General features: G+C 44.9%; 1 protein-coding gene across 7 annotated transcripts; it reads right to left on the minus strand.

Moving 5' to 3' along the window:
• Positions 1-16,429: 16,429 nt before the first annotated feature.
• On the minus strand, positions 16,430-227,621 carry CPM (carboxypeptidase M). 7 transcript variants are annotated; one of them, XM_069229187.1, is made up of 10 exons: positions 227,462-227,619; positions 204,338-204,433; positions 151,274-151,445; positions 84,974-85,071; positions 76,824-76,999; positions 67,189-67,373; positions 53,883-54,038; positions 41,643-41,795; positions 30,049-30,197; positions 16,430-17,096 (listed from the first exon to the last, which is right to left on the minus strand). In XM_069229187.1, the coding sequence occupies exons 3-10, from the start codon at positions 151,440-151,442 to the stop codon at positions 16,857-16,859; spliced, it is 1,326 nt and encodes a 441-aa protein (XP_069085288.1). In that variant the 5' UTR covers positions 151,443-151,445; positions 204,338-204,433; positions 227,462-227,619; the 3' UTR covers positions 16,430-16,856. The 7 variants fall into 7 exon arrangements, with proteins under 7 accessions (XP_069085288.1, XP_069085287.1, XP_069085293.1 ...); XM_069229186.1 differs by lacking the exon at positions 204,338-204,433 and having other exon boundaries at positions 227,462-227,618; XM_069229192.1 differs by lacking the exon at positions 227,462-227,619 and having other exon boundaries at positions 84,974-85,067.
• Positions 227,622-288,358: the final 60,737 nt, after the last annotated feature.

The raw sequence follows: 288,358 nt of genomic DNA on the forward strand, positions 1-288,358 counted from the left end.
CCACGAATAAGAGTTCCACCAACAAGTCCTACTCCCTTACTTTTGCAGGTGGGCATCCAGACAGGCCTTTTTCACTACATTCGAAAATTGCAAAATGCCCAAACTTTGACACCAGATTTCTACACTCCCCTTCAATGGGCAGTGCTCTGTGGATAAACTGGCCAGGGACACTTGTCTATGTGTTTTCTCCTCTCCCACTGATAACATATGTGTTCAGAAAGCTGATGCAAACATCCCTCATCTTGGTTATTTCACCGTGGGCCAGACAGCCATGGTTCTCAATGCATCTTGAATTGTCCATTGCCCCTCACAGGAAGCTCCCCATTAGGCCAGACCTTCTCAGTCAAAACCACGCAAGGTCAGATAACCAAACCTCAAACAGCTCGACCTGGCGATTTGGCTCATGAGGTCCTAGCATTTGGTTACCTTGGTTAATGTCAAGAGTGCGTGGATATGCTTAGAGAGGTCTGTAGGCCGACTATGTGCACCTGCTATGTTGCTAAGTGGAAGTGTTTTGCCCACTACTGTACTCCAAAACACAGTAACACTCTTACCCCTGTGGTGCAGGCTATCATTTTTTTACTTCCTACATTTACAAGGGTTAGCCTACACATCAATTAAGCTACACCTAGCCACCATCGCTGCATATGCAGAACAGGGAACACCCTTTCCTCTTCAAAATCCCTGTAATTAAGGTGGACATGGAGGGTCTTAAACATGTGATTCCACCAAGGGTGCTTCCTGCCCCCAGTCTTGAATCTCAATATTGCCCTAACCAGGCTTATGCCCCTCCTTCCCCTTCAAGCTACTGCATTAGTGTCCTTTTCAATTTGGAAGTTTGCTTTTCTCATAGCAGTCACATATCTTGCATCAGTAAATTGAAAGGCCCTCACATTGCAGGAACACTTTTTCCAGTTGCGCAATGACAGGGTGACACCTAGAACCAATACTAAGTTATTACCAATGTTGGTATTTGCATTCCACCTTAACCAAACCATTGAGCTTCCAGTCCTTTCTCTATGACCAGACTCTAGCTGAGAGAGCACTCCACATGCTTGACGTTAAAAGTGCTCTCGTGTATTACACAGACAGGAAGAAATCATTCTGTAAGATACAATAACTATTTGTAGCTTTTTCACAGCCTCATAAAGGCCATGCTATTTCAAAGACAGAGATCGCCAAGTGGCTCGTCAAATGCATCTGACCCTGTTATGCTAAAGCTGAAGGGAACCTACCTTCCCACTCCAGGCCATACTCCACCCGCAAACCAAGAGCGACTATGGCTTTTCTGGGGAACATACCCATAGCACATTTTAAAGCTGCCACGTGGCCCACTCCACATTCATTACATAACATTACTGTGTGGCTATTCTGGCAAGAGACCAACCCAGGGTGGGTCAAACTGTTCTCAGGACCCTGTTCAAAACCTCCGCACCATCCACTGGCTACTCACCGCTTAGGGGCAGTATTGCTATACAGTTGATGCAAAGCATGTGTATCTACAGCCACACATGCTACAAACAGATTATGGTGGTCATTCTGACCCCGGCGGTAAAATGCACTTACCGCCGGTCAGAAGACCGCCATAACACCGCCGCGGCCGCGGAAACCCGCCACGGTCATTCTGACCCGCAGAAGGCAAACCTCCGAAAATCCGACCGCCACAACCGACCGCCAGACCAGCGGTCGGCGGAAAGGTGGAGGTGACCAAACCTCCACCGCCACGCCAACAGAAATACGCCCATGCCATTACGACCCACGAATCCACGCGGCGGTCATTCAAACGCGGTATTCCATTGGCGGGACACACCGCCGCGGTCAGAATACACACAAACGAACAAAACTCAGCCACATTGGACGATTTGAATCCCACACACCTGATACACATACACACACCACTCCCACACACACAATACAATATAAAACACCCACCCACATCACCCACAAACCCCTACGCAAAAAAATTCTGAAAGAAGGCCAGAGCGAGACACCAGCATCCACAAACTAACAGCCGCAGCCACTCAACACCATCACCCACACACTATCCACACACAAAACAACACACACCACCACACTCAACTCACTTAAATACACATACTCCACCCCACACATCATACACACCACCCCATGGCACCCCAAAGACAACCCCGCTTCACAGACGAAGAACTCAGGGTCATGGTGGAGGAAATCGTTCGGGTAGAGCCCCAGCTGTTCGGCACACAGATACAATACACCAGCATTGCCCGGAGGACGGAGCTATGGCAGAGGATTGTCGACAGGGTCAACGCAGTGGGACAGCACCCCAGAAATCGGGAAGACATCAGGAAGCGATGGAACGACCTACGGGGGAAGGTGCGTTCCATGGTATCCAGGCACAACATCGCCGTGCAGAAGACTGGAGGAGGACCCCCACCTCAACCCCCACAATTCACATCATGGGAGGAGGAAGTCTTGAACATCCTGCATCCTGACGGCCTCGCAGGAGTCGGCGGAGGAATGGATACTGGTAAGTTGAAGCTTCAATACTGCTTCCCCCCCACCTGCATGCCAAATCATACCCCAACCCTCACCCCCATCCTCGAACCCCACCCTCACCCCCACCCCCATCCTCACCCCCACCCTCACCCCCACCCTCACCCCCACCACCATCCTCACCCCCACCCCCAGCACACCTATTCCCCGCCAATGTCTCACCATCACAACCCACACATCCCAAAACCTAGGCCTGCATGCGTCCACTAAGCATGGACACCCATCACCAAAGCATGCCCAATGCATATACACATCCCCCCCACAAGCCACCCTCACCAAAGCCCCCACACACGAATGCCAGCACTTGGGGACACGAGAACCCATAGATACACCCATATGCCACACATTGAAACTATAACCATACCTCTATACCCCTGCAGGACCCGACCGTCAACACACCGCGGCGGAGGGGCCAGAATTCTCCACACCCCCCACCCAAGAGGCCGTCAGCGATGACAGCAGCTCTGTCGACCTGGACACCGATGACCAGCCCGGACCATCGGGGACCTCTGGACAGTCGGTTCCCCTCACACAGGCCCAGGCCACTACAGACCCAAACCCCTCTGGGAACACCAGCACAGCTCCCACCCAGCGGGCCCATGCCTCTGTCTCCAGGGCGCGTCAATCTGCGGTGTGTCTACCACTACAGGGCACCCAGGATAACCCACCACCCCAACAACAACAGGGACCTGGGGGCAGTGGTAGTGGGCACACCGGCCAGGGGGCAGAGGCCCAGGGAAACAGGGGAACTCGGAGGGCAGCTGTGCGACAGGGGGGGGAGGAGAGGCCCAGGGAACCCACTCTCCACGAGGTCCTCACCACCATCATGGGAGCATACAACCGCTCCCAGGAGACGATGGCGACGGTACTGGCCCGGTTCCAGGAGATCCAGGTACTGCAGGAGGAACACTATCGGGGGTACAGGGAGGACATCAGAGCCATCAACACCACCCTGGTTACCATGGTAGGGCTGCTGCAGGACCTCGTCAACACCAGGGCGGACACTCAACAACACCCAAGGGCCCCTGCCACTAGCCTGGACCAAGAACAGCCAACCACCTCCGCCGGCGCTAGTGGACAGGAGGCCCCCGCACAGCAGCAGCCCACCAGACCCCCACCTCCTGCAGGAGAAGAACCACCCCGCAAGAGGGCCCTGAGATCTCGCAAGAAGACAGAGTAGGATGTCAAGACCCCCGCCAGCAATGGATACCACCTGATGTCATCCCACTGTCCCACATTGTCACCCTGTCCATCCTTGAACTGCCCATGCTCCATCTCTCCACAGGCCTCTGGACAATGCACCTGTGTGACTGTTACTCTGGACTCTGCCATGGACATTCCTTCACCATAGCCCCCACCCACTTGAAACCACCCATCCCATTTTGAGCACTTAAATAAACACCTATTTTGCACCAAAATATCTGGAGTCTGGCTGTGATTTCAATATATTGTAATTGACATGACAGTGCAAATATGTCCTTGTACATGGTGAAGTCAACAAACAGCTGCCACAAAGCTGTAGTCCATGGGGAAACGAAGCACAGGACTCGTAGTGGGGACCCCAGATCTGAAATAGGGAGGGAAAAGCCAAAACTCAGTCATCATACACTGGGGCAAATAGACAGGCAGCAGAGATGCAGGAGAGTAGTTAACATTTACTAAATTATCTTTGAAATGTTACCTGTGTCCTATTGGAAGTACTGTTCAATGATTCTGTCCCTGTTGTCTGTTTCAGCCCCGTCGTCTTCCTCCTCGTCACTCTCCTCAGGTTCCACCGCTGCCACAACACCACCGTCTCGACCATCCTCCTGCAGGAAAGGCACCTGGCGGCGCAAAGCCAGGTTGTGAAGCATGCAGCAGGCCACGATGATGTGACACACCTTCTTAGGTGAGTACATTAGGGATCCACCTGTCATATGCAGGCACCTAAACCTGGCCTTTAGGAGGCCAAAGGTGCGTTCGATCACCCTCCTAGTACGCCCATGGGCCTCATTGTACCGTTCCTCTGCCCTGGTCCGGGGATTCCTTACTGGGGTCAGTAGCCACGACAGGTTGGGGTACCCAGAGTCCCCCACTAGCCATACACGGTGTCTCTGTAGCTGTTCCATCACGTAAGGGATGCTGCTATTCCTGAGGATGTAGGCGTCATGCACTGACCCTGGGAATTTGGCATTTACATGCGAGATGTACTGGTCAGCCAAACACACCACCTGGATGTTCATTGAATGGTAATTTTTTCTGTTCCTGTACACCTGCTCCCTGTCTCTTGGGGGAACCAAAGCCACATGGGTCCCATCAATGGCACCAATTACGTTGGGAATATGTCCAAGGGCGTAGAAATCACCCTTCACTGTAGCCAATTCGCCCACCTCAGGGAAAATGATGTAGCTCCTCACGGATTTCATCAGGGCAGACAACACTCTGGATAACACCTTCGAAAACATGGGCTGAGACATCCCAGAAGCAATTCCCACGGTTGTCTGAAATGACCCACTTGCCAAGAAATGGAGTACTGACATGACCTGCACCAGAGGGGGAATCCCTGTGGGTTGGCGGATGGGGGACATCAGGTCGGGCTCCAGCTGGGCACACAGTTCATGGATAGTGGCACGGTTAAGACGGTAGGTCAGGATAATGTGGCGTTCTTCCATTGTCGACAGGTCCACCAGCGGTCGTACACGGGAGGATTCATCCGTCTCCTCGCCCAACCCAGCGGACGGTGCCTAGGAAGGACAACATGGAGCACACAGTCAAGCAACCCACAGGTACGTACTCACAGCTAGCACAGTAAACGATTCTCTATGCAGTGAATGGCGTGTCTGAGTGGCTATGCAAGGCCTAGGCCTGTGTGACGCAGTTGAAATTGAGCCATGTGGGCCCTGGAAATGGCGGCTGCCTGACCTGTGAAGTGTGACAATGGGATGTGAGGTCAATGCGCTGGCGTGGCACACCGCGGCGGGCGGCGGGCGAAGACCGCGGCGCCAAGCCGCATTGGTTAACATTGAAGCCTATGGGTTTCAGGAGCCAATGGCGAAGGGCGACGGCGGTGGCGGGACGCACCGCCGCGGTACGCACCGCCGCGGACGTGACCGCCATTTTCTATCTACTTATCCACTTGCGACTTGAACTTTCACAGGAGAGGACCTATACTGCAAGTGTTGCTGTGACCTCGGTCTGGAAGGGACAATGGCTGCTGCACCTGGGGAAAGGGCCCCTGCCTTCACTGGAGAGGAGTTGGAGAAACTTGTGGATGGGGTCCTCCCCCAGTATGCGCTACTCTACGGTCCTCCAGACCAACAAGTGAGTTTAATTCAATCTGGATTTGGGGCCACTGGCGGGGGGCCTGGCGGGGATGGGGGGCATGTTGGGCCTGGCGGGGGGCATGGCGGGGGGCATGGCGGGGATGGGGGGCATGTTGGGCCTGGCGGGGGGCATGGCGGGGGGCCTGGCGGGGATGGGGGGCATGTTGGGCATGGCGGGGGGCCTGGCGGGGATGGGGGGCATGTTGGGCCTGGCGGGGGGCATGGCGGGGGGCCTGGCGGGGATGGGGGGCATGTTGGGCCTGGCGGGGGGCATGGCGGGGGGCCTGGCGGGGATGGGGGGCGTTGGGCCACTGGCAAGGAAAATGCTGACAAACTTGAACGTGGTATTTCTCCCTCCCTGTACGTGTCACATAGGTCCACGCCCATGAGAAGATCGGGATTTGGCGTGCCATCGCCAAGGAAGTCCGGACCCTGGGGGTCCACCATCGACGGGGCACCCACTGCCGCAAGAGGTGGGAGGACATCCGCCGCGGGACCAAGAAGACCGCCGAGTCTCTGCTGGGGATGGCCTCCCAACGTAGGCGGGGTGCCTGCCGTCAACTGAGCCCCCTGATGTTCCGGATCCTGGCGGTGGCCTACCCTGATTTGGATGGGCGCGTGAGGGCAGCACAGCAGACACAAGGGGGTGAGTACAAGCATTATCTACTCTGTTGTCGCGCAGTGGAGGTGTCTGGGTGGGGGAGGAGGGCTGGGGGTCCCCCTAGGCCAGGGCGATATCTGTAGGCTGGGCACCCCCGTAAGCCCCTGTGTCCCCAGCCACCACCCTCAGTAGTTTGTCAGTACAGCCATCCCTGGGCCGTGTCATCCATGGGTGCAGTTGTCAACTCTAGGCGTGTAGGGCATGTTCCACGGAATGCGTAGCGGACCCCAAGTGCGCAACTTAGTGCAGGGGGCATCTGTGTCTGTCATGTCCGCTAACTGTACCGGAGATCCATGTAATCAATATCCCTTTATTTCTCTCTCCCCCCCCCCTTTTTGTTTGTCTTTCTGTGCTTGTGTGCATCAGCATCATCAGGCGGAGGAGAAGTGGCATCGGGGCAGGAGGGAGCTGCATCTCACATGGCCCAGGAGGGCCATGCCACAGAGTCAGACTGGACCAGTGAGACGGAGGGCGAGGGGAGCTCCACGACGGGGACGACTGGACCCTGCAGCGACACGGACACGTCCTCGGAAGGGGGCTCCCTTGCGGGGGTGGCACCATCCGTGCCCCCCGCCATTACAGGTACAGCCGCCACCCAGCGCACCATCTCCGCCCTCCCAGCAGCCCCTCAGCGTTCGCCCCGTGCCCGCTCTGCCAGGAAGCCGGGCATCTCCTTCGCCCCAGGCACCTCAGGCCCTGCCCCTGTTACCCCTGCTGCCCTCAGTGAGGAGGTCATTGACCTCCTCCGAACGCTCATTGTTGGGCAGACTACCCTTTTGAATGCCATCCAGGGGGTGGAGAGGGAGGTTCATCGCAGCAATGCGTACCTGGAGGGCATTCATTCGGGTCAGGCTGCCCATCAGCGATCGTTCCAGGCTCTGGTCTCAGCACTGACGGCAGCCATTGTCCCTGTCTCCTGCCTGCCTCTACTAACTCCCTCCTCCCAGTCTCCTGTTCCTCTGCCTGTCCCACCCACACCATCAGACCAGCCTGCACACACCTCAACACCCAAGAGAAGCTCATCCAAACATAAGCACCACAGATCACGCAGACATTCACACACGCAACATTCCGATGCAGACATGCCAACAGTCACTACCACCTCTGTGACCCCCACCTCCTCGTCTCCCTCCTCCCTCCCTGTGACGTCTACACTCACACCTCCATTCACCTCACCATCAGCCAGTGTTTCCATCACCAGCACACCCTCCACTCCAGTCCGCACACGTGCAGTCACCACCCCCACTGCCATTTACACGTCCCCTGTGTCCTCTCCCACTGTGTCTGTCACCCCCTCTTCCACACCACACAAACGCAGCCACCCACCCACCCAACAGCCATCCACCTCACGACAGCCTATCCCTCCTGCACCTGCACCCAAAGACAGCAAACGTGACTCACCTACAACCACATCCTCTCCCTCCACTCCCATTCCCACTGTACCTACCACTCTCCATTGTCCCAAGAAGCTCTTCCTCGCCACTACTAACTTCTTTCCTGACCCTGAGCCCCCCCCTCCTTCTCGTCGGGGTAAGAAGAGCACCTCAGCCACCACCAGCCCTGCAGCCCCCTTGACAAGGGTGCAGGGGTATTGGAGCCCGCCAGCCCGCATGTCTGGATCTTCGCCCAGCAGCAAGGGGACAGCCAGCCCACCCCCTGGGAAGAGGAGCAGAAGGCGGAAGGGGCGCCGCTGGAGCCCGCCTTCTACATCCCCCCCGGACACCACCCAGAGACAGTCACCAGCCACAGCTCCAAAGGGAGGAAAGGGCCACAGGCCCACGACTAAGGAGGGCAAGGGCAGCAAGTCGGAGAGGTCAGGCAGCAGGCCTGCTGCCCAGGAGGAGCCCACAACCCCCATAGCCGCTGCCCCGGGAGGAACCGGCACAGCTGCCCCGGGAGAGCCCACCACCCCCATAGCCGCTGCCCACGGAGGACCCAGCCCAGCTGGCCAGGAGGGCCCCACCACCCACAGCCCAGGTGGGCATTGAAGGAGCACCATCCCCGCTGCCCAGGAGGGCACCACCAGGCAATTAGCAGTTGGCCATAGACCGGCCGCCGTCTCCAGAACCGCTGAACTGGGCCCCGCCGTCTCAAGAACCGCTCCGCTGGGCCCCGCCGTCTCAAGAACCGCTCCGCTGGGCCCCGCCGTCTCAAGAACCGCTGAACTGGGCCCTTCAAGGCAAGGAGCGCTGAACTGGGCCCCGCCGTCTCCAGAACCGCTGAACTGGGCCCCGCCGTCTCCAGAACCGCTGAACTGGGCCCCGCCGTCTCAAGAACCGCTGAACTGGGCCCCGCCGTCTCAAGAACCGCTCCGCTGGGCCCCGCCGTCTCAAGAACCGCTGAACTGGGCCCTTCAAGGCAAGGAGCGCTGAACTGGGCCCCGCCGTCTCCAGAACCGCTGAACTGGGCCCCGCCGTCTCAAGAACCGCTCCGCTCGGCCCCGCCGTCTCAAGAACCGCTGAACTGGGCCCTTCAAGGCAAGGAGCGCTGAACTGGGCCCCGCCGTCTCCAGAACCGCTGAACTGGGCCCCGCCGTCTCCAGAACCGCTGAACTGGGCCCCGCCGTCTCAAGAACCGCTCCGCTGGGCCCCGCCGTCTCAAGAACCGCTGAACTGGGCCCTTCAAGGCAAAGAGCGCTGAACTGGGCCCCGCCGTCTCCAGAACCGCTGAACTGGGCCCCGCCGTCTCCAGAACCGCTGAACTGGGCCCCGCCGTCTCAAGAACCGCTCCGCTCGGCCCCGCCGTCTCAAGAACCGCTGAACTGGGCCCTTCAAGGCAAGGAGCGCTGAACTGGGCCCCGCCGTCTCCAGAACCGCTGAACTGGGCCCCGCCGTCTCCAGAACCGCTGAACTGGGCCCCGCCGTCTCAAGAACCGCTCCGCTGGGCCCCGCCGTCTCAAGAACCGCTGAACTGGGCCCTTCAAGGCAAGGAGCGCTGAACTGGGCCCCGCCGTCTCCAGAACCGCTGAACTGGGCCCCGCCGTCTCAAGAACCGCTCCGCTCGGCCCCGCCATCTCAAGAACCGCTCCGCTGGGCCCCGCCGTCTCAAGAACCGCTGAACTGGGCCCTTCAAGGCAAGGAGCGCTGAACTGGGCCCCGTCGTCTCCAGAACCGCTGAACTGGGCCCCGCCGTCTCAAGAACCGCTCCGCTCGGCCCCGCCGTCTCAAGAACCGCTGAACTGGGCCCCGCCGTCTCAAGAACCGCTCCGCTGGGCCCCGCCGTCTCAAGAACCGCTGAACTGGGCCCCGCCGTCTCAAGAACCGCTCCGCTGGGCCCCGCCGTCTCAAGAACCGCTGAACTGGGCCCCGCCGTCTCAAGAACCGCTCCGCTGGGCCCGCCGTCTCAAGAACCGCTGAACTGGGCCCCGCCGTCTCAAGAACCGCTCCGCTGGGCCCCGCCGTCTCAAGAACCGCTGAACTGGGCCCTTCAAGGCAAGGAGCGCTGAACTGGGCCCTTTAAGGCAAGAACCGCTGGCCCTTTGGCAGACGTGGCAGGGCAGGATCTATCTCGGGCAGGGCTGCAGGATGTCCTCTGGCCAACTTGCCTCCTCCAGTGGCAGTGGGGTCTGTTATGGACTGTATGGACTGTGGCTTTGCTCTCCCCAGGATGGCCCAGTGGGCAGGCCACCCACTGTATGGACTGTGGCTTTGCTCTCCCCAGGATGGGCCAGTGGGCAGGCCACCCACTGTATGGACTGTTTGGACTGTGGCTTTGCTCTCCCCAGGATGGCCCAGTGGGCAGGCCACCCACTGTATGGACTGTTTGGACTGTGGCTTTGCTCTCCCCAGGATGGCCCAGTGGGCAGGCCACCCACTGTATGGACTGTATGGACTGTGGCTTTGCTCTCCCCAGGATGGGCCAGTGGGCAGGCCACCCACTGTATGGACTGTTTGGACTGTGGCTTTGCTCTCCCCAGGATGGGCCAGTGGGCAGGCCACCCACTGTATGGACTGAATGGACTGTGGCTTTGCTCTCCCCAGGATGGGCCAGTGGGCAGGCCACCCACTGTATGGACTGTTTGGACTGTGGCTTTGCTCTCCCCAGGATGGCCCAGTGGGCAGGCCACCCACTGTATGGACTGTTTGGACTGTGGCTTTGCTCTCCCCAGGATGGCCCAGTGGGCAGGCCACCCACTGTATGGACTGTTTGGACTGTGGCTTTGCTCTCCCCAGGATGGCCCAGTGGGCAGGCCACCCACTGTATGGACTGTATGGACTGTGGCTTTGCTCTCCCCAGGATGGCCCAGTGGGCAGGCCACCCACTGTATGGACTGTTTGGACTGTGGCTTTGCTCTCCCCAGGATGGCCCAGTGGGCAGGCCACCCACTGTATGGACTGTTTGGACTGTGGCTTTGCTCTCCCCAGGATGGGCCAGTGGGCAGGCCACCCACTGTATGGACTGTTTGGACTGTGGCTTTGCTCTCCCCAGGATGGCCCAGTGGGCAGGCCACCCACTGTATGGACTGTTTGGACTGTGGCTTTGCTCTCCCCAGGATGGGCCAGTGGTCATGGAGTCCCCTCGTGGATCTGGCGTTGTGTACTCAAGTGGCTGAGGTGCCCCCCCCTTCCCTTCCCCCTGAGGTGCCTGTCCTATTTTCTTTCTGATGCCCCTGCAGTGTTCTCTCCGTGGAGTTCTTGTCGTGGGACTGGGCCTTGCCCCTTTGCACAGGACCCCTGTGATCCACGGACAGTGGTTGGACTACATTTAGTAGCTGTATATATTTTGTACATAGTTTATTTATTTATTGGGATTACTGGTGTACATATTTCAATATATCTGCCCGTTTATGATCTCTTCTTTTGATCTTTGCATTATTTCGGAGGGGGGTGGTTTGTGGGTTGTGACAGTGATCTGTGGGAATGCATTGATGTGTGTGTTGTAGTGGGTGTGGGTGGGTGGGTGTGTGCCGGTAATCTTTTCCCTCCCCTGTGTCGTAGGTGCAGTACTCACCGATGTCTTCCGCGCCGCCGGGCGTGCTCCTGGTATATGAGCAGGTATAGGAGTGCGGGGATGACCTGCAACTCTGGTTCCATACTGCCGGAATCTCGCGTGGAGTGCGTAGAGGTGAGCGTTTTCCCGTTCGTAGTCTGTTTCCGCCGTGTTCTTATCGGCGGTGCTCCCGCCCCGGAAAAGGTGGCGGATTGGTGGGTCGTAATAGGGTGGGCGGTACATTGTCTGCCGCCTGGCTGTTGGCGGGAACCGCCGCGCTGTTTGTTTGTACCGCCGTGGCGGGCGGAGTGTTAATACGGCGGGCTGTGTTGGCGGTTCCCGCCAGGGTCAGAATTGCATATTTTAGACCGCCGGCCTGTTGGCGGCTTGGCCGCCGCTTTATCACCGACCGCCAGGGTCAGAATGAGGGCCTATGTTACTTAACCTGTGAGCATCTGTTTGTTGCATGTAGTGCAGTAGATTCACATACACCAATCCTCCTTCCCAAAAGCCAGTGTTTGCTACAGGTCTCTTTCATTTTAATCTTACTTTTCTTTCCGCACGTATAGACACTATTCTTATCCTACCTAAATCTACCAATGAAGTTGGTGCCCATGCTCATCTACAAGAAGAGAGGGAATCACAGAGAGCCTGTGACTTGAAGACTTCTTCGAAGAAACACAACTTCCAAATGTCCAAGTCCAACACAGATGGTAGGAGCATAAAGATCTTCTGGATCTACAACACTATATGCAACAAACACAGATGCTTATAGGATAGGTAACATGATCCTTCCTAATTGAAGTGACAACTCTTTATGTACCTTAACTCCAACCATAAAGAAAACTCCCCTCTTTCTTCAACTTTTTGCATGCTATTTGATCCATCCCTCCCCACATTCAATGATTGTGCTTCTCCCTAGCATCGTTTAGTCAATCCATATTCTGCATTTACGTCCGTTAGTACCTTCTAAGAGTTTTTTCATTCGCTTTTGGGATGTTTTTTGCATTATTAGACTCCAACCTTAGTGAATTCCTTCAAGTAAAAGATACCCTATCCAAAGATTCATAGTGATAACACTACCTTGGATTTCTGTTTTTGGTGTGATCTGTTAAAAACTCAAATGCTTTTGTTTTCTTTAAGTCTTGTCTTTGTGTATGTCTACAAAGGTGTAGCCTTTCTAAAGTCACTATATGCAACTTTTCCAAAATATTTTGACTGGCACATTTTCTGTCCTTTTTTTAAAGGTTTTTAAAATATTTGAAAAGTCAAGTAGAGATACTATATCAGCTCTCGTGATGAGGGATCATAAATACATTACACAAATGAGTATTCCGATACATCAAACGTCATCAGCTCACCAGGACAAATCAAGGGAGGGAGAAACTTGTAGAAAGGAATGCTTGTTATCAGGGCAAAGTGCGTATGGCTGAGGTCGAAGGATATTGTGTACAGACCAAGCACCTATACCACCAGGTCCTATAGATCAGCTTCGGGAGATTCAACCTCCCCACTGGTATGGGGAAACAACTCTAGACGTGCTAGTTGCAAGCAATAATACACCCAAGAATCCCAGGATGTGGTTTCAGCCAAGCGTCCTGTAACACTCCCTTAGCTTATTACACAGGGTAAAATTCCTCACCCATCATTCTTCACAAGGGGTTGCTACCTCATCCACCTGAGGGTGATTATGCATTTACCCAGCAAATAAGCAAGACCAATGAGCCTGGGTCTTGTCACCCATTTCTTGGGAATCAACTTAAATAACACAGCATTGGGGTGTCTGTCCAGTCGAACCCCTGTAATGGCATGCACATTCTCCAATACCCTAGTCCATAAGTGCTCTGAAACTGGGCAAGTCTAGACCAGATCAAGGAAATGTGCATGAGAGCCCTAGATCTGATACACAATGATGAATACACTGTGTTCTAGGAGTGAAATAGCGCCTGATAAGGAATCTGTCCTGATTCTCCTTGAAACACATATTGGTGTGTACATTCTTATTATGCATACAAATGATGTTTCAATGAGATGTGAGAATGCATAGTCTAAATCTGCTTCCTATTTTGCCTTAGCACTGATGATCTGACCTGTCAGTGATGCTTCCTGACACAACACACATATTTAGGTTTTTATCAAGCTTCCACATTTAACTCAATGTCGCCCAGCTCAGAACCTTCAAGGACCCCCACAAATGTGGAAACTAGTGTATGTGCAACTGGAATTTTATAATTAGTGTGTAAATAAGAACTTTCCTAATTTTTTTATTAGGTCTAACCTCCTATGGCGTGCAGTCTGTTTTGAGACGCATTGTTAGCTTACAGTGGGCATAGAGCTCGGCCATTAGGTGACTTTATTACCACTCTCATTCGCATGCTTCGTATCTATCAGCTTGTGTGGGCTTTTCTTCCTTTTCTTGTGTCTGTCCCTCCACTAGAGTATAAACATATTGCTTCTGTCCTTTAACTGCTTGCTTTTCAAGCACCAATTTTATATTTTGTTTAAGTACTCTACACAAGTGCATGTGTTTTCAAACTATCTCCCTTGTGAACTTCTTGCCACACACAGCTTCCTTTGCATTCCATGTTCCTCTGTCGGGCCTGTGTGCTTATCGCCACCAGCTCCACGTTGCTCTCTTTTGCCCGTTTGGTTTTCTCCCATCCATACCCAGCATGTTTCATCCCCCACCTTGCCCTCCTTGTTGCTTCCGCCACCCCCACGTTTTTTTTCTTATTAGTTACTGATCCTATACAAAACAACATGGCTGGCCACGTCAAAGGCTTTTTTTTTTCTTTTATTCTTTAGCAACGCTGCATTTGGTTGAAAAACAATTGCCAAATCCAACATATCTGAAAAGTGAGATCTTTTGGTTTTGCTAGTGCTTATTAAAATATGTTACTTTGTAATCAGTTGTACTGGTAACATTTATCTTAAAATGCCACTACTCCTCTACCCCTCCTTCTCCACACTGTTGAACTTGACGACACTTGCATACTGAAAGGCTGTCTTTAAATGCTGTGAAATTTGACAGATGTTACTAGCCCAATGTGCTTTTATAAACCAGGTTTGTACATCCATGTCAGGAAAAAGGCTTTTTTGCAGGCTTCCCCCCACTTTTTGCCACCATCTGGACTACTAGCTGCTGTTTTTTTTTACTCAGAGTACACTGAGGCCTGCTAACCAGACCTCAGTGCCACTGTTCTAACCCTATACAATTTACACCCAATTGGCAAGGACTGACATAATATAAGTCCCTAGCATATAGTACCCAGGGTATGTAAGGCAGAGTGTCCACTCAGGGCTGCAACACTATATATACATTTTCCCTAAGGAAGGCCTAGAGAGCCCTGTGGCAGGGGGCTGTATTTTTTTTAAGTAAGACATACATTTTTTAAATGTCTTAACAGCAACACTCCTAAATTGTCATTTTAGTGTAGATAAAGTTAGCCCTCATATTGGATAACACATGGGTACTGGTTAACATTCCCATCCAGCTACCTCCGAATGGGACTACCGAACTGGGTCATGTATGGTATCAAATAAATCGTGGTATTAAATGTGACACAATGGCCAAGTTAAAACAAATGGCACTTTTAAAGTAAAGCAACTTCACCAGTGGACCGAGAAGCACCCACAAAGACACCCCTGTCGATTGCACCACAACTGGAGCATCCGTTCAGCATCTTTTTGCCTGTATCCCTCCGCATCTGTACCGCGCCATTGATGTCTATGGCGTCGTCCTATAAAATTTGGATCTTGCTTAAAAGAGCTCTGGTGATCAGGTAAGTGTCCAAAGTATCCTGTCAGGCACCCTAGATCTCTGTTCTGCCGAACTTGGTTGTCCAACTCGGGCTAGAGTTGCCAAACTAACTGTTTCAAACTTCAAAAGTTTACAAAGTTTTTGTTGGCCAATGCTTGTTTGGGGTTGCTATAAAAGTTATTTACTGCTTCTAAAATTTGTATCTCCAGAACCCTCCTGAAGATTTTGATGATCACGGTATGTAAACATTCATACAAAATATTATCTACTTTTTATAAATTGGTGTCTTGTTTCTTTTGTGTTGTGTGAATTTCTTATTTCGTTGTTTGCTCCTGTTAAATGCTTTATACATTGTTCCTTTGCTACGCCTTAGTGCTCGTAACCACAGCTACCCAGGGTTGAGCTTAAAGTTAAGTAAACAAACCTAACTGGATCTAAGATGGTGATTGTGAATGTATGATAAGGCCCCATAGCCATATCATATAGTACACCCACATCCTCACAATCCACCACTAACATCTGAGGACAACAGATTTCATATTAAGAAGTCGCGAAAACACAAGACTACCTACTGCATGCAAGACACTCGATATGTTTTGGAGAATGCAATGATTAGTGCTCCAGGCATGTTTTGGAATAATGTTTATCATGCACTGCATTTACCATGATGCATTGGGGTGAGCTGAGTGCTGTGATGTGACATAGTGTGCTCCCACCCTCTTTCTGTTTGAAAAGGCTCTCGAGCTAATGAGTTGACGAACTCTGGCTAAAGCACCTGCCCTGAGTGAGTGGTACAGAGACATAGAAGACTTCGGGCAGCATTACCAATATCCTCAAAAGAATATGTTGCTCTCTTCTGAAGAAGGACAATTATCCTAAAACCTGTGTCTAGAGATACACAGCACTGGCTGCACCAAAAAGGGTGAAAAACTAAAGACTGTCACTGAAGTAAGTGTACCATGTACCATGGTGCATTGGGATGAACAGAGTGCAGGGATGTGAGACAGTATGCCCCCACCCTCCTTATGTTTTGGGATAGCTTAAACACTCCACTGTTTCTCAAGATTAGCAGCCATGTTTACTTGCTATTATGTTTTACCGTAATGAAGGATTGTATTATGTCGCTTTTAATAAAATCCTGGGTTTCTGTTATTTAGAACACTTACTTTTTCATGGTCCTGAGTAGCATGTTCTGACTCTAAGCATGTCTGTTTGTGAACAATTTACAAATGACTCATTCTAAAATAGTACTTAAAATATTTAATGTGTGTCCGATGATTTTAATAATGAATAGTAAAATTCTTTACAGTCTCTTCTGAAATACAAAATACCTCCTTAAGAAGAATGCTTGCATCTTTACAAAAAAGTTTTGGTGATTGTTCTTTTTGCATGCCGTCTCTGCCTATTTGCAGTCCTGCTGCCAATGACAGTGCTGCTGGTCGCCTGTGAGTATCCCGCCTCATAAGCTTAACAGTATTGTGGCAATGTGGGAGTGATTGGTTGTAAGACTAAGTGACAGTCCTTCTCCAGCCAATGGAAAGCACAGTGTGTTTTGTGCAACTTGTTGACCATCAACCATAATACTTCACTATGTATCTTAACAACTCTCTGTGCATCGAAGTTCCGGGGGTAGCCGATACACTTAAAGGCCCAGGTAGGTTCACGAGCATTCTTATTTATATATGTCCAATATAATGCTTAAAAGAGTTAAAAATAATGTAGGTCTTAGAGCGACAAGGTTTCTGCCATTGTTCTTGATTATCCCTGCTGTACACATCGTCTCTAAGGGGATGGCTGTGCTAGTGACGTTGAATGGGAAGACAAAGTCATGTTTCATGGCGCTGTAGCTGTTGACTTGACCGGCTGGGATTTGAAGGGTCTCTGTTTTCGAACGCGAGTCAGGGAGGGTGATCTAAAGCAGAACAAAAGGAAAGCATATTGTTAATTTTATTACCATTACGTCATGTTACATTCCATAGCAAGGGCTGACATGCATTACATTTAATTGAAAGAAGGAGCTAAATATCTGAACCTGCTATTCAAATGTATGTACAGCTTTGCACTAAAGAATGGAGTATGAAAAAAAGAGCGGCCCATTTCAACACCCTTCTAAAAGTAACAAAGCCATTAGCTGCCCTGTGCCATAGTAGAAAACGGAGTTAAAAATGTAGGTTTTCTTAGATCAGACCCAAAAAGGGACTTTAATAATTATGTAATTAATGTAAGTGAGTTTGACCTAAATTAGAAGGCCTGACATAGATGGTCACACACTGTACAACAAAAAGTGCATTATCCAAGCCTTTTTGGATTTCTCCTTCTTTCCTGCCTCATCTTTACATGGGCATGGAAGCAACAATGTTGGAACACTATGCATTATTCCAACTGGAGAATGACTTTGACTATATTTGGGAATTATGGTCATTGACCAATCAAGCAATCAGTTTTTGTAAAGCATGGCTAATCACCCGTGAGGGTCTCAAGTCGCAGGGGGGGCTCATCCGAAGAGCCATGTCTTGAAGTTCTTCTTGAAGATGGTGAGTGACGGGCTTTGTCTGAGGTGCAGGGGGAGGTTGTTCCAGCTCTTTGCTGCAATGTAGGTGAAGGATCGTCCTCTGGCAGTGGGTTTGCGGATGCGAGGGATGGTGGCCAGGGCCATATGGGTGGAGGGGAGGGATATGGCAGGGGTGTGGAAGGAGATGCGGTGGTTCAGGTAGGCTGGTCCTGTGTTGTGTATGGCCTTGTATATGTGGGTGAGTAGCTTGAAGGTGATTCACTTCTCAACCAGTAACCAGTGGAGGGTCCCCAGGTGTTGGGAGATGTGTTCTCGGCGAGGGAGGTTCAGAATGAGTCTGGCGGCGGCGTTCTGGATGAGTTGTAGTTTTTTGATGTTTCTAGTTGAGGTGCTGGCATAGAGGGCGTTGCCGTAGTCGAGCTTGCTAGTGACTAAGGTGTGGGTGACTGTTGCAGGGCACACGTGGAAAACGATGGTCCACTCCCTTGTCACTACAAGGTTGTATTACACAAGCGTGCTGCATTTGGGACTGCCGGTGGGTCTTCTGAATAAGCCACAGCTGGTTCAAATGCAGCCGATCACCCGATTCTGACTTGCCCTAAGAGTCAATCTTCCAGGGAGAACCTTATGTAGTTGCATTGGTTTCCAATCAATCAAAGGATCATATACAAGGCTATGCTAATTTCGTTCAGAGCACTGCACCATAAAGGCCCTCTATTCTTGCACAGAAGAGTTAGGAAGTATTTGTTCCTCCAATCAAGCGATGCTCTTTTCCCGAGGCCCTGTAAGGAAAGACTGGGTGGATGATCTGGCAGCAAAATTATGTAATTCCCAGTGGAAAGCTTTGAGAGACTTAAATCCAGAGAAACCTTTTAAATCTGGACTGAAAACGTAGCTGATTGTGGAATTCTAAGTAAGCTTATAAGATTGCTTGCTGGCTAAGAGCCGTGACACTTCCCTGGAAGCAGCTGAGCGCTGTACAAATGGCTGCTCATTTATTTAAAAGAAATAAAAAACTGGTTTTCAGTCAAACATATCTATAAGGCACTCTTCCGTCTGAAAAACTGAAAAAGCCCTAAGGCCTAACCTCCACCTTAACAAACTGTTCAAATGCTTTCCAGACTGGTGGGTGAAAACCTTGTCAAAGCCTTTTCATCATTGCATCTAAACCTTTACCTACCCAGAACCATGGCTCAATAGAATCACAGTGCCTAAGCATAAGAAGGTCAAGGCAACTGATCCAAAATCATACCTATTAGCCTAATTGATGTGGAGGCCAAGACTTTTACCAACATAATCTTGAACAAGAACTGGCAAAGCCAATAGTTCTTGCCTATACTGGAACTATTGGCTTTGGCAGTGTGATTTGCCATGTTGTACACCAGTGTGCCTGCTGTTCAGCATGACTAAAAGTTATTGGCGTGGAGTGTCAGAGTGGAGTCGGGGAGTAGAGTGCTGTATTCTTGAGTACAGGGGAGTAGAGTTCCGTGGCAGAGAGTTTCGTGGAGTGGAATAGGATGTAGTGGGTTGTCGTAGATTGAAGAAGTTGGGTGGATTGGAGTAGAGTAGAGTGGGGTGAATTGGATTTTGGGTAGAGTAGGGTGGGTTGGTGTGGGGTGGGTTGAAATGGGGGATGCAAATTGGAGTTGGGTGGGTTTGAGTGGTTTGAACTACATTGGATTAGATGGGTGGTTTGGATTGGAGTGAAAGAACTGGGGTGGGGTGGATTGTAGTGAGATGGATTGGAACGGGGTAGATTGGACTGGGGTAGGCTGGATGGATTAGATTGAAGTGCAGTGGACTGACCTGGGATGGGATGGGGTGGATTGGATTGGGGTAGAGCGGGGTAGATTGGAGTAGAGTGTGGTGGATTGGAGTAGGGCGGAGTGGATTGAAATGGGGTCGGGTGGAGTGGAGGAGGTGGATTGGATTGGGGTGGATTACACTAATATGAGGTTGATTGGATTGGTGTGGGGTGAATTGGAGTGGAATGGATTGGGGTGGACTGGAGTGAGGTGGATCATAGTGGGTCGGATTGGATTGAATGGGTTGGATTGGATTGAGTGGGGTCAGTTGGATTTAGTGGGGTGGATAAGGGTGGCGTGGGGTGGATTAGGGTGGGGTCGAATGGATTGAGTATGGTGGGTTGGGTAGGGCTGGGGTTGATTGGATTAGGGTGGGGTTGATTGGATTAGGGTGGGTGACTTGGAGTGGGGTGGGGTGTGGTAGATTGTGATGAATTGGACTGGAGTGGGGAGGACTGAATTGGGGTGGGGTGGATTACATTGCATTGGAGTGGATTGGATTTGATTGGTTTGGGGTGGATTGGATTGGTGTGAGTTGGATTGATCAGAGAGTGTTGGACTGGATTGGAGTGGGGTAGATTGAAGTGGTTTGGAGTGGGGTTGATTGAGGTGGAGTAGGGTGGATTAATTTGGACTGCAGTGAGGTGGATTAAAGTGGATTGTATTGGAGAGGAATGGCTTGGGGTGCTGTGGGTGGATTGGATTGGAGTAAGGTGGATGTAGCGGTGGACTTGATTGGAGTGAGCTGGGTTGGTTAGCGGTGGACTTGATTGGAGTGGGGCAGATTGGAGTGGGGAAGATTTGAGAGGGGCAGATTGTTTTGGATTAAAGTGGGGATGATTGGAGTGAGGCAGACTGGAGTGGGCCAGATTGTTTTGGGTTGCAGTTGGTCAGATTGTTTTGGATTTGAGTGCAGCAGATTGCAGTGGGGCAGATTGTTTTGGATTGGGGCAGATTGTTTTAGGTTGGAGTGGGGCACATTATTTTTGGCTGGAGTGTGGCAGGTTGGAGTAGCGTAAATGGGAGTGGGGCATTGTTTTGGATTGGAGTGGGGCATATTGATTTGGATTGGAGTTGGGCAGATTGTAGTGGGGCAAATTGCTTTGGAGTGCAGTGGGGCGAATTGGAGTGGGCAGATTAGATTGGTGTTGGTTGTCAGGATTGGGGTTTTGATTGGAGTGGGGTGGATTTGTGTAGGGTGAGGTGAGGTGTGGTGGATTGGAGTGGGGCAGAACGGAGAGGGGCATAGCTGGCAAGTTTCCCAGGTTCATACGTGATATGCTGCTCCAGTCCAGGTTTTTCCGTTTGAATTGTGGGACTTTAGTCTTCTTTTATAATGTAATAAACAAGACCACAATTTCCAGAACTCAAAGAAAAACTCTGGAATGGGGCAGCACATCACGTGTGGACCGTGGGAAACTTGGCAGGGCTGGTAGGGTGGATTGGAATGTACTACATAATTATGTGTTAAAGAAACATTTCAGTAATTACACATAATAAAGAAACAATGTTGCTTTGCAAAACAAGATAATCGTCATCTTTTGAGAGCAGCATCCCACAAGCAAAATCAAAAGAAAATGAGTGCAAAGTGAGAAAGGTCGACTTAGCAAAATAAAAGAAAGTAAGCTATAAAAAATATAACTTCGCAATTTTGTATGTCCTGCTGGGCACGTTTTTGCCAGTCACAAGCCTTCTGTTTACAGGGCACTAGGAGTTATAAAAAAAAAGAAAAGCAATATAGTACCTCAGTCACATCTGGTATTGCAGACAGTCACTGATTAAGTTGAATGAATCAGTGCTCGTCCCTGCTCCACACAGAGGAATGGAAATGATGCTTGACCTGCAGTGATTAATTATGAGGCTGTGCAACAAATGGTAAGCGATAGTTGGGCTCTAAGTTCTTCACTGTAGACAACAGAGTCGTACAAACAAGACTCGTGCGCTAGTGCATACGCTTGCAGGTTCGACCCTAAAAACATACAGGAATGGGAAGAGGCAGAAGGCATTCTGACTGTGTACAAAGGCAGAGTTAAACCAGGCCTCCTGCACTAGTGTCAGATCACTCAAAACCGAAAAAGCAATGCCGATATGCAGCCTTCTTAAACTTCTTATTAGCATTTTATCACACTGACCAGATTGAACTGTGGTCAAAACTGGAAAAAACATTCTCGAGTCCACACCTGATCTTACTAATTAAGAAACAATGCACAGACACAGCTGTGCATGTGACGGACAGAGCAAATGGCTAGCAGGCCTTAACAGTTCTCTTAAGAGTAAGGGTAAAACAAAGCTGCCTGCTTGGCTCCCTTTCTTTACAATATACGCATAAACAGCCTTCCAGAACTTGAATTCTGGCACCGAAAGTCAAAAAGATTATTGTTCCTATCATCTATACTGATGACCCTGTGCTCCTGGTGCATACTCCCAGTATGCTCCAGCAATTGATTCCTCAAACCGAAAAACACTGCAAGGAGAAGAATATCAAGGTTAATAAAGATAAAAGCTATATCATTGTCTTGGCACAGACCTTTACTTACAGTTTGCATCATGTTTGCTTCTACACCCTCCTGCAAACTATCCTTGGACAGACCCTCTAAGAAGAAAGAGTTGCTAATGGGATCTTCAGTTGCACCCATCACTTTGAAGGAGAAACTCTGTTTTACGTACCATCCAAAACTAATGCAAAAATGAAATAGTGTATTACCTATGATGCAGAGATTTGGTCAGCTATTGAAAGAACCTCAGGACTGAAAACTCGATAGAGAAAACTGTGGCCTTCACTGGTCCAGTAACCACAGACAACACGTACTACAGTTCTCCAAGCTGACTGTGCTACACATAGGTCGAAGTCCAATGCTGCAAAAGGGAGATGGCGTATGCGGCCAAACAAAGTAAAGCATGCTCATTTCACTGGATTGATTTATCTTGGGAGGAATTAATCAATATTGACAGCCCAGTGATTAAGAAATACCAGTTGGCCTGTGAAGCAATGAAATTGAACTTATAACCTCAGATCTTCCTGTTGCATATGTTCTCTGCAAATCAAGCAGCATATGACTCAGAACTCAAAAAGGAATATATGCTACTCGACAACTGGGAATTTCACAAGAGCATGGCACTGCTCAAAAGCATCATTACATGCACAGGCTCTATGAGCTGCAACCTCATCAGCAACCAATTGCCTCAGAAACATTGCTTTGACAAGGTCTAACCAGCTGGACTCCCTCTAACAAAGCCATAGATAGAAGCCCTTTTCTCAGTCTTGATGTAGTTGCAATGAAAGTTGTGAGAAAATGCATCTCCTTGCATAATCACCCCCATTTTTGCAATTTTTGATCTCTGCACATAGAGGCACTGCTGTCAAGTTCTAAGTGTATGTGTTCCGACCCCTAAAACATTGTAAAATTGTTTAATTCTCATTTGGCATATTTAAGTTTTCAATAAGTCCATAGCATACGGTGCAGGAAAATACACCAATGGCATGGAAAGCTAAATGTTACCTGTGAACTGCTGCACGTTTTGTGCCATCCTCCAGGCTGACAAAAGAAACATGGCAATCAGTCAAAATACCTTTTTTGACAGGAAAGAACCCTACTTTTTAAATATTAAATGAGTCATCCCTATGAAGGCCTTGTAGCTCGAAAGGTAGGCCACATAGCCTTTAAGAGTGGTGCATGCAATAATTTAGTGTTGGCATGTTCCTACAGTGATTAGCCCCTAAAAGCTATTTTGACTGTAAAGGGCTGTTGCTTCTCCTATGAGGAACACTAAAGTTCAGAATAAAATACTATTTCACCTAACACATGTATGGGATAAGTTACATAAATGATTCAACCACTGTTTTAATATTTGTTGAAAATCAAATTAAATGGTGAAGTTGATTGGTAAGTATTTAGGAAAAGTAACTTTTAAATAGTTAAACTTTGTCTCTCTGAAATTCTAGTAGGCTAATTATCATTAGCCTGCCAACAGCTAGCAACTGTCAGTGCCCCATGAATGGGTTGTGAAAACTGCTCCTACAGAAGAAACAATAACTTAGGCCTTTTTGACAAGAAGACCTGGGTGTGAGATATGTAACTCCTCTCATGTCAGGAAGGGCAGCTAGGGAGGGTTCAGGAACTCTATTAACTTGAAAGAGACCAGAGTGAACCATGTCTATTCATAGTTAAGTGTAAAGGGTGACCAGGAGCTGATTGTAGTCAGTCTGGCACCAGCCTAGTGGTGGTGGGGAGGGGGGGTGTTTTGGGGGGGGGGGGGGGGGGTATCCAGCCCCAGAACCAGTTTGGTCAGGTTTAGGAGGAGGGATTTACCTAACCTAAGAAGAACAGAATAGGAATGGTTCTGCTGCGGTGACCTGTGTGGAGACCTGAAGGATTGGACCTGCGTTCATTTGTACCCAGGACTGAGAAGAGGACTCCAAGGGTCAGCAGGCTGACTTCCCCCGTGGCTACAGGGACACAACAAGTTGGAAGAGGTCTTTTTCTTAGTGTGTCCAACTCGCCAGTAGCAACTGGGCCTGAACTTGGCCCTGCTGGGGGCCTCTACTGGGGTGGATCAGAGCCCCTAAATGCTTACATGAAGTTCTGGAAGCCATTGAAGCAGGGGTCTCCAACCTTTTCTGTGACAAGAGCTACTCATGTTCAATGAAAATCATCCTGAGCTACTAATACTAGTGATGTAAAAGTGAACACCCCATCCAGGACTGTCAGTAGTGATCCCATTGGTGCATTAGGCAGTGTTTCCAATAGTAATGTAAAAAGCCTTTAACAATCTGAATTGAAATATTGCATAGGTACTACATACAAATCATAGCTGCAATCCCCCTGGCACCATAAGTATGAGTAATACATCTCTACAACTCAAATATTAACTTTAAACACATTTTGAAAATTCATCTATTTTTCTCCAAACATTAGTTTGAGTTCTGAAAATAAATTTTTCTCTTGAATCCTTGCTTTTTAATTTTGATATTTAGGTTGGGCTGCACACAGGAGAGCTACTCACAGGTAGATGAAGAGCTACTGGTAGCTCACAAGCCACTCATTGGAGACATCTGCATTGAAGAGACCAAGAGGAATTGTTCCATAAAGTCTGAAAAGTTGGGTCTTAGAAAATATTTGGACTTCCAAGACCTAAAGAGTATCAGTGGGACCTCACAGCACAGGTGTCTGATTTTGATAGGACTTTGTCGCCTTGCTGGAGGATTTTAAGGTCCATAAAAACACTAAGTACAAAGGTAAAAATCTTGACTAGCGAAAGCGTGAAAACTACCTGACTGACAAGAGGACTTAGACAGGCGCGAAAACCTTTAACTGCCGCAACCAGACATCAGCAGAACCTCATCATACAGCTTCAAGATGACTTTGCTGGAAACAGCCCCGCTGATGTACACCTTCCATTTCAGGGACTAATCATAAGGTAAAACTGGGGCACCAGCTTGAGGTATCCGACCTCTGCTCGATTGCAGTCAGCCTGAAATGGCACATAGATCCTGGTTCACCGTGAATAGTGACTTCTGAGTGGGACTGGGACTATACTTTTTCTTAGCATTTGTTTTGCCCTACAACATTAAACATTCATATCTTCGGGTCCCTTTTTTGGATTGTATTCAATTTGGTGTCATTTTTCTTATTAATATCACTTTATCAAAATAGGTTGTGGGATTTTTAATATGTTGCGGTTCAACTTTGTATTTGTTTTTGATACTGTTAATTAATTAACACACTTTTCTTTCAGTCTGCTTTGTGCCATAGCTACCAGTGGTTAAGCCAGGGTTTATTCAGTTCAACTTATGCGTTGGATGTGGCAGGATTTTAGACTTATTCTTCGAGGACTCGCATATTCCTAAACTAATAATTAATTTTCTTACAAAAGTCATCTGAAAACATTGCACATAAGGTGTGTGAAATAGTGAATTTGTTCTACAGTTTTGCGATTGTTTTGTCTCTTGCTGATATGACAGAATGGGAAACAGCCTTCACAACAATATATTTACCATACAGGGTTGGGTAGTGATAATGTGCGAAAAAATTTATTGTAGGGTTTTGGGTGTGGGCAGTGGTAAAGGGAAGTATGGATTATTCTATGGTTTAAGTGTGAGTAGAGGTAAAGAAAGGCTGGAAGTGAATTAGAAAGAGGGGTTAGGGAGGTCCCTCCCGCCAAAGAAGAAATAATTAAATATTAAATTTAGGATTTAGGGGTAGGTTGTGGTGAAGGAAGTTATAGGTAAATGTAGGTTTATGGGGTGGGCAATGTTAAACGAAGGTTAGGCATAATTTACAAACAAGAGAAGTTTGGAGGGGTTCCTTCAAAATAAAATTTAAATGATACATATTTAATTGGGGTTTTATATGGGGGTTATGCTTACCTTACATATGCTTAGCATGAATGTGAGATAACACCATCTGCGTGGTAAAGGTGGTGTGTACAAGGCATGCGTGGTAAAGGCATGCTTTGTAACATCATATAACCAGCAGGATAGACACTAGTCAGAAACTGGTGAGACTATTTGGCTCTGTCACTGATTTCTTTACCAAAGGTGCAAAGGTGGCGTCCTTCAATGCTTGTAAAAGTGACACTTTATCATTCATGAGAAGTCCATGGATAGGGTCATGGAGTTTTATTTTTAGGCAGGCTGCTGGTCACGAATCTGCTGGAAGGTTGGACGTTTTGGTTTCAAATGCTAAATGTATTTCCTCCTCCTCTTCCAATAGACTGAATGTCAAGAACAACATTGTAGAGTTGGTGGCGAAGTGCGTGGAAAAGAGGGTGGAACACTGTTGGTCGTGGTAGACTTTTGGATATTCACGATTTGTGATTCTGTGAACTACATGAGGTCATTGTGGTGTTGAAGAGATGTGCAAAGGGTTTTTTGATGGCTTACAGATGTTTAGGTTTTTGGGACACCTTGAACTTCTTCCCAAGTCAGTGCCTGGTTAGTTTGCCTTGATGGAATCCAGGACAAGTTCTGTTTTTCTACCTGGCCTAATAACTGCTTGGTGAGCATTCAGCAGGTCATTGGTTTCAGTGAACGAGTACAGTTGCATGCTAATTGTAAAACAGCATATAAAAACAGGGACTGGCTGATATGAGCATTTATACAGTTCTTTAATACCATTTACAATCTGAATGAAATTCATCAGTACTGGGGTACTCAATTATTGCAGTCAAAATTATATCTGTTGATCTTGCATTTGGTTGTATCTTGTATTATCTAGAGTGAGTCATATTGGATCAACGAATAGACTAGTGTATTCGTTAATAGTGAGTTACGCTTGTAGTTTCTTGGAAGGGAGGGCCTCCAGAAATATTTAATTTGTCTTTGAGATTATTTACCACAAACCCACCCATCCCTATTTATTTTAATATTGATTGCTCTTCTTTTTTGCTAGAGCAAACTTTTAGGCTATTGATGTGAACTTGGAGGGTTTAGAACATGCTGGTTGACATCATGTGCACCAAACAATACACACTTTGACTTGCTCCAATAAACACAGAATGACAAACTACAGACAAGTCATTACTACAGCTTATTATTGCCCTGCATAAGGGCACACGGCTAAAGGTCAAACTGTCGAGGAAGAATGAAGTTTCACCACTATGTACATTGAGAACAGTGTAAAAAGTGACCTGGCCCCTCATTTGTTTCCTTATGCATTTCATATCTTCTGAGTTTTCTGATTAGGTTTACTAATCTAGCTGGCCGGCCTGCCAGTCACCTGGTATACACTGATGACCTGGTGAATTTCTCTGTAATTCCATCTGGCCTGCCCACGCAACTGTCAAACCTGAATCTCTTCAACCCACCAATGAACTGTCTATAAATGCCCCAAAAACAATGGCATTTGGAAAAGAATGGAAGCATCTTGAATGTAATTAGTTTACAAATATGAGTAAACATGTATTACAATCAATCCCAAATTAAGTTGGTCCAAACACGATCAATCAATCAATCAATAAATTTGTAAAGTGCGCTACATACCCGTGAGGGTTTCAAGGCGCTGGGGGGGGGGGGGAGAGGATGCGGGGGAGGTGCTGCTACTGCTCGAAGAGCCAAGTGTTGAGGAGTTTTCTGAAGGAAAGAAGGTCCTGGGTCTGTCGTCGATCCGGCAGGAGGGTGTTCCAGGTCTTGGCGGCTAGGTACGAGAATGATCTGCCGCCAGAAGATTTGCATCGAATGCGGGGCATGGAGGTGAGGGTGAGGTGAGCGGAGATGTCGGGTGGGGGTGTATAAGTTGAGTCTGTTGTTCAGGTATGATGGTCCGGTGTTGTGGAGTGCCTTGCATGCGTGGTGAGGAGCTTGAAGGTGATCCTCTTGTTGACGGGGAGCCAGTGAAGGTCTCTTAGGTGGGGGGTGATGTGGCAGTGGCGAGGGATGTTGAGGATGAGTCGGGCGGAGACGTTTTGGATGTGTTGGAGGAGTTTGGATGAGATACCGGTGTAAAGGGCGTTGCCGTAGTCGAGTCTGCTGCTCTCGAGGGCCTGGGTTACTGTTTTTCTTGTTTCTGTTGGGATCCATTTGTAAACTCTGCGAAGCATGCGGAGGGTGTTGGAGGAGGAGATGGCACTGACCTGTTTTGACATGGAGAGTGAGGAGTCGAGGGTGAAGCCGAGGTTTCGGGTGCTGTCGTAGGGTGTCAGTGGGGGACCCAGCGTGGACGGCCACCATGAGTTGTACCAGGCAGAGGGGGTGCGCCCAAGGATGAGGACCTCTGTTTTGTCCGAGTTCAGTTTTAGCCGGCTGTCTCTCATCCAGTCGGCGATGTCCTTTAGTCCCTCGTGGAAGTTGGAGACAAAGCTTCCATGGTAACTAAACTATTTACACTGTGTACAGTATTAAAGCCTTCAGTTAATTGCTTTTGGCTTGGACACCAAATCTCTACTGTTTCTCCTTTATTCTTCTGCTGTTCTTCATTGACAAACTGATGAATGAACTTACCATCATCTGCATGCAAAACTACAGGCTGTTACTCAAATTACAGTCTTCTACACAGACGATTATTCACTTGGAACTCCATTAGAAATTAGTTAGCATCCTACATGTAACCTCCATGTTTAATTTTGCTTGCGAGTGTAGGTCGTTGAGGAAAGATGATCTGAAAAAATGAATCTATGAGGAGCTATCTGTTAATGCCTCACAAATCCTCGGTTTCAACTTCAGCACTATTGTGAACTGCCTCAATGAATATGTGCTAACCTTCTCTTGATTTAGTGCCTGGTTTGCCCGGACAGAGCCGCAAAGGACTAATAAGAACTACCCGATGGAGATGCAGTTGTGACAACAATTTAAATGCCCTGTTTATATACAAACACAGACATCTACATTTTGATGCTTACCGTTTTATAAAACACCCATATATTGGCTCAGATTTTAAGACTGTCAAAAAGATTAAGGGGGTCATTATGAACACGGCGGCAATCTCCGCCATGTTCATGCTGGTGGTCTTATCACAGACCGCCAGCTCCATTGAGGCCCCGCCTGCCGAATAATTAACATTCCGCTGGGCAGGGACATTACTGACGGCTCCACATGGAGCCGTCATCAATGCCTCTGTGCGGCGAGTGACCTGCGTGACGGGGCTCTGTACTGGGCCCCCGGAGCACCTCTTCCGCCAGCCTTTCCCTGGCGGTGAACTCGCCGGGGAATGGCTGGGGGAACAAGGGTTCTTTATCCAGAGGGCAGCGCTGCAAGCAGCGCTGCCCTCTCTGATGAAGAATTCCGCCATCATCAGGCTGCCTGACAGCGGTAGCCTAGCAGTGGTGGAAGGCCGCCTGTGGCGGTCCACACTGTGTATATTATGTGGCGATCGAGACCGCCATGCCGGTGGTGGAAATTTCCGCCGCCGCCATCATGGTGGTCTTGACCCCCAAGTACATAATGAGGGCCTAAATATCTTTGGCCCTGTTTAATATATAGTCCTACTTTTGAATTTGCTCTTGGAAAACGTGTTTGTGCTTTCAAAAGAATAGCAGGCTATGCAATTACAAACCTAAATCTTTAGAACACATAATTTGCATGTGTCCAAATTTACTAGACCTGTGGAAAAAGTTCTTGCGTCAGTCATTCAATGAAAACAACATAAGAATAATGGAGGAAGCAATGAAATGTTATTTTTTTAGTAAATCAGTAAAACATTTCTCTACCAAGCCTACTTATACGCTTGATCAGCCAATAAAATCTGCCCTCTGAGTGGGTGAGACAACTCACCTGGGGCTTGGACTTTAAGTATAACTGCAGAGGAATTGCTGATTTCGATTTTAGAATGGTTTTATAGGTATACATTTTTCATTGGAGTAATTGATTTACTTAAAAACAATAAATATATTTTACTATAAATTACAACACAGCCGCCTCCCCACTGTATGGAAGACCACAATAATGTAGTCATTCTTTTCCTGTGCTGAAAAAAGACAAAACAACCGAAACGACAATATCCATTCAGTTGTTTGATGGGCAACCGGCAGTTCACTCACCCTAAGCGCTCTGCTCTAGTTGGCAGTAGGCCAATGTTTAGTGAAGGTATGAACCAGCAATATAGTATTCTTACTTTAAAGCTATAGCTCCCAGGCAGCAGAAGAAGATAGTATTCTCCAAACTTGTTGGTGCGATAAGGGCAGATGTGCGTTCTTCCTTGGACTTCCACAATCGCATTTGGTACGGGTGTACTCTGTCCATCTAAAACCTGACCTTTGATACCTGCAAACCAAGACAAAACGCGTCACTTAAATGAAGGGTGGCTCAGAATAGTGAAAGCCTCTATCAAGCTTTCAAAACTATCTTCAACTGATAAAGCAAATATCGCTGGTACAGAACGCAAGAGCTCCTCTAATGTAGGGCAGCTTTATTTCCAAAATGATGCTTTGTATGGGCTCCATTAAGGGTAGAAACTGGGCCCTGTGCCAAATTAATGTGATCGGTATACGAGAGATGTGTAAATGTATCCTAATGTCGGAGCACTGCCCCTGCTGCGTCGATCCAAGGAGGCATCTTCCTGCTCAAGGTCGGACCAGTCTGCAGGGTGATCAAGCAGTACCAGACGAGTTGGTCCGAAAGGTCACTGTGTGGGACGGTTATTTGGCAGTTAGTGAGCCTGCTTTATGGTCGACTGGGCCGCATTTTACTCTTGAGTTCCCTCATATTAAAAACAAATATTAATTTTAAAACAGACATGGCCCGCAGCAAGTTGAAACCCTTGCAGTCTTACATAACTTGAAAAACACTTTTATAGAGCGTCTTTGCAAGTTTAAAACTGCCCTGCTATGCAAGCATGAGGCACTTTTTAAACTTTCTAAATCACTAATGGGTGTCAGTTTTAGTATGGTGCCCAGGCCTGTTTTCTGTCTCTGTCTGACCTTGTTCCTACTGGAGCAGGAAGCGACTCCTACCGGGGAGGAAATGGCAGCTCCAGGCTTTTCAAATAGCCACAGAAACCAGGAGCATTTCAATACTTTCAACATACGCAAATAGCAGACATGCTTGTTTGTAGACGCATACTTGTGATTGGCTGGCTCGCTCGTCTAACTCACTGAATCAAATTCTGTGTCACTCATTTACAGTTTGGCCATGATTCCAAGGTTGCCAGTAAAAGCGGTATTTACCTCAGGACCGGGGTGGGCGCTCCTAGAGTAAGCACAATGGAACTGGAAGCTGCGTGGACTCTTAGTGCTCTCCAGCCAAGCAGTGTGGTAGAGCCGTCTTGCGGCACTGCGGGCTTACTTTATACCTCGGCCAGACCGGTTTCCCCCAGACAGGGCGTCTATTGCCCTACGCCGGAAGTGGCGTTACCTGTGAAGCTGAAAGCAGGATTCTTTGGGAAGAAAGGTAGATCACTGCAGGCCCTCAGCCAAATATCCCCCTGCCAAACTGCAGTCAGTGGAAGATGGTGACTATCCCGTTGTCCCACTAGAGAGGTCTTCTATGTCAGAAAGACTTGAGGCAAGAAGTCTATATAACTCCTAACTCCCTAATCCCCCGATGCACCCCCACCAACTATTGCACCACCACGATGATGGATTAAGTGCATAGAATGGTCTCCTTCAGAGCACAAGACTAATAAAGGGATCAACAATAATCACTGAATTAAGCACTAACCTTGGGTTCTGGAGCAGAGTTTTGCCTGGTGTAAAGCATTTCAATGCCTCATCAGGGATAGTAACTGCTATATAAATACAATTGAAATAGTCTTTAAACATCCTGGGTGAGTTATTTACCAACTGTGGTAAATACCTTATATTACAAGTTTCCAAACTGATATCTGAGGAATTACACGCAGAATTGTTTCCTGCACCAAATGTTGCATGTAAGGGAATGTGCTTCACATTTTCCTTTGATATATTGTGGCATGTTTGAATCAATCAAACTGTGCCAGGGGAACATTTTGGGGGGTGCTATATTTACTGCATTACTTGTAGGAATAGGAAGTTACCCTACCTCATAATCAAGATCATAGTCTCAGAAACATCTCACAGATGTTGAACAAGTCATGTTGTCTGAGTGATTCCTCTCCCAGCAGGACCTTCTACATGAAGGTGGACTACTGACTGGGCCTTTGTAATAGGGAAGGGGGTTAAGGTGACAAGAGGGTCTAAGTACATTCTCTTATGCACATGACCAAAATGATGTCTGAGCAAACGATCATTTCACAGAAAAGCAGCAAAGGGTTCCCTGCTTTAATGACCAGAATCAGATCTTGTATATGTTTGTGGCTACTACCAGTTGCTAGTCCTAACTTTCCAACTCTGAATCCAGTGTAAGAGACTGAAGGTTCCTCACCTTTTGAATATTCCCCAGGTGTCAGCCTGGATCGTGGAACCTTTGAGTGGTCCCTCTGCATGCTGGTAAGTGGCGCCATATGGCTCAACAATGATGTTGTTCAGCTCCAGAAAAGACCAGCAGAGCCAATACAGACGCCACTTCTGTGTGCTGATTACAGTTCCTTTCTTTCCAGGTGTGGATCAGGAGCGTCCTTTCATCTCTATAGAGATCATTTTGCCTCAGAAAGTTTGACTAAATACCAGTGTGCAAGGGAAATGTTACCTCCCAAGACTACCAGAATTAATCCATGCAGGTACTGTTGCAAACCAATGTCTGTGACAGATCTGCATCAGGTTTGCCTATGGTGCCTAGGGGTGAGCCACGACTCTAAGACCTGCAGTGACAGCATGTCAATGAATATGAAAGCCAAATGGGACCACAAGGTGAAATTGTATGTCTCCAGATATTGGACGACCACACATGGTTACTGGTCCAAGTCGAAGGGCCAGTCCCATTCCCAGTACAGAAGTCGGTTCCGAGGTTAGATCACTGTCATACTTCAACTCCTTGGATAAGTCCAAGAAAAAACATAAAAAATTGAAGCAGGAGCCTGCCCCTTCATGCCACTCTCGTAAGCCAGAGAAAGTACAAGGACATTATCGTGCCTCTAGATCTCCCTCCGAAGTCGACTGATGTCGGAGCCCCTCCCATAACAAGTTCCGGCATGATCCGAGTAACTGGGACCGTCTGCGATAACAATGCAAATCGAAGATTTCCACAAGACCATCCTCTGACTCTGTGTCTCTTCCAACTCCCTCTGGCATGCCTTTGGGCGCCAAGGAGGCCCTTCATATGGATTACCACTTGTGGGTTTGCTCTCAGCAGCAGGTGGACCCCCTGAAACCATTATAGGGCCTCTTCTGAGGCCTACACAAACTCTGCCTCGGGCTCCACAGTCCACACCAGTTCCCAGAGCGTCAACATTGATGCCAACTTCATCAGGTCAGGAGAACGAGCCTCTCATTGTGCTCTCTGACTCTAAACCCAGACTGCGTTTGATACTCATTGACCCACAGTCTTTGCTTACACTGCCTAATTCTTTTAACATCCCATTTTCAAAGGAAAGGCTCCATACGCTGCATTCTTTATTTGGTATGAACTCTGATAATGACTATGATGTGGGAGATGACCTGGGCACCCCTACCTAGGAAAAATTGGTATGGGGGACTCCAGGATGCAAGTGGTGTCGACACCTCTTATGAATCTGGCCTAATGTCACCACTGGCCTGCCACTGAAGAAAGCTTCTCCTTTGCAGTGGTTATGGGGAGAGTGGCTGAAGTTCTCAATTCCAACTACCCACAATGGAGTATAAAACTAACGTCTTAACCGAAGTTCTGCAGAGGCTTAGACCACCTTTGAGCCCTTTTTGGCCAACAGGCACTCAATGATATTCTTGTAGGATCCTGGGCCAAACCTTTCTCTGGCTGTCTGGTGAAATACCTTCTTGTCACATTACCCTTTACCTAAAAACTTGACGGTTCAAGCTTGTACCAGAAAAACAAAGCCAAATGCCTTCCCCACTGTTTCTCCAGACAGAGTCCAAAAGAAATGAGACCTTTGGGAAGATCATATTTTCTTCCCTGAGCTTGGCCTTGCCCTCAGTCAAAGCCAGGTACCTTCTGTGCAGTCATTCCCTCACTCTTTGGAACACTGTGGCTCAAATTCTGTCCTGCGTTCCTGGTGACCTGTGTCCCATACAAGATGGCCATGATGCAGCATAATTCTCCATCTGTTGCACCCTGGACACCAGGGACTCCATCATCTGAGTCACTGCTTCCAGTGTAGCCATGTGTTGCTATGCCTGGTGGAGATTCACTAGTTTTTCCAATGTTTAGTTGTCCCTTATGGACATGCCATCTGATAGGATGAAACTTTTTGGCAACAAAGAGAATTTAGCTCTGGAGTGCTTTAAATATAGCAGGGCCATAGCCTGCTCCTTGGGCTTGTTTGCTCCACCACATAACCGCATGCACCAGCTAGATCTTTCTGCACTTTTGGCAGGGGTATACCATACAGCCATTCCATAACTCAGCAGGTTCCCAGATTTTCCGTACCTGAAGTATGGTATGCACCACTCCTGTGGTCAGGGACAACATGTTGACCAGCCTACTTTTTTCCTCTCCTCCACCCTTCAGTGGCCCCACAAGCCAAACCCATTTAGCGTGCCCTTTTGGAGCACAGCCACCCAGGTGGCAGAAGATTCCAGTTGTCCTAACTGCATTGGCGCAACCCATAACATCAGACAGGTAGGTCCTGTAAATTGTTCAGAGGGGTGTACACTCTCTCTTTGCTGGGTTCTTCCATTGTCCCCTGAATGGCTGACGGAGGATCATATGTCCCGCATCCAGATGCTCACAGTGGCATGAGGGCTCCGCAGTGGGATCTGAAGTGTAAGTGGGCCCAGAACCAATGGAACCGCTGTGACCACAAGCAGATTTGAGACCTCTCCCTACCCCACTAGAGCTGACAGTGTGGACCGATGCATCCTTTGTGGGTCGGGGTGGCCACCTGTGATAGGTGAAGATCAGAGGTCTCTGGTGGAGTCCCAGCTCCATATCACCTTTTGGTGCTCAGGGCCATCCACTTGGCATTGAAAGTCTTTCTTCCATCCACCCATCAAAAAGTGGTGCAGGGTCTTATGACCAACACCACTGCCCTGTGGTATTGCACCAAAAAGAGCAGAGTGGAGTCCTGGGGCCTTTTTCAGGAGGCACTTATCCTCCGGAAATGGGTGGACCACCTTCACATGCCACACCTGCAAACTCACCTTCCACCGCGAAACCACCCCGCCCGCCAGCCCACGCGCCAACATCCACCTCAAATGCATCCTGATCAATGCACGCTCCGTCCACAAGCACGCCATTGAACTATGGGACCTCCTGGACTCCACCGCACCGGACGTCGCCTTCATCACTGAGACCTGGATGAACGCCTCTTCGGCCCCCGACATCGCCATAGCCATCCCCGACGGCTACAAGATCTCCAGGAGAGACCGCACCAACCAAGTCGGTGGAGGAATCGCCATCGTCTTCAAGGACTCCATCAACGTCACCACCTCCACCGAAGACACCCCCCTTGCCGCCGAACACCTGCACTTCCAGATCCACACCGACCCCAGGACCACCCTCAGAGGAACTCTCATCTACAGGCACCCTGGACCACGCGCCCTCTTCAGCAACTCTATCACTGACTTCATCTCCCCGCACGCCCTTGCCTCGCCGGACTACATCCTCCTTGGTGACCTCAACTTCCACCTGGAACAGAACAATGACCCCAACACCACTGCCCTGCTCGCCAACCTCGGTCTCAAGAAACTGGTGAACACCCCCACCCACATCGCCGGACTCACGCTCGACCCCATCTTCTCCGCCAGCAACCACGTATCCTTCAGCCACTCCTCCCTAATACACTGGACCGACCACAGATGTGTCCACTTCACCTTCCGACGCGAGACTCGCCACCTCCGCACACAACCCATCCCACGCAGACATTGGAACAAAATCCCCGCGGAACAGCTTCTCTCCACTCTCAGCGACAACCAACCCACCTTCTCCACCGAACACAACACGCAGCCCTCAGCCTCACGCATTGGATCACCAACTGCGCAGACAACCTCGCACCCCTCAGACGCCTCCCAAGACAGACCAACACCAGGAAACCTCTTTGGTTCACAGACACCCTCAAGGAATCTAAAAAAAACTGCCGCACCCTCGAGAAAACCTGGCGCAAGGACCACCCTGCAGAAAACATGTCTGCCCTCAAAAACGCCACCCGCGAACACCACCAACTGATCCGCGCCACCAAAAGAACTTCCTTCACTGACAGACTGGACAAAAACACTCACAACAGCAAATAACTCTTCAACATTGTCAAAGAGCTCTCCAATCCTAACGCCAACGCCCTCACGCCCTCACAAGACCTCTGCAACTCCCTCGCCACCTTCTTCCATCGTAAGATCACCGACCTACACGACAGCTTCGGACACCAGACCCAGCCAACCACCACAGAACTTACAACCCCAGCCATCACCCTCAACGCCTGGACTCACATCAGCACGGAAGAGACCAAAGCTACCATGAACTCCATCCACTCCGGTGCCCCCTCAGACCCCTGCCCACACTTCATCTTCAACAAAGCCGACGACATCATCGCCCCGCATCTCCAGACCATCATCAACAGCTTGTTTGCGTCTGCCACCTTCCCCGAGAGCTGGAAACACGCAGAAGTCAACGCCCTACTGAAGAAACCTACGGCGGACCCCAGCGACCTGAATAACTTCCGCCTCATCTCGCTCCTCCCTTTCCCTGCCAAAGTCATAGAGAAGACCGTCAACAAGCAACTTACCAACTTCCTTGAAGAAAACAACCTACTCGACCCCTCTCAGTCCGGATTCCGAGCCAATCACAGCACAGAAACCGCCCTCATCTCAGTCACAGACGACATCAGAATTCTGATGGACAATGGAGAAACAGTCGTCCTCATCCTCCTCGACCTCTCGGCTGCCTTCGACACAGTCTGCCACCGAACCCTAATATCTCGCCTCCGCTCCACCGGTATCCAAGGACAGGCCCTGGACTGGATCACCTCCTTCCTCTCCAACCGCTCCCAAAGAGTCTACCTCCCACCGTTCCGCTCAGACCCCACCGAGATCATCTGCGGCATCCCAAAAGGCTCCTCGCTCAGCCCGACTCTCTTCAATGTCTTCATGAGCCCCCTCGCCGACATCGTACGCAAACACAACATCAACATCACCTCCTACGCCGACGACACTCAGCTGATACTTTCCCTCACCAAGGACCCCACCAGCGCCAAGACCAACCTGCAAGATGGAATGAAAGACATTGCAGAATGGATGAAACTCAGCCGTCTGAAACTGAACTCAAAACGGAAGTCCTCATCCTCGGAAACGCCCCGTCCGCCTGGGACGACTCCTGGTGGCCCACGGCCCTTGGCACCGCACCAACCCCCTCAGACCACGCACGCAACCTCGGATTCATCCACTTCTCACCATGACCAAACAAGTCAATGCCCTATCATCCTCCTGCTTCCTCACCCTCCGCATGCTCCGAAAGATCTTCCGTTGGATCCCCGCCAACACCAGAAAGACTGTGACCCACGCCCTTGTCACGAGCCGCCTGGACTACGGTAACACCCTATACGTAGGAACCACCGCCAAACTCCAGAAACGTCTGCAGCGAATACAAAACGCCTCCGCCCGCCTCGTCCTCTACATACCCCGCAACAGCCACATCTCCGCCCACCTGAGACACCTGCACTGGCTTCCCGTCAACAAAAGGATCACCTTCCGGCTCCTCACCCACGCACACAAAGCCCTCCACAACAAGGGACCCGAATACCTCAACCGTCGCCTCAGTTTCTACACGCCCACCCGTCAACTTCGCTCCGCCAACCTCGCACTCGCCGCCGTCCCTCGCATCCGCCGCACCATGGAAGGTGGGAAATCCTTCTCCTACCTGGCGGCCAAGACATGGAACTCCCTCCCCACCAACCTCATGACCACCCAGGACCACCTCGCATTCCGGAGGCAACTCAAGACCTGGCTTTTCGAGGAGCAGCAACCCCCTCCCCCTAGCGCCTTGAGACCCTCACGGGTGAGTAGCGCCCTTTATAAATGTTTTTGATTTGATTGATAAAGAACATTTCCTGGTGGTAAACCACGTGGTAGGATCTTTGAAGGCCAGGGTGGATGAGTGAATCACAAGTGGCAGTTGCACCTGGAGGTGGTGCAAGGTCTTTTCCATGAATGGGGAGAACCTTGGCTCAACCTGTTTGGCACCAAAGAGAACTTGCAATGTCAGCAGTTTTGCTCATTGGAGTTTTCAAGGCATCTCTTGCTAGGAGACGCTTTCTGCTTAAATTGAAACTCAGGACTCTTTCTTACTTCCTGCTGATACCTCTTCTGCCCCTGAGTTCTGAAGAAGATCATCACTGACTGAGCCTAAGTCATCCCAGTGGCACCGAATTGGGCACTGGAAGTATAGTATCCAGAGATCCTGGGCATGAGATCTAACCTCCGATCAGGCTACCCCTTCGCGCATACCTGCTTTTGCAGCAGTGGGGTAGAGTTCTGAACCCAGGCTTTCACAATTTCCACCTTCATGGTTGGAGATTCCGTGTCGGCAGCTGAATGCCTTCGACCTTTTCCCCAGAGGTGGTTGATAGCATCTTAGCAGCCAAAAACTGTATATGGCTGTTGCTGGCACAAATTTGCAGCTTATTATGGCATATGACCGATCAAACTCCTAAAGGCTAAGTTATCTTGCGTTTTCTCTATTTTGTCCCTTGCCTAGTAAGGCTTTGTTCTGAGTGCAATTAAAGGATAAGTGCTGGCTTTTTTGGCCTTTTTATGGTTGCCAGTCCAGCATTCATTATTTAAATCTCCTTTTGTTTTTTGAAAGGCCTACGCCATCTGTTTCTTCCCTCTCCTTTTGTCATGCCACAGTGGACCATATTTTGATCCTTATGTATTTGCAGAGACTCCATTTGAACTGCTTCACAGATGTCCTTTGGGGCTTCTCACCCTCATGACTGTTCCCCGTGGCCATAACAACAGCACAGCATGAGCGATTTTCAGGCGCTCTGTGTTAACCTACGGTACATAGCCTTCTTTTAATCAAATCGGCTCTGCAGATGCGAGCAGCCTTCTTGCTGAAAGTTGTGATGCTGTTCCACATTAGTTAAAACATCACCTTACCAGTGTCAGTTGCTCTGCCTAACACATCCTACGCAGGAGGAGGAAATACTCTATTGCTTAGACCCCAAAAGAGGAATGAGCTTTAATATCAATTGTACCAAAGAATACTGGTTGGACGATCAACTGGTTGTGGGCTTGCTGGGGCGAAAAAGGGCAAGGCGTTGCAGAGGACAAACCATCTCCTGCTGGATCATGCTCTGTGTCAAGATCTACTATGCACTGGCTACAAAGCAGCCTCTTGAAGACATACAGGTTAATTCTACCAGGGAAAAAGCTGCTACCACTGCATTGGCATGTGGAGTTCCTGTACAGGACATCTGCCAGGCAGCCTTCATACATTCACAGAGCACCACTGTCTGGACAGCCAGGTTAGATAAGAGAGGCATTTCGCCCATTCTGTCCTACAGGACTTCTTGGTTTGGACAAATTCACAGACCTACCTTCAAATAGGTACTGCTTTGGTATCTATTCAAATGCTGAGGAATCTGTAGTTAGAAGTCTCTATCAGAAGAAGTTATTAACCTTTGATAACGATCTTTCTGGTAAAGACTCTATCTAACCACAGATTCAATTTTGTGAATTGGCATTTACCCAATATTAAGATCCCAAATCTAGTAATCTGCATAGTGGTCACAACAAACTTGCTTTTGCAGCTCTGTTTCTGGGAGCATGGACAATTATCAAATCAACTGATGTCAGCGTGCAAGTGGTGCCTATATAGGCTCCACAAGTTATTTTCAGAGGAGAACAGGATCAGTGTAAAGCTCCACGTGCCACCTACCGGTATGCAGAGGTACTGCTCATAAGTTTCTGAATCCACTCTGATGTCTCGGAAATATTCACAGAGTGAGGAATCTGCTGTTGGAGTTACTACCAGAAAGAGCATTACCAAAGGTAATTAATTTGTTAATTTCTTCCAGAGTGTTTCAGCTTATTGCAGCACACCCCTTTATTCCCCGAGAGATAACTGAGGACGAGGACGAAGGCGTAGGAGTATCTGACTTATTTTGTGGCTGGCACATTGTGGCCCTACTGTCACTGTCCTAGGGATACATACCTTGCACTTTTATGGTTTTTATTAGTTTTTTGTATATATTCTCTGTGTGCCTATGTAATTATTCAGTTTTTGCCTTGAGTAGTACCCTTAGTGAAGTGCTTTTCACAATGCAAATGTACTACTTTCAACCCTTTCTTAGAACATGTGGGGAATTTGTAACTTTCCCCAAGATATTCCAAGACAGGAGATAGCTACAGTGGTTAAAAAGCCTCCTTGAATTTTGAAGAATGTGTTACTTTCCCCAAATATTTCAGAACTGGGTTTGGGTTAGTAAATAAACCTCCTAGATTGTTTTGGTGAAAGCTGGACATTCCTGAAATATTATGTGACTAGTGTTAGAACAGTAAATTTGTCTTCCCAGCATTTACAAAGTCCTCTGCTGCCATGACGGAGCAGTTTGAGGCAAGAAACACAAAGAAGGTGACTGTGTGTGTGTCCTCCACCCAACATTCTGCCCCGCAGTGCTGGCTTCACTGCCAGTTTGTTTTCTTCATTTGGTATGCCATCCGTTAATGGTTGATAAGGGGAGGAAAGACTTGATAATCCTATGGCCAACACTAGATCCTCTGGAATATGACTGATGGCACACAAAGCTCTCTTCAAAGTTGTGCCTTCTATATTGGTTGATGTAAATCTTATGTCTATAAAAAAGGTTTTAGGAGGGTAACAAGACGAAAAAGAACGTTTTTCAATAGTTTCAAACAAAATTGCCTGCCATCAAGCATTTCGTAGGAGATAATGTCCTTCAAATGTTTCTGTGTCTGACCAATCAGAGCAAGAGACAGTGTACCAGTGACGGCCGGCAGCTTTAGGAGGGAGAGGGCGGGCAGGCGGGAAGCGTGCGCACACACACACACACACGCACACGCACATCCATTAACAACACTCATTAAATTCAAACATTCACGCATCAAACATTCATTTTACAAGGTCGCACACACACACTTACCTTCAGCTTCGGAGGTCCCAGGAGGGTTGGGACTGCTGCCTTCCCTCATTGGCTGACCTTAGGTGACCTTTGTTCAGCCTGACAGAGACTCTTCGTGAGGGGCAAAAGGTGGGGGGGCGTGGCCCATCCACCCTAAAGGACAGGCCGGGCCTGCAGTGTACATTATGCCTGTTAGGTTTATGGTTTATGGTATCTGGTGTAGCTTTATTAGCAACAGGACCAACCAACAGTCAGTTAATGGCCCTCACTGGACTCATGTGCACCTATGGCATTATCTAACAATGTTAACACCGCTCCCTCCACCTACATACCTAATTTTCTGTTCTTAAGAGACTTGGACTGGATGTTTCAAATCACATCAACTTGCAGCATATTTGACTACCTGTTTTCTACATTCCAACAGGACTCCAGGGAAGCAGCTTTCTCGTCTATTTTTTTTTTGCAAAAATCATCTATCATTTACCACCTTAGTGAAGTAAAACCTTTCGATTGACATTTTGACATCCTGGTCACATACCGCAGACTGGTTGTCTTGCCTGAATATACTTGTACCTTCGCAGCAAATTTAACACTGATAAGTGTTTCATAATTCATAGAGTACTAACCTAGATGGACCTGCTTCATGTACTCCAGTAAGGCCGCTCGGTTTTCAGTCCAAAAGTCCGGAAGCTGCAATGGAGCTGGATATTTACAGCACGACAACTCGATAGTGATCTCAAAACACTGTCCCCACACGTAATTGTAATCCTGCATGCCGCCTAGGAGATGGAGTATATGTTAGAACATCACGTAGCAGCCTCCTCCCGCCTGCAGATAAGTGTTGTGTACAGGCCAGATGACATAAAGGTTAAAAACACATCACATCAATGACGATGAGCAGTAATGACCTGAGGTATTGAGTTTAAGCCTTAGGATGGCATCTGCTTTTTGCCCAACTGTTTCAAAACAAGGTAACCTCATGTGCCTAGGGCTAGCACTCATGTGCCCAAAGAATAACCTTTTAAAAAACAAATTCTTTCAAGATTTCTATGTCATTTAAAATAGCAAGAGAAGGCGCCATTTTTATATTGTTAATACATTTAAAACCTTTTCTAAAATCCCATCTGTTTCAATAACAATGATCACTGCTTCCCTTTTGGAATTTTATTCAGCGTCGAAAACTGCTATGACTCAGCATCGGGAAAACAAACAGCATTTGTTTTGGCAAATGTTAGGGTTTCGAGCACTGGGGATACTTGGGCAATGGAAAATAGTGACAACAGTGCAAAACTGGCAGTGTGTGATGCACCAACTGACCACTCCAAACCAGCATTTGTAAATGCAATCGGTGTGACCTTGCACTGCCTCCAAAATCTGGATATTTACAATGACTCACCGTTCCCGGGTTTCTCAGGGATGGTTGGGTAAGCATGTTAACTAATGTAGACCTGTGACATATATTCAGTTGTTCCAGTCACTCACTCCACAAGGTCCAAGAGTCTTCCTGGCTATTGCAGTCAAAGGAGAATGTGCATCATGTACCCATGACCCCACACAGTAATTAGCATCAATTTTCCCCAAATAGCAGCATGTTGATGCCTGCTGAGGGAGACATATTTCAATGAACCAGGCAGTAACATGTATCGACGGTTCTAGACGTATACGCCTCAGTGGTCCTAGGTCTTAGATGTCTACTGTAGCTCTAGAACCATGATAACTACTGACTGTATAAATTAGGCCTACTGAGTTTCATTGTTTTATTTTTTATAGTGTGAAACTGACCCAAGGGCACTGGAGCACTTCACAACACAGCCAGACTAAGTTACACTTTTTTGGGCTCACCGAGATTGAGTGATTTACTCAGAATCACAGCAGTTTGAGCAGAGGGTGGGATTTGAACCTGGTGCCCAGGTTCCAGGGTCTATCTCCATGGTCTTTGAGATTCCAGCATGAATTAGACCCTCCAGGGACTGTGTTTTACAAATCTCTCCTAGGAAGTACATGCATCAGATGCCTCTGATGCCTCGGATTAATATGTATCATTGGCCCCAGGCACAGAATGTGTATTAATGGTGTCTCACAATAACATAAACAACCACACTAGGTAAACAGATTTAATGGCACACACAGTAACTACCATTGATGGCCAGAAACAATGATCACTGCTATCCAGTCTGGAGCAACGGTAGAAGTACCTGCTCACATTAGTGGGTCATGTAATTCCCAGTGCCCTGAGTTGCTATGTGTGTACCCTGGCTACGTACCAAACAGTTTGTCAATTTCAGGAAAACCACCTACATTATTTTGACATAAATGATGCACACCATTGTGATCATTATTTGATTGTTGATAAGTGCCAGTAAGGTCAAACCTAAAATAATATTTTGCCATTAATAGTACTGTCAAATTGAGGCTAAAACTGTGTTAAAAGGAGGAAGGAATCAGTTGTTTCATCCCATTGATGTTCTAGTGGTAAACCCTTGATGAGAGGTTTATACCGGCTCATTGGAGTGTAATGACTTTGATATAGAGGAAGGGAAAGTCAGTATAGGGGAACCGTTGGTAGAAGGGCTATGCTTGTCCATTGGAGGGTAAGGCCACTAAAGTCAATTGGGGTAAGCCATTGTTGAGAAGATAACGCCATTGAATGTAGTGGGGTCGAGTGTTATAGTACATATGACGCCATTAAAGTCCATTTAAATAACTACTGTGGAAAGTCTACTGCTGCTGCTTTGGAGGAAACTCTGCAGGAGAGCGATGCATGTGTGTCAAAGGTTTGGCAATGGGGCAAACAGTGGCAATATATTTAATCCCATTTAAATCAACTAGGTTCCACTATTGGTGGTAGGGTGATAGAGGTTTGCGTAGGGAATTGCTGTTGAAGTCAGTGGCGTTCAGCTGTTGGTGAAAGGGTGATGAAGAAGTTTGATCCCCTTTAAGTTCTAAAGGTGAGCCACTGGAATATGTTGGTCCATTGTAGGGTAATGCCACTGAAGCCAGTGGGGGTGAACCAGCGTTGGGAGGGTGATGTCTGTAAAGTCAGTGGAGATCACTCACTGAAGGGAGATGATGGCACTGAAGTCAATGGACGAGGGTGAACCATTGCTGGGAATGTGTTCAGGGTTGCTAGGAGACTGATGGCATTGAAGGCAAACAGCATTAGGCTTGTTTGGGCAGGCGGTGTATGGGCTGGAAGACGATTCTGGAAGTAGTGACCTACTTTGAGAAAAATTAGTTAAAAGGAATGGTGGAATGTTGCCTTCTTTACACAGTGTGTTCGCCTCAGAATGCACCTGTTTATCATCCCGGAGCACTAGTGAGTTGGGTAATAATATCTATTGTTCAAGTGCCAAGAGGGAATTCACATTAGTTTAGGTATACAAGTAATATTTTTAAACTACAAATGTCCTTTAATGTGAGGGTATTTTCAGTGGTTTTATTACTTCCTCCAAGCAAGGGTGCACAGTGCCTTGGAGATTTAGTGTAGCTTGAAACATTTGTAGAATGAGATGTCCTGCAATTCAGTGAGATGGAGGAGGATTTGAGGATCAACTCACCATCAGCCAGAAATCTCATATCTAAAGTAAGATATCCAGCCAGGTGTTGCTCTGTTGTCTGAAGCACTCTACATTCTGCAACTCGTAGTTGTACTTCTCTACAATATACATTGGTCTACAACATTATGCAAAGCGACAAGGACTGAAACTGCCCTGCAGGCTAAAGATCTGACCAGAGAGCTCAGGTTGTCTCGAATCAGAGGCACTAGGTCACCTAATCCTTCATGTTATTTGTATTCTGGTATTTGAGGTTTGCTTTTCTCTTTATAAATTCTTTATAAATGTTGGACAAGAAGTACTAGAATGTAAAGTGGTGTACACTCAAAAGGTAAGGCAGCTTTATTGGCCTTGCCTTTTCCAGCAGTTCCACCTCTCTTCCAAGAACTGAACGTTTTGTTCCTCCTGTGAAGCAGCGAGCCCTGTCAGGCTCAGCAGTGCTCTTCTTATCTCAAGAGCATGCAGTTCTTGCTCCCAGCATGAGTGGGACACCTCACCTCCTACCCCTGAACCCAACCCAACCTAACCTAACCTAACCCAACCCACCCCACCTCACCTAAGCCTTTCAACTGCCTTGGCCCATGTACCCTGCAAAATCCCAGAGTGAGTGGCTGAAGGCAGCCCATCACACGCATTGACATATGACTGTCTTTCTTGGGTGTGCCTGGACAGACCTCAGGAAAAGACCCAAATGATGAATCACACCTGTGTTATTATCATGTTATGTCGCTGCACCTCAAGCAAATTGAAGCGAAAAGGAGTGAGAGGTATGGTGCTTAAGCATTTTATGCTAGTGTATGGATGTACAAAGAGTCTGAAAACTGTGTGGATGTGTTTTGGTGTCATGCCTGTAGGGCAGTGACTGCTCAGGCCCATTCTTTTTTACTTGTGCGCATGCCTGTGTTTAGGAAGAGTGTGAGATAGATGCAGTGGCTCATGCAGATACCTACCGCTTCTTATATGGAAATGCCTCTTTTTGCATGTTCACCCCTACATTTTTAGACTGATGCTGCTGGTTCATGGTCTCTGTGTGCACTGAGACCTGCTAACCAGACCCCAGTACCAGTTTCTAACCCCTTACAAAGTGTTTGTCAAATGGACAATCCCTAGTTGGCAAGGACTGACTTACTTATAAGTCCCTAGTAAATGGTACCCAGGATTTAAGACAGAGTGTCCATCCAGCGCTGCAGGACTGATTGTGCCAAACTGTGTGTGACAATGTACAAAATGGCTCCCAGCCTGCCACTGCAGACTGGTAGGGCAGTTGATAGCACTGCTAGTTTGACTTTGCCATTTAAACTAACGACAAGGCCCAACTAACCTTAACAGTATTTGTAAGTCTTCCATAAGGAAGGCCTATGGAGCCCTATGTCAGGGAGCTGTATGTTATTAAGTAGGACATCTTTTTCATAAATGTCTTAACAGCAACACTTCTAAATTATTGTTACTTTGCTGTGGAAGGGCTTGTAGCCTCATGGGCTAACACAGGGTTATCGACTGACCCCTCAGCCTGGTTGACTTCAGAATGGGTCTACCTGCCTGAGTACTGTAAAGTATCAAATTAATTGTGGTATTAAACTCAACTTGATGCCCAAGTCGAATTAAATTCACTATTAAAGCAATGCAACGTTTAGAAAGCTGCCAGTGTGACCCAGTTTGTGCAGTGTCCTCACACGGTCACTGGCCACCAGACAGCTTTATGCCCACCTGGGGAGTAGTGTGAATGGCTCCCAGGCTTAGGAACAATAGCAGCCTGCTATAGGGCAAGGTGTTACCTATCCTTTGCAGGAAGCCATTCAGGGTGTTACCCCAAAAGGCGATCTCCAAAAGGGAAGTCGCCTTTGGTGGGCAAGTGGTGATCCAATCCTGAGAGGCTGCCCTTTGTTCAGGTAGGTGGGCTGGTGACTAGGACGGAAAGGGGAGGACACTGTCCAAACCGTTTTTTCTGTGGGCGGGTAGCCCACAGGTAGCCACACCTCTAGGGTGGGATACCAAACTTCTAACATCTGAGGAAGGGTTCAGACATCTCAAGAGTGGGAAGAATAGTACACTCGGACTGCCAGATGCCACACCTAGCGGGTAAGTCGTCACGAAGAGGAGAGTACCTGGGAGCCCATTGGCTAGTGCCCACATCATCCCAAGGCACTTTCTGGAAATAAATATGGCATCTCTGGCACCATGAACCTCAGATCACATTGAAACTGGAACAAGGACCGAAGAAGGTCTACCCTGATGACACTTGGACTGAGCAGAGAGAGGCTACACCATCTGCTGGACTGTACCTGATGCACTTTGGGCCTGCTAAGAGAACACTATGCTTGTGGCTCCTGGCTCGGGGAAAAGTCATTCCCCAACCCCAGACTATAAAAGTGGCTCCAAGGGTCAGTCGGCTGACCTCCTGGAACCAGCACCAGGGCCGTCAAAGCTGAAGTGCCCAACTCGGTAAGTCAGTAGCCACTTTGGAAGAATTCCAACTGAATGCCAAAGGGCTCCCCAAGAGACTAATCCTTGGTGGCCAAAAACGCACCTGAGTCAGCTGGATCTGAGAGTGTCATCTGTGTCCAGATTGTTTGCCCAAGAGGGACACCTGCTTCCACCAAAGTATGCTGCTAGGATCACCATGTATGAAGACTGGTAATCCACACTTTGCTAGCCTTCTACTGGCCCAAGGAAGACTTCGAGGGACCCCAGCCTCTGTGGCGAAATTTGTCCTATCTGACCCATTGACCAAGGAATAACCACAAATGCACTCCCATTGACCGCACACCACCTGGAGCATCTTCATCTCTTGCATTTGCAGCATCAGGACCACTCCAAAGAAGTCAATAGCAGTTGTGCTGTATAGTTTGGAAATGTACTGAAAAATTCTCTGGTGGCCCAGTAACTGTTCAAATCTACCCCATTTTCCCAACCAGACCTTTTCCGTTTCAGACTTGGTCACCCAAGCCAGGCTGGAGTAGCCAAACAAACATTTTCAAACATTTTTTAAAATTTTACAAACTTTACGGTTACAAATGCTCGTTTTCCATTGGATTAGAATTCAAGTTTTCTCTAAAAATCTGTATCATCTTGGGCTCTCAAAATTCATAAAATAAATATAATCTATTTTTATAAATTGGTGCCTTGTTTCTTTCATGTTGTGTGTATTTCTTATTTCGTTGTTTGGTACTGTTAAATTCTTTACACTAGTTATTTTGTTCAAGCCCTGCTGCTTGAAGCAATAGCTACACAGGCCTGAGCTCAAAAGTTGTACAAATGAGGCTGGCTGGATCCAAGACAGTTTTTGTGAGTTTGTACCACGGGAAGGCCTCATAGCCATACCCTCAAATGTTCACACCTACAGAGTGGTCTTTTGAAAAAGTTTAAACCACACTGAATATGGAGCTTAGTAGCGTGCAGGAGGTAAAGGGTGCTGCCCTTAGAAGTGTCAACTGTAGTCAACTATAGCATATACTTTAGAGTTCAAACAGGAGAAACAGAGAGGAAACCCATAAAAATGGACGTTATAAAACCAGCAATAGTATACGTTCTAAGTAGTTACAGTGACTATTATACCATGTGCCATGGTATATGCCTAAAGAGAGAAAAGGAGCAGCACATGGGTATGAGCATTATAAGCCAGTTGTGGCACCTGCTCTGAGAAGTGCACCAACGAGCAGCAAGGAGAAACTGCTAGGAGGAATTTATGCAAACAGTCATAAAATGTACAAAAACATGCTGGGAATAGGCACTATAAAACCATCCCCTAGGAGTGGGCATTATATAACCAGGCTTAACATATGCTCTGAGGAGTCCAACAGGAGCAGCAGTTGAGTGAGCCACGTTAATGGGTATTATACAACCCATCATGGTATATGTGCTGAGGGATTCCACCAGGACAGACAGAGGAGCCACCATTATACAGCCATCCATAGTGTAAGCCTGAGTGATCCATCCAAGAGCAGAAGAGTAGCAATCAATAGAAATGGGCATTGTACAAGCCGCCATAATATATATGCTCTCAGAGGTCCATGGTGGAGTGGTGCAAAGCAATTGTCATACATCCAGCCTTGGTATGTGCTCTTGGGAGGCTACCCTGGAACATCAGAGAAGCAAACGCTGGGCTGGGAATGGGCATTGTACATCCTGCTGTAGTGCAAGTTGTGAGGGGAACCACACATAACCAGTAGAGAAACTGAAATACACCCCTTTGTAGTATAAACCTAAGGAATATACTCAGGACCAGCAGTGAACAGGCCATAAAAATTAGCTCTGTTGAATTAGCTGTAATATTTGATATGAAGGGTGAACTGTGGGACACCAGAAAAGCAAACGTCATGAGATCAGATAGTATATGCTTCTGGCTTGTCATGAAGCAACCCCAAAGGAATGCGTGATTATAAAAATCATTGCATAATAAATAGTATGTGCTCTGAGGATTACAGTCAGCAGTGACAGAGTACTAATAAATGGAAGCCAGGACTAATATATGCTCTGATGTGTCCAGCCTGGTGGATCAGAGAAGCAGGCCATAGATATCGCCATTACACAAACTGTCACGGTTTCTGCTTCAAGCAGTCGACCCAGGAGCAGCAAAGAAGTAAGCTATAGAAATTGTCTGTAGTATATGCTCCGATGGGGTCTGCCAGGAGCAGGTTAACTACAAGTTATTCCACATTGTAAGCCAAAACTCAAAACTGTACTGGAATGACACTGCATAGATAAGGAAATTTCGGGTGTGAATTTATCATCCAGCCATTAATGTGCAACTCACAATTAGGCCCGTAGTTGCTTACAAGCTATGTTTTAACAGTTTGTGAGCATGAACGTCATGTCTATATGTGCAAAAAGTGTATATGCAACCTCAAATCACAAATTCTAATTCACAAAGTAAGAATTTAGGAATTGTCCCAGAAGATGGCCTTCATAACAGAAGAAAATCCACAATGAAGCTGGAGCCCAGTTTTTACTTAAATTAATAAAATAGTGGTATAGGAGGATCTAGTCGAGAATCTGAAATTCCATGATGAAGAAAAACATTACCACCTCGTTTTTGCCAAGAAACGATTTGTGTCACAGCTTTATTTTTTGTGGTGGAAGTCTCCTTAGTCCTGCTCCCCCCTCCCCAATACCCCACACTCATTTGCAGGCCACACTTCGAGTCCCCCACCATCAAACCCCACCCCTAGAAATTTGCGCTTATGGTTTTCTTGATAGGGGTTCTGGGTCTCTTGGTGAAAATATTGAGATTTGATATAATCATGGCCTTGACTCATGGGATTTATATGGTGTAGGTCATGAAAAAAGAGTAACTTTAACTTCAAACGCTCGGAAAAAATCATTAGTTGTAGGGTAGTAAGTAGACTGTCTTTTTTAATGTTATTGTTTTGCAGGATCACCGGGATCATCCATTGTTACCCAACTTTTGAGTGACCGGATGCTCCTATTGTGGTCTGGATTGACAGCGCAACTGTTGCCAGATAATTATGTGAGCATCACTAGAGTGGGGCTTTGGCTCTGCCCACATGTTGGGAGCCTGAAGTACATTTTGATTGGGCAGAAACTGTGTGCTACCACGAAAAAGTGCCTGCTCCACACAGCTGTGATCATTTTCCTTATTTAGCCAGCTACATAAGCTTGATCTTTCAGGGCCACATAAATGAAATTGGAATACCATTAAAAAGTCTGAGATAACTAGAGAATTTCTGTTTTTTCTCTTTCTCCGACAGCAGCACAGATAGGATGGCAGTCATTAGCTACATTAAGTTTTAGTTCTGGCTTGACAGTGCACCTGACCTTTTAACCTACACCAATATTATTCTGCAGTTCTTTTCTTCCACACAAATGCATTTCTATTTCCATGCCCTTTACTTGTAATGCTCCACTTTACAATATAGCATTCATTTAAAGTGAAACCTATTGGCATTTACAATGGTTGTTTTCATATTCTAACTCATCTTCCCTCTTTGGCTCTTTTTTGACATGTCTGATCAAGATTACTATGTCAGGAGTTCGAGGCCCTCCTCAACCCGCAGGCTTCTGCCTGCACCTCATCCCTGGTGCCTAGTGGGAGTGCTCTGCTCTTCTACTAGGCTGCCCTCTGCCTCTCTTCTCCTTTTTCCTGCTTTGCTCTTCGTGTGCTTTTTCTTCTGTGTTCTGTCCCTGTTGTGGTCCTTTTGCCTTTCACTTCTGTGTTTCACTCTTTCCTCGTTTCCTTCTCCACTCACTCCGTGCTCTCTCTCTCTCCTCCCCTCCTTACTCTCCCCCTGCCACTGCTGCCCCTGCAGCCCCGCCCCCTCCTCTCTCTCGTGCTGCATTCCTGCCGCTCCCGCGGCCCGCCCCTTTTTTGCACTGTTTTCCCCCTGCTCCTGCCTCCCAGTTGTTCTCTCCCCCCCCTACTTAATGGCGGCCACGCCTAAAGCGAGCCCATCTGCGCCTGGACGGTGCCCAGCGCTGGAACCCCTGGTTCTCGCTCCCCCCACTGCTGTGACACACGACTCTGCTACAACACCATCACCCTCCATGCGCTCAACACCGGCCGCTCATCCACCTGCCATCAGCCATCCCGCAGCTCACCCGCAGACCCTTCTCCTGCTGGAACTGCACCTTCACCAGCCTCCACGCCAGCAACCGACCCGCCAAGGCAGGACGCAACCATCTCAAATGCATCCTACTCAACACCCGCTCTGTCCACAAACTGCGGCCCTCATTCACCTGGACCTCTCGGCTGCCTTCGGCACCGCCTTCCACCACACCCTACACACACGCCTCAACGACGCAGGGATCCACAACAGAGCCCTGGACTGGATCACCTCCTTCCTCACCCGCAGAACCCAGAGAGTCCGCCTCCCTCCATTCCGCTCTGAAGCCACCAAGATAATCTGCGGCGTACCCCAGGGGTCTTCCCTCAGCCCGACCCTCTCTAACGTTTACATGGCTCTGCTCGCAAACATCGTCCGATCACACAACCTCAACAACATCTCATATGCTGATGACACCCAGCTGATCCTCTCCCTCACCAAGGACCCCGCCACCGCCAAAACCAACCTCCACAAAGGAATGAAGGCCATCGCCGAATGGATGAAGAACAGCTGCCTGAAACTGAATTCTGACAAAACTGAGGTCCTCATCATCAGCTCCACCTCCTCCGCCTGGGACGACTCCTGGTGGCCTCCCACACTGGGAACCGCACCAACACTCATCGACCATGCACACAACCTGGGGTTCATCCTTGACTCATCGCTATCAGTGACCCAGCAAGTCAAAGCTGTCTCTTCCTCCTGCTTCAACACCCTCTGCATACTTCAGGAGATCTACAAATGGATCCCCCACCGGAAACAGGACGGTCACCCAAGCCCTCGTAAGCAGCAGACTGGGCTACGGCAAAGCCCTCTACGCAGGACCCACGGCCAAGCTCCAGAAAAAACTACAATGCATACAGAACGCCTCTGCTCGCCTCATCCTGGACATCCACAGCCACATCATAACCCACCTGAGAGTCCTGCACTGGCTTGCCGTCAACAAGAGAATCATGTTCAAGCTCCTCACCCACGCTCACAAAGCACTGCACAACACCGGACCAGAATACCTTTACAGACGGCTCTCCTTCTACACCCGACCCAACAGCTTTGCTCCACTGGTCTTGCCCCGCTACCATTCCACGCATCCACAGAACGACCGCCGGTGGCAGATCATTCTCCCACCTCGCCACCAAGACATGGAACTCTCTTCCTATCCACCTGCGACAGACACAGGACCTGCTAACCTTCAGGAGACACCTCAAGACATGGCTGTTCGAGCAGTAGCAGCACCCCTACCCCCCAGCCCCTTGAGAACCTCATGGGTGAGTAGTGCGCTTTACAAATGCTATGATTGATTGATTTATTGATTGATTACTGATGAGTCTCAATGAGAGCAGAATGCATTACTAATTGGTAAATCTCTTTGACAAGAATCCTTTTGGGCTGAAAGTGTCACTTTTCAAGTGACGCTGCCATGAGCCATTTTACTGAAAAAGTGGGTCTTTGTTATTTAGACGGCCACAACTTTGGCATATATTATGACTCTGGCACCTCTTTATATAGCAATCATGGGGGCTATGCGGTTTGTGGGTTTTTGCATGAAATTTATATTTTTCTGCTGTACAACTTCAAAGGAAGCTGAAGCTGACTGGTTAGAGTGAGTGGGGCATGGCTCAGTGTGGTTGCATGTGGCCTTTATCATCTGTGGAGGCAACCATAGCAGTGTGGAAAAATCTTAAATATGGAAGCACGGAAATGACAATGATGCAACTCTTCCTTGGTCATAAGCATATAACTTCCCTTATTATTCTGGCTCAACAGTGCAGTTGTCGTCTTACCTTATGTGATCAACCTAAAGAAGAACTTTTAGAAATACTAGAGAGAAGCTTTAACTCTGTCCACAAGTTGGTAGCCAAGAGTACATGTTTTGATTGGGCAGAAGCTGTGTGCTTCAACAGAAAAAAGTGCTTACTTTCCAAGTGCTGTAATCTTTTTATCAATTTGCTTGAGCCAAGGCTCTTTATCAAGTCTAGTTATTGTGTTACAACAGAGCTTGACCTTTAGGCCAAATACATGAGAAGGCAATGCTATATGCCTCCTACAAAATTAGATAATGATGGTGGTTGTCCTTCTCTAGCAGCGCACAAGTACTCAGGGTAGTCAATAGGAATGTGGTTGCTGTACTGCAGTCAGAGCCACCTCCCCGCTTCTCTTTCCACCATCTACTTCAGAGAAACCATCATCTACTACAGGGAAACCTTTACATGACACTCCTCAAGAGAATGGTGTTTTTTCTAATTCCTATTTTTAAGACTTGCGTGCTGGAGAGGCTTTCTTATCCTCATTGACCCCGAAAAGGTGAGTGTAATTATTAATTTTGATGTATTATTTAATTTTTAAAATTACATTACTAATAAATCTATTTTATTTCAATATTTATATATATTAAATTACTTGAATTTACTTATTTAATAAGTACCCTTCTGTGAACCCTGCTATATCCAAATCTCTCTTAATGTGCGGTAGGACAATTTTGTGAAGCAACAGCGTTTCTGTGTGGTCTGCGGGTGAAAGGCACAATGCACACCCTTTAGCGAGTCAGAAATGCACATTCCGACCGCACACATCCCACCTCAAGAGGGGCGCGGCAAGAGTGCAGAGCTGACACATGGGGGTACAAAAATGTAACCCCACGTCGTGATGGCGACAATCTGAGAACGTGCAGCTTTCAGATGTGTTCAGAGCACTAGCTTGTCGGCCATGTGTTGTGTACAATATGCGAAGTAAAAATGGCATTAAATGTAATAATTACCCTGGACGGGGTACCACGTATACCCATTTGTGATGCCGTCTGCAAAATTAGACGATCCTGGGCAGACTATTCCTTGGTGCATGGTGGTGTGGCTCCTGGAGTAGGTTTGAGCGAGATATTTAAAAACGTCGTCATCCGGTGATACAACATCTGTACCTGCGTTTGGGAAAACAGGAAAGTAAAATCTATTTATTCACACCTAGCACATTAGAACAAATGCTGTTTCTATATTTACCATCCAGATAGCTTCGGTAAGTTTGTTTATTGTCAGGTATCGACCGTAAATAAAATTAGACCATAAATAAAAATGAGAGTAAAGAGTTGTAATGAAACGAACAGAAACATAAACACAATATAAAACAGGTGTTAAAGATTACACTACAGTTAATAATAACTATGAATTATAGCTTGTGAAGTGATGTATTAAGATTTTGTATTTTTTACCAATGTTTAATGATGAACTTGCCGAAAATGCCCGAAAGAGGGCTGCTCAACTGTCAGTTTTACAGAGTACGTTCTGTGTAAAGCATCAATACGAGGCCGACCCTAGTGTGGTCCCAGGGGGATCTGAATTTGGGTATCACAACATCCTTCTAATCCCCAGCCAAGCTCGGAGCCACATACCAAGACAAACACTTCACGGAGGAGGAAACTGCTAAATGCTTCCGGGAGAAGGTGAGGACGAGCAGAGTGAGCACGACCCCGACTCTCTGAGACTGTTTCAAGCTTGGTGTGTTCTCCAGCTGAGAGGCCTCCCTCAGGTAAGCACTGTCGTTTTCTCCCCGGAGGTTTGTAAGGACAGCATTGAGTGGTAAGTGATGATTTTATTGTCTCTGTCTCTATCTGAAAAGAATCTTCTCTCTTCCCCTCTAGATAACTATTATTAATACACCAAGAGTGAGAATGTATTTGGAATGTGGTTCATCGGAAGGATACATACAAACAGCCAACATAGAGCTAACCCCTGAAGGCTCCTGAGCCTGTGAAGCCAGTGACTGAGACATAGGGGGTCTGGCAGTGGTACATTTGTAACACAGCAAGTGCAAGGGCCCTTCTCAGGGGCGCCTGCAACTGGCTCCACCCAGTGCCCCCGCCAATGACGTACTATGACAGCTACTGACCATCACACAGTGTGATCATTCACACTACCCAAAGCTATAAGAATTTTGTGGGCGGAATGTATTATTCATGCTTAATATATGTGGAAATTATTAAACACTTATTAACCTCATCTAAAAAGTAGACAGACCATGTCGTTAGTGCCGGTGCTGAGAATTAAGTGCCAAGCACCAGAGCAACCTGCTCGAATTAAGCACTGAGTCTTTGTTTACGCCAGACATACATAGTCATTAAAAACACACTGCATCCCATACAGCGGTTTGTGATCACATTTTAATGTGAGTGAAGAGATCTCGGAGGGCTAAGACCTGTGCTTCCAGCCTCAACAGAATGGTCCTGTTTTACAAAGTACTGTGCTGACATCCGGTGTTCAGTGTGTCTCAAACATTACTAACTTTGGCAGATAAAGAAGTGGACCCCAGCGATATAAAGGGTTTTATAATTAACTTTGTAAACTCTGCTTCGAGATGTAATGTGTCTTTCCTAGGTACAAAATGATGTTTTACGAGTTCTGTAGCTGGCTGTTCTACTGAGAGTGAACGTTGCCAAGGGCTTTACCTATGGGGCAACAGTAATTTCTCATGAGAACTTGACCTTGGATATTAAGTAGTAACATTTGTATTAACAATCTAGGTTTCTAAAAGGCCCAAACAACAGAAATTTAAATACGTGACTCTGCGGTATCGTGCTGAATGCTGCACTTTCACAAACTGTGGTTCTTTCTTTTACCTGATTAGTTCAAACTGTGTGATTCTTGTATAATTATATTGGTGTACGGATTTCATTGTATTTTGCATTATAATAGAATCCCTTTCTTGAGGGTTGTGGGCTCAATTTCCTCTTATCTTTAGGAATTAACAATATGTCAGTCTGACCTCTGATGTATGACTTATTTTAATCTGCTTTTTTGTTTTTTGCATTTTAGTCTGAGTTTCAAGCTATGCTTTGATTTCAATGACTAATTGACTGAGTCTAACCATTTAGTTGCCTTCTATTATTTAAACCTTTATTAAACCTTCAATGGTTTTATTTTAATATTTGTCTTGTTTTTATTGTAAAGCCTAATATTCTTTACTATTTTCACTGTAATTGTTATTGAAATTTGTTGATTAGGTCCAGTTGAGGAGCAACAACATCTTTGAGTTATTAACACGCTCTTGTTCTGTTAGGAACAATTTAAATTTGACATATTAGAAAAAAGTGTTATCATAACTTGTAGCAGGAGATGGCTACAACGTGGATGGTTGGAAACTGGACCTGCGTGGACTAAAACTGGGTCTAGAGGCAACAACTAATTAGATCCGGAAACAAAATTGCCCTAATTCAGACTGTACTCCCAAGATCCAGTGGTCCTTTTCGGATTGATGGCAGTGTTCCTGTATTCCTAAAGCTGGACGTGAATTAAGGGAAGTGGGTATGAATGGGGAATTTGTCATTGTAGAGAATGTCATTGAGAAGGAGAAGTGAGTATAACTAGAATGATTTTTGGATTTTGGTTTTGATGTTTTTGTTTCACTTTTGAGTTGTGCCCACTAACTGGGTCCAAGAAGGCTGTGTGTTGCCATTGAAATTTTAAGTGTTCATTTGTCTTTGTTGAATGTGCTTATCCTAAGTAACTGTTAATGGTCTAAAATTGTGGTTTAGTTTAAAGGATTTTGTTATATATCCAAGATTTTGCAATGTAAACCTATTGTTGAAACTTGTCTGCTAAAGTTGAGGTGTGTATTGTGAGGTGCTGTAGGAAAGTGCCCCCACACTTTTTGCCTCACTGTTGATAGTTATGACTCTGAAAGTGCACTGGGGCCTGCTAACCAGGCCCCAGTGTCAGTGCTTTCTCTCTAAATATGATGTATTTGAATTGGTATCCCCAAATGGCAAGGACCTTAACCCCCTTATAAGTCCTTGGTAAATGGTACAAGTAGTACCCAGGGCATGGGAGTTAAAGGGGTCACCAGGGTGTGAAGCACTGTTTGTGCCACCTTAAGTGACCCAAGTAAACAGATGACAGCAGGCCTGCCATTTCAGACTGTAGGACAGGGTAAACTGCTCCAACTCAACTTTGTCCTCACCATGTGTGACAAGGTCAAAGCACTACTATTAATATATGCCAGTCTCCCTTTAAGGTAGGCCTTCTAAGCCGAGGAGGCAGGGTGCATTATATTAAAGGTTATATGTCCTTATAGGAGTCTCTTGCCATGAAGGGCTTCTTCCCGACAGGGCTGCTGTAAGTGGTAAGGGGTCGTAGGCTAACATGGGATGGCACATGGGCATCTAGAGGTCAATTATCGCCCTACTGAAATATGTAATGTTTGGCATCAAACGACTTGTTTCATGAAATTCCAGAGTCAGATTTAATGTGCCATGCACCCAGGTGGCTGCCTTAGATGTTGCCCCTCTGGTTGTCCCAACCTTTCCAGTGCCATGCCTGACAGCCTGCAGCTGCTGCCGCCAACACAGCAATCTGATCCTCAGCCAGTAGGTGTGAACACTTGGAGGAGTCAGAAACAAAGGTCTGCCTGGGTGGGAAGTGCCACCTCCCTCCCGGACAGGATGGCCTTTAAAGTGAGAAACCTTTAGAATTTGAGCTGAGTGATTTATGAAACCCCAACCCTAACCTGTCCTGTTTGAAGCACTGAATGCATGAGAGCATGTTGCACATGAGAAAGAACACAAAGGAATGAAGACTCTGATTGCAAAACTTTTAATTGTTTGGATGCAAGATTGAATTTGAGATAGCAGGCATGATATAGAGTTTAATCGAAGGTGTAGGTCTTAATCCTGCAACTGTAACGGGTTAACAAGGGGAAGGCACACAGGAAAGAGAGTCAGATTAAAGATCAGCAGAAAGAAAGAGACATACGGTCTGATAATAATGATGATGAAGAAGAGGAATTGTTTAATGATCCATCGAGTGCCAGATCACTTCCATCATATTGTCCCCTCTCCTGCAGGATCACAAACACATTGTATCCAATGTGCCAAGTGCACCGGAAAGGGGAATAATTTCTGTCACTTTAGACATATGCACCCACCACAACTACTTACTACTGGTACGGTCCCTGAGTCACAGCTTCACTTTGGAGAGACAATAACCAAAGGAATTGACATATTGAGATTAAATATAGAGCTCAAAGAAATTTTGAGGGACATGGTTGACATTGGGGAATTGAAAACATATGATGAGGCTGAGTTGAGATACTTAAGTAAAGAAGATTCTAGGCATGCTCATGAGGTGCATGAGAGTTTGGAAAGTTTGGCTGAAGAGCATGGGATTGATTTAAATAGAAAAAAAAGTTTCCAAACGAATTTTAGAATGGTAATGAGTGATGAAGAAATAGAGTTGAAATTGCCAAGTTTAAGAGTGCACATTAAAAAATTAATGAATTGCATCAGTAAATGGGTTACGTTGAAGGAATTCCAGGACCAATGGACAACAAAACAAGGGGTCAGTGTGAAAAAGAAAAAGGCATGGGGTGGAGCTGAAGGTGGTGCAAGTATGAGTGAGTGAGTTTGAAACTGGTAAGCTTTCTCAATTCCCTGTGTGAGAGAAGTGCAGAGAGGAATGCATGTGCTTTGGAGTTGATCTGATCATTTTTCATTTACAAAAAAAATCCCAAAGCTTTGGTGAAGAGCCTGATAACTGGTACACCAGTAGAAAGACATATTTCTGTTTTGAACTTACTTTGGAAGGACCTGATCACCCTGTTTAAGATTGTGTTTCCCAGCGACCTGTGCGTGGAATCTTAAGGGATTGTGAACTGGCCATAAGAAGAACTTGCAACATATGTTCCAAATAATAGATAGTCCCCAGAAGTGATAAACACATATAGAGCAGTAATTGAGGAATTGAAATTGAAGGTACTGCAAAGAGAGGTGAATTGGTCTAAACTTATGAGGGCCATGCAAGGGCCAAAAAGGGCCACTGCATGCCTATTATGAGAGGCTAATGCAAATCTATGGACAATGCAGTGGAGTTGAAGACTCAGCGCTCAAAAGCGGATTTCTTTCAGTGTTTGAGCTTGGACTGCAACTGGAGCTTAGTTCTCAGATACAGCAGACCAAATCCTTTGATGAAAAACTTGAATCTGTAAAATATTGCAGTGACACTTATGATACGAACCAGAGAAAGATTAAGGAAAAATACATGTTGCCACAAAAGAAAGCTAGTTCAGGGAAGCGGGCAGAGAATTTCTTTTGTGTCAGATTCTGTTTTTCATTATCTTACCAGTTCAGGCGTGAATGTGGGTATACAAGGAGTTGGTTTTCAAGATGGTGTTCACAATGTATAAACTGAGAATGTTGCTCCATAAGGAGGTAGAGCTTTTGTTGATAATGCTAATGTGAATGGGATCATTAGCACCCTGAAAAGGAGCACACCATGGGATTACTGTAACAAGATTGGACACTGGAAAGAGAACTGTAGACTAAATCCTAACAGGGTACTGAATGATGCTCAGATGAATTTTTAGTTTCAGAACATGAATGTGATGTCTCAGTGTCCGTAACCCCAAAAAGACTGACATATGATGCAAAAATACCGCAAGCCCCAATGATGCAGCAAAATAAAGAATTTTATTATCCCCAAAATCTTAGGTTTCATCAGAACGTTTTGATAATCAATGACAGTATCCCCCAGTTTTTTGCTGCTTCTGACCTGGACTTGTCCCTAATCAAGTGCAATGTCAGTGACTGGGAGGAGGAGGATTGTGTGCTTGGTGCAGTCCTAGATCTAGACCAGAGTGGACAATGTGTAGAAGGTGAAGTGAAAGGCCACCTAGTATCATTTTTGATTAATACAGGCGCTACCCACTCCACAATTCATCCGATGGAGGTTCCAAGCCTACCCCTCTTGGGAAAAGAATCCAAGTTGTAGCATTTCAACCAAGTAGATAACCAATCAAGTTTTGTAAATGTCTCTGAAAAGATTGCCCCTATTGAAAATACCCATGAATGTCTAGTATGTGACACAAATACTGTTAATTTATTTGCAAGGGATCTTTTGTGCAAGATGAAATTGCATTTTGTTTTACTATACACCAGAAGGTGTGGCAATTTGGGCCCAAGATGCAGATGTTGACTTCAAAATAAAATCAAGTCAGATACCTGTTTGTTCCCTATCTTGATAAAATAAACATTACCTCCCAATTTAAAAATGCAATAAGGGAACAAGTTTAGGGTTTTGAAGGCAAATAAGGTGGACTGATAAAAGGTACAGAGCCTGTGAAAATAAAAGTGAAATCAGAAGCAGTTTATCACTGAGCGCCCCAAAATACACCAGTGATTGACGAAATGATAGACCAGGGCATTTTAAAGGAAGTATTGGGCAATCCATGTAATGCCCTAAATATAGGACTTCAAAAAGCTAAACTACAATGGAGAATAGTACAGGACCTTAGAAAAATGAACAAAATTGTAATCCTTTGTCACACTGTGGTACTGGATCCTGCAGTATTTTTTTCCACCTTCTATCAGATGTGGAATGGTTTAGTCATAGACCTGGGCCCAAACTTCTTCCCCATACCACTACATGATGACAGGCAGTTTCATTTACATTTTTGAACAGCATTTGGGTTTGAAGTACGGTTCCTCAAGGGTATACAGAAAACCCTTCAATCTTTAATTAGATATTGATGAAAAATCTGGAGACTTTACAGTTCAGTACTGGTACAATACATTGATGACCTATTGGTAGCATCTAACACACTGGAGAGCTGCAGCTTTGACACAATGGCATTGTCAAATCATCTTGCAAGGAATGCACAAACAGCATTTCCAAATAAACTCCAGCACTGTCGAAAAGAGGTCATATAGTTCAGACACCATATTGAGAAGGGAGTGAGAAATTTGTTCCAAAGAACATCTCCATAATTCTGAAAATGTAACCAACCATAACACTTACAGAGTTTAGGATGTTCCTTGGACTGGTTGGCTACTGTCGTCACTGGATTCCTAACTTTTTCCTAGTGGCAAACCTTTTACAGATGCTTACTCAAAGTGATGTGAGTAATTTAGTGCCATGGGATGCCGAATGTATGAGTACCTTGGTAGAGCTCAGAGAAAAACTCTGTAGCCCACCACCACTAGAAATGCCATACTATGAGAGTGATTTTTTCTTTTGTCACAAAATGACGGACGCGTAGTGTCAGTTTGACACAGATCCATGGAGAAGTGAAATGGCCAATGGCCTACTTTTTGATCACATTGGACCAGGTGGATGCAGCTCTTCCTGGTTGCCTGTAACTGTTGCAACAGTTTGTGTAGGGATCCAGCAGAGTGATGAGATTGTGGTGGGGTACACTCTTGTTGCGATGGTTCATTATTCAGTTGAAATGCTGCATCCTCATACTCAACTCATTATAAGACAAGCAGCTGTTTGACAAAGTATGAACATATGATCTTGGCTGCTGAAAACATTTCCATTGGTAGGTGCAATGTTCTGACACCACAAAATATTTGCCAGTTCCAGCTCATGATGATGAGGAGGGAAGTTTTGACTGCAAGTGTGTGGATGTCACAGAATTATGCACCAAGTCAAGACCAGCCAGACTGGATGTCCCACTTGATTCAGACGCTTTGCCACTATTTGTGGATGGATCTTGTTTGAGAGACTCTCACTTGTCTTGATGAGCCTGAGAATTACACCAAATAAAGGCACAACTCTCCCACCATGAAGCGCTGATGGTAGGGTCCTGATAATCACTTCTGTTACTGCAGCCCACTCATAAATATCACAGATTAAATTGTTCTTGAGTATTACAAAGTGCTGGCTCATTGTGGTGCTTTCCAGCTCTCGTTATGTCAACTTAGCAACACCACCACTGAGGAAGGAGCAGTACCATAGCCTCAACCCTGGAGACTGGGTTAGGGTGAACTAGCATGTGTGCAAGACCTGTTTGAGGCCTCGCCAGAAGGGCCCACACCAATTGATCCTTGTGACCAATACTACAGTGAAATACACCAGACTGCCACAGTGTATTCACGCATTGCATACAAAGAGGGTGAGACAAGCTGATGAAGTGGTGAAAACAGCCATTGATTCACCAAGTCCGACCCAGTCCAATGTGTGGATTATGAGGAGAAGAAGCACAAGTGGAGTCTTTGTAAGATGAGTGTCAGCAGTTTGAGCCTACAGGAGGAAGATCAAGGTGGGAATACTCAAGAGTCTCAAATCCATAAATAGAAACAGAGACCAAAATTAAAACTCTATATCTCCGGAAACACTGGTGAATCTTGGTTAACCATAAAGGATGAAGATGATCACACTGAAAACCATCCTCAACCTATAGCAAAGGAAGTAAGGGTATCTGCAGTGGTCGAAAATGAATCTGAAAATGAAAATGAGCATTGCAAATCCAAACCAGTCATAAACAAATCAGGTGGAAAAGTGTATTGTGAAGAAAGTTGGCCAAGAGAAAGAACAAAGAATTGGAACAGTAAGAGAGAAGAAGAGCAAGTAAAACAAAGTGACATTGATGGCGAACAACCATTAGTCAAAAGACCAAAGAGACTTAAAGTGTCTAACATAAAGTATGTAGTCCATGACCAACAAGTTGGACAATCAGATGAAAAAGTCATTAATTTAACAAACTATCCAATCATTTTTAAAGAATGTCCAGGACTATGCACTGATCAAAATTGAAACAAATATTCTTGAATAATTTCCTAGGAAAATATTGAACTGTGATTCGAACTGAAATCTCGAGTTAGTCTATTATGTTTTGTGCCTAAAGTATCCAGTTGAAGATTTAGGGTTTCCTTTTAGGCATCCAGTTGGCAATTGTAGGTTCCTTGAGCATTGAATTATGAACTGAATGACATGTGAGCTCTTTGATGAAACAAAATCTTTACTAAAGTGCATCATACCATTTTGTAGTTAGGTTTTCAATTGTATCATCCTATAGCATTTTTCATAGAAGAAACATGGCAAGACAAACCGATGCAAAATTTTATAATTAATTTTGGTGTTAAGATATTATTATTCATAGCTGGCTTACTACTGGGATTTAACACTCAATTTGAGCATGCCTCGCCTAAATAAAAATTAACCAGAACTTAATAGCTTAAAGAAGACAATTATATTACAAGTTGTTTCACCAAGATAATTTTGTGGGTAATTTTAGATAAAATGTATATTTTAGATTGTTAGATGAATATTCGAAACTCATGGAAGTATGGGAGTGTTAGATATCTACCTTTCTGCCTTCATCTGCTGCTGAAGGCATGACATGTCATCAACTTCCCCTCACCTACCCCTCGTCATGCATTGTGTTCAGAAATGTAATCTATTGACAGAGGTTTCCTGAATAATATTGCTCAAATACAATGTTTATTTGGAAAAGGTACCTATTGTTAAAGCCTTGCATTCTATTATTATGGAAACAAAAGCATGGGAACTATCTAGATGCATCAAATAGCTTACGCAAACTAACCGAACTAACAATGTTGTTAACAAATTTTCATGCAGATTAAATAGAAATGAGAAGGTGTTTGTGGAAGAGTTCACGGAACGGAATGCGAGATTCGGTGAAAAGTTGGAGGAGAGAGAGATTGATTTAGAGAAGGAAGAAGAGAAGGTTGGAAAAACAAGTGTGCACCCAGGACTCAGTCTTGAAAAGGCACGACAGGGACAGATATTTATGTGAAAAAACAGGATATAATGGCAGAAGTGATGGGTTGGAGCTAGTGTTAGGAAAGCTTTATGGCAAATAATATGATTTCTCTGGGCAAGAGCCCATGACCAAAAGGATTAATTATGTGTGTGGTAGGAAAGCCTCTTTTAAATTCCCTCATAATTGGGTGGGTAGCTGTTATTTAGGCTTAGGTTTCCCCAGTGTTTATCACTTGGATACATTTATTGAGAGGGATGATACAGTTGTACAGAGAAATAAACATAGCTTTGATCAAGTGATGGGGCATATATTTGGCGTTATGATTCCATCCATTGGAGTGGCTTTGAATGGTGTGAAGATCAGAAAGCTACCTACTGTAGTGGCTCGGTTGGATACTAACACTGCTGAGGCTTTAATAAACATTACCAAGGAGCTAATAGCTATAGGAGCTATGGTTATACTAAATAGTATAGCTCTAAATATATTATCAGTGAAGGAAGACAAACTCTGCTGAAATTTGAGGGCACAAATATGCTGAAAGTATGTGCTCCATAACACTAATCTGATTAACAGTTATATTTTAAATATCACCGACATCCTGCGTGAGGGAAGGGTTTTTGAAGAACAAAGAACATGGGAAACAATTAGTTCATTGTTTTTGTGATTTGAAATGGATTTTCAAAGATTAATAAATAGTTTGGTAACATAGGAGGAGGAGTCCTTAGTATTTTATTAACATCTCGAAATAATTGTTTAATTTGTGTAAAGGTTGTTCTTCTTCTGAAAAAAAGATTTTAGATGCCTTCCATCGGGGGGGGAGGGGGAAGGATTAAACTATGGGTGCTGAAAAATAAAGAAGCTGTCAGCAATGAGCTAAAGTTTTTTTTTTAAAACTGAAAGATTGTGATCTATAGAGCATCTGATTCAAAGTGTATGATGAGGTAAAGGAGTTGGGGGAAGCCAGAAGCATGAAGCTATCATCAAAGAAAAATGTTGCATAAGGGGATGTAGTTAATAAAGTATGAATTGTGATGATCTAAAAAAAAATCAGAGTAGATTGTTGACAAATGACTTTATAATTATTTGCACAATAGTATTAACTCAACAAAAGAGAAATAATATGCAGTAGAAACAAGACATTGTGTTGAGGGAGCACTGTTTATGCTAACATTAGCTAATGTAGGTCTCAATTTCAAAATGGTTAGTGCTGCCTGCAATAGTGTAATTATCTTTTGTCCCTGCCTCGCTATCCACACAAACTATTCATGCACAAGCAACTATATAAACACTTCTTTGAGATGCAATGTCATTTTTCTTGCTACAGAATGTTTTATCTATTTGTTTTTAGAGTTCTGTAGCACACTGTTCCTTTGAAAGCGAATGTTCACAAGAACTCACATATTTGGGCCACAGTGATTTCTTGTCCTAGTGGCATTTTTATTAACAACGTAGGTGTCTGAAAAGCACCAAGGTTGAGAACTGAATTATGTGAAACTTTAGGATAGTGCTGCATAATATATTTTCAGAAGCTGTATTCATCTTTCTTCAACCTGACTGATTCAAACCATGTGATTCTTGTATAATTGTATTTATGTATTGTTTTAATTCTTTTGTGCATTAGAAAAGAACCCCTTTCCAAAGGGTTGTGTGTAACTCTCCCTTGATCTTTAGGAGGTGACACTACATCGGTATGACCTCTGATTTGAGCTTCATTTTATTTCATCTGAGCTATATTTTGGTCTGCTATTTTATCACTTGCATTTTTTCTGAGGTGCTACATTTATTTGATTTAAATGGCTAACTGACTGATTCTAACCATATATGTGCCTACTGTAATGATTTAAACCTTTTCATAACTATTTTAAAACCTTCAAGGCTTTTATTTTAATATCTGTCTCTTTTTCATTGTAAACCCTAAAGTGCTTAACCATATAAATTGTAATTGGCATTGAAATTTCTTGAGTTGGTCTAGTTGGAGGAGCAACAAAATCCTTGCGGGATTGCATCACGCCTGGTTCCTCAGCAGTGCTTTCTATTTGATATATTAAGAAAAAATGTCTCACTACACTCCATGCACATAAGAGGTATGTAAACCTACTTCCTCTCATACAGCTACACAATTCCATCTGGGAATCATATGACCCCACTAAGTGTACATATTGTATAGGATGAGCTTACTTAAGCAACAGGTTGCTAAGGGTATTTTTGAAATCCTTTAAGTCTGCATGCTGGTGCACAAAATCCAGGTCATACCAGCTTTATGAATGAAGCAAGAAAAGTATTGTATTCAACATTTAAAACAAACGTATCTCATTGCATTTCAATGGAGGTGAACTCGTTGTTTTATACATTACGTTTATGATCACTTTTCTTAAAGGACAAGCTATCTTTTGCAGGGTGCTCATTAGTTATTAAAAAGCATTCAATCATTGGTTCCCATACTATAACTTCGAAGAATAAGACGGTGGGTTTCTTTGGTGTCCTTGGCACGCCTGTGTATGTGTGGGCTTAGCAGACATGCTGTAGAATACTGAGTCTGTATGTTGTGAGAATATGATGATGTATGGAATGTTGCGGTCTGTGTGCTGGGTGTGCTGGGTGTGGCCTGGCAGAGGATTACAGAGGGATGGAGGATGAAGCCATGACAGCGTCTATGAGGTTGTGGCTGTAACTAAGGACCTGACATGAAACAAAAACTTTGCATCCTAAGTTAGTGGCTCCTGTCTCACCTCTATTTAAAATCTTGCCCTCCAACTACGACAATCTCTTGCGCCTGTTCGTTTCTATTTATCTTTATTTAGTTGTGGGTTTTGTAGAGCGTGATGTGTCACCTTTTAGTTACTACAGTGTTGATGTCTTGACAACAATCCACTACACGCTTGCAGTTTTTGCCAAGCCATATTTAAAAACAGGTGTTGCAATAGTGTGTTCTCTATTCATGAGTAACAGTCTAATCCAATGTTATGACTTGTTACACATTTCATCCAGTTCTGAATCTGCGAAAGAACTGCATTGTCGAGTGTGGCTGATGGGTTAAGAAGCCAGATTTATCATTGCACTGTGTTGAGGCCTAACATTGCAGTTTGCTGAAACTGTCCTTGGAATTGATAAAGCTGCATGGTCGGCATTCCTTCTTGAGCTACTACGCGATTGCTTTCCAATAGATATGTTGTCTGTACTTTGATTGTGGGGTTATAGCCTCAATATGAAGGATTAGGAGGCTGCATGCTTTGTTGACATTACAAAAAATTCGATCTTTTATTTACCAAAGGTTGTGTGGGCCTTTATAATGGTTAGTAAATTGACACCGTTTTACGTTAAGTTGCACCACACGAGTGCCAGCACAGAACTTCAGTAATTAAGGGCCTTAGTCTTTTGTCCTTGTCTTTGTTGATCTATGTGGTGCTGATGTGACAGAAAGTTTAATACTCTTGTTGCATTAATAGTGATTCCATGATGTGGGCTTAGGTTTTTGTCACTGCTCTTGTACTCCTAGAAAGGATGAGTCTGTTGGGAATGGAGGAATTCACACACCCAAGCTCAGTAACTTTGTAGAAAAACATTATAGAGACCCTTACTTATATTTCGATTGTCATAGGGGTAACTGGCGACCACTGCTCCTCCGTGGAAGTTGGCAGAAAGGACAAATGTCTCATTTTGAATCCACTTCATCACTGCTTGTGTCTCAGGCTCTCGTTCAATGTTATTTGCTTGAAAGGCGTCTGGAAAATTCCTGTTGAGATCCACCATATTCTGGTTCAACCTTGGGATGCAAAGACACATAGAGGGTTTGTTTTGTTTATTGATGCTCCCAAGCTCTCCTTGATTTATCTGCCAGCACCACCAGATCACTGTAGATTGCCCGTATCCTTTCTATGAATTATTTGTGCTATTTAAAATTGACCCCCTGATAATTCTTTAATCATGACTCTTTATATGATTTTGCACCGCTAATTAGTCAATATGATTTTTTTTCAGCCCAAGGAAGTTAAATGTAACACTAGAGAACAGAGTTTGTTATATATGCATGTAACATAGTAAATTAACAAATCAATCAGGATATGCAGTTGCCTTAAGTTGTTAGCTGATAAGAGTTTGTGCATTTGAACACAATAGATCATAGACAAACCCCTATCACATGCTGAGTCACCTAGGGATCCATCTTTTCCCCATCATCTTCAGCATCTACATAGAGCTCTCTAGAGCTCTGCTCGTCGACAAAGGCGTCAAAATACAACTACTACACTACTAAATAAAGTGACACTATTCCTCCCAGAAAGTGAATTCAGAACTGCTGTCCAAGACCTCATATTCACAGCTGGATGATGCACAACATCTTGCTCCATGACATCCCAGACTTCATGCTAACCTCCCAAAGGCATCCTACTTGGCATAGCATGCATCATCAGAAGCCCGAAAAAATTCAGCCATCTTGATCCGTGCCCGAGAAGATCTCCACTTGTTCCCCTAATGGCTCGCTCCATGTTTAAAACTAGCTGCAGTATCAACAAAGCCTTCAAGAAAGGTCTATCTACTGGACGCTCCCACAGCCAGGACATCACTAGACAAGAGGTGCAAAAGGGAAAAAAGGAAAAGTCTTTTTCCATCTACCCAACCATATCCTAGAACAACCTGTCTCCATCAGGAGCTGCTACCCTCTTCCGGCTCAGGAAAAAGTGGAAGTGACAGCACCTCACAAAGCACTTTACATGTCAACAACACCGACTGTTCCCTTCGCCCCTCAGATCTCAGCAGCTTCCCTCCACCAAGGAGGTGTTATTTTCTACGACCCTGTGCATGGCTCCTCTAACTCTGGCTCGATTTTCACTACTTGAATATAACTTACATGGAAACATAAATACATGCATCAACGAAAGTTTAGAAATATCCACTGCACATGTGTCTGTGCGACCAAGTCATTTGTCATCGCCGGCTGGATGTATGTTTGGAACAGGGCATACGAGGATCGAGGATAACTTGCTGGGTGTGATGAAGAAGGGAGAGCAAAACATGTATCGGAATAATGATTAAGATATTTTTCTGCCTCTGTTATCAGTTTGGGAAGGTAGAATCTCTCGTAGAAGGTTGTGATACTGATTTTATTTTCAAAGGCTTGCTCTTTACCCCTGTGTGGCACACCTTCAGCAGACCAGATCCCACCAATACCAATGAACAGGTACTAGATGGAGGTAGGCTCAATTTCTTAAAAAAGGAATTTGGCCAAGCACCTACCATTATTTTTTGGGCGAGGGTTTGGCCTTAATAGCATGAACTACCCCAGCATGGTGTGATCCTGTTCAGTGCAGGCAGGAACACACCCTTGTGGTACCTTATCCACTCTGATAAGACTTAATGCCTTTTTGACTTAGCACCTTACAATATATAGGCCAGATCTAAAAAGGCATACCTTTCACAAACAAAATTGCAGCCTTAATACCACAGCATATTTGGGACACTCCCATATTGATGGAAGGTTTCAGAGATGTCAAAGGCTAGCATGGACCACTGGTGTTCCCAAACATTCAGCAGCTTCACAGGAGACAGAGCGGTTTGTGGTTTGTCATTCACAACATCTATAACAGAGTCACCCCCACTATTCTCTAAAGCCTTATTAAGAGCTGGCCATCCAGTGTCAGTCCAGACCCTTCACTTCTATGCTCCCATTCTTATATTCGCCCCACATGCAAAATTCAGAATCTTGTTCCTCATCCCGGATGGAGTAGCCAACTAAAGAATGTCTGTGCAATACTACTCTCAATCTAGTATCAGACATTACCACGAGTTAGTTACCACGTGGTAACTTACAACACAGCTTTTACAATAGATTGCACATTTACAAGGTGTGTGTGCGTACATATTATTTTATTGTTTTAAATTCTTTATTGGGGGAGCCCTCAAAACTCACATACATAACTTTAGGACAAGCTCATTTGTGGGATACAGGTAAGTGATTCCTGTTGGATTTGATACCTTGCTTTTGGTTTCACTTTGGTGGTGATTAGCTTTTGGCTGAAAGAGTGGGAACGTATCAGAGGAAACGGGAGCATGTTTTATCCTGCTGTGTTAGTAGCTCGAGATCCAGATCCAAATCTCTGTCTTTTAAGAGGAGTAAATCTTCTTCCAGAGAAGGGGAGGATGATAGAATAAGGAGAATTATATTGGAGACCTTAGCAGAACTGGACCAGAAAAAAATCTTCTGGGGCATTGTGTCCGAGAAATCTGATTATGCGTCAGAAGCAGAAACATCTCTATCATTCAGTTGGGGGGTTCTCCTGATGATTAAATGGGTACATATGTGGGTAAAGGGCTTCCAATAATTTTGATCCATATGTGAGAGAGAACATGAGGCTTCCATCCCTGCGGGACCAGGCACCTCTTCTAAGACTGCTCTTCATCAATGTATTTGTCTCTACGCCCTGATCACTATTTCCTTAACTAAACGATTGGCTCCTTCATGCTCGGTCCAAGACACTGGAGGGTCTGGAAGTAGTGTGCAGAACCTTGAAAGAACATGGCTTTCTGATCACCAAAGAGAAGGGTTAGATAGTGCCACCTTAACATTGGATCTTTATAGAAGCAAGATTCAGGACAGACCTGGGTGGAGTTTTCCTTTTGGGATCCAGTTTGATACGCATTCAGCAAATATTTAAAATCTCTTTGAGCATGTCCCAAGCTATGGCTGGAAGCTCAGGGACACACGCCCTCTTGCCTTACCACTGTCCTTCGAGCTTTGTTTTACTTAATACTTCTGAAGAACATGAAAATGTGTCCGAAATCCAGTTCTTTGAAATACGAGACAATGGTTCAATGTTCAGATCAAATCAGGAAATCTTTAAATTGGTGGAAGAATCAGGAACATCTGGGCTACCTAACAGTAATTTTTTTTTTTTTTACTCCTGGTCATAATTATACTCGCCCCAATTCTTTCGACCCCTCCCACCTTTGACAGTAACGAGAATCGAAGAATAGTTACAAACTTTAATTGGGATAAACAGACGAATAAGCCCAGTGCTTGAAATGGTAAAATAGAAGTGCAGGTACCCTGTATCAGAGTACCTGCTTGTTTCAGAGAAGTGACTACAATTAAAAGTATTACGTTTTTCCTGAGAAGTGCAGGTACTCTCCCGCCCAAAGTAAAAAAAAAAAAAAAAAAAGTGCATAAGCCCGTCCTTTATTACATAGAACGCGCACATATAGGGTCGTGTCTGCTGAACACAACTTTCTGTGGCTCAACTGGCGGAGGATCAGTTAGTCGATGCGGCATTTTAGCACCTCGTTAAATAAAAATGTGACTAATCAACAGTGTGTCCTTGTCCGCTTCAACGGAGGACTGACCATTCTTGAAGGACTTGTCTTAAATCCCGGTTTCTTCTAGGTACCGAGTAAAACGCATAGTTCGGTTAACCATGCAAATAAGGAAGTGAGAATTCTGCCCTTCCGCCTACACGTCACATGCTCCTTTATTAGACCCAGGCAGAAACCTTCCTCCTGCATCTCAGTGTCCTCGTGTCTGTCTGGTAGTCAAAGGCTCGTCCAGCTACAGATCAGCAGTGGGAGGAACTGGTGGATGATGACGTCACACTCCAATCATTCCAAACACGAGCGATATTTTACCATTTTAGGGATCTTCTAATTTTTCTGTTCTTGGGCAGACACAAAAGTTCTGGCAAGTTAAATTCCAAGGGCCAAGTAACTGGCAACGGCTGAGCTGTACATATCCCAGGAACATACCGTAATTAATATAACATAGTACGGTATTGCGTTTAACAGTTAAAAATGCCGTTTACCACTAGGTGGCGTCAGTTCATCAGCTGTGCGTTTCAGAAAAATCTGATGTAAAAATATTGTAGCCGTTAATTTTTATTTTATACTAGTACAGCTTTTTACTAATAATAAGCAAGATAGACTTATAGCCGTCTCTGAGCCATGTATGTGTGCTATTTACCTGTTGTCAATAGCTTCCACCATACAGCTGAACTGTAATAATAATAATTTTAAGAGTCACTCTCTTGAAACCAGTGCTTAATTTATAAATGAAAAGGTGCCGGTGCCCAATGCCCCCCTCTTAAAAACGCGGCTGCTGCAATTAAATATGCGAACACGGAATACTGAGGCGGCGTAATCCTGAAGTCATCTTGGGCTTCTTCAATCCATTTAGAGCCACTCCCTGCCCCTTCAGCTCATACCTGCAGCTTTCTGCTTCTCTCATTGTGACGCTTTTTCGTTTTTCTCTCCCCCCGTCTTTCCCAAACGTGTCTTTTGCGCGCGGCAAATGCTTGAGACAGAAGACTAAGCGCCGGCCCTCAAAAATAAGTGCTGGTGCCCAGCACCGGAAACAACCAGCACAAATTAAGCACTGCTTGAAACTGTATTAACGTTTTGCATGAGTGCATGGGTTTATGACAATTATCTTTACATACTTCTACAGGATGCGGCCTATTGGATTAAAAAAATAATAACAGTTGGACTTTTTAATCATACTGTAGGCCAGTTTTGTGCGCCCTATGGAGTTGAAAGGAACTCGAAGTGCATGTTTTGTGTTTTGAGCACTGTATGGCTGCTTGCTTCGTGTTCCTACGCTGGTATTTAGCTGTCCTAGTTAGATGGAGTAGCAACATTTTAGCTTTTATAGCCCAGAGTAAAATAATCAAGAGTAGGAATTCCTGTTACCCAGAGAATCCAGAGTGCTGAAACACTGCTTTATTTAACAGCCTAAGGAAAATATTTGTTGTTCCACTGCCGCACAAGGCCGTTACTGATCTTTTCCTGCTGGCAGAAAATTCAAAACATATTGGGTTGCTCCATAAACGCCCCTGTAATCTTCTCATCTGTAACTTTTAGGCTCCTCTGCTGCGGGCAACACACGCCATATGCGAAAAATCGCAAACCCTGCCAGAAACACTGAATAGGTACGTGCATTTCTACAAAGTGTGAAATTCGTTCAGTTGAGTAAAATTACGTTCATGCAACCATGTGGGCAGAACGATCGGCCGACCACTATGTAAACAGCCCACTCCTTGTTAATTCTCACAAATCAGGCCGGGGCGGAGGTTTTTGCACGCTAATGGGCAGCATATGTAGGCTGTGCCACTTCACCTCCCTTTCGCCGTACTCATGTTCTTCCACCGTGTCCTTGAGCAGGCTGGCGGCAGGCGGGCTGCCGGGGCATCACCGGGACGCTATTCTCTGGATAGGGTTGCTGTCGTGTTTCCTTGCACTGCAAGAGGGTTCAGGGGTGCCTTTCTGAGCAGGCATCATTTCCACCAATGCACAACATCGAAGTTGCTGCCTGCGGCCACATGGGGTCAGAACCACTCGTCGCCACTGTAGTGCTGGGGGACCTAGGCCCTCTTGCTACTAAAGAAGGTGACACAGAGACATGGTTATTGGATTCTGGTAACTGGCCTCGGGCACGTGCACCCGGCCCTTTTCATTGGCAGGGTCACCTGACTGGTGACGCCTGTGTTGGATGGTTGTGGGGGGTGTGTGTGTAAAGCAAGGCCTCAGCAGAGTGGCTGGTGGAAATACTAGAACTGGAAATACTAGAATGTGTCAAGCAGGACACTACAGCATCAAACACAACTATTTAAAAAAGCCTTCGACTAAAAAAATAAGGAGCTCTCAGAATGCAGTGACTCATATTAGCTCACTACAATAAAGCTTGCCAGTGGCAGCTGGTGACCTTTAAAAGTGGTGGTGGGGGTGGAGGGGTGGTAATCTTTGGCTCAAATTCCAAAGAGCTTTTTCTTGGAGGGTTCTCTCACAATTTCTTGCACTGAGTTGATTGTCTCACTCTGATTCACTCTGTCTCACTAATTCACGCAGTCCCACTCATTCGACTCTGGCCCACTCTATCTCACTCAGTCGCACTCATTCTCACTCATTCTGAATTACTCTGTCTTATCGTGACTCAGTTTCACGCACAGTAACACTCATTTACACTCACTGCCATTCTGCCTTGCTCGCTCACATTCATTCTCACACATATTGGTCCTTACTGTCACTAATTCTGACTCACTCCTTCACTGATTCTCTATCACTTTAACTCACATACATAGTCATACAGATATGCTCACAGTGCTGGAATTTCACCATCTCTGAACAGTATCTCTGATAGCTGGTACAAACACCTTCATGCACCTGTGTGAGCAACCAAACAATGCCAGTAGCTGTCTCAGTTTGTTGCTGGACCCAAAGCGGGTCTGCATTTTATTTTTATTATATCAAGAGTGAATAACTTTTCACTCTTGATATAATAAAAATGGACCATGAAACAAGGAGGGTATAGCGTAGCTGTGGAGCCCATAAAGGAGAGCCCCCACTAGTCTAGGGACACCTATCCATCAAACCAATCCATCCACTCAATCATCCCTCATCTCACTTATCCATCCCCTGTTCATCCATTCATTCATCCATCCATCCAATCATCCATCCATATTTCCTCTCGCTCATCCAGCCACCCTTTTGCTCCGTCTATCCATTATTTCACTCATCCATCCATCATCCTCCCTTTGGCTCATTCGTCTATACACCCTTTCAGCCATCCATCCTTACACCCATCCATCCTGCCTTCATCCCATCCATACATCCCTCCATTTACTTTTTCACTCAGCCACTCAACCTTTCCAACCTTTCACTCACTCATCTGTCTATCCATCTTTTCACCCATCCATCAATTCACCCTTTCACTCATCCAACCATCCACCCATCCATTCTTTCATCCATCTACTCTGCCTTTCACTCACCCATCCATTGTTTTATTCACCCATCTTTCCATACATCCTTTCACTCATCCATCCTTTCGCTTAACCATCCATACGTTCACTCCATTAGTCCACTCATCTAACCATCCATCCACTCATCCATCCACCCTTCCACTCATCATCCATCTTTTCACTCATTCTACCATCCATCTATCCTTTCTCTTATAATCCAACACATCCTTTCCATTCATCCATCCATTCATCCAGCCTCCCTTTCACTCATACACCATCCCTGCCTTTCACTCATCCATTATTACGTCCATCCTTTCCCTCATTTATCCATTCATTTATCAATCCAGCATTTCATCCATCCATGCACCCACCCTTCCTTTCATTCACTCGCCCTCCTACGTTAATTATGAGCATTTGTCTGCCGAGCTGCAGACAGAAGAGGCCCATCAAGAAGCTGTAGCTGCTAAAGCACGGTATTGGGGGAGGGGTTGACAATGCCCTGGTGTAGGCAGAAGCTTAAATTCACACTTACCTCTTGGTCCACTAGTGCAATTGTTATCCGCAGTTGGCCTCTACAGTCGAGATAAGGAGCACTCTCAGCTCCCTAACATTTCTTCCAAAGTGAAACCAAATGCAGTACTAAACACCTGTTACTGCAAGGAGAGCAGTCCCCTGATCCCTCCTACAGTCTGCCCCTCTGTGATGACCTACAATTGTTGCCACTTACACCCTCCTTGTCCTCATAGGCCTGCCCTACCCCTAACCATTGAAGTGACTGGAGTCTTGCTGATTCCTCCCAGGGCCACTGTTTATGCGCCCCAAAATCAACCCGATCACTTGCTTTCTAATTCAGCACTCCCTCTCCTGTGATGTCACTGCTGTAGCTTGTACCTGCAGGTCAGAGAAATCATTGCCCAGCTGGTACTTGCGCAGTAGGACATCTACAAAGTTCACTAGAGTTCCACCCAGGAGATGCAGCACATTGTCTCGGAGCAGTGATTTATTTTTAGCTGCTGTGTTTATTTCCTTGTTTTTGCCTCTCCCTAGGTGGTGGCAGGGCAACACCCTTTTTGCCCATGAACACCAGTCACCCCTGAGGCTTACATTACAGTGGCCTCATAATCCTGGAGAAAACGTATCGTGCAAGGCTCCTGTGATGCCGGGTGGAGTTGTACCTTCCTGATCTGAGCTCTGCAGGTCGGTGGGATATAATAACCTCTTCTGTCATGTTTGAGCCGTTCTCGCATCACCAGTCGAATCATATCATATATGACACTGATACGACACACCATAGCGCATACATACACATATGCACTAAACAAGGCACAGAGCATGTACAAAACTGTTCTCCATATTGCCAGTACATGTCTAGCTCTACAAGTCACAACAAGAAGTTCCTAATTTATTTGTCGGGAAACACATCAATCCACTGATACACACTACTTTTTAGATTACTGAAATGTCACCCACATTGTGCCAGAAAATCACAAAAACGCATGTCGTAACAGACAAAGCATTATTGCTTTTTGATTATTGTATATAATCGGAAAATATTAATATCTGCTTGTGGTTCATGTTTCACTCTAGTTAGAGTTTGTCTGAGCTATGTAACTTAATGTAGTCATGACCTGTGCACCAAGTACACTTAAAAACTTAGCCCCAGATTTACTGGGAGTTGGCGGAGGGCAGTGCAGCAAGTCTGCTTGCTCCGCTGCCCTACGCCAAAGTAAAAGGACTGGAATGCATCGTGATTATGCAATAGTTGGCATTCCGGTCCTTTCCCATTGGGCAGGTGCCATTTTGGCAGCCCCAACGCAGGCACCCTTGCAACATAGTGCAAAGGTGCCTGTGTTGTCGGTAGGGTTGTTAAAGTGGAGGAAAAACAAACCTGAGAGGCGTTTTCTCCTTCTATGTGTGCTGCAGAATGCAGCACATGTAGAAAGAGAAAAAAACAAGGAGAGATTAAAATATTTCTCCTCGTTATGCCTCACCTCTGAAAGTGTAAGGTTTTTGGGCATTCCCAGGTTTACAGGTTCTCGTAGATCTGGGGATGTGTCAAAAACCCACCACAATACTGATGGGATGCCTCCCTGGCGCAGGGTAAAGAAACGCAGTGACATGCACTGCCTTGCCTTTCTCCATATCTATGAGGCCATTCAAAGCCATGCAAAGTGGTTTTGTGTTGCCTCTTGGATATGGTTGAGAGGTTTGCGCCGCCATTGCGTCACCTTTTGTAACAAAGCGGCGGCGCCAGCCTCTCATGAATATGCCCCTTAGTGACACCTGGACTATGCACAATACGAAGAAGGAACTCTGGGTAGTACCATTTTATGCAGCGAAGTTAGAGTGAAATGCACCAGTCCAGGAGCAACACTCCCTTTTTGATTCCATATTTAATTCTATATAAATTAAAGTAAGTAAGTGGACAACACAGATGTTTCAGCTGGTTCCTAGTCGGTGGTGTAGGTGTTAAAATGTGACATCGTTCGCAATCTTACCTTCCGTGTTGGTAAGGACACTGCTGTAGATAAGCACTTTTTTCAAATCCATCCGGGTTCATGGAGGGCAGGATGTGGATCCGTGTGTTATTTATCATTCCGGTGACAACTGGATCCGTCCCATAGTTCTGCACAAAGTATTGTATCAAGAACAACAGCATCTCCCGCCCAACGACCTACAAAAGCAACACGTGAGTGGAGCAGCACAACATGTGTCCTAGAATTTTGCGAGCTACCAAGAGTTATACTGCGCCTGAAAAATCAATTTCACTTTTTTACTGCTTTTCCCTGTAGCTAGGGGTAGAAAAAACAGGGCTGGGATAAAATTGAAATTACAAAGAAGAGAAGCAAAGGCCCTTTTGCTGGAAAACCTATGGCGGTGGAAGATGGCGAAATGCGCATGTCTGAATCTTTGCGAGTCTGGATCCTTTTGAAATTCCTCAACGGAGAGCATGATTGCTCTAATTAGGTGTAGATTTTGGAATCCCAAATACTATGCCGCTACCTTATTAAACACATCCTAAACACGTAGGTGTTTCCACCCTTTTTACCTAATTATAACCAAATGACACAGAAAAGTAATCACATCCTTCATGTGTGATCTCTTAGTATGCTAGCTGTACACTGCTCTTGCGCAACCTAGAGGCTTTTTGGCAAAAGTAAGAACAGAGTTCATTATAAGAAGAGAGGTGAACATTTATGTTTTGTGTGAATTGTGGAGGAAATCGCAGTGAACAGAGTTATGACAATATTTTTGGTGAGCAGAACTGAGTGAAATTTGTAGCGAGTGCAATACTAAGAAATTCCTGATTGTGCAACAGAAGTAGATTTTCTGGAAACTGAGCAACATATGAATATCATACAAATTGTTGAGCAATATCCAGAACTTGTCGAAACGTATTATAATACAGATTTAAAAAAAACATTACTCCATGATTTATAATTTTAATCACTGTAATGTTAGAAATATGCTAATATCAACTCATTTAGAATAATTGGAAATAATTTTAACTGGAACAAGGGATATCTCTCCCTGTAAGACAAGTGCAGAGTCCAGTTCAAATTGCTTTTGAAATTACGTTATAGGTGGAAAATGGTGAATATTTGAGTCATTTGGACCACCAACACTGGGCAACACATTATAGAACTAAAAAATCAGTTTTAAAGGCCACGTGGAAGTTCTTGACTAAGGATTGTTTAAAACATTTAGTAGCACGTGGTGCGTTTAATTCACATTAGACAACATTTTGGGGGATTAAAATGACTTTAAAAGAGACTTGGGAGGATATACCAAAAGAATTTTGGTGAAATCGTATGGGAAATTCTGCATTTCACTTGTAAGCACATGAAGCCAGTAGTAGTTGTCTAACCTTGCTAAGAATACTTTTCAGGTTGTGTGGCTGTTTTATCCAACAGATTGTTGGACAATATAGTGACAAATAGATGTGTTTTTGTTTATGCACATTAGATCAGAATATCTCTGGTACAACATAAGGACTACTTTACTGGGAAGTTTAAGTTTCCATCCCGATGAAGTTTTGGTATATTTAGATGCACGTGGTGCATTGATAAACACATTACCCCAGTGCTATTTGTCAAACAATGCAAGCGAGCAATCGTGTCAGAAATATTGAAAAGTATTAAGCATTACTATACTCTAAGTTTGGGGGTATAAACCACTGCTATGTATTGGCAAACAGAGCATTTTAATCACATTAAGCCAATGACATTGTCACAATTTGGCAGCACTTACAGACCAATTTAATGAGGATTTTCACAAACCCCAAATTATATTTGGAAATGCTTTCGGCAATTTCTAAGCACTTCTAAGTGTATTTGACTGGTAATATGGAATAAATAATTGAAGGACTTAAAATCTACGTTGTCCAGTGTCTAGGGAGTCTCTGTAAGGGCTGTTTTTGAAAATCATTTCGAAATGGGGGTAAACTAATTAAGGGTGGTGCTCTATTAGAAATACTGTTGGTTAACGTGTACCTCTAACCTCTTTCTAAATAGTAGATAGTTTAAGATTCTAGAAGGGTACACTTTTTACAAAATAATATAATACCACAACTAACAATTGTTTCAATGTCTTACTATGCACACCTTGCCATTACAAACATTATTAAAGCAGTGATGTACAGCTTTTCACATGCTCTTGTGCCTCTGCCAGAATACTGTTCAACATATCTCTATGTGCATCCCTAGTTCGTACACACGCAATATTTTAAAAATATTGTTCATACAACTATTCATGTCAAACATTTCCAATTTAGAATCACTGTAATAACATTTGACATTACCCAAACCTAATTTTCCAAACCCATCATGGTGATAGATTTAGCCAACCCTGCCAGGATTAGAACCTTTGATTGGGAGGTGTAAACAAATTTTTGAACATGATGCTTAACAGACACAGATCTTTTCCCAGCTCACACAGCCAACATCTTTAACATTCTAAATGAAGACACTATTTCCAAGGCTTCTAAACATGCAATCCATTCAAATGACCCAGTTTAGTCCACTCTGTACTCAGTAATTCTTCAGAAATATTCCATGCAATGCTGCAACAGGCAGGTCTTAGAAATGTTTACCACTGGATGAGCAGAGGACCAGGCCCAGCCGCCCGTTGGCTGCCTCTCTGTGGCTCAGCTCAGAAGTGTGGAGCAGTTGTGTCTGGCTTATCTGAAAGGGATGGCACATGACAACTGGTTTAGTCAGCAGTGGTACTGGCACAGGCAGAACAGACGGTCATGAGTGGAGCAGCTGATCCATTATTGCTCTTGCCTGCCTTGTTTACTGGCTGACCTCTTCAGAGGAGCCATGGACCATCCTTGAGTGGGAAGAGTGGGCAAGTTACACGTCTGTGCTTTGACTAGCCTGCCCTCCATAGTTTCTGTTGTAAAGGAGGTATTTGCCCAAAGGCTTCTCTCTCCAGCCCACCCATCAAAGGTTGTACACTCCCTGCTAGGGGCGTAGGAGCATTCAGACAAACAAATAATTCAATCACGAAGGCACCCTATTCAAAATAAAAAATGGTTAGTATTGAAAGAAAAAAATGGGAATTGCTGAGCAACAAATTAGGGGTCTAAGAGCAACATGGTGATAATGAACTATACAGAGGGGACGACTGCTGGAAATAAATGTGGGTGTGGACAATTCTTAGTGAGCAGAATAGTGGGAAACGTACACAAAGTACACATTTAGTAGTTATTCATAATACGCAGAATGGTGAGAAGAATTCACGGTAAGCAGAATGGTAGGGGGGTTTCACAGAGGGCAGGTAAAGTCCAATTCAGCCTGTATCTTGTTAGTAATCGAACAGGCATCAGAATACTCTGTAGGTTTATGGGGCAATTTACATTTTTATGGCTGGCTTGACAACTAAACTGTCTGCTAACGAATTGTTACACATTGTTTTCCAATATACACAGAGTATGTTTTGTTTCTCACATCCTTCTGTTGGCTCTTTAATGTATCATTCCGTCTACGCTTACATTCAACTCAGTGACTAACTTCTCAAAAGCAATCCGATAATCACACATTAAATTCTTTGTCATGGATGAGTCATATACAGAAGTCGTTTTTTTTACCTGAAGCAGGTTTTTTAATGCTTTAATCAGGACTTGCATTTTCTGTGAAAGAGCAATCAGAATCTACTGACAACCAAGCAGCGGTAAAGCCGGTAGGTCAAGCAAATGCTGTTTACATGCTTTTGCACAACGAAGCCTGACCTACTGGTTTTCCAAATACTTATTTGTGTAGTTATAATGAATTTCTACCTGATAAATACCTACCATAGATACAGGCACATTTAATGAGGTAGTGGAACTTAGCCAAGGCGCTGTAGTCAAAGGATGCAATAGCACAACTGATTACTAATGCTTCAGTGTGCTCAGAGTGGTTATGACCGCAGCATTCAAGAGGGCAGCATTTACACCCAATCCTTAAGAAGTCCTACAACATTTCAACCTTTTCATACATGCAGTGCTTAATTTGTGCTTGTTGTTTCCGGTGCTGCGCACCAGCACTTATTTTTGAGGGCCGGCGCTTAGTCTTCTACCTCAAGCATTTACTATGAGCAAAAGACACATATGGGAAAGACGGAGGAAAAGAAAAACGAAAAAGCGTCACGATGAGAGAAAACAGAAAGCTGCGAGAGTGAGCTGAAGGGGCAAGGAGTGGCTTTATATGGATTGAAGAGGCCCAAGATGGCAGCGGGATTACGCTGCCTCAGTATTCCGTGTTTGTACATTTAATTGCAGCAACCGTGTGTTTAAGAGGAGGGCTTTGAGCACCAGCACCTTTTTGTTTACAAATTAAGCACTGCATACATGTCACCTGGGAGCAGAAGGTGTTAGGAAGTAGGGATATAGGTATAGTTTACTACTTCAAACTTGTGCTGGGGAGCGATACTCCAAACCCACTCACGCTGAGTCCTTCCCAGGTAGAAGGGGCTGGCGTTTACTCCCGAATGCCGCTCCTGTCTGAACTCTGAACTGAGGTTTAGCATTTGCAGAGAATGCACTAAGTGATGGTGTCCTGGCAGCCAACTCAGGGGGGCCTTGAACTCACACATAGCCTGGAGGGCCACCAGCCACTGTGCTATCTGGGAATAGCTTCCTTCATGGCCAATAGCATCTATGTAGTCATGATACAATTATGCTGGAGCTGGGACTTTGCTACAGAGATATAGAGTTGTGTTTGCTAAAGGCCAGTTGCTTACTTGGATTGTATTGAAGGACGTAAGGAATACAGAGAAGTATTTCTGGAAGTTATGATACTGCAGGAAAACTTTGAACTATTTGAATATTGAACCCTGTGAAGAAACAGGAAGGGCTACTAAACCAGGAGCATGTACTCATGTTACTAATGTTATATATATATATATATATATATATATATATATATATATGTCAAAGCATAAGGTTTTAGAGTTCAAGTATGATGATACTAATTGCTAGTGAAGAAATAGTAGAATATTTAACATTTGTTAATTACCTTGCAGTACTACACAAGACAAGTAGATATTATAAATCATTGTCCACAGAAAGTGCATTCATTAGTTATTCAATCCACAGGAAGAAATGTTTAGTGATACTCAATATTTGTATGTATCGTTTCAGGAATTACACATTCCACACAAAACTACAAAGAACTGGTGATACTGCGAGATTGGCAAGGTACATTCATTCACTATTTCTGTTAAGTGCAGAGCCCTCCCAACACTTCACTAAAGATGTATTTTTGTCCTAGATATCCACAACAGCCTACAGACATCACTGACCAGCAAAACTGATGGGTCAGTGTGGAGTCCAGTGTCTCGTTATGTCTAGCATTCTATTCCCTGTTCCCTGTTTTTACCACTGGCCCTCACATTCCTGTGTTTGTGGACATTTGTGGTAGCAGTGGATTCCATGTTCAAGGTTAGGAAATCCCTGAAATATAGTCAACTGCTGTTGCATATTGCCTCCACAATTTTGATTGGAAATCCTGGGATCTAGCCCACCGCCAGTTAAACTGAGTAATTTGGTGACTTAAGCAAACGAGAATCTCTCATTTGATCACAAGTAGGCACTCTACGTCCTGTCAATACCAGCTCTGAATCTTGCTAATGAAGTTCTGCTTAGTCCAGGATGCCAAACACTGCTCTATTACAGCCCCCCGCTGTATGACTGATTCTGGGTGACTGTACTTTTATTTAGGTATCGCAGAACACGAGCGACATCTACACATAGCTGTTTATTAAGCAAATAAATATCTAATTTTGGGATTGTTGATATCCGCTATTGAACTTTTAAGTGAAAAGAAGCCCAAGCTGGCATAGCCGGACACAACAAAGTAAAATAACAAAAATATTGAAACAAATAAAGGAAAACGTTCCCTCTCTTCTATAAAAACACTCACACACTCTGTAGCCTAGTTCGGGCAATCAATGGAGGTAGAAAACCAACTCAAGTGAAAACAGCATGCTCATTAAGGCACTTGTGACGTCATACGTCCAGAAGAATTCTGCAGTTGTGGTGCATTGTCTGGTGGGTGAAGGGGGAGCTGAGATCCTCACCCTGCGGTGCACAGAATGGGGGACAAAGAAAGCTGACTAGCAGACAGCTCTCTATCCCATGATTTCCACTCAAACAATGCAGACCTGCATCCTACTGTCTTATTTTCTTAATCGCTGAGTAAAACTCCTCGTTGAGCAGAACTACATAAGTCCCATCATGATGAGCAGAAGAGCAGATGGGACTCGTGAATTATCGCTCAACTTAATGGGGAGCACATCTGTGGCAGAGGGATCAGGCGAACAGCTTAGTGGGGGGAAATTCAGGGATGTTGGTAACAAATTGTGAAACTGGTGAAGTGACACTGGGTCCAGGAGTACTGTGGCCCAATGCACCAAATATGTGGCTGTATTTTACTCTTCAATCAGTGAAAGGGACATCCTATCTTGCACCAGTACCCATGGCACTAGAGAAAGTAATAGCTCGCGTCGTGATGAGCAGGACTGTAGTAGAAACACATAGTGCACAGAATTGTGGGAGATAAGATAGAATCGTCAGCGGTATTCGTGGTGACAAGAATCCTTGAAAATTCATGTTGAGGAGAACTGTGGAAAGTTTATAAGATGCAGAAATGTGATTAAACTAGTGCAGACAATTAAGAAAACACAAAAGAAAAGGAATTGGAATACTTATGTTGAGCAGAAATGGGCAAACGCATTCGATGAGCAAAACTATCTGGAATCTGGGAATAATGTGAACCACTGTGCGGGCGTTCACGACTAGCAGAATTGTGGGATAAAATCATAACAAGAAAGACTGTATATAAGTATCTGTAAGAAGAAGTGCAGGGAGTTTGTTTTAAGTGCGGCATAAAAGTACATGCAGCCCTGTTCTGGAATACTTTATAAGCAGAAAAGCATGGGCGAGTGTGCGCTGGTGGCACGGGGCAAGGCTTTGAAAATGTATAGTCAGGAACATAGACAGGGAAAGCGATAGGGCGGGTCAACGTGAGAGAAATCGAAAAGGAACCGAATTGAGGGAGATTTTTTTTATCAGATAATGGGGCTGAGCAGTATCTCAAAATAAATACACAGTGTTTTGACTGCGTTCCTTAAAATCATTGGCTAATAATGGATTCACAGTTTGACCGAGTCAGCCCCCTTGTAAAGCGTGTTTAATATCTGTTTACCTCACTAACATACATGGCATAAGAGTGCAAGCCAAGAGAGAAGCTCAGATCAATAAGGCAGCTGACCAACAGATGGAAAAACATGGCCCCTGAGGGACCCCAACAGAGATCACATGGTTGATAGAGAGGAAGGACTCACCAGTGCATTCCCAAAACTGATGGTTGTCTGGGCTCACACCGTCAGAGAATACTAGCCAAGATACGCATAGCAATAACACATACTTTTACTATTTCTTCCTAAGTGTCTTCATTAGTTTATGGCAAATGTAGGGCATATGCGCTACATTAACATTGTCACTAGGGCCCAACACTTCTACTGAAATGTTATTTTTGTCCAAACAATAAGTATTGATGAATGGAATTGTCTTGAGCCTTGTCATGCTTTCAGTGTAATGTAACTTCTTTGCCAACTATGAAGACCACCATTCTGAGCTGGCAGATCTTTGCGTATGGTAATATCATCTGGGGAACTACTGATAACATGGGGTTTGTTTTTACCCCTATACAGTATTAACTTCCCATTATGAGTTCTTTGATCTGAATGGAGCATCACACAATACATTTTCTCACAATCCGAGCTGCAAAACCTGAAACTTATGGTTCTCCCTGTCCAAATTCTGCTAGGTATTACCTGGTAAAATTAGGTCAGGGTCGAAATGCCGGATTAGTGGTAAATTTGCACCTGCGTTTACTGCTGATTCAGGCACAAAACCCCATCTGCATCCAAGTGGCATTACCAGCTGGCTAAGAATGCGGGCCAAAGTGCTGTTAAAAAGCCCAATGTTTCTAATGCTTCTTACTGGTAGTTAGTCCATCATTCTACAGTCCAGTACTCACAGTGCACTGTTCCATCATGGTCACCTGGCATCAATTACCAAAATAATAACTCTTAACCACTAACTATCATTGTCTCCATACTGGGTATACATGGTTTTTGAGAAGGCAAACATCTACATTACCTCATCCCCATGCATGTTGGCAACATACTTAAACTCTGGTATTCCAACAACGTGTGCAGATGGAGATCTTCCTAATACAAGTACCCAAAGGTCTCTACCTTAAAAACAAAGGGAAACAAAACAAGAAAATCATTGTTGAGTAATGCTGCAGTTATGGACAACTGTACCAATGTCAATAACATAAAACAACATAATATTACTATTGGTTTCATGGACGAAGAACATAATTATACACAAAATATAACATGTTCATGCACTGGAGGTTTCAGATATCGACAAAATGAAATAAATATTATGCATTCTTGTTTGTGTGGATATCTGAGCTCTATATACGTTGAACAAAGCTGGACTGTTTCTGCTGGGGCAGGAGCAGGCTGATTTGCATATGGCTGGGTCTAATCTGAGGTGGCATGGTTGGCAAAGGAACAATGGGTTGGAATGCTACCCAGTTGCCAGTGTTAAGACGCATTGCAAGCATTCCTCCCATCACCTTTTGTGTGTTTAATCTAATCCCCTAAGTGGCTAGGGGTATGCCCAGACATGGGTACCTTGTTCACTGTGTCACTGGAGCAAAGCTGCACCCGACTGAAGAGGCCCAATCAGACCAAAGCTGGTCTTGGGTTGCTTATGTTCTGGTTCAGAGAGGGCCTGGCTCGGTAGCTCAAACTGGACTGTTGCCTTTGAAGGAGAATCAAGGCTGATTTGCGTATAACTGGGTCTAATCTGAGATGGAATGGTTGTCACAAGAACATTGGGTTATATGGCCACCCTGAGCAACTGCCAGTGGTTAGACAAATCACGAGCATTCCTCCCATCAGGTTTTGCATGTCTGTTTCTCTAGTTAATTTGAACTATGCAAACAATTAAGAATAGTTGCCCTTGTCTTTCTGGGGCCATTTTAGATCTATCTTGTGCAAGGAACAGTGGTTGCCCTGGGTAGATGTGCCTGGTGCAGACCAGAACCATGTAGCATGTTACAAATAGAAAATGTCCTACAGGCAGTGTATTGGGACAGAGCAGCCTGAAAGGCAGGGTGGTAGTTTGAACCTGGTAGTTAGTCTTTCAGTGCAAGGAGACTATCCTGCTTTTGCAGCAAGGGCAGGGTTTCTCACTGCGGGTGGGTACAGTATGTGACTACACCCCCCCTTTCCTAAGGGTTCCATAAACCCCATGTAACCTCTCCCAAAGGACACTGTTGCCAATGTGTTTTAGCCATGCTGTACACTAGCGTAGCTGCTATTCAGCATGGCTACCAATTGCGTGTAGAGGAGTGTGGAATTAACTAGAGTGGCATATAGTGGGGTGGAGTGTTGTGAAATGCTGTAGAGTAGCGCAGAGTGTTGTAAAGTGGAGTGCTGTGGAGTGGAGTGCTTATGGTGGAGTAGTGTAAAGTGATGTAGAGTGGCAACGAGTGGAGGGGCATAGAGTGGAGAACAGGGGGTATAGAGTGGCATACCAAAGAGTGGAGTAGAGTGTTGTAGAAAGCAGTGGAGGGGCAGAGGGCCAGATGTGGCAAGCAGTTTGCACATCGCAAACAGCGAATTTTGCTGTTTGCGATGTGCAAAAAGCACATTTTGCGATTCGGTTGCAAACCAATTGCAATTTGCACCCTTTTCAAATGGGTGGTAACATGCTACATGGTTCTGGTCATTACATTTCACTGCACCATTTTTTCTGTCATTTTTAACACATGCTCAAAGCAGACATCAAAATGACGCACCAATAAGAACCTATGGACCTCCCTGTGCTTTGCTGCACTAGTGGCAACATTTTTTACACTAGTGCAAAAAGCACCACAATAGGGTAAAAAATGTTGATGCTATTGTGCCATAATATGGCGCAACCATGATGTCGTTGGCTGGCGGTAGGGCGACAGAAGAAAAGTGACGCATCTGGAACGATGCACCACTTTCTTGTAAATCTGCCCCTTAAAGAAACATTACCACGCAGTGGAAGGCCACTTGTAAAGCTCAACTTGTCTCCTTTCTATTGCTTATTGTTATATTTGCATGTTAAACTGGTACTAATGAAGTGCAACCAACACCCAGACAGCGTTGGCAAGTGTAAAAATGGCAAAACAATAAAGTAATGCCATCACAAAAGTGCGGCTTTATGCCGCATAGTTTGACTTTTCTTGGCGCATAATTTGGCCCTCCCCTGCCACATAATTGCAGTTGCCCTGGAGTAGAGTGGAGTCTTCTCTTCATGCTTGCTGGGGTACCTAAATTATTTTCATCATGCCTCACAAGGAAGACTGGAGCAGGGAAAATCTTTGTTGGAAGGCCACTCCTACAATGTTTAGCACACTAGGGGCATATTTAAGAGCCCCTTGCGCCGCTTAAGAGCTGCCTTAGCGCCACCACAATATGCCTGCACCAGGCAGAATGTATGCAAGGGGGGTGTTCCGGCACTAGATGGCCTGCAAAAATGGCGCAGTAAAATTCAAAAGATTTTACTTCGCCATTTTTGGCATCATTTTTAACGCCTGCTCAAAGCAGGAGTTAAAATGACGCACCCCTAGAAACCTATGGGCCTCCTTGCACTTTGCTACCCTAGCATCAACATTTTTGACACTAGTGTAGCAAAGCGCCACAATAGCAACAAAAATGTGGACGCTATTGTTCTAGCTACCGCCAGGGTGGCGCATCAGCTCTAATGCAGCACTTTTTGATAAATATGGGCCTAAATGTGGTACACCTGCAGTGGATGGGCCACCAATCCACCTCTAAAGTGAGTCTTGTGAACAAGAGGTTTGGTTGAGTGGGAGAGCTGCTGATTATAGCAGACCTCGTCCTCGCCAAAATCTTAAAAGGCCCCTGTAGTCAGTACGTGCCTGCCTCCAGTATCCTTTCCAGTGTGCAGCTTCTCATTGCGGCACATACGTATTGTGTGACTCAGTTACAGTTTGTGTACTAACTTGATGGCGGACTCTGGCTCTTGCTGGTGGTAGGAGGGAAGAATGGGGAGAAAAAGGGACACTGTTTATAGCCACTCAGCTTTAGTTGCTCCCTGATGCATGCCGAAACAAGGGTGCCGGCCCGCGGCAGCGCCTTCAGTGTGATTGTGTAAGACAGGCCACACAGAAAGGGGTTTTCGAAGATTATCTTCAGCATCAACAATGGGCACGAGACAAAGAGGCACAGGGTGGAAGTATATAATGGAGTTCAGATCTCCTGCCAACCCCCCACATCAGCACGGAAGAATAAGAGGCAGAAAGCCACGGCTCTGCTGTTCTGTGCCAGGCAATTTCCTGGCCAGAATCAACAGCATCCCGAGATAAACCTGAGGCTTCCAATGGACGAAAGATGAATGAATCTAAAGGCAACAGTCGCAGGCATAAATGTGCACACATCGGATGTGCCGTAACCCCACACTGAGAAAGCCTGTTGTTCCCTTTGCCTTTTTAAAAGAGATTGTTGTTATTAGACTCTAGCGGAACAAAAGTCCATTATTCACAGTGCCATTCTTCAGTAACTAAAGACAGAATCTATAAACTATTTCTATTAATACAACGGAACTGCAAAGGACTTACTATGATATTGCTTAGCGGCGCGTTATGAATGAACCTAACATATTTATAATCAGGGCAAAACGTCCTAAAAAAATAAGTGGGGGGAACTAACCAAGTTAGGTAGTATGCAAATGGCAAATGACATCATGGCGCGTGACATCGCAGCGCATCGCATGTAGTATCACAGGAAGTGGCATCACAACCCATGACCTCACAAAAAGTGACATCACATGAAGTGACATCAAATCGTAAGACCTTACACGGGTTTAGCAGGTCTACCATGGTTACATTTGAGCTCATTACAGTATTTAACAAATGAAAACTTGCGTCAGGCTTGTGCCAAAAAAAGTGACACAACCCGATACAAAATCTGGGCCTCAATGTACACATCTATTTTTAAAATATCCTGCCACAAAGAGATTGGAAACAAGGAGAAACGTTGTAATACATTTGTTCTGGTTAATTGGTTGCAAAGTCTACATTTTAAAATATCTAATGGGGTTAAGGCACCCGCTGCAGATCTTTGTGTTTCCAGTAAATCGCTGGGAATAATAATAATGGTAATATAACTTTAGGGGGTAATGCATTTGCTGGAGAAACCCGTTTGTTCTCTAGTCCCAGTTTTGAAACAAAGTAGTGTAGATGGTTAATGTGCCTGCTTCAAAGCACATCATCTAACTAGAAATTACGTTTTTTAATTACATGGCGCTAGGTAAGTGAATTACTGATTTTAACACAGAGATCCTTTTGTTACTCAGAGTTCATAAATGGTAATTCTTCTAATATATCAAGCTATGAAGGACATTTGACTCTGACACCTTGTAACCCTCACTATCTTATGATAGTACTTTGATTTACACATTTATAAGATTTATTGCCAATGTATGTTTACATGTGATGTAAAGCGCTTTGACACCCTGCAGTAGGATGAGCAGCGCTGTAAGAGAAATAAAACAAAATAGTGTTATTTAAATTGTTTTTTGTGCAAATACTGACCAACAAATCTGATATTCTTACAGTGCATGAAAATCTCTTAAAAACGGGGTTTGAACAACACAAAAAACATGCCTCTATTAAGTATTAGTGAAGTGATGACAACAAGCTGTGGGCCTTTGTTTTCCCTCCCCTGCATTTTCATCTAAAGCATGAGGCTCTTATAGCTCCCAGCCACAATAAGTGGAACAAACGGAAGCCTGAGGGCGCCTTAAATTCGGCCTTTGTTATGGGCTCAGTTGGAGTCTGAAACATGAAAGCCCCCTTGCCCCCTGCACGTTGCTGCTGGAAAAGGAAAGCAGACAAGGTGCAGGCACTGATGATTGTGTCCCAGTGTCCGAAAATGACACCGGGTCAAGTTCAGCATATTTCAGTGCGGTCCACTTGTTGCAGGGTGGACGGTGTTCACACTGTGAAAATAGTGGGTGGACGCCGTATACCAGCATGTACCCCCAACTTGTGCCCGGTTTATAATATTTTTTTTATGGTAGAGTATTGCCTATTGTTTAATGCTCCTCCTCCCAGTGAGTTGTGCCCGCAGCAAGAGTTCACAGGGGTAGCTGGTGCCCTCGTACCCTGCTCCATGTCTCTCTCTTCCTCTCCCTTTGCTCGTCAGACTGCCTGATCGGTGACAGAACATTAGCCCCTCTCTCAGCAGAGTACACTGGGCAAGCGTGGTGGGCCCCTGCCCTGAGAGCTCCTGAATGGGTTGAGGAGGGGTCCCCCTCCATGTACTTTACAGGGGGCCCCCCTCAAGTTTCGTTACACCACTGCGCCTGTCCCAGCTGTTTTGCCCAATTTTCCTGATTTCATTTGTGATCAACTCTTGGGCCCAGACTCCATTTTGTTCTGCCCCTTATGTGGGGAGCCAGAGCTTTTCACATGTCGTAACATTGCTGCAATTATACAAACATCTAAGATGTCTTCGGTTCTGCCTACCCTTTGTTGGTACTGCTGCACAATGGCATGTGCTGCACAGCCTGAAGCGCTTGAACTGCAGAGTTGTGTGGGGTTGTGAAGGTGTACTTCCCTGTATGCAAGCAGGAGCTGCATGAGGAGAGGAGGTAGCTGGACAAGAAGGTGGTGGTGGTGTGACCTGTGACTCAACGAGGAGTCGATCTGAACCCACTATATATCCAACCAAAGAATATTCCCTACCTAGAAGGTCCCCCCAGTTTCTCAGTAGCTTCTGGGGGCAGTAGATGGTAAGAATGATAAAACACGCATAACACATACACAAGACTGACTCACTGAAACTTCGCACAGAGCAAGCAGCGTTGCAGCAGTTTCATAGCTTTACAGCATTGTAGTATTGCACTATCCACTGCAACCCTCATCACTTCACTCCTTTTTTGTATTAGAAGTAGAGCATTGGGTTAGATTGCTTGTTTGCACATTGCTGCCTACTTTTTCTTCTCATACCTCCTACTATTGATGGCATCACTGCACTGGTGCCTTTGACATACCTGAATCTGTACCCACACTCGCATCGTTACTCTAGTTTGTGGGCTTTGTAGGATACCCCATCATACAACTGTGCTAGTCCCTCCCCATGGATCTGAGGTGGTGCTTGAGCAGGGTGTGGCTTTTCAGACCTACAACTAATTATTCTATATTATTCTGTATTACTATTGCGTACAGCATTATTGCAAGTGGCAAACGTGGCACGACCAGACCCCAAGTCCTTTTGTGTTGTCTTCCCTTTAGCCCCTCTGGACTCACTGGGTCTCTAAATCCTAAAATGCATTATTTTCTCAATCTCCTTTATCACCACTAGGTGATAGTTATTAGATTTCCTCTGTACATACCTCTTCACCTTATGAATTTTCCCAATGGGTCAGCATTTTCTTCCCAGCTCTCCACGTCGATGAGGATGTCACAATTGCACGGCTCCGCACACAACTCCATCTGACATCACCATGGCAATAAGAGGTCCTCGCCTGCCTGCTGATGTCAGTTTCACCTTTTTTTACGTGCCTTTGAGGTGAACAGGTGAAAACCGACCTAACGATAGCACATATATACATACATATCGCCATACAGATGCAATACAAGTACAAAATGTATTTATATAAAAATTAATCAAAACATATATATACATTTATAATAAATAAGCCTTGGTATGACCAGACAGGCAACGGGGAGGCGAGTGAGACTGTGAGGAATCCACAGATAGCTAATGTATCCTCCAGAAAAAGTATTACTGAAGGTAAGTAACTTGTTCTTCTGATGGATACAACTACCTGTGGATTCCTCACCTTATGAATAGAGTCCCAAAGCAGTACCGCACCCGGAGGTGGGTGCCTGACTAGTCACACCAAGAAATCCTGCAACACAGAACATGCAAAATGGCCGTCCCTCCTGACTTCCGAATCCAAGCAATAATTCTTCGCGTAAGTATGGAGGGAAGCCCAAGTTGCTGCTTTACAAATATCTACTACAGGAACACCTCTAGCCAAAGCTGAAGTGGCAGACTTAGCCTGGGAAGAATTAGCTCTAATTCCCTCAGGAGGAACCTTCTTTGCTAATGAATAACTGATCTTAATGCAAAGAATGACCCACCTGGATATGGTTCTTTTATGGACAGCATTGCCTTTCATCTTGCCCACATATCCAATGAAGAGTTGGTCATCCAACTAAACTCCTTTGTTCTATCAACATAGAAACTGAGAGCCCTTCTCGGGTCTAAGCAATGGAGTTTTTCTTCCTCTTTTGAAGGGTGAGGAGGAGGATAGAAGGATGAAAGAGTAATACACTGCCCCATATGGAAGGGAGTGACAACCTTAGGAAGGAAAGCTGCCCTGGTTCTCAGCACCACACTGTCAGCATAGAATGATGTAAAGGGAGGTTTGACACTAAGAGCCTGAAGCTCACTCACACGCCTGGCGGATGTAATAGCAATAAGGAAAACTGTCTTTAAGCCTAGCAGCCTTAAAGAGCAAGAATGCAGAGGTTCAAATGGTGAACCGATTAAAAAAAGTCAAAAACAGATTTAAATCCCACTGAGGCATGAGAAACGGAGTGGGAAGAAATTTATTAGATAGACCTGATTTGAACAAGGACGGTTGATACGGAGGGCAAAGAAAGGCTGACAGTGCCGATAAATAGCCCTTGACAGTAGTAACTGCACATGCCCTTCTGTGCTAAAGTAAAAGCAAATGGCAGAAAATCAGACAAATGGCCCCAAACAACTTTTCTCCGTCGAAAGGAAGGTCTAATAAAGTTGTCTGGACATCCGTTGAAAACCCAGAAAACCTAAGCCACGCATGTCTCCTAGTGGCAACTGAAGAACCCATCGACCTGCCCACTGAGTCTGTAGTATCCAGACCAGACTGGATGATCTGTTTTGCCGCAGCTTGGGTGTCAGACAGGAGTTCATGGAACTGTCCCTGCATATCCTGCGGCAAGTTAGGCACTACAGCTCTAGCCGTGTTCATCAGGGTGTGCAGATATCTACCCAACACACCGGTAGCATTAACTGACTTCAGGGTCATACTGCAGGATGAAAAAGTCTTCTTAGCCGTCTGCTCCATCATCTTGGAATCCCTGTCCGATAGCCTGGTGCAGAAGGAGCCGAACAAGAAGCCTGGACCACCAAGCTCTCCGAGTCGGATATTGTGACAAAAATCACGGATCTCCCGGAGCATCCCTGTACCTTCTTGCAACAGTTCTGGATACAGCTGGTGATGTAACAGGCTTTCTCCAGATCTCTAAGATAGGCTCCGTAAGAGCATCATTGAATGGGAGAAAGGGCTCTGCTGAAGTAGAAGAAGGATGTAAGACTTCAGTTAAAATGTTAGTTTTAACTTCAGCAGCTGGCAATGGAAGGTCCAAACATTCTGCAGCTTTCTTGAGTGAAAGGAAGCCGCCTCTTCCGTAAACTCGCTGGGGATGAAAGATCCAACTCAGGGGAAGTGTCCAGCCCACTAGCTGAGTCTAGGCCCTGAAATCCTCCAAAGGGCTCAGCAATCTCTCCTTCCTCCATCAATTGTCTCTGGTACTCTTGCTCTTCCAAGAGCCTCAACGCTCTCCTCCGTGACCTCAACCTGGCCTCCAACCTAGGCGTCGACATGGAGTTAGCCGACGTCGACGCCACCGGTTTCAAAACCGATGGGCTTGGACTGAGAGAAGGAGATGCGCTACGTCCTGACTGGGATGCATCCGGCACCGGAGTTGACTCCATCGGCGCTGTCGGCATATGAGGTGCTGTCATCAGCGTCGTCTGTCTAAGCGGTGATGTCATCAGCGCCAGAGGCCTATGATGCGATGTCATCGGCACCAAACAGTTATCCTCAGCCTGATAAAAAGGCACGAACGGAACCGACTTGTATGGAGCCGGAGAGCCCAAGGAGAATGCCAAAGGACCCGTGGGACCAGCCGGTGCACCAGCAGGGGCCATAGCCTTATTAAAGATAGTGAACATGGCATTCAGAAATGCCGCGGGATCCGCTCCCGGAGTCGGGAAGGCAGGAAACTTTGGATCTTCATGCGGTGTGTGGGCCGGATCCGGAACCTGTGGCACCGACTCTTGAACCCCAGGTGAAAAGTGAGGATCCGCTGGAGACTCAACCACCTCAGTGAGCGATGGCGCCGACGAAGCCTGAGGACTTTGAGGCTGGGGAGTTACAGTGGGACTAACCTCCCACGTCCTATGACGCCGTCTGGATGTAGATCGAGATCGACCTCTAGAAGAATGACGCAGAGAGTCGTGTCGGTGCCTCTTCTTATGAGACTTATGGGATGACGGGTCTCTAGGCTTAGACCTTCGATTACTTCTGTGTCCTTTCTTCGCCTTAGCTAAAAAGAGTTTAGCCTCTCTTTCCTTCAGCGCCTTCGGATTCATCCTTTGGCAGGACACGCGCTCTCCTACATCATGGTCCGAACTCAGACACCATAAGCAATCTTCGTGAGGGTCCATGACAGAAATACAACCCGCACTCCTGACAAGGTTTAAACCCTGACTTTTTAGGAGGAGACATTGTAACAGAGTACAATAAGACACCTTCAGAACAGTAGCTTCTCGAGAGCTAAGAGAAAACCGTTAGCGTCGAAGGCACATAAAAAAGGGAACGGACGCCAGCACGCCAGTGAGGATCTCTTATTGCCACGGTGATGTCAGACCAAGAAGCGTGTGTAGCCGTGCAATTGTGACATTCTTGTCGATGTGGAGGGCTGAGAAGAAAATATTCCATTGAATGCTGGCACATTGGGAGAATTCATAAGGTGAGGAATACACAGGTAGTTCTATCCATCAGAATTTCCTGTTTGCACATTTGTCTGCCAACTACGTGCTGCCCCACTTGTGACCTGTCAATCAGTAACCTCAGACCTAGGTCTCAGAGCCTGCCTGACCACGTATTTCTGTGTTGGGTTTGATGGAGAGTTCATGACGTGTGAATTTGATAATAATAGAGATGCAATTCTGTTTTTGTATGTGAACGTATCCTTGGTGCACATTGACATCAACTTTTTCAATATTAACATTCCCCCCTCTAGTTTAATTTTCAACAACACTATCTAACCCATACTTCCTGACAGTCACATTATTGGGGGGTTACTACCCTAGTTACTTGCCTTTTATCCAATTTAAGGACTGCATTTTTACAGCAGGAAACCCCCACTCTTAGGAAACCACACAAAAAACAATAATTATATGAAAAAGGGCAACAGTGACGTGCACAGAATGGTCAGCCACCAGGGGAGCCAGGAGAACCAGCTCTGTAAATCTTTGTTTATATTAATATAAGTTTTCAGTTGCTCTTAAGTGAAGGGATACCCCAGCCATTTAGCTTTTCCCATAGCCTTTTGCGGTTGACACAGTCAAAGGCAGCTGTGTATCAATGTAGCAGAGATAAAGTGTCAGTTTCTTTTCTTTTGAGGAGTCTGAGATTAATGCCAAAGCCGTCAAATTTGAGGCAGTGCCAGTGTTCTTGGTGAAACCTGTTTGATTAAGAGGAATGATGTTGTTTGAGCTCGCCCAATCCTAGTGGTGATCAAGTAAGATGCCAGCGTAATATTTCGCCTAATTATCAATGACAGTGATTAGCCTATAGTTCCAAGGTTCAAGATTGTGTCCTCCTTTGAAAATGGGTGCGATTATAGAGCCTCTCTAAAAGGCTGGGATCGTGGCCCCTGTTAAGACGTGGCTGAAGAGTGGCGCCATTGCTTCAGCCCAGATTGTTGGGTCCATCTTATAGATGGCCTGGGGAATTCTGTATGGGCTTGGAGCACCAGTAGTGCGCACCTTTGATATCTGCCAATGAACCGAACCTCATTAGCAGTGATAAGATGGATGATGCCTGAGCCCATTGATGACTCCACAACGGATCCAGTAACCTCCTGGTATGCTGCCTTTAAAGGTTGCGGAGCTGCATTTGGTTTGGTAAGTGGGTTGAAATGGGCATATAGATGGGCAGCCCTCACTTCTTCTGCAATACTGGATTCCAACTTGAAAATAGCATTGTTTTTTAGGACTTTCACTGTTTTCCAGAACATGTTGGAATTGTAATGCTTAAGATACTAAATAAGTTTGGCACAGACGGTCCTAATGTTTTGCCTCTTTATTGCCCATATAGCACGTTGCTATACCCTCTTGGCATTTCTCAAGTTGCTTATGTGTTCTTCATCGGATGGAAACTTTCTGCTAGAATTGTTTTAGTGCTCCTACCTTGTGGGGTTTTATACTAGTCGGAGCTATAGGTTGATATTCGATCCTGGATGGTGTAACTTTCAAGGCAAACTGTGTTGTAAAGCTTTCTGTGAAGGCCTCCCATTGGTCTAGTTCAGAGCATTCAAGTTGTTAGGCCTTAAGCAGGTGAAGTATAGCTTCTCGGATCAAGGGTTATACTGTTTCAGAGAAAAAGTAACCATTTTTAAAAATCAGTCGAATAAATAGACCCCGATAGGTCTTTTGCTGAGTTATGCAAGGTCAGTTTGAAGGAACGTTCCAATTCCTGAGGGAGATGGGCACTTTCAGCGCTTGAACCCACTGTGAAGGAGGCAACTGAGTTTAGCAGGGGAAGAGATACCAGTATGTAGTTTAATAATGAATTTTCATGTATTGAGTAGAACAAGTTCACTGATGGGATTTCTCCACTAAAACAGCTGTTTAGAACCCACATTCCCATATGCTCCAGTTTGCCAAGGAGTGCTTGCCCCATTGGGTCCCTCCTGCCCAAGTTCATATGAATTTGCTTGGGAATGTTCCAATAGCGATCCGGGGCCTCTATGACTTCATTTCTTGGAGACTGGTCAAGCAATTTCATATTGAAATCCCCATCACCATTAAGAGTGAGCTTGGGTAGGACCCCTCAGCTTTAAAAATGGATCCAATTTTTTTTTTCCAGACTTCACCAGTATCCTTGCGCATCAGTGGAGCATAAGTGTTCATTACTACCTTGTGCCATCCCGTTGTCATCAAATGCTATGTGAAGCATTTGCACTCTGTGTCTGTTTTAATGCTTTACTCCTGGCCTTAATGGCTGTCAATGGATATATTCCCAGGCCTCCTTTACTATGTCCGAATTTTGCATCCTTAGTAGTGGGAGTGAAATAATGAGAGAAGCCCAGAATTACGACAGGCTCAAATACCCAGGTTTCCTGAATGGCTGACTGCAAAGGTTTGAAGGTATCTAAGCACATCCGGATCATCTATCCTGTCCCTTAGGCCATGGATATTCCAGGAGCATAATCTTAGTTTAGGTCCCCTAAATTCACGTGCTGCCTCGTTGTGATCAGTTCACTTTGAGGGTGGCATTGCAAGTGGCTGCTGATTTATAAAACTTGCGGTCCACCCAATATCATTGCTGGAAGGCTCCCATTTGGGGTTTGGCACTGGTTGGAACTTTTAGCTTTACCTCCTTTTGATGGAGATGGACATTTGGTGTTCTTGAGGACCTAGTAGGACTTAAGTGATTTTGTTGAGATCTCTGCTGGGGGAAATGCTTAGGCTTTCTCAAGGGGCACGGATACCCAGGGTCAGAAAGGTTTTCCACAGTGATCCCCCACTCCATAAACTGTTTTCTCTCATTTAAGACTCTCAGGGCAGTTTCTTTTTACTCTAGGCGGTTTTGCTTGGGCATCTAAGCTTTTGGTGAAGACTGCTGTCATTGTCCTGACCTGAGTGTTGGTTGGATCATCAATTTATAAAGGGCTGGCTACAAAGAGATTCTGTGTATGCCTCCCAGGAGTGTGGTTCAGGACTGTATGTTCATGATTAGATTCGGGGTTATCAAAGAGTGTTTGACTCTGTCAGTGTACCCTTTTCCCCCAGGTGCTTCAGATTGGGCACCTGTGTCATGGCTGGAGACTGTTTTTCTTGTTCTGACCTGAATATCATTTAGGTCAACGACTTCTGAGGAGCTGGCTATGGAGTGATCTTGTTTTGTGTACCCTGGGAGTGTGGTTTGAGGGCAATAAGAGGCCCCAGACTTCGGCCCTTTGAATCTCGACCATGCCACTGACGCTGGACTGTTCATTTCTTTTAAGTTCTCCTTTTGAAGGCGATTCAGTTGGTGACGGAGGGGTACTATTATGCCCTTCTTGTTTTTAGCCAGGGGTTTTTCGAGACTGGCGTAATTTTGTAACCATGTTGTTTTAGGAAAATTTTATTTGTGGGAATTCCTTTTTTGAGTTCTCTTAGACTTTCATTTGGTGGCAATTGGTACAACTGCTGCAAGGGTATTAATCCTTGTTAGGAGATGAAAGAATTTGTGTTGCCATTGATTGAATTGTCATCAGCAGAGATGGCCAGACTCCATTGTTAGATTGGTCCACTTGCTTTGCTGTGTTTCTTATGCAGTGTATCCCCTGCTGGAAGTGTAGTCTTCTCTGTACCAGCTGTGCCTTCTAATCCCTTGATTGAACTTTTGTGGTCCTTCTCTATGGCATATAAATCCAGTAACTCATTTCACCCTTCTTGTGTCAGGTCCGAAAGTTCCATTCTTTCTTCAGTACATCCCACATTCCTTACTGGAAGATGGGCCATGCGGATTATTGCATTGCTGTTTGACTGCCTTTGGTCTCCCTCTGCCACCTGCTTGAGTTCCTCCAGAGGTAAATTGTGGCTGTGTCACCCTCTGGCTGATTCTCAGGTTCCCAAAAAGTTGTGATGTTATCCTCGGGATTAGTAATTGCCTGTATGTTTGCTCGGGTTGAGGACACGTGCCTGCCTACCACCATCTGATTATTATTAGTTTAATTACCTTGTTCACATTCTGAGTCATAAAACCCTTTGTTGGATTTTAGCTCTGAGGGCTTCCTGTGATTATTTTATCTGTGCAGTCTAGGTTTGAATTTGGGTTTCTTGTTGTTTGGTTGGGGGTCTCATGTGGCCAGTTAAGTGGATGGCTTAGTGAAATAGCTGCTGCTGTTGTGGTGTTTCATGACAAGGTCTGGTTCAGGGATTGACCTTTCATTTGAAAAATACTGGTCGGAGTCAGTGGAACTGGCAGCCCCATGACTGGGGCAATTGTAGAGTAGATAGCAGTCCCAGTATCTTCCAAAAGTTGAAACTTGGTGGTGATATTTTGCTGGATGTCTAGGAGCCCAGTCTTGCTTATGATAACTAAAGGTAATATCCCTACTTTGGATTTCTTAGGTTTGCCTTTGTGCTGTGGTGGGTTTCTCTGTCTCCCCAACCTCATGATGGAATATGGCTGTAGTTGATTATAACTATGTATGCCCCCTAGTGGCATATTGCTTTAACTCCCTTTTTGTTTGGTGCTGTGGCCTGTTGATGTAGTTAGCCTTTAGCTGTTGTTCTTTTCAGGACCCACTGTCCTGTGTCCTATGTCTGCCTCTGCTCCTTACTGCAACAGAGTGGACATTCATCGAGTCCACTAATTGACCCAGGTTGGTGCCCTTTAGATGGCATAAACATGTCCAACACTCAAAACAGACTCAAGGCACTTTGGGTTCTTGAGTGTTAGATGCAGCTTGGCCTCTTGGGCCCAAATGTATACTTTTTTTGCTCCGTGTTTGATTAATTTTTTTACGCAAATGCGACGCAAACTTACAAAACATAATTGCATTTTTTACGTTTGCGCCACTTTTGCGTCAAAAAAATGACGCACATGCGGTGCAAAAAAAGTATAAATATGAGCCTTAGTGTTTTGAAAAATCAAGATTTTACTTTGGCTGGTGACAGCTTCCTCCTGTGCACCGCCATGCCTCCCCTGTGAAATTTTGTAGTGTCAGGGGTAATGATGGACATTTACCTTTCGTTCCCCGAAGGGGGGGCAACGGGCATGCCCAGGTCACCCAAGTTGTTAAAGAATAGAGTGTCCAAGTCGACTTGTGGAGAGACTGAGGCAATGAGCTGAGTGCAGCATAGAGCAGCAATACACCAGTGTACCAAAGAGCCGGTGGCCGGGTCCACAAGGTCCAAGGGTGGAGGGGTACTGGTGCTGCTGGTGGGCAGGCTGTATGGTGAAGGAGAGAGCTTGGGATGAAGCAGGCAGCCAAGGGCAAAACCAGCATAAGCACTAGGATGCCACAACTCCTTGCTGCCCTGGGGGGTTCATAGCCAGGAGCAAAGAGGGACAGGTATCGATCAGAGTGCTGCATACCCCAGAGGAGTGGTGCTCCAGACAGGTGGGGTGGGGGCTCCTGACTCCTCACTGCCTGCCTGTCCGCCTACCTCATGCACCTCCTGCTTAACCGTGCCTAGCTGCACCTTCCTATTCTGCCAGGCTTCCAGCCAAGGCTCACTTGGCTCAGGGTCCGCTCTCCACTTTGTTGTTGCTGCCATCACGCTTCTTGTGTTGTCGCCAGCCAGCCGGCGTTTGGGACAGATGGGACTGACAAGACTGGGGTGTGGCAACAAATGCCAGCGTCTAGTCCCGAGCTGTCCGGGTGCCGTAGCTGCCCCAGTTACCCACTAACGACTCGCTAACGGCATTTGAAAATCTTTCAGGCAGCATGGGTTGCAGTTGTATTTCAGTTTTAACTGTGGCAGCAGTGGCCTCTTCCCCTAAGGCTCTCCTTGGCCCTGTGTCTCTTCTCCTGGCTCCTCCTACTCTGACTTGGCTCCTCCTACTCTGTGAACCAGTTTGTAACCACTCGTGCTCAAGAACCTCCCTCCTCCTGCATGTCTCTTTGTAAAAGGTGCAAAAGTTTGGGTGGCAAGAGTCAGAGTCCCATTGTCCTTGTCATTGCCTGGTATAAACGTGCAGCGGGATGCACCGATCTTGATACACACCCCTCCTTCCATTGTGGTGATTAAGTACAACACATATCAATGTTGCATCACCATGAGGAGGATGGCTCTCAGTTCTTCCTTCATAGCATTAGGGCCAAGTACTGTGCTGTTCATCATCTTGAACATTTCCCACCTGGTTATTTGTAACCAGCAGGCGTTCCCTTTTGCCTGCACAGTGAAGAAGAAGGGCATGGCACTCTTGCTGATATTTGTGCATCAGAGAACAGCCAAATGTCTGTGTACTGAGCCCAGCCAAAATAATCAGCAGTTCTTTTTTCTCAAGCCTGATGCAACAGAGTCGTCGTCTTCTTCATTAGCGGGTGTTGGCACATCTCTGACAGATCTTCTCCAGGAATGACCAGGGTTGGTGTATGTATGGTGATGAGCGAGCAGAGGCCACGCCATCTGGGGACAAGCTGAGTGTAGGCAAACTTACTGCATTGCCAGTAAGTATCTATCAGCATGGAGGTGCCACATTGCATGTCCAGAGTGTGCAGGATTGTGCCATACTTTTCATTTGTTCCCAGCTGAATTGTTCCTTTACCTCTGAAACCCAAGGGGTTGCCCCTTCCCTTCAAACCACGTATATCTATCCACCTCAGTATCCCAGATTTCCTTACATGGGGTATCTATACCGTTATTCAACCCTCCCTTATGAGATTAATTTCCCTTCGTATTTTCGAGGTGGATGGCCCTACACTGGAACTCCATGTCTGAGGCCATTTGTTATTAAAGAAGACAGACCCAGATACGCTTAGGGACACCCTGGGACCACAGATGGAAGCAGGAATGGACGTGTTTGTATATTGGTTTGGTTTGGTGCTTTTGCTACCACTCTCTTTTCTGGAAGGTCTCTGGGTCAAATGGCACCCTCCCCTATAGTGTCCTTCCTGCGCATCCTATCTAGTTCAGTTTGAATATTACTAGGTTCAGTGAAAAGGTACAATTGTGTGGGCTAGGTGTCATATGGGGTTAGATTTACTACACTCTATGGGGCTCTACTCTGTTGGGTAGTATCTTGGCCCTAACCCTAAATAGGTATAGGTGGAGAAGGCATTTTGCTTTTTCATGGGCTAACTATTATGATAAGTAAAGCCTGTCTGCACCTACTGCATGCGGTATCAGAGAACAGACGTAATATGACCCATCTGTCTTGGAACCCACGTTGATCATGTTGTGTAAGAGAGCATTGTGTAGCGTGTTTGGAATGCTAGTGTTGGATGCAGTGTTATTATGGGTGACATAGGAGAGGTCCCTATGCAAGCACTGTAACAACTTCTGGATGGACTCCATTTGATTAGGAAGTTCTTTAGCAATGAATGGGCACAGCAGCACCCCTAGTAAACCGCGAGTATACAAATGTGCAACAGTACATATCTAATAGAGCATTGTAGGTCTTGAGATGAATTCAAGGCAGATATCTATAGTCCTCTGGTGATTGGGGTTTCTTAGTTATGACAGTTCGAAAAACATTCAGGGTGCAGTTCACAGTTCTTGATGTTGTTGGGCATAGTGATATAACCGCTGAAAAAGTGATGGTGCGCTGTAAAGGTGGTGCACTTCGAGGCTTAGGTTTGGTTTGTTATTTTAGAAAACATTGCATCCTTGCATGTGGCATCACCAATTATTTCCTAGGGGTTCCCATGAAACAAACTGGGTTATTGTTCATGGGCATATTACTTTTTATGGGCTGTTGGGCCTCCCCGTCTCGGTGCCTGACTAGGTGTACGGCCGTAAATAATTTAAACGATTTTATTACGGGGTGATCTTGTGGGCATGTGGGTGCTTTCAGTTATTAACTAGTGCTGTGTGGGTGTCACCAGTCCTCCAGTATCCTGTCTCTCTAAGTGTGTGCATGGGGGTGTTATTGGCACGGGTGGTGTCCTTCGACCTACACATGCGCTGGGCAATGTGTAAAGGAGAGCGGTGTCTCAACCGAATGTTGTCTGGCAATCGCAGTGTGCCCTGAGGTCACAAGTATACCCCTCTAGTCTCAGCATGTTGCGTGCAACGTGATCCTCTTTAGTGGTGCCAGGTGTCTTGATTATGCCTTTTTTGAGAGACTTCTTTTGGGGTAACTTTGGGCTTATTTTTATTGGTCTTTGGACGCTACCCTAGCTTGTCACTTGATCTGTTATCCCAATTGTAGTGTGTTGGCTAATTGCTAATTTCTGCGATGTAGTCTGCTCAGAGCTTTGATGGATCTTTTCAGACTCCTTTTCCCTGGTCCCTCCTCTTTGTCGGATCACATCTTTCCCAGGATATTTGGACCTGTGGTTCCTGGCTGTGGCCAGGGACTTCTAACTGGTGACGTGCTCCTTTCGTTATTATGGAGGGGCACGGCCTGGCAGGCAGGTTAAGGTTGCTTGGAAAATTTTTGAGGAAAAAGAGGAGGCAAAATATCACTGAATGGAGAGTCTGGTGCAAGGCCAAGAACTTGTCCAAATTCTGCCCAAATGATGGTAATGGACTGGGAAGGCTGGTTGTTCTGATGAACCTCCTCTAATGGCTGGGCACTATGTGGTGCTTTTCAATTTGTTGGATTTCGTGTGTGCTGTCTTCACTATCCCAAGTGTACAGGAAACGTGGCTCCCGACACTGGAGGAGAGCTTCGTTTTGGACCTAAAAAGGGGTCATTTTGCTGGAGGCCCTTTGGCTTTCTGGAGGTGCTGCCGAGACCACACGCCAGGAAGGAATTTTGTTCCCAGGCTGGGTGACCGAGAATGGGGACCTTCTGACTTGGTCATTGAAAACCATCCTAATTGACATAATAGATGGCAAACCTGGTTTTGGCAGAAGAAAATGGTGGAGCAATTATATGCATGTGTGACTCAATACGTCACACCTTACCAATTAAGTCAGAACGTCCTTGAAGGTCACACTGAGAAAAGAAAGCACAACGATAGGATGTTAAAAGGAGATTCTGTTATATGCCTTGTGATAACCCTCACAGGTAAGTGTATCACCAGGTGTGCACTGTCACTCCAAATGATAGCTTAAGCATTGCTACAGGGAATGTTATTCAATATGCTCTGCAAAGTACTGCCTCTGCTCATTCAGATGAGCGCATCATTGTGTACATTCTCAAATAAATAGTGAAGGTCCTTAGTAATCCCTAAAGTGAGCACATTGCCACATCCGTTCTTTAACAACTGATGAGCGAATCATCGTATGATCTCCTGCTGTAGTAGCCAATAGGATGCCCAAAGTCCTATGGAGCCTCTCACACTGATGTTGCATGACGTATTGTTTACTCCAGCAGTGACATTGCACGACATGCTGTTTATTCACTGAACCACATTTAAGTTGAGTGCCTCACCACATACGCTCATTGTATTCAGATGAGGCCCAATTCAAAATGAAGCCGATGCGTAAACGCGTAGTCGACATAACGTCACTTTGTGCGCTTATCCGTTCCACACAGTACGCTTGTGCTCGGCTCAGCTAGGATCGTGTGAAGCATGGCCAAAGTTCTATGAAGCTAGCCACCAATCAGTCGCTGTAATAGACACTGCCACGATTAGGGTAAAAGCATGCACTGTACCTTGAGGTTGATGACGCTCAAAACATTTCCCCACCTTCCTCTTTTTCTGCTGTACTCCTTTCCCTGCTCCTTATGAACACAAGGCTCCTCTTCAATGAGTGTTTCACTGATCTTATCACCTACTGATAGCTGCTTCGCTTCCCCCTTTTGATCACCTGGGTTGTGTGCTGTCCTGACTTCTTAATCTATATCCTAACATTGCCAATTTATGTTGTAAAGGTTAAAGAAGGCCAATTCCAAAGGGTTGTATTAGAATAATTTACTGCTGCACACAACCGAGCGTGATCCTTCTGAGACAGTCGGGACACAACTGACAGTCACGAAATTATAACATTCATAGAATTATAATGATATCGTACATCATAACACACTATGCTTTTTTACATGAAAACCGAGGGTATAAAGGTAAAATGGTTTCTCCAGCTTTTCAAGAAATCTGCCGTATGATCTTCCCCTTGTCCTAGCAATATGTTACAAAATGGATGATTTATTAATCTGTTGCATTTTTTACATGGCCCGCTTGGGTGATTTTGAGGAAAGCAATATAGCAACGTATTTTTAGACTTTCTAATCCTCACTTTTAAATAGGATGTACTGAGTTATTATTAGACACAATGAAAATCAGTTTGCTGTTAATAAAATTAGCATTTTCTGGACAGTAATTTGGCTTATTATAAGGGCGTAGAAATCTGTTCTTTTTTCTCATTGTTTTTATTTTTTAATGCCTCATGTTTTATTGTTGTGGATTACATTTGGTATTATTTATTAATGATACACATTGTGATGGCCCAGGCTGAAACAATAAATATCTCATTCTATTCCATTACCAGGAAGGTATCTGAGCACTTCACATATAACTAAATGTTTCACACAGATATCCCTTACAATAAGAGTGAGAACAAGCTGTCAAAAAGAACCAAAATCATAACTGGGATGACAACAAAAGTTGGTAAAGGCATGACTGGGGAGAGAAACAAAATTTGGTAACAATAAGCGTCCGCCCACAAAGAATATATGCTGCAACTTTCAAAAGTAACTTTTGCAACTCATTCCAAATTGCAAAATGGAGGGGGGGGGCACGAAAGGGGTGCCACCTTGTACTTGTAAATCACACTGTAACATTTGAGTGATGCCAACCATGATGGTCAATTACAATCACCAGACTTGTGCGGTAACTGAGTCATAAAGGAGAAGCTGTCATGAGGGAGAGGTGCACCTTTGGGAATCATTGTGAGTGACCTAGGGGGATATTTATACTTAAAATGCATCCCATATCTCCTTACAGGACAAAGGCTGTTTTTAGATAAAAATGTTTCTTGGAAGGAATGTGAACGTAGTGATGGAGATCTGCTGTGCCCAACAGATTCCATCCCCCCATTCACAGGCATTTGTTGGGCACAGAAGGCCTCCTGTCATTCATTTTCATGAGTCAGAATGTTCAGCATCCTCATTTGAATGTATGTTTTGAGATATGACTGATGAGTACATTAGACGCACTGCAAAATGAAGCACTGTTATCAAAGCAGTCAATGGGCAGTTGGTACATACAAACAGGGCTTAGTATTTCGAACCACTGTCTTATGATCATATGGTGTTACGGGTTAACTCGCCACAATAATTCCTTTTTGATGAAACACATTGCCGAAAGAGGTAAATGTATTACAGACTGTTAAAAAAATCCAGCACACAATTTCATATGGATTATCATTTTTCTACACCTCAGCACTTCCTTACATTTTTTCACTCTGCACCTTCCGTACTGGTATGGATATGTTTATGAATGAGAAAGGGTCAGAGAGGAAAAAAAAGTCAGCAGAGATCTCGCAATGGCAGGCCATAGACAGCAACGCTAGACAAATCTTAAAGGGTAAACAACGGTGCTATCTCTGAATTTACAAATACCTTATAGGATTAGGCAGTTAAATGGTACACACATCGTGCATGCCTAGTCCTTGTTCAGCAGTACTGATGTCATGAACAAGCTTTAGCCTCTCTACCTTCTGCTGGAGGTCTTCGGGTGCCAACTAGGGCAGAAGTGACTTGATGTGGAAAATGTAGGAACTTTAGCAACACAAAAGGATGATGGACAGAGTACTGAACAATGCAAACACTCATCCCCAGTCACAGATCTGGGTTTAATCCAACGTGCTTTTGCTCACCATGCCATCCCAGTTTGGACACAGCCATATGCAAATCAGTCTTGACCATGTTCCTCTTGGGAACAGTCCAGCCCAAACTGCCAGGCCGGGTCCTCTCTGGACCGGCAACTAGCATCCTGGGACCGGTTTCAGGGTATCACCCTTCATCAGCCAGGCTAGCTTGAATCCAGTGGCACAGTGAGCAAGGGACCCACGTCTGGGCATACCCATCCCACTTAGGGCAACTTTAGCAACATAAAAGGATAATGGACGGAATGCTGAACAATTCAAACACTCAGCCCCAGTCATAGATCTGGGTTTAATCCATTGTTATTTTGCTCACCACGTCACCCCAGTTTGGCTGCTGGACTGTTCCCATGAGGAACAGGGTCAAGACTGATTTGCATATGGTTGGGTCCAAACTGGGGTGACGTGGCGAGCAAAATAACAATGGATTAAACCCAGATCTTTGACTGGGGGTGAGTGTTTGAAAAGTTTCAATCTCCGTCCATCATTTTATTTTGTTTTGTGATGTAGAAAATGTAGGAACAAACATTCTTCACCAATATGAGTAATCATGAATCAGTACTTACTCGACTCCATTGGTGGCAGTGTGAAGTAAGGCTTTCTCCCCTAGGATATGGCACCTTAGACTTCTCCAAGAAAGGGTGATGGGGAAGTCATTGGGACTACTTTGAGGCTACTTAGTTAAGGCTGTGATAATGAACTTGTCATTCACTTTCAAGCATCTCCTTTTTGAGAGTTGGCTCCTACCAGAGCAGGCGAAAGCGCCCCCTGTGGGGATGGAAAGCTTAGGCTTTTGCCAGCTGGAAGGGAGTGGAGGTGGTCTCAGTAAACTGCTTGAACACCACTCAGCAGCGACCATGCCCTTTTTATGCTGCTGCAAGTCCTCATCAGCTGAAGGACTAAACAAGATCAATGTTTTTTGTTGGGCCTTAAAGTCTCACGTTTTATGCCATGACTGCAGGCACAGCCAGAGACAGGAGTTCCTGGTTCGGGTAGCTGTACGCATGAGATCCCAGGGTATCTGTAGGTGTTGCTCTAAGGAATTATTGTCCACATTGAGCATGAACATGTACAGCAACATTCCAGGGGAAAAGAAACATACCCTTTGAACATGTACAAGAGATGTAGCAAACAGCAGGCCATGGTGTCGTTGGCAGAAGGGAGAAGAGGACGGAGATAAAAAGAGAAAAAAGATAAAGACAACCAAAACAGTATTGGGCCTACGTTCCATGTTAGGAAATCATTTATCCCATAGAATACAGATCTGGGCCACAGGCTTCAACAGAAAAAAAGTGAATTAGCAGTGATACGCCCATGCATTGGAAAGTGGCAAGCTGCATATGATGCACATATCCAAGCATGAAACCAGCACACAAAGCTCTGAATGAACAGCTTTAGAGAGAGTTTGTTCTTCAGTTACTAGTTAGCTGGGTACGCAGAAAGTGTACAAATGGAAAGATCTATTACAAAAGAGCAAAATACCTTAGAGCCAAGGGGTGTCAAATGTTGGTTTAGGGGGCTGGACCCGTGCCTCATTTTCAGGATTACTATTCATTATGAATTAGGCAAATTATCCTCATTTGAATCAATTACATGTAAATTCATCCCATATCGCTATCCTGAAAATCCGACATTGATGTAGCCCGCATTGTCCAAAGTGAAAAAACACCTGCTTTAGAGGCAGGTAGGAACCCTCACCTGTGGGAAGTCATTATGTATGGCGTGGCTTCTGCCTCACCTTCCCTTTGGCATAGGTTATCACACTTCCCTCACATGAAAAAGTATGTGAAGGAGGAGATGGGTGGGATAGTAATAATTAAAATACTCACACCAGGCAAATGAATGAGGAACATGAGGACAAGGGGACGGGGAGAAGATGGCAAATATGTTTATTTTGAAATCCCCTCAAAAAATGTAAACCCACATTAAAGGAAATTTTAGAATGAATGTGATAGCGAGGTAGATAAAATGTATTTCTCCAGTTATCAGAAAATTCACACTCAAGTTCCAATTTCAGACACCATCCAACCTATCATTTTGAAAAAAGCTACAATTGCTATATCTCCAGAGACCAGTTCCGTAATCTAATTGATTCCAATGTGAAAAATGCTTTCCTGGAATACTTATTGAACCTCTGATTCCATTAAATTTGAGCGGGAGGGTTGCCTCATCACTGCAGTGAGCCACCCAGCCACTACACTGTGACTGGGAGACCCGGATATTGTGCATGCAACCCTCAGGGCTGGGCATGGCTGAGGATATAAATAAATGGGGTGAAGACCACTTGTGGTCTTTCCCCACACGGCAGCTACATCATAAGTGTGGTTATTTAGTAGAGTCTGTGGGCACCACATGCAATTTCCAGACTGTACATTTGGTGACCAGGAGAGCCCGATTGCTGTTCCCGACTCATTGTATGCTATTGAGCCTCAACAGCGCATCACGTCATTGATCTGTGCATGGTCCTACGTGCCTGTCTGCTCGCCTCCGAGCTGATGGCTCTCTTAAGTGGTCCCCTCCAGCTCTCCGGCCTCCTTGGTGTTGTGTTGCCCTGCACCAGGCCCGCCTGCAGCAGCATTGGTTTTCTGTGTCTCCTGGCAGCACAGGTGTATGGAGCATTGAATGGTGCTGCACTTACACAGGAGATATTGTGTGCTATTTAATTCATGTGGTGGAGGCTGTGTGCTGACTTAGCCGGCTCACTCTTCTGGAGCTTTCATCCTGGTTCTTGTCCCTGCCATTTTCCGGCTTAAGTGAGTCAGAAAGAATGGCACTTCAGAATTCTGTCCTGCATCTCTGCCAAGGATCTCCTTACCTATATAGCATCTGCCCTAAGGCGTCAATGTCACTACAGTGGGCTTAATCTACATCTGGGTTCCTGCCTGATTGATGACAAGCCCTCCGCATTCCTATAAGGGTACCTCACTGGGCCACAGCAATGGACGACAGCTGCCCCACATTGCCCACAAGCCAAGACGCCTTCCTGTGAGCCTCAGTGAGTACGCAGAGCCCTCTCTTTTATGCCACAAATTCTATGCTTCATTTTTTGTGAGTTGGGTGTGCCACCTGCGTGTACGGCCATATGGTGGAGAACGCCAATGCAGCATATGCTCCTGCACCTCCTGCGCCCTCGCAGCACTTCTCGGTCTGGTCTTGCAACCCCTCAGTGAGCTGGCTGATCCTGCTACAGCCGCCCCCAGATAGAAGACATGAGTGGGGAGGTTGAGCAATTACTTTAGGGCGACATGTGAAACTGATTGCACTGTCAAGATATCCCTTTTGCTTCACTACATGGGGGAAGAGATTTACAGCCTGTTTGAGCATTTCCCCAACACCAGGTTGGAGGATTAGTATGGTGCATCTGTGGGGTGCTGATTGTTCATTTCGTTCCCCAGCTAAACCTATACTTTGAGCATTTTAATTGGAGACAAGTGCACCAATGTGAGGGTGAATCGATAGACACATTCTATGCCCGTCTTGGTGAGATAGCCACCATGTCCACTGCGATGACCAGCAGAAAGAAGTCCGTCCACAGCTCATTCAGGGATGCAAGTCAGAGACGCTTTGTGGGTTAATCCTGGGATATCCCAACATATGCATGGAGGACATCCTCTTTTTGGCATGCTCACATGACCTATCAGCAGCAGGAGCTGCAGAAATGGACGTAGCGCTGACACATGGCCAGTGATCACAGAAGCGATAAGTGACACTCGTGAAAACTGGATTTTGTCAGTTCTCCAGATGGGAACATAACAATGGTAATGGTTGAATAGCCATTCCAAGTACCCTGTAGTGGAACTGGTAAAGTTAACTGCTTTTCATAAATGAAGCCATGCCCTTGACTAGTTACTAGCATTGTTTGGGTGTCCAGAAGCGATCAGGACAGATAACGGCCTGCCATTATAAAGTAACTAAATTGAAAGAACCCTTGCATTATTTTGGGATAAAACACAGACAAATTACTCCACAGTGGCCACAGGCAAATGGGGAAAGATTTATGTGAACTTTGAACAAGACTCTGAGAAGTGCCGCCCAGGAAGGGACCAAACTCGAGATTGCCCTTACCAGCTTCTTACTAGAATACCAGGGCACTTCTCCCAGCACCACTAAATGTTTGCCATCGGTGCTGATGATGAAGTGACACTGGAGGGGTACAATTCCGGTACACCCTGACTGGTCTCCACCAGAATATGACTGAGATGAAACTCGGGGTCAGAGGAAGAGCAACAATGAAAAAGCGAGCCAGTGGAAGGGATCCCAGTTATGGGGATTGACTTCAGGTGATTTGTGCTGTTGAGGGATCACAGACCGTATTTGAGGTTCCGCACCCCTTATGAGGGAGGCACGTGGAAGGTGACAATAGGCAGGGACAATGGTGATTGTAAGAGAAGAGGAGGAAACAGTGAATCTTAATATACCATGGTTCAAAGCAGTGGATGCCCCTACCAGGAGGAATGGTAGGGAGGGTGATGATAACAGTGAAAGTGAAGAAAACAATGATAGTCTGCAAGACTATATTATTCCGCCAGGAAGTGAACAAGTAGTGGGTCTAGAAGGAGCTGGAGGCCAGCCGTCACCTAAACGTAATGATGTGATACCAGATGAGTCTGTAGAGGTCTCTAGAAGTCAACAGTATAATTTGCATCCCAATCCTCAACCTAGCAAATGGCTGAAGCACTTTGTGTGCGAGATAAGATCTACTGACCTAGACTCAGTAAAGTGGGAAGGGGATGTAGTGAGCTACTCGGCCACTACGCTGTGACCAGGAGACCCAGATATTGTGCATGAAGCCCTTAAGGCCATGCATGGCCGAGAGGATAAATAGATGGGGTGAAGATACCCCATGATCTTTCCCAGTACGGCAACTACAGGTTGCATGGGGTTATTTAGTAAAGGGTCTGTGGGCACCACGTGCAAGTTTCAAACACTACAGTCACCATCACGTTGCTACCAAAACCCTTGCTAATAGTCATCGAAGGAGATTTGGTGTACAATGGGCCCCCCTCTATCCACAGCAGGGCTGATACAAGGCACAGACTTGTACACTGATTGCATAGATTTTACCCCAGCTCATATTACATAAACATTTTGGCAACAGGGCAAAAGAAATGAAAATAACAGACTATAAAACAATTGCACAAATTTATGACATCTCTTTAGCTAAGAAATAAAATATTCTTTATCTTTATAAAGCAGAAGCTAACTGATGTTGACAATCTGTGCTGCTTTCATAATAAGAAGTCACACAAACTGTTTTCCCTCAAATTTAGTTTCATAAACTACATTTAAAAGCTATTTTGTCCCATTTGTAGGGTCGAGCCTGCGTCGCATGCGACATACGTATCGCTTGCGAGACGCTTTAGTAGTTAGAAAAGGGCTCAGAGCCCCATCCATGTCACGTCAGTGTCTTTCATTGGTTCATGGGCTTGCCTTTTAAAATCTTCTTGCTTTCATTAGTGGAAGGCATGCATACGTCATGCCTTTTCCGGTGGTTAGCCCTCCTCGAGTGCAGCGACCAAGTACTGAAAACATGCGAGGCTCTCTGTTTTCCGTCCGGTTTGTGGACTACTTTTTATCTTTTTTCGCAGCGCAATCTCGCTTGGCAGAAGTCGAGCACTTTGCATGACATCGACCCTGTTACATAGTAATTGCACTTTTGCCCGTTACGTAGATAATTGCACTTTTGCCGATAGGTTTAGCTACAAGTGAACTGTAGCAGCACAATCGTGCTCTTTTTTTCCATGTAATGTGGCAAGAAAAGTCCGGTTGGGAGTTTACAACTGCTAATAGCTCTAACTCGGAGAAATGCGAGACCCGTTGCATTGAAAATGCTTGTTTAATATGTAAACACGGCAAAAACAGAAAGAGAGCAGATTCAGTTTTCTCCATTTGATTGACCCAGTGTAAAGATTTTTACGTAAAAAGTATTGGAGAAAATCATCTTTAGTGCACTCCCTGCTGCACAAGCAGCAAAGCAGTGGAAAGGAGTCTCTGCTTCATTCGTGCAGCACTGCCAGATCTCTGGAATGTGCCGCCTGGCCCAACAGCGAAGGGGGGAATTGGGCCCAATATGAGCATAAAATCTGTTTTTATGAATTTTGATTTCGTTCTGTTTTTTTTCCAGATGTGTTCATTGCTATTGAGGCTGCTGCGTACATCTTTTTTAGAATTTATCGCCGACACATGTTTTCTGTTGTCACTCTTCTCAATCAGCCCTTAATCAAGTTTCACACCGCAGGATCTCACGCCGGCAGCTCTGTTTACCAAGTTATTCAGAAACGGGCAAAGGGCCTCTGAATGGTAACCTCACTGCCGTTGAACAATAGTCTCCCATGACGAGTGAAAAGGTGCCTAAAGTTAAAAAAACAAAACGTAAATACGAAATCAATGGTAAAAATCTGAGATCTTGCCTTCCAGCGGAATGGAACACGGTCTTGTACGCAATCGCACGCTTCTCCCACCTCCATACAACGCCAATTGTTGCCATCTAGCGCACCATCACGATGCCTTTCACGGCAGGTGCAGCACGTCTTCTCCGCTGCAACCTGGAATAATGTCACTCTGGCTCCCCAGGAATCCTTGCAAAGGCCGTGGTATTTAGGAGAGTACACAGTGTTTAGTGTTTCAAATCCCAGCTGCCCCAAAGTAGGTTACTGTACAAAGACCACCTTCGCAAGCGGGCCGCAGACTCGTGGGTGCCCGAAAGACAGGCATGCGTGCCACCACTTGGTGGTGCAGATATCAGGGTAAGTGAGCACCTCTCTGTAGAGACAATGGGGCATATTTGCAATGCTGGAAAGTCACTTTTTGTGACGCTTCAGCAGTGCAAACCTCTCAACCATATCTATGAAGCCACGCAAAGACACTGCGTGGTTTTGAATGGCCTCATAGGTATGGAGTAAGGCAAGTCGCTGTGTTGCCTTACTCTGTGTCAGGCAGCCGTTTCCTGGGCGTTGTGGTGGGTTTTCCCAAGCAACACTCATGGACTTTGACGCTGACTCCGATTTGCAAAATCACGTAAACCTGGGGAGACGTCAAAACCTTACGCTTCTGGAGGTGAGGCGTAACGGGGCGAAATATTCTTACTTCTCTTTGTTTTTTCCTCTTTCCATGTGTGCTGCATTCTGCAGCACACATGGAAAGAAGAAAACGCCCCTTGAGATGGTTTTTGTGCAGGAAGGTCCCCCTTCCTGTAAAAAAACAATCCTGCATGCAACCGAGGTACCCTTGCACCATGGTGCAAGGGTGCCTGCATTGGCGCTAGGCTGCCAAAATGGCGCCAGCGCAGGAGGAAAGGACAGGAATGCGCCATATTGCATAAATACGGTGCATTACTATCCTTTCACTTTGGCACAGGGCAGTTTAGCAACATGACTTACTACGCTGCCCTGCACCAAATCCCCATAAATTTTGCCCAATGTTTCAGTAGGCTCCACAAAAAAGGTGATCAATCTCTTTCACCTGAAGCAGGAACTTTCTGGCGTTTCTCTGCTTTTTTGGGTTTGCTGTGATGCACCGAGCACGTGGAACCATAGGGATATAAACGAAAAAACAGAGAATGGCATACACGCAATTGCTGCATTACATAAGGATAAAATATATGATGTGCATGTTAGGCTTCTGTAAGCATGTTCATGTCAAGATGTTTTCATAAGAAGTGTTCCATAATACCTCCCTCTTCTTTTTACCTGTTACTAGAGGTCGGCAGGGGACAGAGTAAAGCGAAGCAGCTATTGGGTGAGTTGCTGAATGCATGGTTGCTGCCAACAGAGCAGCTACCTGCATGCAGTGCGTATACTCTTTATATTTACAAATACCGCTTACTACCTCTGACGAGTAAGGAATGGGCTCCTACGAAAGAGACCCTGTCCTGTTTGTAATTGGCACAATAGCACATCTAGGGCCAGTTGTACAATCAATTAATTTGCAAAAAGTGGTCGCAAATCGCATGCCAGCTTTTTCTGGATCAACTCAGATTTTACAAACTGACCTACATACTAATTGGTCGGTTTGTAAAATCACCATTTGGAGAGGGTTGCAATTCGACCTGCCTCATCAATTGGATGTCATTACAGGGATGGTGAGCTGCTGGGGTCAACAGACCACCTTGTGTCTGATAGCATTTAAATAAAGCACATTTCATCAATGTGGACCACTTTCATTAAAAGGAAACTGGTCTGCATTTAAGAATATTTTTTTTTCTTTAGGAAAGTTTGTTTAAGAGTTGGCAGTGGTTCCCTGAACAATTGCCCATTCTCAACAAACATTTTGTTTTCATTGACAACAGACATTGGGTCCCAGGGCGGCCTGTTCTCCTTTGTGAATAGGTCATCACCTCATCTGAGGAGTCAGTAACCTATCAATTATTTGTCACTGACACTGTGGTCAAAAACAATTGATACACAGCATTCTGAATCGCAATTTGGAAGGGACACCCTAAATACATCCTTTCCAAATTGTGATTCGATATTCATTTCTAAACCCATTTTGTGACTCAGAAACACTTTAGCCATTTAGCAATCGCACACATTTGATTTTGCGTATTGCAGGCTTTGTGGCCACCAAATGGCTTTGTACATTAGGCGACTCAGCCTGCCATGGAGACCAGCTGGACAGCAAGATGCATTGAAATGTTTCAGCATGGCAATTCAACATGGAGGTCCAACCAGTGACACCTGAGCAACAGAACACCAGCACAACTGCTTAGAGAAGTACAACTAGCAAAGTCTAGTGATCATGAAAGGCAAACTGGTCTATAAGAGGTTCTATTTGCTTACAGAACAATACTGTATTGCCTTTGAACAAATATCGCATGTCGATGAGCAATGTGTGGCAATCCTGTAATATAGTGAAAGCAGATGGTGCATATTCTGGACTCACTCAACTATTGACCCCTGAATAGGTTGAAATTATTAATAGGCGTGGCATATATTGCCATCTTGGATCTACACTCTCGCCTACTTACAAGTAGACTCAAATTGCGTCTGACTACAAACTTCATTCTGAAGGCACCCAACAGGGTCAAATTCAATGAGTGTTTCTAAAAGATATGCTATCTACTGTCTAGGGCTGCAGCTCCTTCAAGAATACAGATAAAAATTGGTTTGGATGGGGACGTTTTGCATACCTTAAAGACAAATTAAATATGGTTCCTCATGTTAACAGTGTAGAGTACATGCAATTTATGAATTGCTTACTTTTGCTGCCATGCAAATTTCCCTTTGCTATAATGCACGTTTTAGTTCTGCATAGACTGCTTTAGCTGTCCGTCTAGACCTCATGTCGCCACTACACACCCTATACAACATACAATACACACACATAAACAGAAAGGGGTTTTGGTTCAGCTGTCTTCAGCATTGTGTTTTAGTTAGAGGGAAGGCTCTTCAAAGAAGAGTCTGGAATTTATTAAGTAGAAGGTAAGTTCTTTATTCCATGTTAGACCCTCAAGTTACAGTCGCTGCAAGTAGGCACAGACACCTACTTAAACTATAAGGAAATGGTACACAGAGAATAGCTTGCATTTGCTTGTTGGCACTACTTTTTTGGGGGCTATTTTGACCAGTCTTTCAGCTTCAAGACTGATTTATCCTTAGAATTTTCCTGCAGTACCTACTGTTTGGACACTGAAATTAATTTTTGCAATGGCAATATGCTTGCATTCTTCCTACTGCCAGATTTAGCCAATTATGCTGAGTATCTGTAGGTATCAAAGTAAGGCCTTGATTGCTTAATTAAGTAAATTGTCCTACATTTGTCCCCCCCACCCGACAGGTCCAACATCTCCAGGTTGTCCCCTGTCAAGCTAAATTCAGGCACACGAAGCACAGAGTAAAAACCAACAGGGAGCAACAGCCCACACCTACTGAATGCCTAGGCTCCACTTTCATGTATAACCACAACCTTCCTGCCTTTAATGAGCCGCTTATGAACCTCCCTTTTTGGGGAGACCTCTGGTTCACAGCTCAACGTCATGAGCGTTGTAGCGATTTCTGTTGCATTTGGCAAAGTAATAGTAGTTCTCATCCTCCCTGCTAATCGGTTTATTTTTCAGGTTATTAATTTTTTACCCTTCAGATTTGTATTCATCATCTTAATGCAACTGCACTTGAAAGTATAACAGTGGTCCTATTACAGAGCTTATGAAACCTTGATTCTTGAGACATCAAAGGTGACTTCTTAATACTGCAATGTTGGTGATCCTGCCAACCTTCCTGAAACTAACCTTTCATCAATTGTGGGAACAATCTTACTACAGTGGCCTTTCATGTTGAGGACTAATACCAAAGACACCAGCCCTGGTTCAAAGCTCGCCCATCTATCCATCTGCCCATATGGCAATTTGTAAAATACAAAAAAATCTCTTGGCGCATTCAAACCTGTGTAGCTGAAACAAGCAACCCCAAGAGAGGACTGCTAAACATCACAGTTGAAGTCTCAACTTTAATTGCTCTTCTACATCCTTGAGAGATTGGGAGAGTTTATTCCACAGCCTGAAGACCCTGAAAGTTCAGCCACCTCAAGTGGCATGCTTATACGTTTGTACAACTGGGAATCTACTTGTAGCTGAGCTTAACTCTGCAGCAGAATTCATAGCAAGACATCCAGGTTGACTTGAGTTGAACATCAATAAACAATTTCTGTAAAAACAATGAGATTTGAAGGCCGCCCTGAGATGCAATGTTTTGATCGTGTCAGAGATACTGTCAAATTTGCATAGCCCGAAAATGGTCCTAGTTGCTGCATTTTGGATACTCCGGAATCTGGCTATTTTGTTTTAGAAGAGGTGTCCAGCAAAATAACATTAATATAATCAATGCAAGGACGTGTAAAATCATTGATATTGGACACCATGTGAGCTATGGACAGAATATGAAGGAGTTCTAAAGGAGGAAAAACTGTTTTTCAACACTGCAGAGGGGGTCAAAAGAAGACATATCTGGGCTTAACAACCCCAACTATAAATAAATGTAACATACGTCTAGGGCTCCTTGAAGCATCATCTGTTTTGAACCTGTTATTGAAACATGCTTTAACTAGTTATCAATTGTTTTTCTTTTAAATTATAAACACCACATATTTAGGTGTGAAATATTTGTGTTTTTTCATGAGGGGAAATGTGAACTCCCAGTATACCTCTGTACTCTGCTCCCTCGTCCAATACAAAATGTATTTTAAAATGAATGGCGTTTTGCCATTCTCTTCAGGGGCGTACTGTCTATTTATCTCCTTTTCATCTTACAAACTATTCCTACAAAATTATAGAAAATACTGCAGTTGACAAACTCACAATTAGAATTTGTACAATGAACTACTTTATGTTTGCAAAGATAAAGTACCCCATCATCTTAACCTAACCACAATATAGATCATCCTCTTGCTCACATGCTTAAGGTAAGATGAGCAAGTGTGGTATCTTGTAATTCCTGTTTACTGGGGAAAAGATTAGTGAAAAACGCCATAAGTCATTACAGATGTTGGATACATAATTTTAATGGAATGTAAATGCGCTGTATATCATTACTTTTCGCATTATCCCTACTCCAACCTCCATCTACACTCCTCCCATTGAGGGTCTTGAATTGTTTAAATTGCTTCTCATAAGCTTTACATCACAGTCACTCTGCAGCGAGCCCAGAAAGCTTCCAGAGTAGTGCATAATAAAGTTTGGAATGAGTGTCTCAGTTGGGAAACCTATTTTCATAGAATTCATCAGCTGCTCTGTGAGTTCTCTGACACACAACACAACAGTGGTCAGTTGGCATAAACTGTAAAGTCCACATAGGTATATGAAGTAAACTGGGAGGCAATCCGTTCTCCTAAATTTATCCATATGGCACATAACTGTTTATGGTGCTTTCTCTGAGTCTCCGAGTGATCACAATATCATGAGGGATCTTTGCGTTTTCTACCCACAGCACTAGTACATTGAACAATCTTGTCAATCTATGCATCTAATGGTGCTGCTCCTGTTGGTCAAACTAGAATAACTTGATATCCCAACACCGATTTTCAGTATGGAACCCCTTTGTGTTTATAGAACTCTGGACTATGCCTCTGGAAACATTCAAGACCAGACCAGACATTTTAATATTGTATGTCTGGGGGGACATAGTCTGTTCACCAGATTGCAGCATGTGTCCTCAGCTAAAATCTCAAATTGCCAAGCACTCCTAGACTCCTCCAAGGACAGGCATACACAGCCAAATACGTGGCTTGGTTCTTGCAAGGGTAATTTCTGGAGTTATAACTTACACCAACAACTTCTTGGAGAGCTTTTAAAGTCAGAAAGCTTTCCACTCCTTAGATTTATGACTACAAATAGAGGGCATGGTCACCTGAAAAGATCTTTTGATCCATCTTCATGCTTACATGCTAAAGGTTATTCTTAAAATGTGATGCTCCTTGATTGGATCAGGCATTAAATATAGCAAAATAAGTGCTCATATGTGTGTTACTCTAGTAAGAATTTGTAGTTATTTGCTTGATGCGACAAAATGGTTCTGGAAAGGATTGAAAAATAGTGTTTAACCTTTGACCAGTCCAGCTCTGTCTGGATCTTGAATTTGGTTGTTCAAGTTAAATAAATAACAAAATATCCATCTCTGAATAGGCCAACGACACCTGAAGCTGCTTTTCCTCAAAGTACATTTACAAATAGCCATAACATTTGACCGGACCACCATAAAGATAGTTTCATTCCATATCGTCCATGCAAATGAAGATGTGTTTAAAAAATAATCCATGTTGTTCCTTCAGTGGCACGCTCATCACTAAAATGGAAAGTTGTTTCCAACTTTCTAATTAAGTGATGTAGTTATTTTTTTTAATGCTTTTTTATAGCCTTCGAATATCTTACCGAAAGAAAGGTGCACTGCAGACCAGCCAACTCACATGATGCCACCGTGTGTCACATGATATCAGTTCCCCTCACACAGTCACCCAGTGAGGCACATATATTACACAGTGGTAGGGAAATCAGCTGGAAACCACTATAGCAGAGTGGGTTTTCAGCTGCTTTTGGAGGCTCTGAGTAGCCAATGTCAATTAAGGAGAGTGAAAACACCCTAGGACATCAGCACCAGTAGTCTTGGCAAGATTTTTTCTTTTATTAGGTCAAGCGCGCAAGCGCTCTGACCTGTTGTAATGTATCTTTGGGCTGTTAACCACGCCCACCGCACGTCCATCACTATCACTCGCTCGTGGACTTGCTTTTAAAAAATCCATTATCATCATTGGTAAATGCTTTACGTTTGTCCATCCTTGGGGCGGTTTGGTTACCGCCTTGGGCATCGACCCTGTTACATGAATAATTGCATGTTTGACAATACGTTTGACTGCGAGCGAACTTCTTTTTCCTTTCGTGTCTCTCTTTCGTTCTCATGCTCATGGCGGCATTGGCAGTTTGAATCGGCTCGGTTATGTCAACTGATTCGCTTTTCATTTTCAATTTAAGTGGCAAGAAAAGTCCAGTTAGGAATTTAGGGCCAGATGTATCATCACGGCCCTTTGCGATTCGGTAATAGCGATCTTTAAGAAATCGCTATTACCGACTCGCAAAGTGCCATGTATCACATTTGCGATTCGGTAATAGCGATTTCTTAAAAATCGCAAATGCTATTACCGAATCGCAAATTGCGATACCGGCCCCCATTCGCAGCTATGGGCCTGTTGGCCCATAGCTGCAAATGTTTTGCATTTCCAAAATTGCGATTTCTGAACCAGAAATCGCAATTTTGGAAATGCAAAAGGCCAGGGTGCTGGGGGCCGAAGGCCCCCTCTGCTGCACCCCAAAATCATTTTTTGCAACATGTAGGGGACACACATGCCAAAAGGGCATCTGTGCTTTACATGTTCAATTTAAAAATGCAGTTTAACTGCTTTTTTAAATTTTGCACCAGGTTACCACCTGGTTGCATATCATGGTATTTTGCATGTGCAAAATGCCATTCTGCGAAAAATCGCAATTTGCGATTTTTTGCAGCATCGCCTTGCGACCTGGATTTTGCGAATTGCAAATTGCGATCCGCAAAATCCAGGTCACAACGCAAGAAATCGCAATTTTAGCAATTTCTACTTTGTGGTCTGCGAATGCCTTTCATGCATTGCAGACCACTATTTTGCACTCGAAAACGTCCGAATTTACCGATTCGCACCGTTTGTGAGTGCAAAATATTTTCATACATCTGGCCCTTAGAACGTTAACTATTCTAACTCGAGCAAATGCGAGACCCATTGCTTTGCAAATGCTTGTTTTGTTTGTTTTTTGGAGAAGGAGGCAGTCGAGGATGGAGGGGACGGAAGTGCCTCTCCCAGAAGCAGTTCTCTGCATGAGGGCCTGTAACTTTCATGGCCATACCCCTTCCTTACATGGTGAAATGTTTTATTAATTTGGCAGATCTGGCACTGGCAAGACCGGAGAAGGGCTGCCTCCTGGGAAATTAAGGCACTATTTGGCAGCCTGCTGATGGAATTCCATTGGACATACTGTCGCAAAAACAGATTTATTTGTTGTTGTTTTTTGCAAACTTTGAGCATGAAAATGCATCCAGAAGAAATCAGTGCTTCTTCCGTGAAAGCAATGCAGCTGATACAGTGCTTCGCTTGGTCCAGTTGTAGACATGTTGGTGGCCCCTTTGGAGGAGAATTGAAATGGTTGTAACTTGAGTGCACCTTATTAGGAAGGGTATGAGCAAGTTACTAGTCTGTTAACCTAATTCCCACAGTCAGCTTGGAAATTCTATGCTTGTCTAATGGTTGTAGTGGAAACTGGGGACAGTGGTATTGCACTGTACTTTTGTGTAAATGTGCGATATTTTTTCTTCATCTCAGAGTCTCTCCTTGATGGTAGTTTTCAAAGTCAGAATTATGCATACAGTCCAATGAGTCCAATGCTGGGGATCCGCAGTCACACGCATGCACTTTGTTATCCCTGCTTGCCTCCCACTTCACTACTTCATGTTTCCAAAGTGCTTCCAATTCATTTTCTAGTGCTTTGCCTTTCAGTTGGGATCTGTATAGTAGCTAGAGGTTGCCTGTTGTTTTGCAAATCCTCATGCCTTCAGTCTATCGAGAGTTGTCTCAGTGAGGTTAGGGCTTACTCGCGCGTTGCACCTATGGCGGTCACCCATAGCGACGTCAATTCACCAAAAAGCTAGGGGTAGCAAAAGTGACACCACATGCCCATTGACCTTCAATCTCATGCTCACACGCATTCTTACTCATACACACATTTCCACTTACGCACACTCTCTCTCACCCGCAAGCACGCAGAAAGCATACATATAAAAGCACTTTTTTTTACTTACCTCAGCTGCCAGAGAAGGCTATATTCTATGACAGGACCGGAGGCTCGGATTATGCTTATCCTTCTTTGCTCTTTATATAGTCTGAGGCATCCGGGTTGACGTACGGGAAATGATGTCAGCTCAGTTTTCTTGGGATTTGTAGTTTTTTTATATAAGTATGTTTTGGTTGGCTGCTGTCTATGGTTTTGTTAATAAACAGCAAAGATAGCGAAGCATAATCCTCGCCTCCGTGTCCTTAATAGAATTAAAAATTCTTGACGTGAATGCTAGAAAATTTTACATTCTGGCTAACTGTACTCCAAAACGTTGAAAGAAAAGAGTGGAGCCAAACTGGCTGTAGCGTCGCAGCCCAGGGACGTAACTGGAGCTCCCGACGCTATCACCTGGGATAGACCCATGTGGGTCTGAGAGGAAAGACCCCTGTGTCAAAGTAGGCTGGTGGGCTACCCCATAGATCATGTGACGAAAGTAATAAAAGGTATGGGGAAAAGGCGCGGAGGGGGACCGGAGGAGTGACCGGCCTTTCCACCACACGCAAACAAAGTATTCTGTGTCCTGTGTCATTATTTCGTTTTGCCGCTATACGCACTTAGTGGCACATGTGCACAACCACCCTGGGGCACTACACCAGCATCCATAAAGAGGAGCTGCCCCTGTGTTCCAGGCACTGATTTTGCCACCACTGAGGCCAGGGGTTGCAAAGGCACTGCCAGGGGTCGCAAATGACGTCCATGAATAGGGCTACTTTCTTTGGATGCTGCTGAGTGAGTAAGCGTTTTCATTTTCTCTCCTTCTGTTCTGACACAGTAGCTTGGGGGCACTTCTGAACTACGAAGAGCTGGTGGAGGAAAAATGCTGGAACTTGAGAGGTGGTGATTCTCCTACAGCATGGAGCAACTCACCAAGAAGGCCTTCCCTTTATACAGGGCAGAACCACCCTTCTGTCGCTACTTCCTGCCCCAGCTAGTAACTTAAGAGAGAGTTTCACTCTTTGTTCTGTAAATCATTTCTGTCCAATGGTTTGGGAAGTATATCTTTCAGTATCTGATGTTATCATATAAGCAAACCTATTTATTATCCTTTAGTATTACAGCATATTTGTGGTGTTGAATTGATGCTCTTTCCTCAGATTTCCATTATAGTTAGAGTTTGATCTTTCTAGCTGTTCTCTGTACTTGTGTCCTAGTGAAATGGCAAAATTAACGTCTGGTGATAACATGTCTACGAACTAGTACACTCTTGCACACTCTTCAAACAGTTTTAACATTTCTGTAAAAATAGTGTGCATCCAAAACTGTGCGTTCCTTCGCCAAGCGTTTTTAAATATCCACCCTGTGAAAGCCCACCACGTTTGTAAAGGGTTGTGGGTGGGATAACACCTGCTTACTTCATGACTGGCAGCACCACGTCTCTATGGCTGAGGAAGAGCTTCATTTCCCTGGCGAAGGTACAACTGATGGTGCCTAGCAGTCAGCAATTATGCCAACTAGGTGTTAGATAGATTCCCCCAAAAGTGTGAGCCTAAAGTCCACCTTAAATAAAACACAGCTCCAGCTTACACACTGTGTTTGTGCCCTCTCCAAGGGCCTCTTCATGTTTAAAATGATATTTATTATAACACCGACTGCATGAACGTTACCAGTCACTAAGGCTTTTGGTAGTATGTATGCCCACGTTCACACCTAGTGTCTTCGAAATATGATCCGTCCTCAGGAGGAGAACAAAAAACATTCTTTTAACAGATTGTATGACGTGACTTAAGGCACACGACACAGCCTGCGACTGCAGTCAAAGTTTTAAATAATTAATGTTCTTGATCGGCTCAGTTTCCATGAATGCGTCAAACATCTCCACTTCACACAAAAAAAAAAGTTCCGAAGTGCCCTGAAGTGAAAACTTGCAGCAAGCCTGACAATAATTTCTTACAAACCACATCAAACTACTGAGGAGCACGCATACAATACATGTTTGGTGTTCAGACTTGAATTGTAAGATGCAATAGCATCAAAAAGTGTACTTTTATTGCTCGGGGTAAAATAATCCCTCATGTATCATTATTTATGTTTTCGTTAAGCGAACATCAAATGACTTTGATATGCCACTTCCAAACAAGTCGTAATGATTATGAACTATAAACTGTTTATTCCGAATGCGGGATACCTACAGTATTTTACCCCCTAAATATGTCCTGGTGGTCTGTGGTTCCAAAGCCCTGGGGTGTAAGACAGGCCCCTGCTTCTTCCCCCACTCACTCCACTCCCCTGGTGCTAGAGGAGCCCCCAACCTCCTGGCCCTGACAAGTCATCTTCGACCTGGGTATAAGAGGGGCCCTCCATGTACTCCTTGTGGGTGGGGAGGTACACCAGATCTCAGGAGGTACTTCAGTGCCTCATTCAAAAGAAACAACCATGTGCTGTCCACTGCAAGAATCGGAAAACACTCACGCCTGAGATTCTGCAGACTCACAGACCGCCGACCCTGCATACCTCAGATGTATAGCCGAAAAACTATACCAATGACATAGTAGTTTCAGTGCAGCCTGCAGGTCAGGCTTTTGCCACAGAACATTCATTCATAAGGACAACCAAGCACTATTTACATGTGAGAGTGTTGGGTGTACCCACCATCTTCCCCTTGGGTTATTTAGGGCCTGAGTTAAATATTGGCAGACGGGTTACTCCGTCATAACGGTGACAGATATCTCATCCACCGAAATCTAAATCCCATAGGAAACCAATGGGACCAAGGTTAGAACTGGTCCCCAAAATGGTATGTTAACCTTGAAAAGATGGTGCTTTGCAACTCTTACTATCCATGAGGGCCCTGTATTATCTCATCAAAGGAAAAAGATAGGCCTCTGTGGTCCCATGTTAATTCCTCAACATCAGCATGATCTGGCCACAGAAATGCCAGGTTAGGTCCAGTATAAACCTTTAAGAAATAGGTAATCTTTTCGGTTTCGTTAATAGCAATCTCCAATCAAGGGGCATTTTCATTCCTTAATAGGGGTCCGTTAATCACACACCAAAAGGCTGAGCAGTCTTTAATCTTACTTCCTTCAAGTTATGACTCTAGGCAGAATTCTTTAACTCTATATTTTATCTCTCTTTGAGCGAAACTTTCGTTAATAGCAATCTCCAATCAAGGGGCATTTTCATTCCTTAATAGGGGTCCGTTAATCACACACCAAAAGGCTGAGCAGTCTTTAATCTTACTTGCTTCAAGTTATGACTCTAGGCAGAATTCTTTAACTCTATATTTCATCTCTCTTAGAGCGAAACTACAGTCACACTGACCTGGGAGATTTATGAAGGGCTGCTTTAAGTCCCCTATGGGCTTTAGAACATTTATAATCAAACCATCCTGATCTATTATGTCCAGCCTGGGAGGCCAGATCTAGTTAAATGTTCTTTAATCCCACTCAAAAAAACTAAGAAAACATCCTTAATATCATCGTCGTTGGGAGAATCGTCTTCACAAGTATCAAAGGCCTCTCTTAGATCAACGACTAGTTTTTCAAAGACATTGACTGGATCAACCTGGGTCCAGCATAAAGAGATGCTGTTACAAGTAGCTATTTCAGTATTGTTAACAGTACCCTTTATGTGGGTTCTCTCCTGACTAGTCGGGAAAGGGGCATTGACACTCTGAGGGTAGTGATCGCTCATCGATATAGAGTGAGTAGTGGAGTTAGATAATAATGTACTAAATTTATAAGATGACAGGATATTATCAATGGCAATAATATGATCTCTGCCCTTAAATGTACAATTAAATGGTTTTGGAGGGGCACACAGTTACAAGATCATGCTTAGACACCAGATCATTCAACTTAGCTCTGTAAACATTATGGATGAAATAGGATTGATCCATATAATATATGTCTGCCATACTGCAAATCTTCTTGGATGGTAGTTGTCATAAATGAATATTAAAATGACCTCCCTAAAGAATAAAAACCTCTTTCCTTTTATGACAACATATAACTTCAAGATCATGGTTCAATTGAAGTAGTACATTAAGTATGTCCTATAATAATGCATTGTTCTGAAAGTTAACAAGAGCTAAACTAAGCTTGTACAACATTTTGATAAAAATGATTTGATAACATGGAGAGCGCTAATCAACTTGTTCATAGGTGAAACAGACAATAAATTAGAAATATAAATGGACAAAAACCCCCTTGGCTCTTGCTGCCGGAGAAGTTGCGGTCAGCAGATGGAATGTCATAAAACCATTGATCTCAATACACTAAGATCCCCATGTTTCCTGGAAACATAAAAATTGAGAATTTACAAAATAAAATCATGCCAGTCCGAGAGATGAACCTCGGAGCACAGCCCTGCCACAGTCCAAAATGAAATACTACAATGAGGTTGGCATATTAGCGCCTCTGCCCTTGAAATTAGAGTGACGTGATTATGCAAAATGGTCAAATACGGGGGGGAATAAAGTCCTAGCGTAACAAAAGGGTCCCTCGGGCATTTTGTAAATGAACCATCTCCACGGACTGTAATATCGTCAATTGGACAGCCCTTCTCTATACTCTCAGTAAGTCAATCTACACTTTTCATGGAGGCTAATGGCGTAAAGCAATACTCTTTTAAGACACTAGAATTATATTTACTGTACGAATGGGAATCGAACAGAGTAAGTACATATAACACAATACACAAAAATACAGCGCATTACAGCCATAAAGCCAGCCCCCTGGTTATACAGACTACACACTGCTTGCGAACAATAAATACTTGCAAACACTGGAACACTTCTGAAAATGAAAGCAAAACAGCAATATACTAGAAACATTGGGCTCATTGTTCACAAAAGTACTGTTTTCTCTTCATAACTAATCATAATGACAGTACAGTAAAAGAGAGGCTTAATGCCTTCTCTAAAATAGAGGTACTTTGTAACAGGTTTACTACCTGGTAATATTTGTCATCCTGCCAATCACAAGCTGAAACAAACCAAACTCAGAGGCAGTGAACAGAACAGTGTGCCAGTAACCTACAATTCAATGGGACAGCATTGAGAATTTTAGTATTGTGAGTTACTATAGCACGGAAACCAAATCTATGTCCTGGTTTAGGGTTAGGTAGTGTCGGTCCCTTAAAATAATAATATTGCACAGCCTCAGGGACCTAGAAGCTCCAGGCCAATAGCGCCTCTCTTTTGGGGGCCAAATTTGGAGGCTAAGACCTCCCAGCAACCGTGATAAATAGTGAAATAATTAGAAAACAGGCCAAGATAGTGAGAGGAGCAATGACAGTGAGGATGCAGGGTAAGTCTGGTGAACCATATACAAATTGTGTTTCATATGTGGGGAAGAAATGGGTGAGGATGATTTGATGACCCTTTACATCATTTAATCTCATATTTGTATGTCATGCCTACAAAGGATAGGTGTTCTTACAATACGTCTAATTGTAGATGAAAGTGCTAGTCTTGGTCTAGTCTTAAGTCAATAAGGCACACAGGGACCCACGGCTAATAATAATCTGCAGCAACAGGACCCTGTTCTCTTTTTAACTTGGTCCACACTTTGTCAGTCAATAGAAGATGCTGAAGCCCAGGCATGGTTATGAGCTGTGCTTAATTCCATCCTCTGAATATAACGTCACACGAGGTTATTTGTACTGGCCTTTCATGGGTATTGCATGGATTGCACTAATTAGTTGGTTTGAAAGTGCTGTATTAATAATAGTAAAAGGCCTACTAGCAAACGAGAGACATTAGGGATAAAGAAAGTAACTTAATACTGGTGTAGGATAACAACGCATCTCTTAATTACTGGGCTAGTAAGAATGATTAAACACCGAGAGAGGGTCTGGTAGGATGAATTTCCCTCACAGCTGTAGTAGATTCTCTAGGATTTTACTGTAAATGTATGTATAATGAGCTTACTTACAGGGTCTTTCAGCCAGCCCTCTTCATTCACCTGTGTGGTATTACAACATTTACATTTTCTTCCACCCATTACAGCATACAAAATGGGGCAATGGGTCAGCCCACTTCAGCAAATGGCGGCAAGTGACAACATTCTGCTCTTTCGGAAGGAACACATTCATACACAAAGTGATTCCCTCCAGTACTAGAGACTACAATGCCGAAGTGTGTTCTTTGAAACCAAACATATTTTTGCTTTAAAACAATGTGTTTTTAGATTGACCCAGCAATAATAGCTTCCCCTAAACAATAACATTTTGCAAAAATCGTGCCAAAACATAAGACGTATTGACAAACCCAAAAAGCTTGGAGCCAACACCAGTGCTTTGCCAATGCTTGTTTTCTACCTGCACTGCGGTCCAGCAGGTACAAACTGCTAAGAATGTAATTTGTAAGCCCCTCATATATGGTGATTAAAGGGGTCCTACTAGTGCAAAGCCAGTATACTGACAATCAATACTTTTTAAATACTGCTTATTTTCTATCCTATATCGGAACCTTATGTGGGAAAAAGCTGGCAGAATTAGGTAGGTTCAGTCATGCCTTAAAAATAAATGGAGAAATTGTGTTATGTTTATTTTTAATTAAGTTTCTAGTGTGTGCACTGTTAGGTTCTTCAGAATATACTTAGAGACGGTAAAGGCTATTTGCTGCCTGCTCCCTGATGCTAGGAAAATCTGCTACGGTAACATAGTATTTCCCTTAGTGCTTAATTTGTAAAAACAAATAACTAAATTAATTAATTAATAAGCAAATATGTTTCAGTCTGCAGTTTTTTCTGAAGGGGGGCTGGATGCCACTGCTGAGGTCACCCACTTCCACAACTGACGTTGCCCAATGGGGTTCTGACCACTGCCTTTGATGCTAGCAGTACCAGCCTCGCCGCACAATGGCAAGTGCCTTGGTTTTGAAGCAGGCAAGGGCTGGGCTGCCATCATACCATTATAATAAAAGCATACAAAAATACAGCTAGTTGGTTAGACATACACTTAGCTTAAAAGAAAGCCCCGCTTCAGAAATCTTGAATAAAACAATAAATACTGTAGATAAAAAAAGAAATGAAAACAATAAATATTATAGCAGCTAGTCTGGCTCACATTGTCACCCAGATGAACACATAAAATACCCCATAGTAGTTAAACTTGAAACACTATCAGTTCTTTACCAATGCCAACCAAAAATAAAAAGATATGTTAGATGTTTTTATTCCTATTGAGGCACAAGCTTTATGCACCTCACTTGGGGCATCAGCTCCATTAATCTACATTTTTAATTACAGTTTACAATTGTTTTAAATACATTTTATAATGATCTGAGAAACATTCTCAAGGAAATCACTAAATGGTAAAAAAAATATTATTACTAGGCTAATTTAACTATGTATAATCTTTTTACTGACAAAGAATGGGATCCTTTAGTAATGTACAGCAGGAAATACAATTACAAGAAGAAAGGGAGAGGAAAAAACATAATACCCAAATAAGAATTCAATAACATATCGAAATCTAAGAGTCAGCAAACGGTATAAAAATACATTGTGAGATGCAATCCAAAATTCATATTTCTGTTGGAACCATAAAAAAGACATTTAGGGTTCCAAGTTAAATTAATATGGAGCCATCCATCTACAGAGTGTCCATTCTTGAGTTACCTTAAACTATTTACCCAAGGCAATTCCAATATCAAATGATTTTAAAGAGAATCAAATGTTTAAAGCTTTGAGTCTAATGCAGCACCCATACTTTAAGAATACTGAAAGTAAAATTGTTTACCTTTCTATAATAAAATGTTGATAAGCCAAAAGGATATGAACTATATTAAATTTCACATTTAAGTGGCAAAAGTAGTGACTGCCATTCGCCTTAAGAATAGATCTGCAACCTGTGATCAGCTGCGATGGATTGGTACCAATCCTAATTATCAGAATTATGTATGCTATATATTTATTTGGAATCTCTAATAAATAAGGGAATATTCCATGAGCACTGATCCAATTGTGGAAGTTATTAACAGAGCTTTTACAGGCCAAGTAGCATCTTTTATTGATTGTGCTATCTTGCATAACTTGTGTATTTAAAATTTGCTTAGCTTTGGTATGGTTAATCACCTGTCAAGTTCTTGTATCTTGGTATCCGGGATGGATTGATGGACTGTAGTCTTTAAAACCCTTAAATATCTGTCTGAACCAGCTCCCCAGGTAATTACTGAGACCTTATCTTCCATAAGTGAGCAATTTAATAAGTGGAGAGTGCAGGTTTTAGCATGACATTTACACAATGGAAACTTAAATTCCAATCTAATAGTTTGAATCATAGAACTCTGAGGGACACAGAGTAATTTTTTAAGACAAGAAGATTCTGTGTGCTTTCAGTCTACCTTTGAATAGAAAGAAACTAATTCAGCGTGCCACAGAGAGCTCGATGTGTTCATTTACTTAAAATAGCTATTCTCAGAATACTAAAGAAATTCCCCCCTATATTTGAAGTTAAACTTTTTTTGGGCATTGGTTGTTGCTAAAAGTGCAGGTTTTGAAATAGAGAGCTGCTCATCCCAAACAAGACCGTTAGCAAAATGTAGACCTAGGTATTTATAAGTTATGACCCACTCCAATGAGAAATCGAAAATAAATCATTAGAATTTGTTCGATATAGAATAATAAATCAGAGTTTTGGTCTAGATACATTTATGGTTTTAACAAATTATGGGAGCAGTAAGAACTTGGAGTTTTGATTTTTCTCTGTAGGGCGACAGGAATGTAATCCAATAAAAACAAATTGTCAGCCTACGTAAGGCATAAAATGTCCCGATTTTAGGGGAGAATGAATGAGTTTCATTAATGAAATCTGGAAAATCAGACAGGATTAAATTAAACAGTAGGCAAACTAAAAGACAGCCTTTCTTTATGCCATTTTCAATTAAGATCTTGGGAGACAAGATTTCATTCCTCTTCAGGTTAACTTGAGCCCAGGTATGGAGCAATTGGATCATATAAAAATAACTTTTGTTATCTCATAAGTTACAAGCTTGCTCCAATACAGGTTTCGATAGACTGATCAAAAGGTGCGCGAAGGTCAACAGAGAGCACCGGAGTTTGCCACCTGTCTCCATAGATCTTCCTGCTAAGGCCCGGAGACCAATACAATAATCAATTGACAGATGACTTGGACGATAACCCCCCTGCTTTGTACATTCTCTGATATCTCTTGATGTATTTGCTTTCATTACATAATAGTAAAGCCCGTGCAAATATCTTAGAGGTCAAAGCTAACAAAGAAACTAACCTTTAATTTGCAGTTTTCGGTCAGGCTCCCTTTTTGTAGCACAGCATTCAAAAATAGCTTCCTGTCAGGATTGTGGAATAGGGGCATTTTCAGACCCACTAAAAAGGGACTGAGAAGGGAAGAACTCCCTAAGAAACTGCACTGAAGTAACACAGTTAGGAGACTGCTGTGGCCCCCTGGCGTGATTATTTCATTTCTTCAATAACTTTGACTAAGGGATCTGATTCTTGGAGTTGAAGCAAAACAACGTCCCTGTAATAAATTTCATCCATCAGAACGATGTTAACTTCGTAGCCTTTTATGTATAGAGCAGAGACCTAATTCCACCAGTGTGCTTGTGGAACAGCATCCTCAAAGGTTTTTAGTGAGATCATAATCTCCCTTTTTTGCCAAGTTCCACATTTTGTTGGCGTATCAGCTGTAATAACTGTGCACTTCCTACCAGCAAGAATTGTAAAAAGTAAATTATTTTGAGCTGTGAGATTACGAGAATTCCTTTTCAGGTTTCTCTATGTAACCACCATTGCAAAATCTATATTATTAAATATTTCCATTCAGCTTTTTTTTGCAATTCCAACACTTTTGATCAAAGCACCAAGTTATTTTTTATTTGTATTTTGATTCAAGTTGGTTCTGTAAGCAATTTTAAACTCCAAAAATGTGTAAACTTAATTGTTCATTTTATTGTATTATAGACTGTATCAGACATTGTATCACTGAATCATAGATTGTATCACAGTGGATTACTTCGAGATACCCTGTACACTAAACTTTTTTTAGTTTATGGAGATTTTAATCTGTGAGCTTGATTCTTTTCTAGTGTGTGCAAACTGATTGGAAAGCTAACATCAAATCGAGAGGTTTAACATTATAATCATTTGAAAGAATTTCTAGGGTCAAATTGTTGCTAACCCTATAATCGACTACTTATAGGTTACAAGAGTATTGTCTTGCTATACAACCCTTAATTCTTGCATTTGTTTTGTTCACTGACTGATCACAACCTTTTAGGTGCATACTCAAACAGAAAAAATCAAAGTATAAATAAAAAATAATAATTTATTTATTTTGTGTTAATTAGTATACTAAGATGTATGGTTTGTTTTCATTTTTGTGTATCACCCCAAAGAGGTCACCTCCATTGGGGAACCATCACCATTCTCCTAACCCCTGACGTGACCAACATACGTCAAGTAGTCCTTCAGTACATTGTGCCTCTAATGCATATCTGACAACACACAGCGTGGGCAGCTTTGTTGTGCTTCTCTTGTTCCTCTGAGGTCAAGTGTCGTACCACCATCACAGGAAAAGAGTGGTAAAAATGCAATGCACAAAGCTTCTGTCTTATGACATACAAATCTATTGTCTGGACAGCTTTACTCACATGACAAAAAAATAATTGGGACAGGAGGTAGACTGAGTGCTTGAAAAGCTACAGACATAAGACACCCCAGTCCATTGCCCTGATGGCATGCCTGGTTTATCTACATCTGCTGAGTACAATGTGTTTTAACTTCTATGTTAAGTCTGATAATGGGTCGCCACTGTCTCTCTGGCCTCCTCAAACTAAGGAAGGATGGGCTTCCTGGACTAAAAATTAATTTGGGAACCACGGTTGCAATTTGCACATCCAGTTTTATCGAATGATTTTGTATTTTGTGAACTGGCCTATGTATTAATAGGTTGGTTTACAAAATACAGAATCATAGTGTCACAATTCGACCTACCTCATAAATATTAAAGAGGTAGGCCGCAAATTTGTACCCACTACGATTGGCTACAATTGGAGTCAGAGTGACCTCCTGGGGTCAGCAGACCGCCACGTCTGCATTTACTTTTCAATAAAGCAATCTTTCTTGTTTAAATGTAGCCACTATTGCTAAATGGAAAACGTGATGCATTTTACAAACATATTTTATTAGTAAGCTTTGGTCTCGAGACTACTGCCTGTCCTAAAAAATGTTTTTAAAACATCCAGAAAGCTGAAGGTATCCTTTGGGGACCCATTTCCATTTGGAAATAGGTTACCACCTCCTTTGAAGCAACAGTAAAATATTAATGTTTTGCAACCGGATTTTGGGTGAAAAACATTCCTACTGTATATAACATAAGGATTTGGTATTTGGAAGGGATGCCCTTACCATGCCCATTGCAACTACTGATTCGTAATAGTTTCTTAAACTCATTTAACGATTCTGAAAACCTTTTCCAAATCGTTAAATGGGTATTGTACATTTTGAAAATGGTCTTAGCATTCGCTAACCCTCTGATTTCTCAAAACAGAGTCTGCGAGTATTAAAATCGTTAGTACATGAGGCTTGATGTTCTTTCTTTGTTAAATAGCAGTCGCTGAGCAATACTGATTGCAGAACAAGAAATATTCTCAAGTGGGCCAATAGGTTTCTGCTTTTACTCTACTGTGTTCATGGAAAGCCTAAAATCCGTACATGCTGAATTTATATGTGCAGTTACATAAATAATGTAAAAATGCCAAACAGCCACATAGATGTCAAAAAGACGCTCTCACGTACTTATTAGCGGTACAAAACAGTAATGAAACCCTGGGAAGTTATTAAAAAATGCACCAATGCCTATCTTCCAAGAGATGAGGATGCAGGAGTTCTCCATGAACTATTTGCGCATACATACACAACATTAAAAAGGTGACGTGTTTCTGTCGTCAGAGTCAGTTCAAATCAGCCTTTTTTTTTAAAGATTTCAAATCATTTCTAAGAATTCTTCCATGTTTCAAAGTAACCGTCTAGCAGTCCTGAAAGCAGTGCACTTGCAATAGTTGTTCAACACTTTTATGTGATGCATTAGAGGAAGTCAGATTTTACTCTCTGCGAAGACCCAGAATCCAAACCAAAATGACCATTAAATATATATGTCATGATTAAATTCACAGATATCACGCTCCAATAATGTCATAGTCTATTTGTCAGTTTTTATGTAAGCGACTAATACATTAAAATGCCCCTCCTAACGACATGTAAATAAAGGCAGTATGTCGTTTTCATTAAGCCCATGCGAGACGACATTAAGCGTATCCATTCTTGTGCTCTAAAAGTGACACGAGTCGCCACTGAGTTACCTCTCAGAATATCCTACTTGTTGAAAAATTGACAATTCCAGGTTACAGTGTACAAAACGCCGTGTTTGAGGCGTTCTAGAAAATAACGTTCTGACTATTTGCTTGTTTCAAGAAAATTCTTAGTAAGTGGCGTGTCTGCAGTGTTATATTTGCATGAACAGACCTCATTTATCACGTCACAACCTTCACAGCCACGCTAAAACAAAAGTGTTAGTGGGAGAAGGATATGGCACAGTAATGTTTAACAAAATTACTTTTCCCTCTTTGGCCTAGAGTTGTTTTAAATTTCCTGCATTTTGGTATCTGCTACTGTGTTTAGGTGTTTTAATGCAGCATTTTGTTATTGTGGAGCAACTCCAAAACAAGCATGGTCAAAGCCAATAGGTCTCATCTATTGAGATGTATTGGCTTTGTTAATGTTTTTTTTAATTTATGCTGTACAGTGTGGAATGGTATGGTTTGGTCTAGTCTAGTATGATGTGGTCTGTTATGGCCTGCTATTGTAGCGCATTGTATGGTATATTATGGCCTATTATGGTTTAGAATGGTATGGTATGGCTTGACATTGCATCATATGGTATGGTATTGTATGGTAAGGTATGGGTTGGCTGGTTATTGTATGGTATAGTATGCTGTGGTATAGCTTGTCATTGTCTAGTTTTGTATGGGATGGGATGGTTTGCCATTGCATTGTATGGTATGGCATGGTATGGGTTATCAGTATATAGAATGGTATGTCCATCACTTGTTGTTTTTGCATTTGTCGCCCTAAGTGGGAAGGGTATGCCCAGACGTGGGTCCCGTGCTTCTCATGCCACTGGATTCAAGCTAGCCTGGCTGATGAGGGGTGAAACCCCGAAACCGGTCCCAGGATGCTTGTTTCCAGTCCAGGGAAGACCTGGCTTAGCAGTTCGGGCTGGACTGTTCCCATGGGGAACAGGGTCAAGACTGATTTGCATATGGCTGGGTCCAAACTGGAATGGCATGGGCAGCAAAAAAACGATGGATTAAACCCAGATCTGTGACTGGGGGTGAATGTTTGACAATGTTCAGCATTCCGTCCCCAGACGTGGGTCCCGTGCTTCCCATGCCACTGGATTCAAGCTAGCCTGGCTGATGAGGGGTGAAACCCCGAAACCGGTCCCAGGATGCTTGTTTCCAGTCCAGGGAAGACCTGGCTTAGCAGTTCGGGCTGGACTGTTCCCATGGGGAACAGGGTCAAGACTGATTTGCATATGGCTGGGTCCAAACTGGAATGGCATGGGCAGCAAAAAAACGATGGATTAAACCCAGATCTGTGACTGGGGGTGAATGTTTGACAATGTTCAGCATTCCGTCCATCACTTGTTGTTTTTGCATTTATAGAATGGTATGGCCTGTTATGGGAATGGGTTGTCATAGTATGAGATGATATGGCTTGTGATTGTATAGTATGGTATGGCATGGTATGACCTGTCGTATGATGTGGTCTGGCCTGCTATAGTATAATATTGCAAGTATGAAGTTTTTGAAAGGACTTACATTGTGTTTTAAAAATGTTATCATCATGCTCCTTTAAATTGGTAAAAAAGCAGCGTGCTTCAAAAGTATAAGTATGTGAAACTGGGGAGATGTAACAAATCTTTAGTAGGAGGCAAAAGACAAAGCAAAACGTGGAAGGAGGATGGGCAGAAAGGAACAAATAATTAAAAAACATAAGGGTTCCATTTTTAGTAATTAAACATAACATCCTGTATGTGGCTGTAAAATGATATTTGGTCTGCAAAAGTAGAAGGGAAGCCTTAGAGAGCCAGGCATGTTCACTAAATATCCAGACAGGCAGCTGTTTGTTTTACAAATGTAACAGTACACCAAGTGGACTTTGCAGGAATTAAAAACGGCAATAGATGTTGATTACAACAGTTATTGCCACTGACAATTTGATTTTGCAATACTGTACATTAAGGCCTTCATTATGAGGCTGGCGGTCTTCAGGCCTCCTGCGTCGCGGTCGGACCGCCCCCAACCATGATATTACGACTGTGGCATTACCGTCAAGGTCAGACCGCCGGTATGCCACTTTTCGGCCGCCCGACGGCCTGGCGGTGCCAGTGGTCCCAATCCACCTGGCCAATGCTGCAAGCAGCACTGCCCTGGGGATTACAACCCCTCTCTCTGCCAGCGTTAACATAGTGGTTTTACCACCATGCAAAGGCTGGCGGAGACGGGGGCCAGGGGCATGGGCATGGCAGTGCGGGGTCCCCCTGGCCAGCCCCGTAGCGCAAATCACTGCTGGTGCACCTGATCCACAACAGCATTGCCGCAGGCTCTATTATGACCCGGCATCAATGTTGTTGTGCTTTTCCCACTGAGCCAGCGGGATAGGGCCTCCTATTAGGGTCTCCTAACCGCGGGAGTTTGGCGGGCAGCCTTTCCCAGTCTCCAAACTGGTAATTAGGGCCTAAGTGTTTGAAGAGCTCGTTATTCTCCATACTGAAAGGAAAGTTGTGGCAGCTCTGCTTACCTGTGTTACGAACTGTAGAGAACAAGGAGAAGGGAGTTGTAAATCACAAGCAGATGATTCCCTGCAGCGCTTTAGAGTGTGCGTTGAATCTTATGAAGGTGAAACCAAAATCATCCAAAGCAAGGCGAGACTGCAAAAATAAAACAGCTACCGCTGGCCAACGATGAGAAAAGAAATGTGAGTGACAATGAAGCCAACAAGTGATGAGCAGACTTGAAGCCCATTTTATTTAAGTTTTTGTTCTTAGGTAAGAAAAGATCTTGCAAGTGACAGCGCATGCTTTGTCTAAGGCGAGACTTAGGGAAGAATGCCACACTGACATAATCAGACTGACAAAACTTCATTTTGGAGAAAAGCCATAATAACAGAATACCTTTTCCATGAAAATATAATGATTTAATGGAAAAGGTATAAAAGACTGAATTCCAGGTGTGGGGAAAAAATTCTTACAATTTCTGTTACAGTTGCATTCAGAAGCACTTTTTCTAGTACCATGATTCTCCCACTTTTATTAACATAATTATTATGAATTACTCAGACCAATTTGGCATGCATGAAACCTGGCAGGGAGTTTCATGACATGAGTCCTAAGGGGCAGGGTGTGAAATCCAAATAGCAAGAGCCGACCACCCCACGCAAGCTGTAAGCTTATTGGACACGCCCTTGTGGCTGGTGCTTTAATCGATCTTGTGTTCAACATTAGTCTTTTTAGGGTTGAGCCTGCGTCGCATGCGCTTGCGCATGCGTTTCGCTTGCGAGGCGCTTTAGTAGTTAGAAAAGGGCTCGGAGCCAAGTCCATGTCACGTCAGTGTCTTTCATTGGTTCGTGGGCTTGCCTGTTAAAATCTGCTTGCTTTCATTAGTGGAAGGCATGCATACGTCATTCCTTTTCCGGTGGATAGCCATCCTCGAGCGCAGCGACCAAGTACTGAAAACATGCAAGGCTCGCTGTTTTCCGTCCGGTTTGTGGACTACTTTTTATCTTTTTTCGCAGCGCGATCTCGCTTGTTACATAGTTAATTGCACTTTTGCCGGTTACGTAGATAATTGCACTTTTGCCGATAGGCTTGACCACGGGTGAACTGTAGCAGCGCGATCGCGGTCTTTTTTCCCATTTAGTGTGGCAAGAAAAGTCCGGTTGGGAGTTTACAACTGCTAATAGCTCTAACTCGAAGAAATGAGAGACCTGTTGCATTGCAAATGCTTTTTTTTCTCAGTTCTGTAAATGTGTTCAGGCCAGCTTCCAGGAGCATACCCAGTGAGTGTAAAGAGTGAGTCTGATCAAAGGATTTGAAGGAAGTTCAAATTATATATCATTTGCATGACAGTTGTATCTTCCCTCAGGGTTGTTAGTCAGCTTGGATAGCTGATGATCTATCCATCCTTCCCATTCAACCGCAAGCAGCATCCTGGTTCTCAGCCCATGAACTGTGTTGTGTCTCTTATGACCAGTACAGCTCTGTGTTTTTCAAGTATTTACATTTCACATGAGGAACATATGTTTTTATTGAGAATGCTGACAACTGATAAATGCAACTCACTTTGGATAAAGGCTCCCACTGAGTGTAATATTTATCTTCCTGTCTTGCATTATCTTTGACGGACTTTCGGCTTGATGTTTTCAGTATCGTGGTTATAAGGTTTCGTGCTCCTTTGCATGTGGGGCCACTGCAGCCTTGTTTCGTGCCTCCTTAAGCGTTACTCCAGCCCGTCACCTACCTTGAAACCCATCACCAACGGAAATAAATAACAGTTTTACCTTATGGCAGTTTAAACTCCAGAGGGAATTCAAGCACTGTAAATAACAGCTGCTACTACAATTAGTGGAACTCGTTTTAGCAACAATGCAAGCACACGTGTTAGCGCTGGTCGTGTAATACAGTTAGCTGCGCAGTGCACAAAGACCTCCTTTCAATGTGAATTAACCAAATTACCTACTTTCGTAGAAACGTAGAATCTGACGGCAGATAGGGGGCGCCAGACCCGCTGCTGCTGCCAAAGACGTGCCTGCATTTCACTCAACAGATTCTACCTGGAATCCTGCTGTACAAAAGCTTCATCAATATTACTATGTCCTTCTGCCTGTGTAATGCTCTTCTGAATTCATTTAACTTTTTGAGTCGAGCCTATGCAGCGCGCAAGTGCTCTCTCTCGACATGTTGTAAACTACTTCTGTGGGCTTTCACCATGCCCATCTCACACACATCACTTTCATTCGTTCCTTGGCCTGCCTTTCAAAATTCCCTTGATTTCGTAAGTAAATGCTTTATGTTTGTCCTGCCTTGAGGCTGCTTTGTTGCCTACTTGGAGACTGACGCTGTTACATGGGTTATTGCACGATTTGCATATACCTTAGTGTGGTTCACTACTTTTTTCTTTTGCCTCTCTGCTTCACGCTCCTTGAACATATGTTGTTTCTTCCTCGTTTTTGGGCATGCCGATGTTTCTTTGTTGTGTCTGCGCTTAAAGGCTGCAAGCTGGAGGGGGGTTCTTTTTTTTTTTAAGTTTCATATAGCGCAAACTCGATCGGAGGAACGCTTTACACAAGCAGCACTTACTACTAGTTTAGCAGTTGAAAAATATACAAACTGCCACACTTAACAGAGGGAGAGCCGATAAAGCAACATTCACTGCACTCAGAAACCTGCCCCATAATGCTATGTGGGGCATTCTTTTTACAAAACATATTTGCTTATACCTCATCGTTTGGTGGTCCTACGACAATGGGACCACCACCAGAACGTTAACCATGACATACTCTTTCTGTCTGGGTCATCTTTGGGTCCCCACACTAGGTTGTGGGGAGCAAAAGTAGTTACCCCTCCCACCGTTCAGTGTCTTTTTAAACACTCGTGGCTAGAACTTTTGTTTTACAGCTGGGAGCAGTTTGTGTTTTAAGGGACTAATTTATAATAGTATTGCAGTAGGCCTGCTAGGCCTGAAAATGTGTAAGACACTACGCCATCTTCAGGTTAAATTTATGGTTACACTTCATCACTTTCTGCCATTCTGTTTTCATGTTGTTATGCCCTCTAGGGGTTGACTATATGGTTACATGACCACTTTTCTTACAGATGCCATTTTTATTATGGTGCCCTCTAGGGGTTGTTCTGAACATTACAGTCACAACACTACAATATTTGCTGCACTCGGAAACTTGCCCCATAATGCTTTGCAGGGCATTCCTTCTCGAAAATGTTTTTGCCCATAACTCACCATGTGGTGGTCCTAGGACAATGGGACCACCATCAAAAAGTTCAGCACAACATACTCTTTCTGTCTAGGCCAACTTTGGGTCCCCACTATGGTTGGGGAACCCCAAAATAGTAACCTCTGCCACCATTCATTGTCTGTTTAACCCCTCTCATGGCTGGAACTTTTGTTTCACAGCAGGAAGTAGTTTGTGTTTTAAGGGCCTTGTTTATAATAGTATTGCAGTAGGCATGTTAGGCCTGAAAATATGTATGGCACTATGACCTCTAGAAGTTACATTTATGATTACACTGCATTACTTTCTGCCATTCTGTTTGCATGTCATTATGCCCTCTAGGGGCTGACTATATGGTTACATGACCATGTTATTTACAAATGCTATTTTTATTATGGTGTCCTCTAGGGGCTGCTCTGAGCATTATAATCAAGATACTATTCGGAAGCTCGCCCCATAATGCTTTGCAGGGCATTCCTTTGACAAAACATGTTTTTGCCCATAACTCACCTTGTGGTGGTCCTTGAACAATGGGACGCCATCAAAATGTTCAGTGCAACACACCCTTTCTGTCTAGGTCATCGCTGGGTCCCCACACTAGGTTGTGGGGGGCAAAATAATAACACCTCCCATCAACCAGTGTCTTTTTAAGTTTTCTCATGGTTGGAACTATTGTTTTATAGCTAGGAGTAGTTTGTGTTTTAAACACCTTGTTTGTAATATTATTCTAGTAGGCATGCTAGGCCTGAAAATGTGTAATGCCCTACGCCCTCTCTGGGCTAAATATACATTTACAATGCACTACGTTCTGCCATTCTGTTTTCATGTGGTTATGCTCTCTAGGGACTGACTATATGGTTACATGACCATGTTTCTTACAAATGCTATTTTTATTGTGGTGTCCTCTAGGTGCTGTTCTGAGCATTACAGTCAAGATACTACAATATTCGCTGCACGTGAAAACTAGCCCCATAATGCTTTGTGGGACATTCTTTTTACAAAACATTTTTGCCAATAACTCACTGTGTAGTGGTCCTATGGCAAAGGTACCACCATCAAGACGGCCAGTACGATATGCTCTTTCTATCTAAGTCATCTCTTTTTTTATATTATTATTTTGAGGTACCCCCCCATGTAGTGTGGGGACCCAAAAATAAGATTATTAAAAAAATATAATAAAAAATGGCAATATTTTCATTTTTTGCTGCAGATAGAGGAAGGAGGTAAATGGAAGTGCTTTAGGTGTATGCCGGGCCACTGGAATTATGTGGCAGAGATGACCAAATTACATGGCATTGTTGACCAATTTATGTGGCAAGAAAAGTCCATTTATACGTTTACAACCCCAATAGCTCTAACTCAAGCAAATGTGATACCTATTGCATTGCAAATTATTGTTCTTTTTTACATTACTACTGTAGGGCATCTGCTCCTTTGTTTTGTTATATGTTGCATGAAAACACCTTTCCACTCAAGCTCTCTCCCCACAACCCCCTCTTCCAGTCTCACACAACACCTTCTGTTTCTAAGATTAATCTTCCATTCATTCAGAAGCACTTTTTCTAGTACTGTGCTTGCCCAACACATTCATTTTCCCATTATTTAATTCGTATCATTCACATGAATTACTCAGACCTCTTTGGCTTCCCTGGGACCAGGCAGAGCGTGGAAACCAATCAGCAGCGGTCGATCACCCCACATAAGATGCAAGCTCCCTGGACATGTCCAAGGGACAGGAGCACCGTCTACACAGCACCACACCCCTATGAATAAATGCATGCATAAAAGATTTGTTCTAAAACAAAGTAATATGGTTTATTAGTTAAGGGGCTACTTACATGTGTGTTTGACCGAAAAAAGTATGAGTTTGAGTCCAGGCATGGCAAACTCTCCATTTTATCCTTCTGGTTTTAATAAACCGAGTTCCAATCATTTATGTTATAGTAATACTTGTTATTTATAGAACATAAACAGGAAAACTGCAGCATTAAAAGCTCTATAGAAAGCTTATTTTATATGGCGTCACATATCAAAGGGGGCATTTTGGGAATTCTCTTTCAAGGAGCATCTGGAAAACATATTAGCAAAAGTGCATTTTTAAGCACGTTAGAGCAGTGACACTGATCAAACTTCGAGATCTGAAGATCAAGGATCGGAGAATTTGACGCTCTGTCCACAGCATTTGGTGAGAATTACGTACAAATGGTACATTTGTAAGCACATTGTGTTACTAACATTTGTCAGACTGTTCTAGGATTGAAAGCCTACTTTAAAGTGCAATTCCTCTATTAGCAGACTAGGTCAAATGGATTTAAAGATCACTGGACTTGGGACATAGGGAGATCTGTTCTTTCAATCAATCTTTGCTGACAACCTATGTTTTGATATTGTCTCACTCTCCTATGAATTTTAATTAAACAAACCAGCTTTCACTTGACAAAATATTTTTACACACAGTACTGTGATGACAAAAAAAAATAAAGGGGCATAAAATCTATGTCAGAAAATGGGAGGGAGTAATGTTCGAAGTCCAATACAAGAACGAGAGAAGTTTGGCCATTACTGGGGAAGTGGCCAGAGAAGCTTGGGGAGTAAGTATTAGTGGTCAGATTAATGCGCCTTAAAGGTGGGTGCTTAGCCTCTTTTGGATTTGCAGAAATAAGTGTAAAACTATTGCCAGCCTCGTCTTCAGGAGGAGCACAGTATTAGTTTTGAATCCACAAAGAGAGGGTGTCTGTGGTTAACTTTATACTATATAGCCATTGTTTGGATTCGAGCGTAATTGTTCACAAAGAGGAAGAATTGTTATCTGATCTGGATGGCTTTTTTGTGAAAAGGAGGGAACATTTGTTTCTGGAATTTCAAGCGTGCAGCAAATCAAATAGTTATTGTTGTCTTCTGCTGTGAGCATTGCAAGCCTCGCAATAATGGGACAATTCAAAGATGAGAGTGTGTAACGATGGGAAAGAGAGTTTAGCAGCTGCTAAAGTCCCTTTGCGTGTGCAAACAAGCAATAGCAAAGCAAATTGGTCTCACCTACGCAAGAGCTATTAGCTTTTCTAATGGGTTTCAGCTATGTTGGACCACAGAGTGGCTGTTGTTCAGAATTGCTAAATGTTTGTAGGGTAGAGGAGAGTGCTGTTCAGTGGAATGTCATGAAGTGTAATGATATTCAGTGTCATAGAGTGGAGTGTCTTGGAGTAGATGGCGTGTTGTGGAGCACAGTAGAGTGCAGCGATGTAGAGTGGAGTGTTAGAAAGGCGTGGAGGGGCATACAATGGAGGGACATACAATGGAATAGAGAGGCAGAGAGTGTCCTGCCATACAGTGGAGTAGAGTGATGTAGAATGGAGTGGAGTGGAATGGAGAAGAATGAAGTGGCATAGAGTGGAGTGGCGTAGAGTGGTGTGTCGCAGAGCAGAGTGTCATGGACGGTCATAGCGTGGCATGGAGTGGCATATGGTGGAGTAGAGTGTCATAGAGTAGAGTGTTTTAAAGTGGAATGGCATACAAAGGCGTAGACTGGAGTGAAGTAGAGTGTTGTGTCAAAGAATGAAGGGGCATAGAGTGGAAAGAGATGGCGTGGAGTGGAGTGGAATGTCAGAGTGTTCTAGAGTGGAGGGTCGTAGAGAGAAGTGGAGTGGCATTGAGTGACATAGAGTGGAGTGGCATACAATGGAGCGAAGCACATGTCACAAGGTGAAGTGATATAGAATGGAGGGGCATAGAGTAACATAGCACAGAGTGTCATGGAGTATAGTGTTATAGAGTGGAGTGTCATAGAGTGAGTGGTGCAGAGTGGCATGGTACAGAGTGAAGGGTCTTAAAGTGTCATAGAGTAAAGTGGCCTAGAGAGGCCTAGACTGAAGTGGTGTAGAGTGTCATAGATTGGAGTGGAGTAGAGTGCAGTAAGGTGTCATAGAGTGGAATGCAGTAGAGTGTCACAGAGTAGAGTAGAGTGGAGTGTCATAGAGTGGAGTAAAGTGTCCTAGAGTGAAGTGGCATAGAGCAGAGTAGAGTGTCATAGAGTATTATAGAGTGGAGTGGTGTAGACAAAAGTAGCTCAAAGTGGAGTGTCCGGGTGTATCGTGTTGTAGAGTGGAGGGGCATAGAGTGGCATGGATGGAGTAGAGTGGAAAACAGTGGCGTAGAGTGGAGTAGAGTGCCATGGAGTGGAGCGGCATAGTGTAGAGGGGCATAGCATAGAGTGTAGTAAAGAGGTGTAGAGTGGAATGGCATAGGATGGCATAAAGTGTTACAGTGCTGTAGGTAGAGTGTCATAGATTTGAGTGTCATAGAGTGGGGTGGCCTAGAGTGGAGTGGCCTAAAGTGAAGTGGCCTAAAGTGAAGTGGCCTAGAGCATCATAGGGTGGAGTGGCACAGAGTGGAGTAGAGTGTCATGGAGTGGGGTAGAGTGGAATGGAGTAGAGGGTCATAGAGTGGAGTACTGTGGAGTGGAGGGTCATAAAGTGGAGTGTTGTAGAATGGAGTGGAGTGTTGTAAAGTGAAGTGGCATAGAGTGGCATGCAGTGGAGTGGAGTAGAGTGGAGTGAAGTGTCGTAGAGTGGAGTTGTGTAAAATGGAGTCGCGTAGAGTGGAGTGTGTAGAGTCCAATGGCATAGAGTGCCCTGGAGTGAAGTGGTGCAGAGTGGCCTAGATTGACGTGGCATGGAGTGGAGTGGCGTGGAGTAGGACGGTGTGAAGTAGATTGGCATAGAGTAGAGTGGAGTGGCATGGAGTGTTGAGTGGAGAGGTGTAGAGTGGAGTGGCATAGCATTGAGGGGAGTAGAGTGTTGTAGTTTGTCATGGAGTAGAGTGTTGTAGTATGAACAGGCACAGAGTGTTGTAGAGTGGAGTTGCATAGAGAGGAGTATGCATGGAGGTGTAGCGCACTGCCATTACAGACAACACACTTTCAATTGAAATAACCATAACATTTGCACACACAGTTTTACTGACAAAGCTATACAGTGCACAAATGATAATGTGTGGAAATGGTATTACCAAATATATTGATTTGTTTTGATTGCATTAAAATATTTTTCCTTCACTCTTCAGAATTACAAAAAAGTGCTTTGTTTGTGCTTGCCTAATCTGATATATTCTGAAATATTTGCACAGTTTATTTACAGGTACTTAAATGTTGCTGTATGGTAGGAAAAACATCTTACAGCTTTCCCCTTGCATGGGTAGCCAGCAGGATTGTAACATAAATACACTCACTTTGAAGTCAGAGGAAAAAAAAGTAAACACCTAGTTCCCTCAAAAGGTAGAGCCTGACAGTTGACCTCTGACTTTAAATGCACAGCACGTGTGACAAGAGAAGAACAAGATTTAAAGACCTGTTTACAGAAAGAGAGCACCATGAAAGAATATAATAAATAGACTATGCTCCACAGGAGGGACAAACTCAAGCTGGACAGCCTAAAACAAATAAATCCAGCAAATACAAACCAAGCAAATTTAAGTTACAAATCACAAAGCCAGTGATAAGCAATGGGTGGAATGCATTACCAGGGAAGCAGCTTTCAGAATGCCTTTAAGAAGTCTTCAGCAAACCAGACCGCTGAGCTGTTTGGTAGGCTTCGACCTAAAAAGGCAATCATCATTTATGGTCCTTCTCTCTTCCTCCAACATGCGGCCACCAATTCTCCCATCTGCTTTGAATGGGTTTCAAGCAATGGAGGGCATAGAACCAGCAACATCCCAGCAGGCCCAAAAATGACATGGTACTTTTCTGTTGTTTAGAGTAATTTTAATAGCATTTTTGCAGTATCTTATGTTCTGCATATCTGCCAGTCATAGACTCACATGGGAAGTGCTGTTTAGTCATTATACAGTTTTCCATTTCCCTAATGACTGAACTTAGGGCACTGGCAAGGACAGCTAACAATAGTGCATCGGAGGTGACTGTATCGATATTCACGGGGAACATAAACTGTTTAAATGGTAAAAGCATGTTGTAGAGAAACAGAAATTAATAGTCAAACTTAACATTCAGAAATTGCAGTTCATAATATCATAAGAAAGTAGACACTACAGTCTCCTCTGGCTTCTGTCCCCATGGGAGGATGGGGACCCCTCTGGTCATTTCCAAGCGTGGAGCATGGTGGCACTCATCACATCTTTGCTTATTATCTCACCCACTTGTCTTCCGCATCGGTCCCTGGGGGCGTGAGATTCTTCAGGAATAATTCTATAACACCTGGGGGTGGGGAAGACTACACATGCCCCTACTGGCAATCTCCTCTTCCCAGGGCATTGGCCTTCCCCAGAACATTTACAAGCTCCTGGAGCAGAGCACTATGAGTGCCCGTTAGTAGACAGTCCCTGGGTGTTGGGGGGATAAACTTTAACTTCTCCCTTTGTTTTCACTGAAGTTGTTGTACCATTCACTGCGGGGAAGGAACGTTGTATTTTGTTCCTAGTGGCGAGCTCTATCCCCTGGGGAAAATATATTTCAGTCCTCCTGACTTCTAGTATTTTGCAGATTGATTTTGACTTTATGTCCCTCCTTACAGAGGGCCTGTATCCAGTCTGGGTGCCTGACCCTTTTCCTGGGTCTCGGATCTTTCTCAGCAGCACCCCAAGGTCCCCAAGACAGAATGCCCTTTTTATCTTCACCACTGTTGGCATAGCCACTTGCAGAATGCCTGGGTCATCAGACGTGAGGGGCTCCTCCTTGTGGAGTACACACTCCTGCAGGACCAGGCAACTGAACAACTAGGGGAACCCGTCAGGCTCCTCCCACCTGGTTGATTTATACCTCTACTGTGGTACGGGAACCTATGGTGTGGCAGCACTATTAGCCCTCGAGAAACAAATCCTAGTCCTTAGGTGATACATTAAATCAGACGTCCATGAGTCAATCTTTGCAGTAGGGGTCAGGTATCTTCTAGATGGACATTCTTCCAGCATCTCTTCCACAAGGTTTAGGTGGTTCTCCAAAGTCTTTTTCAAGTAGGGATGGAAAGTTTCAGAAGGTAGGAACCGCTGCCATTCCTAGTATGACACATTATCACTCCTCTTCCCCAGCCTCCCTGCACAGCATTCTGGGAATTTTCAAGGCAGCATTGTAAAGTGGCCTCTTAAAAGACCTTCTGTGAGAGCCTAAGCCCGGTCCCTAACTGCCACAATTGCCTGGTCCCCTCCCTCCAAAGCACTAATGGGTAGCCCCTTCGGTGTCTGGCTCAAGAGGTCTGGCTACCTTCCTTTATTTCTGTGGGGTTGAGCTTTACAAGGGCAGGTGCAGTATGAAAAGAAATGAACACATCCTGATCTTTAACTACTCTTTCCTAACTCATGAGCATGCCTACTTACTGACAAATGGCCCTACTATGTGGAGAGGACTTTAAGCCCGCCTCCAGCTGGCTAGAAAACGAATTAACTTCTTCCAACAGCAGCATGATTTAAAGGCCAAAACTTAATTGGTATACTAGTGGCGAAATCTGTACCAAAGTACACTTTTGTCATAGTTAGGCATAGAGACTGGTGTGGTGCACCAGTCCTACAGCAAATCAAGATACTGCTCTGACATTAATTTCAACACAACTGCACTTCTTGTGACTCTTCAAGTTCATCATGTCTTAAGCTCCTAATTACATTCTAGCTCACTCATGTTAGAAGTCCATTTACCGGATAGTGGACTAAGCAAAGAATCTTCGAGGATTAAATGGGGCAGAACCAGTTTCTTACACCCTAGTAGTGACGACACAAGCAGTAGGTAATTCCCTAAAGGACGAACACATGATCACTTCTATGGAAAGAGAACAGATAAGTCGCGTTGGTCAGTGTTTTTACCATGGGACGTTGTCCATTTCTGGCTCTTAAAATCCTCCCACGTGACAAGGCAGGATGCTGAAGCTATTTTCATTTTAGGTAGCTATTCTACCTTTCGTGTCCCTGTGGCAGCGAAAGGAGGCCAGCCTTATGAGCCTTGGAGAGCTTGGTCTGACAGGAGTCAAGAGTTTTCTTTTCTTTTTCTTCTAGCTGCTCTTCCAGGAATGTTCTGAGAAAGTGATGATAAGATGCCATTCTTACTGTGTGCGCAGGCCGAATAATAGAGAGTTACTTCCACCCAATCCTGGTATTCCTTTTTCTACACACCCCTACTTAAATGCAACCTCACATCTGTCTTTTAGTGGAACCAGGTCTCCCTCATGGTATGGGCACAGACAAATGAATAAAGGGGCTCTAGGAATGTGTGGTTTCAGTTCATGTAACCCCTTTTTGCAACCACTATGTAAAGGGAAAACGTTACTACCCCTTCTTAGATGTCTCATCCATGCTAAGTGGTCACTGTTTTTACTGCTTCGGTTTTCTACTTCCAGAAGCAGCTTCGCTGTACTCTACAAGACTAGACATTCACTAGGCAAACTCATTGTAATCCACTTAGCTCCCAGGAGCAACAAAGTATACTTTAAAAAAACTGCATTTACCATGCATTTATCAGAATGTCTACTTTAACCACTGAATACTATTTTTAATCACAAATAAACAGAATTTAAGATTATTTTTCTACAATTTTCCCAGGTTGAGTTATGAAAATCAATACATAGTCCGCAAGTGGAAACTGTACTTTAACCTAAATAGTGACCATAGCTGACACGGTTTCAGTTACAACACATGTGATATTCTCATGTGTGCAGTGATCCTATTTGTTTCAGAAATAACTTCTTGTTCCGAATTTTAATTTTCTAGATGGGGCCTTAAAATGACTTTGCTGTTCCTAAATAGCTGAAGCAAGGCATAAACCTATAAATGCAGGCATGCAGTACAGACCCTTTCTGTACAGCTCTCTGTCAGTATTTATAGGCTAGGAGAGCTAGAAAAAGGTAACAAGTGCATTAATGTAGCAGAACTACAGGGCACAATAACTTAGATCCTGAGGGTCACATGCAGACGGCGCATTTACAAGCTGAAACTGGAACCTCTTCCTACTCCATCTTCGTCTACCCAGAGTTGGACATAGGTAAAGAACTCAGGGGCATCAGGGTTTGACAGCTAGGCTCCTGGTACCAGGGACAGCCCGAGAATAACCAGACAGATTGACACCACCATTGTTATTTTTCTCACCATAGAATCCCTACAGGAAGGTTATTTCATTAGAGTATTCTCCTTGCTTAAGGCCTTCAATGCTGTATCAGCAGACCCACCTCCTGCCTCCCAATGCAAATCGTTCAAGAACTATAAAAACCGGCAACTCACCAAAGAAATGCAAACATAAAAAATACAAAGGTTTTATTGATAAATGAAAGTGGATTTATATCCAAAACATAAAGGATCCGTAGAAGATAATTTCTTTCTCAAAAGTAAATCTCCAAAAAACAATATGCTTGCAATTGGATACAGTAGAAAGAACTTGTAACTAGTCAGCTGGAGTTCATACAAACTCCTGACCCTACAGAGGTCTAGACATAAAGCTGAGTGATGCACAAGGATGGTGTTTCAGGAGCTCAGGAGATTGAAGAGCTAGACATCAGAGAATCATCTTTTTGTGGGCTTCATTGCCAACAGTTCTTTCACAGCCACAGGTTTTAGACAGGAAGTGTGGTTGTCTCTTATGCACATCTCTTCCATACTTTCAAAGGTGCTCTCTTTTGCAAAGTTGTGTAAATAGATTACTGCAATTCCAGGACTCACTCAAGTATTTCCGGAAAAGTGTTCTCTTTTGCAGTTTGCTAGCATTGGTGAATGTCAGCTGACCCCACCACCCTTTCAAATGGAGAAGGGAGCTAGTCTTCTTTCAGGATATGCTCTTCGTCATGAAGGTCCATCTGTCATGGTGGCACACTGTTGGAGTGATGATCAGATACAGAGTCTGGCCTTCAGTGCTCAAACAAGGAACCTTGTTGGCCCACCTTTTCCATAACACTGGTGCTAAGGTGAGATGAGCTGATCTGATCTTTTACTGTCATTACATCATCCGGCCTGGTATCAGGGAGAGGAAGAGGGAGTGGAAGAGTTATTGTATTTTAGCACATGAATGTTTTAGAGACTGTTCAAGTCCTGTGCTCAATAACAAAGTGATTCAATGAGGTAGAATCCACGGAGTAGACATGAAGGCTGTTCCTTGCTTGCAATCTTAAACAATTGCCTACTCTATGGTCACTTATAAGCCAAATACAATCCATCTGTACATCAAAACTGTTGCATTAGTTCCAGGGCAGGTTAAAGTAACAGCAAGAAGGCACGTTTCTTGCTATAGAGACCAGTTGGAGGCTGCTGAGTACATTTCATACTGCACTTTAACTATCTGTATGGTCTTCTAGCGCTTTCAGAACCTGGGATCTATTTCATCATTCTTCTGGGATGAAGCATTATCTAGTGATCGATTCTGGTGAATGCTTTGCCATTCAACTGAACCAAAAATGTGAATGGTTGCCAGGTGGCTAGACCGAAGTGCTAGTGTTGCTGAACAGTTTAAGCTTTGGGCTTGTATGGAAATTCGATTGTACATAATGTTGAATAACCAGAACTGATAATAAACAAACTATTGTCTGAGCACACTGACAGTGAGTGGTGTTTTCTGTAAAAATAACAAAATGTATACACTTTTATGCAGCTCTATGAAACCAAGTGGGCAAAGGGCCTATGTCTATTCGGCAACGGCTCCCGGAGCTCATGCTAAATGTCACTGATCTAATTCCAAAGCTGTAGGGTTCCTATTAGATTTCACGTAATTGTGTTTACAGTTTGATATCAAAATATAGCACAACCAGAATACTTTTTGGGAAAAGCTAAACTACCAGTAACAGAAAACAAACCCAAACCTGGTGTTGAAGAGCTACTCTTGATCTAGCTGAAGTACTTATTACAAGGCTAAAGTAACTTTTTATTGCCTGGAACTTGAAAACATATGAATAGTATGTCCACAGCTCCTGTGAACATAATTGGATAATCACATTTGTCAATCTCTGAATCAATGAAAATAAATATATGTCAGCAATTTTGCTTTTCTGGATAGTTGGCAAATTTCTAACTCATGCCTGGCCTATTGAGTCGACCTGTAGCGTAGCTTGGATGCCACGGGCCCTGGTGCAAGCAAGGAATATGCCCCTTTTGACTGCTGTTGAGGTAGGAAAATACAGCAATTATCAGGATTCAATGGGCCCCTCAGGGCTTTGGGCCCCTGAGCACTGCGTCTGCAAAACCAATGGTAGCTACGCCCCTGAAGCCGACAACATTTTGAATACTGCAATAGCTGGTCTTGAACAAGTAACAGAAAGTGTTGCATGTGATCTAATGGCTTTGATGAATGTTTTCATTATATGATACCTCAAGCACGGAAAAAACATAAAAAACTAGGCTAAAACAGGAAACACGGCTTAACACGTGTCTGTCTAACTCACAGAACAGCAATCAGAGACATATGATTACATGAAAAGTAGGAAATGTTGGGACAATCAGCACAGTTTGCTGTATTTTTGTTTTACAAAATATGTACTTCATGGAACAAAACTGTAGCTATGTACTGTAGCAAAAATGAAGATCCTTAGATGTTCCCTAACGAAACAAGATGTGTCAATGTTATGCTCAGCCTTACCTGACACGGATTTCCCAATACTGTGCAGATAGGTGATGGAGGGGTAGTCTTTGGCCACATTCTGCAGAAAAGCTTCCACCTCTGCGGTGTTGTGGTAGGTGTTTAGCTCCAAGCCTAAAACCAAGGGTACTAGTTGTAGTGCTCCAAGAGACCAGCAGAAAAAGTCCATATTCTGGAAAAAAACAATTGCCAAAAAGAAAGTCAAATGATCGGGAAAATTAATACAGCCAGTTAGCTTCACACCTGTCAGGAAATTATTTGATTATTTACAAATGATATCCATGGCTCTGAGTCCGACTCTTCCTTATGGCAGTCCTAATTCCCTACTTTGTGCCTGAACTCTCAGACAGGCACCAAACTTATCATCATTCCACACTCGTAATTGTGCTGTCCTTCTTTTATTTCTTAAAAACTGTCTACTCCAGGAATCCCTATATTTAGGATCAGCCTCGCCCCTGTTCTAGGCTGGACTGGTCATTCTACCATTACAGCATTTCCTCGGTAGGCTGCAGGCTAAGAAGGCTGTTTTGAAAGCAGAATTGTCTGCCATCACCAAACCACACTTCCTTGGCTTCGTTCTCCTTGTGGCCTCCTCCAGTGTGTGTACAGTGTGTGGCTGTCTGAACATTTTTGCCAGAGATAATTTTGGTTTCTACTCAGGCCCGGCCTCCTGTGTCTCCCAGATGGGAGCTGCAGCCAGACTTTACCAGAGGGACAGAAATATGTATCAGGGCAGTGCCGAGGAACAATTGGACTCTGAATGAGGGTTGGAACCAGTGTGTAGTTGATCCATTACTAATTTCTTGCTCTTCCTTGTTGCAGTCCTTTTTCAGTGAGGAAATACTTAAGCTGTACCAGATTTCTCTAAATAAATCACGAGACCCTGTGAATCAATTTCTCACAACAACTAATAAGAAGCACACAATTGACTACAGTGTGGCGCCCACTGTTTAACAGGAGGTTCAGCAAGCAACAACGGTTGAAGATTCGTTTTATCAGTGCTGGGTCAATATTTCAGAAATTTTGCACTGGTGTCAAAAAACAATTACGCCAAATCCATTCACAGCGTTTTGATGATTGTGTAGTATGAAACAGCTCCAGTCTATGTTACAGAGAGATTTTGGCATAAAGGTAAAACAAGGAAAAATGGATTGTGCAACTAAATGTAACAGACTGCTTATAATATTTTTAACTGAGTAATAGAGTAATAAACAAACTAAGACCCATAGTCCACAAGTAAGTCTTAAAACAAACTAGAACAAACTGTTTTTTCCACGAACAGAACAGCCCCATCTTTCACAGTTCACGTGAGGGGAATAATTTTCTTCACTTCTTATATAAAGTGATCTAAACACATGAAATATGTTTGTGCTATGCTTGCCCTAGTGCACATATTTTTTGCTCCACCCCCTATTACACAAGAAAATAAAATGGTGTAAATACATTGACCTTTTCTGTCCCAGTACAAAGCCTTGGTAATATTGCCTGAGGGTTAATTTCTAAAGCCCTACCCCGACTGACACAGGGAAGAGGTGTGGGTTAGGACCTCATTGGTGGCATCCCCATAGGAGACCGCCGCCAGCGATTCAAAGAGAGAGCAGGGGTGGACACAAGACATGTGTGTGTGCCAGAAACCTGCCGGTCCCAGAAGTGAACTTTCAACCATAAATGATTCGGGTGGAGAGGGACAGACACGGAGTGAATAGTCACCCATAACTGCATGTATGGCTGTGACCTTCTGGCAGTGGAAGGTCACCCCGACGTAAACTAGAAGAGAATGGCCACCTAGTAGAATGAATGAAGCACTGCTATGGAAGTGGACAGTAACTCTACATGTTTAATTAATCGAAGGTGAGTGACAGGTGGTTACTGGAATGGGCGGGCCCTGTGTTGTGCCTGACTGATGGAGAACAAGGTATAGCCACTGGAGGTACACAGCCTGATTGACAGAATGGGATGATTAATGGTTACCATAAGCGTATGGTAAGATGTTATATCTTTATATCTGATAGGCTGAGATTTCATGAAGGACTGCCACCTGAAGTGAAGCAGTCACCTGGTATGCCTGAGCGACTGAAAGCCATTGGTAGAGGAGGGCCATCGGTTGGTATGGAGCAAATGGATAAGGAGTGAATGACTGAGAGCCTACTGACATGCACTGAGTTCCATAAGGGAATAAGTGAAGACGGATACTATACGTGAATGGCTACATGGTCTGAGCAAATGGCAAAGGCTGCCAGGAGGATGTGGTCTGCTGGTGAAATTAGCATGGATGCAGCTGGGTTTTAAGTTTTTGCTCAGTGTGGTGGTCCAACCATATAGGGTCAGAGACGTGGGAGAAGGAGACCGGGTTGCTGAATGTAAAGACTGCTTTGTGGGTGAGCTGGTTGACCAGTTGGGTGAGACCGATGTTGCTGAGGTGTTCTAGGAGGGTGGAGGGTGGAGGAGTTGGTGTTGTTGATATTGTCTAGGTGGAAGTTGAGGTCGCTGAGTAGGAAGTAGTGTGGGGAGCCTTTGGTGAGAGGAGCAATTAGATTGGTGATGGCATTGCAGAAGGCTGCTTGAGGGACCGGGGGTCTGTATACTAGGGTGCCTCTCATAGTGGTGTTGGCATCGGTCTGGATTTGGAAACTGAGGTGTTCATGAGGGGCCTTTGGCCATCGCCAGTGATGGTGCATCGGATGAACTCTTTGCAGATGATGGCAATGCCCCCGCCATGCTTATTGATGCAGTCTCGGTGGAGCATCTTGATCCAACCAGGGTGGCAGTGGCGATGTCGGGGGACGAGGAGGGGTTGATCCATGTTTCGGTTTCGAAAGCAGTGTCTGCATCTAGGAGGGGTTGGTATTCCAGATTTCCATGGCATGCTTGCAGAGGAAACATGTGTTGAGCATGAAGCACTGGAGAGTTAGGGAGTTGATTGTGGTCATATGTATGGGCTCTCTGGGCGGTGTTGTTGAGCAATGTCTAGTGTGAGATGCAGGAGAAACTGCACTGGATGCAGCTCAAAGGTCCTTTCATTGTGTGTGGGGAGGCCGAGAAACAGTAGTTGTTGTGCGGTTGGGTATTGAGTTCTAGAAGTTCCTTGGAGGAGTAGCGGTGGCTCAAATGGGATCCTGGTACTGGGCGCAGTCCAGGTGCAGACTGGCACAGACAGGTTTGCCTTCGCTGTGCTACAACAGCATTAAATGGGATGCTGGGCTTTACTCCTCCTCTATCAGATCTGATTACAGAGTGTGAAAATGGTCACACAGCACATCTTTATCAACTTGTTCCAGTGACCAAGCATTAAGCTGCAGTCTTTAGCAGGATGATGCTTACTCTCAAGTGTGGGCTGCCCTGCCCAAAGTGGTTTGAACAGCTTGGGTAACCATAACTTATCTCTCTTGTATTTGCATTGTGTTTTGTGGATCAGAAGTTGTGACCCCCATGTCCCCCCACCCCCCAGCACACACTGACATCTGTAGAGAAGAGTAGCAAGCAGGTCAGAAACATGCTCTAATTCCCACCTATAAATGCAGGCCAGATACAAATGTGTCACTTTTAGACACCCATTTCAGAACACTCCTAGCACTGGGCAGTACTTATGCCCATCTGGCATGCTGAATGATAGCCACCACATTTCATGATCTGTGGCTCCCAAACAGAAGCACCTGCCCCCAAGCTACTACTTATTATGGGTCATGTCCACAGTGGTGGAGCAGAATCTGGCAAGATGCTGCGTTGAGGAGCAGGTAGACATGTGACACTGACACAAAGTGAATGTCGACAAGGAAGCATGCTGTTTTGAGCACCATCTTTGTATCTTCGCATACCAAATTGATTTATCTCGCCTTTTCTAAAACCACATACATAGTTGAGTGGAAGCCAATAGCAATATAAAGGTATAGCCACGGACCGTGGGTAACCATAGGACCACAGGGCTGAACCTCAGCTGCTATCTCCTCTCCTCCAGTAGAGCCATTATGCCCAGGTACCATTGTCAGCAATTCTGCAGCCCGTGCCCTCCATGCCCTCCACAGAAAATTACAGTCGGCAACGAAAATAGAACACACCGCTGACAGCTCTTAATAAGGAGTCATGGTGTTGTTTAAGTGATCCAACAGCAAAAATCAAACTGCTGTAACGTTGCCCACTTGCCTTTTATCTCACCAGAAGCATGTATTTTCCTTCACTTTTCCACGTGACTCTCCCAACTCTCCCTGCTGTGTCCATAGCCTCTTCTCCCAGAGTATATGTTGGCAGAAAATATAAGTATTCACTACATGAGATATACCTCTAATCTTGCAGAGCATGCATGCAAGCAAACTTGACCCTCTTTAGAATATTCACCCCATTAATCTCCTCCCATCCATCTGTACATCCATTCCTCCCTTCACCCTCTCATTTATTTAGCCATCCATGTATCCTTTCATTAACTTTTCCATTTCCATTCACCCATCCATTACTCTACCCTATCATACTTTTGTACGCCCATCTATGTAACGCCGCGCCTCGACGCGGCATCTCTATTTACATCCGCGGTCGGAACGTGCTGCCGATTCTTGGAGCGCCGTTCCCCGTGTTTTCTTGCCATTTTGGCAACGCGTACTGGGAAGCATGTTTTGCGCTCCCGGTCGCGTTGCCCTTACCTCCTGTAGAGCATTTTCGTCTACCCTGTCGGTGGTGGTCTTCTTTCTGGTCTTTTTCTTTTTTTTTTCTTGTTTCTGTATTCTGCCTTTCTTCGTGTTCCTGTTGGTGTCCATGTTGTCTTCTTCCTGTTTTCATTTCCCAGCATGCTCTTTTTCTTATATACTACCTTTTTTTTCCTATTCTTTTCTATGGGCTTTTGCCCAATTCAAGATGGTGTTATTTTCATTTCCTGTGATGTCACTTCCCCTTTTACAGTAGATAAGCCACTCAGTCTTGCTCTACCTTGCGTTGCAAACACTTCCCTTTGGTGGTGCTCTTCGCTCCTGTTTGTCGTTCCTGTTTTCGTCTTGGAGTATTTTTGACTTGTTTTTTTCCTCTTTTCAAGTCCTGTTTTTTCTTCTTTTCAGGAGTTCCTGTTTGAGGTTTTTCCCCAGTTCTTGGGGTTTTTTCCTCTGGGACTCCTTCTGGAGGGTACGGTCTGCTTTGGCATTCCCTGTCAAGCGGCACCTTGGCTACTAGAAAGGGTTACCCCTATCTGGGATTATCCAGAACCTGCAGAAGACCGGGTGTTTTCTCCAATCCTGCATCCAGGGGTGAGAAGTCGAGTGCAGTTCGTGACTATCCTTTCAAAAACTGCATGCAATCCTTTCACTGATGGGTCCATCAGTATATTCATGTATCCATCCATTCTTTCACCCATCCATCCATTCACTTTTTGTCATCTGTCCATTATTCCATCCTTTTACCTGTTCACCCTTTCACCTGTCAGTCCTTTTACATCCAACCTTTCACCCTTACATTTATACACCCTTTCACCCTTCCATCCATTGATCCATCCTTCGTTCTTAGCTTTCACCATTTTCCCCATGTCAACTCCTTTCTTTGTGTCACCTTTCTTTCCTCTTCCTAATCTGTTTGACCTTTTTATCTACTTATCTTTTTTCTCTCGCTTTGTTTTTCTTTCTAACCTTTCTATCTCATGTTTGTTGTTTTTAAGTTTGCCTCATCAGCGAAATCTCTTGATAATAAAAAAGAAAAGCTTAAAAATGGGCTTAAAGCTTGCCCACTACTTACTAATACATACCATTGGTTGGCTGTCATGTCATTCTCATTTCCTTGCTTCTTATTGGTTACGCCTCCTGCTTCTTCCCAGCTGCTTGTCTTCTCATGCTTTGCCCCGTGCTTCTGTCCCTGCCATGGAGCAAGGACCTATCACAGCTTCCTGAATGTGACCAGTGTCCTTTCACTGGCCATGCACTACTCTGGGAACTTTTTTACTCTTTGCCATACACTCTGGAAGAGCACTGTATGGTCTCCTCCAACCCCCTCATCCTGCTGTTGGTCGTTGTTTCTCCGAGCCACGCGTGTCTCTTGTGTTGTTCCTTCCTCCACGTTCTCCTCCTACTGTTCATTGCTACTCCATCCTTCATTCCTTGCACCTTCCTGGTGTTGCTTATCTCCCCCTGCTGTCTGTTGTTTCTGTTCCCTCCCTCCTCCTCCCACCCAACAGTTTTTTAGACATATTGCACAGTAGCACTGGCTGCTGTGCAACGTGGCATAAAGAAAACAAATGCTATGATGGGGTCACCGTTGCCGGTGTCAGCACTTTTATTCTTTATTTTAAGTCATGTTGCACAGCCCGCACTGCTGTGCAACATGCCTAAAAACCATTGGCAAACCCAATAAATCCTGCATAGTTGAAACCTATTGGGTTTGCCAATGCTTGTTCCATTTCCTTCACTGTGCATAGCAGTCCACATCCCACAACCCTCATTCATGGTATTCATCAACAGTGTTATTTATGACTATATTTTTAGTAGACTTGCAGACAGAAGAGGCCCATAAACAAGTAATTAATGTGAGATCAGTTTACCAGCTCACCATGCCCAACAGAAGTGGAGAGTTCGATATGCCACCTCTTCGGTGATCCACATTGACTCTCTCATTCCTGCTACCAGTTCTCTTACAGGTAATTTTCCTGGTGTCCTTGCACCCACCCCCTTAGTCTCTGCTCTGCTGTATTCTCCAAGCAGTCACATGTACAGCCTCAGCACCACTTTTGTGGCATCTCTTCTGTGCCCTTATGTGGCTTTCCCCAAGAGCCATTGATAGCACTTCTGCAGCCCGTGCCCTCCTCCATCCTCTCCACACAAAGGAGCTAGCAGTGCATTGAGGCTATTAGTGTCACAACCGTCAGCAAAAACAGGAAACAGCTAAAATAATTGAATCGGTGTCTGAAATGATCGGCTTTTGTGGTGCTTGATTCAAATGTGTTTGGTGTATCTCCCGGAGAAAAAAAGATGGACTGCGTTGATACCACTAAGGTCCAAACCTCTGACCTACCACTCTAGAAGGTGCATTATCTCAGTGTACTGTCTTTCATGGATTGCAATTTGTTTCAACTAGTTTGCAACACATATACATGTAACTTATTCCACTAGCATTCATATCGGTATATAAATACTAAAGATCAGCAAAACTAGGCAAAAATATACACCTTTGCAAAATGATTTGGTGGACAAATGCTTTCACTGTGTGCAACTTCAAGATGGGTTGCAACAGGGCAAGAGTAAATGTAACCTTGCATTGTCTCATGGCCAAAAAAATGAGTACCATTCTGCTGGATAACAGTAGCACCTTTTGTTATAACTTTCTGAACTTTGGTAATAAATCGATGTATACGCAACCTGTTATTATTAAAGTGTGTAACCCACAAGAACAGCTAAAACTGACATTTCATGCCAGAACCAGGCTTAAAGGCTGTTGTCCAGGTGCTGGTCCTCGCAGACCGGACTCTGGGATTTTTCATTTCTCCCGTCTTCCAAAAATCCACTTGGCTCCCGTCAGAGCAGTTTTTGATGCTGCGGCTCGTTTTAGCTCAGGCCACGGGAATATGACTACATCACTCCCATCCTACAGGCTCTTCAATGGGCTCCCATTGATGCCGCAGGACAATCCAAAACTGCTTGCATCAAGCACAAGGCCCTACAAGACTCTACTCCCTCCGACCCGACTGGAAAACTGAAAATCTCTGGCACTCAACCTGATTCGAGAAATGCAGAAATCCTTCTGTTGCCTCCCACATTCAAGCAAAGACCCAGTGCTTCTCCAGAAGCGCAACAAAGATTGGGGACTCCGTTTCTTGCACGACCTCGTGTCATCATCTCACCTTCACAAAGGAACTGAGCATCCTTCTTCTAGAACGTCATGTCATGCTTTCCATTACACCTCTCCTTCAACTCGAGTGGTCAATTTTAAACTTTCATACTGTTAGCTTACGTTTGCGTTGGATGACTGTTGGACCCTGCTCTCTTCTACCTTGTGGATTTTATGCCTTTAACTTGTTTTGCTTATGTTTGTTCTTGGCGTTCCTTCACCCTTTTGGCTTGTGAAGTGCTCTAATGCCCTTGGGCCATATTTGCTCTATATAAAGCAACACAAGTAACTACATTTATACATAAAGAGTCCCCTGCCGTTCTTAGCTTCAAGGTTCATGCTGTAAGCCTGTCTAAAATAGGTCCTGTAATTTGATATGAGTACATTGCATTATTCTGTTTCATAATACTATCATTTTTGCAACAAGGGCGAATTTGGGCTTAAAGCGATTAATACGGGATCACGCAGTTCAGTCAGTAAGGGTAGCTGGGATTACAGCTTGAGCCCCTGAGGCCACACTGACACACTCGCCTTTCAGAGTATACCAGGATGTGTGATATTTCTCTCATCACTTGTGATCCCGCGAAACCAGGAGCCTGGCGCGTGTTATGTGCGTCTGCTGGGAGGCGGAATGTTCACTCTCGAAATGCATGGAAGGCACGGCGAGCACACAAGAGAGTGTCGCGGAGCTGTATTTTGCAGAGAATGCTGCTTGCTGGTGCAGAGGAAAGGGACCAAAGTTGCCACTGTATGTGGGAATGCTTTTAGCAACGCTTTCTAGGAAAACGCATCTGTAAACAAAATTAAATCATTTTCCCCAATGTGCACTATTCTCTGCCTAATTAAATGGCGCATGGCGTTTGCGCGTCTTTTTTTGCCTGCGGTCGCTGAATTTTTTTCTACCTTGATAAAAAAGGTAAGTGAAGCCAGGAACCTTGAGAACACATTCTGGCACTGAAGTCCTCTGCACATCGTGTGTGTCTCCTTTAAATCAAGAGAAGGCAGACAGACACAGCTGGTGCCGAGTGAAAACAGAACTACGCAGGTGGCTACGGTGACAACAGAGGTGCCCCAGATTGCCCAAAAATGCATCTGATGAGGGTCACTGCCAGGGACATAAAAATGTTCCTTTGTTTAGGACAGCAAGAGTATTTGCACTGTGGCAGGCAGGGCCGATGCTAGGCATGGGCAGTGTGGGCAGCTGCCCAGAACGGCAGCACATGCGCACTGGACCGCGCGGCGTCTCGGTGCAATTGGACTCACGGAACGGGAGCCCGTTCCCTGGGTCTCGCTGCTGTGGCGTATGGAGGCGAGGCCCAATGAAGGTCCCAGCTGCAAGGAGACACCCGTACTCACGTTTGTCCTGCAGTAAGGCCAATAAACCTCTGGCCCAGCTGCCCACAGAGAGGTAGGGCCGACTTCAGAGTTAGAGGCGCCTGGTGGGACAATTGATTTTTGCACCCCATCCTTCCATGACCTCCTTCTCCATAGATTCCCTCACTGCCGCCTTCCAGCAGTTCCACTCATCTCTCCACAGCCGCTCTCTCACATGCATTTCTTTTATTTTATAGCGCTACTCATACCAATTCTAGGGTCCAGAGAACTTTACCTCACACACGCGTTATCCATAGGCAATGAATCTTATGTATGTACATCAGTCTATAGGAGTTATAACACACACCAATGAGGATTACCATCTGAGATCTGCATGTACACGTTCTTTGCAGCAATCATATTAACCCACTGCACTACTGTATGATGAGTTAAAGCTGCCACTAGACCAAACTTGATCTTTCTCGAGCAGAAACATTAACCTCCTGCGTTATCTCAACATGCATATTGTGGCCTGAAAACTACTATACACACAAGGAAACAGGAGGTGCTTTTAAAACCAAAACGTATTTGTGAACACAGCGCCTCTGCGAGGCCAGCACCAGGTGTGGCTGCACCTGTCGCACAGTTCTAAAGCTAGCCCTGCGCGGAGGCGTCACTGGATGCCCAACGCAGTTTAGCGTCTCCCTCCAGTATTATTCTTCTCGGGTGAATAGCAACTCTCACACCTTCAGCCTTTTACGAGTTGTAAATGGCTGAGAGGGAGGTCTGAAGCCTACGAAGGGTCCGCACAAAGCAGCTTCTGGAGCAGGGGCATCTATTGAAACGGTAATAGCCCTGAGTGCGTTACATTGTATGCAAATTAGAGGGGGGCCCAAACATCCTAGAACCGTCCTTGGTGGCAGGGACTTGAAGAAAGCTTACATGGCACTCGTTGTACAGCTCATGCTGCAGAACCTGTGAGGTGAGGAAACCACATGCATCGAATTTATAGAGACTTGGTATTCAAACATTTTGAAGGCTATTTTTAGATTTCACTACAGACACCTGTCGCTGCCTGTTGCAAGACATACGTATTGTGGACAGTTTCAAAATAGTGATTACTATTGGCTGTGCCAATGCTTGTTTAACCACAAACACTAGGTACCTTTAGAATGCCCAGTATGTGGGAAAAAAAGGGTGCACATTTATCCTCGATTTCTTTCATGTGAAATAAGTAATGAACATTTAATTGCGTATTACCCCGAATATCAAAAAATGGCCGAGACATAGGGAGAGGAGCTCCTCTGCACATAAATAATAAATTAATAATGGTTTTGGTGCTCTGCTGATCCCTCATTCTTCCTCCAGGACACTGTAACTGGTATTTGCTTTCTCTATCAAACCCCCAAAAAACTCAGGAGCAGGTTGCTTCTGTGCCAGTGCCTTTCAACCCTACAGTGCGGTAGGAACAGTAACCCAAAGCTAAGAGTCTTAGGATTTAATTGCATAAAAAGAACTCTGGTAATCAGAAGCAATGTGTGTCTCTCTCTCTCTCTCTCTCAGAGCACTTAAGGAGACAGGAATAGTGCAAGGATTTAGAGCACGCCAGGCAACATAGCATTTTTTCCTCTAGGATGCACACACGCGGGAGAGTTTATTGCATAAAAAAGAACTCTGGTTATCACAAGCAAGTTCACGTCAATTATGTGTGTGTGTGAAACAGATCACTTCAAAAGACAGGAACAATGCAAGGATTTAGCGCACACCCGGCAACATGGCATTTTTCACACTAGGATGTATGAGGTAGACAGAAAAAAGGAAACTTTGGGGCAGTTGAGGTAATTTGGATCACCACTAGGTGGCATCCTAAGGGCAGCACGAGGTGGTTGTGGAAACACTGCTTTTCTAGGAGGTAAGTAAAAACTACTGCATTGAACACATATACATATAAAAAGATGCTGTCCTCCACACTGATGCAAATATTACAAGACTGAATAGAACCCTCCCACCAGAACTGGGACTTCTCAGTCATAAGTTGTCTCCCCCTGGTCCCATTGGGAGTTACATTGATAAGTTAAGAGGCAGCAATCTGGTGCCTTTGCTGGTGCTGAATTTTAAAGTTGTTTCCTAATAAACCTAATAGGGACACAAGAACTTTCCAGGCAACTAATTAATATATTCATCATGAAAAATCCCCTCTGAGAGGACCTACATGTTTGAAAGAGTCTAGCCCCAGCAACAAGCAGATGTAGATCCTCCACACCCTTCTGCGGATCTGAGATAAACGAAAGCCACCAAGTGTTTGAAACTGCCGAATGACACTTACTGATGAATACATGGGATGGGATCTAGACTGCCACCAATGCTCATATTTGGCATCAAAAGGCTGAACTTGTGCAGTGTACCAAGAGACAAGAAAACCAACTCTAGAGTCTAAAGGACTACAACAGCTACTGGAACATACCGTAAACCACTGAACAGTCTGGAAGCAAGACTTCCAAGGAACAGAAGCAAGGAATGTAAAATGAGACGACATATTGAATAGGACACCCCAGCCAGAGATTGCCCCTGGTGCAACCACAGAAGGATGGAAAAATAAATCTCACTGAAAATAACAGAGAACCGGAGGGAGATTAATTTTTCCTGGCCATGTGAGTCTCTTCTGCAAATATGAATTAATTGGGATTTTTTCTGGACTGACTCTGAGAATCTGCATTCTGGGCTCCAAAGAAAATGAGGCAAAATCAAAGACAGTGGACAGCTCCACCAAGCTTGTAAGCAGTACCATGAGCAGGACGACTGCTGCCCACCACTGCCTGATACACAATAAGCTGAATGTTTACATTTGTGCAATTGTACTGGAGTCCTGATTGGTATAACAGCTGTGCAATAGCTGCATCTCTACCCCCAGAACCCCATGGGGTCAAAAGTAGTGGGCAGTGCTTCACAAATCGTCTAAACTGAGTCAATACATACATTTGAAGAAATATCATGCTTTGTGCATTCAGAACAGAAGAGCCTTGCTTAATGTGTCATAAATGTTAAGCAATGTACAAGCAAGGAATTTTCAGCATTAGGAAATGGGACCTTGAAGGACTCTCCACACTAGGGGATGTCATGTCAGGGGTGATACTAAAATCTCTTACAGTAGTAAAGAGGGAATACTGTCTCCACCGCAATCAATTCTTCAGATACCTGTTTCAACAATCCGTAATGCCCTCAATAAAGCATGTAAAATACCTCCCTGATCACAATCTATTGGAAGCAAATGTACAGCTTGGGTGCTGAAATCTTTCAAAGTCTTGCGGATTCACTCCTCCTCAGTGGCAAACACGTGTGGCTATTCTAACAGATTATGGGGGGCCTGGAAGGGAGATTTGGGCCCTTTTGATGACAACTAGGAGGAGTTGCTTGCATCCCAGGGGAAGGTCACAACTGCTTCACAATTCCATGCCACAGAACTAAGGGCCAGATGTAGCAAGAATCGAATTTGCGAATCGGAAATTGTGAGTCGGTGCGACTCGCAATTTCCGATTCACAAAGTCGTATGCAGAATGGTGTCTCAGACACCTTCTGTGAATCGCAAGGGGGTCGCAAAGACCCACCTCATTAATATTAATGAGGTGGGTCGCAATTTGCGACCCCCTTGCGATTCCCTGCACTCACAGGGATGTGGAGACAGCAGACCTCCATGTCTGTGACTGCTTTTTCAATAAAGCAGTTTTTTTTTTGTAATGCAGCCCGTTTTCCTTAAAGGAAAACGAGTTGCAATACAAAAGAAAAAATGAAACCATTTGGTTTCGTTGTTTCATAGCAGGCAGTGGTCCATTGGACCACTGCCTGCTCTGAAAAAGCATTTTGTGCGACATTCACAAAGGGGAAGGGGTCCCGTGGGGACCCCTCCCCTTTTGCGAATGAGTTAGCACCCACTTCAAGTGGGTGGTAACTGCGAATTGCTTTACGACCGCTTTTGCGGTCACAAAGTAATTCTGCATCGTGGTGCGAGTCACAAATAGGAAGGGAACACCCCTTCCTATTTGCGAGTTGCATTCCCATTTTGCGAGTCGGTACCTACTCGCAAAATGGGAATGTGCATCGCGATGGCCATTTTGCATGGCGCAAACTGCGATTTTCGCAGTTTGCGCCATGCAAAACGGTTCGTACATCTGGCCCCAAATTACTTGAACCATGGCTAATATTCTGCCAAGAGATTCTGGAAGATGGGGGTCGTGTCTTTTCCCCTATGTTTGAGATGTTCAAAGCAAATGAGAAACCTCCTCCATATGTTGTTGGGGTGCATGAGCTTAACCTCCTTTTGGTAGGGTGTGCTCACCTGTCTGGGTGAGGAGTTGGACTGGGAGCTTCCCCGGGATCCCAAGACTCTCCTGAATGCCACGGCAGACATCAACAGCAGTAGGTACAGATTGGCATTACTGTGATTGGGGCTAATGGTGTCCAAGAGGGATATAACCAATAGCAGCGACTGCCACTACAGGGCGCCACCCAAAATTATTTCCTAGTTATGTGGATGGTAATTGTCAAGAACAATTACCATCCACATAAGTTGTTTTGTAATTTAAAAAAACAAAACAGGGCTTTAAGCCCATTCCATGTGCTGCCCTCGGTGTCTGGCTGCCTCTCGTTCTTGCTGAGACGAGAGTCAGTCATCGAGGCACTACTGTGAGAGACACATGCTCTAGTGAGCATGTACAACACAGCTTTTTTTTTTTTTACTACAATCCTTAAGCAGGCTAAGGGCCAACCTAGTGCCAGCCCTGGCCTGCAACCTTTGGGGGTCTGAAGAAACCCCCCATTCATGACACCAGCACCTCCTGGGTGTCTAGGGCACAAGCCCTGTATTCCTGGGACTGCCTATCAATCATTTCACAGGCTGCAGGCACATCCTTCCAAAACTTGTCACCTGTGATGTGTTGGGAAAGGGTGTTACTTGCAGTCTTTGAAGGACTGAGGGCATGTGACTCGAGGTCACAGAGTCATGAGACTGTGACCTTGAGCCACACGTATACTGTAAACAGATACACTGCGCATGCTTTAGCACGCACAGAGGCCCATATTTATACTTTTGACGGAAACCAGTGCAGGCGCTGGTTTGCGTCAAAAAATTTACCGCCAGCTAACGCCATTCCTACGCACCAGGCGGGCGCCTTATTTAAGGATTGACGTTAGCCGGTGCTGTGGGCTGGTCAGAGTAAAATAAAATGACTCTAACCAGGCAGCGCCGGCGTAGGGAAAAATGGGGGTTGTGTGTCAAAAAATGGTGCAAGTCAGGTTAGAGTAAAAAATGATGGCTCAAACCAGACTTGCGCTATTTTTGGACGCACAATCCCCATTGAAATGATTCCTGTCTTAGCAAAGAGAGAAGTCATGCCCCCTTGCCCAATGTATCTGTTGCCTGTTTTTATTTTGTATAATTTGGAATTCAAAACCAGTAAACATGATTCATAAAGGAAGCAGGCATTTTCAACTATTTTAAGTATTTGATTAACATAAATGAGGAAGTGAATAGACTAGCCAATACCTTTAAACTGAATTTACTTAAGCACGTCCGTTCACAGACTGCCACAAGGAGAAAGCACCGCGCGTCATGAGTGCTGTTTGGAACTTGAACTTCTAGTTTCATTAGAGCTCTCGTGTGACCAAAACAAAAGCCCGTGTCAGACGCTAATTCAATGTCATGATCTCACTCCTGTCAAAGACTGAAAACAGCACGCTTTGTTGTGGCGCAGGACGTAATGCCTAAACCGCTGCCCCTACAAGAAAAGACCCAGCACTTACCCTGGAAAGCAGTTGTTACATTTGTTGTATTGTATATATAGCATTTGTATACGCTTACTAGCCCTGCCTCGGGGGCTGGAGGCAATATTCACGCGGATACAGCTACTGCGGTTGGGGGTGGAATTGTCATGGCTTTGAGCCTGTTTAGGGAGTGGTTTCCTCGTCCTGCGTGATGACCACCGAGGTGCAGTTGTCACAACAGCAGAAGGCCTTCAGATGAGTCTTCGTGGCACTTCCAGGGTCCATGCAGTGCTTTAAATGGACCGGTACTGTCCGGTACTGAGTACCGGCACTTTTTTATTTTGAGAGGGAGAGTACCTGCACTTCTTGGGAAAGATACAATATTCTTAATTGGAGAGTACCGGCACTTCTGAGAAACAAGCAGGTGCTCTGGTACAGGGTACCTGCACTTCTTTTTTCCCATTTCAAGCACTGGTTCCGTGTTTATGACTACGGGAACCAGGTGCAGAAACAATGAGCTCCAACATCCCAGGAGCCGTAATCACTTACCAGCTCCTCCGAAAACAAAAGAATTCAGGGTGGCGGGCATTGCCTGGCAGGAAGGACTTAAAAGAGGCCCGGCATGTGAGCAGCCCACTGCCCAGGCCCCTAGCTCTGCCAGTCGGTGGAACTCGGTCGTGCACTTGCTCTGCACTGTGCCACACTGCCCTGCTCACCTGGAGGTAAATCCTTCCACAGTTGTTCGCAGTCCAGGTGTCTGTAAAATAAGCAGTGCACATTGGCATGATTTACGACAGCAAGTAGGACTGCGGTTAACTTAAAGAAGTAAAAATCAAGTAAGCAGGACATTGAACTCCAGCCATGAACTCAGGAAGAAGGGACACAGACTCCTGAAGGCTGCAGCAGTCCTGAAGGAACAGGCATAGGTCTGCCTTGCATTTTGAGTCCTGACTAAGCCATTAAAATTCTGCTGCAGCGAAACAAAACAAAATTTACGTCTGTAGACAATGCATAATTGGAGATAAAGAATTTGATGTGTGATGTTTCAGTACGCTTTTGAGGTGTAAAATATGCCCTATTGCATTGCAAGCAATCCATAGTAGGCAGAATGGCACACTGAACAGCCAATAGTGTGAGGTGAGGAAGTAATACTCACCTGGGCAGATTTAAAGCCAACTATATGTATAATTTAAAGCATTGGTAAAGAAAGATCTTGCAGATAGCTGCCGCGTTAAGCCTGAACTAAAAATAGAAATTCCATACCCTGTCCAAAATAGGAAGTGCAGAATACCTGTCTTTCAAAGGTAACAAAAAACAGGAGTTTTGAGGGGTGTATGCGGTTCTACTTACAGGCAGGCAGACCATCGAAATTGTGTGGCTTTGCAGTCTCTCCATCTCTCACATAATTATGCTTTCGGTGCACTTACATCTGCTAAATTTGTTGCTGGTTTGAACAAAACATGAACAAAAATAGCTCTGAGCGCTTTTGCAATAGGAAACATGCCCCGTTCACCTGATGGTGGTGCTGTCTTTAGGCAAGGAGCTGACATTTGTGGAGACCTGTTGTTAATATCTACAATTAACTGACTGGGGACTATCTTCTGTCTAGACTGGATAACAAGAACCTCACACATTTAAATGTACCTCAAACAGGGTTCAAATAATTATATGTTCTTTGTCATGAAAATATTTTGGTTCATCATTAATGCAAGCTCAAATGTACCCTGTAGTGTTCTCAGAGCGGTGGTTACGTAAAGGTGTGATCTGAGTTTAGAAGAATCCCAAACATTTTGCATCCCTTAAGACATTGATTCTGATTCATGCACCGTGAGTATCAGCAATTCTGGGATGTGGTAATACTGTTATTCTAACTTGAACCTCAAGGATACTCTTGTACATGAGAAACCATTTCCCTCCCAGAAATGGTACCACCTTTTAACTGGTTAAGTGTCTGGTGAGAAAAACCTAGAATGTGACATTTACAGCCAGAGGGCTTGTAATCCTCGATTCGGCTCTGTAATTGGCAAAATCAGGAATTATTCAAAATAATTATTTTAAAATGCGCAACAGAGGCCTACGTGTGTATGCAAAGTAAAGTACTATTGTGCAGAGCTGCTTCTTCTAATCTCGAGAAGTATTAATTTCTGTTTCAAAAATGTAATATATTGTATTTTACTGCTTTTCTTCTCTTTGGTCCCTTTTTGCTATCTACCTTCTTCCCCTTTGCTCTGGCTCTATCCTTAGAGTGTTTGTGGTTCCCACAAGGTGCTTCTCAGTTGAGAGCTGACTGTTAGTGTTGTAGTAAGTGTAGGAAATTAGGCCCAAATTTACGAGATTTTGGCACAGGCCAGTGCAGCAAGCCACCTTGCTACGCTGCCCTGTGTCAAAGGGAAAGGGCAGGAATGGGCATACCTATGTCCTACAGCGCATTCTTGTCCTTTCCAACTGTGCTTGCATCATTTCAGCAGAGTAGCGCCAATGCAGGCCCTCTTGCACCATGGTGCAAGAGGGCCTGCATTGCATGCAGCATTGTTTTTGTGCAGGAAGGGAATCCGGGGAGGCTTTCTTCTCTTTCTATGTATGCTGCAGAAAGAAGCACACATAGAAAGAGGCAAAACGAGGAGAAATAGTGATATTTCTCCTTTCAGTGCCTCCCCTGGGAAGGCAAAAGATTTTCACCATCCAAGGTCTTGTAAATCTGTGGATGCATCAACATCCATGGGTGTTGAACGGAACACCCACTGCAATGCCCATGGAACACCTCCCTAACGCAGAGTAAGACAACACAGCGTTTTGCGCTTCCTTGCCTTACTCCATATTTATGAGGCCATTCAACGCCACGCAAAATGGCTTTGTGTGGTCTCATAAATATGATTTAGTGTTTTGCACCACCGTTGCGTCACAAAAAGTGGCCTTCGTTTATTATTCAGAGTGGGTGACTACCCACATTAAGGAATAATTACAGCCCTTGTCAGGGTGTCAGGTTGAACACACAAAATTACTAAATTAACCTAAACTCAACCCCCCCCTAATGTAGTGTAATGTGGATTTGTGGAGTGCAAAACTTGTCACCCGTTAGGGTGTGTAGGCACGTAGTAGGTGCGGGTTCTGTAAGTAGGATCAGTTGAAGAGCCAGGATTCAGTTTCTTGCAGAAATCCATAAGTGACTCTGCTGTCCTGCCGTGCCGGGGGAGTAGTTACAGGATTTGCCTGCCAGGTAATAAAAAGCCCGACCTCCTGTCTTGTTTCTATGAACATGGGGGTGTGGGCGAGTGCGAATGATGCAGAGCGGAGGTTCCTTGTTAGTTGGTGTAAGTGTAGACAGTAGCTGAGGTAGGTGGGACCCTGGTTGTGAAGTGCCTTGCAGGCGTGGGTGAGCATCTCGAACTGGCAGCATTTCTGAATGGGGAGTCAGTGTACTTTTGGGTGGGTAGGTGTGATGTGGTGTGGCGAGGAAGATTGAGCATTAATCTGGTGGCGGCATTTTGGATGATATGCAGCTTGTGTAGCAGGTGTGCCAAGATGCCATAGTAGAAGGCATTATCACAAAATAAAATGATGAACAGAGTGTTGAAACTTTTCAAACACTCACCCCCAGTCACAGATCTGGGTTTAATCCATCATTATTTTGCTTGCCACGTTACCCCAGTTCAGACCGAGCTATATGCAATTCAGTCTTGACCCTGCTCCCTATGGAAGCAGTCCAGCCCAAACTGCCAAGCCAGGTTCTCCCTGGACAGGATTCAAGCATCCTGGGACCAGTTTCATGGTATCACCCTTTATCAGCCAGGCTAGCTTGAATCCAGTGGCGCAGCAAGCAAGGGACCCACGTCTGGGCCTACACTAGCCACTTAAGGCACACAAAGTAACATCACAAAATAAAATGATGGAGGGAGTGTTGAAACTTTTCAAACAGTCACACCCAGTCACAGATCTGGGTTTAATCCATTGTTATTTTGCTTGCCACGTCACCCCAGTTCAGACCCAGCTATATGGAAATCAGTCTCCACGCTGCTCCCTATGGGAGCAGGCCAGCCCGAACTGCCAAGGTTCTTCTTGGACAGGATTCAAGCATCCTGGGACCGGTTTCTTCATCAGCCAGGCTTGCTCTAATCCAGTGGTGTAGAAAGCAAGGGACCTATGTCTGGGCATACCCTAGCCACTTAGGGTTCACAAGGCAACATCACAAAATAAAATGATGGACGGAGAGTTGAAACTTTTCAAACACTCACCCCAGTCACACATCTGGGTTTAGTACATCGTTATTTTGCTTGCCACGTAGTAGAGGGCATTGGCATAGCCCAGTCTGCTTGTGATGAGTGCATGGGTGACGGTGTTTCTGGTGTCAGGAGGGAGCCATTTGATAATTTGCTGAGCAAGCGAAATATGTGAAAGCAGGCAGAGATGACAGCATTGATTTGATGTCTCATGGTGAGGTTGTTGTTGAGGATGATGCCCAGGTTTCTGGCGTGGTTAGAGGGTGAAGGGGTGGAGCTTGGTTCTGTGGGCCACCAAGGTTCATTATTGTTGTCGAATATCAGCACTTCTGTCTTGTCAGCGTTGAGTTTGAAGTAGTTGTCTCTCATCCAGTTGGACACAATGGTCACACATATTTTGAATTATTTTTGGTAGTGTTGGTGTCTTCTGCGAGGCATAGGATGATTCGGGTGTCATCGGTCTAAGAGATGATGGTTCTTGGATTTGTGGAGTCTGGAGATGAGTGTGTTGTCCAAGAGAATGAGTGCAATAGTCTCACCTCAGTCTAATATGGTGCAAATGTTGTCTGAAGTTCCATGAAGGCCGTTTCGGTGATATGGTTGCTGTGGAAATCTGATCGCGAGCTGTCCAGGTGCTATGGCACAGAGCAAACTGGCTTAACTTAGGACAATGTGTAAATTATTTTTGTAGTACCAAAACAGAAATAAAGGCAAAATACAAAACAATAAAAATCCCAAATCAAATTATACAAATAGAATATGGTTTAACAAACACAAAAATGATACCAAAATGACAAAAACCCAATAAGGGGAACTGGAGAAATGTTTTTTAAAGTTTTAAGTAGACGTGGCACCCAATAGCACTAAGTGCAAATGATGGACAATAGTTATGGTAGACATAGACCTATACTCAGTTTGAGGCTGATGGCAATGGAGCGCTGGTCAGGTAATCCAACCAGGTTTGTCCTGGTCAAAGATTTTACCTTCTGATTTTATTCCTTTAAGTCCCAATTCACCACAGGAGTACTCTTCTAAAGCCTCACCACAGGTTCTTTAGGGGAGGGACTGAGAGATTCATAGGGTGTCAAGCAGACGCCAGCAGCAGGGTACAGTTCACGTTCAGTTGCCACTGGTCAGCTAGGTACTTTCAGGAAAAGGCCATTTGTAGCTTGTTGTATCCCGGTAGCTTGAACAGGAGATTAGCCGTAAGACCCTTGGACTTCTGGGGCACAGGAAGACGCAGGTCCAGCCCTTCAGGGATCTTTTCCGGTCATTGACTGCAGATCCAGTCCTCTTCTAATTTTCTACAGATTCAAAAAGTTTTCTTTAGTGTGTGCCTGGAGGGGCCACATATATGCCTGGAAATAGCTACTGGGTGGGGATTGACTCCTGGGCACGCATTAAACCAATGGAGTAAATGTTCCCTGTGCAAACCCTACCACTATGGGCATTTTCACGATGGTGAAAGCCTTCAGCCATACTAAACTTGGGCTCTGAGAGCTGGGGGATGTTTGGGGAGTGTAATAAGATAATCGTACTGCCCTCTCACATTTAACACTAAAATCCAGTTTGAGGCAGCCATTGTACCCACAATAAACCCAGAGACAGAAGTCTGGTAGGACAAACGGAAAGTCCTTTGTCATCTAGACAGTGGCATGTACTAGTGGTAAGTAGGGGTATAGTTCTAAAGCCTGCAAAAATGTAGGGTCACGCAAAAGGTGAAAAATCCTGGGTGACCACACAGCAAAAGTGCATTTCCTACAGTAAGAAATAAACTGATCTTCGTGCACCTGATAACTGACAGCAGATTTGTACCACTGGAGATTTGTGTGAAGCCTTCAGTTTAACCTATATTACACTGCTGTATATTGGAATGAGGGGCTTCCAAAAGCCCTAAGGTGTGGAGAGGCATAATTTGTTTAACAATTTTAGTTTTATGTAATACACTTCAAGTAAATTGACCTTGATGACTCACAACATTGGTATGTAAGAGCACTAATGAATAAGATGCAAAAAATAATTCACTTCAGTGTATTATATTGTAGGGGAAGCAAGTAACTGAAAAAAGCATAGAAAAGAGCAATATCAAGTTGCCATATTAATAAAAATACAGCCCTTTTCAACTGTAAAAAAGTCTGCAGACATTTCATGAGTAAAGTCCAGTTGCAGGGAGCTGTTATGCCGTGCAGATAACAGGGTTCACAGTACAGCTGTGGTCCACAGGGCTCAGAAGTCTGTCTTTCCTTGGCACAGTGCAGGAGGCAGACTCCTTTGTTTGTCTCATGTGCATGCTTCTATCCATAGAATCACTCTTTACATTCTCTGTACATTCTTCTACCTCTAAGGGTGATAAACACTGTACCTCTAATCCAGTTGCCAACATTTTCTGGAAATTTGGTTTTGAGCCCATGTCGGTAAAATCTTTTTTTCACAAAATGGCTCCTACATAAGCTTTCCATGAAGAAACAGGAGGTGACACATTTAGTTCCTCCCAAATCATCATGGTCACCTACTGTAATGTTGTAGCATTCCATTGTACAATGGCGTCACCACACCCTACATGTCACTTCTTGTTTCCTACTTCACCTACTTCCTGTTTCAACCTTTAAAAGGATCTGAAAGTTGTAGTATGATGTTCTGCAACTCTTCATTAACAGTGGTGGTGAGGTTTCTCTCATGGTTACCTACTCCTATTTTTTGTGCTTTCTGCTCCATCTCCTGGAATCCTGCTCTGTCTCCTGTAATCCTGCTTCATCTCCAGCATTCCGGCTCAGTAGCCTAGAATCCTGCTGCTGCTGGATCCAGTCCTCGTCTACTCCAGGATCCTCAACAAGTCTTTACTTTAAATATCCTATCTGCCTGGAGGTTTTTTAATACTACACAGCTTTTTCATACAAGCAGCACCCCTTCAAAGAGACACCTATTGCTTCCACTTGACATTCCTAAGTATTAAGAAACACTTACTTCTGTCAGCTTGAAGGACCGAAGAAGGTGTGGCTGTTGCATCCAGCTATTGCCAGGAGTCAGAATTAAAAACCTCTTGATTGTATTATAGGATACAACAATTAAAAACAATTAAAAATATTGCAATATAAAATATCTCCAAAAAATTTAGAGGACAAAAGTATGTATGTGAAGTACAACGATTTTGAAAAGAAGACCAAAATGTAATAAAAAAATAGGTGTGCTTATCTAATGTTAAATATTAAACATTATATTACCTTTAAAAAAGATAGATACTACAATTTTATAAAACACATAGACATATGTATATAAGGTGAAAAAATATAAAAAAAGATTATACTTTACAAAAATAAAATAAAACTCTATACTTTAAATGAAATACAGGGCATAATAAACATAATATTGAAATAATTAAAATGATTAAATAAACAAAAATAATAACATTAAAATACCAACAATAAGTATTAACGATTACAAACAGTTGATATGAAAAATTATAAACAATGGACTTTAGAGGGGTCACGTTTACTATTCCCACTGCAACCTTAGCAATAGTATGGAAAGTGCTGCATTTGAAGGGGTCAGATTTACTATAACTCCAACGTAAACAACATTAGGAAATGTGTTGGACTTTGGAGGGGTCAGGTTATTGTTCCCAGCCCAACCTGAACAACAGTAGGGAAAGTGTTGGACTTTGGAAGCGGCAGATGTTCATTTCCCACTCCACCCTAAGCAACAGTAGGTAAAGTGGTGGATTTTGGAGGGGTCAGATTTACTATTCCCACTCCAGCGTAAGCAACAACAGGAATGGTGCGGTAGTCTGAAAGGCTCAGATTTACTGTTCCCAATCCTAAATTAAAAAATAAATACATAACTAAACAACTGTCAATAAATAAATAAATACATTCAAATAAAAATTAAAAAAAATCTTTAACTATATCACAAAAGTAAAAATAAAAAAAAGATTGAGACTAAAAAAACGACACACACTTGATATTAAAATAATAAGAACTTATTACACAATTTATAAAACACAAACTATTTTAAAGCACAACATAAAAGACTTACCTGCAAAATTATCATTACACAGGGACCAACGTTACAGTGGAAGGTGAGCAGAGGTTCCACTTAGATCAAAAGGCAATGTGGGGCAGAGGTAGGTTTCACTTGTAAACGTCACACCGAGAAAAGGAAGCGGAGGGAAATAGAGAAGCATAATGGCAGACAGAAACTATGCTCTGGGTTAAAGTTATCAATCGTGGAACTGACAGACAGTTCTTCTGTTTTGTGTAATATTTTCATAAAAAGTCGAGCAGATAATTTGTATATGTCTTCGAACGGAATAGAAATGCAAAACATCCACATAAAGCAAACACTGTCATGCCTTCAGCTCTCTCTCCTCTAAAACAACACATTAAAAAAAGACCAAGGTCTGCGTAAATGCTTTTTACAAAGAAGCTTGTCAGTCATTGAACCCTGCACCCACCCAGAGTGGGGGTGAAACTGCGGGCGGTGGGGGAGGGCGAGTGACAAAGAGGAAGAACAATACAGTTTCTAATCCAGAGAGAATAATGCAGTTTCTAATTCTGTCTCCTTGAGTACACTGTGTGCTACTAGGCAAATGAGGAGGGTAAGTGATTGGGCTCTGAGGAAATGTTGAGTTTTTAGGAATTTTAGGGAATATTAGTGGCAAATTTGACATTTTAATGGACACAGGGAAAGTAACAGTGATCAAAACTAGATGCCATTTTCTTTAAAATATAGTAATTTAAGGCCACCAAATGATTTAAACTGATGGAGATGATCAGAATTTTCAGCCTCGTCTGTAGATTTTGTTGACATCTAATTTGCAATCCCTGGGCATACACCTGTGTGCAAGGGATTATAAATGGTGTGATGTTTATTGGCACCGCTTGGTAAATTTCAGAATGTCAAACCTGTTGGAATTTAAAGATTGAAATAGACTCGAAAAGTGTGGGAAGCACAAAAAAATCCACATGTAATGCCCAATTTCAGGGTAAAAATCAGGTAAAGTGATACTTTTTGCACACGGACACCTCAGGTGGCGCATAATCAGCTACAAAGTATATAAATGCGGCATTTCAGATTTGGCAGATAATCCACACATTTACATAACAAAGCAGGAAACACCCTATCACTTGAAGAAAAGAGGTCACTCGTTCCCTTCCCGGGATGAACTTTGTACAGCCAGGGAGTAGGCTCCATATAGATTTGGCTCACTGTTTTAAATCTATTCTGTATAATTTAATGGAGGTTGACAACACTGGCCATTTATTTATTTCATTTAGGTTCGACAAAACGTTACTGAAACATAATTCAAATATTACAACACATTAAAGTTTGAAACACATTAAAATAGCACGACAATCAATGACAAATATTAGCCGTGATAGGTGAATATAGTAATGAAATTGAATGTTATGTTAATCATATTTTTCTTAGGGCATGCAAACTGGACTAATAAACAATACATGCATTATGTTCTGTGTAACACAATTACAGAGGCTGCAACATGTGACTTTTAACACATACACAGTGCAACGATTGGAGACCCACCCTGTGTCAGACTGATAAACATTGACAAAGGCAATCGGACTCACCTATACATTATCTACTTTCTTTGTCAATGTGTTTTTTAGGTATATTTTATAGTATAGGATGGTATGACCTGTTATTGTATAGTATGGTATGGTTTGCCCTGTTATTGTCCAGTATGATATTGTATGATATGGGATGTCATTGAATGATGTAGTATGGGAAATAAACTTTATGGCTTTATTGCACATTAAAGGACAATATTATTCTTACTGACGCAGAAAATGGGTGGCTCTAGGGCTGTTTAAAGGGTTATTTTTTAGTTTGCAAATGATTTCACAGACAGCACATGCACTTTCTCAGGTGAAGCCTAAAAAGCATGATATGGAGAGGAAACACGGCTCAGAACTGCTTACAGTGAAAGCACTTGTCCTCTCTTCATGCAGTGGTGGTTATAAACACACACCGGCATCAAGCTCTGCTTAGTTGTGCAATGAACTGTAGCGAACAAAGTGAAGAGAGTGGGAAAGCTGATTCCCTGCATTGCTTTGGGGTGTGTGTGTGTGTGTGTCGAATCTAAAGCAGGTGAAACCAAAATCTTTATAGAACTGTCTGTAAGGAGACCACAATCAGCAGCCACTGACTGATGAAAAGAAAAGAAATGAGAGTGACGATGAAGCCAATCAATGGTAAGTAATGAATAGGCTCGAAGCCATTTTACTTTTTTTTCCAGTAACAAAAGATATTGCAAGCAACAGCGCATGTGCTGTCTCAGGTGAGACCTACAAAGTGTTGCACATGTGGGTCCACTTTGGCTCTTAACTACAAGTGCAATTGGGACATTTTTGCAGCGTGAAAACAGTAATCATGCTTTTAATTACTATGCAATATGCAAACTCACTTTTGAAACTATGACGTTTTCCCTATGCTTCAGGAACAGCTTTAGTTTTAGTTTTTATGCAGCATCTCGTTATGTTTGCCTTTAAGCAGAAAGATCACTCTGGGCTACGATGGGTGATGGCATAGTGAGCATTAGATCCATTAAAACCTCATTAACAATTACTGCCCATAATAAACTTGAGGAAGTACCCAAAAAGTGTAATACTTGTGCAAATCGCCAAAATTTGAAACCCACCAAGCCAGTAGCATAATGAAACTTGAGGGCCCCCCCCTGCAAACTACATGAAGGGCCCCACTCCGGACTCACTCAGAAGCAATAAGGCCAGAGTACTGTGATGAGGGACCCCCCTGCTGCTCGGGGCCCACCCGCATCACAGTGGCTGCGAGGGCCTGTGTTACACCACTGCACCAAGCCCAAAGTAAGGCAGGTCCCATCTGAAGCAACACTTGGCCATAATGAGAGATATGCTCGACACAGCCATCATTCAGCCTCGTCCAGTGTCTCATTTGCCTTCTGTGATAAGCTTTCCATCCCATAGCCAGCCATTACAAAATTCATAACACAATAGACAAGTAACAAATGTTCAATATCACATTCCCGCTGCCTTAAAGGACTGAGGGGCATATTTATACTCCGTCTGCGCCGAATGTGCGTCAAACATTTTGACGCACATTCGGCGCAAAACTTGCCCCATATTTAAACTTTGATGCCCAAGCCCGCGGACGTCAAAATCCTGCGTGTGCGTCATTTTCTGGATGAGGGAAACCACCTTGCGTTAATCATATGCAAGGTAGCCTTTCCGGTCCAAAAAATGACTTAAGCGGCTGTGCGTCGTATTTTGCTTTCGGGCACAAATGCTGCACGGCCGGGAGGCGGAGGCGGAAAATGACGTACACCCCGATTTACGTCAAAAATTAACACCTGGGTCAGGGCAGGCGTTAAATTGGGGCAAACACACCTGTATTTAATCAGAACACACAGAAGCAACAGCAGAGCAGCAAAACGGAGACATGGAAGTGTTTCTCATCCAACGTGCACGCAGACGCATAGCCCAGCAACAACAACAGCATCTACCACAACACCAGCAGGGACCCTAAAGGCAGCACAGAAGGCAGGAGAGGATATTCCGCACCAGAACAACCCTTCATGGCCTCAGGGAACATGACATCATCCAGAGGTACAGGTTGAACTGGCAGACCATTCAGCAGCTGCTGCACATCATAGAGCCACAGTTGGCACCCACCTTGCTGACACCCCACACCATCCCAACAGAAACCAAGCTGCTAGCAGTACTTCACATGTTGGCTAGTGGCTCCTTTCAAAGCACTGGCGCCCTGGTTGCCGGAATATCACAGCCATCATTCTCTGCCTTCTTGCCCAAAGTACTGGATGCCATCATCGGACTCAAATCTGCTTCCCAAACACAATGCAGAAGCAGCAGGAGACAAAACAGGGGTTTTACCTCATTAATGGATTCCCACACGTCCTTGTGCCATCGACTGCACACATGTACGCCTTGTGCCACCTGCTGCAACTGAACACCTCTACCGCAACTGGAAGCACACATACTCCATCAATGTGTGGGCCATTCTGGATCACTAAGGATTGATCACCAACATCGTGGCAAAGTATCCTGGGAGTGTACATGACTCATTCATCTTCCGTCACTCTACCATCAATCAACACTTCCAGGATGGAAGATATGGCAATGGACTACTTGTTGGTAAGTACAGAAACCTACTTATATACACACTGCACAGCAACCCTCTAGGACACACAACACATACAGCAACATGTGGACAGGAACACACAGAGGTTGTGACATCGCTAGCCATGTTTGATAGGTCTGCATTGAACCTGTCACACATCTGAAATTAGTGTACAGTCAAATGTTAACACGTCAATGATTACAACGTATAGAGAGGTTTGGCTAATTGTCCCGTTGCAAAATGTAAGCGTATCACTGTTTACATTAATCCATTGCATATGTCTAAAGGTATGGGATGTCCAGGGTACATGGATGCTAATGTGTTACCACCACTGTCAACATGAATCTGTGTATGGAACTATCATCTCACCCCCAGTAAAGACACAGGGACACCTGTATCACAAGTCACAATGCTAGGCAGTGCACACTGTCCTGCAAATACCCAAACATACTGCTGACAACCGGTCAGCAGGCAAACACTTGTTCAGCCAAGGAAACAACACAATGCAGATGGTACATCCTACAAGCCTAGGAAGGAACACAATAACACAAAAGAGTCACAGACAACACAAGACAACTACTGCCATGCAAGGTGATATTAATGGGGCAAGCTACATCAACATGATCCCATCATTCATTTTCTTTTTCAGCTGATCAGGGGTATTGGATCCAGCCATGGATTATGACATCATTTGGCAACCCAAGCACTGCAGCAGAGCGTGCCTCCAATGAGGCACATAGGAGGACACGCACCATAGTGGAGAGGACCTTCGGCATCCTCAAGTCGAGATTCAGGTGCCTTGACATCACTGGTGACAGCCTCCTATATTCACCAGAAATGGTCTGTAAGATCATTCTAACATGTGCCATCCTGCACAACATTTGCATACGAAGGAACATTCCCCTCTTGGAACCAGAGCCACAAATGCCTGAAGAGGAGGAAGAGGAGGATGCTGGCCTTCAACATGAGGGGGAACAACAAAACACAGCTGCTGGATTGCGTAGGCGCCAACATATTGTGAGCAATTGTTTTTAAAAACAATTCACCAACACCACTGTATTAACTAATGTAAAGAAACACCCATAATAATCACCATATCATGGTATGGCTAATCATTTGTGCTCACCTTTATATCTAACTATCAGATTAAGAGTGTAGCCTCATGGAGCATTGCTGATATACCGATCATGACACAGAAATTTCCTGAGCAATTGTGATGCGTATTATACAACAGTCACATATGTACACACTGTAAATGACATATATCCTGTACATTTCACCTTTGAAGGGCAATAGCAGAGGACCACACCTATTTCACACATACATGTTGGCAACATGGTTCATCGCAGCATATGGCACACAACTAAGACACCATCAGTCTATAAGGGAAAAAAATGCCTCATACATGAGGCAGTGGATGTGCTATTGCATTGGTAACAGGAATGAATGTCCAGACCCTTGACAGCAGTAAGTCGTACAGCACCTATCTTTGCAAGGACAATCTGTGACTAGAGTTCCCTAGAAGCAGAACATAGACAGCACAAGTGCCATACCTATGGCAAGCATTGAGCACATGACATTCCATGTACATGTCAGCCCATTTTCTAACACCTGACACACCCATGCTCCTGGTCTCAACCCACCTGTCTGAAGAGGTCCCTGGAATGGTAATATGTGTACCCTGATATTCCCTCCTCTACACACACAGACTAACAATAGTAATCCAGCGTGATACACCCTTTCCTATGGTATGCCATTGTCATAGTACATCTGACTGCATGGACGTCAGGTCAATTAATACACTGGCTTGTAGTTTATAAGCCCTGTTATCACCTGTAGATTGCTTCCCATGTGAAAGGTACTGTTGGCCATTTGAACTTGAATCTCCCCTACAGGACTTGTGAGAAACTGATGCAGCACACACCTGTGAGCACCTTCATGCACACCACCCATTTGAACATGCACTGCCCCTGCAGATGCTTGGAACAGCATAGAAGTTGCCATTTTGTCAAATACAGTGTTATGCATTGCTAGTAATTAAGCCGTGTAACACAGCCCTTGGGTCTATGTGTCACCTTCCAAAACACAGGACAAATACAGTTTCCCATGTCAACTATCTTGTTCTTCCTCCGACCAGTCTTAGTCAGACCACTGAGTATGTACCTTGTGAAATTGCTGGATCCTGATTGACCCTGCATCCTGTCAGCCTGACTGGCACCTGTCTGTGCGTTACCCTAAAGGTTCCTTGTGGCTACATATGTACCACACTTGCGTAACCAAACCTCATATTCCTCTGTTTTTTTTTTGTCATGTGCTTCCTCAATGCATACCCAAATACATAGTATAGCATCATCTGCTTTTTATTTGTACCATATTAGTAAAATTGTGTTTGAATACCAAAATCATGGTCTATCCCTTGTCTGGGTCTCATGTATGCATGAACGACAAAGTGTGACAGTGTACCATGGCTGTATGCAGGGATTGGGTATGATGCCTCCAGCAGAACCAGCTACTTCTGATAGTGTGCATGAAAAGTCCACACATGTTAGGACCCTGACAGTTCACACGCTGAATCACATTGCTCACAACATATTGATGGGCTGTGCACGCTGAATAACTGCAAGATTATTCAACACAGAGGCTATGATGTTCCCAGATGCAGTGGGAACTTTACAGGCCAACCTGTGTACAAATGTTGTAATGACACCTGCCGGAACATAACTCCTGAGATGTGATCTCACTCAGCACACCAAGGTTGCCCTGTTGACAGTCTCATAACACGTCTGCAGTGACAGGGTGGGACCATCCCCATGTAGGTTCTTATGTCCTCATCAACTTTACTTCCATTGATTTCGGAAGGATACTCAGTAGATACAGAAATAGCCGCCACTGACTCATGATGAGACCTGGACGTAACTGTGACAACATAGACCCCCTAAAAATAAACAGGATCAATATTGGACCACACACATGAACCGGACACCTCTGTGCAATTGAGCACTGGAAATATGTGGCCACGTGCTGCCTCGTCTGCTGGTCCACCACTGCCACTGGAGAGTTGTGGGTCAGTCATATGACCATAACTGTGGCTTGATATAACAGTTGGGGGTCACCTTTGGCAGTCCCTGCCAATAACATGGTACGCACTTAGTCTGTACATGTGCCAGACTCACAGTGGGTTCACCAACAAGTGCCTAGGAAGCAGTTTCCAAATTTCTAGGACATGGGATGGGCAACTTTCGGACCATTGACATGAACAAGCGTCTGCCATCTATCCGATGCATGCTTTGTCATTTGTGGTGTCTACGTTACCCAAAATCTTGGAAGTGCACACAACACATTTTGCTACATGTATGACTAACACATGTCCTCTCTCATTTCCACACTGACTTGCATCTAAGGTTTGGACACATTGACTTCACATTCATACAAGCATATTTTCAATAATGCATCTTGTGGTGCACACACACTGGGTCAACAACTACATTAGTAGCCAATGCACACACATTGAGCCATAGGCATTGAGGTATTGTACTTATGTGCGTCACCTTGCTATCCTCTCCTGATGCCAGACATGCTATCCTCTCCTGATGCCAAACATGCCCAATTTGTCCAGCACATATATGTAGGCCACACATATGGCCATTTAGTGCATCAGCCAAGCGTGAGAATCCTGTTAAGGAGTAGCGGATCATGGTCCGCAGCAGTATGATGTCTCACATGTGACCATACACGGTCAACACCAAAGTGGGTGCAATCAGCCTATCTCAGTCGTGTCATAAATGTAACATTACATAAAAATGGCAAAATTACCCAAACCCAGTTACTGCCCTGAAATTTTGACGCATATGCGTCAAAAAATGATGCACAAGCGTAAAAAAATGACACTTATGCCTGAAAAACAACGCATTATGCCCTCAAAATTGGTTACGTGTTAGACTATTTCCAAATATATGGATGTGGCCTAATTTTTACTCCTGTGCGTCGAAATAAATGATGCACATATTGTATGGGTCAAAAATTATGACGCATAACGATAAAAACGGTGGCCATTTTATGCAGGAAGTGATGTAATACGATATCCTGTTTACAGATTATGTACAGTGGGGGTATTTTCGCTTTCACTTTGCAGTCTGTGATTCTTCTAGACTATGTGGCTGTGTTCTGAGTTTTGTCCAGTGAAATTGTGCTTTTGTCTCCTGTGTGCTCCATTACTTGTTAGTTTGTGATTTAAAATTGTTGTTGTATACTGTCTGAGTGTTTATTGTGTACTATTGTCCAGTATTGTATTGTCTTTGTTGTTTGTGGGAGTCTGTTGTGGGTAGTGTTAGTTTGGGGATAGTTGGGCTCTTTTAGTTGTTAAGTTTACTTTTTACTTATTCTACTTTCCCCCTTTTCTCCTTTGTTCTTCTTCATCCCCTATTCCCCTTTTTCGGTGCTAAGATGTTGGGTAGGCCACGTCTTGGCAAGATGGGTGAGGAGGAGCTTGGGGGGTTTCATATGGCTGGTGAGCCATTTCCTCCCACTTATGATTGAGGCAGGGGGGCGGGTGATACAGGGGTATCACACCGAGGCACGGAGAATCCGGTGGGGAAAGGTCCTGTATCACTTGCAACGTGTGTATCGGAGCCAGAGGAATGACCACCAGCTGAAGCACCGCTGGGCTGACCTCATCTCAAGGAAGCAAGATCTGCTGGACCACCTGGGAATTGTGATTGGTGGCCCTGTTGGTGAGTACAAATCATGTAAATGTGCACGATTAAAAGCTCTTTAGTGACATCAGATGATTTATACAATATCTGACCGCTATGTTGTTGAGTGTGTGGGATGCTTTGGAAACATACAGGGTCATTGATGGATTATGTGAAGGACCACAATTGCTAGCTGTCAGGAAGCAAGTGCTCTGCAAAGTTACAGAATAATTTTGCTTAATGTAAGTTGGTGCCGCCTTTGTGTCAGACAGCAACACAAATTAGGAGCCAATCATGAATATATAGGTCACATTTGCCAGTGAGGTTTAGATTATTGTGGTCCTTCATCATTTTGGATACATGTCAGATCTTGATTTGGAGACATAGGAAAAAGTGCAAGGTGCCCTCAGCTAACATCTTACACTGGTATTTGGTGTTTGTTGTTCCACCTTTCGTTTAGGGATAGCAGGCCAAAGGTATGCACATGGGTTCATATATCTATGGTTGATGCAACTCATCATAGTTGTGCCACATCAAACGAAGAAACTGTAACAACATGAGGGCTTACAAATGTCCCTGCCCCTCTGTACATTTTACCTATGTGTCATACATTTGTCATGGCCACAATGGCTGTTTGACTGGTAATACACTCCTCAATGAAACAGGCTTTGGATGTCTCTCTTGGATGCACATGATGAGACAAATACACTCCATTATTATGTCTGCTCACTAATGAAGGAGCATGTTTGCCACCACATGATAGTTAGGGCCACTGCATGTGTGCAGATATGTGTGTACATTTCACAGGAGACCCATGGTATGTAAAAGGTAGCCGTGCTATAATGGATGCAGTATCATCATGTCTGAGTGGATTTACTTACTTATGTCATCTTCCACATAGTTTTTGTCTTTGGAATTGTTGGTCAGTGCACAGAATTTGAGCACATTTCTTCCTTCCATGCCTTACAGGTGGACCCGCACCCTACACTGTGGGCGAGGAGGCTTCATTCGAGGATCTCGACAACTCCAGTAAGTGTTGATATGTCTGTTATGTGTTGTGTTTGCTGGTGATGTGTAATGGACTCTTGTGTGTTGAACAAATAGCAAGGTGTGATGCACTGGCCCATCATTTGTCTTGTTCTATGAGTGGGATTTTCTCACCAGTTTGGAGTTTGCCAATGCTTATCCTATTGTCTTATTTAGGGATTCTAGGTCATTCCTGTAGGCCCCGCAATGTGAATCGGGTTGAGTCATGTGGATAACACTTGTATCAACAAGAGTCGCACTGGACCTAATCTCAGATTTAGTCAGCCTGTCAGACCCACAATCTCCCATAATAGTGCTGCAAAATGCTTACCCACAGACTTCTGCTTCCCTATTCACTAATGTACTTATGAAACTGTAGGTTGATCTTCCTAGCAGCATGTAGTTCCACACGTAGTGCTACAAGTATGTGGCACTTGAGTGCAATGGCCTAGGTGTGCATGCAAATCATGGCCAAGGGTGTTCTTGCAACTCTGAGTTAGTCATGGCTTACTGGAAGTATATGATGTGGACAAAGGTCTGCATTGCAAGACGTGTGGCGCTGGGATTGGTCAAGGGTTTGCTGTCTCCTATTTGTAGATGCACCTTACCTGTGGTGTGTGTGCCGAGCCAAACACATGTCCAACTTTCATAAGCTTCCTGGGTGTCCATGTTGTTTTAAATTGTTAGCTGTTTCTCCACCCCCCACCCTCAAACACAGGCATGGGTTTGTGAATAGTGTACCTAGGACTGATGATACAAGTATGTTACATAGATATGTAAATCAGTGAATCTTTGGTCTGAACCTAGTATACACACTCAGGTTTAGCACATGAGTACTATACTAGCAAGTCAATTTACAACTTGCAGATCATGTGGCCCTAGATTTCCATCCCGTACACTGACATTTGTAGCCCTGGCATTGGCGGAGGATGTGCAGCATGATTGTTAGCTGACAACTGGCAGAACTCTGATGCCACAATCATGCCAGTTGTTACCCATCTTGTAGGGTTTGGATGTGCTATGTGTGATACGACCTTTGTAGACTGGCCTGCCATGTACTTCCTCAGGGACATTCAATGATCTGTATGATGATAGGAGCTGTTACAAGTACAGTAGATGTACTGTCTGATTTACTTCTTGTGCCGTTTCACACAATGCAGTTCCTAATGTAAGTTTTTTCATTTGTCTTCACAGCTGCTAATATGACACCCATCCAGGTCCGTAAATTCCAGAGGCGGGCAATGCGTTACCAGCATATCCTGCTGGTAGAGTCGGGGTACCGAAGGATGGCCCGAAGATACAGGACCGAACGGGCCTCTGGAGCCTGGAGGGCTTTCCCACAGGGTGGCCCTTCTTTGCCCACCGCAGCCACCACCAGCACGACCACCACTACCACCCAGGTGGCACCACGCAAAGCTGGGACCGTTGTGCCTACAACATCTGCAAGTGCTCCAGGCCCTTGCAGTGGACCACCTTCAGGGCAGCCCACAGGCATTGACCATACCCGGCCACACACGTCCTCAGCTGGTACCCAGACCACCCCAGCTGCAAAAAATTGACCCTGCTGCTTTTGTAGACAGGCAGCGCAAAATGGACCGTGTCCTCAGGAAAATGCGTCACCTGCGGCGGGATGTTCGCCATATCAACAGGCGTGTGTGGTCCATTAAGCGGACCCTCCAGAGTGCCAACCTCTAGACTTTGTTGATGGACATGATTCCCTCCCCTCCCTCCTCTTTCCTTATTCTTATACTTTGTGGGCTTAGGGGGCTTAGTGTTAGGTTAGTATAGGCTGTTAGTTTAGTTAGTGTTAGTGGGTGGGGGGTCCTGATTATTTCAAAACATTTTTTGAGTGTGTGGGTGGGGGGCTATGTTGGGATTCTTGTGTGTTAAAAAAATAATAATAATATATATTTTTTTAAAAAATACAAAAAAATATAAATTTGTTTAGGATAGTATAGTATGCGTTTAGGTTAGTATCTGTTATCCACCATGTGTCCTGTCTCATAAGAGGAGTGGAGGGCTGATGTTTAGAACATTTCGTTACATGTGATAAGTAAGTTTAGCTTGGGTTAGTTAGGGACAGTTGTGGGTAATGAGTAGTTAGGGTAGATTAGGGTAGGCAAGACTTTTCCCCGAGTTTACTCTTCTGTTATTACCGTTTAATAAATATGTATTGAACCCTTTACAGTATGTGTGAAATGCTTGTAAATCAGGGCCTTAGCATAAGTGTACATGAATTCGGTTCTTTTACATTTGTGTCCTATGCTACAAACAAATCCCAACTGAGCTGTAAGATTGGCAGCTACCACAGAGCTACCTTGCAAAGATTCGACCATTCATTGCAACCACCAATCACAGTTACTATGGATCCCAACGTGTTTTTCTCATTACGTATGTTGTCACATACAGTGCGTCCAGATTTGGTATTGGGGACACTGTGTTATGTCTGACTGCAGTGTGATGTTCAAGGAAACTCTTATTAGCTGAGTGGCAGTAAGCACTCTTGTAGTATCGTGTTCATGACTCACAGAGATCATTTGTGACACTGTTCAGCATGATTACTTGTTTGGATGTAAACTCAGACACCTTCATTCATGCAGTTTGTTGACTGTTTGCTTAGATTTGCGGGCAATGTTCTATGTGTTAGTATTGCATGGTGGCAATATTTTGCTGCCCCTATTTGATGGCTTAGATATCCTTTGAGGAAGCATTATTCTGTCCAACACAACATTATGGTGTATGGTTTCTCTTTTCATCAGATATTACCCTCAGGAAGGGCAGAGTATGGTGCAATCCAGGCCACTGTGCATAGTTATCAGACTACATAATTTCAGGACAGTTGTATTGACAAGCTATGTAATTTGACAGGAGGCAAAATTCAGTGATCTACTGCACGGTTGATGTGTCACATTACACAGAGACAAAGTGGTTGTGTAAGTGCTATTTATTGAAAAGTGCTGTAGTGCTATATGTACATTGTCCATGACTGTGAGTCTATTATAGTGACATCTTCCATTGTGATCCTACACAAGTGCTAAAGGAAAATGCATTTGACATGCTGGAGTGATGTGTCAGACAGTGCAGAGGGACAGGATTTGCCAATGAGTAAGTGAGAGACAATCACAAGGCAGGCTGACAAGATATACAGTGGTTTGCAGAACAGTCATTGAGTACAGTTGTTGAAAGACTGGCATGTTACAAAGCGCTGGACCTTGGTAATAGTTGGCCATGTGGCAGGGACTAGTGCTTCCGGGTACTTTTCTGTGTGAAGGTGATCTGTTCCACGTCTTCTTCTTCTATTGTGTGTGTTGCCTCATCTGTCCTTGGTGGTGGTGATTGTGAAGGGGCAACACACACCTCAGTGTTAGAAGACGTGGAGTCAGACATCCCGGACGCTGCTACCTGTGGGGGTCTTAAGGGCAGTACTGCTGCAAGGAGGATCTGCTGGTTCTTGAGAATAGCAGCCACATCACGATGGTAGGCAGCCAGGTCGGCCCTGAGGGGGTCATGATTGCATTCGTGCATGCAGAGGAAGGTTCGGGGTGCGAGGTGTTGTGGCAACTCCCTTACTGCAGTGGTGAATTCCTTTACAGTTTGTTGTAGTCCTTGCAGGATGGATGTTAGCGCCTGCATGGCTGCTGCCTGATCTGCAGATGACATCATACCCGAACGCACCCCCTCTAGGCTGGCTGCCATAGTTTGCATCCCCACCCGCACCTCCTTGGCTAGCTCACGCTGTACTCCTACTACAGTTCTCTCAAAGCTGGTGCCTGTGTCATCTGAGTCCTCAGCTGTATTGGAGCTCGCAAGTCTTACAATTGGGGTTGTGAGTGGGCCCTCTGTGATGGCTGCTTGTTCTGTGCTCCTCCTTGTGACAGAAGGTGGGGTCTGGAGGGTTTCAAGGACATCTTGGAGGGTCTGGTGGCTGATGTTTGTCAGCTCATCATCCATGTCATCAGGGTAGTCCTGGACAGGCATATCCTCAGGAGATCAATTGTCCTCTGCAATGATTAGGGTGCAATTAGTGTGTCTGTGTTGTGGCATTGGTGATGTGACATGCCTGTCTTGTGATGATTTCACATTGTGATCTTGTTTCCTGTTCATTGCTCCAGTCTTTCAGATGGGCATTCTCTCAGGCTAATGCCCCACCTGCATGTCACATGTATTGTGGTAAGTTATTAGACTTGTCGGCATCATCTCCTCTAGTGTTGTTTTAGGCCAAATAGTGAATTGCCACCTTCTTGTCCTACTCAACCCTCCGTCTACATCCATTCTAATGGTGAGGCCTTTCACTGGCTGTGGGTGTTCTGATGGCACTAGCAGCACACTTAACAATCTGGACCTGCCCCAGTGTCTGATCTTTGACATCCACTTTTATGTAGTTGAAATGTAGCGTATCCTATGCATAGCATTGTTATGGCACAATATGGATGTTAGCATTGGTAATGTGTACAGCTGATGTAGAGGGATGCGTGGAGATTGGACTGCCCTGATAGTCGTAGCAGTGTCCTATTTCCTTTTCTGACTGTGCAGGTGTATGTCAGTGACCAGTTACATGTGCCCCCCCCCCTCAATGCTGTTGTTTGAGCAGTCTGACATTTGGGATGCTGCATTGTGACCCAACCACAGGATGGACCCTGGCATATGCAGCATGGGTGTGACCTTAGTGCTGTGTAGCTCCTAATGTTGATGACATTGTCTGATGTTTGTGGCAACTATGGGCATTCACATTTGACAGGACTGTAACATTTTTCCTGTTTCAGGGGATTGTTAAAGTTGTCATCCTCAACCCACTAATTTAGGTGTGTATGATCCATGGGGACGTAACTGCCTTTGGCTACTTGATCTGCACACAGAGAGGTGGTGGTAGTGGCAACTGTTGTCACTGTTACATTCCAGTTGTCGGTATGGCTAGAGGTTGTTAATTGGGCCCTAGTTAATGTAGGGGGTATAGTGGCTGACGTGTGACGGGATGTCAGTTTGACGCTGTGCCCTTGCCTCCTGGCGTGGTTTTACCTTTGCTACATCGTTGGCATGGCAGCATACCCCCATGGGACTGTTGTTGGTGTTGTGTTATGGTGTACCCCAGCTTCTCTCTGTACAGGCCATGCCCCCATGCCGTACCCCTTTACCCATGCCACTCCATGTATATCCTGGCTTCCATGCATTTTGTGGTCAGTATCCCCCCCCTGTTTACAGTTAACATTTAGGCATTTTTGTCCCCCATGAAACTTACCCTGCATCTGTGTTGTTTCCTGGTAGTCTGCGCTGTCCTGTCCTTGAATCCCTGTGACGATCTCCTCTGGGATGACAGCTGCGACCATCTCCTCCATGTGGTCCAGGGCCTCCTGGTCTGCTGGACTCCCACCTCCAGTCTGCAGTGCTGCCTTCCTGTTCTTGGCCATCTTTTCCTTGGCCCTGCGCTTGCAGTCATGCCAGCGTTTCTTGCACTCGATGACTGTTCTGCGTACTTCTGCCACACTGTTAACCTTGTCAACAATTTGTTGCCATATTGCCTCTCTCCTACTGATTGGCAACTTTGAGGTGACAAACAGTTGGTGCTGGTGTTCCATCACCTCTTTCACCAGGATTTCCTGTTCCTCTGCACTGAAGCGGCACTTTCTTTTCTTCTTCAAACTGTCCTGGGTCTTGTGTGGGTCCTCCTGGCTGGTTCCTGGTCTGTTGTCATCTTCCTGGGGTCTGTACAGGCATATAGGATCCATTTTGGCTCTCCTCTGCTGAAATGGCTGTGTTCGCGGGGAATTTTGACGCTATTGCGACCCACAGTCATTTCCGCCGCGTTTTGCTTTACGACTTGACGACTTGACGCCAGCACAGTTTTGCGTCAAAAAGTATAAATATGGCCCTAAGGGTCATATGTACGAACACTTTTTCCCATAGACACAGAATGGGTAAAAACCTTTGCTACATCTGGCCCTAAGAGATTTTGCTGTTTGCTCCCTGAGATACATTGTGTGGGACAGATTGTTTGCGATAAGGACCACAAGATAGCAGCACACATTAGCCAGTACTAAGATGAAGCTAAAAAACACAGTGCATTGGTTATTAAAAAGCTGGATTTAGACTGAGTTAGGTTCAGGTTGATCCAAATAACAGATTACATTGAAAACCATTTCATGAAGTGAAAGGTTGATGGTAACACTAAGACCTCAAGTTACCCAGTGTCAGAAGCAACTGACTCATGCAGTTCTGTTTTCTTTCCTTGTTTTAGTATCTATGTCCAGTTTGAAACCCATCACTGCATGTTCCAGAAGACAAACAAGTGGTAGGGCAGACAGTGCTAATCAACATACATTTAAGATGACTTAGGTCTATTTGCCATCATCAGCATTTCATCTGACAATAGCCGCTTAGGAAAATACCTAGCTGCAGAGTAATCCCTATGTCATGTGTCAGTCTGCCTTAATGTCAACATCATGTTGCATTCTTCTAAGCACAGGCACATAAATCAATGTATTCAAAGTGTTATTTGCTAAGTTGTTAAACATGGCACGCGCCTGCTTGGCATCTATGCAAATCTGTGTACCAGTAATGCTCTTACGTGTCTGAGGTGTTAAACCGCAAGTGGAAGTGGTAGGAGGGCTGCTGCGGCCGTGGAAGAACAAGGAGAGAGAGGGGAGTGAGGCGAGAGCCGGCCAGAGAGCCAGTGAGCCTGTGAACCTGTGAGCTGGGGCTAGTGGTGAGCCGAGGTGAGTTGTGAGTTGAGCGGAAGGGTCCAGACAACTGCAGTGCAACGTGAATGCGACCGCCTGCTTCCCATCACCTGTTGCTCCCAGCTGTTCCCGGCCCATCACTTCTGCTCCTGAGCCGGCCACATGGCGCAGGCCTGTCTGGCCCTGATTCAGGCCCTGATTCCCCACGGCCTTGCTCACCGGCCCAGTTATTCTCCCACCGCACGAGTGCCTACTGGTGCCGCTGGCTCCAGCGCCTCCTTGCTTCCTATGCACCCTTGTGCCCCATGCCCCATCCCCTTGTGCCCTCACATCCACCAGTTCCTTGCCCCTCGGCCTGCGCGGCCGTGATCACAGGGGTGTGTAAGGAAGGGTGACGTGACAGGGTGCGGGGTCCACTGGGGCCAGCAGAGGGAACCCAGTAACCCGGCATCACCCAGCGACTCCCCAGGTGAGCTCAGCTAACTCCTGGTCAGGCCTCCGGCAAGCGCAAGGCAGTCAGAGGTCAGGCATCCGGGCTGGGCTGGGGCTGGAGGCTCAGGTGGAATAGGGCAGGGAGAGGCCACCGGTGTCACCCATGCCGGCAAAGACCCCCAAAAGACTGCCAAAGGCCGTGACACCATTGAAGGTTGCAAGGGAAGATTCATTCCAATCACGCCCGCTTGCTCCTGCTCCTCCTGCTTCCTCCTGCAACATTCGACCCGCAAATCACTGATAATTGCACTGTAACTACTCAGGGAGCCTGCAACCCGGAACCCTGAGCCTTGATGAGTTCAGTAGCTTAAGAAGCTGCTGCCAGCGTGTGCCCCAGCACCCTGCAGAAGCAGCTCGGGCAGCACTGAGTGCAGCTTGCAGGGTGCTTGGTGAGCCCCACTCGCTTAGGCCCACCTCTCCACCCAAACAAGCCGAACCTGCATGCATCAATATCGTAAACATTGCTACAGACGAAAGAACACCAAAGGCAATGAGGTCTGGAGGCTGCGGAAATCCCAGGAGCATCCAGCGCAGCCCAGTAAGAAAAAGAGGGCACACCACAGCGATCCTCCCCTAGTGGATATTCAGCCAGCAGGCATCCAGCCAACGGGTGCCCGTATGGGTCAGATGGGTCCCACACCAGGGGCAGCAGTCACCGGCCACCTCAAAATAACAACAAAGTTCCAATTTCTGAAAGACAGAGGAGCTGTCATTTACTCCACCTCTCCCCAGGCCACCGGCCTCCCTGTCCCTCTGACAACTCTGGTGATAATCGAGTCAAGCAGCAATCTCTATCTCCGATTCCTAATGATAATCTTGGCACTCTGCAGGATGGGGCCTTCAGCAGGCAGGGGTACTACAGGAGTCTAGAGGCACGATAATTGGTACTACAGCTACTACAACAATCGCCCTATATAAACTCAGTGGCAAAGCCATTCCAGGCAGGATCAACATAAGTTACACAAGCAACTCTCAAATAACTGTGCATGGAAAAACAAACACAGACATGGGCAATGAAGTAAGGGTGGCAACAAAAGGAGAAATACAAAGAAAAGAACCGCCCTATCAGGAGTGCAAAACGATGGAGACGAACTTTCTCAGCCTAACCCACCCCCCCAGGTAGGGGGACCAAGTCCAGACCACCAATACACCAGTCCGGGAAAGACGGAGCACAAGCAGAATCAGACAAGCACGAGAAAGCCCTTACTGCTTGAAAAGAACAAGCAAATTGGGGTACAACTGGCATTTTCCACAGACAAGGGCAGCACAGAGTTCAACAAGGCAGAGCATGGCGAGGCTGAAGCTGATCCCAATACAGGGGTTGACTTTGATGACCTATCACAGGAAGAATGGAACGAGCTCCTTGCCTCATACTCATCGGAAAAAGAAAAGGAATGGTGCCCCTCTTCCCCCCCCCTCCTGAAAGCAGCAGAGGATCCCTGGGCATGCGGAAGACAGCACCTGGCCAACACTACTTAGGACCATTCGTCAATGGCTGATGCACTCAGCTACCTCTCAGCTAAGATGGATATACAAGTGGCGATGTTGAGCTCAGTAATAACCTTTGTGGCTGGTATAGATAAGTGTATCAACAACCTCAATAGCCTCATCAAGTGGGCTCAAGAAGTTACAAATGACCTTGTTCCAAGATGCTGCTGTTCTGCAACTTTAGACAAATTAAGCCAGCCACCAAGCATATTAGGGAGTGTAATAAAAGAGCTGAAAGAGAAGAAGGGAGCACATACTACCACGCAACCACAAGAAGGGCTCAACACTGTACACAGTGACAAATACGACAGTGCGTCCAAAATCAAGGGCACTCCACCTGGAGAAGCTGCTTCAAACAGTCGGGACCCCTCCCCTCTGAGGAAAACCCCAAAAACCGCCAGGGAGGGGAGAAGAGCATCATCGAGCAACCTGAAAACTGAGTCAACCGTAGGCCTAAATAACACTACACACCAGCCACAGCAATGAGGAAAAAAAGCCAAGCCCAAAAGGGATGCAGAAGAGGAAATCGCACAACAAAAACTCCCCCATACCTCATGGCTGCAAACCTACCTGACATCTAACCAGACAGCCCATAGATGCAACACCCCATTAACCAACAACAAAGCTGTCCCGGAGGTGACTCACCTCGCAGATCATGAAACAGAGCCACCCACAGTAAACCCCACTGAGTTCAAGGATCCACAGATGATCAGCTCTGAGGCGGCCCAAAGCCAAGGAAAGGCCACCCCGACACCAGCTCCGAGGGGGCTCACCACCTGAAAATAAGTGGCAGGACATCCCAGCTCAGGGAGCAACAAGTAGTGGACATCCGATGACAGCCAAGAAGTGACGGGATGCAAGGCCCCACACCTCAGAGAGGAGTACATATGCTTACCCCACCCATGAACTGACTGCCACAGGCTCACGAGCCAGAATAGGTCTCCTCAAACAAAGATGTGAGGTGGCCCGTTCCTGTCCTTCAGCCAGAAACGCCACCTCTGGTTAGGAAAATGACCAGATCTGGCTCCAATGGAACCTCCTTAAACCACCCCCCATTTCCCTTAGGGAAAATTTACACCCTGCTGTCCTCAGTCATGGAGGATAAAAATTCCAACACAATAGTCCACCCCATTGAGCACACCCCAGGGGAGGGACAGTGCTGCACAATTCTACTCCACCCGGAATACTGATCACTTGGGAATATGGACATCCTCAACCAGGGAAACATACTAAAACTCCTAGGGCAGATTCCAGGACTTGTCTACTTCACCTCAGCTATGATTGAATCTGTAGAATTCATAAAGCGAAGTCCAGGAAAAGTCAATGAATCAACCAAAGTCATCTGTCAGTCCGATACCGTGGCTGGGGTTGTTCTCAAGGAATGCAAACACTTCAAGAAGTGGGGAATCACCCTGGAAGGGGTGGAAGACACCGGTTCTCCATACCCTCTCTGTCCACAAAAAAGCACTTTGGACGACAAAAGGAGGTCGTCTGTGGCACCGGGGCACAAGTGGTCCGCCATTGGAATCAGAATCCAACACCACAGGGTGTGCCTGGTCCACACATCATGCGGCAAAACAGAAGGACAGCAACGAGAGAGACGTTTGGCGGTGGGTAGCCTGCATCCTCAACCAGACGCAAGCTACATACTAAATCTCCATCCCAGGGGGTAAGGAGGCTCTTGACAGTCACTGCTTAAGGCTCTGCTCCTGGAACATTCATGGCCTAAAGGACAAACTGCAAGAATCTGACACACTAAACTATCTTCAAGGCTTCTCGATCATTGCTCTCTAAGAAACTTGGGATGTGGAACCAATCCCCATCCCGGGCTATTCTCATGTCCTCCTTCCTGCAATTAAGGAAGGTAAATTTGCCTATGGGAAGGGGGGCCTGGGGGTATATTTGTCAACTGCTCTAAAAGCCATCTTCAAGATGCTCTCTCCGGACACAGACAAATTTCTCACTGTGCACCTGACACCGAAAGAAGGAGCAAGGGCTAATCCTAGTCAACATATATATGCCTCCGAGACGGAAAAATCAAGAGGAAATGTCAAACTCGCTTCACTCAAGTGGCTGGTTCTCACCCACTCCTTCCACTACTAGTAACAGGGGACTTCAACATGAACCTGTTAGGAGGGTCAGAAATTAAAGAGGTCATCGATCCCCAGGAACACCAGTGGCAAATTCTTGAACGAGCACTGATTAAAACAGCAAAAAGAGGCAACATAGGAGCAGCCTTAGTTGGCTCTCTTGAGCACTTCTCAGAGCACTAAATGGCTGATTCAGCAAAGATATCCCCCCTCCTTATCTTTCCACGCCGCACATGAAAACTCACTAATCAATTTCACCTGGGTCTCCCTATCACTGATGCAAACGGTCTCTTTCTTCAAACTGGGTCTAAGGTCCGAAAGCGATCTCCTACCACAGGAAGTGGTTTTCACTTTGACCCCAGCCTTCCACACGATGAACACAGAACCTGCCGGCACCAAAAAGCCGAGCCAGCTGAAATGAATCAAATGGACAGCTACTTCTTTAGCTTCCCTAGCTGAGGAAGCTGACAGGCACTTTAAAGCCTCCCAAAGAAGAGAAGGGTCAACTAAAGACAAATGGGAGGATTTTATCCACTCATACACCCAGTAATTTGCCAGAAATGTCGCAGTCATCAGGTGCCAAACCCCACGAGTCACAAAGAAGTCCTACACTTCACAGAATTTGAAACAGTTAAAGAGGAAAGTTAATCAAGCACTCTGGTTGGTCCGCCGGTTTCCCGATCAAGAATGCCACCTCACCAAATTGAACAAATGAAAGGAAAAATGATACAGGTGGCATGGAAAACCAGGAGGCTCTATAGAGAAACCTTGAGCCAAACTTATCTGGGACATTAAACACAAGAATGCCAGCAAATTCTGGAGTATTGTAAATGCCCTGAAAAACCCACAAGGTCCAGTCTTGGACTCACACATCTTGGAGGTGGATTGGGCATCTTTTTTTAAACTCCCTTTCCATCAAACCAAAGGCGTCAAGAATCATGCTACCATCAGTGGCCTAGGCAGGCCAACCAAGCTCAACAACCCATCCACTACAATAAGAAAAAGAGGGGGGTCCAAAACCACAATCTCCCTGTATAGGAATGCCTTTTAATGTTTTGGAGTGTGGGCACTTCACCAGAGGACATTGGACCCTAGTCCTCCATAGGAAAACGTAGTTCGAAGAAAAGGGGAGGTCCCACTAAGAAAATACAGTTTGTTTCTCAAAGTCAATTTGTAATAAGACGTGTAACATTTATCAAGAAGCCAAGAGTAAATGTCTATGTTGCTCCAAATCCAGTTTTTTATTTTGAAAAACAAACAACTCGTAGTAGAGGTGTAGAAATTCAGTGGTCCAGAGGAATAAGTGAAAGTTCGGCCAGCCAACGCGTGTTTCGCCCCACAGGCGCGTAGGCTAGGGCTTTCTCAAGGCTGGGAAAGAAAGAGAGATGTCATAAAAATAGAGAATATGGTATAATAAGGTGTGGCTATATTAGGAAGTGTGAAGAGAAACCAAAGAAATGCCGAAAAATCCCAAGAGATTCCAAAGAATAGGGACCCAGAGTTGTTTGTTTTTCTAAATAAAAAACTGGATTTGGAGCAACATAGACATTTACTCAACAACCCAGCCACCTGCAGCTCCAGGAATGTGGACAGCGAACTTGCCATCGCCCGCGCAGGTATCCAACAGCTAACAGACAGAGGAAGAAAGACGGGAGCCCCCAGCCCAAGCAGAGTTCCTCAGGCCATCTATAAATTGGATTCTCCCAAGTGGGCCGAAGTCATGGCCAATCCAATCCCGGAATCCTGGAGGGCATCCATAATCTCTCCAATACACAAAGGCAGCAACAAGTCGGATCCCAGTAATTATAGAATGATCGCACTCATAGACAATGAAGCTAAGTACTATGCCAGTGCTCTCTTTGGACATCTGGTCGACTGGGATGGTCAAGAATCAATAATCCCCCCAAACCAAACAGGGTTTGCCAGTAACTCAGGCATGGACACCAACATCATGGCACTATCTCTCATATTAGACTCCTCGAAGGCTGAGAAGCTCCCACTCTACCTTTGCTTCACTGACTTCAAAGCAGTCTTTGACAACATTAATCGAAACAGAAGCTGGGAGAAACTTAAATGCTGGCAAATCCCACAGCAACTGCTGAAAGCCATTGAGACCCTGCACACCAGCAGGTGGATTGGGATTAAACTGGGCAATGGATCAAACCTATCCAGGAAGATCCTGAGAGGCCTAAAACAGGGCTGTGTCTTGGCCCCCATATTATTCAATCTGTTCATGGCAGACTTTTCAACAATGCTATCTTCAGTCAACTCCCACACACCATGATTGGGGAAGAAGCAATTTTCAAGCCTGCTATATGCAGATGATGCGTGCTGCTTAGCAGAACAAGGTAGACATGCAACTTCTCTCCTGAAAGCCACGGAAGACTATTCCCTTGAGAACAAGCTGCAAATCAACCATAAAAAAACGAAAATCATGATAACAGGCAAGAGATCCCTTAAGAAGGCTACAACCTGGGGGCTGAGAGGAAGTACACTTGAAGAAGCAGCAACCTACAAATATCTAGGCCTTTTGCTTGAAACACTGTTCCTTTCTCAAACATAAAGAAGAAATAAGACAGAAGGGGGGTGCGCTCACCATGGGGCTACTGACACTGTCAACCAAACTGAACAAGTACACACTCAGCCACTGCTAGAAGTAGCAAGAGCTAAGGTGGTTCCAACATTAACCCACAGCAGTATTGCACTCTGCAGTAGGGACGCAAAGGCCCTTGATGCTACAGTATTGAGCATATACAGGCAAATGTTCAAGCTTCCAAGGCATACATTACCAGCACAGATAAGGTTGGAGTTCAGCTTACTCAAACAGGCTCTAGCAAAGAGAGCAGCTTTTACCAACTTTTTTCACAAAACAAGGACTGCGGCCATGAAAACCATAAATCCTGATATCTGGGAAGAAATAATGATGAAGCCCCGATCAACGGCAAGAATATACCTTGATGCAACAATAAAGCAGTTTGACATCGAGAGCCTATGGGCATCGGAGCTTAACCATAAACTTTTTAAAACTGTAACCAAAAAACAACAAAGTCTATGCCCCTCACTGAAGATAAGACAGCCCTCAAGAGAAGGCACCATTCCTGGCTAGTTCTAAACAGTTATAAGATCCTAGCTCCCCAACCATATCTGGGTGAAACCTTAACCTACAGTATCAAGAGGAAATACTTGCTCTATCGCTTGGGGGTTCTCCGATTAGGAATACATGAGAGTTCATGGCGACGGCAACCAAAAGACGGACTTTGCCGGCTCTGTGGGTTAACACCCGAAACAGTGTCCCACATGCTCTGCCTGTGCCCCAGGACCTTGGAGGAGCGCCGTAGGCTTCTGAGACCGCTGTGGGTTCATCTGGCGCTGATACCCTGAAACCGGTCCCAGGATGCTTGAATCCTGTCCAGGGAGGACCTGGCATGGCAGTTTGTGCTGGACTGCTCCTACTGGGAGCAGGGTCAAGACTGATTTGCATATAGCTGTGTCCGAACTGGGGTGACGTGGCAAGCAAAATAACGATGGATTAAACCCAGATCTGTGACTGGGGGTGAGTGTTTGAAACGTTTCAACACTCTGTCCTTCATTTTATTTAGTGATATCATCTGTGGGTCCGTACATGCAGACACACAACAGTAATATGTCCATTCCACCAACCAAAAACTGATTCCACATTTGGTGAGATATCTGGAGGGCGTGGAGCATGCCCTGGCCAATGCATTCCCTGCTGACAGCCAAGACTCTATAACAAGTCTTCTGCCAAGGAGGAAACACAATAACCTCCTAGCATCAATGACACCTGTTTATTGAACGAAATACAAGTGCAATGGTTTTATTTTTATGGATCTATTTCTTTTAAGAGCAATGGTTTTCATTAACTAGGCACACTAATAATAAAATTTGATTTACTCTGTGATGTACTCAGTGTCTGAGGTGTACTGCTAGCAAACAAAGCTATCAGGTAGTAGAGAGCTCAGTGTGTAAATTACACTTAATTGTCTAATGACAAACTACAAAAATTGATGTCCCTGGTGGTATGTTACCTAGTTGACTCCATAGGCGCAGCAGGTTAAGGGTCTTTGGCTTTCCTTTAATGGTGGGGTATATGCAAGAATTTTTCCTTGGTTGAATCATTTGCGCTAATGAACATGATAACTTTCATAGGTAAAAGGAAAAGTAAGGACCGGAATGGTGGGGTCTGCTAAACATATCGGGCGCACTACTAAGGGGCGATTATACATGGTAGGGCCTGTTTTGTTGAGGTCTGTACAGTGCGGATTTAGCGAAACAGCCCCAGCCATTTGGAGTACTTTCACTCGCACCTCATGAAGAAACAACATGCGCTGGTACCGCAGAACATACAATGCATATCTGCTGCTGCATGCCATCTTGTGCTGGGGACAGAGAAATTTGCTTGACTTCCTGAATTCAGCCCTTCCCAGTTCTCCAAAGAGAGAGATCTTAGGGGAATAATTATACTCTGTTTGCGTCGGATTTGCGTAATTTTTTTTTTACTCAAACCCGGTGCAAACTTAACTCCATATTTATATTTTGACGCTAGACATGTCTGGTGCCAAAATATTGAAGTTAAAGTCATTTTTTTGCCTGCGGAAAACTACCTTGCATCAATGAAATGCAAGGTAGGCATTCCCGGGCAAAAAAATACTCAACGTTTCTAGCGCCTTATTTATCCTCCCATACAAAAATCATGCACGGGAGAAGGAGGGCCTTAAATAATGGCGCTAAGCCTGCTTAGCACCATTATTTAACGCCTGGGTCAGGGCAGGCGTTAGGGGACCAGTGAGCCATTTTCCATGGTCAGAGACCATGGAAACAGCCCACAGGTGCCCTTCCTTGCCCCCAGGGACACCCCACCCACACCTGGGTGACACCTAAGGATTGGGGGACCCATCCCAGGTAAGTCCAGGTAAGAATTTTTATTTTTTTTGCAAAGTGCCATGGGGGGTCTAACTTAGGCCCCCCTACATGGCACTGTGCCCAATGGCCATGCCCAGGGTACTTAAGTCCCCTGGGCATGTCCATTGGGGTGGGGAGCATGACTTCTGTCTTTACTTAGACAGAACTCATCTCCATGGGGGTTGTTACTTAGAAATAATTACGCTAACCATGTTAGAGTCATTTATTTTTTACTCTAACCTGACTAGCACCATTCTTTCACGCACAACCTCCAGTTTCCCCTACGCTTCCCCCACCCGTTAAGCGTCAATAATTCTGACGCTAACTGGGCCTTACCGACGGCCAGCATAATAGCTTAAATATGACGCCTGGCTGGCGTCCAGGAATGGCGCCAGCCGGCAGTATACTTTTTGATGCAAACCTGCGCTAACTCATGTTTGCGTCAAACAGTATAAATCAGGGCCTTAGTTTGCTTCGTGTCAGACCTGGATGGTTCCTCCAGTTATGTTTTATTCCTTTGGAATGTGTGTAATAGTCCTGCATTTATGATGGAAAATCCAAATCTAAAATTTCAAGAACATAAAGAACTGGATTACCTACTCATTCCTGACATGCAAATGTCAAAGTGCGAGAGAACTTTTGAGAACACAATTTTTTGGTACGGGAAGGTCCCCTGCGCATTATACAGGCATGTCGCCCTGTTGTGAGTGGCCAACTGTGTGTGCCTTTGGTATCCTGACTTTTGTTTTGAACCTGGTGCATGCTAATCTAGAGTGTGCTCAATGGCCTACACCTGTCCTTCACAATGTGAGGTCTAGCACCAGTCCTGTGACCTGAAGAAGTGCACTTAGCATACCCTCTGGTGGACAGATGATTACTGTAACTGTCCTGGGTACAGCACATAAAGTGGTGGTGACAGCCTACAGTGATTTGAGTTTTACAGTATGACCAAGCCTTCTCTCTGAGTCAGTGAGAGTGTGCCGTACTGTCCAATGTCCCCCTCATGCCTCCATTCACTTGTGTCCATTTTTCATGTCTCCTCACCCAGTGGCGTAACGAAACTTGTCTCCTCACCCCAGCTCACCACCTATCACTTTGCTCAGTGTTCTGTGCTGAGGGGGCCTCCTGTGGCTTGGGGAAGCCCCAGACTGCATGGGCTGCTGGAGCTAAGGTTATACCACTGTCCTCACCCCCTTCCCTATTCTTGCATGCTCCAAATACAGCACATGTAAGCGTTTGAGGAAATGACAAGAGATTGGACTTCAGTTGAGGCATAAGTGTCTACCCTGGATTTACATTTGCAAGGCCATAGAAATAACAAACCTTGTTCACATCTGCGTAACATCGACAAAAATCATTGAATGTAATTGACTGCATTTTAACATAAGGTATAGCTTGCAAAAAGAATTAGCGGAACAAGCATTTGCAATGCAATGGTTCTCGTATTTGCTCGAGTTAGAGCTATTAAACGAATAACCAGACTTTTCCTGCCACATAAATTGAAAATGAAAAGTAAAACAGCTTCACATGAGCAAGCCGATTCAAAGCGCCACCGCCATTGACTCCCTGCGTGAATGTCTAGAAAGGATCGAGGCTGGGACGAAAGGCAAACCAAAACCAGAGGAGGGGCCACCACACGCTGTAACAGGAGGAAGCGTGACGTAGTGTGATGGCCAACAGAAATGGTCTCTTAGCTAAAACGCCTGGGGAGGGAACTCGGCACAAAAAGGAGGGTCATTTCACAAAATTCACCAATAAAAATGAAGCATTTAAGACAAGCACAACAAACAACGAATAGCAAGGGTAGGCATGGTTAAAAGCCCACAACGATATTACAACAGGCTATAGCGCGTGTGCGCTTGACCCTACAAATGAGCAAACATCAGGGCTTTAAGTAAGGTGGGACATGCCAGGTCTCAGACCCACCAGTTATTAAACACTATCCGCCCTATATATTATGTCGCTAAACTTACAGCCAAAAATACTGATCTGGTTCTCAACACTCTAAAATCGCTAGGATATTCTATGTCTTTGATGTCGTCGCTGTTTTCTTTACACAAGTTCTACTTCATCTTACGTCCCTACACATTATTTACTTTTTACTAAATAACGCATTTCTTAGGTTTTTTTTGCAATATATGACTCTTGTATAGAAAAAACTATGATCTAAGTTACCCCTAGGTGTCTGGGTGAGTTCAGGGTGCGGATGAGTCTTTGAGATGATAGAGAGCTTTGGAGTTGAGGCTCAAAGCAATGCCAGTTTCTCCCAGTGTCTTGTTAGTAGGCTTGAAAAGTATTCAGAGAACATGCTGATGCAATCCTTGTCTTCTCTGCAGGGTTTGTAGAGCGATCGTCACATCTGTGCCAATTGTAAATACCATTTTATCTAAAAATGTGTGACGGAGGTAGGCACAGCTGCCAAAGGAAAGGAAAATGCTGGATTCAGAAGTGGGGATAGAGAGTGTGTGTGCGCGAGAGGGTGCATGGTGAAAGGGAAGTGATACAAGAAAGGACATGAGGAAAGGCAGAGTGGAAAGCCAGTGATGAGGAGGATGACATGTTAGGTATACAGGTGGGGGGATTCAGAAAGATGTAGGGCACAAAAGGCAAGTGTCTAAAAGAAAGGGAGAGTGAGAGATAGTGGTGTGAAGGGGTGAATGTGAGTGTCTGGGACAATCCATAGACCTCTCCCTCTTCCACAGATCCTAGTAATGCTGAATTTACAGTCTCATATTTTCAGAACGGAAATATTTTGACTTCTAATCACTTGAACACAATGTTGTTACTCATGTATATGATATGTCTGGCTTGTTTTAGGCTCACATTCCTTTCTGCTCATCTGTGTGATATGTCTGGGTGACATAACACGAAAGTAAACAGAGACGCGCTGTGTGAAGCACACCTCTTGGAAAGGATTCCTAGTTCAGCTTCTTTGGCCACGTCCCTTTTTATAGACCGCATACTTTTCTTATCCTGCTTAAAGCACTTCCAACTTCCAAACTTAAGCCCCCCCACCCCCGTGCAAAGTACCTGTAGGGCAGTGGTCTTCAAACTTTTTAATGCAGCGCCCCCCCAGTTGAAAAATAAAAATCCTTGGGCCCCCCCTCAGAAATGTTCACAATTATTTTAGAAAGATGGCAATGTTTAAATAGGTCTAAACCTATTTAAACATTGCAGTTAAGTACTGTTACCTTTCTAAAACTGCAATAACATGCTTCTGCTTAAAACAAAGGCATGTTATCTGTATAATATTTCTTTTGGCCAGAGTTTGGCGCCCCCCCTGGGATCACTTGAGGCCCCCCAAGGGGGGCCCGCCCCCCAGTTTGAAGACCTCTGTAGGGGAACTCTTTCCATCCCACCCCCACCCCCTTGGGGCCTGTCAGGGGCCTGCCGCCCCTGCACAGTGTACTGTGCTGAGGGGACCCCTGCAGCTCGTGCGGTGGCCTTTGTTAAGCCCCTGCTGCCACCATTATAGCTGAATGAGGGTTGGCCAAAGTAAGAAGAAATGGGGAACCTCTTTCGTTCCCTGTTTGTCTTTCTCAGTAGGGGGCCTTACTGAAATGTAACGAAATGTAAATGTTCAAGAACTCGATTGTTAAACTAATGGTTGCTTAGGAGCCACTATATGGCTGCAAGTAATTATATTTTCAGACTTCCATGTGCATTAACATTAATGCATCAGAATTTTATAAAAATAAATGCATATTCAATCGGTCGTAATAGCCCTTTTTTAAATGTTGCCATAATACGACCAGTTATCCACTTAGATGAGGAAACGATCTATTTGACTTGCAACAGGTAAAATTACTTTCAAGTGTTAACTTAACATTTTAATATGTGAATGTATTCAATGTCTGTAGTTTTCACACAGTCATTAGACTCCTTCAGAGCACTATTAAGAATATAACATGGCCAAAATCCTCTCGAGAGTCCAGGAGCCCGAGATATAAAATTACACTTATGTCTTATTACACCATTTGTTTAAGAAATTACAAATAACTGTATTTGCAATCAAGTGGATAGATCTAAATGTACGAATTATAAATGAACATGCACATTAATGTATATATCATTTTATATGCATGTATAATATGCATACCACGTTTTGTACCCTGGCCTTGAGAAAAAAAATGCAATTGCTCTTAAAATGACGGATTTAAAATATGCCGATTATACCCATTTATTCTTTCAGACCCTGTACCTTTGCTTTCAGTATTTAAAGCGGGCAGCTTCGTTATCTGGTAGGGTTATTTGATGCTGTACACAAATAAAATAAACAAGCACTAGCAAAGCCAATAGGTCTTCTTTTGGAGACCTATTGGCTCTGGCAATGCCTTTTGTTCATGCTTACCAGCATGAATAAAAGGTAAAAAGATGTCTGAAGTGTTATAAAAATGAAGAATTCTTTATTCTGATGCATTAAACGACTATTTAAGCATTGTGCTTACTATTTGAAATTTTTGAAGTGGGAACTCACCTATAATCAATTTAGCACTGTTATAAAAAGGAAGTAGCCTGAAAGCGCTTCTGTTTTGAAAGTGTAAGAGCCGGTTGTAATTTGATGGTTGGCCCTCTAAAAAACAAAAAAAGGTAAAATTAACAGAAAAAAAGCACCACACACAATGATGCAACAGAGGAGCTAGTCAGGATAGCAAGTGGGAGGAGGAGGGAGGAAAAAGACACACGTCAGGGAGGGAGAGGTAGGGAGGGTAGAAGAGACACACACAAGGTGAAGGGAGATTCACATGGGCTAGAGCAACACAAAGGATGGGGGAGACAAGCACATGAACAAAAGAAAACAGAACAGAGCGTAGTGGAAGAGAGAGACACGAGATGGAGACAGCTGGAAAGCACAGGCACTCCAACAGAGTGCATAAGAAAAAAGTAGTTCCCTAAAACTGAGTAGTGGAAGTTCATAAGTAAAGAGGATATGCTCCAGGAGAGGGATAAACACGAGATGGACAAGGCAAGACTCCGAATTAGAAATAGATAAATGAGGGTTACAGGTAAAGCAATCCCATGCAATGGTTGGGATTTAAGCCCACTGCAAGCTCTTGGTAAGCTGACAGTTGGGCTTTTGGTCTCTTGACTTGACATAAAAATTAGTGGTATACACATGCTTCTGGAGTCTGGAGTTTAGAGCCTATGGTTACTCGTGGGTTTATTTCATTTTGGCACATGGAGCAGAAAAGGACCAAGCCACAAAAGGGTGACAGAAAAAAAGAGAAATCGTTAAATATATTAAGAGACAAAATGCAAGAATCATGCACATAATGAGTACAAAAGGATTCCCAGAATGCAGAAGGAACAGAAGAGATAGACAAGCAGAGAAGAAAATTGTTAAAAACACAGAGCAAGGAGAAAGATGAAAATAGTGAAAGAGTAAAAGATATAAATGGAAAAATACTTCAGAATATTAGACCCTGTATGTGTAAATTCTATGTGTAATCTTAATGTGAATGGTTATATTCTCTGTGGTTTAGTTCAGTTGATTGAATTGATTTCTAGTCAGAAAATGTCAGTCGGTGAATACATCAAATGCAGAGATAAGCGTGTATCCTGCAGACCAGAGATTATGGTCCCACTGAAAAAGCTCAGTGGGATGAAGCATGTACTGCATAGCTTTGTCTGTGGCATATTGGTCACAGGTTTAAATCGTTGTAAGTTATATCGGTGGATAAATGCACATACTTCATTGAACTAAGTGCAACTTGTATATCATTTGTTACAACCCTAATAAGAAATCTCCCCCATAGCAATGCACACACCGTGCAGATCAGTATGTGACCCCAGATTAAACAAGCATTTTCAATGCAACGGGTCTCGCATTTGCTCGAGTTAGAGCTATTAGCTGTGTAAAGAAAAAAAAACGCAGCGCAATGGCGCTGTGTAGAAAAAAACAGATAAAGTAGTCCAGACCCCAGGCTCAAAACGTCGAGCCTCATATGTTTCTAGTAGTTTACCGGTGCTGTGTAGGTGCGCTAAACACTGGAAAAGGCATGACGTATGCATGCCTTTCACAAATGAAAACAAGCGGATTTTAAAAGACAAGCCCACGAACCAATGTAAGTGACTGACATGACATGGGATTGGTTTGAAGCCCAAAGAGAGATTACTGAATGGACTGAGCGCTTTGCGCTCGCCTATAAAAGTGCAGGCTTCTCAGTACATTCCTACTGTTTGTCAGAGCCAATATGCTATATTCACCGGAGACTTTACTTTGGTTTACCACAGACCGAATGGATGCCAATACATACCTTATTTTTGGTATTCTGTTTTGCACAACAATGCAATTTGCCAATTTCTAGAATTCAGTTTCTATTCACACTGGCGAGCATCAACACGCTTCATCAATTCATCACCATCAAATTTATGATTAGATTTGACCAGTTACTTCACCTTGGAACTAAAATCAAATTCCAATTTTTACATTTATGCTTAACATCTTTAGAAAGTCTTTTGGAGATGAAACACGTGTTGTCTGTTTTTCAATCTAATAGATACTTCACTTTGAAAGCTGGCCCATTGTACATACAACAAATAAAATCCAGCATCAAAACTTCCCAAGTGTTTCTTGGACATTTATTAAGGAACTATTCCAATGTTACCTTATTAATGTGCTTAAAAAAAAAAGTTATTGATTTCCTTTGCCAAGCATCCGCCATATACAGTAAGTTTCGGAGGATTAGAGAATCACGGCATTCCTCCCCGCCACCACATGACCCACTCCAACCAGAACTTACAAAACAAATTGTCTTGCAGCATGCTTGCATGGAGTGGTCTAATCCATCAGTTCATTGTAGTCCCATCATTTCTTCCACACCGTGTGAAAGTTCTTAGGACAACCTCTAGCTTTGTAGATCAGTGATTTGTGTTTCCCACACCAATCCATGCCCCTCCTCCAACCTTCAAAAAGGGGGTGGTGCATGGGATGAACAATGGCATGCTATGTCATGTTTGACAAGCAGGGTACCCACTCCCATCAATGACCTATCACCAGGGGAGCCACCCACATCCTCCATGATACCCAGGAGAGCGATCCAGGGTTGCAAGTCGGCAGGGGTCCCAGTACCTGCCGAAAGGGTCCCCATGAGGTTTTTCCAATAGGATTATATGATAGGGCAACTCCACACCACATACAAAAAATCACCAAATGGAGCACGACACCTGTGGCAATCCAGGGAGTCCTGAAGGCCCGCCCACTACAGCCGCACAGGTGTCAGGTAAGGCTGATGAAGGAACTTAAACTGCAGCAACCGTAGTCTAGCTGACATCACCAGAGTGCGGGGAGCCATACATGCATCATTCCAGGCGACCTCTTCTAACTCACCAACCCAACCCTCACATCTCAGAGTCTCAATTGTCTTGGGGGAGTGTATCACCAACAAGCGATAAATCTGGGACACTCACCCTTTACCAGGTGACCCATTAAGAGCTTACATTCTAGAGGACTGTATTCTGGTACTTCCTGTAGCACAGGGTGGTAACAGGAGAGGGTGTGTCTGAGCTTCAAGTATAAAAAAAACTGGGAGGGTGGTATAACAAAGTCAGTTTTAAGGTCTTCAAAGAACCTCATGTGTATCCCCTCTCCAGACGTCCCTAAGCTTCGAAATCCCTATGCTGTCCAACTCACTAACTCCCTCCAGTGAAGCCACTTGATCCAACCATGCTGACGCAACCATGTGCCCTCTCACAATGGGGTCTCCTGTGTAAACATACGGTACCATCCAGTCCAAAGAAGCTTGGCCCGCCATGCACGGAACATCAACTGAGTAACCTCAGGAAGCCCAGGGAGTTTAGGGGCTCTGCAGAGGATTCCCATCACATTGTCCAGCTCCAACAGGGCCAGTTTCCCCCACTGTAGGTGCCCCCCCGCAGCCAATCATTAATAGGAAGGAACTGGGCAGCCAAGTAATAAAGCCTCACATCAGCCGTGGCTAGGCCACCATCCTAAACCTCTCTTGTGCATTTTCGGAAGCCCACCTGTGGCGGGCCTCCCGCCCAAATTAATTTTCTCTCCATTGCCGGTATACTGTCAAATCACACCTGAGGGATAAGTGCCGGGTAGTTCTGTTGGACATGAAGTAGTCTTAGGAGAATCATCATCTTAAAGTGAGCCACTCTGCCCATGACATTCAGGGGGAGAGCAGCCCAGCGCTTCATGTCCTCCCGAACCTTGCGCATCATGGAGCTCAGATTCAGGCTCCAGGTGAGGCCTGGCTCCCAGGAGATGTGAATCCCCAAGTAAGAGAAGCTGATCTGTCTGATCGGGATCTAATTTTGCCAGTTCTCGTCCCATTGGCCTCCCTGTAGAAGGACCAGTAGGGACTTGCTCCAATTGACGCATAGGCCCACTGCCTCTCCAAAGAGCGGTAGTATCTGAAGGACCCTGGGGCCAGTGTCAGCCAGACAGTACATGAACAACAGCACATCGTCCGCATAAAGGGCAATTCGGTCTTCCTGCGTGACTCCCCAGTAGAAGCTTCAACTTAGCGTGCCACATCTTACCCATGTCTCCAAGGTTTCAATAACCAAGGAAAACAACAGTGGTGGAAGTGAGCATCCCTGACTGGTGCCCCGCCTGACCCGGAACTCATGCGACAACACACCAAAGATGAGCACTCTAGCTCTTGGTCCCATGTACAGGACCATGACATAGGAGCGGAATCGCAGCCCAACCCCCTGTGGCTCAGTGTAGCCTCCAGGAAGGACCATTTAACAGCGTTGAAGGCCTTCTCGAAGTCGATTAAAAGGGGGGCCACTGGGCCTCCCTGTGCCTTAATACTGGACAGGACCACCTGCACTCGTCGGTACAGTGTCTGGTGCTGTGGTGTGGGATAATCCTGCATTGGTATGGGCGTATGAGAGAGGGGATAACAATCAGGAGCCTGTTAGCCAAAATTTTTGCATAGATCTTGACTTTGCTGTTAAGTAGGGAAATCGGCCTGAAGGCAGCACAAGAGGAGGGTTGCTGACCGGGTTTAGGAATGTCTATTGTGGCGTGATCATCCACGGGGGAAGGTGACCCTTAGTGATCACCTCGCCAAACAGCTCTAGGAGGGGTGGGGTGATGTCAGCACGGAACGTCTGGTAAAACTCCATCAGGTACCCGTTGGGACCTGGTATAGTGCCAATATTAAAGTACAAAAAGGCTAGTTCAATCTCTTCCACAGTAAAAGCACTCTCCAGCCCCTCCCTCTGTGAGGCCAACAAGCAGGGCAAGGGCAAATCTGCCACCAGGGGTGATTCTAGTTCTTGGCCCGGTCAAGGTCGGGGTGCATACAGGTCCTCGTAATGCTGAGCAAACATGATGCAATTTCTGAGGATTCCACAAAATAGTCCCCGGAGTCCCTACGAACCAGGGGAATAATGCAAGACACAGCCTGGTGTGTAGCCAGCCTAGTGAAGCAGTTTGCTCCATTTCTCTCCCCATTCATAAAATAGCGCAATGTCAAGGCCACCCAGCACTTTTGTGCTTCATCAAGACTAAGCTGACGGAGAGATTGTCTATCAAGCTCTAGTTGGTATGTGTCAGTATCAGTAAGTGTGTGGGGTGCTGCTTGATTGGCTTCTAGGATAGAAGTTCCTAAGTCAGTGATCTGAGAGACTTTATCATGTTCAACACCCTGCATGTAGGAGTGAGCCACCCCCTCATGTACACCTTTGTAGTTTGCCACAGAATGCCCACCAACTCTACCAAGCGCTCATTCAGGTAAAAAAAGGTAGTGAGTTCAGTACTAAGAAGTTTGACCAAAATTTGCATCCTGAAGGAACCAGGTATTCAAGCGCCAGATCTGGCAGTCTCCCCCAGGAAGAATCCCAAATGAACCACAACAGGAGTGTGGTCGGACAGACCGCATGGTAACACCTGGGCCCCAGTGCATCAGGCAAGATCCTACCCGGCAACAACACATAATTAATGCAGGACATTGACCCGTGGGCCGCAGAGGCATGGGTATGCCCCAGGACATCAGGGTTCCAGGAGCACCAGACGTCCATAAGACCCAGTCAGCACCCCCAGTCCGCCAGGCCCAGCCCGTGCCACTGAGCACCCCCTTCGGGCTAAATTAGTTCCTGGTCTCCATAATGTTGTTGAAGTACCCAGCTATAATGGTCCTTCCGGGAGGAAGTGCTCCAACCAGCTCCCTGGCAACCACCATTGTGGAGTGGTGCAAGGTGGGTGGAACATAGAGGTTTACAATATTATAGACAATGTCCTCCATGGTGCCCTCCATTATATGGAACCTCCCTTGAGGATCGCTCACCACCCTCGTGACTACCAACGGAAGGGACGTATGAAGAAGGAGCAGCACACCTCTCTCCCCAGGGCCCCTTTTGTGACCTGCGTGGAACTTCCAGTCGTAGCCCTTGCAGGCCAGAAATTGGCAATTTTTACATGTAAATGTGCTATTAATGTGCTTTTTAAACTTCTCACATTTGTTGGATGTGTCTGTTCACAAGTCAGCAAAATTGATGTTTTAATAAAAAATAAGTGTATCCGTTAAGGATGTAATTGAACCTCATATTTTATTTGCAATTACCTGTAGGTGAAACGCTAAAAAATTAGTTACAAGTTAGTTTGTACTTCTAGCCACACTTCCTGCCCCACCCCCACATTCACAAACCAAACCCAAAGCCTCTGCATTGGCCCAAAGTCACATTTCTTTACTTATTTAATAACTTTGATTATTGCTGACTTGGAACAACTTGATAGTTCTGTTACCCATCCCTCTTCCCCCAGAGTCCTCTTAAGTAGCAGCTTGCAAAGGGAATGCTGCACTCTTCTATTGGACCAGTACAGCTGGATGCTGCCTCAGGCCAGATATCACAGGTTGCTCCATGTGAGATCTTAGCTTAACCAGTTCTGTTTTTAGAGCCATACAGGATCGAACAGGGACTGAAAATAGGCTGAAAAAGTGGTCTCAATTAGGGAATCAGATAGCTAATACAATGGCAACAATTCTTCAAATCAGTGCAGTTTTGAACTTGTAAAGACACACTGTATAGGGGTTGTGCAAGAGGTGGGAGGCTACATGCATTTGTGCTCATGGTAGGCAATGTCTGTGGTTATATCAGGAAAATCAACAGTAAAACCCGGCCCACCAGACCATTAAACAGGCCCACATAAAGCCACAAAACGACCCACACACTGACACATCAGACCAGCCCTTCTGGCATTGCCAGACTGCCATATAGGCAGGGCCACTGGAATTCTGCATTTTCCACATAGTTATGAATTTGCTGCACTTGCCACATAACCGATCATATGCTGCATAATCAGCATATTTACCACAAAAAATGTTTCTAGCTCAAACAGATCAAACGTTACTAAAAACGTTGCAGCATATTCTCAGACACTGGAAGGCCCTTCACAAAAATGAGAAGTGATCTTTCAGTTGTTTATTGCTATACTTGGTTGTTTAACTGGAACTAATCAGGGGGACTATTTGCTGAAACAGTGCTACCATGAGTTAAAAATGACAAAATAATTAAGTTCTGCATTGTTAGAAATGGGGACTCTAGTTGGCAGTCGGTTTGCACCCTGTCCAAGTAAGGACCATCACTCTAGTCAGGATAAGGGAGATACCCGCTCAGATAACCCATGCTGATCCCCTTGGCAGCTTAGCACGAGCAGTCAGGCTTATATAAGAAACAATGTGTAAAGCACTTGCACATAACACACAGTAATACAGTGAAAACACTACAAAAGGACACCACAGCATTTTTAGAAAAATAGCCAATATTTATCTGTGTAAAACAACCAAATACAATACATATTCAACATACAGCAATAAAAATATGAATTCTGCAAGATTTACTCAAAAATACAGTTCCTTGAAGTCAATAGCTCCACCTGGGGCTATCACAATGTTGTGATCAACAAAACCAACAGTTCAGGCCGGCCCCTGCATCGCGGGCCAGCTACAGTGTCCGAAAGACCCGCAAACAGTACCTTGGATTTGTAGGGCGTCGTGATCCTCTTGGTGAGCTCCAGAGAGCGGCGTTGCTGACGTTGCGGTGTCGGTTCCAGAGTCGGTGCAGGAGTGGCTGGGCCCTTGAAGTCACATGCGTTGCAGATTGAATTCCGGGCTGTTGAAGTCAGGAGCGCTGGTGTGGATGGTGTCGGAGCTGCTGTGCGCAGCGGGACGATGCGACGTGCAGTGCCCAAAGGTCACGGTGCAGGCAGTGGCTCGAAGACGGGATCCAGCGGCGTCGGCAAGACCAGGGCTGTGGTGTGAAGCGGGGCTGTGCAACTTGCGGTGTCCACAGGTCACGGTACAGGCTGCGGTGGCATAGTTGCGGAAGCGCTGTCGTCGGTAGGCCCAAGCCAGCGGTGCGGGACAGGATGGTGCTTCGTGACCCTCACGAGCGGTGTCCACAGGCCACGGTGCAAGCAGGGATGCCTGGTGACGACACTGGAGTCAATGGTGCTGGTGTCGGTGGACCGGGGCTGCGGTGCGGGCCTGGACGGTGCTTCGTGCTCCTCACAAGCGGTGTCCACAGGCCACGATGCAGGCAGCAGACCCGGTGTCAGCAGGAGCGGTGGCAGCGGGGAGGCCCATCCTCGGTGAAGCTGTCTGATGCCGGCATCGATGAGACCAGGGTTGCGGTGTGAAGCGAGGCAATGCGAGTCCGTGCGGTGTCAGCAGGTCACGGTGCAGGCCAGCGGTGCCGTTGGCAGAGTCGCAGGGGTTTCTCCTTTTGAACAGCACAAAACACACAGTTCCCAGTCCTGCAGGTCGAGGAAACTGGAGTCTTTGGTGTCCCTGAGACTACCAACAGGAGGCAAGCACCACTCCAAGCCCTTGGAGAACTTTCTCAAGTAGGACACACAGCAAAGTTCACCCTTTGCACTCTTTTCAGGCAGAAGCAGCAACTGCAGGCCAGTCCAGCAAAGCAGCAAAGCAAAGGTTAGTACTCCTCCTCTAGCTCTCCAGCAGAGGTTCCTCTTGATTGCAGAAAGATTCTAAAAGTCTGGGTCTTTGGGTCTTCCTCTTATACCCCTTTCTGCCTTTGAAGTTGGCAAAGTTTCAAGTGTTTGACAGATCCTTCCTTGTCCAGGCCAGACCCCAGACACACACCAGGGGGTCGGAGACTGTATTGTCTGAGGGTAGGCACAGTCCTTTCAGGTCTGAATGACAACTGCTCCCTGCCCTCTAGCTCAGATGACTCTTCAGGATAAGCAGGCTACACCCCAACCCCCTTTGTGTCACTGTCTAGAAAGGTGCAAAACAGCCCAACTGTCAAACTGACCCAGAAAGGGAATCCACAAACATGCAGAGTCACAGAATGGTTTAAGCAAGAAAAGGCCTAATTTCTAAAAGTGGCATTTTCAAAGAGACATTTTAAAAAACAACTTTTAAAAAAGATGTATTTTTAAATTGTGTGTTCAGAGACCATACATTTGGCAGTATTTCACTGTTAGGACATACCTTAAACATACACTGCACCCTGCCCCTGGGGCTACCTAGGGCCTGCCTTAGGGGTGCCTGGCATGTAGTAAAAGGGAAGGTTTAGGCCTGGCAAGTGGGTACACTTGCCAAGTCGAATTGGCAGTTTAAAACTGCACACACAGACACTGCAGTGGCAGGTCTGAGACATGTTTACAGGGCTACTAATGTGGGTGGCACAACCAGTGCTGCAGGCCCGCTAGCAGCATTTGATTTACAAGCCCTTGACACTTCTGGTGCACTTTACCAGGGACTTACCAGTAAATCATATATGCCAATTATTGATAAACCAATCAACAGTACAATTTATACAGAGAGCATATGCACTTTAGCACTGTTTAGCAGTGGTAAAGTGTCCAGAGTCCTAAAGCCAACTAAAACCTGGTCATAAATATTAGGAGGAAGGAGGAAAAAGATTGTTGATGACCCTGCAAAAAAGGCCAGGTGAAACATGCATTATGTCACATAATTTGCCTGTCCTTGACACATAGGCCCTCATTCTGACCTTGGCGGTCTTTTCGCAAGACCGCCGAGTTACCGCCGCGGTGAAGACCGCCGACCGCGGCGGTATGCCGCTGTGCGCATTCTGACCGCTGGGAGCGTTCCGCCGGAAAACCGCCAGCAGCCACACTGGCGGTCGGCGGGAAAGTGGAGACTGGTCAACCTCCACCGCCACGCCAGCAGAACACCGCCCACAGAATTACGACCCACATTTCTGTGTGGCGGTCTTCTGTTGGCGGTCTTCTGTTGGCGGTCACCTCCCCATGGCTCCCGTCGCCTCCCGGAGGACCAACGCACAAGGTAAGTTGACCGTCCGTGAGTGGAGGGGGTGGGGGGGTGTTGTGTGATGTGGGCGTGCATGGGGGTGTGCGTGTGAGTGTGTAGAGGGGGTGTGTGAGTGCGTGTATGCGGGCGGGGGGTGCTGCTGTGTCTATGGGTAATGTGTGCTGTTCGGCAGGTGCGCATGTCTGCATGTATGTGTGCGGGTATGTGTCCCCGTTGTGTATGTGTGTGTAGGGGGTGTGTATATGTGCATGTTGGGGGTGTGTGCATGTCGGGGTGCATGTATGTGCATGTCGGGGTGGGGGTGGGGAGGGGGTTCGTACTACCTCTGGGGGGTGGCAGGGGGGTGGAGGGTGTGGGGGGAGGACTCGGGTGGGTAGTGGGGGGTGGGGGAGACCCCTATCAGTGCCAGGGAAGGAATTCCCTGGCCCCGATAGTGCTTACCGCCATGGTTCGCACGGCGGTTCCCGCCCGCAAGAAACCGCGGCGGTAGGCAGGGTCATAATACCCTTGGCGGTCTTGGGACGACCGCCGGGCCGGAGTGCGCAAACTCCAGCCCCGCGGTCATGACCGCCGTGGCGGTCGGAGTGGAGAAGTGGCGGTCGGTCGCGGCGGGGACCGCCGCGGTCAGAATGCCATTTTTAATACCGCCGGTCTGTTCGCGGTCCGACCGCCGTCTCTCCGCCGACCGCCAGGGTAAAATGAGGGCCATAGTTTAGTCTACCTGATGTAGTGCGAGAAAACCTCTACTTTAGAATGTAACCAGGATAACATTTGTTGAGCAGTTGCAGAAAGTCTCCCTCCCGTTTGCTCCTATCTCAATAAACCTCGTACCTCTCTGCGTGTCTTTGATCTTTTTACTTGTGACAAGGTGCTACTTCAATTGGGAGGAGTGCTGCCACAAGTCCAGCATTGATATTGCTGCCTTAGGTGCCTGGTGATGGTGTTTCCATGGGACGTCAAGAATGGTCAACACGAGGACCGGTTGAAATGGTGGCGGCACCAATGTTTCCATGCTGAGAGAGAGTGAGAGAGAGGAAACCATTGGACCTGAGGTGAGGGAGCGTTTATACTGCAAGATGCTTCATTTTGTAAGCGTTGTTAATTGAAGCTCGCTTTACCCTGTGTGACACTCCAGTTTGTAAGCGTCTGACTCTGAAAGTACATCATCACACCACGAGCACTGTAAGGTTGCTTGGCAACAGCTTGTAAACTTGCAGAGATATGGAAACGGAGTGATGCATTAGACACTGCCATTGTGACACTACACCGTTCAAGAATTTCAATTGTGACTTTGTAATTTACTGCATAGTGCATTTTCCTAACCATGGAAGGTTTTGTAGCCCTTGCATTTTTCTTGAATTCTCCCAGACAGCCTACCATACCATGGGAAGATTGGAAAGAGGAATTTGAGGCATATGTGCTGGCAGTGGCAGCCTTGTTTTAGAGTGCCATGCATCACTTATTCAAGGTTATAACACAAGTTACTTATTTCCAGGATGATATCCTGGTATTTGGTGAAAATTAAATTGACCATGATCAGGCACTGAGAACTGTTCTTGGGAATTTGCAAGAGAGTGGGTTAACCTGGCATTGAATATTTGGGCCACTGGATAGCCCAAAATGGAATTTCACCCAAAATGAAATTGGCATCTGCAATTGAAAAAGCTCCTTCCCCTGAAAATAAAGATCACCTCAGGTCTTTTTTTTAGATTGGCTGAATATTTTTTGAGGTTCATTCCCTTGTTTGTGGATAAGACCAAGTCCATGATGTAGTTCATGTGCAAGAAAGAACATTTTGTATGGTGTGAAGATTTAAAACTGAGTTCATGGGGTTGAAAAAGGAAATTGCATCCACACCTGCATTAAAACCGTTTGACACAAAAGATCAGGCCATTATTAATACTGATGCCAGCTCCATCGGTTTGGGTGCAGTATTGTTGCAGATCAGGAACGGGAAGGAACTAACAGTAGCATATGCATCCAGAACTTTGAGGTAGATAGAGGTTCAAAAGAATTATTCCACTATCGAGAAGGAAGCTCTTGTGTGTTGGTGGGATGTAAGTTATTTTAGGAAGCAAACCTTGATACGAAGAATAACCCACCTGGAGATTGTTCTTTTATGGACTGCTCTGCCCTTTCGCTGTCCAACATATTCTATGAACAGCTGATCCTCCAGGCGAAAGTCTTTCGTCCTCTCAATATAAAAACTGAGAGCCCTTCTGGGGTCCAATCGATGGAGTCTCTCTTCCTCCTTTGGGGGGTGAGGAGGGGGTAGAAAGATGGAAGGGTAATCGTTTGCCCCATATGAAAAGGAGTGACAAAGGGGGGTTTCACAGAAAGAGCTTGAAGCTCTCCTACCCGCCTAGCTGAGGTTATTGCAACTAGAAAAACAGTCTTAAGGACTAATAACCTTAACGAACAAGAGTGCATGGGCTCGAAAGGCAAACCCATCAAGTAAGTTAAAACGAGATTTAGATCCCACTGAGGCATATGACAAGGCGTGGGTGGAAACATATTAAGCAAACCCTTTAGAAACCTAATTACAATAGGTGACTTAAACAGAGAGGGCTGATCCTGGAGGCAAAGAAAAGCTGATAGAGCAGCCAAATAACCCTTAACTGTAGCCACTGTACAACCATTCTTTGCTAGTTCTAAAGTAAATAATAAAACATCAGAAAGGTGGGCCTTCAAGGGATCGATCTGTCTCTCTCCACACCAAACCACAAATTTTGCCCACCTACCGGCATAAATGGTCTTAGTGGAGTGTGGCCTGGCCGATAAAATAACATCCACTACATCTGGTGGGAGAGAAAAGGAACTTAGGTTGCCCCGTTCAATCTCCAGGCATGAAGGTGCAGGCTCTGGAGGTGAGGGTGTAGAACCTGCCCCTGCGACTGCGAGAGGAGTTCTGCCCTGTGAGGGAGACGGAGCGGTGGGCACAGTGAGAGTTGGAGAAGGTCTGTGTACCACACCCTTCTTGGCCAATCCAGAGCTATTAAGATGACTTGGGCCTGGTCTTGGCGAATCTTCCTCAGAACCCGAGGAATCAAGGGTATGGGGGAAACGCGTAAAGGAACTGGCCGTACCAGGACATCTGAAATGTGTCCCCCAACACTCCTTGCACCGGATACTGAAGGCTGCAGAATGTCGGGCAGTGCGCGTTCTCCCGAGTGGCAAACAGATCTACCTGAGGAGATCCCCATATCTGAAAGATGTAAAGAACCAGTTCTGGATGGAGACGCCACTCGTGATCGGCGTAGAAGTGCCGACTGAGACTGTCCGCATGTACATTCAAGACTCCAGCCAAATGATTTGCCATCAAGCAAATCTGATGGTCCTGAGCCCAGGACCAGAGCCGCAGAGCCTCTCTGCAGAGAAGGTACGACCCTACTCCTCCCTGCTTGTGGATGTACCACATCGCAGTAGTGTTGTCCGTCAGGACTTGAACCGATCGACCGTGAAGGGAAGGGAGGAAGGCCTTGAGATCCAGACGTATCGCCCGCAATTCTAACAGATTGATGTGAAACATCTGTCCCGCTGGAGACCAATGACCTTTGATCTCCAGGTCCCCCAGATGAGCTCCCCACCCTAGAGTGGAAGCATCCGTTATAACCGTTGTCACTGGTGGTGGTAGCGAAAACGGCCTTCCTCGAGAAAGATTGCCGTCCACAGCCCACCACTGGAGATCTGCTGCAGCATCCCTGGAGATCTTTACCGATTCCTCGAGATCTCCTCTGTGTTGAGACCACTGCCAGCGGAGGCACCACTGAAGAGCCCTCATATGCCAGCGTGCATGAGTGACCAACAGAATGCAAGAAGCAAACAGACCGAGCAGGCGTAAGACCTTGAGGACCGGAACAACTGCTCCATTTTGAAACATTGGAATCAACGCAGAGGATAGGCTTGATTCAATGTTGTGTCCAGTACTACCCCTATGAACAGGAGGCGTTGAGAGGGCTCCAGGTGAGATTTGGGCACGTTTACCGAAAAGCTCAGATCAAACAACAACTGGGTTGTCATCTGCAGGTGATGCAGCACGAGCACTGGAGACTTGGCTTTGATCAACCAATCGTCCAGGTAAGGAAATACCGCTATTCCCTTCCTCCTGAGACTTGCTGCAACCACTGCCATCACCTTCGTGAAGACTCGAGGTGCGGAAGTAAGCCCAAACAGAAGGATCGCAAATTGGTAGTGTTGCGATCCCACCGCAAACCGGAGATACCTCCTGTGCGACTTGAGTATAGGGATATGAAAGTACGCATCTTGCAAGTCGACAGACACCATCCAATCCTCTTCACCCAACACCAGAAGCACCTGCGCTAGAGTCAGCATTTTGAATTTTTCCTGCTTGAGGAACCAATTCAAAATCCTCAGGTCCAGGATTGGTCTCAAACAACCGTCCTTCTTGGGGATCAGGAAATACCTTGAATAACAGCCCTGACCCCTTTCCTGCTCTGGAACCAACTCCACCGCACCTTTTGACAATAGGGTCTGAACCTCCTGCTGCAACAACAGGAGATGGTCTTCTGAACAAAACGAGGGACGGGGAGGGATGGGAGGAGGAAACTCCTGAAAAGGGAGAGCATATCCCTTCTCACAATATTCAGTACCCATGAGTCCGATGTAATCGGGTCCCACGCATGAAGAAAAAGACGTAGCCTTCACCCCTACAGGAGAGGTATGATCGATAAAGTGGGAAAAACTAGGACTGCTTCCCTTGCTGTTGCCCTCCAGGGGAAGAGGTTGACCAATGGTGCTGCTGGGCGGCCCCTCGAGCTCTAGCCCTCCCCCACCCTCTAAAGGATTGATATGGAGGATTGACAGGCTGCTGGACTGAAGACTGGGGCCTTCGAAAAGCTGCCCCATGACTGAACCCCCTAAACCTGCAAAAGGATCTAAAAGGGGTAGCAGAAGTGGCTTGTAACCCCAAGGACTTTGCCGTGGCCCGGCTGTCCTTAAAACGTACCAGGGCAGAATCTGCTTTCTCGCCAAACAGCCTTTCTCCATCAAAGGGCAAGTCTAATAATGTGTTCTGCACATCAGCTGAGAAACCCGAAGACCTTATCCAAGCGTGCCATCTGGTAGCAATAGGTATCCCCATTGCCCTGGGCACCGAGTCTGTGGAGTCCAAACCAGACTGAATAATCTGCTTTGCCGCAGCCTGTGCATCAGAAAGGAGCGCCCCAAATGGTCTTTGAACCTCCTGAGGCAGATCTACAACCATAGCCTTTGCCAAATCCATGAGGGCATGGACATACTTGCCCAGTACACAGGTAGCGTTCGCAGCCTTAAGAGCCATGCTGCAAGATGAAAAGGTATTTTTTGCAGATTGCTCCATCCGCTTGGATTCCCTGTCAGATGGGTTCCCAGGGAAAGATCCAGGAGCAGACTTTGTGGAGCAAGAGGCCTGAATACCAGACTCTCCGGGGTTGGATGGCGTGACAAAAAGCCTGGATCACCAGGTGCTCCTCTGTGCCTCCTAGCCACAGCTCTATTAACTGCTGGTGACAAAACCAGCTTTCTCCACAAGTCTAAGATGGGTTCTGTTAACACTTCATTGAAAGGCAGCAAAGGGTCAGCAGAAGTTGTAGAGAGATGCAACACTTCTGTTAACAAATTGGTCTTTATCTCTGCTGCAGCCAAAGGCAGTTCCAAAAAGTCCGCAGCTTTTCTAATCACAGAGTGAAATGTTGCCGCCTCGTCTGTGAACTCCCCTGGAGAAGATAAGTCCCATTCCAGGGAAGTATCCAGCCCACTGGCTGACTCCAAGTCCTCATACTCTCCCAAGGGCTCGACAAGTTCACCTTCCTCCAGCTGTCTCCGGTATTCCTTCTCTTCCAGGAGACGCAAGGCCATCCTGCGAGATCTAAAACGCAACTCCAACCTCGGCGTTGACATTGAATTCGCTGACGCCGAGGACACCACCTTCAAATTCTGACAAGGCACTGGTGAAGAAGATAAGATCAACTCAGAGACCCATCACTCAGACCAAGCGTCGGCACGGACGCCAACGGCGCCTCCACCAGAGCCGGCTGGCAAGGACATGTCATCGGCGCCGGCCGACACGGCGATGGTAAGGGCCCAGTTGGCGACGCCATAGGCAAAGCACCCCGTCGGTGTCGGCCCGGTACCTTCAGCCAGGCAAAACTGAATAAACGGCGCCGTCTTGTACAGAGCCGGGGAGCCCAAACCAAACGCCAGTGGCCCTGTGGGACCAGCCGGTGCACCACCACCAGGGGCCCTTGTCTGAAAGACCGCATACATGGCATTTAAAAATGCTGCCGGATCCGCTCCCGGCGCCAGGAAGGCAGAATACCGCTGGTCTTGCTCCTATTACTGTCCATCTGATTCCTGTGGAACCTGAGAGGATCAAAGACTATGAGGAGCCACCTAATAAACGGACGGTGCCGGAGAAGCCTCCAGGTTCTGGGGCTCTCGAGTCACTATCGGGCTCACTTCCCACTTATCATGGCGCCGACGAGATGGGGATCTTGACCTCGAACGACTCTGAGCCGAATGGCGCCGAGAGTCGTGACGGCGCTGCTTCTTATGCCTCTTCAAAGAAGCGTTGGAAGATGATCTCTTATGGCCTCTATGACTCTTTTTAGCTTTTGCCAAAAAGAGCTTGGCCTCCCTCTCCTTCAATTCCTTAGGGTTCATGCTCTGGCACGACGCAAACTCCTCGACGTCATGCTCAGAGCTAAGGCACCAAAGACAATCTTCATGTGGGTCTGTGACCGACATCCGACCACGGCACTCTCTGCATGGCTTAAACCCAGATTTCCTCAGGGGAGACATTGTAACCACAAGAGCTACAGTAGATACACCAACTGAAGCTAGCCAGGAAAAAAACGTTAGTGTTGAAGGCACGGAAAAAAGGAAACTGACGTCAGCACGCCGGCGAAGACCTCTTATTGGCACGGTGACGTCAGACGGAGTCACGTGGAGCCGTGCAAATGGGACGTCCTCGTCAACGTGGAGAGCGGGGAAGAAGACTTTCCGTCAGATGCTGGCGCAAGGACGAATTCATAAGGTGAGGAATCCACAGGTAGTTGTATCCATCAGAAACTGCAGTGCAATGCACAGCTAGCTTTGGGAATACAACCCCACTGTGGTGCTTACCATTAGCTCTTCTCTTGTATGTATGTACTTCGCTCACTAGACATGATAAAATCATATTTAACAATTTTGCACTTGCAAATGTGTGCATTGCATGTTTGTGTGTGTATCTGCTAAGAGGGCGAGTACTGCCTCGGTCCCTCCCGCTGACTAACTTCCACCCCGGGTTGGGTGCAGACAGATTACCATGGCTGCAAAGTTCAGTGCTTCCTGGAGCCGGCCCCCCGCAACCCCCTGCTCAGCCCCGCAGCTCAGCAAAGATCAATTTATTTTAAAGTGATTCTCCAGTCTGAGCCCAAGGCCGTGCAGAGGGAGAATTCCTCGCTGTCTGAGGCACGACTGCAAGACTTTCCTTCACAGATTCATCAAGGCTACCCCTGGGCCCATCCCCAATGGAGCCCCCATTGTGGTAGTTCCCCCTGTGCGGTTCCTTCACATGTTCTTCATGACAGCTCCTTCAGTGCTGCTCCTTCCAGGGCTCACTCAGGACATCTGGGTGCAGTTCCTCCTTGGCACACCACCACCTGAGCTCACTATGAGAGTGGCTCCCCCAGCAACTCAGGATTACTGTGACAGTCCAAAGTGGCTCTCTCATTGAGGGTGTTCACTCACTTCAGTTTTCCCGCCACTGGCAGTTCGGACCCTGGCGCTGAAACAGGCCAGTATATCAGCACTGCACCCCCCAATGGAGGTGGTGGAGAGGACTTGTGCACCCATGCAGCCTGCGGCAGCAACAAAGATGCCAGCAGTGAGAAGGAGCAGCGCAGCCCATCACATACCAGGACTTTGTGAGCCGTGGAGCTGATGACCGTCAACCAGCACTCGGTGCATGCCCTCAACTGGAGGCATCTCTACCTCAGCTGCGCCAAGCTCAAGTCTTCCAGCCGCACCTCAGGGCTGCTCTCTGGGTTTGCCATGGTGAGGGTCTGAACATGCATCTACAGATGTGTCTGTGTCTTTCCTTGACTGTCTTGTGTCTATGTGTATTACCATTTATGTGTTCTCCCCGGCTCTAACAGTCTGTCTTGAGCCATCATGAGTGCATGTTTGTATCACTGTCTGTCTTTCTTTGACACTTTTTAACTCCTTTTATAAACGTGCTCCTCTGACCAGCGGTCTTTGACAGTATCACACTGTTAGGTGAGCATGTCAGTCTCTGACTGTCTCCATGTCTGCCTCTGTTAATCTACATGTGTATCTCTGTGTTTGTTACTGTAATTTAAGATACCTCAGGGGTCTAAATGCATCCACGGTAGAGATCTGTGTGTAACGTGGTTATGTTTCAAATCCTGTGGGTGTGTCTCAGCATTTAAGGCCCATATCTATACTTTTTTTGCGCCGCATTTGCGTCGTTTTTTGGCGCATAATCGGCGCAAATTTACAAAATACAATTGCCTTTTGTGAGTTTGCGCTGCTTTTGCGTCAAAAAATGACGCAAATGCGGCGCTAAAAAAAGTATAAATATGGGCGTTAATACTTTTACGGTCAAATGAGTACCATCGAGTTAACTCACTGGAATTCTGCAATTTTATGCCCTGATGTTTTTGTATAATGAGGAATGTGTTGCATTTGCCACATGATCCATCACCTGCTACAAAAAAATATTTCTAGCTCTAAGGGATCAAAAGTTACTACAAGTACGGCAAACCCTTGTCCTTATTGCTGGATCTGAGTGTTAAATTAATACTAATAATGTGATACCTTTGGCCAGTGTTAACCCCTATAAAATGTCAAAACTATCACAAAATATGCCCCATTACGCTTTGTAATTTGTGTTTTCTTGCAGAATAATTTAGTCAACCGTACACCATAATTTGCGCCTCCCCACCCCCCATTAACCCAGTGACCCTCGTCATAATTAACAACTATTATCAACGTCTAGAGCCCACAGAAACGGTAGAGTGCGCTACACAGTGTCGTAATGATTCTTTTACTGGTCCTTCAAATCGCATTGCTCGTTTGTCCCTGACTTTTCATTCGTTCTTTTGCATGTAGGTGCTCTCTCTCCACTTTAATCGTTCCATTAAAGCACCCAGGTCTCCTGCTGTGCTAATGAAGTAAGTTGGCACAATAGGAGTAGCTATATGGGGCGAGGGTGTCTAGGGGCCCCCATTACCTCAGGGCTTATCTATCTGAGATGTCTCATAGTTCAGGTGCCGCCGTGCTAGACACAATTGTCAGGACAAATGCTTCAGTTAACACCAGGGGCCTGTGCGTCTGCTCGGCCCTCCCCCTCTTCTGCACCTATCTGCTGCTGCTGTTTTTGGAAGGGGAATTTTTCTATAGAATTGTTTAGAAAAGAAAAAGAAACACACGTGCCTTCCCCCCTCCCTTGCTGTTTTCACCAGGCCGTCCTGCATCACTGAAGCAAAGCGCCCCTCCCTCCACGGATTCCGAACAAGATTCAGGCGCTGTTTTTGAACTTCTACTGTCTGGGCAAGTGCTGTCGCTGTTTCAGCTCTGTGTATTCTTCTTCTTTATCTTGTGTAACCTAGAGCCAGTGAAACACAGTTGAGTGTGCTGATGGGCATCAATACTGATATTCCGGATAGCCATTTAGATAGATTGGTGGGTTCATAATCCTGCGGCTAATATGTTTAACTTTCGTGCCAAGGGTTTGAACGCCGTCAGAGTCACCTTAGCCCTTCTCTCTCTTTATTGAATATATATCAAGAGTTATTGTTAGGCATGCATTTAATTTAAAGCAGCCAGGATTATTTTTACAACTCCGATATATGTCCACCCAAAAGTATTCTGGCTTATTTTAGTGTCCCAATGCAGCAGCAGTTCACTGCATATTTTAAAGGTAAGTACGTTGTTTATAAGACGTCATATATGTGTTACATGGCTAAACACTTATAAGGGCCAAAATGCGAAACCGATTGGCCATGCCAATGCTTGTTTATTATTGAGGAATGGGGATGTGTTCCATTCTCGTGCGACCGAATGTAGCGCGAGTAAAGTTCTACTTTGGAATGTAACCAGGATACCGTTTGTTGGGCAGTTGCTGGATGTCTCCCTCCCGTTTGCTCCTATGTTAACAAGCCTCTTACCTCTCTGCGTGACCTCGATCTTTTCAACTGCCGCATAATTCCAGTGGCCCTGTCCATAGGCCAGTCCAACCCTGAATCTGGCTATTCGTATTCCAAACAAATCATGCGTTACGTGCATTCCTGGCGTGTCTTTTTGGAAGCGGGCTGCGTCCATTTGTCTTTTTTATTGCCGTTTCTACATAATTTCTGCCAACCGCAGCATACACCTTAGGACAAAGGGCCAGCCCACTTTACCCACTGGCTCCCTTCACTTTGAGAGATTACACAAAGTCTGTGCACATTGTTCAAACCTGCCTAAAAATTATTCTTTACGCATCATTTACAGAGCTGGGTGAGAGTGTGATGTTTACTTAATGAATTCATTGTTTTATATCACCTTATGTACTGATTACTCTGTCTGCACTTTGGGTATCCGGGTACATGGTGATCAGGGCAACTGATGCAACAATCTTTTTTGGCTCCCCCTCCATGTCCTCCTCTTTGGATTCCCTCACTACCCCGCCAAAGTGTCATTCATCTCTCCATAGCCCCTCTCTCCTATATATGTCATTTGTTTTAAAGCACTAGTAAAAACGTATTCACTCATCTATCCACATAAAAAAACAGATCTGTTCTTTGCTTGTTTAACCCTCTGCGCTACTTTATGGTGAGTCAAAATTGTCATTAGACAAAACTTTGAAATCTCTCTCTCAGCAGGAACATTAATCACAATAGTTATCTTGCCATTTTTATTGCTGCCTGAAAGCTTTTAAATGTTAAGTTTTTGCTAAACACAGCACCGATCCCACCATGCATCCCAGGTCAGAGCCCCTCTCCAAGTCAGCGCCCAGTGCAGCAGCACCAGTCGCACTGCCCTAAAGCTGGCCCTGATGGTGATTCATTTTCTGACTCCTTTTCAAAGTCATTCTGATAAAGTTTTTAAGTGACATTGTAACAGTATAGCTGCCCGTCATTTGAGTGCCTTGTTATGAGGTGGTTGAGTTCTGTCCTCAACAAAAATGATAAAATGCATGGCAACTGAAAGGGCAGTTACTTAAAAAACATCACTAGTAAAATAGTCACATCTGTGGGGTTTTTTACATTAAGAATTTTTAATGCAGGCATCTGGCAGCCCAAGTTTAGGTGGTGAAATATTTTCTTTCTCTTTTCGAACCACATGCTTGAAATAAAAGAAAAATTAACCATTGCATGAGCTGGCCAAGATTAGACCTACTGGCTTTGCCAATGCTTGTTTTTACTTTCTATTCTGGTATTTGTAGTACTGCTTTTTCAGAGGAATAAACAAATGTACCAGCAGAAAAAAATGACTTAATAGCAGTAGTTAGGCCCTGATTTATAATTTTTTACGCAAAACAGCGTTTGCGCATTTTTGCATCGAAAAGTATAGCACCAGCTTGCGCCATTCCAGGAAGCCAGCTGGGCACCAAATTTATGGAATGGCGCAATCTGGCGCAAAGGGTGGGCTAACGTCATGCCTTGGGCATGGCCATTGCACCCTGTGACATGTCGTGGGCCCATTTCAGGGCCCCCAATGGCACTTTAAAATATTTTTTTTAATGCTTACCTCTGCTTACTTATACTTACCTGGGATGGGGTCCCCCACCCGTGGTGTCCCTCTGGTGTGGGTGGGGGTGTTCCTGGGGATTGGGGAGGTCACCTGTGGGCTCTTTCCATGGTGTTTGACCATGGAAATGGGCCTGCGGGTCCCCTAACGCCTGCCCAGACCCAAGCGTTAAATAATGGCACTAAGCAGGCTTAGCGCCATTACTTAGGCCCGCCTCCCTCCCGTGCACCATTTTTTCATGGGAGGATAAATAAGGCACTAGGGCCTTAGAGTCGTTTTTTAGATGTGAACGTCCACCTTGCATCTTATTGGCGCAAGGTGGTTTCACACATAAAAAAAAATGACTTTAACTCCAATATTTTGGCGCTAGGCTAGTCTAGCGTCAAAATATACATATGGAGTAAGTTTGCGTCAAATAAAATGACGTTAACTCAGCGCAAATGTAGTATAAATCTGGGCCTAGGTGCGCAGCTATTCACAGCTGACATTGGGCCACCAGCGCAATCAACTTCAGAGTGATACTGTGATATCTGTGCCTTGGGGGCCTCGCTTTGCAGTGCAGGCTACATGACTTTCAGACACTTGGGCTCAGTCCAATCAATCCAACACCCATTTGGCTACGCCCACGAAGACAATCCCCCTTTCATTCTGTCCCCAAAACGAGAGCGTTAAAAACAGGCTAAAATGCCGGCATTGCCGTCTGTATGTAATTTACAAGATATTTGTACAGTGCACCATCCGTTCACAGCCTGTGTAATCGTAACCCGGGCATAGCGTGTGGACATTTACAACCAAGTGTACACAGAGTTCGAGCCGAAGCTTTCACGGGCGGGCTTCCAGGGCACAAGTCAAAGTTCTCCAGGAATTCAGGCGCTCACATAATTCAATATTACTTTAATAAGATAGACTTTTGGAAAGCTTCTGGCAAAATAAGCACGTTTAGATTGGCCCTGGAAAATCAGTTTACTCACAATCAATCCCAATGTTTGTAAATATTTCACGCAGGCAAGTAAGGTCTTACCTGCGACGGGTTAACAGCACACAAAGAACTGAAGTGTCTCGTAATGCAACACATTGGCGCTATACAATTATAGGACTAAATAAATATGGTGCAGTTACATAAAGTTTCAATTATATTAACCATTGATACATACACTGCATACCGCAAAATGAATGGCCTCGAGGGGCGAAAAAATGATACTGACTTCAACCCTTATAGAGCCTATGAGCGCTCCTGAATGAATTCATCAACTGTTATATATCGTAGAGATTTTATAGATACACTACAACTTTAGGTATTTCATCAATTTTATTTTAAATTTTCAGGCGTAAGATAATTCATGAAAATGAGACGGAGAGCACTGCTATCTTGTAGGAAATGTGGCTCATACAGGTCCAGATTACTTGCATTCTAATCCCGAATTGTGTGATCCTGGACACACTGCTTCATCTCCTAGTACATCGATTCCTAAATATCAGAAGCTATCGACCTCCACTACAGAGCCCAACATAAGAGAGAAAGCTTTTCGTATAGTGTAACAGACACAGTCGCGAGTGGTACTGACAAACATCACATTTAAAAAGAGAGATCTAGAAATAAAAAAGTGAAGTGGACGCAAGTTGTTTACCTTGAGCATCTCGAGCACGCGGGGCTTCTTTATGGGACCTGCCTTTCTTCCTTGAACTACCTCAGTGGCATCGCCTCGTGCTGCGCCGGTATCCCCGAGGCAGCCCACCCTGAGCCTCGCGCTGACAGGAACTGGTCCGGCAGTGCCTGTCGCCTGCTCAGCTCGGCAGACTCAGTCGCCGCCCACGCTCCACCCGCAGCTGCCTGGTGCCGCCCCGTGTCCTCCTCCACGCCCCAGCCTGAGAAGGGCCCGAGGCAGTCTGCAGGGGAGCTCTGTCCGGCAGTCTTGTGCCTGCCTGCTTGCTGTCATGTCTCACCTAAAACAAGAACAAGCCCCTACTTGAGAATACTGGCAGTCAGAGAGTCAGAAGGGGAACCAGGGGCCCGGGGCAAAGCCAGCATGAGGCCTGGGCTGTAAATACCAAACTCCCCGATCCTAGAGCGCGGAAGAAAGTCGTACACGCCGACGGAGGTGGAAATTATACAGTTCCTACTGAAATTCACACAGATCACAGAATCCAGGCATTTACTATTTATTTAGGGTCTTCAAATGATGACTCTGTTAAGCACACCCAGACTTTCTTGCAAAGAGTGCCAAAGTAACTCAAGATACCCAAGTCACAAGTCCTAAAACAAGCATTTGCAATGCAATAGGTCTCGCATATTTCGAACAAGTGAATTGTCATCTTTTGACAACAGCGCCCACGACCCAAAACAAAAACATGAGTGGAAACGGAGAAAAAACAACTAAACAAAATAAATTAAAATTAGCTTTAAAAAATAAAACTTTGCAATTTTGTTTGTCCTGCTGGGCACGTTTTTGCCAGTCAAAGCCTTCTGTTTGTGGGGCATGGAAGTTAGAACGAAATTGTACCCTGATCACGTGGGGAGCAGCAGATGGGCACTAATTAAGTTGAAATAAATTATTGCTTGATCCCTGCTCCACAAGAGGAATGGAAATGATGCCAGGCATTCCTTGACGAATTATGAAGCTGTAAAGAAGATTGCCACGCAAACCAACAAATGGTGAGCAACAGGCGGGCTCCAAGCCTTTTACTGAACACAACAATGTCTCACGTGAGACACATGCGCTTGCACATGCACTCGCAGGCTCGACCCTAAAAAGAAGTGGGGGGACTAACCCGCAAGTGACATCACAGTGCGTGACATCGCACTTCACACTACAGGAAATGACATTACAGGAAGTGTCATCTCAATCCATGACTCTACAGGAAGTGACATTCTAAGAAAGTGATATCAGATCTTAAGACCTCACACTTATGTTTAGCAGGTCTATGATGAGTAAATTTGAGTGCAGTAAGGATATCTATGCAAACTCTCCTGATTTAGACAGAAAACCCACACTTTTGTAAGGTACACATAAAACAATGTTGACTTTTGTCAGCTTATAGCTTCCTTTACCCAAGGACTGAACAAACTATCTCCACCAGGCATAATAGTCCATATGCAGCACCAGGGGTGCAACTAGATCCAAACTTCGGGGGGTGGAGGCTAATACTTCAAGCGGCACTGGTAGGACTACCACTCCACGCAATGCAGGCACATTCTCAGAGCCAGTATGAGTACACATTGACAATATATCTGCCTTTAATGTGCTAACACACACATACAGCATTCATGCATGCCTGTATTTTCATGCATCGGCACATTAATGCCAGATCTATTGGTTTTGGCAATTATTTCCACTCAGACACTAAGCACTGCTGGAACTTCAAACGTATATAACAGACCTGCGAGCATCAGATGTCTGCAAGATGTTTCATAGTAAGCGAATCTTGTGCCTGTGTGCAGTCTGACACACAGAAAAGAAAGGTTTATTTTCTTACTAAAAGCAAATTAAGACATAAAAAAATGCTAAAAGGAATAAGAATTTGTGTATGTAGGGGGTTCTCTTTCTCAAAAAACACTAGAAAGTGCTCCTTCAGACACCAAAAAGTAGACTTATAAGTACACTATTAAAGGTGTGGCGCATTTGTTGGGATACAGAAAATTATCTAGGGTTTCGAAGTGAATGTCACAAAATGAGAGGGGCTCACAAAGAGCTCAGAAGGAAGGAGCATTCACAGAGCTGAATAAGGGGGATAACTTCACAGTGTAGAGACATGTATTTGTTTATATTGTAATAGCCCAGACTTAGCTGGGGAGCAACAAAGCATTGTATATTATGGGTAGTGATGGAAACAAAGCAAGACTGCATGCATCAAGTGGGTGCCTAGAGCTTTGAATTACACACAGTTACACAAAATTACACCATCTTCACAAAATAAAATGGTTTGCTCAGAACTGCACAATTTTCAGTGTAGTTCAAAGCTGGATTCAAAGCCAGGTCCCCAGGTTGACTTAGTCACTACACCAAATCTTCTTCTTTAGTTGATGTAATAAAGCATTTAAAAAAGGTTGTGTTGAAAATGCTCCAAACGTCCACCTTCATCAATTCTTCTGAACACAAATTCTTTTGATGTTTTCCCACAGGCATTATGCTGTGTTCTCCTTGTTGTCTAATGAGTAGTCCAAATGCAAATTATTTTTGTATGTAGGTATTATACAGGGGGCGCACCTTAACTTCATTGTCTGTCGTTTAAGGTTCAGGTTTGTCTATGTGCATGTGCACTACAGGTTAAAGTGTAACATGATAAATAACATACATATTTACGGATTTCTCAATGATGTAATGATTTATTAATAGTGATGTATCTCCAGTGTACCCATCAGGGTGGAACAGAGATCATGGTTCAGATTATGAGTGTATCTTTGTTTTTTTCCTGTGGCATTCCTCTGGTATTTTATTAGCATACAAAGGGTTGATCAATCTTTTTTTTCAGTCTTTGGCCCTTCAATCCTTTCTTGAAATGGCTATCCGCTGCCATGACACAAAAGTGATAATGTTGCAAATTACAACTACAAATCCAATTTCTGGTTGTGAGCTGCAGATTAAATATCTTTAAAATATACAGACACATGCCTAGGCCAAACGTGCACTCAGTCACATTTTCTTTTTGTCCGAATGAAAGAGGGTTGGCTAACAATGTCAACATTTAAATATGTGCATGCTGCACCGGAAATTCATTATGGTAAATAATGTTGTCAGCCATGTTCATGAAGGAGCTGAAGCTGCATACAAAATATATTATATCTTGTTATGGTGAGCAAACACAGCACAAGAAAATGCTGCAGGATTAGATTGAGAGGTATGAGGATAACCAGACGGAGACTTGGGCATAGACCATAAATGTGGGAAGGTGTGAGCATGCCTATGAACCTGCCTCCCCCTGGCTCTGGCATCCTGTGGCCCCAGTGGACAACACCTGCACCACCAGCCAGTAGTAAGCTCATGTTCCTCCTCCTGAACAGATGCCTAATAATCTCTTGCAGGATGATGGAAGGAACAGCTAGCAGTCTAGGGGAGTGTGTAGACCTTTTGTCTGCTGAGGAAACCATGATTGGAGCCTGAGGCTGCTGAAGGAAATCCCTCCTACTGTACCCTTGAAGTGGCCTCCTCTCACACCCCTTATGCTTCACACATCCAACCACTCAATTTAGGGGTTGTCTGCTGCAATCAAGGCCATAGAGGTGATAGTAGAAAGAATGACAGCTGGATCACCAATGGATGACCGCATTGTGTATGATGACCTGAAGAAGCAGGGCACTAGCATGAGTTATATCCGTCAGTCAATCAGTCAAAATAACTTTATTCGATTTTGCAATAAAATCATATAAGAACATTCAAACAATAATATCAAGCAGCATTGTAATTAACTTAAAAGATACACCATAAAATAAAATACCAGGTGCAGAAGGGGCAAATAAATCCCACCCAGCTACAGTTTGAAAACCATCCTCATCATGAGCAAAATGACTTAACTTGAAATTGCTAAAAGGTGTTGCTGACCTAACTGTCCATTGTTTTCCTGCATGTAACTCACAGTGGAAAATACCGTAGCAAACCTGTGGGCTGTCTAACAGGCTCAGATAGGAGAGGACGTCAATACATCTAGCAAATACTTGAAGCCTCAAAATACCTTTAAGGCAGATGGAAATGAAAAGACTATAAAAGAATGAAAAAGACATAAAATGCGTCAGAGACTGCGATGATACCCCATCAGAGGGGCATTGCGACAAGCATTGCCCCCAATAGTCAAACACTCCAGGGAAGCTCAACAGGTGCCACACCGTACCCAATCCAAATCTAAAGAGGAGCGGCCTTTCCCATCGAAGTTCTAGGGAGAGGTAAAAGGCCATTTCCCCTGAAGCCAAAAGAATATAATGATCTTTGGAACAAGGCTTGCTAAGGGCACATCCTTTACTTAGAGAGGTTATATACTCAATAAATCTGGAGTTAACTTGCAGCCTGTATGACTTATTCAGGTTTGTTGGGTTAGAAAACAAGTCACTATGCCCAATGGCTGCTAGGGACTACAAAATCTAATTCACCAAGGGTATTGACAGGTCTCCTTCCAAACTAAGACAGTCCGAGATAACTTCCCTGTTAAAGCTAGCCCAAACTTTTATCCACAGTAAAAGCGTCTCAAGCTTAATTGGTATAGAGATACAATGTTGTTTACGTTCTGCATGTGAGATATAATTTGAGGTGATAGGAGGGAGGTTAAGAAGTCTTCTGCAGATCTGGTCCTCTTCAACCTGAAAGGGCTTCACATTCCATTATCCCCACACCCGCCCCATATATTGCTGTTGGGTTGTACTGAAAATTATAGATTTTGAGGTAAAGGTTTATCAAGTCTTTACACTCTTTAGGGAACCAGCAGCCCTACTGAGCCTTAAGCGAGCAGCATTCGCCTTGCATGCCAAGTACCAGAGAAATAAAAAAAGGTTGCCTGTTAGAAATGGGGTCTTTGGTTGGTGGTCACCAAGCAAGGACCCTCACTCTGGTCAGGGTAAATCACCCTCAGTTAACCCCGCTCACCCCCTTGGTAGCTTGGCACGAGCAGGCAGGCTTAACTTCAGAAGCAATGTGTCAAGTATTTGTACCAACACACACAGTAAACCAGTGAATCCACTACAAACTGACACAACACAGGTTTAGAAAAATAGGTAATATTTATCTAAACAAAACAAGACCAAAACGATAAAAATCTGACATACACAATTCAAGTTATGAATTTAAAAAAGAAAAAGAGTCTTAAATCCTTAGAAAACAACTAAAACGCTGTTATTGCACAAAAGTACCTCAGTAGCATCAATATATAGTCGCACGGGCGAGTGTGCGTCAGAAAAGGCCAACAATGCGTTGATTTTCTCACTTTCAAGCGAGACCGTGTGTCGTTCCTCCTCCGGTCGGGTCGGAGTGCATTGTTTCTTCTCTCCCGTAAGAGAGCGATGCGTCTATTGTGGTCAGGCACCTCGGGTCCCGGCAGGCATTGATTTTCTGCATCCAGCGATGCGTTGAAATCCGGTTGCACGGCTGCGTCATTAACAGCAGGCGCTGCGGGTGTTGCACGTCATTTCTCTAGCGGCATTGTGTCGATCTCCCAGCTGCGATGCAGGCGGAGCATCGATTTTAGCAATGAGGCTGGCGGTGCGTCGTTTAGCAGCCACGAGGCAGGTGGTACGTTGAAAGTTTCCCCGCACTGCGTTCTTTGCATGGATTTCTGTCCTTTTCCACCAGCTGCACCTTTCAAGGGCCCAGAGACAGGTTAGGGCACCACTTGGCAGGCAGAACTCTCAGCAGAAGCCCAAGTGCTGGCAGAGAGACGTCTTTGTTGTCCCTGAGACTTCAACAACAGGAGACAAGCTCAGTTCAAGCCCTTGGAGATTCTTCACCAGTGGGAAGTCACACAAAAGTCAGTCTTTGTCCTCTCCCAGGTAGAGGCCGCTACTGCAGGCCAACCCAGCAGAGCACAGTCACAGGCAAAGGGCACTACTCCTCCTCCAGCTTCTCCAGCTCTTCTCCCGGGCAGAGGTTCGTCTTGGTTCCAGAAGTAATCTGATTTTCAGGGGTTTTACGTGCTCTTCTTATACCCCTTTCTGCCTTTGAAGAAGGCCTATTTCAAAAAGACATCTCTGTTGTTTTCAGGATCCTGCCTTGCCCAGGCCAGGCCCCAGCCACACACCAGGGGGTTGGAGACTGCATTGTGTGAGGGCAGGCACAGTCCTTTCAGGTGTAAGTGACCACTCCTCACCCCCCTCAGCCCAGAGGGACCATCAGGATCTGCAGGCCTCACCCCAGCTCCCTTTGTGTCACTGTCTAGAGGAGAGGTGCAAAAAGCCCAACTGTTAAACAGACCCAGACAGGGAATCCACAAACAGGCAAAGTCACAGAATGGTTTAAGCAGTAAAATGCCTACTTTCTAAAAGTGGCATTTTCAAACACACAATCTAAAAACCAACTTCACTAAAAGATGTAAGTTCAGAGACCCTAAGCTCCATATTTCTATCTGCTCCCAAAGGGAATCTGCGCTTTCATGATATTTAAAGGCAGCTCCCATATTAACCTATGAGAGAGATAGGCCTTGCAACAGTGAAAACCGAATTTGGAAGTATTTCACTGTCAGGATATGTAAAACACATAAGTACATGTCCCACCTTTAACATACACTGCACCCTGCCCATGGGGCTACCTAGGGCCTACTTTAGGGGTGCCTTACATGTATAAAAAGGGAAGGTTTAGGCCTGGCAAGTGGGTACACTTGCCAAGTTGAATTGGCAGTTTAAAACTACACACACACAAACAGTGCAGTGGCAGGTCTGAGCCATGTTTACAGCGCTACTAACGTGGGTGGCACAACCAGTGCTGCAGGCTACTAGTAGCATTTGATTCACAGGCCCTGGGCACTTCTAGTGCACTTTACTAGGGACTTACTAGTAAATCAAATATGCCAATCACGGATAAGCCAATGTACACATATAATTCATACAGGGAACACTTACACTTTAGCACTGGTCAGCAGTGGTAAAGTGTCCAGAGCAAACAAAACAGCAAAAACAGAGTCCAGCACACGGAAGCAACCTGGGAAGTAGGGCAAAAAGTTAGGGTAGACCATACCAATGATGCCAAGTGTAACATTGCCCAAATAAAACTGTGAACTGAGCTCAGGGATTGATTAAGAACTCTTAGGGACTCCATACTTTTCTTACTCTGGCCAAAAGCCACAATATAGCAAACTTGAAAACGATTCCACTAAGATATGCAATGTTTTAGGGGTGTGCACCACTAAAACAGCATTGTCGGTGTATACTAATGCCAGGGTCCAGCTATTGGCGATCTTAGGATTGTCAACAGTAGCTGTTTCCATGAAATCACAAAGCCCACTTATATAAATTGTAAATAGCAGGGGGGCTAAAATACACCCCTGCCACACACCCCTGCCCAGGTTGAATCCCTTAGTAATTCCCCTGAGTACCCATATCTTACCCTCACCCCAAGGTTTTTATGTAGACTAAACAAAAGGTTCACCAATGAAGCTTCCACTCCAAGATCTAAAACGGTTAACCATAACTTAGTCCTATCCACGCAATCAAAAGCCATGGAAATGTAGATGAAGGCAAGGTACAACGGGAAGCGCTTTGCAATGACATACTTTCCCACTATTAAGTGTAAAATTAGGCACTGCTTCACTGTACCTAGCCGTGGGTGGAAGCCGTACTGACAGGGGGATAAGATGCAATTAAGATTGGCCTAAGTCTGCAAGCAAATGAAAATGACATGCCCAATGAACTTCACTGTGTTATCGATCAAAGATATGGGGTGATAGCAGGTTGGCAATCCCCGGTCTCCATTTTTAAAAATAGGGACTATAATTGCCTGAGCCCAAGAGTTGGGTATTTTGACGCATAAAGCATTGTTAAATAAATTGGGCAACAAGGGGTCCCATAATGCAGTATTAGCTTTCCGAAGATCAATCGGAATTCCATCAGGTCCCAGGACCTTACCTCCCAAGCTCTGTCTAATTGTTAGGTCAACTTCATCCAAGGAAACTTGAAAGCGGGCAGAGTTTCTCAAATAGTCGCGGAGGAGAACAATTTGGGTGTCATCTTCAACAATCTGATAAATGGCAGAGTTACTAATGCAGTCTGCAGCAGTAATATTACCCTCTAGTCGATCTGGTGGCAGTGTGACTCTAGAGCGCAATCTGGCGACAATTCCCTAAACTATCGGGGCTTACTCTTCTTCTCAGTGGCAGCCAGCTCCAAAAAGTCCCTATTGCGGCTTACTATTCTTGTGGACGTCAGCTAGCTCCAAAATGTCCTAGCCACTTTTATTTAAGAACTATTTCCTGTCTTAGTGCGGTGGTATGCTCTTCTAGCTACCTGCACCCCCTTGCTATATATAGGTTTTACTGAGAGGTCCTTCCTCAGGTGACAATTTGCCTCCGAACACTGGGAGTCAAACCAACAAGGGTGTCCTGAGTCAGGGCGGAGGGGTTTGAGGAAGAAGTTCCTTGTACATGTACATAGATTCTGGAAAGAGTCAATCCAAACTACGCCTGAATCATCTGACAGACACCCAAACAACACAGGTAGGAACTTGGTCAATAAAGAGCTTAACGTGGCTTTCAGATCTTTTAAGGACCATACGAGTTGCAGACTATCTTTAGAATGTTGAATAATTACAACACCCACTTCAGACCTGTGTCCCTGTTCAAAGGCAAACTTCCTCAAGGCACAGAGGATTATGATCTCTCCACTGAGACCCAGGGATGGAACGATGGGTAAGCCTTGGGAGAAAACTCCTTAGGCAAAGATATAGTCAATAACCAAGGACCATCCCCTCCCCCTCAAGATAGGTGTTCCTTGCCCAAGTTCATGGTAGTCGGCAAAGACATGCATTAGATCATATAAAGCTAAAAAGTCAGCTAAGTTACTGCCCCTAGTATCTGAATCACCAAAGACACTTGCTAAAGCCGGGTGATGCTGAAGAATCACCTCTTTGGCATTGAAATCACCACATAACAAGAACGGTGGCTGAGGCAGGTTGCTAGTACCAATGGGTTTCAGGCCATCTATAAACGGAAACAGCTCCTCAAAAAGAAAAAAAAGGAATTGGAAAAAATATTGGTGTAAAAGTTAACTAAATAAAAGTAAAAAGACCCTCTACACCTTTAATAAGAACTGCCTGAAAGGCAGGGCTGCCAGAAACAAGCAGGGTTACAACCCCTTAAAGGCTCAACTTCACCCTAATGGAGAGGCCACTTTTAGTTCTCCCGTGCAAGGAGGGTAATTCAAAAGAAGAGTTGCAAAAGTAGCCCCTACATTTCACTTAAAAGGGTGTCCCAGTTTCCTGGAGGGCTACGGAGTCAAACTTATTAATGAAATTCAGTTAAGCTGGGTTACACACTTTATCTTTGAGACTGCCTATATTCCAGCTGACTAAACAAAAAGAGGACTTCCCACCAACAGAGATGTCACAGCCTTACCAATCATGTCATATGTTACTTCAGCAGCAACAAACAATAAATAATTAAGGGTGGATGTTAGAAATGGGGTCTCTAGTTGGCAGTCAGTTTACACCCTGTCCAAGTAGGGATCCTCACTCTAGTCAGGGTAAGGGAGGTACACAGCTCAGATAACCCCTGCTTACCCCACTGGTAGCTTGGCACAAGCAGTCAGACTTATCTCAGAGGCAATGTGTAAAGTATTTGCACAAACACATACAGTAACGCAGTGAAAACACCACAATAGCCAGTATTTATCTAAATCAAACAAGACCAAAACGACAAAAATCCAACATACGCAAGTAAAGATAGCACATTTTAAAGTAAAAAAAAAAGAGTCTTAATCCATAAGAATCAAAGGATGTGTTGTTTTAGCACGAAATACCTGGTATGCGTAAAAAATATAGCCTGAGGGGTGAGGGTGCATCAGAAAAGCAAGAAATGCGTTGATTCCTTACTCACAAGTGAGGCTGTGCGTCGATTCTTTCCTCGCCGGGTAAGTGATGCGTCGATTTTTTCCTCGCAGCGAAGGGATGCATCGATTTCCAGGCAAGCAATCACAGATATGTGCGGTGATGTTGAAGATTTGATGCCCAGGGACGATGCATGGAAAATTCGAACGCACGGCAACAATGAATCTGCTATGATATTTAAAGGCAATCCCCATGTTACCCTATGGGAGAGATAGCCCTAGCAATAGTGAAAACCGAGTTTAGCAGCATTTCCCCTTCAGGACTTGTAAAACTCATCAGTACATGTCCTAACATTTAAATACACTGCACCCTGCCCATGGGGCTAACTAGGGCCTACCTTAGGGATGGCTTACATGTAGTAAAGGGGAAGGTTTGGCCCTGGCAAGTGGGTGCAGGTGCCAGGTCAACATGGCAGTTTAAAACTGCACACACAGACATTGCAGTGGCAGGTCTGAGACAGCTTTACAGGGCTACTCGTGGGTAACACAAGTAATGCTGCAGGCCCACTAGTAACATTTGATTTACAGGCCCTGGGCACACATAGTGTACTTTACTAGGGACTTACCAGTAAATCAAATATGCCAATCATGGATAAACCAATCATATTCACAATTTAGTTAGAGAGCACTTGCACTTCAGCACTAGTCAGCAGTGGTAAAGTGCCTAGAGTACCAAAACCAGCAAAAACAAAATCCAGCCACAGTCAAAAATACAGGAAGCAAAAGGCAAAAAGATAGGGGAAACCACACCAAGGTCTAAAGGTAGGTTTCTGCAGCCATTTAGCCTCTGACAGCGCATCAAATCTATTACTCAATGGGACAGCAAACTGGTCTGAACTAGTAACAGAGGAGACAGGGGCTGAATGACATGCCCTGTTTCAGCATATACCCGGGGAGTGTACACCACCCCCTGGAGTGGTTTGACCTGTGAGGTGCATTAACTACACAAGATGACACTCCAGGGAAACAGGAACAATAAAGCTGGATGCCCTCTCTAAATTCCGTTTTCCATTCAAGATGGTTGCTACAATGGAAGGGGACCTAAAGTTGATGACAACACAATCGCCATCTCTTTGTTTATTTATCTGACCACTCCCAACCCAGCCCACCCTCTGAAGTAGCAGAATATCCCCAGCAAGCGCCAAGGGAAAGTCTTTTTTTCGTGTCAACTAGTGGAACATTTCATTTCGGAGCTCAACATGCGACTCCACTTGTCTTTCCTTTAGGAAAGGAATGTTCATCAGTACCACAAAATATGGGCATGCTGCTAGCGGTAAATTCAGGGCGGACCAATTAGGAGATAGATTGGTCAGCAAGTTTAACAGGAGCTATGGCATCTGGAATATAGGGCAACCCTGCACCTGGAGTGCACAGTCCTCCTTACCAGAATGGACGCACCCCGGGGTCACTTGCACAGATACATCACTACCCTGTGTGCCAGGAGAGAAAATATGCACCTGATTGAAGTGGCCCTAAGAAAGGGACTGCAGCTGTAGCTCCATAGCACTCAAATGTGCCAACACCAGGGCAATAGCCTCCTCCGTCCAATTTTAAATTTGGCAGTACATTGGGGATATAACCACACGTTGCAGCAGAGAGCTGGTGTAAGCACCCCCATAACTCCAGGTAACAAAAAAGGCTCTCTGTATGTGTCTGTCTGAATTGCTGTATTGCATGTATGATTCCTCAAACCCCATCTTAACTTCGTCCCTCTGGGCACTGCCTTGTAATCGTGTGTTACAATGCAAGGGGAAGCATCTGCGACAAGCGGGTCCGCTGCCAGACTAAGGGGGTCATTCTGACCCCCGCCGGTGGCGGAAGCCGCCGGCCTGGCGGGAACCGCCAGAAGACCGTACCGCGGTCAAAAGACCGCGGCGGTCATTCTGACTTTCCCGCTGGGCTGGCGGGCGACCGCCAAAAGGCCGCCCGCCCGCCCAGCGGGAAAGCCCCAGCAACGAGGATGCCCGCTCCGAATGGAGCCGGCGGAGTTGCTGGTGTGCGACGGGTGCAGTTGCACCCGTCGCGATTTTCAGTGTCTGCCAAGCAGACACTGAAAATCTCAATGGGGCCCTGTTAGGGGGCCCCTGCAGTGCCCATGACAGTGGCATGGGCACTGCAGGGACCCCCAGGGGCCCCACGACACCCGTTCCCGCCAGCCTGGTTCTGGCAGTGAAAACTGCCAGAACCAGGCTGGCGGGAAGGGGGTCGGAATCCCCATGGCGGCGCTGCTTGCAGCGCCGCCGTGGAGGATTCCCTGGGGCAGCGGGAAACTGGCGGGAAACCGCCGGTTTCCCTTTTCTGACCGCGGCCTTACCGCCGCGGTCAGAATTGCCCCAGAAGCACCGCCAGCCTGTTGGCGGTGCTTCCGCGGCACTCTGCCCTGGCGGTTTTCAACCGCCAGGGTCAGAATGACCGCCTAAGATTGGAACAGGTAATTGATAGACTAGAAGAAGGACTTGGTACAGAGCCCCCAAGGCATTCAGGAGATAAAGTTGTGAGAGCACCAGACTGCACTGAGAGCTGCACTGATAGCCACCCCTCCATTAGGGATATCTTGCTGCTAATGACCCCCATTGCTCTCTCAAGCATTCTGTCAATAGAGGTACACTTCAACGGGGGCAGAGGTTGGGGATATGCTTGATGCTTTTCTCTTGCCCATACTGGAACAAGATACCAACATTAAAACCACAGGATTGGCGGTGACTCTGGGATCAATAGACTAAAAAGAGTAAGCCCAGCCTAGCCTCCTCCAGGCTTGGACGAGCTCAGACGGGCCTGCTTTTGGCCTAGTCTTCACCCTGGCACGCACCTGGGCAGGTCCTGTGCACGTCCCGTGCCGCACGGTTAAAACAAGTGCTTTATAGCTCTTCAGGTGCAGGGAGTAAGCGGCCCCTCCTCGGTGCACTGAGCCCCCCTGAAAAGTGTGAGCCAAAAAACAGTCCTCTTGGTACGTGGTTGAAGCAAGAGCTTTATAGCGCATCAGTGGCAGAGAGTAAGTGGCCCCTCCTCGTATTGCAGGGCACGCTGGTGTATTGAGTCCGCCTGAAATGAGGCAGCCAAAGAAATAGTCCTGCACCGCAGGGTTGAGGAAAGCACTTTCTAGTGTGTCAGGTGCAGGGAGTAAGCATCCCCTCCTCTGTATTACAGGGCACTCCAGTATACTGATTCCCCCTGAAAAGCGCCAGCCAAAGAAACAGATCTGTGCTGCGTGGTTGAAGCAATCACTTACAGCGAGTCTGGTGCAGGGAATAAGTGGCCTTGCCTCTATGTTGCTGGGTACGCTGGTGTAATGAGTCCCCCTGAAACGTTGTAGCCAAAGAAACAGTCCTGTGGGGTTGAAGCAAGTGGTTTATAGCAAATCAGGTGCAGGGAGTAAGCCCCCCTACTCTGTGTTGCAGGGCATGCTGGTGTACTGAGTCCCCCTGAAACACCACAGCCAAAGAAACAGTTGTGCGCCACAGTGTTGAAGCAAGCCCTTTTTAGTGCTTCTCGTGCAGGGAGTATGTGGCCTCCCCTCCATGTTGCAGGGCATGGTGATGTACTGAGTCCCCTTGAAACGCGGCAGCCAAAGAAACAGTCCTGCACCGTGGGGATGAAGCAAGTGCTTAATAGCACGTCAGGTGCATGGAATAAGCGGCCCCTCCTCTGTGTTGCAGAGCACGTTGATGGACTGAGTCCCACTGAAACACGGCAGCCAAAGAAACAGTTATATCCATTAACAGCAGTATTCAGAGTGACAACAGCAGGAACTGACAGTATATGATAGCAGCAGCACTCACATCCAGTGAAGAGCATGAGTTGCAGGGCATGGCGGTGTTAAGACCGACACTGAAAGCAAGACACAGAGACAGCAGCAAGGCTCCAGGACATGAAAACGTAGGAGCTGTGGTAACAGCAGGACTCAATGTGACAGCTTTAGACATTTCAGGATATGTCAGAAGCATCTATAACAGCATCTTAAGTAAAGAAGTGTGACTACACAACTACTGCCAGAATGCCACTGCAGTGAGAGTGGCATTAGCACTCACACCTTCAGCGATATACCCATTTCAATGGATTTAGCACCTGCTGCAAAGAACGGTGTGTAATCTACATCCTGTGCCAGAGATAAACATTTGCACTGAAGCTGCAATGTTGGTTCTGTTCTAAATAGATATTGAACTTGCAGTGCTTCTATTTACTGCGAACAAGAGAAGCATGTTTGTTGCTGTCAAGGAGTATCTCTTCTGTGAGGAAAGAAAGCTTGAACTGCCAGGCCATTATGTACTGAAGCTTTCATTGCTGCTGCCCAGGACAGACGTGTTCTGTAAGAGAGGGAAATGTGAACTGCTAATACCTAAGTTGCACCTGTTCTATAAGGATGCAAAGCTTGCACTGCTGCTGTCCTATCTGCTTCTATTCTGTGAGAGAGAGACACGTTTCTACTGATGCTTGTCTTCTACCCGCTCTGCAGGGAAGCTTTCACAACTGCTGTCCTTTATGTACGTCTTCTGTTTGGCAGCACCTGGGGATGCTCCTACTTCTACTGCCACCTGCCCAGGACCTATTCATTGAGCTAGGAATGCTGCCAATGGCATGATGTGCCCGTGGTATGTTTTGTTGATCCTTCTAATAAATAATGTACCTTTACAGAGGCCAACAAAATTGATTTGTCAATATTTAGTTTTATACTTGATCTTAATAAAAGTCTTAACGCACCAAAATATGCAAAAGTTTAATGCGAGATGTCCTATGTGAAACAGAGTTTTAAAAGTGATTATACCACCTTCTGCAATTGTAAAACATGGCTGCTAAGCGACCTTGTTATGTGTGCTACATCTTCAGCTATGGTCAGTGCTTAGTTTGGACAGAAAAAAAAGTTGAGTGCTGTTATCCAAAATGTTTCTTTGTTCCTACAACATCCACAACCAGCAGTGGCATCGCCCACGCACAAGGTGACAGTCAGGTGTCTGGCGAAGAAGAGAGCAAAACTAATAGATAAATGTGCAGTAAAGTTTGCCTTAGCGTTGCTAGCTGCTTATTCTTCAACACTCAGTCTGCCTCATCCTACTTGATCTTTCAGCCGCCTTTGATACAGTATCTTACCGTACTCTATGCGCCAGACTCCATGCAGCAGGCATACACTTCAAGGATCTTCGATCGATACACTCCTTCCTGACAGGCAGAACACAGAAATTCAGACTCACTCCACACCTGTCAGAACCTACAGACATCAGTTGTGGAGTACTCCAAGGATCACGGTTTAGCCCCATGCTGTTCAATATCTACATGATCCCGCTCACCCATATCGTCAGGAACCACAGTATGAATATCATCTCCTATGCAGATGACACCCAGCTGATCATCTCCCTGACCGAGAACCCCTCAACAGCCAAGAAGAACTTCTGGGATGGGATGGAAGCAGTCGCCACCTGGATGAGGGAGCGCTGCTTTTAGCTGAACTCCGTCAAAACCAAGATCATCATCCTGGGACCTTCCTCTTCAGCCTGGGATGACTCCTGGTGGGCCACAGCATTCGGTAGGCCCCACCACGCACAAAACCTCGGCGTCATTGTCGACTCAATGCTCGCCATGACCAGACAGGTCAACTCCGTTGCCTCCACCTGCTACCACACCCTCCGACTCTTACGGAAGATTTTCAAATGGGTACCAAATGACTGCAGAAAAACGGTGACATGCACTAATCGCAAGCAGACTTGACTACGACAACATCCTCTATGCTGGAACCGCCAAGAAGAACCTGAGCACGCTGCAACAAATCCAGAATGCTGCCACCAGACTTGTCCTAGACATCCCCCGACAAGAACACATCAGGAACACCTGAAAAACCTCCACTGGCTCACCGTTGAGAAGAGGATCAACTTCAAACTCCTCGCACACGCCTACAGAGCCCTCCACAACAGCGTACCCAGCTACCTCAACCACTGCAACACCTGGTACTCCCCTTCCAGATCTCTCAGCTTGTCCCAGCAGTTGCTGGCCAATGTACCCCGCATAAAGAAGTCCTCAGCTGGAGGAAGATCTTTCACAGACTTGGTAGCAAAAGGTTGGAACACCTTACCACGTCATCTCAGACAGTTGCCATCGCTGCCTCACTTCAGGAAGGACCTGAAGACCTGGCTCTTCAACTGATCTCCGAGGACACACCCCTCAGCCCCTTGAGAACCTATAGGTGAGTAGTACACTTTAAAATATCTGATTGGTTGATTGATTGATTGCATCTACCATTTCACACACTTTCTCTTCTCTATCCCCTCTCAGTCACATTCTCCTGTCATTTTCATTTCCTGTCTTTCTTTCCTCCATATTTACTCACACTTTCTCTCTCTTCTCTGTCACTATTTTCTATCTCACCTCAATTTTTTCCAACATTTCTTGCCTTAATTCCTCCTCTCTCACTCTCATCTGTCCTCCCACCTTTTCCTCCTGACTCCCTATCAGAGACAGTCCATGTCAGAGACTAACCTGGGTGAGAGGCCTGTGGTACTCCCACAGATTAGAAGCTCGTCACTGGTATCTCAGTCCCCACAGAAGTTAATATTTTACACTGTAGTAAAGAATACTAAGAGATCCGAACCCTGCCTGTGAACTGGCTCAACACAATCTATGAATCAACATGACTTATGCTGTGCAAGGGCTGAGCTCTGTGTATACAGGGACTCTGCTCTGGTTCAGTGTAGGAAATAAATTGTCTGTAAAGAACTTTAACAAAATATCTGTGGGAGCTGAGCTCCATCTGTGCATAAACTCTGCTCTGTGTATGCAGGTGTTCAACAATAAGTGTACAGGGACTCAGTTCCGACCAGAGATTCTGACTTTGGAAATGGGGAACTATTTTTGAGTCTCAGCGTCAGCTCAACATCCTGTGATCATGGGCAAATCACTTAATCTCCCCCACATCGCCTCAAAAGCTAATATGACATTGTATCATGCAAATGGTGCTCATGTAAACCCCCTCATTACATTGAAGTCAAATTTGGGCTATATAAAACTCCAAAAGAAAAAGATCAACATCTCGATCTTCGAATAAGCTCTACTCTACAAGAGGATGGGGTCTGTTTATGACATGTGAAGGAGTTACTTTTATCTGAACAGGAACTCATTTATGTCTTCTAGGTATTCAGCCGCATCTCTAGAAGCGCAATCAACTTCAGTTGTGAGTTCCCTTCCTTAAGCAAGCACTGAAATGTGGTTCTAGATCCCAGGCAGTCTTGACCCTTTGATTGTTATGTTGCACAGCAAGACCTTACACATACATCATCCTTTGACTGAATTTCCCTGGTTAAGTACTAATTAGGAGGCCCTAGTGGAAATCATTTTCATGGGGATGATACTTGGACGGCCATGCCAGTGGGTAACCATGATTTAAAAAAAAAATCAGACAGACATTTTTTATTTATGAATCTTTTGGAAAATAAATATGGCCTGGGAATGTTTAATTATGAAAAACAAGTTTGGTGATCTCGGGGTACTTCATTGCTTTAGCGATGGGGTGGTGGATGTGGTTGGTTTAGCATATTCACCCAGATGTCAGCCCCACTCAACCTTTGTGAGTCCCTCGCCTGTGTAAAATGTGAACTCTTGTGTCTGGCAACAAGCTTGAACTTTAACATCCCCTCTTTAGACAGACATTCAAAAGAGGGTATGCATTTCGACTGTCTCAGAAGAAGGTACATTAACACACAAAAATACAGTTGCTTGTTTTAAGTTGGCATAGGATAATAGAAGGCTGGGGCAGTACCAGCTGACCACAAAAGTTGGCCAGTATGAGAGACAGCAATGCCCAGAAGTTGTGCAACCAGGATGTGTTTCAATTGAGTCTTTGAAATGTGTCTGTGTGTTGGATTTGGAGCTGGGGACCCTTTTCACTGCTTTTCAACCACCAACTACCACTTGCAGAGATGGTAAGAAGGCGCAATAGGTAAATCACACAAGGGCAGAGTGGTCTGGGGCACACCATGCTGCTGCACCTGAAAGCTTTGGTGGGCGCAGTGCCAGGTGCTGTCCATGCACAGTGACATTGTGATCCTTTCTGTCAGTGTATTAAGTGTCCAGCTACCAAATATTCAGGGCAAGACACACAAACAGTGTTTTGTGGGGTGGACTGTGAGAGGCCAGCACCCAGCAGCCTGCAACAAGGCACAGTGGAATATTGCACCCCACGTGTGTCCCTGCTGTGGTGCACATGTCCCACCCCAACCCAAACCTAGCTCCATAGCAATCATGAGGTAGAGGAGCATAATGACAAGTGGCTCGCGTCCACTGCCTGTGTACAGATTGTTAGAATCAAATGCTTGACTGTTAAAGTACCTGTGAAACATGACGTTTTGTCAAGCCATCAGCCTGATGGAAATACTGCCTGTTACGTCATGGCTGGTCTTTCTTCTGGGATAGATCAGGCAGCCATGAACATGTTACTCAAAATGCCTGAGGGGCCTTCTTTTAATATTCCCTGCCCCCACTATAAGTGTTGGTGCCACCTACCATCAATCCCCGAAACAACATAACTGCTGCCCAGATCCTTATTTACCAATACCACTTTGCACATTCTTAGGGCTAGATTTACTAAGGGCTTGTGTTCGCCTTGTGTGACGCAAGTCGTCACAAGGTAACGCAAGACTGTTAGTGAGATTACTAAGCCACCTTGTGTGGCTCTGCATGGTTTAGTAAATCCAAAGTAATGCAGGGCTGCCTTTATCGCCAGCTTGCATTACCTTGTCCCAGGGAAGCATTCAATGGGTGGAATATGGGCATTCCCACGCATCCAGCCATGGATTTTGACACAATCCCAGATTTAAAAAGTTCTTTAAACCAGGAAAGCACCAAAATGGTGCGTCTCTCTGACGTAGGCGTAACAAGGAGAAATATCTTTATATCTCCTTGTTTTTCAGCTTTGTAGGTGTGCTGCATTCTGCAGCACGCATACAAAGAGGAAAATGCCTTTCAGGATTGTTTTTGTGCTTCAGCCTGGTCTCCCCTGGTGTGTTGGGTGGAGGAGATGATTTTTGGAGGTGGTGCTGAAGCCCATTTAGCCCAACGGGCATTGTGCGCCTGAATGCTGTCTCAATTAAATGCAACATAACTCTTTCTAGAGTGTTCCGTGAAATGTTGGTGCAAGAGTAATCACTTCCATCAGCGTACCTGCATCTGTAAAGAGGTGTAGGCTAGTTGCAGTCAGTCTAGAGGGTGCTGAGCAGACGCAAATGGAAAGTGCGTCCAAGGATGGAGTCTACACAATGGTAATTTCTCTCAACGTTTCGACCCAAAAGTAAGCATCAAAGTCAGAATTTTTTAAGGCCCGGCATTTCTCTTGGAGTGAAATGAAACCTTCAAAAATATGTCGACTTTGTGAGAGAAGTTCAACTTTATACTTAAAATCTTCATTTTTTTATTTATTTTTAAATTAGAGCAATCCCTCCTTTGCGCTTCGCCGATCGTCTTATTAGCACTTATTTCACCCCACTGCCGTTTAAAAGTACTCGGAAACCGATTCTGCTTGGGACCTTTTTACCGACTGTGAAGCTGTTGCTAAAGAACACGCTGCAGTTCCGGCCCACAGACCACCATAGGAAATGTAAAGGTGGGCGTAACACTTGAACTGTAGCAACTTCAACGCGGAAGGAAAGTGCAATAAAAGACTAGTGAGTAATATCGATCCCCAGGCCAAACATCCTCAGGTTACAGCTTCCGTTACTAGAATGGCCCATACGGTCTTGTGTCCTTCCGAGTTATTAAAGAGCCGCGAGGAAAATGTTTTTGTGGAGATCAGTGTACAGACAGTTGGTATTGTCCTATTGTTGCGTGATAAAAACACAGCGAATCGTATCGCGGTTTTACTCCATCAAAAAAACAGATGGGTTGCAATTTAATCATCAGTAAAACTCAAAATAGTTTCCATAAGTCATATAATTATTGTGCGCATAAGATCACTATTCACCGAAATATGGTTACACTGATCCACCATTTAGCTTTAATGAGCTAATGCCACGTGGTAGCTTAATCTTTCACCAAACGAACACCCACAAAGCTGGTAGTGACCTTGTCAAAATCTACAAATACTTGGTTATTTATGACACCGCTTTTCCAGGCACTAAGTTAGTCAAATCCTTCTTGCTGACAACCAAGACCATCTTCTGCAGCACCTACAAACCATTGCCAAATTCACTGGGTTTTTATCTTCTCACCACAAAAGACGAGAATGAACAGTGACTACAGGGACTGATTTCACCATCCTAACTGGTAATGCCTCCAACACAATGAAAAAAGCCCCACCTCCACAGATCACACCCCACATACAACAACACAAATCCCATCAAAGGGCAAAACACGTTTCCCTATCATCTTTGCCAGTCCTCACTCATACCACAAATAATCCATTCAAAGGATTTCCCCCTACCGGTCTCCTTCACAAGCTCATTGAGCATCTGACCAGTTCTCCAGCTGCCAGACATACTAAACACTACAATCCATAATATTAGCGAGCTTCTTACATCCACCTTCCAACACTCAACATATTTAATCTAAACCATTCACACCTTGGTACGTGAACAATAACATAGGGAAAATGTGTAAACTTGAAAAACTGATGTGAAGCTTAATTCCCTGAAGACCCAACAGTCTACAAAACATGCAAGCACTAGATTCAATGTAAAGATTTTAGCCCAGACCAGTAAAGACAGAAAGGTCCTCTTCAATAAATGTCAAACATGCACATCAAACCATTTCCTGTCCCATCCCACATTCAGTGCAAAAAATGAACCAGCATCAACCACTGCTTCATCAAATTCACCACCTTCAGGCACAAAATAGACTTCTCAAACAACCTTCTAGGGTCACACGTACCACCCTGGAATCTTCAGCTGGCACTCCTTTGAACCTCTCACCATTGGCTTCCTTGTGAGCACCATTAACCAAATAAAAGCTATGTCCAGTAAAGCAATACTACTCTCCATCTTCAAAACTCTCTCTCAAGTGGTGCTAATTCTCATTGTCAATATTGTCAAACCCTCTTTGTTGACAGCTTCCACTCCACTAATAAAAACGATTAAATAATCTTCTTCCTGGAAAAAAAGCCCTGGCTCAGGTAAACTCTTCATTATCACACACTTCCACTTCATGGGCAAAGGCTAGAGACAGCCTGACCATCCGTCTGTAAATAATGACAGTGAAATCTGCTCTAAATGTACCTACCTGAGATCTGCCTCACTGCACACCATCATGAACATAGACAACGAAGATGCACATGTCCTTGTCCTACGAGACCTGTAGGTAACCTTCTTCATAGTGTCCCACATGAACAGTTCCCACACCGTCCTCCTCAACCAATATGACAAGCACTTCTTTCTAGATACAAATATTTAGATCTGCCCTCTCTTGATGACCTTTGATGTCCCATATGGCTCAGAACTATTATATTTCACCGTCAGTACCAGTATGGAACCCCAGTGCATTCTGCTCATAATTCAAGACATCTTCCTTCACTAATTCAGTGTTGAAACAGATCTGAACATAAAAATAAAATTTGGCATCTGGAAATATGCTTTCATTCCCCTTTAGACCAGAATGCTTTTCATACACTTTACACTGCAGCAGAGTTTGTACTCATCATTAGAGGTTCAGTCCACCCCCGGATATGAAATATGCCCCTTTGAATGTGGGTTTCAACTGTCTTATAACAGTGCAAAATTATTTTGTTTCCATAGGAATTCTAGCTTCTCCTTCTAAAAGCAAATTAGCAAATTCTCAAATGTTTTACTCCAGGTGACGCTCCTCAGAAAGATCAGGTGTTGATTGCCAATCATAAGCTTTCACTTCACACTTGTACTACCACACACTGACAGTGGCAATGCACAACTCTAGTGTTCCAAACTCCACCCTAGGACCACTAAGGGTAGTGGGTCCACTGCCATGTGACCAATCACACGAAAGAGAACATATGATGACAACTCCAGACCAATGAGACGTTCATTGGTTACGAACTCCATTGTGCATCAAATTCAAGCCTCTCTGCATTATCCTCAAAACTGTCTACTCCAAGAAGAATGACTACCTCGCAAATACTCTCCACGTTGAGCTGAGTCGGCACCACATGGAGCACACATTGGCCGAATAGACATCATGAAGACACACAAAGGACAAAGATGCACACCTTTTTAAGATATGACCTTAGTCCCTGGAAGGGGCTTTCTGTGAACGTGTGTTTGAATCCCAGCTTTCTGAAAAATTAGGAAATAACTAACAACTCTCCTTTTCAGAAAACACCTGGTTCTCCCATCAATGTCTCACTCCTTTCAACCGTATTAACGTTAAGTATAAACATTGTTCCCTATATATCTATTTATGACCTGCTTTTTTAACAACGTCCATGTGGGCAGCTTTCTGGGATGATCCTGGGAGCATTTTTCTATGATTGTTAATATGGTTATTGTTGTAAGTTTTGTTTGCATTATTTCCATGTATGGATGCGTTTTTCCCTTTTACATCTGTTTTGCTTTGGACTTTGTAGTGTTTATAATGTGTATGGTCTTTTTAACTGTCAATGATAAACGATGTTACGTTATTTGGCAAGCATAGTGCTAATATGCATACTGTCCGGATTTTGTTTTTTATTGGTGAATCGGCCTTTCGTTTTTATATCTGAGCCCTGGGCTCAACGACGTATTTGTTTGGTGTACATTATCTAGTATTTGCAACTTGTTTTTTCAACATTTTTACACGTTATTGATAAGAAAGTGTCTTTAATCAAATAAGTGGGATTGTGGGTGGGGAGAAGGCAGAAAAATAACTAAATCTTATTATAGTTCATAAAATGATGTGTTCAGTGTTCTACTGTTTCTTAAATAGTGAAGCACAACTGTGGTGTCTCGCATTAAGGATTCCATGATGATCGCTTCAAACAGCAGTGACAGATGCAGTGTCTGCTGAGTGGACCAGCCTGTGCTCCTCTGCCAGGATGCACTATCTGGAGATATACAGGTCAAATCATAGCCAGTCTGCCTTCCTTGCATTTCCTTGAGAAGCCTGGGACCCTGCACAGCGCTCTGAACAAAACTGGCCTTAGATTTCTTTTTGGAATGCTACAGCAAAAACAATCTGCCCTTAGGCCTCGGCCCCCTGCGACATTCACTTAAAAATCTGGGGGGGATGAGTACCCCTCATCCATCCTAGTGCCAGTAGGGTAGTCACTCTCCATGTGTTCTAGTCAGTGATAGTGACGAACACCTCAGTGGTGTGAGTGGGTCCTTCTGAGATGTTCTGGGTGCTATTCACCTGTACCTCGACTGGACCTAATCTTCTAGGGTATGGTACGAGAACATTGTCTGACTTAAATATCATGTCCTAAATATAGTTTACAAAATTATTGTGCCATTGGAGTTGATGATAGAAAATCCACCAAATTGGACAATATTTTTGTAAACTATATTTAAGTATTTATGTTGGACGATATTTCTGTTTACGATATTCTGACAAGTAAACCATCTTCTAAAAGAGTGGGGACCTGGATGCCATAGGACTGTCATCAGCCAGTTGCTCTCTGAGACGGTGGAAAACCTCCACATCCCGATAGAGAAGTGTATGTGTTTCTGGGGCTATGCCTGAGTGCAGTTACTCACCCATAAATAAAACACGCATTCTGCCATTAGTATTGCCTTTCAGTGCGATTGGAGCCCAGGATCATCCAGGAGTAGTCCATCACAGATTGAAATCTGGGTTGATTTATGACCTATAACATGAAAGAGCATATATGGTTGCAAAAACACTTAGGTGCTGTTTGGATTTTTTGGCTTTAGCATTGCATTGCATGTTGTTATATATGTGTTAACTTAATTCTGAGGGTGGTGATGCCAAATCATAATATTCGTGCGCAAGTCTAGATAGATGGAAAGCTCTTTCCTTTGTGAGTCTGAAGTGATCTAGAGGATCTTGACTTCGACCAATCCATTTTAGAGTAATCCAGTAACACATAATGCTTAAGTGTCACTACATATCCTTGTTACATTCCGGCTGAGAGCTAACCTGAGGTGGCAAGCGTTGGGAAGAAGATGGCACGCTTTTTGCACAGTCAGGCAGCAGATCTTAGGATTCGAAGCTCAGCGTGCACTTGGTCATGATCGCAGCCTAGACCTCACTCGTATTTCTTCAGTTGTGATCACCTGGAGGAGTGCTTCATGACTCACATGGTGCATCAATGGGGAAGGGTGATGGTTGGAGCACAGAGCTTTGCATTAAAGGAGATATGTCAAACCTGGTCTTCTTCTTGTGCCTAGCCAACGCCATGTGTTGGAAGAAATGGCCGTGGCCAAGCCTTAGGAATGCTTATTTCCTTTATGGTGATCTGTTCAGAGATTAATGCCTGAAGCTCCCAATTGAATATGGAGTGAAGTATTTTCTTTTAAAGTCAGTTCTTGTTTGAATCATATATAACGAGACAGCAATGAGTGATGGATTCTTCACAACACATTTGATTCCTTACTTTTCATTGTGTTCATCGTACGCTTGGTACCATATGTGTCCCTGATTTTTGCTCCTTTCAAGCCAGATTTCCTTCAGGTGTTTTCAAGAAGTCCTTACTCAGCTCTTCTTGCTGCTCCGGTGTCGGGGATGGTTTGGTGTTTTGCTTATCGACTTTTGCTTAAATCACACTTGCCAATCAAAACAGCACAGTTGCTATAGAAGTTTCATTTGACCTTTTGCAGCTTTTTCTTGTTAACTGTGACCTTCCTAAGGAGACACTTCACACCTTTTATATGTACTATTAAGTGAAGGATGACACACTACCTACTGGGATGGGAGTCACTTTCCTTGGGAAAGCAAAAAGGAAAATTGACAGACCTTCACAACACCCAGTCCTTGACAGCTTGTGATGTCACCAACTCCTTGGCTTTTCTCACTCTATGGATTTTTCTCAGGACGAAGTGCAAGGGGTACGACAAATATGCCTTGAAAGTTTGGCTTTAAGGCAGACCCTAGTATTAAAGTATAAGATATCGCAGTATTCCCTTCCAATACCTCACATTTGTCTGGGGATCCTCCGAAATTAAAGGAATTTTAAAATTCTTTTATGGTGCATTTTTCCTTTCAACCTGCGCAGTTCAATCAAGATCAAGGAAAGGGGGTACCTGAATGGTTGCCTTACTGGACTGGATTTGGCCTTGGAAATTCCTCTAGTAATAATTCTGGATGCCAGTTTGAAAACCAATGAACATTTTTTACTTGAGTTTAAGAAAATGTATGAATATCATAATTTAGAACATTCTTCGGAGGAAGCAATGTGTGATATTCCATAAGGTGGAATGGATGTATGGGCTTATGTGACTCTTCCTTATTTTTTTATGTCTAGGATGAGTTGGTTTACTCACAACATCTTACTTCGTTTCCTGAACTCACTGATCTTAGCACTTTTTATTGAATATCAATTACACCAAGACGGAAGGAAAGAAGAAAGTGGAGATGAAGTTATTCGGACTCAGAAGAGTTTCTTCATTGTCATGATTGAGCAAAGAGCTGCAATGTCATTGAGAATCCCAGTCATCCCCCTCACTGTCTGTGAATGTGTTTGATACATGTGCATCAATCATAGTGAATGAGGGGTAATTAGGATTGGAGAGAGCGAACAACACAGGTTCCACTTGTATCCTTTTTAGGAATGTAAATGAGGTTAACAGATATGGCACATATATGATCTTGTGTACAAATAAGCACATTGGGCCAGATGTACAAAGGCCTTTTGCATTTCTTAACAGGTCGAACCGGAATTTCGGCCCACTAGGAAATGCAAAACAGCCTTTTCCTATACACAAAGGCTATCAGGGAATCACAAATAGGGATTTCCTACTTGAGATTTCTTGCCATATGTACAAAGCATTTCCTAAATGCAAAATGAGCATTTAGGAAATGCAATTACCATCGACTTCAAGCCCATGGCAAACGTACAATTTAAAACAAGGCACCCAAAATGCTTTTTTTTAAAGTGCAATAGAGCACACACATGCTCCTTGGGCATATGTGTGCTCTACATGTGCACCACTATTTTTGGGGTGCATTTTGGGGGGCCTTTTGCCCATAGCCATCCTTGGTTTTGCATTTCCCAAATAGCGATTACCTAATAGGAAATCGCTATTTGGGAAATACAAAACCGGTCCATTGTCTGTCACAAATGACATGGGATTCCTTATTTGCGATTTCCTAATAGTGATTCCTACTTTGAAGTAGGAAGTAGGAAGAGACTGATTATCTTAGATTTAAATGGAATGCTTCTGGCCTTTCCATGGATTCAAAGAAGATTCACTATTTTGGCATGGCCTTCTCCCAATAGTGTTGAATTTGCACATTTTTATAGTAAATATTTAAATAATTTTGCAAAGATAACTAGTGACTTCACCTTTGTGCTAAAAAGAAAAATACAAAAAGAGATTTTTGTTGAGACTATCACGTTGAAAAGGTGGTTAATATATTAAAAATGATGCTTACCTTTAAGAAATTAATTGTTGAAATAGACACCTATGAAATAGATATAGGGGTGGTTTTGCTTCAAAATAAGACAAGGATGGACAAATACACCCTGTCTTTTATATGTATTATGTTTTGTCATAGAGTGAATGGACTTATTCTGTTTTTGAAAGAGACCTGTAAGCCTTGAAGTTGGCTTTTGAGGGCACTAGAGAACCTTTTGAAATTTCAAATGTTCATTTGAATTTGCAATGTTTAAGAAATCTTCAATGCAGGAATAGTAAAACAAGGTATACAGTAATTTTTCCTTTCAAAGTACGAATCCACTATCATGTATTTCCTGGTTTAAAGAATCTTTGTGGCTGATGCCTTACCAGGTGTTATCCTGATCCATTGCTCAATTAGATGAACCTGTGGTTCCATCTCATAATTTGGATGAAATTGTTCAGTCTTTTTTCGACAGAGTTAAAATGTCTCAAGAGCATATGGAATCAAAGGAATTAGAACATATTCATTTTAAGATACCTGTGATATGATAAAAGCAGTCTTATTTAAGATGGCAGTCTATTTAAGTTCCAACTAAAAAAATAAATCTTGTTGTGGTGAAAATGGGAAATTAATCTGCTATTTCTGGTCATAGACAGGTTATGACTATATTGGATGAAGTTTATGATACTTTATATAGCCTATTGTTTACTCTGATGTTTATGATTATGTTATTGATTTTGCCCATTGTGCTAAAAGTAAATCATTACTGTAATAAATTGGGGTGTTAGTTGAGCTGGTAAGTACCGGCTTCTAGAAATAATCACAATCCTTGTCACTAAAGTCTCTAAATAAACTCGGGATCAACCAACTAGTAACTATGGCACAACGAAGACAAGCTTAACTTAGAGGCAATTTGTAAAGTATTTATGCAGTACTAACACAGTAGCAGAATCAAAATGCAAAACAATAAAATACCAAAAACAAATTAGAAGAATAAAGAAAAATGTAATAAACAAAATGAAACCAAAATAAAATTTCAATAAGGGAAACCAGAGGTATGCATTTTAAACATTTTTTGTAGAAATAGCACCAAGAAGAACCAAGTGTCAGTGATAGTCAATAGTCACGGTAGAACAGGACCTAGGTGCACTTTGACGTGATGGAGCGAAGGTCAGATACACTAACCAGGTTTGCGCTGGTCAAACATTTTATGTTATGACTTTAATCCTTTGAGCCCCATTCAACCACAGAAGTACATTTCTAAAAACCCCAAGGAGCTCAGGGGAGACACTAAGAGACTCACAGACTGGCAGGAAGAGTGCAATCCAGGTCCATTTGCCACTTATCAGCTTGGCAGTTGCAGGAAAGGCCTTTTGTAGCTTGTTGTGTTCTTGTCGCTTTGAGTCAGCCTGATGACCCTTGGAGTCTACTTCTTTTTCCTGGGCATAAGAAGGAAAGCAAGGCCAATCTTCTTTCCTCTTCTCAGGTCTCAGATTGCAGGTTCAATCCTCTTCTGATCTTCCACAGGTCCAGGAGTGTTCTGAAGTGGGTCCTTGGAGACACCACATTTATGCCTGGAAGGAGATAGCAGGTGGGTATAACATGTGGGGAAGCACTAACCAATGGAGTAAAGGTTCCCAGGACTAACCCTACACAATTTTGTGCATTTTCAAAATGGGTGAACTCTCCTGCCACAGTAAACTCAGTAAACCTATTCTCCTTCGTCTGCTTCTACACCTTACACATGTTCTGCAAGATTTTCAGGTGACTCCCAATCAACACTAGAAGTTTCATTAAGCAGTCCCTTTTCACCAAAAGGCTGGACTACTGGAACACACTCTACCTAGGAATCCCCGCTTGCCTCCTGAAGAGACTACATATGATTCAAAACTCAGTGGCAAGACTCATCCTCGACCTCACCAGATGAACCCACCTCACATCTCACCTGAAGAAGCTACACTGGCTCCAGAACAGATGCCAGTTCAAGATGTTGACCTATGCATACAAAGCGCGACACAATGAAGGGCCAACATACATCAACAAAACATGTGACATTCCACCAACTGACCAGACACCTATGATCCGCCTCCCTCTTCTTCGCAGACACCCCCTGGATATGCCGAGGGAACAGCAGAGGACGCTTCTTCACACACCTGGCAGCCAAAGTTTGGAGCAACCTTCCCCTGCTCCTCAGGGCCATCTTATCACTCCAGCAATTTAGGAAAGAACTTAAAACCTGTCTAGTTGAATTAACTGATCATCTAGTAGCAGCTAGCAACTCCAAAACCTTGAGACCCTCACGGGTGATTTGCCACGGTCTACAAATTGATTGATTGATAAAAGTTACTTTTCCATCATTTATAGACAAAATACGACTTCAGCATTGAATTGGAATTTTATAACTACTAAAATTTAAATTAACTACTGCATTATTTTTCTAGCTAGTTCCATTCCAGAGATACAGTATTAGTGTTTAGTATTGCATCCCAGTGCTTTTCTACTGAACATCCGTCCCTGCTACAGTGAAGATGGCTGTGAGGCACTAGTTACTGTAAGGATATGTTTAACATTTAAGTTTTACATGTCCTACTTCTAAATACCATGCACCCTGCATTAGGGGCAGTAAGGCCTACTTAGGGGTGACATATATAATTAAAAGAAAGCTTTGGCCTGTCAAAATGTGCAGGTAACACTGCACAGCCACACTACTAGTGGGAGGCCTGTGGTCACTGTAGTAGAAGGCACAATGGGTGCTGCAGTCAACTTGTGACATTTAACTTGCAGGCCCTGGGTACAAGTTGGTCCCACTTACAGGGGACTTATAGGTAAATTAAGTATGCCTATCAGGAGTATACCAATTTTACCTCTGTGAAAGGAGGAACATAAGCACTTTCCCACCAATTAGCAGCAGTAAAGTGCACAGAGTTTGATAGCCAGCAAAAATAGGGTTCACCAAAAGGTTAAAAAAAAAACATCTGGGTTTAACCTAAGGAAAGTGCAAAAAATTCAACTATTACATTCCAACCCTTTTCAGATTTACAACTATAACCAGGAGTTTCTGAACCTTGGCGTACATTTTTACATATTTTATTATTTGTCTTGAACCTTCAAAAGGACATTGAGCATTAATTGTTACAGTTGATACCTTTTTAAATATGGCACAAGTTACGAACAGCAAAAAAGAGGCCCGATCTTTTTTACAGACATTTTCCATCTTCATGAATTACCTCATGTTTTTATTTCTGACAGAGAAACTCAATATTGTTTACATTTTTGGAAGCTCTGTGTAAGACATTAGGAATTGCTCACACTCATTGCTCTGGTCATCATACCCAGTCTTATGGGCAAATGGAACAAACTAATAAAGGTTGGAACAAGTTTTGGGACCATACTGATTTCCTCCCCAAGATAATTGAGGAGGATACAAACAGCATGATTTTCTCGTAGTACTACGAAGATTTGACCATTTTTCTATATGCAAGATTTCCTTTGTCTGGTGTAGGAAGTTGGCTCTGTATGCACTATTTCAAAGTAAGGAATAGTATGCACAGAGTCCAAGGGTTCCCCTTAGAGGTAAGATAGTGGCAAAAAGAGATAATACTAATGCTCTATTTTGTGGTAGTGTGGTCGAGCAGTAGGCTTATCCAAGGAGTAGTGTTAAGCATTTGTTGTACATACACACAGGCAATAAATGAGGAACACACACTCAGAGACAAATCCAGCCAATAGGTTTTGTTATAAAAAAATATCTTTTCTTAGTTTATTTTAAGAACCACAGGTTCAAATTCTACATGTAATATCTCATTTGAAAGGTATTGCAGGTAAGTACTTTAGGAACTTTAAATCATTACAGTAGCATGTATACTTTTTACATAAAACACAATAAGCTGTTTTAAAAGTGGACACTTAGTGCAATTTTCACAGTTCCTGGGGGAGGTTTTGTTAGTTTTCACAGGTAAGTAAGTCACTTACAGGTTTCAGTTGTTGGTCCAAGGTAGCCCACCGTTGGGGGTTCAGAGCAACCCCAAAGTCACCACACCAGCAGCTCAGGGCCGGTCAGGTGCAGAGGTCAAAGAGGTGCCCAAAACACATAGGCTGCAATGGAGAGAAGGGGGTGCCCCGGTTCCGGTCTGCCAGCAGGTAAGTACCCGCGTCTTCGGAGGGCAGACCAGGGGGGTTTTGTAGGGCACCGGGGGGGACACAGGTCAGCACAAAAAGTACACCCTCAGCAGCGCGGGGGCGCCGGGTGCAGTGTGCAAACACGCGTCAGGTTTGTAATGGTTTTCAATGAGAGATCAAGGGATCTCTTCAGCGTTGCAGGCAGGCAAGGGGGGGGCTCCTCGGGGTAGCCACCACCTGGGCAAGGGAAAGGGCCTCCTGGGGGTCACTCCTGCACAGGAGTTCCGTTTCTTTAGGTGCTGGGGGCTGCGGGTGCAGAGTCTTTTCCAGCCGTCGGGAAAGGGAGTTCAGGCAGTCGCGGTCAGGGGGAGCCTCGGGATTCCCTCTGCAGGCGTTGCTGTGGGGACTCAGGGGGGACAACTTTGGTTACTCACAGTCGTAGAGTCGCCGGAGGGTCCTCCCTGAAGTGTTGTTTCTCCACCAGTCGAGTCGGGGTCGCCGGGTGCAGTGTTGCAAGTCTCACGCTTCTGGCGGGGAGTTGCAGGGGTCTTTAAATCTGCTACTTGAAACAAAGTTGCAGTTCTTTTGGAGCAGTGCCGCTGTCCTCGGGAGTTTCTTGGTCTCTTGGAAGTAGGGCAGCCCTCTGAGGATTCAGAGGTCGCTGGTCCTGGGGAAAGCGTCGCTGGAGCAGGGTTCTTTAGAAGGCAGGAGACAGGCCGGTAGGACTGGGGCCAAAGCAGTTGGTGTCTTCTTTCTTCTTCTGCAGGGGTTTTCAGCTCAGCAGTCTTCTTCTTCGGTAAGTTGCAGGAATCTGAGTTCCTGGGTTCTGGGGAGCCCTTAAATACTAAATTTAAGGGTGTGTTTAGGTCTGGGGGGTTAGTAGCCAATGGCTACTAGCCCTGAGGGTGGGTACACCCTCTTTGTGCCTCCTCCCAAGGGGAGGGGGTCACATTCCTATCCCTATTGGGGGGATCCTCCATCTGCAAGATGGAGGATTTCTAAAAGTTAGAGTCACCTCAGCTCAGGACACCTTAGGGGCTGTCCTGACTGGCCAGTGACTCCTCCTTGTTATTCTCATTATTTTCTCCGGCCTTGCCGCCAAAAGTGGGGGCCGGGGCCGGAGGGGGCGGGCAACTCCACTAGCTGGAGTGTCCTGCGGTGCTGGCACAAAGGGGTGAGCCTTTGAGGCTCACCGCCAGGTGTGACAGCTCCTGCCTGGGGGAGGTGTTAGCATCTCCACCCAGTGCAGGCTTTGTTACTGGCCTCAGAGTGACAAAGGCACTCTCCCCATGGGGCCAGCAACATGTCTCGGTTGTGGCAGGCTGCTGGAACTAGTCAGCCTACACAGATAGTCGGATAAGGTTTCAGGGGGCACCTCTAAGGTGCCCTCTGGGGTGTATTTTACAATAAAATGTACACTGGCATCAGTGTGCATTTATTGTGCTGAGAAGTTTGATACCAAACTTCCCAGTTTTCAGTGTAGCCATTATGGTGCTGTGGAGTTCGTGTAAAACAGACTCCCAGACCATATACTCTTATGGCTACCCTGCACTTACAATGTCTAAGGTATTGCTTAGACACTGTAGGGGCACAGTGCTCATGCACTGGTGCCCTCACCTATGGTATAGTGCACCCTGCCTTAGGGCTGTAAGGCCTACAAGAGGGGTGACTTATCTATACCTGCATAGGCAGTGAGAGGCTGGCATGGCACCCTGAGGGGAGTGCCATGTCGACTTACTCGTTTTGTTCTCACCAGCACACACAAGCTGGCAAGCAGTGTGTCTGTGCTGAGTGAGGGGTCTCCAGGGTGGCATAAGACATGCTGCAGCCCTTAGAGACCTTCCTTGGCATCAGGGCCCTTGGTACCAGGGGTACCACTTACAAGGGACTTATCTGGATGCCAGGGTGTGCCAATTGTGGAATCAAAAGTACAGGTTAGGGAAAGAACACTGGTGCTGGGGCCTGGTTAGCAGGCCTCAGCACACTTTCAATTCAAATCATAGCATCAGCAAAGGCAAAAAGTCAGGGGGTAACCATGCCAAGGAGGCATTTCCTTACATCTGGTTATTCCTTCTGCCCCTCGTATGGACCTTCGGATTTCAGCATTTACTGATTATTTGGGTGACTTGCAGAAAGACCTACAATTAGTTTTTGAAAGCTTATACCGTTCTAAAATCAAGAGGAAGGAATATGTTACCAAATAAAAATCAAGTTCTCTTTTAATCACCTGGAGGTAAAGTTTGGTTGTTTTCTTGTTTTCTTCCTCTTCATGCATTGCTAGTTAAATTTCAATCACAATATTTTGCTTTACTTGTCATTACTAATCAGTTCTTGTGGCCTTTCATTTGAAATTGCCTGAACTTCCACCAATCATGGTGCAAGAACAACTAGAGTATGATATTCAAGTCATTCTTTGTTTTTTTTTAGGTGGTTTTCATTTCTTGATTCACTGGAAAGAGTACATATTTAGTGAGAATTTATGGCACAACACTTCATCTGTCATGCTCCTCTACTAATTCATAATTAATTTCAGCAGCACCCTGATAACTGCAGACATTTAGGAGGCAGGCATACTCTTACATCTGTGTAATATCGGTTCGATGAAATTTCCTTGAGTGTGTTAAATTTTGCTATACTAAATTTCTTTTGGAGTGTGTATAATTTTATGCAACTAATTTAGCATGATAATTTACTGATCATTATTCAAGCAAGTCGTTTATGTGCAGTCAAGTGTTGGAAAGAAGACAATTTGCTTACAGCCCTCAGGCAGTATCCAAACTCTGCACTCAGAGAGCAGCTGCGATTCATAGACTGCACGAGCGTTTCTACAGTAGGAGTCACCCAGAGGAATGATCTGCAACACGTACAGAGCCTCAGCAGAAGAGGGTGGTGGTTGGAGCACAGACCTTCCATGGAAGAAAAGATATCAAGACTGGCCAATTCTGTGTGTTGGATTATGGCCAGGATTTATGAATAGGCCATTGGTGCGCTATAAAAAGATAACTAACTGGAGGGCTCAATTCAATATGGAGTTAAGTCATTTCCTGTGATGTGAATTCCTATTGGAATAGTATGTAAGGAGGTATAGAAGAGTGATAACTTTTTGTTGCATGCATCACCCACTTGCTACTGTTTTTGTCCTTGAGTTTGCCCCTTTGCAGCGAGATTTCCTGTGAATTTTCTTTTGGAAGCTCTTGCTCGACTCTTCCCTCTGCCCTGCTGAAATTACCTTCTGAAAAAGGAACTAAAAGATTCCAGAGGGTTTTTTGCCCATTGCCACTCTTTCCTCCTCCGTCGGACCCTCCTCAGGGGACACTTTCATGTGTACTAATAAGTGCAGGGAAGCACTGTGTGTAATCGGGAGGATCACCCTTTCCTCGACGGAAACCTGAGAGATCTACACAGTGTTCAATCTTTGACAATCCTCTTAGTAAACCTTTATAGTACGGTATGTTTGCAAAGTTATGGAGTTTGTTGGATTGTGTGATTGATCGAGTGTACACCAAACAAAAAGTATGAACGTACAGCAATCACATCACCAGGATGCAACTGGAGACAAGATAGAGATCTGGTGACGGCTTGCTGCTAGGGATCTGCACTTCATTCCTGTTTTGCAGCTCTGATGACGTCTGTGCCCATGCAGTCTCCTGACAGGAAATCCTCTAAGAACGTCTTACCTTTCTTTCAGTGGGAGAACGGAACACTTGCCAAGAATGTTTGCTTTTAATTACTGAACGCGAAAGCAATGCAGAAGTTCCTGAGAAGGGCAGCCAGAAGTTCACATCTTCCAAGCGTAATGAATTTCCAGCTACATCGTCTAACTTGGCAGGAAACATCCTAGTTAGTGGAGCCCTCTTTTAAGTATTTAAATGCGGGTTATCCTGCTGTTTTATGAAGTGCACAGAATGTTCCGGGACGTGAAGGTTTAGACAGGTTAAGTGCAAACCGGGAGAGTCCCTGGCAGGCGCGTGCCTCTGAAAGCTGCCGACCTTTACACAGGCTGTCATCAGGGATATGTCTTCAAAGAGGTTTATGGGGCGACCACCCTCTAATATCATAGGGTCGCAGCTTCTTCCCAGCCAAGTTACGGCTGGTCAGTCGTCACTATGAAATGACATCACTGCTGGAAGGGCGAGAGTTCGCCCCAGTGTGTGTGACATGGGGACAGGGAAGTCAGCGGATTGAATTCACCTGCCGGTGCCATTGGCCCATCAATGTGATTCCCGCTACTTACCTGGATGGACCCAGTGACCCGAGAAGCAAATGAAGATGTTTCGGTTGTGCACCACACACAACAACGTTCATAGTGGTACTCAGTTTGGACTCTGGACACAGTGCTCCATCTTCCACAGGTATGAAACATGCATTGGCAAAGGCAATAGGCCTTGCCCACAAGAAGTATTTTGTGAATTTTTTTAGCCATGTAGTAAAGCAGCGCGACAGCATGACTGACATTTAAAAAAAAACAGTGCTATGACGCGGCCATCGCTGGTCATGTCATATTGCCTTTTTGTTTTAATTACTGGTTCGGAGGAAGGGTGTGGTTTGAGGCAAGATGAAGGATGTGAATGAGTGGGGTAGGAAGGAAATGGACAAAAAAATAAAAAAAACATGAAAAGCGCTATAACACAGCCAGCGTTGGAAGCGTTATAGGCCTTTTTTTGCATTGTGGGGCAGGAGGCAACACAAGAGAGAGGGAGGGTGTTCGGGAAGGTCTGGGAACAAACAGACAAACACATGCGCTCACATGGAGAGTTTCAGCAAAAAGAGAAAAGTAGGTATTGCGGTGCAAGCAGTGGAAGGCACAAGTACTTTGGCCACATGCGCAAGGGGGAAGAGGACTTGAAGACTGCACAAGTGAACTCCAAAGAAAGCAAATGAGAGTGACGATGATGTAAACCAATAGTAAGCAACAGGCAGGCTCCAAGGCCACTGTAAGCTAACAACATTTCTTGCAAGAGGCAGCGCAAGTGGTGTATCAGGCAAGAACTCAAAACAGATTTAGGTGATGTATGCTTTTTGTTTGAATCAGGTGTTCTTAATTAGATTCTGAATCCTCGAAGCACCACACAAATAGGTTTTCTCACAGGGTGTCACTCATCAATCCATACACTACGTGACAGTGGGCCGATGTGGTGCCAGGGCTGTGATAATCTCAGTACAGTGAACTCTTATGTGACTCTTACTATGTAAAGGTGCCTGTTTAGCAAGAAGCTGACTTACAAATCCACTTTTTATAACATCTCCTCATCGTAGCTGCCAACTTTCTGCATCCATAAATGCCTCTCTGCTTCTGAGTAGTTTTTTTCAATTTAAATTTTGAGACCAGTAGTTCTGGTTTTGTAATGGGATAAACAAGAGTACACGTGCCAGAATGCAAATTACAGACCTTGACTTGAGCAGCTCATCAGGCATGGACCAAGGCAAGCTTTGCTGGCCTGCTGCTAGTGACAGTGGGAGGAGTATGTGGTGTTACAGCCAGAGCTTCCAACTTTGGAACAGTAGAACCAGGTTCGAGCCATCGCATCAGCTCAACATCCTGGGAATCTGGGCAAATCACATTATCCCCCTGTGCGTAAAAAATGAATGTGATTTTGTGTAATGTAACTGGTGTTCATGTAATGCACTCCAATACCTTTGGGTCGAGGTCACTCTATAAAAAACTACAAAAAACATTGTCATTGTGGAGGTCCATAAATAATGGCTGGTATTGGGGCTGGCTAACTCGGGTGGTTAATGAAGCATGACTATATTTTTTAAAAACAAAAATATTCTAAAACCACAGCAGCAGGGCTACAATTCTGGATCCAGCAACACGCACAGAGGACTAAACAGACAGCCCCCACAAGCATGGGAAACATAGACGAAGAAACTCTAAGAGGCATTGGAATGTAACTTAATGCACGCTGTTATCAATGTTCGCTAATTTGCCCTCTAAATGAGGCTGCTAACTCTCATACACTGGAACATTGTAAAACTTGCCTCTCTCTTTCAGTCGACTCTTTCTGAAACTTGCAACATGTTAAATTTACTGAAATCTCCGGGAACAGACAGCAAAAAAGCGGGACTGGCCCCTTAAATCCTGGATACCCCACATTAATAGACTTGGAGGTGTCACACATGTTAGCAACATCTGACCATAGGTTAGAATCCTCAGATAGCTTAGAGTGTTAAGTCACCAACTTCAGAGCAGGAACATTAAGCCATAGACCAGTGGTTCCCAACCTGCGGTCCAGAGACCCCTGGGGGGGCTGCAAAGCCTCCACAGGGGGTCTGCGACTGCTTAGAAACATAAATTATATTAACATATTAGGTCCCCAGCTTTCAGTATTGACTCAGTAGGGGGGTTGGGGAGAGATCCCCGGATTCCAATAATGATTCAGTGGGGGGCCCCAGGTTCCAGTAATGAAAAAGTGGGACCCACAGAAGTCAAAAGGTTGGGAACCACTGCCATAGACTGTATTCTAAGTACAACAGGTCAGTGCATTAATGTGTTTATTGCAGAGACCACTTTTTTATCCTATTGGTCACAATTTGCAAACCCGATAAAATAGTTGTGTGAGTTGTGTACTAACTGCCAGTGCTTAATTTGTGCTTGTTGTTTCCGGTGCAGAGCACCGGAACTTATTTTTGAGGGCCGGAGCTTAGTCTTGTGCCTCAAGCATTTGCTGCGAGCAAAAGACACATTTGGAAAAAGCGTCACGAGAGAAAGCAGAAAGCTGCAGGTGTGAGCTGAAGGGGCAGGGAGTGGCTTCAAATGGATTAAAGAGGTCCGAGATGGCTTCAGGTTTACACTGCCTCAGTATTCCATGTTCGCACATTTAATTGCAGCTGCCGTATGTTTAAGAGGAGGGCTTTGAGCACCAGCATCATCTTATTTACAAATTAAGCACTGCTAACTGCACACTGCAGCATGAAACTTGCAAGGTTTACGTTTGGATCCTTACAGGCTTTACTGGAGTATTTAATTCTTCTGAAGTTTATACATTTGTTTCACTTCGGTAGCAGTAAGCCCCAGTGTCAAAACAATTGGTATGCAGTCTGCTATATAAATGGTTAGAATTAGAATAATAATACTCTGGAGCCACTTGACTAGGTTTTTTGCCTGGGCTGACTCCACTATTTCTGTGTGTGTTTCCTTGGTTTCCTTTGTTGACCAGGTCTCTACAAGGATGAGTAGCGGATGTGACTGAGTTGAGGCAAGCCCCGTGTTCATCATATCATTACTTGCATGTTCAGCCATCAGGGGGTCTGAGATCTTGTTCGTATCCATCATTTTATCCTGTTGTACTGGGGGTTTCCTGCCATGAGCTGCACATTGAATCACAGCCTCTGTTCTTAGTGTGACCTCTGCAAAGCTTATCCCGGACTACTGCTTCTACCTGAAAACCACTAATCCTCTGCTGTAAAGGGGAGTGATTGGCAGAGTTTTAGACTTCAACGCGGCTTCAACCTTCTTACAGTCACATCTACCCTTCTTATTGTGACATTATGACTGGCGAATCAAGGATGCCTATTGCATGCCTGTTGCAGAGCTTCCATGAAGTTGAAGAACGTTAAATCCTGCATTCATTGTTTGGGTACGCCTGTGAGACAGAACCTCTTGCATAAGGAGGTAGTTGTGTGAGTGTGTGCATGTGTATCTGCATACATAAATACACACACTCGCAGCCTAATTGGTTATCAGAAGGTTGTTTGTAAGTTCTCTTCCTGCTCAAGTAAACTGGGTGTATGCTTTAAAATGTTCATTTGCATCTTTCTTAAAACAGCAGAATATCTGCAACAATTCTTAGTCTTTCAAAGAAGCAGTAGCCTACTTTCTTTGTCTGCAGGACTGCTAAACATGTGTGCCCGAGGGCAGAAACATTCTCTGAAAAATCAAAGAGGATGGGAATGCAAGAGCAATTACACAGAGATCAGCTGCTGGATATTGACAAATATTTCTAGACCACCTCTACTAGTGTATTTTGTATTGAAGATGGTCGAAGAGGAATTAACAGTGTGAGGTGGGAGGGGGTGTTGGCGGTTCTCTTCGTTCAATGAGCATCTAGGATCATACTGGGGTTTGGTGGGCTATGGTCATAGGAGGATCTTGTCAATGGATTTGGGGATGACACTTTCTCACGGCTCCTATCTGCCACTGTTAGGGCCGAACTTCTACATTCTATATGGGCTCCTTTTGGACCTTTTTCTCTCCCTAACGATGACCAGCACTGCTTAGGACATGCAAGGAATGAGGCGTTAAGCATCAGTTGTGCTTTAAGAGGGTAAGGATTTTGGTCACCCTTTCCTAACTTCAGGTTAGTCCTGCATGATGATAGTGAGAAATTTAAAAATGGGCTTTGAGATGTGCCTCCTAAAATTCTCATTCTCTTTCCATCTCTCTCTTTCTCCCTCTCCCTCTCCCCCCTTCCCTACTACTCATCACCTGTTCTCTTCCACCCTGGCATTTTAGCTCCACCATTCCCCCCATCCATCCAAGCGACATAACAGCCGATTAAAAAGCTAAAACCATTTGCCATATAACTATCGCAGACCAAAGCAATCAATGGTCTTCTTCAGGTTTTAAAGATGGCAAGCAATAGAAGAAAATGGATAACAAACTATATGATCTAAAATGCAGGTGTGAGTGTGGCTTTGAAAGTTAGTAGGCAGCAGAATATATTCAAACTCTTCCAGGCCTCCATTTGGTTCGTCAGATGGACGGTAAGGTTGAAGATGCTTTCATGCTCATAATGTGTTATAGTCAGGGCTATTGGAATTATGTGGCAGGGGAAGACCAAATTATGCAACAGGGCTGACTAAATTATGCAGCAACAAAAGGCAAATTATGTGGTGTAATACTGCTCATGTTATATTGGCATTTTAAATGTTACTTCTTTCTGGGCAATGGTTTCACCATGTTGATACCCAAATACAGAAATAAGCAACAGAAAAGTGACCAGTCAACCTTTCCAAAGGTCCTTCCACTGCGCTGCAACACGTGTTGATATGTTTTAGTAACTTTGGATCGGTTCACGCTAGAAACTTTTTTTTGCTGAAATTTGCATATTATGAAACAGGTTGATTATGTGGCAAATCCATAATTATGCAGAAGATGCAGAAGCCGCAAAAGTCGCATAATTCCAGTGGCGGTGGTTATAGCCTCCTCTGGCCTCCAGTTAGCGCCTCATATGAGTCACTACGGTTTGGCAGAAAGGATGGAACTTAAATTCAGGCCTAAAATGTTACAAACCCGTTTCACCACTCATGAAATGGAAAGCCATCAAGAGAACCTGCTGAAAAGCAGAGGAAATCAAGCTTTCTCCCACAGGGACTTGGAGCCCCTGTGGACGAAGAGCTGCAGGGGTGGTCTCATTATGTCCAATGAAGTACTCCCCATTCAAGCATTCTCAATGAGAAATTAGTCTTAATAAACTCGTTATCAAAAGCACAGCCACATGATATTCAAAAGGGATTTTACATTCAGTTTTTTCCGATTTTAGTTAATTAGTTTCAGTCAGAAATAATACAGGGTAAAAATCACAGGCACCGTGATCTGCTCTACCAATAAAACTATCCCAGCAATAGGTGTTAGTATCTATTCTAACGATATATGTGTTGCTTAAGAGGATTATTAAAGCAATGAGGCAGACTGTGCTTTGTCTTGCCGCAGTATTTCACCCACTGCCTTGAGCTCTGTGCTCTCCCCACCTCTCATCAAATCTCTGTAATCATTACAGACAGGCTGCCTGACATATTGTATGGCAAGAGGCGTACCTTCAGGTGGCGTTTGGGATGCTACAGCCCTCTAATAGATATATTTTGTGATAAATAGTTGGGTACAGGTGCTTTCAGTCGAGTATGGTGCAGTGCCTGTTGGATTTCACCAGGAATGTTTACACACACACAAAAAAACCCACACACTCCCTCCCTCTCTCTGTTTGGAAAGATTTAAAAAATGTTGGTTATTTCACAAAATAACGTGCTTTCTCTCACTTAGTACTGCTACCAATCCACATTCATCTCCCTTTCCCCTGCCCCTTAAGCCCCTCTCATGCGCTCTGCGTGTTGTATAATGTGTTTTAATATTATGTGCCAACCTGATTGTTGGAAAACCTTAAACTCACACTCCCCCCAATCTTACTGACCAAGCTACGCTCCTGCATATACCAAATACAATCTTAGTGTGATAAAAGGTGATATTATGTGTTTGAGCCCTTAAGTGAGCGTTGTGGTAGTAAGAGTACCATGGACAGTAACGCAAGCAGTGCAAACAAGTTCCTGACCACACCTGCTTAACGCTAAACACCATCCATAATTGGGTTGCAGTGTGCACTTTAAACCCAGGGCTTTAAGGCCCATATTTTTTGACGCAAAAGTGGCGCAAACTTTCAAAATACATTTGTATTTTGTAAGTTTGCACCGTTTTTGCGTCAAAAAGCGGCACAAATGTGGGGCAGAAAAAGTATAAATATGGGCCTAAGTGTGGTGAAAATGGTGGAGGGCCTCTAAAGGGGCATGGTCTATGTAATTGAGGGCATGGCTTAAACATATAAATTACATTTCTATGATTCCCATATGGTGCCACCATATGCCACCAGACTAGTATCTTGGTGACTTTCTGAACGTTCTATTATTGCATCCAGATATATAACACAACATCAGATATACACCTAAAACCAGCCAAAGCTCTTGGCTTTGTCGGTTTTGTTATCTGTTTAAGATAAGTTAATAATTCTCTTCTATTCTATTGGATTTGTAAGAGTGTGTGGCTATGTGTGGGTGTGCCAGTGCTAGCATCCAACCAACACTTCCTGACAACAGGAGCTACCGGGGTGGTTCTTGGCCAAAAGACAGGCTAATTTACAAACAGTCAGGTTTTCAAGGAGTTCCTGAAAGTAAGTTCATGTTCCATCAGGCTCAGCCTACTTGGCAGGGAATTCTATAATTAAGCGACTCAATCAATCAATCGATCAGTATTTGTAGAGCTCATCACTGTCACCCCAGGGGGAATCTGGGCGCTGGGGTGCGAGATTTCCATCGAAGAGCCAGGTATTAAGCTTCTTTCTGAAGTCTTCAAGAGAAAGTGATGTCCTCAGGTGAAGGCAAGTTGTTCTAGATTTTGGCAGCGATGTGGGAGAAGGAGTACCTACCGCTGTGGCTGCAATGGATGGGGGTGTGTGCAAGATCATAAGAGGAGGAGTGCAGGTGTCTGGTTGGCTGGTGGAAGTTCAGTTGTTAGTTGATGTAGGTCAGTCCTTGATTGTGTAAGGCTTTGTAGGCGTGCTAGAGGATCTTGAACTGGAATCCCTTCTGGATGGCGAGCCATTGGGGAATTCTGAGGTGGGGGGTGATATGGTCTCATCTGAGGAGGTCCAGAAAGAGTCTAGTTGCCGCATTCTGTTTGGTCTGGAGTCTCTTGAGAAGGTGGGTACAGATGGCGAATTAGAGTGCGCTGCTGTAGTCAAAGTGGCTGGTGACGAGGGCCTGGGTGCCGGTTTTTCTGGTGTTGCCAGGGGTCGATATGAAAATTCTGCGGAGCGTGTGGAGAATGTGGAGGCAGGATGAGGCGACTGCGTTGATTTGGTGCTTAATATTAATTTTGCTGTCGAGGATGATACTGAGGTTGTGTATGTGGTCAGTTGGTGTGGGGGTGGGTCCGAGTTCGGCTGGCCACCAGCTGTGGTTCCAAATGGATGTGTTTCCCCGGAAGAACAGTACTTCAGTATTATTGGAGTTGAGACAGTTGGCTCTCAACCAGTTGGCTACGTTGGTCATGCTGTCACAGACGTTTGTTCTAGTGGTGAGGGGGGTCTTCGGTGAGTGAGAGGATGAGCTATGTGTTGTCTACTAGGGGTATGATGTTGAGGCCTTGGGATCTGAGAATGCCCGCAAGGGGAGTCATATAGGTATTGTACAGTGTGGGGCTGAGGGATGATTTTTGGGGTATGCCACATATGACATTCTTCGTTTCGGAGGTGAAAAGGGGCAGCCGGATGCTCTGAGTGTAAAGTGGCAAAGTTCTTGCAAAGGATGGATGGTGTTTTCTGTTGCATCAGGTTGTAGTATCCTTTGACTATTTTAAATAGTTCCTTCGTGTGGTTGACTGTTGTGCCGATTTGGGCTGTGACAGCTGCTCTATTGGCTTCTTTGATTTTCTGGTGGTAGTTGCTGAGGGCTGCTTTGTTGGTGACTCTGTCAGAGACATTCATATTGGACCTACATAATTTTTCGAGTCGGTAGCAGCTGCACTTGGAGGTTGTGAGTACTGGGGTGTACCAGCTGGCTTGTCTTGAGGTTTTGTTGGTTCTCGCAGGCTTTAACTGGGCAACTCTGTGGGCGCATTCGGTGAGCCAGGTGGAGAAGTTCTGGACGGCCTGTTCAAGGTCAGATGAGGCTTTGGGTTGGGAGCTGCCGAGGGTTTGTCTTTCTGTTACCTTGCCCCAGCTGCAGAGGGGGCAGCTGTGGTACCTGGTGGTGGTATGCTGTGTGCTGGAGAGGGTGAAGTGAACGATGGTGTGGTCGGACCAGGTGAGCTTTGTAACATGGCTGAATTTCCCTTTGTCACTCAAGGAAAAGATGGGGTTGGTGTGTGTCCAACTTTGTGCATGGGCTTGGTTACAAGTTCGGTGAGGCCAACGTTGTTCATGTTCTCCAAGAGCGTGATGGAGATAATGTATTTGGGGTTGTCGATGTGGAAATTGAGGTCACCGAGTAGGATGTAGTGATCGGAGTCGATGGGTAGCGGGTCAGTGAGGTTGGGGATGGCGTCACAGAAGGCCGGTCGAGGTCCTGGGAGTCTGTATACAAGGGTGCCTCTTACTGATGTCTTGAAGTCACTCTTTATTTGGAAGTTGAGGTGTTCCATGAGAGTGTTGGGGTCGTCTGTGGTGATGCATCTGATGATTTCTTTGAAGATAATAGCAACGCGTCCATCATGTTTGTTGGTGCGTTCTTTATGTATCATCTTGTAGCCATCGGTGTTGCGGTGGCTCTGTTAAGGTTTGAAGAGGGGCTGAATCAGGTTTTGGTGATGAAGGATACGTCAGGGGAGAGGGTGGTGATGGTGACCCAGATTTCCATGGCATGCTTGCAGAGGGATCGGGAGTTGAGCAGGATGCACTGGAGCGGTTCCGGGTTGTTAGTGGTCTTCCAATCGGGTGTGACGTGGGGTCCTGCAATGGATTGGCGGTTCTGAGTTGCAGGAGAAGCAGCAGTGGTAGCAGGTGAAGGCTCCTTTGGTTGCTCGAGGGTAGGAGGTATAGCAGTTCATGCAGCATCTGGGATCCATTGCCAGGAGCTCCTCTGTGGTGGTGGGTGGGGGGGACAGCCAAGGCTCCTGGCACTGGGTGCAGTCCAGGAACAGATGGGCTTAGACAGGCTTGCCTTTGGCACATCGGCAGCCTCCATTAAGTGGGTCCCTGGGGGTGGGTAGTGGCACTGGGTGACGGGAGGCAGGCGGGAAGTAGGCAGAAAGGGAGAAGCAAACAAACGGGTACTTGGTGTCTGAGAATAACTTGAAAGGAAGGCAAAAAATTAACTGAAGTGACAGAAGTGAAGAAAAAGGCAAACACGAGCAGGAGGGGCTGAAAGCAGAGAGAAAGGAGTGAAAAGGCAGCGATGACCATACGTTTAGAGGGAGAGTACACAAAGGACAGAAATGAACAGAAGTGCAAAAGGCAAAAATGGGCAGGAGAGAGCAGAAACTGGAAAGGCAGAAGTTTAGAGGGAAAGAACACAAAGGACAGAAATAAACAGAAGTGGCAATAATGGAGGGAAAAGATGGAAACAAGCAGAGGTGGTAGAGATGCAGATAAGAGGCAAGAGGAGCAAGAGGACAGAAGGCGGTGGGATGAGCAGAACCGGGTAGCAGAGGGTAGAGGTTACCAATTGCGATTGCGGGTGAGAGAACAGCAGCACTGCTTGTGAGACCTGTTGCAGGGGAGCTGGCACGAGGACCTGCTCAGAGGAAGATAGGAGAAAGAACGCCCTTTGCATCTCGTTCTGAGAGTTTTTGGATAACCCCCATGAGTTGTGCAATACTAAACCTCAGAGCCCTTCCTGGTAGGTATGTCTGCAGTAAGGATCGCAATAAAGGCAGACTTTTAGCGTGGAATGCTCTATACACCAACCATAGAACCTTGAACTTCACCATTGTTCAACCAGGAGCCAGTTAAGGGTTCCCACAGCGTTCTGGGCTGGTTGATATCTCGGGATGTTTAGTAGGAGGCGTGCAGCCGCATTTGGCATAACTTGAAGCCTCAGGATTAGGTATTGAGGTTTTCTAAGGGACAGAGATTTACCTTAGTCGAGGTACAAAAGTACCAATGCCTGGACAACAAGCTGCCTGAAAAGGAAGGGGGAGCAAATCTAGAATTTTCCTATCCATGATTTTGTTTCAATTCTGAAATTGTGAGATTGTGAATTAAACATTACTGAGGTCTGTGGAAGGGCTAGTGGTCTTCGGACTGTCTTAATTACACTGTTAGCTTCACTCTATGTTAAACATGTGCGCTGTTTTCTGTCTATGCCTTGTTCATCTACGTATCGTAAACCTCATTTTGTTCCTCTTCAGCACCCTCTTTTCACTCTCTCCTGAATGCACTTCCTCACATTACCCTCACTTTACTACCACCTAAACACACAGCACACCCACTCACTGGTCAGCACTACATTTTTTTTCACGTGTGCCTTGTCAATATTTTTACACCTATGTATCTCTTTCACTCACATGTGCACAGACTCACAATTGCAACTAGAATATGTAACCATTTCTTTGCGTGCGCTTCAGAGAGGCAAAGGACTGAATGACCATGTATTCTGAGTGCCTTATTGACCCATTGACAAGCACTTTGAGAAATTAGCGCTGCCTTCAGTCCCAGAGCTCTCAATCATGGCCTGGAGGTGACACGGCTCAAAGTATACACTATTCATGAGTAATATGCTATACGAAAACAAGTAAAGCATCAGAACACCCTGGAAATAACTAACACTTAGGGAATGTAAGATTAAGTAAAACTAGCAAGCCATAAACAGCAGCCAAATCGCTGGTATTGATTACCTTATTATTATTTGCATTGATTCTTCAGAAATTGATCAGTGTTTTGCCAGTGAAGTTAAGGACTTTCGTTAGGGCCCCGTTTCAGTGTCCGTTTTCAATTGCTACCGGACCCTGCCCCCGGGTGGATCCGATCCACTGACAACTCGTCTTATGACCCGGTACCCCTGTGTCACTGTACTTGTTGCACTAAAGATAGCCACCGTCCTGCTCTGTTTCCAAAAGAAGACTGGGGATTTTTTAGTCCGATACCTTGATTCCAGTGCTCACGGAAATGTTAAGGTTGGTTGACTGGGCAAAGATGCTTCTTAAAATCACACAATTCACGGCGCTGGCAGCTGGGACGTGTCTTCGGAAGCAGCAATACAGGCCGGATCCAAACAGATTACGCTGTAACGATGTCCACATTATGTAACAATGGCCTATAAATGATTACAAGTAACGTATGCATTTCTTGAACGCGCAGTGATTGGATAAAGAACATGTGCCAGGCATGAAATATTGTAAGCGAGCAGTCGCATACAAATTCAAGATGATGAAAATATCGAAGTCCTTTTCAGGATACCACAGAGAGTCAGATTTTGTAACAAAGCAGTGGACATACTACTCGGGAATTCCAAACGTATAGTCAAACAATTACTATTGTAGTGACAAGATACCACCGCTGAAGTAAGAATAGTACAACAAGGCAGCGCTAGACCATGCTGAGCCAACATCTTGCGGGGCTGCTGGAGAAGCCCACATAGGCACATTTCTGTCTTTGTGAAAAACATCTGTGGTGGAAGTAGCAAGTGTCTGAAAAAGGTAACATTTTCCAGACCTCAATCTCTCAGAAATGTCGTCTACCAAGAGGTTTTGTTTCTTCAAAAGGTCCACTTGCTATAGTAAATAATTGAAACGTATACAAGGCAGCACACTTAACTGTGGAATTCCTCGGAAGAGCTGAAAGAACAGTGAATATAAATATTAGGAAACTGAGTGACAGCAAGCATCGCAAAACTAATAGGCCTCGCCTTTTTGCCTCTAGGGTTTATCATTGCTATTTGCTGAAGCTATTCTGCATTGGCAAAAGGGCAAATTCTGTGTAGCATAGGCAAAAAGGCAAAAAACAGACACAAAGACCCTGCCACTGCTGAAGGCAGCGTATTCTCTTGGCTTGCGCCTGCATAATTACGCATGCGCGTGCCTAGGAAATGACGTAAGTGTATTGTTTATTTACCAGTCCATGATGGTGGACACCATTTGGATCTGTAAATAAAAATGTAATTTTAGTAGCACACAAGCACTTTTGTACTACAGAGTGGCTAGGCAGCAATTGTCAGCTGGGGAGTCCTTAAAAAAATGAAAAAATGTATTAAAAAAAACGACGAATCACAAGAAGCTCAAGGAATGACATAGGAGTAGGTGGGGGAAGCACTGGGGAGTGGACAAAGAGTAATGAAGCAATGGAGGTGCTTGAGGCAGGGCTGAGGGACACCCAAAAATAAAAGAGCCAGGGGGGGGGGAGTAAAGGGACGCACATGGGTGAAAGGGGTTATGGAGCAACACGGAGCTCACAGAAGAAGGTGTTTGGCGCAGTGACGCAGCTCATGAGGAAGAGAACTAGAAAACACAAGCACTCTCATGAAGTGCTGAGAGAAGAAGAAAAACTTAGGGCCAGATGTAGCAAGGGTTTTGCGAGTCGCAAACGGCGAAAAACGCCGTTTGCGACTCACAAAAGCCACTTTGCTATGTTGAAATGCATTTTGCGAGTCAGATCCGACTCGCAAAATGCATTTCCGAATCGCAAATAGGAAGGGGTGTTCCCTTCCTATTTGCGATTCGCAATGGTATGCAATTCCATTTGTGACCGCGTATGCGGTCGCAAATGGAGTCGCAGTTACCATCCACTTGAAGTGGATGGTAACCCATTCGCAAACGGGAAGGGGTCCCCATGGGACCCCTTCCCCTTTGTGAATGGACCCCAAAACATTTTTTCAGGGCAGGGAGTGGTCCAAGGGACCACTCCCTGCCCTGAAAAAAACGAAACAAAAGGTTTCGGATTTTTTGAAATGCAGCTCGTTTTCCCTTAGGGAAAACGGGCTACATTTCAAAAAAAAAAAAAAACTGCTTTATTTAAAAGCAGGTCGCTAACCTGGAGGCCTGCTGACTACAGCAGGCCTCCATGTTAGCGAGTGCCTATACTCGCAATGGGGTCGCAAACTGCGACCCACCTCATAAATATTTATGAGGTGGGTCTTTGCGACCCCATTGCGAGTTGCAGAAGGTGTCTGAGACACCTTTCTGCATTGCAAATTGCGACTTGCAATTTGCGAGTCGCACGGACTCGCAAATTGCAAGTCGCAATTTGCTTTCTTCCTGCATCTGGCCCTTAGTTCCCTAAATGTGAGCCCTTGAAATATACAAATTAGTCAATCACAAGGATGGAAAAGAGGATATGTTCATGTAGAGAGACAAACACAAGAAGAGGAAGCAAAGACATCAAATAAGAAGCAAGCAAATGTGAGGGACAGTAAAGCCAACCAATGGTAAGCAACGGGGAGTCCCTAAAACCAGAATGAGTTTTGGTATGGTCCAAAAGAGGCTTTCACCTACCAGACAGTTAAACTCGGTCGGATACATGAATCCTGAAAACGAATGAAAGAACATTCAGTGATTACAAGTACCTACATACCATGTGCAAAAGGAATGAAAAAGAGACTACAGCTGCCTAATCGCAGTAGAGGCAAAATATTTTAAATGAGAAGCAAACTGATTTGTATGAGTGTGGCCATGCCACTTTTTTGCTGGAGTCTAAACATTTCAAACAATGTCTAATATTCCCACCAATAGAACCTCTAGAATATTTGTGTCAGTGGCCATTCCAGTCTCACATGCCTGTCTGATCAATCAATAGCTTGTATGTTTCCTACCTCCTTCCACTTCCCTGAGAATTCGCAAACCTGTATTTGAACCCAATAGCTTTGGACTGTGTTTCAATATTTACTATTTACTATCACCTTGAGTTGGAGTTGCTTTGACAGTGAAGTTGTATGGTTTGTGTGCATTTAGAAGAGCGTCCATGAAGCCTAGAGAAGCTGGAAGTATATTGTTGAATAACTAGTCCGGGCACCACTAAGAACAGAAAGCAAGTTCTGTCACGGTGATCACCTGTAACCACCAACAAAGCAGACATGACATTACCTGCCTGTGATTTCACAAACAACCATAAGCAACTCGTGGTTAGGAACAGAATCTCGCACTCTCCAGATTACAAAAATCTAATCTAGCTAGTGATCTAATCAGGCACACATGCAGTAAACATGCAGCGATTTACATTAGATGATAAATAAGTTAAACACATAACCATTACTTGGGGTGGCGCCACACCCCTAGCAGCCACCAAAGAGTAAATAAAGCAGAAATATGGGATGGCTGGAACGCTTGCAAATCGTTCAGGGTCGCTTTCCAATAAGGTAGTACAATTGCTCATTCCTGCTACCCCTTGTATCGTTGGCAACATCTCTTCACTGCAATATCCTATGACTTTGTCCTCACATAACATTCAATAATGAATAAACAAAGGGGTCAGTCCCATCGATATAACCAGTGTCAGTCCCCTGTCAAATACGGTCAGTGAGCTGGTTCAAAGAGAACAATAGCATCTATATATCAACTTTGCTTCTGCTTCTCTGCATCATTCCTAGTTTCAATGCAGACCCCCGGGTTGTCTTTCAAAGGTAGCCGGCTGTGGTGTCCCGAACAACACGAACACCAGGGTAAGATGAAAGATAATGTTCACTTCAAAGAAACAAGTATAGAAGCAGAACCCACCAGCTAGCATCCTGCCTCTCTAGATCCCGTCCTCCAAAATCTAGAACTGGCACCTAGGAACTGCAAGGAGCATGCCCTACATAAGTACACAGCAACATGTCCAAAAGTAATTAAAATGCAGTGCTGCACCACATAACACCTGAGGGCACAAGGCTACAATATACAAGCATCCAGCACCACCCTGTTATCCTGCAGGTATCCACAAGGGGCTGTTTGGAACCTGGGGCAAAAGTACACAATTGCCTTGGGAGAGCAACAGGTGTTTGTGCCCGCTTTGCGCACCTCCTGGGGCACTTTGGAATTACAGAAGGGGCCGCAAATGTTTGGTCCGCCCCTTCTGTAACATAGGCAGCACTGGGGCACATATAGCGCCAGTGCTATCAATAGACGATGGCCCGTATTTATACTTTTTGAAGCTAAACTGCGCTAACGCAGTTTAGCGTCAAAAAGTTTAGCGCCGGCTAATGCCATTCTGAAGCGCCATGCGGGCGCCGTATTTATTGAATGGCGTTAGCCGGCGCTAGCAGACCGGCGCTGCCTGGTGTGCGTGGAAAAAAACCACGTACACCAGGCAGCGCCGGCGTTGGGGAAAATGGCGTTAGGGCGTCTTAAAAATGGTGCAAGTCAGGTTGACGCTAAAAAATCTCCTCCACCCGATTTGCGCCATTTTTAACGACGCCCAGACGCCATTTACATGACTCCTGTCTTAGTAAAGACAGGAGTCATGCCCCCTTGCCCAATGGCCATGCCCAGGGGACTTATGTCCCCTGGGCATGGTCATTGGGCATTGAGGCATGTAGGGGGGCACAAATCAGGCCCCCCATGCCAAAAAATAAAATAAAAAAAATAAAACATTATACTTACCTGAACTTACCTGAATGTCCCTGGGATGGGTCCCTCCATCCTTGGGTGTCCTCCTGGGGTGGGCAAGGGTGGCAGGGGGGGTCCCTGGGGGCATGGGATGGCACCTCTGGGCTCATTTTGAGCCCACAGGTCCCTTAACGCCTGCCCTGACCCAGGCGTTAAAAAGAGGCGCAAATGCGGGGTTTTTTGCCCCACCTACTCCCGGGCGTGATTTTTGCCCGGGAGTATAAATACGACGCATTTGTGTCGAAGTCATTTTTTTGGACGGGAACGCCTATCTTGCATCTCATTAACGCAAGGAAGGCGTTCACGCAAAAAAATGACGCTCTTTCCTCATACTTTGGCGCTAGACGCGTCTAACGCCAAAGTATAAATATGGCGTTAGTTTTGTGCCGAATTTGCATCGAAAAAAACGACGCTAATTCGGCGCAAACGGAGTATAAATATGCCCCGATGTTCCGTCCTTTGCATGGGGGCGTGGCCCCATGCAAATGAGGGAATCTCTTTGCCTTTGCGCCCACCTCCACTGATGTGGGTGCAGAGGCAAACGTGCCTTTAGAAGGTACGCTGAGTGTGCCACAAAAAGGCGGTGCACTTTTAGTGCGCCTTCTAAATGCAGCCTCCTAAAAGGTTGAAAGGAGGTCACATGGACCCTCTCAGACATCCCCTTGCATGTGGGTGCAGTCACTTACTGCACCTGCCTGCAAAGGATTTCCAATCCCTTTTAAAAGTGCAAGCGGGCTGCCACCTGCACAGAGAAACACGTATTTCTCTTGATTACGCTGTCCTGGGGGGCAGTGAGAGTTTGCGGCTGCCCCGATGGCAGCGCATTCTTTCTGATAAGGTATACTTTCCATGATTACGCCCAGAGCACCTGCTCTAAGGTGCTCTGTGGTGCAAACATGGAAAGTGCACCCTATTTGTAATACGAGTCCAGGTTGATGTAACCAGTTCTCCTTCTGATCTACTAAATGCAAGAATGCCTGTACCTTCTGCTAGTTCGAATAGGTGTTTGTGTCTGTTATCAATCACTATGGCAATCACCATCTTGTTTAATCTGTATCTTAACTTGCACTGCACTTTTTAAAATTAATTATATTTCCTTCCTTGTAAAGTCACATACCTCTTTTGTTAAACTAATCTCTTTAATCTTGTCGTTTTATTTTACACACTGAATCTGAGTCTTAAATTTCAATTGCCACACCATCCTGTGTGCAATAAATCACACAATCTTGCAAAGCAAGTTTCTGCCACGTAAATACACAGGACTTCAATCACACATTATGAATTGGTTGGCATTTTCCATTGACCATATTTTGACAGGGACATTGGCGGTAACGTGGTTAGTAATCTGTTTATTGCTTATACCTACACTTTGGACTTCTTTTCTCAAAGAGGTAGGTTTCAAACCACCATGAAACAAACCATGGAGTGGGTAGCACCAGTATCAATTAAAAATGATACAGGATGGCCACTCACCTCACCATTTGGGCCACTGTGGTCTACCTCTAGAATTGCACCAAGCATGCAATCCTCCTGCCCCCACAGGCCCCTTCATTTCAAATTTGTTGCATTTGGTGAAAACTGGGGAATATCATTACTTAGAATCAGTGGATTCTGTCAGTACGCTGGGTTATATGGCATTCTGCACCCTCAATGTTTTAACATATTGCTAAACAAGCATTGGCAATATCAACAGATAAGAGTTATTGACTTTGTTAATGTTTAGCAAAAAGAACAGATGATGGACAAAATGATGAACCATGCAAACATTCATCTCCAGTTACAGATCTGGGTTCAATCCATCTTTTTTTGGTCACCACTCTACCCCAGCTTGGACCCTGCCATACGCAAATCAGTCTTGCTCCCTATGAGAACAGTCCAGCCCGAAATGCCAGGCCACGTCCCCCCTGGAGCAAAAACAAGCATCCTGGGACCGATTTTGGGGTACCACTCTTCATCAGTCATGCTAGCTTGAACCCAGTGGCACAGTGAGCATGGGACCCACGATGAGGGGTGATACCCTGAAACCGGTCACAGGATGCTTGTTTCGGGTCCAGAGAGGACCTGGCTTGACAGTTCGGGCTGGACTATTCCCATGGGGGACAGAGTCTAGACTGATTTGCATTTGGCTGGGCCTAAACTGGGATGCTGTGGCAAGCAAAATAACAATGGATTAAACCCAAATCTGTGATTGGGGGTCAGTGTTTGAAAAGCCATCATTTTATTTTGTGGTTTTGCTTTGTTAATGTTTAGCCATGTTGTTCAGCAGCTTAGCTAAACGTTTTTTCCTTTATAAGTGCCTTGTATTTTTATAAACAATTCTTGCATTTTTACCTGATTTAGCACCTGCTGTGAACAGCTGGAACTTTTCAGTGGTGATTTCACCCGTGAGCACGTCTGCAACAGCTTTGGAATGGATGTTCTTGTAGACACCGAAAGCTCTGTCCCATAATTATCGGGCCCACATTTAAGGGTGCGTTGACACTTCTGCACCTGATAATAAATATCAGATGCGGTTTAGACCATGGTGTCTCTGAACGGGGCTCCGCGTCCAAAACAAAAAGGTGTGTTTTTTCCCAAGGAAACCAGTATTACATTACCCGGAATTAATACATTAAAACTTTCATTAAATCGGTTTGCGGCCAGCGCGTTATGGGGGTTCAAAGTGGTTATTTATTAACCAGGAATTTGGGAAGTCTAGCTCTTGATCCAAAAATGATCATGTCATAATACATATCTCAAACCTAATGGCACTTATGTAATCGTTGCTCGAGCTCGTATCCTGCGATAGCAACCTCTCATGAAGTGATGTCATCCCATAGTTCAGGCGCATGTGAAGAAATAAATATTTGATCTCTTTACATGATTGACCAAGTCGTCAATAATGTATTTTAGTAAGTCACCCATTCTTACTTGAGTGATTAAGGGGCATATTTATACTCCGTTTGCGCCGAATTTGCGTCGTTTTTTTCGATGCAAATTCGGCGCAAAACTAACGCCATATTTATACTTTGGCGTTAGACGCGTCTAGCGCCAAAGTATGAGGAATGAGCGTCATTTTTTTGCGTGAACGCCTACCTTGCGTTAATGAGATGCAAAGTAGGCGTTCCCGTCTAAAAAAATTACTGCGACGCAAATGCGTCGTATTTATACTCCCGGGCAAATATCACGCCCGGGAGTGGGCGGGGCAAAAAAACCCGCATTTGCGCCTCTTTTTAACGCCTGGGTCAAGGCAGGCGTTAAGGGAACTGTGGGCTCAAAATGAGCCCACAGCTGCCCTCCCATGCCCCCAGGGACCCCCCCTGCCACCCTTGCCCACCCCAGGAGGACACCCAAGGATGGAGGGACCCATCCCAGGGACATTCAGGCAAGTTCAGGTAAGTATAATTTTTTTTTTTTTAATATTTTTTTTGGGCATAGGGGGGCCTGATTTGTGCCCCCCTACATGCCACAATGCCCAATGATCATGCCCAGGGGACATAAGTCCCCTGGGCATGGCCATTGGGCAAGGGGGCATGACTCCTGTCTTTACTAAGACAGGAGTCATGTAATGGTGTCTGGGCGTCGTTAAAAATGGCGCAAATCGGGTGGAGGCGATTTTTTTGCCTCAACCTGACTTGCCCCATTTTAAGACGCCCTAACGCCATTTTCCCCAACGCCGGCGCTGCCTGGTGTACGTGGTTTTTTTCCACGCACACCAGGCAGCGCCAGTCTGCTAGCGCTGGCTAACGCCATTCAATAAATACGGCGCCCGCATGGCGCTTCAGAATGGCATTAGCCAGCGCTAATCTTTTTGGCGCAAAACTGCGATAGCGCAGTTTTGCGTCAAAAAGTATAAATATGGCCCTAAGTCCTTAATAATATCTTATCTTAAGTAGCTCATTACAAGTTATACATCAATAGTAAGACACAGTTGGTAATATGTATATATATACATATATATGCATATATATATATATATATATATATATATTTATATATTGCACATTACATATGCTTGTTTTTATACAATCCTTTTAATTTAATCTGATTATCTTTCCTATAAGCACTCGCTTCGTTGCTTTATGTGGATTACATTTGTGTTTTTCTGAATGTAAATTTGGGCATTATGAGCCCTCAGTGCTATTTCTATGTCACCCTTTATCATCACATCGAACCAATCGAGAGACAACCCTGAAAGAACCTGCACTAGGATAATATTAACAGTCATGGCAGCACGAAAGAATACCTTTCCCGCTCTCATTAACGTTCCTCATATATTACCAAAATGAAGGCTCAAAATCAAAAGCATTTTGTATCCTGTAATAAGACGAGAATGCATCCCTGCTTCAGGAACATAACTTAGGAAAAATAACTTGGTAAATGCTTTTAATATTTTTACAACTGCCTTTATTCTTTTAGGGAGACTGTTGCCTGAACTCGGAATTCAAGTTGAGATTTAGGTGTGTCTTGCTTCACTGGGAGGGTCTTCATGGCAGCTTTCCAGGAACCTTTTTAGCAGTCCCCCTACACCGATTGCTGACCTACCGTATCCTGTTGTCCATTCTAGGCCGTCACCATGTGCCAATCTGAAATGTAACCTGGTGGCTGCCCCTCAGTCTCTTCAGGTGTCGTCTGCTTTATCACCTGACTGCCAATGGTCTCGGTAAGACGCCAGGGGGCCCGGGGGCCCGGCTCCTAAGCAGGAGATGAGGCTTCTCAGGGTAGTGCTCTTTTAAGTAAACCAAGTCGTGAAATATTACTTTTATCATCAGCTCTCAGAGAAACCTCCAACTGCCAACTGTTCTCTCTCCCCTCCTGACTGGAGCACAACATTCCACATTGGCTCCTTTGTCATCTCAACACAAGGACACCAGCCAATCAGAACTCTCCCTCTTCAGGCAATACTCATGTCAACACCAATCGCGTTCTTCTCATAGGGAATTATGTAAACATGTTGAATCATTCTTTTACGTCTGACATGGATGAAATATGTAGACAGTATCTTTCTCTCAGTAACCCAGCATCACACGTTACTGACTGGAAACTGGATACCACATGCTGAATTTGACACAGTAAATCCAGGCCTTGCATGATTTCCTTGACTGCGGTCCTGAGTGTTTGGAAACACATTTGTTTAGCCCGGTGTGTTCCTGCATCTAGTAAACCTGTTATCAGGATACAACTCCATCAGACTTGTAAAGGGCTGCTGAGTGGAATACTTAATTTGAGCCAGTGGTTTCCAGTACTAGAACCTGCACTTAATTGTCAGCACTGGCTCTAGTGACAGTCCACCCCATGGTGGCGCTGTCTGTCCAACTTTGATATGAGCACAATTTAATAAGTCAATATACATTACACAATGAACAATACCAGCAGCTTTCACCGGACTCATAGCACTGGATGGTCATGCATAGTCTGAATTGTCACACTTTTAGGAGTGCAGTGGTTAGTAGCTGTGTTGGTACCGTTATTAGCAGTGGTGGAAGGGGCAATGTGTGGTGCAGGCTGCGGTGGCCTCCCGAAATGGGCCCTGCAAATTATTTTGTTTTATACATTAAGCACCGCCTACCTGTATGGTCTTCAACACGAATACTCCCCTGAGGAACTTTGTTTAAAACAAAAAAATATTTCCCCATCTATGCCATAGGCATCGTGTACATCCAGTACATCATGGCAGTAGTAACGTGATTCCTGGGTTTAGTCACTAGCAACATTAGTGGTTGTAGAGTATACCGTTTACCATACGTGGGCATGTAGGGGCTCAGTCTTTAACCCTTACAGATATATTTGCTTGTTTTCCAGATTTATAGAAAGTTGTGAATGAAAGAGGTCATCTTTCATGTGTCGGTTTTGCCATGTTCTCGATCGTGACAGCAACCAGTAGAGTTTATTGAACATTCATTATGGCATGTCTTCTGTATTCTCATGATAACACCAACCATCAAATATAGTTGGGGGTTCATTGAACTGTTTAAGAAATAATCGCATCAAATCCTTCCAGGTCGCAGGCTATTGGGGGCGGGTCACAAGCACACCGAATGAATGGCTAACGAACAGAATTATCCAAGTCTTGAGTGGCAAGTCATTCACGCTAGCTTCAGGTAGAATGGTAATTCACCCTAGTGTTTCCTATAAACACCAAGTGAACCTATACTATTTCAGAAGGAATGGGAATTTTGTTTATTACCTGTTGCATCTGGGTGGCAACACTTCGTCAGGATCCAACTTGACAAGCCGACAACTTTTAGTATCCCTGAACCCCTGCAGTTAGCTGATACACCGTTGCAGGAACTACGGGAAAACATGGAAAAGGAGTAAGAGAAAACCAGGAGCATTCTCCAGATGGATTTTCTACATTGGGGATTTCTACCAGACTTTCGAGAGATTATGGACCAGTTGTAGTTTAGGTACAATACAAAGGCAGTTTGGACATAGATCAAGCAAACCAGAAAGACTAGGCAGACGGACATTAGGTGCGCAATCTGCAAGCAGGGGTGTTGCTAGAATCATTTATTTTATGGCCAGCCTTTTCTTTGTTACCTGTGCTCACACGGTTTGTTGTGCCCTCCGCCTCCAAGCATTGACCACTGGTTCTCCAGCAGCTATACATCCTTTGTGATTTTCTGGAAGAGTGTTAACGTGATCAAGGGAGAAGCCAGAAAAATAAAATATCTCCCACTTGCATCGTAGCCCCAATGCACCGAGCGAGAAAGCAGGAAAATGATTCTGTCACTTGTTTGTGTTTTTCCTTTTCACTTTATCTATCTTTCTTTTTTATTTCCAACTTTCTTATCTACTTTTTTATTGTATTTTACCCCATTCACACCTTATCTTCCTCTCTACTTCGTTTCTTCCTTATTTCCTTAATTTTTCCATCATCTTTTCTTTCTCTTCATCCTTTTCCTTCCTTTATTCCGTTTTCTCTCTTCCTTTCCCCATCCATCATTCCCTCTCGTCATTTGTCTTCTCTCATCTGTCTTTATTTCCTTTTTTCTCTCATCATTATTTCTTTTACATCTTTCTTTCCTTCATTTTTTTCTTGATGCACATCTTTCAGACATTTTTCTTTCTTTTCTTCTTTCTTCTTTCCAGCCATCACCCTTCCTTGTTTCTCACCATCCATCTTTCTGCCCTTTCTCATCCACTGACCTCTCCATCTTTGCTTCTATGTACTCTTCCATCAATCCCACTCCACATCCATCCATCAAACATGTTTCTCTCCATTCCTCCCTCCCTCCCTTCTTTGCAGTAGGATGGGACAGTAGGGTAATATGGCAGTGCCCAAAGGGCTGGACTGACAGGGTAGTGTGTGTGCTGTTTTGTATCTGTTTGTGAGTCTTTTTAAGTCGAGCATGCAAACACTTTGACCTGTTGTAAGAATTGTGAGTTTTTAACCACTCCCACTGCACGCCCTTCACTTTCACTCGTTCGTGGGCTTGCCTTTCAAAAATCCTTTGTTGTCATTGGTAAATGCTTTACATTTGTGCCTCCTTGAGGCAATTTTGTTACCGCCTTGCAGTCTGCCCCGTTACATGGATAATTGCACAATTCCTGATATGTTTGACTGCAAGCAAACGTCTTTTTCTTTTTGTGTCTCTTCTTTGCGTTCATGCTCATGGCTGCCATGGCGCTTTGAATCAGCTCACTTATATAAACTTTTTTACTTTTCATTTTCCATTTAAGTGGCAAGAAAAGTTCAGTTAGGAATTTACAACGCTAATAGCTCTAACTCGAGCAGGTGCGAGACCTATTGCATTGCAAATGATTGTTATAGCAGGGGGCCCACTTTTATTGGTGATTTCCCTAATATTACCACCAAAATTGCCTGCAACAATGGTAATCACAAATGCATGCAGTCTCCAATACCTTGCAAAACACCTATACAGCATGCCTTTACAATTTTAAAACTGTCCCAACTTCCAAATATGGGCCACTTTTTTAACCATCTGATTTGCAAATGGTGTTCACTTTTATTTTGCTGTCTGGCCCTTCTTTCTGCCCTAGTCTGACCCTGCCCTTTTTTCTGTACTCTCTTGCTCCATTTTCTACTCTCAAACACAGTTCCGTCATGCTATTCACTTGCAATGGAATTAATGATCTTCTGCTTTTATGCCAGTATTCCAATAATGGACAAAGGAGCCACAATCAACAATTTTAAGGGTTTGTGTAGTACACACTTTGTCAGTACTCCCACCACCCTCTCAAGCCGCTAAGGCAAGGGGTTCATAACCCCCTCAGTATGATGGACTAGCTTTGACAATGGGACAACCTATGAGTGCTGAAAGGTTGGGCCATATTTATGACTTGGCTTGCATTGTGTTTGCACCACACAGTGTGGTACATGCGCAATGCAGACCTTAAGTGACACATCACCATCCATCCCTGGCCACCAATATCTTTCCATGACCCTCTTTTTACTATTTTCAATTCCTAAATGGCCATCGTAACACAGCTCAATAATCTTCTTTCTCAAACTGTGTGGAAGTATTATTCTCTCTCCTATTAGTAATTTTCCCTCACACACCAACTGCTCCTACCGTACCTCCCAGAACATGCAGCACTCCTTTCCCATAAGCTTTTTCTCTTTCCAACCACCAACACATTAGATATTATTTGTTGCAAGGTAGAATCTATACCAATTGCTTAATTTTATTCTTCCTTACTTATAGCACTTTTCTCTTCCTCATCTATCTATGCCACTTTCTGCTTCTCCCAACTGTCTTCCAGTCCTTCTCTCGACGGTAAGAGTAAATGACTTAAGCAATCTGTCACTTTGTTATTTGTTCCTGGTACATAAAGTATTCTATAGTTGTAATCCATAAGTCTTGTGGATAACCTAGCAATCCTAGGCGTGTCCACTAACAACCTTTTAGTTAATAATTTAAGCAATGGTGTATGGTCACATCTTTAAGTACCTTAAAACCCCCCACAAAACTTCAAGGGTGCTCTAAATCCCACATTACTGCTAATACCTTCCTTTCTACCACTGAGTAACATTCCTCGGCAGGGGAGAGTCCCCTCGATGCAAAGGCCACAGTTTTGTTATTACCACACTCCTCCCTTTCGGGCAACACTGCTCCTATACCTTTGCAACTTGCATCAGTCATGATGATGCATGCCATGTTTGGATCCAATCCTTATAACGGGTTACCCTCACACAATCCCAACTTAATGGTCTCAAATTCTTTTTGCAATACCTCTGTCCAAACAAATGTGACCTTACACTTTAATAGTTGTCTCATACCATGAGTTTTTTTCTGAAAAGTTTTTTTACAAAGTTCAAATAACATTTGACTAGGCCTTAGAAAGACCTTAGCTCCTCCTTTTTCATTGGTACAGGAGCTTCCTGAATAGCTATGAGTAACTTCTTCTTTGGTTTAATGCCGTCCTTGTGCCCCAAGAAGTTCAGAGTTTGCACCCTATATTTGCATTTCGCAAATTCCATTGACAATCCATTTTCTTGCAGTGTCTTTAACACCTTTCTCAATCGCTGATCATGCAGATCCTTGTTCTTTTTCATCACCAAGATATCATCTTAAAAAAACAGGGTCCCCACAAGTCCTTCAAACATTTGTGCATGAGTTTTTGGAATACTGTGGCCACTGAAGCTAAGCATCCTTAAAAATCTATAACACCCAGAGGGTGTCATGAATGCCGTCAACTCCTTGCTATCTTGGTGCAAACTGACCTGATGGGAGGCTGGCTGACGATAAATCAAACTGTGAGCACCATTTGTTACCTCTGGTCATTGCTAACATTTCACTCTAACTCTCCACCACTGTATTCTCATTAAAGTACCTCAGATCTACACATAGGTGAATCTTCCCATTGTGTTTCCTTGCAACTATGATGGGAGCAATCCACTGTGACGCTTCCACACGTTCAATAATGCCAGCGTCCAATAGTCTTTTTAGTTCAGTATTCACTTCCTTCTTCACATTCCATGGTAATTTCATCATTCCTTGTACTTTAGGTTTAGCATCTTTTTTAAGGATTATCTAGTGAGGGAATCCTTAAAGTTGCTTCTGGGAACTCCTTCAAGAACTTCCTATCTTTTCTCCTCTTCTCTCCCAACTACCAACATTTGCTTGGGACTGTTGGGGTCAAGTATCATGTAAAGGGCACTTTTATCTATTCACTCTAAGACAGGTGGCTCTTTCATCGCCAAATCCCATAGTCTTCCTGTTCTTGAATTAAAAACTGACCTGTTGATATCACACCATAGCTACTGATGCTCCTGTAAAGCTCTCTGGAGCAATGTCTGCTTGCAAAAGATGGGAACCCAACACATCTTCGAACATCTCCGTCCACACTACCCTGTCCACAATAGTGTAGGGTGATCCCAAGTCTGCAACAATCAAAATTGGTACCCAGTCAAACTTCATCAGGTTTGTTCCTTCATCTTTTACTTAAACAGCTTACAACCCCTGAAGTAACTTCCTCTTACCAATCTATGCTCAACAAACATTCCCTTTTTTACATCCAATTTCTTCCTCCATAGAGTGTGAATCAGACTCCGAGCAATTCTTCTTAATGACTCTCACCCTTGGGTCCCTGTTTTTGCTCCTGCATACTTTGGCGAAATGCCCTCTAATTCCACAAAACAGGCACTTCTGATCAACATGTAAGGTACTGAATTTGCAAATGTTAGTTAAACGCTTTAAAGCTGTCACATGGGGGCTGATTCTGACCCTGGCGGTTGACTACCGCCAGGGCAGAGTGCCGCGGATGCACCGCCAACAGGCTGGCGGTGCATCC

This window comes from Pleurodeles waltl, chromosome 4_1, assembly GCF_031143425.1.
Source record: "Pleurodeles waltl isolate 20211129_DDA chromosome 4_1, aPleWal1.hap1.20221129, whole genome shotgun sequence".
Taxonomy (NCBI): Eukaryota; Metazoa; Chordata; class Amphibia; order Caudata; family Salamandridae; genus Pleurodeles; species Pleurodeles waltl.

Excerpts from the sequence above, each read along its gene's own strand:
- CPM (XM_069229186.1), bottom strand. Across the intron at positions 85,072-151,273 it reads TATTGGGAAATCCGTGTCAG|GTAGAGACCTTTGGGTACTT; the intron begins GTAAGGCTGAGC and ends TTTGTTTTTAAG. Across the intron at positions 17,097-30,048 it reads CTGGGAGCTATAGCTTTAAA|ATCACCCTCCCTGACTCGCG; the intron begins GTAAGAATACTA and ends GTTCTGCTTTAG.